We start from the raw sequence: 288358 nt of genomic DNA on the forward strand, positions 1-288358 counted from the left end.
CCCAGGATATGTGAACAGGGAAATTTTAATATAAAGAATTGTTAACTAGGTATAAAGTTGATAGCTAGGTAACTGAAAAGGGTTAAAAAGAACTCAAAATATCACAGATAGCAACTGCAGGTAGTAGCTACCATCCTTCTGGCGAGGGAACAAAGAGTTTGGAACTATCAAACTTAGAAACTTAAAGGAGGAGTCCTGTTCCTGCAGGGCTGAAACTCAGATCTCAGAGGAGGTGCACTGGCCACTTGGTGCTGGTGTCTCTGAGGAGCTACAAAGAAACTGGTTCTACAAACAGGTCAAAATTAAACGGTGGATTCAGCTGCTGCTGTGGGAAGGAATTGCCTCTGCCAGGGTGAAGATGCTTTGCTGGGGTGATGTCAAAGGAGTAGGGAGCAAACAGGAAGCGGCAAGTCCGTCCCTTCTCTAGTCTTTCAGGCTCCCTGACGCATCCTCTATGGCGACAAAGAGGGACCCAGCTGGCAAAGAAGAAATGTCATTTGAAGAGTTTCAGCCCCAGCGTCACAAAGCAAGGTATAGATGAGTGGGTTTGAACTTGAAAGATTAAAACTGCACAGCTCGCTCTTATTCTGGCCCATTGGAACCCGCCCTGACCCTGGCCACTTTGCCAGTTCCAACCCTCTCCCCAACCCCTCACCGCAATGCCCCCACTCCTTTCCACCACCAGTAGAAGAAGATATTTTAATAATTTCCTGGACATTTCAATTCTTAAAGTCTCTGCCTTTGCCCTGGCAATCTTGAACAAATTGTTATTATCACTTTCCATTTCCAGTACTTACAAGGAAATTACACTCTGTGCTCTTCACTTAAGCAGTGAGTACAGACTGTCTGCTCCATGAGCAGAAAAAAAAACAGCTTGCACCCACCTCAACTCCCTTCTTTGGAGAGATTTGGCACACATTCCAACAATCTCTTGAACTTCCTTGAGCAGCTTCAGTTACTTTCAGTCTCTAGCTGGTTATCAAATGCTACATAACAAGTAACCCAAAATATTCATTGTCTCTCATGATTTCAGTGAGTCAGGAATTTGGAAACAGCTTGGCTGGGCAGTCCTGGCTTGGGGACTCTCATGGCGTTGCAGTCAGAGGGTGGCTGAGCCTGGGATCATCTTGAAAGCTGGGCTGGTAACATGTGAATAGCTGGGGGCAGGAGCAACTGAGACGCCTTAGGTAACTCTCACTCCCTCTCTCTCTGTAGTTGCTCCATGTGAACCTTCCACATGGTGGTCTTAGTGTATTTTGATTTGCTACATGGCAGCAGATGTTGGCTAGAGCAATTGTCCCCAAAGAAACCAGCAGAAACGGCATCTTTTTTAACCTAGCCTCAGAAGTCACATATCATCCCACTTCTGCCCCATTCTGTTCATCCAGGCAATCACAAAGGTCCATCTGGGACCAAGGGGAGGGGACATAAACTCTACCTTCTGATGGCAGGAGAGTCAAAGAATCCACAAAACATTTTTTAAAACCACTATAGACAACTGAGGCTTATGGGTTTAAAGTAAAGTTTGAATGACTGTTTTCCTCATGTCTAGAATTATATACTTTTAAGCAGGCAGGATTCCTGATCAACTATGTAACATACTCTATTGCCTGTACATAAATATGACAAAGACCATAAGGGAGAGACACTTATCCTGGACATTGTCGGGTCCCAACGCTGTCCCAGAACCAGAGAAAGAATCATGAGCGCTTCTTGCCTGGTCCCAGGAGGGCCCCTAAGGATGTCTGCCTGAAGAGTTAGTTTCATTTTCAAGACTACAAATTTCTGGGGTGATCTTGAAAGCTGCTGCAGCTGGCTGTAGACGTCACTCTCAGCTGGCACCTCCAGGTGGGCACATAAGTGTGCATGTACTGGAATATAGCATGCCACATCATCTGTGCATCCCAGCCTGAACAGCACATGTCCATTATCAGGGCGTGAGGCTGGGCAGGCCCCACCCATGGAGGTCAGAGCTATCAGTGGCCACCTCCAGATCTGAGCCTTGCTAGATTCAGAGGCAGCGGTAGTAGAACCACAACTCTATACCTGGCTTGGGAGTAGCAGATGACTTGGGAGATGAGCTAAGCAGCTTGTATTAAAGATGCTTTTGTGTTTTCCTGTTTTTATATAGACTGCAATGTTTATTTGGGATGACTTTGGGAGTAGAGGCTCCCTCAAGTCATCCCTTGGTGCTATGACTGGGTCCACTGTGCTGTTTTGAAAACCAGGCCATGGCTTAGGGAGTCCAATAACCTACCAGCCAAAGTTACAGACCTCTCAGGTTTCTATTGACCTCCCTGCCTTCTCAGCTCCTTGTCAACCCCAGTATCCCTACCACCTCCAATACTTACCAGGACACTTTCTTCATCGGGAAGAGAAAATGTGCCTCTGCATCAGGATAGTGTACAACTGCTAAGCATAACTCCACTTATGCAAGCTTGTGTTGAGAGTTCATCAGATCCTCCACCTCTTCAGTAGAAGAACCAAAGTTCTTTATAAAGAAGAAGGATGCCAACCCGTCTTGGCTGACTGCTGCCTCTAGAGAGCTCCTCTCCATGCCTGCATCCATTTTCTAATTTGGCACTTGGAGCTCCATGAAATTGCACCTGGAGAATGGAGGGAACATTGCCTGGATCTTGGAGGCAATAAATGAACAGCCATGTCTGTTCTTCAGGACTGGTAATGGTAGTGGCCTGTACATTGCCCCAAGCATTTTCTGAATGCCAGTAAGTGGGATCCTGTAAGACCTCAGATCAGTACTTCCTGAAGCTTCCAAAGATTTTCCCATGCTTGTGCATTAAAAAAATAGAATGAAGGGAAGTGGACGTGGCTCAACTGATAGAGCATCCACCTACCATATGGAGGGTCCATGGTTCTATACCCAGGGCCTCCTGACCCACGTGGTGAGCTGGCCAATGCTCAGTGCTGCCATGCACAAGGAATGTTTTGCCATGCAGGGGTGCCCCCGCATAGGGGAGCCCCATGCCCACGGAGTGCACCCTGCAAGGAGAGCCACCCGGTGTGAAAAAAGTACATCCTGCTCAGGAATGGTGCCGCACACACAGAGAGGTGACGCAGCAAGATGACGCAACAAAATGACGCAACAAAAAAAGAGACGCAGTTTCCCAGTGCTGCCTGATAATACAAGTGGATGGAGAAGAACATACAGTGAATGGACACAGAGCAGACAATGGGGGGAAAAGGGAGAGAAATAAATAAAATAAATCTTTAAAAAAAATAGAATGAAAAAATAATATGTATTTGGTATATTGGGATAATAAAGGTTCTGCTCCAGTGGGAGAAAACTGACCCCAAACCCACTGTGCCACCCAGAGGACTGAAGGCACCTCTTTCTTGGTAACCTTTAAGCCATTTTTGGTGAACTTGTTAGGAATGTCTGGAGTAACATACAGCCTAAAAATTCTTCCTGCGGTTTCCCAGTGTTGAACAATTCCTTTGCAATTATAAAACCAAATAAATTTTCCAATTACATGTAAACAAAACAGTGATGTGAATAAAATTAAACTGTAAAATTTAATATGACAGATGGTATTTTCTAAAAGTAAATTGTCCTTCACTCACATAAGTTGTACTTCTGCTGCGGAACACCTTCTTTTCAGATGTCCCAAATATTTGTATATTAATTCTTTAAGGGCTATCATCATTTAAATAAAATCATAATTAAAACATTTTCGTAGAGAATTTTGGCATCTACAGAGATCCAAGTTTATGAAATACTGAACTTTGTTCCTGAAAGCATATTATCTCTTGGTTCAGAAGGTCTCTATCCAATTTCCAGTAGCATCATCCCAGACTGACCCTGAGAAATACTATTTTAGAAAAAGACTTGGAGCTCCCGAGGTGAGTTCTGTTGAGATAGCTCATGATTCCACAGACCTGGAGTGCAATGTCCCTGTTATTCTCATGAGAAAATTCCTGTCTTTTTTTTCCCTAAGTACCACCCCTAACTTCACTCCCAAGTTTTCCACTCTTTATGTCTTATTAACCAACACAACCAACACAACAAGAAGGAGATGGACTATCTTCGCTAAGATACCAGCCACCAGACCAGAATTCTCAGATTCTTCAACTTGATTTTGGCCTACCTTGATCTAGAATCCCTCCCACCCCAATCTTTGTATCAGGAAAGGGGAGGGAGGACCAGGATATCCATTGTTTGTGTCTGTCCACCTTCACTCCGACAGAGGCAGCTTCTCTAAGATGGGCAATGGCCATGAAACTCAGTGGCATTACCTCATCCATGTCCCCAGTATTATGATAAGAGGTGGATATATTACCCAAGCCAATCAGAGTCCTGCCACAAGGGTTTTCTCACTGGAGGTGGGAGATAGGAGCTCCTTTCCTCTCTGGTCACTGTGAGGACGATGAGGACATAGTGCAGCAAAGCCACATTTCCATTCTCAGGGAGAATCCAGTTAGAAAGTTTGAAGCAAAGATGAAAGCCTGAAAAAAAAAATCCAGTGCTGGTTTCCAGACATCCCAAAGTCCTTCCACTTCTGTTTTCCTTGAAGTTTAGTTAAATGAGTTCACAAAATGCACTTTTCACATTAGCCAGTTAACTTAGTGTGGTAGGTTGAATTATGTACCCCAGAAAACAAATCTTCTTAGTCAGTCTGGGTTCCCATGGGTATGAGCCCATTGTAAATGGCTCTCTTGAAGATGTTGTTGCTATTTTTAGGAGGTACTGGGGATCGAACCCAGTGCGAAGCAGACACTCAACCACTGAACTATACTGGCTCCCCACGATGTTGTTTTGATTAGGGTGTGGCCTTGATCTGATGACTGTAGTTCTCTTAAACAGAAGAAAACCAGGCACACAGAGAAAAAGCCACGAGGAGGAGCTGGAAACCAGAAGTCAATGGAACCCAGAAAAGAAAGGAGAGGACATTGTCATGTGATGGGAAAGCCAAAGAACCCCAAGGATTGCTGGCAAGTCAACACCAGAATGTTACAGACTTTGGAAAGAAAGTATTGCCTTGCTGATGCCTCAGTTTTGGACTTCTCCTGGCCTCAGTATCATGACCTAATAAATTCCCATTGTTTAAGCCAATCCATTGTGTAGTATTTGGCATAGTAGCCTGGAAAACTAAAACATTCAGGATGTTTTGTACCTTGCAACCAAGAATTGTGACTGATTCACCTTCTTATGAAAAAGGATACCTTCCCAGTTGACATCTGACCCTCTGTCTACTTTACAAGAAACTGGACCCTGCTTACGGCAATTATCTTGAATCATATTGGGATTTCTGTAGTAATTTACCATTGGTGGGGACAGATTCTGGAGATTTGAGTTCCTGGGAGTAAAGACCTTATTACCTTTAGCAAAAACTCCTTCTGGGAAACCAGAATGGGCTTTGTGGATTCATAAAACATATGGCAACATCCCCCATTGTTCTGGGAGTAAAAATGTGCAGCACCTTAAATCTGTTCAAGCTACAGCAGCAGAAGTAGGAGATGCTTCAATGGTTCCTGAAGGGAATGGGCCATACAATTGTTGACTTAAAGCAGCTTATTTGGTAGGAGTTTTTTAAAAATTTCTTGGGTCACATAAAACAATAATATAATAGATTTGGTGAAATATGCTAGTACTTAAAAACAATGTTCAAGGTATGAATACATACCTCAAATGACCACACTCTCTATGATGATAAAATCTGATCACTTGAATCTGGATTATTTAAGACAAAACAGAAATGAGTTTTCCTCCCTCCTTCCCTCCCTCCCTCCTTTCATCTTTCCTTCCTTTTTCCTATCTTAATATTCGAATTTCACAGCCTTTATGGGCTAAAGAGCCAAAATAGCTATGAAAAATACCTTGTCCTGAAAAATAGAATCACATAGGGTACAGGGACTATTTTGAAGTCTGCTGTGGAAAGAAGACCAAGAAGATCAATTATCATCATTTTAGAAGCTACCACTACTGCCATTTATTGAATGTACTTGGGCCAGGTATTGTGCTTGCATATTGTATAATTATCCTTAATACTAAAAGGGAGGTATTATTCTAATTTGTAGTATAGATGAGGAAATTGATATTTAGATAGCTTAAAGATGCAGTAGGATTTGACTGCCAGATTCGTGACTCCAATCCTATGCTTTTTTTACTTTTTACTATGCTTCTTTTCCTATAGCAGGACCTGTATGAGATGAGAACCAACCCACAGTAGAAGCAGTATCTAGTCCTCCAAATTGATCCGTTTAATGCCTTGTCCAGAATGGGCTTTTTTTCTTGTCCTCTCTGATGCCATCTATCCCATCCCATCCTGTGGCATTACCATGGCCCATTCAAAGAATTAAACATGGCTCTGGAGAACTTCTGATGGCTCTGCATGGGGCATGGTACCTTTTGACACATAATATTTATGACATCTGGGGCCCAGACCATAAAGAGACCCACAATTCCCCAAAGGCTGTCTCAGCCACTCCAAACCTAGTTAACTAGTGCAATGAAATTCATCACAGATCTCTTCAGACCTCCCAAGTCTGAAATAAGTTTTAGTGATGGTAAATACCTTTTTTAGTCCCCAAGCTTCATACCCTGACTCATCTCCATTCTACTTCAGTCAAAGTCGTTTGTTCACCTAAGATTTGAGTGGCCTATCTAGTATCTGACAAGGGCTTACAGTTCATGTTCTAGCTCTGGAGAGCATGTCTGCCTAGTACGCCCTTCCCACAGTCAGATGGCAAAAGTGTAACAAGCAATTTTTCTGCTTCTTCACTCATCTATCTTTGCTTTACTCTTTCCTTCAAGTTTTATTATCTTCTTAAAACAGACACTTGTTTTTTCTGTGTGTTTTTAAACATTTTTATTGTGGTAACATACAAATACAAAACATCCCATTTTAACCACTTTCATGCGTGCAATTCAGTGGCTTAATTACTACCACCATCCATTAGCAAAACTTTTTCATCACCCCGGACAGAAACTCTGAACCAATTAAGCAGTAATTTACCCATCCCTGTCCTTACCCCTGGTAACCGATAATCTACTTTCTGTCTCTATGAATTGGATTATTCAAGGTATTTCATACAAGTGAAATAATATAATATTTGTCCTTTTGGATCTGGCTTATTTCACGCAACATGATGTATTCAAGGTTCATCCATCTTGTAGCATGGATCAGTTTCCCTTTCTTCCCTTCTTTCTCTCTTTCTTACCTTCCTTCCCTCCCTCCCTTCTCTCCTTCCTTCCTTCTTTTGCGCAGTTGTAGTTTTACAGAAAAATCTTACAGAAAGTACATAGTTCCCATACGTGCTACCCCCCACACAACCAGCTTTCCCTGTTATTAGTATTGGAATTAGTGTGTACCTTTGTTACAACTGATGAAACAATATTATTACAAATTATTAAAATTATACTATTAACTATAGTCCGTAGTTTACATTAGGGTTAATGTGTTGCACAATTCTGTTCTGATTTGTTTTATTTTTTATTCTGATAACATATATATACAAACTAAAATTTCACATTTTATCCATTTTCAGATATACAATTCAGTGGTGTTAATTATATGCAGAATATTGTATGACCATCCATTACCAAAAGTTTTCCATCCCCCCAAATAGAAATTCCACACCAATAAAGCATTAACACCTCATTCCTCACTCCCATTTGGCCCCTGGTAATCTGTGTTCTAGTTCATGACTCTGTGAGTTTGCATATTCTAATTATTTCATGTAAGTTAGATAAAACAATATCTGTCCTTTAGTATCTGGCTTATTTCATTCAACATGATGATTCAAGGTTCATTCATGTTGTGCCATGGATCAGAACGTCATTCCTTTTTATGGCCAAATAATATTCCACTTTATGTATATGCCGTATTTTGTTTATCCATTCATCTGTGGTGGACACTTGGGTTGCTTCCACCATTTGGTATTATAAATAATGCTGCTGTGAACGATGGTGTACACATATCTGTTCAAGTCTCTGTATTCAATTCTTTAGGATATATATAGAGAAGTGGGATTATGGGTCAAATGGTTATTCTATAATTAACTTTTTGAGGAACCACAAAACTTTTGGCAGTGGCTGCACCATTTACATTCCCACCAACAATGTACAAAGATTGCTATTTCTCTGCACCCTCACTAACACTTGTTAGTGTCCCCTTTTTAAAGAGAAAAAAAACATTGTAGTGGGTGTGAAGGGATATCTCATTGTGGTTTGGATTTGCATTTCTCTAACGTTTGATGATGCTGAACATATTTTCATATGCTTAGTGGCAATTTGCTTATCTTCTTTGGAGAAGTGTCCATTCAAGTTCTCTGTCAATATTTCAATTGGGTTGTCTTTTTGTTATTGAGCTATAGGAATACTTCATATATTCTGGGTATTAACCCTTATCAGATACATGCTTTCTGAATATTTTCTTCCATTCTGTAGGTTGTCTTTTCATTTTCCTGATAATGTACTTCGATGTATGAAAGTTTTCAGTTTTGATGAAATCCATTTTACCTATTTTTTTTCTTTTATTATTCATGCTTCTGTTGTCATATCCAAGAATCCATTGTCTAATCAAGGCCCTGAAGCTTTTTCCCTTATGTTTTCTTCTAAGAGTTTTATAGTTTTCCACTTTGTATTTAGATCATTGATCCATTTTGAGCTAATTTTTGTATCCGATGTGAGGTAGGGGCTCACTTTCCATCTTTTGCATGTGTATACCCAGTTTTTTTCAGCACTGATTGTTGAAGAAATTATCCTTTCCCCATTGAGTGGACTTGGCAAGCTTATAAAAAGTCAGTTGGTCATAGATGTGTAGGTTTCTTTCTGAACTCTCAATTCTATTCTATTGGTCTATCTGTCTGTGCTTATGCCAGTAAGGATGTAATGTGTGACTTCAGCTTTCCTTGCTTTCTTTCTCAGACTTGACTCCTTGTCATTGGATTGGGTTTTATAAGTTGTCCCTCCTTTCAATCCTAGTCTAACAGACTCAAACTGCATTTGTTACCATTTGACTCAAATCAGGATTAACTTAAAAAAGTTTGCACCAAAGCATATTTTCCAATATGGAGCCCTGATGTTAGCTAGAGTAATAACCAGAACTCACTCAGCACTTTCAAGACCTGTTCCCTTGGGTCACTCTCTTATAATATATTAATATATATGTTTGACCGCCAGATCATTAATTCACAAAGCTCAGTGAGCAATAACAATCACTTATTTATTATAAATGCTTATTTCAAGGCCTACAGAATTAGAATCCTCTGGATTCAAGACTCAGAAGTTTGCATGTTAAACTAGCTCCCTCTGTTACTCTGGTACAGGCTATCATCAGATCACACTATAAGAAATTCTGATTTAGAATGTGTGTTGCTTTTAAGGTAAAGACAAAATGCTTGTTTTTCTCTCATATGGCTCAAACTCAGATCTTTCTACTAAGTAAGGGCTTATACATGGTTGAAAAACATTCAGGAAAAACCAAAAGTATTTTGATAGGCCAAATAAAATATGTAGCATTCTGGTTTCTTTTAGAGTTAATTGTGCATTAATATTTGGTATTTGAAAAAGTCATATAGTAAGAAGCTATAAGATTACACTTATTCTAAAAATGCAGCTTCATTGTTTTGAAATCCAGACTGTCAGATGCTCTAATCTCATATATCTCTGAAAAGTAATTTTCTTCTTGAACTTTCCTCTTCACCCTATAAATGGAAATGGAGCATTTCTAGTTTCACTCAGACTTACAACTTTTAATTTGTATTCTTAATGAAGGATTAGAGACCATTTATACTGCTCCATTACATAGTCTATCCCCACAAGAATAATTGTGAATATATGCTTAAAAATTCAGTATTTGGCCTGAAGAAAAAGAAAAGTTTATTTATCTAGTGATCAAAGCAATTTTGGGTTGCCTCATTTAGATTAAATTCATCATTTTATTTTTAATAGAGTCAATTCCATTTATGATTTTGCAAGGGAGTCCAATGACATCTATCAATTTTTACTTTGAAATTAACAAGATAATTTGTTCTTCATGTTCTGGAAGAGATTTGCCCATCAGATGGGTGTTTAGATAGATGACCATGAAGACGCTTTCTAACCCTGAGACTCTATGAGTTTATAATGACAAAAGCGATTTTCTGTTGCTCTCAATATTCCTTGGATATAATGTGCAATGTAATTTGTTCCCAACAGAGAACATCATTTTTAGCCCAAATCTTGCCTATCCAACATGAAGTTAATAATGGCTTTATCTCCATGTATTTTTAAAATGACATCATGCCTTTAGAAATATAAACATTAAAATGGAAATAAAAAATTGGATCCCAATAGACTTGCCTTTTGACTTATCTAAAGGACTGAGACATTATAAATTTTCTTTCTCCTGCCAAATTGTTCTATTAAGATGTCAACAGGAACAGAGTGGTCACCAAATGCTTGTATGCAACCAGAAAGTAGGATTTGTGGCATTCCAAAATGTCTTGAGAGGCTTGGAAGGGCAGATCCAAAGTCATAGAGGCTTAGAATTGAAAGCATCTCAGGGATAGAGCCAGAGGACTATTTCAGTTTGCTAGAAGCTGCCAAAAGCAATACACCAGAAATGGGTTGGCTTTTACAATGGGGATTTATTCATTTACAAGCTTCTATTTCTGAGGCTGAGAAAAATGTCCAACTCAAGGCATTAGGCAATGCTGTCTCCCCGAAGACCAGCTGCTGGCAATCCTAGACTCCTCTGTCAAATGGAAAGGCACATGGCAGTGTCTCTCTTCTCCAGGTTTCGTTGCTTTCAGCTGTCTGATTTCCAGGGCTTGCTGGCTCCACTTCCGTGGGTTTCTCTGTCTCTGTGGCTCCTTCTCTCTATATTCATCAAGTTTATAAAGGAGTCCTGGAAGAGGATTAAGATCCATCCTGGGTCACTCCCTATTGGAGTAATCTAATCAAAAGGAAGGGCCCACCTACAGTAGGTTTACACCACAGAAATGGATCAGCTCTAAGGACGCAGTCTTTTCTGTGGTCCGTAAGAGCCTCAAACTACTGCAAGGACTTTCAGGGTAGTGAGTTGCTGAGAAGTGCATAATGGTAAGGAGCTGACTTGATTTTCTTTCAAGGCAGCACCCTTCCCACTGATTTAAAAGAGAAAAGTTGAGGTTCTTACTTGGGGGGGAGGGGGCAATGAGGAGAAGTCTATTCTGTCTGAGGGTAACACTGTTCCTAGCTGTCCTTCGGTGATCCACCTGAGATTGTGAGTACGAGGTCAGATACCCATTGCGGCAGGCAGACTCTAGGGTGGTTCCCGCCATCCCTGCCTCCTGGTAGTCATGCCCTTTAGTCCCCTCCCCCTGAGTGTGGGCCAGGCCTATGACTTGCTTCTAACCAGCTCGAGCTGGCAGAGGTGATGGATGTACATGATTACAAGTACATCAGTCTGTAAACAATTTTTCTAAAACACTGTATTTCCCTTGCTGACTTTGAAAAAGCTGCTTATAGTGAAGACAACCTATTAAGGAGCGGATGGTAGCCTCCTCCAAAGTCATCAAGAAACGGAAGCCCTCGGTCCAGCAGTCTGCAAGGAACTGGATGCTGCCAATATCCACAAGGGCTTGGAAGCAGATCCTTCCCCAGTTGATCCTCAGTTGAGACCAGAGCCCAAGCCAACGCCTTGATGGCTGCCTTGTGGCATTGAAGAACTAGACCTAGATAAGCCACATCTGGACGCTTGGCTCCCAGAAACTGTGAGATAATAGATGTATATATTTTTTTAGTTTGCTATATTTGTAGTAATATTACCTGACGATAGACAGTAAATACAGTCATATGGGTACTATGGAAACCTAGCACTCTTTCACAAGTGAACCTCTACAAATAATGACAAGTAATTCAGAATTTGAAATTGCAAAAAGATTTCCACATCACTCACTTGTACTCTTTATTTTTTTGGTCGTGTCGGACATACCCAGGAGACTCAGTTATTTTAATTTGCTGCATCTAGTTGGGGTACATTTGTATCAAATAACTTATATTAGAACTCTGAAGCTTGTGGCTGTGTTCACCCTGACAGCATCAATACAAGCTCACTTTAAGCTTTTTACGTTAGTTGCATAATTATATGTCCAGGGATTATGGAATATATTATTGACCCTATGGTGAAATCCAACTTATCTATTGTTTAAGCAAGGAACCTGGGTAGAATATTAAATCAGAAAATCACACCACTTGGCCTTTTAGTAGACTAGAGTAACTTCTAAGACAATAAATTTTAATCTTTGATGGGCAAATCAATTTCACTGTCATGAGCTCTCTCCCACTTCCTTTCCTCCTTCCTTCTAAATATTGTACAAAATCAGGTAATAACTACGTTGCCGGATTTCCCCTAGGTTCTTGGTTATATGACAGAAAATAATTTAAGAGCATGCCAGTTTAGTTAGGCTAGTAGTTTATTAAGAAAATGAGAGAAGAGAAAGAAAATAACAGACTATAGGTCCCAGGTATACTTGCAGGCTGGTCCAGGCAGAGAAAAGAAAAGGGCAAAAAAAAAAAAAAAAAAAAGTTGATTTATCTCTGCTTGCTTTTTAAACCATTAATTATTCTTCCCTCTTGCTAATTTTGGGGAGGGGTCTCAGTTATTTGCTATTTTGATTGAATACCCTACCATTTAATCCTCCAGGGGGCGCAATGATCAGGCTTGGGAATACCCTGGGCTCTACCTTGATCCCAGATGAAATCCCATTCCAAATGAGGGTTCTTGCGGGGTTCTTCCAGCAGCCTTGGGGAGGGTCTCCATGGACACGTGTCTCATGGGCGTTTTCTGCTAGGTCCCAGCTTGTCTTCTCATTCCCTAAGCTAGCCTGCTTCAATTAGGAACCAGTGTCTTTGGAGCCCATGGTAGTCTCCCCCTGCCTTCGGATGTGTGCCATGCACTGCCCCTGCCATGACTCTTTTGGTGGTCTGTTTTTACTTTCCTGCCTGTTTTCCTCCCAACAGTGGTTTAGCTTGGTCCTTCCTCCAACAGTGATAAGCTTCACAAGCAACCTTGTGGTGGAGTCCACAGGCTTTTCCCAAAGAAACACGCAACTGGCAGAAACAGCAAGACGAAAATGCCCATATTTCAGAACTATTACAAAAAAACTTTGCCACAACACCTGTTAGAATTTCCTTTTGTTATTGTGACATCAGATTTTAGTCTTGACAAAACTGAACAAATTCTAAGCATTTGTTATGGGAGAGTCTCGAGATCTTTTTAATTTCATTTTTCAATGTGAAAATGAGTGTTTTATTTTAGGTGCATGGCAAAGTAACAGAACCAGTGGAGGGCAAATCCAAATCCAGAGAAGTCATCCTTGTTTGGATTTTCCTGCGGCGCTTTTCCAAGGCTGGCTTTCCCTTGGGAGAGACTGTGAGCTCTTTTATTTGGGCTAGGATTGTCATAATTTTGCAAGCAACTTTAACATTTCTATTTGATGAGAGTAAGAGTAAATGAAAATAAACCTCGGATAAGCACAATTAAATTTAGTTAATGGAAGAGTTTAATTTCTATCCTAAGTCTCCTAGTTCCCTGAAAGAGTTGTTAAAATGCTTATCATTATTTTTATAATGTAGAACTCCTCTCTGACTTTTGGCTACATTTAAAATGTTCTGGCAAAAATTTAGAGACCCATATGGTACCTGTATCTTTTTTGACTGGTCATTCCAGCAGTTCTGATTTACCTTCATCAGTAGGCTACAACAACTCAAGTCAAAGGAACACAGTGCCCCACAAGTGGGTGACCTCCTAAGGCTTCTGCACTTGGCCAACAGTGATCGGCTATTATTAAAGACACCTGTGGGGCAAATGGACTCAGCTACGTACAGTGCACTCAGTTAATTTGAGCAAAAATATGCAGACTATTTTTGCTTTTTTCCTTGAAGACTTTTGTGAGGGCTTCCTCTATAACGTATATACTGAAATACCTTTTAGGTGACTATAATTTAAAAAAAATTTTTTTTCATCCATTTACAGAGGCAAAATAGTTACAGGAAGTCACAATTACCTTCCCTGATAAGGCCTTTGACATTTCCCGCTATGCTTTTTGAGAAAGGCAATCATTAATTTTAGATTAAGGGTACAGAGTCTTTCTTTTTCCCATAAGTGGTTTAATGCTTCATTGCTGGAGGCGGGCTGTATTGGGAGCTCTGTGAAGTTGTTCTTTTTGAGAAGTAAAATAATTCCTCACAAAAAAGAGAACGAAGGTTTCCAGAGAACAATGAGAGCCTGGTAAATGTGCTCAGAGTCTCTTCGAGGAGCTGTTCTCACACAGGGGCATGGTTTGCCCCAGAAACGTATTAACCTACTGCCAGCCATTTTCTCGCCAATGTCAACTCTTGCACATTTTAGCCACTTCAACACCCTCCAGCTATTACATCCTGACCACCATGGACATCCTTCTTCCTTTCTGCTATTACACGGAAGTCATTCAGTCTCCAGTCTCTCTCAACCTCTCAATCTCTCTGCCTGCCTCTTAAGAAATCTTTCCTCCCCATCTGGGCCTGGGATGCGGATACGCCTGCTCTTCCTTCACCGGCTCTGGCTGAGTTCATTGTTCAACCTATTGTTTCTATTAGACAGGGCTTTGCAGGAAGGCCAAGAATGGACAAGAAATGGCTGGGTCAGAAAACAAGCATTAAATTACTAAATAAAAACATGGAACGGGATTTTTGTTTTCATCTAAAGACATTTGATTTTATTTCCTCATTGTTTACTTTGGTTTTGTGTTATTTCAGACAATTCATAGTTTTCACAAATACGTTAGTAAGGTTTGCTTTGAATTTATCCATATTTAAATTGACCGCCCCCTATGTTAGAAATTTCTTATCTCTTCTCAATACCTTGAGTATGTGTTCTTTCCACTGCTTTTGCCTTGATTCTGGTAGTTTTTTCAAAGTAACTGAGAAATTATTGTGCTTTCTTAACAAGTAAATACTCTTCATGAAAAGCATTTTAAATTTTGTGTGATTTTACATAGATTTAAAAAATTAGCTGGCTCAAATCCCTTTTCAAAGGAAAGGCATTAATAAACAAGCAAGTAGAACAATTCTGTAGCCCAGTGCTTCTTATACTCCATGAGAATCATCTAGAATTAAAACAGATTATGGGAAGTGGATGTGACTCAAGTGATGGAGCTCTTGCCCACCAAATGGAAGGACCTGGGTTTGATACCTGGGGCCTCCAGGTGAAAGGGAAGAAGAGAAGGCGTGCCCGCACAGCAAGCCAGTGCCCACACAAGGGCCTGTGTAGTGAGCCAGTGCCCCGGCACAAGTGAGTCACACAGCAAGATGATGATGCATCAGAAGAGAGACAAGGGAAGAGTCGAGGTGAAGCACAGCAGAAACCAGGAATTGAGGTGGTGCAATTGACAGGGAACCTCTCTCCCCATCAGAGGTCCTGAGGATTGAATTCCAGTGAAGCCTAAAGGAGAGAAAATGAGAAGACAACACAGACAGCGAAAACAGCAGGGCAGGAGGAGGGGAAGGGGGGAAAATATACATACATACATACATACATACATACATACATACATACATACATAAATCTTTAAAACGGATTGCTGGGCCCCACCCCAGAAATTCTGACCTACAGAGGCTACTGATGCTTGGACCATGTTTTGGAGGTCCTTTTGGATAACCTCTCCATAAAGAGATTAGCTAGCTATCCCTATATTGCTTCTCAAAGTGTTAACTTAAAAAAGTAACCTGTTAACAGACATTAAGTCAACATGATAGATAATGATGATAGATGGAGTATATAGATGATAGATATCTAATAGAACATATGAAGAACCTTAAGTGATAACAGTTTTATAAATTCTGTCTTCAAGATTTTAAGGAAAGGCATTCACAAAATAAAAACTAAAAGAGTACAAAGTATCTATATGACAAAGAAAATCATGCTTCCATCGGAGGCCTACATTCCCACTTCACAGAAACCACCCTGTTAAGTATTTTGTTAGGGTATGTGCATTTAACATATTGAGAGAAGCTGAGAATTACCCTCCAAATAGTTTATGCCAAATTATTTTTCCATCAGCAGTTATACAAATTCTTATTTCTCTACACCTCAGCAGTATCAGATATAAAAAAGTTTATATTTGCCAATCTAATATAGGAAAAATAACTACTTTTTATTTTAGCTTCTGCTGTCTATGGTAATGAGAGAGGTTGAACAACTTTCAGTAGCAAGGCTGTGGACAACCTACAAGCTTACTGCAGAGGGTTAGTCGGTTTAGAAACTTGACTTCAAACTTTTTAAAGCAAAAATATCTGCTTTTCTTACCTTGTGATATCGTCCTTCTTTTGAACCTTGCCTCAAAAAGCACATCAATTCTTTTGCGTGAATAGAATCAACTAGAGCAGGGGTTCTTCACAACAGTTCCATGAATTTGAATTGAAACTCAAAAAACATTATTCTCGTGGGGATGTGTTGGTGCAGGTGTGATACATTTATTAAATGATACACATTATAGTGTGGACTTAGTAAGGGGTCTGTGGTTTTCACCTGACTGGCAAAGGGCTGCGTGGAACGGAAAAGGTGAAGAACCCTAAACTAGGGTGACTACACCCACCCACCCCTCTCCAACCCTGCTTCCCCCTAGAAGTTCAAATTATATGGCATTCCTATGGGAAATGAGGTACTTGTAGTGATATTTTACAGAGTAAATGATACCTCGCCAAGCCAAAACGTTGCTTATGGAAAATGGCAACTTATAGCAAAACCAATACTTTAGGAAATTACAGAAAAATTTGATTACGGTGCACATACCAAGCTGAATTATCTAAGGTCAAATTTTCTTTAGCTTGTTTATTCGCTTATTAGTGTTCATTGGAAAAATATGTATACACACACATGCACCTAAGACCGCTTTTTGAAATCAAATACATTTCCTGCCTTCTTTTTTTTCCTCAATACTATTACGACCAGCCTATTTATAGCCCAGGAAAGGAAAAAGCTCCACTGGAGGCAGGAAAACTAAGTTCGGAAAGAATAGGAGGAAGTGTGCCTGCCATTTAGCCAAACAACCTTTAATTCATTGAGCTCAAAGCTTAGCAGCTTCTCTGTCGTTTGTTAGAAGTAAACAGCTTGCAAATTTGAATTTTTTTCTCTCCCCACTTTTGAACTGGATTGAGCCATGGAGGTGATGACAACATTTCAGAGGAGAGAAGGGGAATCTCTAGGTGCTTAAATATGTTGAAGAGAAACTAATTGGGGATTAGTGAAGTTGAAAGGAAAAGGATGATTCAATAGAGGATGAACTTTAAATGATTCCATGTCTGCAAGTTAAGGTGAGTGTTATTTTTAAGACTGAATGTTGTTTCTTAATGTACTTCATTAACTATGGATATTAGTCACAGACAATATATGTAATTTGAGGACAGATCCTCATGCAACTTTTCACTGAGCTTTGCTTATATCTCTGAAGAAATGGAGAAACCAGCCAATGCCTTTAATTTTAATTGCAATAATAAATGTTGAAAAAATGTAGCTGTTTCCGTAAGATAATTTTATCTTTCATAAATTTTCTTTTGTTATCTTATCACCAGGGGATTGCATAGTATAAATAATGTCATTGAAGACCATTTTCCAGAAATGGTTTTTTATATTTATCTGTTGTTCTGTCCTTCTCAAATCAATAATCTGTCTACCATTTCTTTGATCAATATTTGTCTGGAGTACATTTAGTAGATAGGCCCGCAAGCAAAAATGGACAATTATTGAAAATTTGCACTGTAAATTTTGTGTTAAATTAAGTGAAAATGAAGATGATTTTGAATGCAATTCTGGCCATTCATTTTCAGACAAGGGGATACCTTCTAGAAGCATTTGAAAAACCAGCATTGAACAATTTCCAGTGACCGAGACTGTTAACAGATAATTATTTACATTTAAATGATCAGTCCACAACTTTCACTCAACATATATTTTCTGAGCGCCTTGAAAAATGTCACTGGATTCGAAAGGGGAAAGGTTGAAAGGAAATGGATTAAATCCAAGAACATTTGATGCTGCCCACAAAAAACTTGGAAAGCTCCTAGAGACATTCCAAATTCTTTTGACATTCCTTGCCATTAAGCAAGTGCATTTATTTAAATGATGCACCATATTTGCATCCACTGCTGATAATGTCCACATTTGTGTCTCGGGGTAACTTTATTAATGTTGTTGCAATGACGAACAAAGAAGTAAAGTTCTGGTAGTTTACTAAAAAGTAAAAGAAGATATTTTGGCTTATCCCAGTTTGAGATTGATAGGTTTAAAATCTGTCAGAAGAAGATAGCAGAGCTGGAAGCCAGCAATTCTGAGCCTGCCAAATTGCAACTCGCAGAGGAGGCCAGCGTTTGGTGGGGCTCAGCCCCAGCCTGGAGTTCATTGGTTGTTCTCCTTCCCGGGAGAATTTAAGGGTTGTTTTTCTGACTAGAAAATTATACTTCGTTCCATGGCACTTGTAGCAAAGTATGATGTTTTTGTGCAGGAGGAGCAAGATTTCTTAGTTTGAATTTAAGTTGTAAAGAAAGGAAAATGAAACAATCTAGATCAATGTGATGGGTCTGAAGAAACAAAAACAAACTCAGCACTTATTTTCCAGACACTCCAGTGCTGCCAAATCAATCCACATCCACTTTATTACTTCCACAAAGTAATATCTAAGTGAACTTAATGAATTGTCACTCCACATGGCTCTCGTGATAGAAACGTTGCTTGCAGCCCGTCCTGATTTCTATTAATGTTGAACTCATTCCTCTAACACTTTGAAAACAACTTTCTTATTTGACACATTCTTATGTTTAGATTATGAAAATACAAATGTTTTAACACTATTGAAAGTTTAAAAAATAGATAAGAATATGCATTATATAATTTTATCCTAAGAATATATTTTTCACTTGTGGAAGTCCTGTGGTTAGCCATTGGTTTCTGGATGCCCACAAATGCTTTTAACTACACTTATGAAATTCTAACTATTTAAAGTAGATTCCTTGGGAAGTGCTTAATAGTTTCATAGACTTTTTTTTTTAAGATTTATTTTTTATCCCCCCCCCTCAGTTGTCTGCTCTCTGTGTCCATTTGCTGCGTGTTCTTCTGTGACCGCTTCTATCCTTATCAGTGGCACCGGGAATCTGTGTTTCTTTTTGTTGTGTCATCTCGTTGTGTCAGCTCTCCATGTGTGCAGTGCCATTCTTGGGCAGGCTGCACTTTCTTTCGCGCTGGGTGGCTCTCCTTATGGGGCACACTCCTTGCGCGTGGGGCTCCCCTACGCAAGGGACACCCCTGCGTGGCAGGGCACTCCTTGCGTGCATCAGCACTGCACATGGGCCAGCTCCACACGGGTCAAGGAGGCCCGGGGTTTGAACCGCTGACCTCCCATGTGGTAGACGGACGCCCTAACCACTGGGCCAAGTCTGCTTCCCTCATAGACTTCTTAATCGTTTCACAGGCTTCCATGAATTTTCAAACTCCTGAGAATCTTTTAAGTCATTAAAGATAGCTAATTTTGAGAAAAATTTTGTCAATTTGACTTTTTTTGTTGTTGTTGTTGCTGTTGTTAGCTTCTCTATTAAATGAAAGTTTATTGTGTGGGTTCCAGTATAACTCCTGTACTCACTATATGTTTACAAGTTACACAGCAGCCCTGGCCCTGACATTTAAATATAAGTGAAATCTGTTTACTGACGAGGTCACGTGAAGCCATGAGAAATTTAGATGTCACCAAATACAATTTGCACCTGTGAGGCAGGTTGAAGGGTGGGCATGGGGAGAAGCGTGCAAGAGGCAGGGGCCCGCACCCGCCTGGCCCCCTGCTGTGAAGCAGCTGCGTGCTGACCTGTGTGTCAGTGGGCGCCTTACGTTTGTATTCATGGCCTCTGGAGACCCCCTTTCCCTACCCCCTCACATCCTCACTCTCTGCGTTAAAGATCAACAGCAGCACCACATTGCCCAAGCATACTTATTAAATTCTCCTACTTATAGAACAATCCCTACTCTAGATAAGCCCAACAGTTAGGTGGAGAAAAGGAAATATACATGTCATAAGGCATCCCAGGTCTGAAACCAAATAAATAGTGTAGATAACCAATACCAGAGAAGAAAGAGCTGGGCCTTGAAGGGCAGAAGGAGAGAGATGGGTGAAGAGAGAGAGAGGGGGGCATCCAAGATGAGAAGGAAGCTATGAGCACAGGCAGAGAGAGGTAGGGTATCCCTGGTGTGCCCAGGGGTTAGGGCTGCCAGGAGAAATGCAGACTGCCCAGTTAAAGGTGAATTTCAGATAGCAAATGAAAGAACATTTCAGTCTAGGTATGTCCCATGCAACAGGCCTCAGGCATACCTGTGCAGTAGGACATACTTAGACTAAAATGTTACTGTGTTTGTTGTTTATCTGAAGTTCACACGTAATGGGGTATTTTTATTTGCTAAATGTGTCAATCCTACTGGGAAATGAGTCAACCAGCTTGATGGGATCAGAGGGAAGGAGTATTAGAGGACAAGAGAAAACTGTCTGGAGAAAGTTGGGGCAGACTGTGGTAGGACTGCGATGTCAGAGTAAAGAAGTTAGAGTCTAATCTGAAGAGGCCGTGGAACCACTGAGGGGTTTTGAAAAGGGAGGTGATATCAACAAGATCTGCCCTTTTGAGGCAGGGCCCAGTGGGGCAAAGCACCTGGGTTCTTGCAACACAGAGAGAAAGAAACCAGAAGGAGACACATTAGAGAACAAATTGATAAGTTTTAAAAGCTAACTGGGGGAAGCAGATGTGGCTCAAGTGATTGAGTTCCTGCCTACCACACGGGAGGTCCTGGGTTTGGTTCCTGATGCCTCCTAAAGAAGACGAGCAAGACAGTGAGCTGATGCAACAAGAGGCACAAGAAGGAAAACATAATGAGAGACAAGACAAAGCAGGGAGAGGAGATGGCTCAAGTGATTAGGTGCCTCCCTCCCACATGGGAGGTCCCAGGTTCAGTTCCCCATACCTCCTAAAAAGAAGACCAGCACACAACAAACAGACATAGCAAATGCAAACAACGAGGAGGTGGGGAGAAATAAATAAAATAAATCTTTTAAAAAAAAAATACGAATTGGATATGGTTTTGGGAGAAGAGGGAAGTGTTTTATGGTCTATTCAGAGAAATGGCCACTCTGAGAGGGAGTGGTGGGTTGGAGAGTTAGTGAGGGAGATGAGTTTGGTTCTAGACATACCAAAGTTGAGGCAATGATGGGGCAGTTGGGTAGAAAGAGTAAGCAGACACACGGAAATGGAAAATAGCTTATGGAAAAAATAATAGCCAACATTCCCTGAGCATTTATTATGTGGCCAGCCTTTTACCACAATTACTTTATTTAATGCTCAAAACAACCTATAGGCAGATCCTTTGTTAGCCATATTTTATACACGAGAAAACTAAAACTCAGAGATTTTAAGCAATTTGTCCGTGATTACATAGCTAGGGAGAGGCAGATTGCGAAGCCGAAGCCAGTGCTCCTGCTGTTTCCCACAGAGAACAAGGAGCATCGGCCCCAGAGTCAGATTCACCATCTGCAAAGTTACAAGGGCACCGATTATTCATGCTTTAGCTCAATTCCTGATCTTCAGTTTGTTCCTAAAAATGGTAGCCTTCAGAGAATTCTGTACTTTTTGGTTAATCTCTCTGAGGAAATGGGGAAAGTTTGTACACAAATAATTTTCTATTTATTTGTTTGTCTATCTGCTTATTTATTCATTCTAAACTGCCTCCCCCCCCCACCCCACCCCCCACCTCCCCCACTGCCCCAGTGCTTCCTTTTCAAGTTTCCCTCAGTTATCTGGTGAAATAAAGGTGATGCTGAGGAGAAATCCTGACAGCCGTGTTAAAGTCCTTTCCCTGTCCCTGGCTGCCCTCTAGCGGCACTAGCCGCTAACAACGCTCGGCCCAGGCCAGGGCCAGGGCAGGCGGCTGCTGGAAGCAAGCTCCTGGGAAGCTCTAACAGCGTAAGCCATGCCTTAGCAGGTGGCGCTCACAGGATCACTGCAGAATCTCCTGTAGGCTCCTACATGGTCTGGAAATAGTCATGCTAGGAGATTCTGGAAAAGGACGCTGTTGAACTTCATACGCCCTCTTGGGTAGCTGGCCCCAAAGACATTTTGAATAGGTTTAGATTTATCTTCAACTTTCTAATCAGGAAATGGATTTCACCTGTTTGCCTTTTTAGGAGGGCACATATTATTTCTTAGTTGGTTATTAAACTTTTAATGCCCAGATGTTCCTTTATTGTTAAGAAAATATCCGATCTTTTAATTCTAAATATTTACTTCAAAATACACACAATATATTTCTTGATAAAAAGTGGAAAGTGTATCTTTTAGGAATCTATCCTAAAGAAATAATCACGGATTTAGAAAAATATATATAAATATATGTAAAAGAATGCCGATTTAGTTTTAACAAACTTTGGAACAGACCTAAATCAGACAAAATAAAGGAATTGTTGAATAATAAATTCCACAATATCGAATTTTGTACAGCCTTTAAGTGATATTAAAGTATTTAATGGTATTGGAAATGGCTGACAGTAAATGTTAAGTGAAAAAGAGAAGGATACAAAATTTATACATGATATGATCCCATTTGCTTAAAAAGGATGAATGTATCTTTGAAAAGGAACTAAAATGCATACACCAAAATGTTAACCTCTGGACAGTGGGGAATGGTGATTTTTATTTTCTACTTTGTCTCTTTCTATAGTTTACAAGTCTTTCAGGATAAGCATGTGCTACTTTTGTAGGCAGGAATAATGATCAAATGTGTTTTTAAAAAGTGGAGTGCTAAGTCCCGGTATTCTAATTTCTTGCCGTCATAGCTGTCGGTAATAGGCTCGCGTTATTTCAGCCCCTACAGCCTTTTTGCCCAGTAAAGAGCTATATCCTGTTTGTGGCAGAATAATTCATTGCAATGGAAAAGATTATGATGCACTAGCCTGGTCTATGACTTCACTGCATTCATCGGCAACAGGAAACAAAGGCACACACTTTTTTTTTTCATAATTGTTTTAGTAATAATTCACAATTGGAGGAAACAAATGAGAGAAAACAATTATGGGCAGACAAGATGGTCAGCAAATCAGACTGGGAAATGCAATGGAGCCAGTCAGCTTTATTCATGCAAAGATTTCACAACACTACAAAGATATCGTTGTTTTGTTCTCGATCTACTCCTGGAATTGCTATTGTTTATACCAGCATTTACACAATTCTTTGCTGGCAGCAGTGACTCCGATATGTTTTTAATCCAGTAATCCGGTAATCTCACATCAGGGCTTTGGTGCTGAACTTGTAATGTTTCTTACTATTCCGGGTCAGTGTGAACTCCTCCCTGTGCACGGGGCCAGTGACAATGACCCATTATACTGCCCGTCGCTCTTCCTGCCAATGACTAGCCACCTGCTGCCCACACATAGAATTTTAGAAGTTGTCTTTGCCTATTAAACTTTAAAAAAATCAAACGAATGCTTCAGCTGTCTGTGAACCAATCCCCGGTCTTCATTTTAGCAGCAACGAGCGGGCCAGTAGGGAGGCTGGACAGGGTATCTAACAAATGCTCAAAGCAAATGAATTCATGATTCACTATTCACTTTCCATGCTGTAAAATGGGCATAATTAATAACCCCTGTGACGACAGTGCGGGACTTGCTATAATTTGGGAAAGAGCTAAGTAAGGCAATGACCCTTGTCTCTGCTAGTGACATGTGTCCATAGACCTAACTGTCCTGTTAGGAGCCATTGGATGGCAGAACTGAACGTGCTGGGGCTGCTGGACCTGTTTCTCCGAGTCAGATTCTACTTTTAGTCAGATTTACAGTAAAGTTCTGCAGTAGTTTTGACTTCCAACCCTCAAGACCACTTACTGGTCAGGCTGTTTACTGTGGGAGCCTCTAGACCACGACTATCCAATACCAATACAATGCAAGCGACAAATGCCAGCCACATAGGCCACTTTACAGTGGCTAGTGGCCACCACCACATTAAAAGAAAAAAATAAAAAGAAACAGGTGAAAGTAATTTTAATGATATCTTTCATTTAACTCAATACACTCAAATGTTTATCATTTCAACAGGCAATCAATAGAAAAAAAGCAATGTGATATTTTATATTCCATTTTCTGTACCAAAACTTTGACATCTCGTGTGTATTTTACACTTGCTGCACATCCTAGGTCGTACTAGCCTCATCTCCAGTTCTCAATAGCTGCAGGTACTTCCTGGCTACTGTATCAGACAGGGCAGATCTGGGCAGAAGAGCTCTAGTGCTGTCCACAGTTCTCTAAAGAACATCTGAAATTTAGGCTGGGAGATACTTCTATAGATTTTGGACTCAGTCTTCTTCCTTCTGGTACATTGAGCTGGCCAGTCTTTTCAGGTGTCAGCTGAAACCAATTAGTTGAAGAGTAAGCAAGGAATTGGCAGTTTTTGAGATTGGCTTATTAGAATAATTCAGCTCTTCATGTAGACCGTGTTAGTATGGATTCATCAATTAAGAATAAGGGTAATGCAGGTTTTTAAAAATCTAAAATTTTGTAATCTGGTTTTATAGTTCTAGTGACTTTATTTTTAGTATTGTGTTTTCAAGTGAATTTAGACATGGGGATACATTCTGTTACATAGTCTAAAGCTAACTTACAGAAAAGAATGTATTATAGATATTGTGCTTTTTTTCGGATTTTTTAAAAATATGAAGTCTTTTTTTAAAAGATACATAGATCACACACTGTGCTTTTAAAAGCTCGTAAAGTTTAATGCAAGGGAAGAGATCTTTAGCAATTAGAGAGAGAGAAAACTCCCCTAACATTGTGACTGCTTGCTGATGTATTTTCTGCATTCTGCATTGTCTTATTTGACCGGTAGGAAGTACGGTTCACTCATCTTGTGTAATAACTACCCTGCCCGGGGGACTCTCATGCCAGTCATCTGGGCCTCTAAAGATAGCTCTGTGTGTTAAATGTGGACATGCAAAAATAGAGTGAGTGGAAGTGGATAAAACCAGGAGACACTGCAGGTCCTTATGGCTCCGCCGTGAGAATACCTGGAAGCACAGGCCTCCAAAGACCTGGCAAGGAGCTGGAGCCAACTTCCAACGACCAGATTTGAGGTCCATTTGTTACTCCATGAGGGTTTCGTTATGAAGCTAGGTTTAAAGCAGTCAGAAAACTCTAAAATCAAAATGAAAGCTAAAAACATTTCAAATATGAATAATGACCATCCACTGAATGATTTACAAATTGGGAATGTGCCAAAAGCTTGTTTTAATGAATTTCCTTGGCCCTCTGAGTTCATTTTCCATTTTCCCAAGGAAATAAAGTTATAAATAGTGACTGGATTTGTGTACCTAAAATACCATCATTTATAATGAAACACAGTAGAAACAATACTTCGATAGCATTCATAATCAACCAAAGCAGAAAAAGAATACACTGCATTGACTCACCATCACTTTGTATCTCAAGCAACAAACACACAGAGCATCTGTGAAGCGCCAGGTGCTGCAGCAGGGGCTAGGACAAGCATGAAAGAGGAATCACATTAATTTATCTGTTAATGTTGGTAGGGAAAAAAAATCACCAAGGAAGAAAAAGGAAATAGATGGATTTAAAAATTTTTTTATTCACTTGTTTATTCTTAGGGTGCTGCCCCTTTGGCTTTTACATCTGATTTTATTGTCATTCTTTGGAGTACCTTTTGCACTGCTCTTGGTGTGTTGCCAGAATTAGGACCTTTCTTATTTTTAAATTTTTTTTCCCCTAGGTCTATTTTTTTTTTTAAAGATTTATTTTCTTTCTCTCCCCTTCCCACCACCCCTACCCCAGCTGTCTGCTCTCTTGTGTCCCTTCACTGTGTGTTCTTCTGTGTCCGCTTGCATTCTTATCAGTGGCGTCGGGAATCTGCGTCTCTTGTTTGTTGCATCGTTTTGCTGCGTCTGCTCTCCGTGTGCATGGCACCGCTCCTGGGCAGGCTGTGCTTTTCATGCAGGGCGGCTCTCCTTACGGGGGTGCGCTCCTTGTGCATGGGACATCCCTATGGGGGGGCCGTCTCTGCGTGGCAGGGCACTCCTTGCGAGCGGCAGTGCTGTGCGTGGGCTGGCTTGCCACATGGGCCAGGAGGCCCTGGGTTTGAACCCTGGACCTCCTATATGTTAGGTGGCCACTCTACCAGTTGAACTACATCTGCTTCCCATGGACCTTTCTTGGCTCCCAATTAGGGTGAGGTTTTCCTGAGGTAACATTTAGTTGGGAGGTAGAAGAGAAGAGTGGGGAGAGATGCATCGGAAATAAAGGGCATGTGTGGGCCTATGGGAAAGCGACTGTGCAAAATCGCTCATTTCTCCTGGGATGAGGGTGCAGTCAGGGGACATGGTTTTCTGGCATTTCTCTAAAAGTTCCCTTGCTGCTTCCAGGGTGGGGAAAAAGAGTTGTGTATGGGGGAGGGGGGTTGCATGCATGCTTGCAACTGGCCTTCACATGGAAAATGCACTATCCTGCTGTTAAACTGGAAGGGCTGACACTACTGTTACTTATTCTAATCAGCAGTCAGTGTTTGGGGGGGTCGGAGGGCAAAGTCAGGCATTCGCTGGCCTTCAGGCAAGGTCAGGATATCTAGGTCGTGTGCTGTCACTGGCTGCTTTTACAATACGAGACAATTAAGGGACTTTCAGTGAGTTGAGAGTATGCATGTAGCCCAAAGAACAGGAGTCTAGGCCAGCGGAACAATACATCCCTATGATTTATCTCTTTTAAGACGCCTTCCTGGAATCTCTTCTGGCTGGGAGGTGAGGCTGTTTCTTTCACAAGGAGGGCCACTGACAGCGGCAAAGGGTGGGATGGCTCTTACTCAAAGAAGCACCAGCTTCGGAGTGTTCCCGTCTGTTTTCTGGTACTGCTCCCACGCCACTCCCTCCCCATTAATCAACTCATCCTTCTTAAGTACGGGCATACCTCATTTTATTGAGCTTCACCTCACTGCAGTTTGCAGATACTGAGTTTTTTTAAAAACAGGGTGTTGTGGCAACTCTGTGTCAAGCAAGTTCTATTGGTGCTGTTTTTCCAACAGCAGGTGTTCCCTGTATCCCTGTGTCACACTTTAATTAAGGTGTGTCCATTGTTTTGTTACACATAATGCCATTTCACACTCAGTAGACTACAATATAGTGTAAATAGAACTTTCATGCACTGGGAAACCAAAAACTTTCATGACTCTCTTTATTGTGCTATTCGCTTTATTGTGGTGGTCTAGAATGGAATTCACAGCATCTCCCAGATAGGCCTGCATCCTCTCCCAATTTCTTTTGCTTCTAGGAGTTTTCTTTAGCATTTAAATGTTTTCCTTGTCATGGAAAATTACAACCCAACATATTTAACTCTTCGGCCCACTCTAGTTATCTGTTTGAATTCTCTGATTTCACTGTCCAATTTCTCAATGTGTATTCTGTCACATTTTACCTTTATTTGCTCACTTCTCTTTCTGATTTCAACCTCTTACAATCAGATGCTTGGTCCTCAACCCACTGAAACTATTAGGATAATGTCAGAGACTTTCTAAATGATGAAGTGATTTTTCGGTCTTTGTTCCCCTTGATCCCTGCACCATTTAATAATCTAAAATTTTCTTCTATTGAATTCTGAGATGCTTCATTGTCACTGTTTTCTTTCAGGCTTTATGAACACTTTTTTCTCTGCCCTCCAATGTAGCCATTTACCAAGACTTGTTATTTCCCATTTCTTTCTAAATACTTTTTCCCCTAAAAAACTTGCTCATGGATATGATATGTGAATAACTCTCAATTTGCTTATCTAGCCTAAGAAAATTTTAGCCTACATTTTAGGATTAGATGTCTAACTGTCTGCAATGTTTCTACTTGATGTTCTGCCATCACGTCAAACTTAGCACACTCAAGATAAAAATCCTACCCTCCTTCCTTATCCACTCAGCCCACCTGTGCTGTGTCCTTTGATGATGACACTATCCCACCTTCCATTTTGTCCTTCCATGAATCTCACTCCTATTCCTCTCCATCTATCCTTCTTACCTCCATTCTTGTTCCGCTTTACCCTATTCCTGGATTTTCACAGGGACCCTCAAGCTTAGGATGCCCCCTTCCCACACACTTAGTTCTGCACACAGCTTGAGAATCACTATCTTCCAGGGCTGCAAACTGTCTGGGGTCTTAGCTAAGATGCATGGAATAGAACTATATCCAAGTAGCTCTGTTGGTTGTAAGAAAATGTGTATCTCATGGAAGTGTAGAAGTAAAGCTGAATTGACAAGGACCTTCTTCCAGAAGCCACCGGTGATACAGTGACTTTATTGGAGCTTCTGGTCTCTCACCTCCACTCCGCTAGGAGGTTTTGTTTCTTATTCTCTCGCTCCAGATTGCTCTACTTCACCATGCATACAGACAAGGAGGAGGTCCAGCAGCTTTCTGGTCTGAATGTCTGTTTTGTTTGAGCATGGGTAGGAATGGACAAGACTTTTGCTCCCAGTTTCAAATTCTCTTGGGAAAGAATCTGATTATCCCAATGGCCTAACGTGAATCAAGTGTCAATTTCTTGACCAGTGTTTTATGGCCTCAGGCTCGGGGTCACTGTACTTAATCTGAGGATGGAGGAAGTTCTCTGCTAAGAGGGGATGGAGCTGAGACACTGAAAGCTCTCTGATATACCTGACGTTTAAGGGCCCCTCTACCTGCCCTCATCTATTTCCCCCCTGACTTCTCTCTTTCTGTGGCCCCAACCAATATGTCTGCCAGTTTTCCCTGAACGTGTCATATATTTTCCTTCTCCATGACCTTCCATGTGCTGATCTGACCAGCTAGGGCTATGTCTCCTTTCTCTCAATCCAAATCCTATTTACCCTTCCTGACACGGTACAAATCTGCCATCTTTGAGGATCTCCTTTGGTGAGATTGTCCTCTTTAGAATACTATATATAACACATAGTCTATTTATCGAATATATTAAATCACATGATGCTTTGGTAATGCTGTATTAATTCAGCTATTATTTATTTATATCCTTCAATCAAATTTTCAGGAGTTTTTTCTCTCATCAATTTAATTATAAGTTCCCTGAGGTATGGACCATGTTTTGTGCTTTTAAAAAATCCTTCTGCCTGGGAACCAGATATGGCCTCACATATAGTGAGAGCTTAAGTAATATTTGCTATATCATTTGTTGTAATGAGGGTCATTATGACACAAATTTATGTGTGGTAGAGACCAGGCATATTTCTCAAATCCTGTGTATCTGATCTAACAAAATTCCTCTCTATCTGGTGTTGAGGTAGGTGTCTAGACACAGGCCCAGTGCTGCTTAAGTGTGGGTTGAGATCTGAAACTCTGCTTTGCTTGTCTTCACTCCTCCTTGAGTAGGTTATATGAGGCATTGCACATTCCAACTTCCCAACCTTAGATTTGGTGAAAGAATGAATAAATGAATAGAAGTATTAATGAAGCATGCAGAATTTCCTCTCAAATATATATATATCTGATGTTGTTTTTTCCTCCACCAACCTTCCATCATGTGCAGAATCATTCATTAGGGCTAAGACATTAGTTTTCAAATATCTTCTTTAACAATATAATGAATTATGCTATGTAACCAGGATGGAATATTATAGTCATCTAGGAAAATCAAGTTTTGGAGGAATATTTAGGTGACATTGGCATTTTTAAGAATGTGTAATGACATTGGAAATATTTATGATACATGATAAATGAAAAGAGCAAATTGAAAATCTGCATACCCACTATGTTAAATTTAAGAAAAGTGTGATGGTTAAGTTCATGAGTCAACTTGGCTAGGATATGGTTTCCAGTTGTTTGTTGAAGCAAACACTGGCCTGGTTGTTGCCATGAGGCTATGTGGATTTAAATCATAGTTAGTTGATTGCCTCTGTGGTTGGTGATGTCTGCAATCAACAAAGGAGGTTGCCTTCAGCAATAAGAGAAGTCTTATATAATCCTTTGAAAGCCTTAAAGAGAAAACTGATAATATCAGTACTCAGAAAATTTCTTTCTCTACTTCAACTGGCCAACTTCTCCTGGGGAACTCATGGAAACCTCATTGGGGTTCCCAAAGTGTGGCCTGCCCTCTGGAACTAGCATTTGCCAATCTCCATGGTAACATGAGATAATTCCTATAATAAATCTCATAATTTTTACATATATATTCCTATAATAAATTTCATTTTATATATATGTATCTCCTGTTGGTTCTGTTTCCTTAGAGAACCCTGACTAATACAGACAAAAGTATTTTATTAGTTGTCTATGTCTGTGCAACAGAACTAAACCAAGTAGTTTTAACCCACAGTCATTATTCATCATCATCTCCCATGGTTTCTGTGGGCCAGGCATTCAGGAGGGACACAGCTGGAAAGGTCTCTCATGAGGATGTAGGGAGGTGACAGTTGGGGCTGCCATGACCTGATGACTTGATGGAGATGGGAAGGATATACTTTCAGCACCACTCTCATGTGGCTGACATGATGGTGCTGGCTGTTGGCTGGGGACCGTTGCTCTTCTCCTTGTGGTTGTCTCCATGGGACTGCTTGAATGTTCTCATGACATGGCAGCTGACTCTCCTCAGAAAGTGGGATACACGAGACCAAGGAGAAAGTGGCAATGCTTTTTATGACCTTATCTTAGAAGTTATATACTGTCCCTTCTCCTGGGCCCTATCAGTTGCACAGGGCCAGCCTTGATTCAGCATGGGCAAGCACTACCCAAAGATATATGTGGGCTATCTGGACCATCTGGAGGCTACCATACATACACGCCAAAACAATGTGAAGAATTGTGCAATTAGACTTGATCTTATTTTTCTTCTTGGCGCTTTTCTATATTTTCCAATTTTTTAAATGGTGTACATATATAATTTTTAGAATAATATACACCCATATAAATCAACATTTAAAAATGAAAACACAAATATTCCAGAAAGGAGCAAGTCAATCCTTGATGCCCTGATACAAAGTTGGATATCTGTGGTTTTTTCTGTGTGGTATAATCGTGTACCTAAGAAAAGGGTAATTGGCTGAGAAGACAAGGCCACAGTAGAAAGCCTGGGGGTAAGCATGGCGATATTCAGGTCCCAGGGACAAGATATTGAAAGTAGAGGTAATGACATTCTAAAGTGAGATAAGTGTACTGGGAAGTTGTTGAGCTTCTAACACACATTTACTGACCTCTGCTTTCTTCTGAAATCCCATTAAAATGAGATCAAAGGGATTTTTAAAAAAGTAACAGACCCACAATGACAATAGTTTGGAAGCTGGAAAGCAGATGCTTGACTATTAATTTAGCAACGGAAAGCAGAAAAATCTATCAAATTTGCACTGGAGAACCCTTCGAAGACTCAGGAATATGTGGAAATAGGCACCACCGAAACTGGTTGAAGATGAGGCTAAAAAAGAACAGATTAAAAATCTTCCTGAAAAGCAGTTAAACTCCCAGACCCCACCCCTACTTTACATCCCTCTTCCATCATAGCAGAATACTGGAGGTCTGTTCTGAGAGGATAGAACATGGGGTCTCTAAGCTGGGGGGCCCTGATCTCTGGCCCAGGTCCAGTTGAACACAGGCACTTCATGCTTAAAACTAGGAAAGTAATTGAAAGTATATAGATTGAAAGTTGCAACTGCAACCCTCTTCTTCCACTCAGCTCCAAAGAATATGGGCAAGTCAGAAAAAGTGGCTTGGTCACAAAAGAAGGCTGCCTGGTTCCATGTCTGAAAAACATGGGGAAAGGACTCTTCCGGTTAGGAAATCATTCACCTGAGTCAGGTGCTCACCCTTAGAAAATTCAAATGTGACCAAAGCACGAGGGGTCCTTGACTGGCCCAGTCTGGATGGCATGGCCACCTCTGGACCAGTGAACTCCAGCCAAAAAACCATGGGTATTCCAAAGGTAGGAGGGGCAGGGGAGGTTGTGGGTGAAGGTGGTGATGGCAGAGAGTAGGAATGCTAGGCAGGCAATGCCAAGATAGTAAGTCTAAATCTCAGGTAGCAAAAGTACTACGAAGGCTTAACATTGTTTTGTGAATGCAAAAAATAACAATTTGCATTTCTAAAATACATCATAGTTATTCCATATCCTTTTTCCCCACCTTATTTCATTGTTTCCTCCCCCCTCCCCCCGCCCTGCTGTTTTTGCTGTCTTTGTCTATTTGCTGTGTGATCTTTTGTGTCTATTTCTCTTTTTGTCTTCTTTTCTCGTTTTTCTCCTCTAGTTTTCACTGGGATTCAATCCTGGGACCTCCGATATAGAGAGGGGTTCCCTGTTACTTGCGCCACCTCAGTTCCTGCTTTCCGTTGTATCTCACTTTGACTCTCCCCTTTGTCTCTCTTTTTTTTTTGTTACATCATCCTCTTGCTGTGTGTCTTACCGCATGGGCACTGGTTCACTGTGCAGGCCTGGCTCACCACTCCAGCAGGCCTTTACCAGGAGGTCCCGGCGATTGAACCTGGGTCCTCCCATATGGTAGATGGAAGCCCAACCACTTGAGCCACGTCTGCTTCCCCCTTATTTCATATTCTTCTCAGCAAAATCCATGAGACAGATATTGCCATCCCCATCCTATTGATGTATTAAGGGTCTGTGATAATATGGCAGATTTGCCCACTATCCCTCAAGTAGATAAAGGACGGCTGGGATGTGAATTCATGTCTTCTGACTTTTAGGCCTGTACAATTTCTATTTTAACATCCTAAGGATCAGAACAGAATCACAGATTCCTGGATAATTGGGCTTGGAAGGAAGTCTGGAGAGATGCTGTTTCGGGCAGCCCACGAATATTCATAGTTTCCTGGTGTCTCGCCCGCAATTCCCTGCACATCAGCCCCGACACGTGTAAAATCAATAGAGGCCTGGGAAAGTGCTGCCAAATGCAGACAGCCTGAGGAGCCACACGCTCTTCTTTGGGGGAAAGACTAAAGAATTAATTTCTGAAAGAATTTTCCATCTGTTTTCCAGATAAGATTGATTATAACCATTTATCCTGTTCTGCAGATTCCATGAAAGAATGGGTAAATTGTACCATCTGGCCTGAGTAAGTTTAGTTCCAATTTCCCAGAAGAGTTTTAGCTCCACTGTGCAGGGAAAGACTCTTTTCCTTCAGACCTCCTAAGGAGAAGAAGAGCTGGTGCAGTCCTGGAGATTTGCCCCCGAGTCCCTCACTTCAAATAGGAAGTGTTGCATGGTGTTCACTGGTATAGCTGGATATCAGTTAGACAACTTCACATGCATTTTATTTACCATTTCGCTCAGGTTATGTTACATGGAAACATTATTTCTCTTTGCCAGTGCTCTTTGGCTCCCTCCCATTCCCCCCTCTCCAAGAGGGTTTCTTTTTGTTATTTTTGGTATAAAGAATTTTCCTTCAATTTCAAGATTTAAGAAAAGCAGTAAGAGTTTGATTTGAGGAGATGTATCTGATCTGCACACACACAAGAAAAATGCAGAGTCCTACTGATTAAAAATGGACCCTTCTCTTTGATTTTTAATCTGATAGTCTTTGCATTTTAATGGTAAGTTTAGGTAATTTGTGGTTATTGGGGTACTAATAATGTTATTTGGTACTTTGTTTGACATCCTCTTTCTTCCTTTTCTCTCCATGCCTTCTTTTGGATTTTTCAAGGTTTCTTAGTTGGGAAGCTATGTAATCTCTTTCTTTTCCTTTAGTGGTTACACTTGTGTTTTTAAAATACTTACTTGACTTTACTCGTCTAATGTAAATATCTTTAACTGTCTTCTGACTAACAGAGGGACCCAAGAAACCTTTAGTTTGATCTCATTCTCCCATCTATCATGTTATTACTATTTAAAAATGTTCCACATTTTTTTTCTAACAGCTTTGTTGGGGCATAACTGACATATAACAAACTGCAAAAACCTAAAGTATACAACTTGATATGTCTTGGCATATGAAACCATCATCAAAATCAAGATAATAAGCATGCACTTTGTTTTTTTTAAAAAATCATCCATCTCACACATGAACAGGCACTGGCTGTTACCAAGATCTGCTCGTTTTCTGTAAAATCACAACCTAAGGGGTCTGTGCTTTCCGGAGAAGTAACTACGAAAATCACTGTTCACTGATGTCCAGTAGGCATCGTGCTATGTACTTTACATACATTATTTCTAATTGCTTTCTTTAGTGTTCTGTAATATTAATTATAAAAATAAGACAAGTTTGCAATACATGGATGTACTCAATTCCAAAATGAATCATATAAGAAAGGGAAGGTTTATACCCCTCATTTTCCTCCAGAGTAGATGAATGTTTATTATTTGTTGTCAGTTCAGATATTTTCTATGCATTTGAAACCATACATCATTGTAATTCAAATGGGGTCAAATGCATAGAGACTTTCGCAACTTGCTTTTTTCACTTACTACAGCAAGGCCCTCTTTCCGTTTCCCTCTTTTCCTGGTTGCGTGACAAATACAGCACGGAATGAATGCATCGTGATTAGTTTGTGCAATCTCCCCTTATTTTTAGGATGCTTCCACTTTGTTTTCATTTTTAAGATCCTGAAGTGGAATACATTCTTCCCAACCCCTACAGCAACTCTGTGATTTGGGTATTATCATTCCCCTTTTACAAATGAGGAATTTCCTACTTAGTGGGCTAAGTGACTTATCCACAGCTACTCAGCAGTTAAGTGACAGTGAAGAATGAGAGCCTGGTATACCTGGTTCTCCAGTGTGCCAGCACTTTCACCACTCACCACGCCGCCTCTCCTACTAGTTTGGAAAATGGCAAATATATATTTATATATATTATTGTCAGGGTTGTCAGGAGGATTACAGGAGCTTTTCAGCTGGTTGTACCTTACGAAATTAGAATGCAGGAGACATGTTTCAGGCAATTTATATATTTCAGGCCCTTTAGCTGAGGAAGCTAATGGAAGAGCTGAGAGACTATTTATAGCAGGTTACTTTTAAGGACCCTGGGGAAGTTGTGAAATCATCCGTCTATCACAGGCAGCTAGGAATTGCTTGCCTAATTTTTTGTTCCGAAGGAAAGGACACAGATCATCTGGGCCAGTAAGTTGGGTCCAAAATTGGACTTACGTTTATTTTACTTAATAAATGTATTCTTGAAAAGTATGAGTTGAATTTTGGCTGGTCAGATGCCGTTTGTCATGCGCCAGGGGTGCACACATTTTTTGTAATCCTGCAATGAGTCGCTTTCTCAAACAAAGAATGCTTTTGTAATATGAATCAATTTCCCTTAATTTAAGTTGAATAGAACTTATTTTCTTTTCTAAAGCTGGACCTCTGTGCTCCGTTGTTTGTGTCTTAGAGCCTGTTGGCTGGTGTAGCCACATTAGTTAATGGTAACACGGAATCTATATATGTTGCTAAAATCTAGACAAATAAATTCTGACCACTCACTCCAAAGTCCCAAACCATGCTATATGGTAAAGCCACATAATTCAGAAGAGGTGGTTTAGATAAACCCCTATGCCAGGAGGAGTGTAGCTGCAGATGCTGGGTGCTCCTCGTCCCTATGTTTAGAATGCAGCCCCCGTTCCTGCCGCACCCAGATGGCAGGTGCAGAGCTGTCTCTGCAGTTACAAAGACCACAGATCAGCAGAGCAGGGAGAAACAAATGAGGGGCAACGGGTCCTTGGCCTCACCAGCGCCTTTGCATGCTTTGAGAGTAAAATATTTTTAGTCCAACATTAACATTCTTGTTCTTAGTAACATTTCAATCCCCATTTATTTATGATTTTTAAAAAACTAATCGGCAATTGATGCAATGGCTGGAATGGCCTTTAGCATTCATGGAATTTATGGTTTTGACCCTAATAAGGACTCTAGCTAGGGGGGAAAAGTCTCTGATCTTTAACTGTAACAAATTTTAGTCAATTGGGCTTTAATTGCCTTGTGTGTGTGCGTGTAGATATATTATTTTACACAAAGAACAAGGGAACATCTTCATTGTAAATGAGTTAATTCATATGTGCAATGGAATATAATTCTGAAATGAATTTTTAGTGTCTCTAATATTATTTTCCTGATCTTTTAAGTTGACTTTCTCAATCTTTCTAAGCCCATAACCCTTGTAATACTTTTAGTTTAGTTTTGGGAAAATAATCTGAGAATGCCTGGTAAAGTAATAATTTTAAAATCCTAACAATCCTAGTTTTGGAAATCTATTCTATGGAAATAAAAGCACCAGTAACTAGAGATATATGAGCAAAGATATTTATTGTAATACTGTTTATAGAGGCAAAAAAACTGAGAACAATTCGAATGATCAGCCACAGGGTGAATAAACTGTGGCATAACCACACTTTTGTGAAATAGCATGCAGCTAATAAAAAAGAATAAATTATATCTATATTATTGACCTTGGAGCCAATATACATGACCATGATATATTGTTAAGTGAAATCTTTTCATTTTAAAAGGTTTAAAAGATGAAAAAATAAAGCCCCATATATATGTATGTATGAGATGCATTTTTATTCCATGTCAAAATATACATGTATGTATGCACGAATGTATGTTTATTTTTATATGGGAGAGAAAGATGTGTGTACCTGAAAGACATGGCATGGAGATGAAAGAGGAGCTATTGCATTTTTCTTTCTATATTGTTTGACTTACTACAATGAGCATGTATTTTTTTAATTTAAATATCTTATAAAGTAAAACACATACATAACATTTCTGTTTTCCTTATTTTGTCAAAGGAAATAAGATTGTTCTTCAGTATGATAATGTAGTTATTCTGACCCTTAGAATACAAATCTAAAAAGGATTTATGAGTTCAAATGCCTATGGAAGCCTCACCCACTAGCTGTTTTAGCCCACACTCCCTACATTTGTTTCTTCACCAGCCCAGAAGGTGTGCTGAGCTTTTCACTCCCTATGATCTATATTGAGGAAATAGCACCCACCCCTCGATTCTGACCCCTCCTCTCCACTTGCTCCCTAATTTGTGACGTTTTCCACAACGTAAATTGATCAATTGCTTTGCAGTAATCAAAGAGGCGCTCAGGCAGGTGAGCCCTGAAACGCTCCTTGTTTAATTAAAGCAGAAGGAAAACTGAAAATTTCCCGACCACTTCACTTTATGTGCTTCTAAAAGTGCTTTCTCCATTTACCCCCTACTGAGCTACAATTTTTTTTTTAAAGCCCTTTTCTGTAATATTAGCGCCTCATTCCTCAGCAGGTTTTTGCTTTGCTTGTGGCTAAGTCATAAAGAATATCTTATCCAAAGGCTTTCTACCTGCAAAGGCTGTAATACTTACACTGCATCCAAAAGATTACACAACGAAGGGCAAGAAAACCAAGGAGCTTTTTCATGAAGCGTATGATACAGGAAGGGATGCCTTAGAAAATGATATGGAAGTCAGGTTAAAGGCCCAGGCCTCACAGGTCTGTAATGTAGAGGCTGTGATGGTTGGATTAAACCTTGGGCGAGTAGTTTGGCACTGAAGATTGGAAAATATGACTTGAAGTTAGCTGGGTTTGGATAATCAGATAATTAAATTAAAAAGGAAAGCGATTGACTGGAAAATTGACGTTGCTTACAATTATGCACAATTTGGAGCAGATGGATTTGTTATCACATTAATATGCCTATTTTATAATTAAAGCCATATTATAAAACTCCATTCATTCATTCATTCATTCAGAAAGTATACATTGAGCATCACCTTCAAGTCAAGGCCAGTGGGTAAGGATATGAATCCAGGACAGTTGAGTGGACACAAAAGAAGGCCAGTGTCCAGTGGAGGGAAGCAGCAAGGAAGGGATGGGGAGAAGTGAAGCAGAGGAAGCCTGTTGCTTGCATGGGGGAACAGAAAGATCTGGGGTCCCTAAGTGCACCCGTCCAAAGATTCACAAATGTCAAGCCGTGCCCAACCTCACACATTTAGCTAGTGTGCACATTTCAAGGAAAAAATTAGTTAAGTATTTACTTTGCCTCATTTATTCCTGAATCAGCTTTGTATTTTCTGCTTTGAAATAGCAACTATTTGGGAAATTGAATGGAAAGAAAATCATAAATCTGAAAAGTGCCCTTAGATTATTCTTTCTACTCTAAAAGTCCCTCAGAAAAAATACATAGAGGCAGGCTCAGGGATTTTTTTTTTTCCTATCAGCAACTCTTTTCAAGAACTAAAAGAATTCTGGAAATGGCGCAGGCATTTTAGAAGGTCTAGGTTCAGATTCATTTTACCACTAGTCTGTGGTTTATAGGGGTGAGATCCTCAAAGATGAATGAAAGTTGCTGTCATAACAAGGTTTTTGAAATAAAACTATTAGGGGGAAAAACTGTTGTTATGCAAGTAATTATACTAAACAGGAGGTTTTGTGCCATGAATGCTAAATTTTTCTTCTCAACTGTTATTGAATCCAGCTTTGGCTAGGAATCTAGCCTAGTTTAAGAAGCTGATTAGATGGAGGGAAGAAATTTAGGGAGAAGAACTGCCATAAATGTACTCTTCAATGAATTAAATTAAGTAAATACAACTATGCTAAGGATAACAGGTTTTTTAAAAAGTGAATGAAAATTTATAAAAAGAAAGAGAAGAGATAAAAGATAGGAGAAAGAAAGAACTGAAAGGGGAAGTCTAATTGTTAATTTTAATCAGGAACTGACTGAAAATGTGGGTGTTTCTCCAGGGTTGCTAGAAACCTGACCAACAGCAACTGGAGTGCAGAGGCGCCTTCTACAGAGAGCTCCTCTGGTAGCGGCTGCTCTCTTCATTCATTCTCCTCTCTTTTGGACAGCCCAGCTCATCTCCAGCTTAGGAATGTTCTCTTCCAAAGATTCACTGACAAATTGGGTGCTTGACATTCAGACTCTTTTCAGCCACAGAATGAATTTAGCCCCAGAAACAATGTTAAAAATGCCTCTTGGTCTCTAAGATGGTTTAGCTGGTATTACTAGCTGAATTATTACACATTGCAACAGATGATGGTAGCAAATGACTATTGTAATACCAACATTTAGACCAAAAAAAAGCAATACAATTGACTTGCCTGCTTGTGATTGAAGGCGAGCATGCTGAATTAGAAGAGGCTGAGCTAGTGGATGAAAACTGTGATGACTAAATCATTTTGGTGAATAATCGTGCAGGCTTTGGAGTCAGAAAAACCTGGGTTCATGTCTCTGGCCTCTCTGCCACTTGATAATTATATGGAAGACTAGTTAACCTCACTAAAGGTCTTCTGGGAGGTAACAATAGCCTGGCTTCCGAGTGTGGTTGTGAGAATGAAACAAGCATTTGCACAGAAATGTTAACTTATTTTTAATATATGTCATGTCATATATTTTCCACACGTTCCTCTCTTCTCCTAGAGAGATTCCAAGGTTTTTGTAAGCAGATATAGTTGTCCTGTATTTTGGTGAATCCTTAGATGCAATGCACATTGAACACAGACACTATAATTTTTCACTTATTAACTTGCTTTATTCCAGGGCTTTAAAGGTTGAAAACTCTACTCTCTGATTCTTTCAAATTTTTTTCCTTTTTTTAATTTATTACAGGTATATAGTTAATACTCTTAGAATTAACTGACTGTGACTACATGCTTATTTTGGCTCAAAAATGGTTCAAAGGGAAGAAAAGAGGAAGAACGAAAGAGGGAGAAAAAGAGAATAAATTCCCCAGAATACTTAGACAAATGTTGGAAACAAAAAAAGAGGAGAGAAGGGATTAAAGAAGTGTACGTATCTGAGAACTGAGAAAGAATGTACAAGGTGGAGCTGACTGAGCTAGGGAAGTAAAAGAGGCTTCTGCAGGCATGGTTCCTCTAAAAGGAAAGGAAAGGAAGAGGGTGGTGGAGGGGAGAAAGGCTGCAGTGCCTTTAATTGACCAGCAGGTGGTGTCACCAACTTGGAGCAGCTTCTTTGGACTTGAGCACCAGGTGGAAGGCAAGTGGCAGCCTCAGGAGGGGCAGCTGTCCCGGGAGGTTCATGCTGTCTGACATACGGGATGGATAGCATTTGGGAATTTTTACAGAACGGACTGCTGCAGGCACTCACAAAGACCCATCAGGTCTTCTCTCAGGCTCTGGTGAGGCCCCCCTGTCCCCTTCTTCCTGTATCCTTCAGGCCACTGCTTCCTAGTGACTGGCTATCAGATATTGGGTCCAGGGCCAGCAAGTCAGAGACGAGAGACTTAGTTGGAAGAAAATGTCTTAAGTTTATATCTAGTAGCTCATTAGGGAAAAAAAAAAGGAAAAAATAGTTTATTTCTATGACTAACTTCAAACCCTTAGAAAGGGACACATTTCTGTGTTTGAAACTTTTTTCCATTTGCAATTTGGGCTTTCACAAGTTGGTAACAAATGCATCCCCTGAAAAAGTATGGCAAGACTCAGGTTTTGTCTTTTTATGTTATTCTAGAAAAACACTCTATTCTCTATGCTGGGAAACTTCTGGTTTGATTACCACTGTAAATAATTACATGACAAAACCCAGATATGAAAGATGGCCCACAGGGGCTCTCTACTGAGTAAGAATGCCCTTATTAGAAATCAAGGTTGACAGTTTAGCAGGCTCGTTACAGTTCAGAAGTTCCCTGGGGAATTTTCACCTTCTTGCTTGGATGTTCATTTTGGCAAGTGAACTGACTCCCTGCCATGTCTCCACTCTGAGGGTGAGCCCAGGAACTAATTTGGGGAATTGTGATCCTTATTATACCAAGAGAAGTTGGATACCAATGGGCTTTTCTCAGAGAGGGTAAAAGAAGGAGGGGAGGTAGCTGGGAAAATCAGCACAGGTGAGAAGTGTGAATTCAGCCAGGCATCTGGGAAGTCATGCCACCTTTGTGATGGGTCCAAAAAGCAGCAGGTTGGTCCAACTTACCAGCACTCCAAAGGGGGCAGCAGTGCCTCCGTAAAGGGCTTTGAAAGCTTCTCGATGATTTCTGTTTCCACTTGCAGTCTCTGTTAATCTCAACTGCTCTGCTGTAACATGTTAACGTATCCAACAGATAGCTATATGGAAAGTTGGTCTTGAGCTGCTGTGAAGCCATTGCCGTTAGCTCGTTAGATGCAGTTGCATTTGACGTTGTTCGTTAACTCCTCACATATTGGCCTTCTCAGCACCACTTGGCACAGCAGCCCCAGCCATTTCGTGTTAACCATACCAGCCTGTGAAATTAAACGTCAGCATTCTTGGACTGTTACTGGGGGTCTGCCTTCCTCAGGAGAGTCCACTCAGCCTGATAGAGAGGCTGATGAATGTGCCTCAGTGGCACCTGGATTACAAAGCAGCTTCTGGTCATATGTGGTCCCTTTTTCTCAGTGTTCAAGGGCCCCAAAGGAAACCCGAGATGAGAGAACATAGGGACTGCCAGCCTCCCCACCTCCACCCGACACCAACTCGATTAACTTTCCACTTTCTGTGACCTGCCCTCCAGTCTGACTTATCAGCTGTTCTGTTTGTCACTAGAAGAAGGAAAAATTGTGGGCTGTGCTGCGCTGCCTGCTAATGAAATGGCTGAGCCAACTCCGGTTGTGAGAAGGTTTGCGAATTAGGAGAATAATGATCTCCAGTTTCTGACCTCCTGGCAGGGCAGCAGTATTTATCAGGAGACGCATGTGACTGGTTAAGACACAGAGCCCCAGCTTGAAGGAAACAGCTGCTCGCGGCTGGCTGCGGCACTTGGCAGCTGGACAGGCAGGGCGCCGATGTGAGGAGCAGGATGACAGAACCACCCCAGTAAGTAACTGGAGAACCTTGCCGCTGTGTGTGTGTGTGTGTGTGTGTGTGTGCGCGCGCGTGTGCCCGCCCGTGCGCGCGCTTTGCAAGCCACCAACAGTGTTTTATTTTGATTATGGTTCCCTCGGTGGCACTATGGAAGGCGGTATTTTGCTTGTACTTGTTAATGGCCTTTTGTATTTTACTGACTTTGATGGGACCTACTATTTTTAGCAAGATTGTTTCCTAACTTTGAGGGATGAATGGGACATACTGCTTGATCCCTGTCTAAGAAAGGGTGAGTTTTATTTCCCAGTGTCTAGGATTTTTATGGTCCTTAGGATTTAGGTTCAAAGCCAAGCTTAGGTTATGAACTTACTGAAGTGATAAGATGACTGTATTTGAATTTAATCGGTTTTACCATTGAACCTGAAAAACTTAAAACCATACTTGAAAAAATAACTTCCAAACTTATTGTAGGTATGATCTGACCTTTCTCGTCAAATTTTAAGAGCATTGCATTTAAATGTGTAACAACCCGCAAAATAGAAAATGGACAAAATACTTAAATTTAGATTAGAAATCATATTTAGATTTCAAGTATGCTTCCCAGCTCATTGAAAGCTATATTTTGTAGCAGGCCTTCTTCAGCAAACTAATTCACGTTCACTGTATCTTCACTTTAAAACTAAACCATTTAGTTGCTCCCTAGTCTTATTTTAGATATGGGAAAGTTTGTGTTTTTATGATGCTCAGGGTCTTTCTTCCTTGTTCATGACCTTGATTACACAAGTAATGCTTAAAGGTGATTATCAGCCCTGGGTGCCTGGCATCCCGATAACTGGAAGGCCCTGCTCTTTCTCGGGCTCCCTCTGCAAAACTGGAAGATGCTCTTGAGAGAGCAGCAAGGCAGACACCACAATGGAACCAGGCCGTTGTTCAGAGACTTTTGTCCTTCCACGGTGGTCCCCAGCAGGATGCTTACGAGGAAAGAAAAAAGGGGAAAGGGAGAGCACAGATTCCTGAACACAGATGATGCAAAACCCTGGAAGTGAGGGCTCTCTGAATCAGAGTGCTGCAGAGAGATAACCAGGCAGGCTTCTTTTCCTGGACTGCCTGGACCCTGGGGAGGGAAGCAGAGAGAGATTGTTTTTATTTGAGTTCTCGCCAAATAGTTGTTTGCTCACATTAAGCCCAAGACACCAAGAAGGGTTGTTTCTCCAAGTGTCCAATGGATTGCACAATTATCTTCCTTTGGCTCTCTGCCTGGAGGGAATGCTGCTCTCTCCCCAACCTTGCTGTCCTTGTTGTATACAGAGAATGGGTTGAAAATGCCCCAGGACATGCTGGCTCTGCCACAGACAAGCCCTCTACACAATTTGTCTTGGACACTGCATCAGCCAAACATCAGTGATGGAAGAAGTTTCAGATGCCCCTTTCTGGCATCAGAAAATTCTCTTCCTTTCCTTAATAAAATTTAGATGAATCCACCAATCCTAGAGTGTCCAATAAGAAAGAACATTTCTGATTCCTCCTTTCCTTTTGATGCCGTTTGTGAGAGGTCCTCAGGTCAATTTGTGGCCACGTGGTCCAGCGAATTCCCTGTTTCACTGCGGGGACCTGCTGTCCTGCCCGGTAATTCTTTATAGAGGCTACTCCTGGAACAGTTTCAGGAAACTGATAGTGGAAAAAATTCTCAGGTGAAACTGTTTCTCTAATAAACACAGAATAGAAGAGCCTCCCACAATAAAAGGGAGTGTCCAAATGGGACTCACACATCCTTTGCATTACCAAAGTAATGAATTCTCGAAGTTCTACAGATTATTGTGAAAAATCCACTTTCAAAATTCTAATCATGAAATAATAAAAATAATTATCTTACATGCAGATAGTTTACCCATAGAGTCAAAGACTTTTAGATCTGGACAGGAATGACTGAATGCACAGTTTAATAAATTCATTCCAAAGATGAGGGAGTTGGAGCATGCAGAAAATTTATGAGTCACGTCCTTGGTTAGCAATGAAGCCACAAATGAGAGCTCAGTGCTTCTGCTCCTAGGACCAGCACGATGGCCTTGCTAATAATGAGAACTTACATTTATATGCATTTTCCATGCCAGACAATGTGCTAAGCTAGTGCATTTACTTTCATGTAATCCTCACATATTTTTCTATATTAGTATTCCAGTTTTACAGATGGGGAAACTGAGGACCAGGGGACCTATAGGTGACTTTGCTTGTCACAGCACAGCACACCTAGATGCCACCCCAGAACCCACCCTCTTTTCTATCACAACCCTGGGCTGCTTCTCACAAGACCAGTTTTAAGTGGGCCAAGAGCTGCATTTTCACCAGGTGACTTTCTGATACTCAGATCTCACCAGCCACCAGTGCCGAGGAACCAGAGGGATTGCATCAGTCCAAGACGGTCCTGGGTGCTTCCCACCAAGGTGGTACATGGGGTGGGAGACATTGGAACTCACTCTTTGAGCCTTGGGATGGCTCTTGTCATCTGTCCTGAGTTTTCACACCACTTAACCTCCCTGGAACCTTGAAAAAGAGGGAAAATGAGCAACAGCCATTTCCCCAGTAGACGTAAAGGAGGGCATGAAAACAGGACAACTGGTCTTTAAACACAGGCTGGAGCACCTTGGGAGGCGCCTCCTCTCTAAAAGAGGAGGTGACAACACTTGGGTGCAGGAGAGACATATGTGAGGCCCTGTATTTAGGGCTGATGCCTGCACAAGGCCTGTCCACTGGAATTCAGGCTAGCCCCCCTCAGCGACACGGTGCCGTGGATATTAAAATGTGAAAGCAGTGGAGCGCATAGACTAAGCCCACACGTTTAAGCTTAAAAGCTCGTGAAATGCAAACGAGACCATCTCCCATACAATAAGCTTAGACACTGTGTGTGCCACAGCCCCTCCGAACTCTCCAGGGCAGGAAGGGCTGGGTTTCCTCCCCTGACAGTCCAAACCCAAGCTGTGTGGGATCACGGCTGGCGGCATGTTTTTCTCTTTGAAAATAGTTAAGTGACGGCTCCCACGTTGCTAAGAACAGCAGCTGAGAGCTTTATCATTAACCAGGAACGCACTGCTCTCAGTTTTTCCTGTCACTCCTCTCCTACTGAGGATGACCCCTCCCCTCATGCCCCACCCCAAATAGCTGGCTTAGTCAACTGCTGTGGGAGCTGTTAGCTGGGGCTCCAGCTGCAAGGCTGGTAGCCCATGAAGGTTGTTTAGGCCCAGAAACAATGCAATCAGTCACTCGACTTGTTCTGAGCCGTGAGGCGCTTTCCCCTGCTGCTGCGATGCGGCCCACACCTGCTGTGGCCCTGGCTGCACGCTTCTTCCCCTACCTGCCTCATTTAAAACCGGAGGTCTCAAACCGCTGGCTTTTCTGGGTCATCTGACAGAGCAAGAGTCTTATTGTAACCTATTTCTTGAATGCTTTACAATTTTTTATTTGGCCCTCCACGTTCCTCCGTGTGGTTAAACATGAAAATTAGGGCTGGTGATAATGAGAAAGAGCTCCCGAATAATCTGTAACAGGTCAGGAAGATCCTTTGGTTAACCAAGAGGAGAATTCAGCAAGTAGACCATGCATAGATGGCTTTATGAAAGTTATCAAGTTTTTCAAGGTTGTTATGACATGATAATACATTTTGAAGATCAAACTATCTATAGCGAGAAAGTGAATTTTTAATCTACTTCCCACCTGCCTGATTGAAGCACAGCTCAACAGCAGTCTGCAAGGCAATCTGCTAAAGCAGAAACACTGGAAATTACTTCCAATCCTTGCAGGGAATTGACAATGGTATAGTCCAGTGGGTGTTACATGGAGACACAAGAGATGGAATGAGAATCATCACAGAGTCTACAAGTCATACTCCAGGGCTGTTTTGAAACAAAATAAATTATTTTCTTGGAAACTTTTAGGATAAGGAAACAAATTCTGCAATGTCCTGTTTATTTTGTTTGTTTATTCCTGCCAGATGGTAAATAACTAATGCTTTGTGTTTCAAACAAATCTGTTCCCAAAGAGTTAACTCCCTGGTTCTCCCTTTCCCTTTGTATGGATTGCTCATTTATGGAACCTGGAGTTACTTAGCTGTTTGAGTGCCATGTTTCCATTGTTTTATGGGATTTGGAGTCTTTGATTGTGTGTGTGTGTGTGTGTGTGTGTGTGTGTGTGGTTTCAAATTGTCATTGATTTGATGGAGTCTTTTTTTATGCACAGTCTTTGTCCTTTGATCTTCCTTAAGCCCATCTTTATTCCTGAGAAGACAACCCTCTGCATTTATATACGAATTCACATGTATAAGGCATTTTTGTGCACTTTGTCCCACTCCTGTGCAGGAAGGTGGACTTCACTGCCATTGTGACTGAGAGGAAACTGAGGATGAGAGGGTGAGTGACCGTCCATGGTCACGAAGCTAGTAACTGTCAGAGCTCAACTAAGTCCCCAGTCTTCTGATTCCAAAGGCCACATTTTTCTGCTTAGTTTATGCTGTCTTCCAGAGAAGGACCACTTGCAATTAACTCTTTCATGACCATGCACTTACACACCTGTAGAAATGTCCTTTCTGATAAAAAGTGATATAGCATATTATCTTCTGATAGGCAAAGGACAAACAGATGAGTGATATGCCATCTCATGCACACTGATCAGTAGGTTAGGAAAGTTGTAAATATGACACTGCGTGGCACCTGATAATTTTACAGGGCAGCTGTGCATTGTCATGACCAAGCTTTAGACGCAGGAAAAGGCAAGTCAACAGCCTTGTGACAACATGCGCTATTGCAGGGTTTCTTTCTAAAGCAGCTGTTTTGAGTGTGAATGTGAATAGTAGCTTTATTTGAAGTAAAAAATATCCTGAAAACCATTTCATTCATGAATTGACTGAAAGAGCATTTTTCCTTAGTGACTAGTGTAATCATCAAAACTTTTTGAACAGTTCAAGAGGACTAAAGTGGAAAGTGAGTTTAAAAAAAAGAGAAAAATAATAAAATGGTGGACTAAAGGTCTACCTTCCTGGATATAGTCTACAGAATTTGAGGTAAATAAACCTTGGTACCCTACTATAAGATGAGAATTCAACTCAATATATAAATGATTCACATAGCTGCAGATATCTCAGTATCTTGTAAGTTTCCATCTGATCAAATTGGTACTCTTACTTTCAGAAGCTTTCTTTATTTGCCAAGTACTGCCATATATACTTAAGTATTTATATATATATATACTAACTTGGTGTCTGTTTTGGAGGACCCTTCCTGTGGTGGCTTGAAATTATGTATCCCAGAAGAACACATTCTTAATCCATTTTTACAGGTGTAAATTCATGTAATGAGGACCTTTTGATGAGGTTAATTCAGTTAAGTTGTGCCCCAACTGAATCAGGATGGGTCTTAGTCCTATTATTGATGGCTTTCTAGAGAAGGCCACAGAGAGAGAAGCCATGGGAGCAGCCAGAAGCTGAAAGTCAACGGAACCCTGAAGAGACAGGAGAAGATGCCGCCATGTGCATTGTCAGGTGAGGGAAAAGCCAGGGAGCCCCAAAGGTGGCCAGCCAGCCAGAAGATACCTCCCCAGGAGGTTGCAAATCTTTATACCTCTGAAACTGTGAGCCAATAAATTCCTGTTGTGCAGCCATCCCATGGTATGGTATTTGTTTTAGCAGCCAGGAAACTAAAACACCTCCCCACCTCACAAAATGTTCCAAAGCCTTTGTATAAATCATTATGCTTTTGATCCACTTCTGTTTTATAAGCACACTCAGAGTTTAAGCTGTGAATGTGTTCCACATACAGTCTTGAACAGAAGAACTAGTAATGGGGGAAATAACAGAGAAAAATTGAAATTCATATCTAATCCCAGAGCTTCATTTTAGTTACTACTTTTCTGCTGCTTAATTATTTTTAAAATGCCAGGTACTGCATTTGAATGTGGAGTTTAATCACTTCTTTTCACTTCAGAGGCATTTAGACTCATTTAAAGAAAGGGCAATGGGCTGGAGAAGGACGCAGGCAAGGAGTCATCAGTCAATTTGCCCTGTAATCAGATTTCAAGTTTTTAATAGGCTGTTTTTGTCACTCTTCCATTTTGTTTTGGACAAGTAATATTTTCCCCTCCATCCAATAAATCAAAATGGTCTGAACTGAGTTTCCCTGGAGCCTTTTATATAAGTTAACTTTAGGAAGGAACCCTTTAGGGATTCCTTCCCAGGAATGTATATTACAGCTCTGTTTTACAGAACTCTTTAGACCTGGAGTCAAGGAGACAGGAAGAAGGAAGGCCTTTCTGCAGACATAACCTAACATACCATGATCATCAAAGACGAATGCTTACAAACCAATTTAATATATATTTCTTGACCTTATTAACTACTCTAGAATTTAAAACCATTTTGAAATACAAGAACTAAGTATAAACTCTGTATTTGGCTCTGGGAAAATCATATCATAAGTTCAATTTGACTGAACTATGGATTGTGCTCTGTTTTTCATTTCTGTTTTTTAAAAGCAAAGTATTTCATCTATGCATGGAATGCATGCCATTTGAATATGAATTGACAAGACTTTCAGAGATTATTATTTTTTTTTTTGGCAGGAATAAGTGCCCAATCTGAATGGTGATGCTGGAAATTTCTCTGTTGTCTCTTTTTCTCCCCCAATCACTCCGATTCTGAGATGAATCTGCCTCTTTTTATTTTCTTCTGTAGTTGGGCCCTCTACTGGGAGAGGAAAGAAACCAACTTTTATTTTCATAACACCCAGAGGCTAGCATTATTGTCAACATTCTTCCAGAAGAGAAAACTAAATTTCAGATGGTTTCAGTATCTTGCACATGGTCACGAGCCAGTAACTGGTGAAGTGAGGGTGCTAGTCCTAGTCTGGAAACAAAGTATATGCCTTTTCCATTCAGCCAGAGTCTCTTACTATATCTATGTTAAAAAATGATGCTCTGTATGAAAAGGGCAGTTACTCTGTGCAGTTGGGACGCTGCCATCCTTGTCAAACAACTGACGTTATACCCTAAGAAAGTGACATCTAACACATAGTCCTTTCCATTAGAAGGCTGCTATAGGACAGCAGATACGTGCCAGGATTCTGTGGATTCATGATTGTACACTGCACTATCCTTGTAGCTTGGGGTGGTGAAGTTCATTTGTCAACTTAGCTAGGTGATGGTGTCCTGTTGTGTAGTGAAGCAAGCGCTGTCTGATCCTTACTGTGAGGATCTTTTGTGAATTTAAATCATGGGTGGGTTAATTGCTTCTATAGCTGTTTACATCTAAAAGCAACAAAGGAGACTGCCTTCAGAAACGAGAGAGAAGTCTTCTCCAATCAGTTGAAGAATTAAAAGGAGAACTGATGATTTCAGTCATCAGAAGGAAGAATTTCTATCTCTACTTCAACCAGCAAGCTCCTCCTGGGGAATTCATTGAAACTATCATCACTGGCGTTCCCAATTTGTGGCTTGCCCTATGGGATTATGACTTGCCAGTCACCATGGTCACATGAGCCAATTCCTATAATAAATCTCATAATATTTACATTATGCACACATGGCCACATACACATACATCCTGTTGGTTCTGTTTCCTTGGAGAACCCTAATACATAGCCCTACCCAAAATAAACATGTTCTGTTTTCATTGTTGAGGAATTCTCCCAACTGTGGTGCCCATTACCTCAGGCAGAGTGCTCCTGAAAAGCTAAGCCTCTAGTTGCACTATTGCAGATGATGATAGGTATAAAATAAAGCATGACTGTTAGACCTGACCGATTAACTGCAGTGACACTTTGCTTTAAGTTATACTTAGATTTTACAAGAAGTGACACAATTTTGGCACGAAGAAGGCGAACCATACTCACTCTATAAGACATTTCTTGGGGCCTTGGTTTGAGGTGGATTAAAGGGCTGAGCAGACTTTAAAGAAGGCTAGGAAAACATATCTCCTGCTATTTACATCTCTGTTTTAGAAGAAATAGTGCAGTTGACTCCTGTAAGCTGTAGGAACTTGGGTTGACTTAAGCCACGATAGTGATGTTTTTGTGTAAGAATTGAGGGTTTACTTTAAAGAGCTACAGGGACGACTGACAAAAGTGACATGAATAAAATTCTGCAACTATTTGGAATACTCCCTTGTATCAAGCTTGAGTAAGAGAGGCTTATATGTTTAGATAATTGTTTTGAGCTTTAATTGCCAGATTGGGAAAATACTTCAACCGTACGTTATAAAAAACAAAAATACACAGTAAGCATAGTCCATTTTATGAGACCTCTGATGTGGAAGCTAGGATGGACATTCAATTAAAAAAGGCAATAGAAAAGAACTCAAAATATACTTACATGTAATATGATTCATTTGGTAAATATTTTAAATATGTGCTTTGTGCTGCATATTATACAAATATAAATAATGACATAGACTTTACCTTACCAGATATTACAGCCTGGTGAGGTAGGTCAACATTTAAAAAATTACTACAGTACTCATCTTACAATACATAGATAAGGTGTTCTACCTAAAGGTTTATACAAAATTCTGTGGGAGCCTGGGGAAGGGAGATGACTAATATATCAGGGTGAGGTAGGGAAGTTCCTAAATATTGGTGACATTTGAGCAGGGTATAGAAACAAAAGTAGCCACTCTTCAAAAGAGAAAACAATTTTTTGAAAGAGCCATACCAGGAATAACATGTAACTTGGTGGAGCTGAATCATAGGGTACGTGTTAAAGGAGCGGCTTAAGAAAAGACATGAAAGACAAGATTGTTCCAGATGGTTAAGAATGGATTTGCCTTCTGAAGTTTTTGGACATTTTTCAGAATCAGTTAAAGTTTTTTTAATTCACATTTTATGATGAAATTTTTCAAACAAGTTGAAAGAATTATACAGTGAATAGTCATAAATCACCAATTAGATTATACAACTAAGAGTTTACTATACTTCCTATCCATTTATCCATTCACCATTTTCCAATGTAAGTTGTATTTCTTTCCTAAACACTTCAGCCTGTATATCATTAACCAGAGCTCAATATTTGTTTATGCATAATGTATGTACTACACAAGAGAGATTAAACATCTTATTTTCCCAAAAGGGAAGGCTAAATCTTACTGGGTTATTTATGAAAATGAAAACTTGTTTGTGAACATCCTGCTCCTCAAAAGTTGTTGCCATATGGAGCAGCCATATCCTCCCACAAAGCAGCCTTTAGGACATTGTCAAGTATTGACCTGGAGAAACTATATGTCTCTCAGTGAACGTTTATTGAACTTGAATGTGAGGAAGCCAACACCAATAAAATTAAGCTTTTTGTCAATAAGTGTTAGAACTGGTAGTAGAACAAATCATGACTAATAATTTCACATTGCATATCATTCTTTGCCTCCGACAACTCTGCAAAACAACAATACAGCATAGTAGATGATTGATAGATTGAAACTGTAATACAGCCAATGCATTCTATACAAAGTCATAGGTAGGATTGCTCTAGTAGGCTAGAGTAGTTGGGCAATGCGAAAGGAGGTGAAACTTTCCCCTTTTTATTCACATATTGAAAAGAAATGCCTGTGTTCAGAAATATTTATCTTCTGACTTCCTCCAAAAAAGAATTAAATCAGTTTACAATAAACAGCAAAAATAAAATAAAACAAAACTGAACATTTTTAAAAAAAGAAAAAAACAAGAGCCAAAAATGACAGTAAAGTAGGGAGCAAGTTTAAATTTTAAAAGCTTAAAAACATTCTAAATTATATAAAACTCTGACACAGTAAATCCTGCCAATTGGTTCAATAATTAAAATCAAGCAGAGATGATGTTTTGAAGATGTTTGTGGTTGAAGAAGATTTCTAGTATTCATTTGAAAACCAAAAAATTCAATCAAGTAGCCAGACAGTTGCCTGTACAAAAGAAAGACATTCTGGTACTAGAAAAAAATGTTGCATATTTGATTGACTATTTCAGTTCCATTTTGATGTTATGATATCCGTCTATATCTGGGTTCTCAGCTGGGCGCGAGTTAGCCATTTGGGGGACAAATGTCAATATCTGGAGATATTTTTGGCTGTCCTAGCTAGGAGTGGGGGTAGGGTACTACTGGCTCCTAGTGGGTGAGCACCAGGGACGCTGTTAAACATCCTGCAATGCACAGGACAGTTCCTGCAACAAGGAATTATCCCACCCAAAATGTCAATAGTTCTGAAGTTGAGAAATCATGGTCTTTGTCAGTTAATTAAAAACCTCCCTCTAACATGCCCTAAAAAAACTTTAGGTGAGTAACACATGTCATCATTTCTTGTAACCACTGTTGAGCAGTAAGTGGTGATGACTTCATACACTTAATGAAATACTGGGCATGAGCACCAGGGTGAGAATGAGATATAAATTAACCAAAGTCCTTCTGAATAAGGTGTGTGAAAAGCTGAGCTGTGTGTTCTCAACATAGGTCTTTGGTGTCTAAAAGCATCAAAAGTTGGCAGGCAATGATCCAGATATTTAGTTAGCAGAAAAATAGTCCTAGGAATTAGGTTCACATTGTGTATTAGAGAGCAGACAAGGATCGTTTGATCTTAAGTGATGGGATGGTTCATCCTGGGACTTTTCCTTTTGGAACCTGGGGAGCTCATTGCCCTACTTCTCTCTTTCCTTTTTTTCAGAACTTCAGGCACTGGAGGCAGGTGGATTAGATAAACAAATTCCTCCTGTTGGTTTTGATGATTATGTCTTGATTTATGCTATTCTCCTCAGCTTCCCCTTAACTAATTTTATAAACTTTACCTGTGTTTGCAACCATATCATTTTCTGTCCTCCTTCATTCTTGTTATAACTGGAACCCATCCCCTCACTTTCATTTATTCCCACCACCTCCTTCTGAGTCCTTAGCTTCTTCTCCACTAGATTCTTCTCATCAGCAGATAGGAATGCTCCAGTACCTCATCTTATAAAAATTATGCCTTGAAAGGCGTGGGGAAGAAGAAGAAGAAGAAAAAAAATATATCCCTTCATCCCCACCATCTCCTGCCAATTTCCCTACACTCCAATCACAGTCCAACTTGTTAAACTTGTTAGATAGTCTACAAATGCTGTCTTTGCTTTTTTGTTTCCTATTTGTTTTTCAACTCATACCAACCTGGCTTCTGCTCTTCACAGCTCCTCTTGTCAAGGTCACCAATGACTTCCTGATGGCAAAAGTTTCAAAAATTAGATAGTTTCCCATCTTTTTCTTATTTGACTTTCCAGTAATATTCAACCAAGTTGATGGTTTCAACTTCCAAGAAGCATGTTCATTTCTTGGCCTCATGGCACAACATGCTTCAAGTTTTCCTTCTGCCTTTCTGACAGCTCTTTCTTAAGATGCTTTCTGACTTTTAGATATTGGAATGCCTCTCTCTTTATATTTTCTTCCTAAGTCAGGGGTTCCTAACTTTTCTTTTCTTCCACTGACCCTTTTGCCAATTAGGTAAAAACCATGGACCCCTTCTCAGAATATAGTGGTAGATAGTTTTTTGACACTCAACTTTGGAGGTCAGAGAAAATAAAGATAATAAATTGATTTTTTTTTTCAGTTCAAGCTTATGGACCCCCTGAAATCCTTCCATGGATCCTTAGTTAAGAACCTCTGTCCTAAGTGATCTGAACTATTCCTGTGGCTCTTTAATGTTGTTCACCTGTGGATAACTCCCAATTTAAAATTCTACCCCAGACCTTTCCTTGGAACTCCAGATTTGTATAACTAACTGCAACTTGACATCTACACATGGGATTTTTATAGGTAGATGAACCTTAACACATTTTAGGCACAACACTAGGTTTCACTCCACACCCCCCTACCCTACCAGTCTTCCGCAACTCAATAAACAGAATAATGGTCTAGCCAGTGTCTCAAGCCCTCTATTCACTCACATTCTTCACTGAATCAATCTCCAGATTTCAGCTCTCAGCTTAAATATCACTTCTTCAAAGAGGTCTTCCCCGATCATTCAGCTAAAATAATCTCTCTTGTCATTCTTTTTCCTAGCTTTTGAGTGAAGTTTCTTTTATGCTCTTATAACAGATTGTAATTATATGTTAATTTGTCTGATTAGTTGGTAAAATTGCTTTACCCCACTAAACTGAACACTCCATCAGACAGGAAGTTGGTCGGCTTAGTTCACCATTCGGTTCCCAGGCGTTGGCATTATGTCTGGAGGGTAAAGTCATTGCTTGCTTAATTGATATTGTTGAGCTAATAAAGGACTGTTTGGATGCTGAGTCTATAGCAAATACCTTTTTTGTTTTCCTAACAAGATAAGAATTAGGCCCCTTGGCTATAGAGTAGTACTTTTAATTGGATTAAAAGATGACATTTAATAAATGCTTATTGATTGACAAATTGATTAATTAAAAAATTCACTTTTTTTGTGTTTCAATTTATTTTTATGACATAGAAATAATATTGCTGGTCCTTGTTTGCCAGAGTATTTAATAGGAAAAAATTAGATTATTCCCCTTTAATCTCCTGGGAAGAGAGAAATTAAATACATACAAAGCCCCCTGTAAGGTATAGAGATTACAAGTATTACCAATTTCTTTAGTCTAAGCTGCACTGCACTGAACTCTTATGGATTGGGAACCAACAAAACATCACTGTTCATTAATTTGAAAGGATGCCATTTGTGGATCTTTTTGTGAAGTGGCTAGAATTCTACCCTTGTCTCTGGATCCTCGGAAGCCATGCCCTTTAGAAGGAGGCATACAAGGCTGCTGGACTGCACGGTGGCTCCTGGCTGAGGCTAGGGCACAACAGGCAATCTGAGTCTGGCCATGGTACTGAAGGGTATTGGAGGTAAGTGAAGGAGCTTCAAGTGAAGGAGCCTCAACAGTATCAGAGATGCCTCTGCAATAGGAACACTTTGTGTTTTTAAAATTGGATATTCAGTTTCAGGTTGTTCATGGACTCGTGGAAAGAGGTCCACATTTCAGTATCTCTAAAATTATTTCTGGCTCTACAAAGCTGATGGTGCGAACCAGGGAGTGAAGTGGTTTTTCCTCTCCTTTTGCAATTGGTAAGTTTGTTTCAGGGAATACAAACATTACATCAAGGAATACTGATTTTCCTGTCTTTTTCCAAAATCCTTTGGGGCAATGAGTCTTTATGCTGATTAGTGGCTCTTAAATTTTATTGATTGAAGACCCTGTTGCGACCCTGATAAAGGCTATAGACTTTATCCCCATGAACACAAATACATGAAATTCCACAGATGGGTAAGTGGTTTTACAGATCTCAGATTCATAGTTTAGAGCTTCTGCCCTAGAAACTGCCCCAAAGTATTTGTGTTTATACTGAGTCATGAAAGATGGGGTTCGAGAAGGGGACTCCCTGGTGAGCAGATGTTCTGCAAGCAGGAAAACCACCCTGGGGTGGTGGTGTGGGGGGGGAGGGAGCCACAGAGAACAGGGCAGGAGCAGCAGTGTCACCATGCTGGGCTCTGTGCTTTCTGGCCCGGGTTTCAAGAGTCCAAACTGAGGCCACAAAGAAGAATGCTGTGCTCTTGTGTGGGTGTGGCCCTCTCCTGTAGGATTGCTTTCATTTCACTGGGCAGGCTGTCCATTGGCACTCAGGAGCCTCCTTGAATTTCCTTTCAAGCATTTAAGATCATTGGGAAGTCTCTCCCCACACTTGAGATGGGAGCAATCTGATCCTCAAAAAACTGGTTGAAAGGTGGGTGGCTTCTAAAAAATCCTTTCACCCCGCCCTTATCCCTCTTGGAAAAAAAAGCTGCCACTGTCTCATGTGGGTGGGATTTGGGGACAAGGACATTGGGGGATGTAATTTGCAGACTAGTCTGTATCTTGAGAGAGAAGGGACAGAGTCCCAAAGCCTAGTGGCGCTATAGGAGTGAGTTTGGACAGGAGAGGGGACATGTGCAGGTTTTTCCTGGAAGAGTTAACGAGAGGTCAAAATTGGAGTGCCCAAAAGCAACCAGAAAAATTTATGTCAGGGTAGTGGGAGTAAATGACCAGAAAGCCAGTGGCTTGTGCTGAGGCCCAGTTTTACGTTCCAAGGTTTTGCTTTCTCAGGTGCACCTTCACCCATATCTAGGTACCAAGAACTGCTTTGAATACCCAGCACCCATGAGCCAGAGGTTTTAGAGTTTTACTAAGACCTTCACTGTCCTTAATCCTTAACAAAAAAAATTATTTTGGTAAAGGGCAATGACCACATTGGAATAACTTTGCCAAGTCCAACAGCTAAATTCCCTTGAAATCAGACCAATGAGCAGAAATTCTGTGACTGATAGCTATATAGCTCCTTCATTTTTCCATATCGAAATGTCCAAAGAGTTGCTTCATGTGAGAAAACTCACAAGTGGGTGCATAGCTGAAAGCCAGGCTTCTGCCACATGCTTTCTTTATGTCCCCGTGACCACAGCATGAGTCTAGATTCTGTGGAAGCTCACTGTGGTGAAATATTTCCCTTTGTGCCACTAACTCACTGTTTAAACTCAGGCAATCCTTTTATCTCCTTTATAAAATGAGATGGTGAACCTAGTACTGTGAGGAAAGTTCCCCTTGACAAGTGGAAGTTTCCTGTCTTTTCTACTCCCACCACCTCTTTCTCTATTAGATCTACAGAGTTTCCTCTGAGTAGCCAGAAAAACACTAGCAGAACACCTGAATGAGCAAAATGATGAAGCCAGGTGTTTGGAGCCCAGTGCTTGCAGGTGCACTGACCAGTGCACAACCCTTCCCTGGTTTCTGGTTTTTCTTTGTAGAGGAACATGCAACAACAAAGAAAGAGTACCAGCTCACCTTGGATAGTGTCACTAATAGTATAAGTCAATCATTATATCTAACTGCTAGAAATTATCCTGGAATTTGTCCACAAGGAAATTATCCTGAAAATTCTTGAAAATGATAATAAGTACCTGTAATTTACTCAGTTCTGACATGGAGAAGTCCCTGTTATTACTTGTAATAGCCAACAAATCCAAAGCAACTTAATGCTAAGAGGAAGTGGGACAGAGTGAAACTATATACTCACTATAGTGCATGGAATCTGAAAGTATATTTGCCACTAAGCATGCATTCATGCATTTTTTCTAAATAACTAGCCTAACCTATACTCTATTTTCCATTAAACTTTCCCAGAATCTACAGAGTACATATTGGGAGGCATTGGCACCAAGTCCCGTGCTCTTTCAGTATCATTAATGAACAGCTATTTTGTTGATTATGAGAACTTACCTCTAAAAGAAAACTACAGAAATCTGATTGAAAACCTTGGAAATAATCTAGACATTTTAAATGGAAATAAGGAATAAGTTATTAGCCTAACCAGGCTTGACAAATGCTCTAGAAATTCCCCAAACTACTTTCCTGCTGAAGGAAGAGGTCTTGCAATTTGAACATTTGGAGTGAAAACATGCCAGAAGCCTGAAGCACAGTAGCTGTCTGGTGAGTCTCCCTTTTCCAACCCACAAATAGTAACATTCTGAGCATCTGCACATAGAAGGGCCCACCTTAGCTTTTGCATCTGTGATGTTGGTGAGCAGCCAGATGAGTCTGTAGTAAGGACTCACAAATGCAAATGTCTCTAGGGCTCATTCCATAATGAGTCAAATGGATTATGGAGAAGAAAAATTCTCCATTTGGGAAAAGTGATATTTCACTTTCTTCTTAAATCCACCAAAAGAGGAAAAAACACATAGGTGGGGTAATAAATGCTTTCAGTACAGGAAGACAATCTAGGGTAATGAGGATTTGGAGGGACCTGCGAGGCAGTTGCTATTGAACTCCAGCCAAATGGTGCCCTATGGGGCTGCAGCCTTTGAATTGGTAGATCCACAATGAGCTAGAAGACTGGATTTTAGGTGAAAATTCTGATTTGTAAGTTTTGGGAACTAATTCAAAAATTTTGAAATTTTGTGAGAGACCACCCTGTACAGGCCTAACGAAAAACCTCTGTGGGCTACATCTGTCCAAGAAATTACCATTTTATAATCTCTGGGTACTGAGTGAGGAAGACTTCATTAGCTTGCATGATCTTCAGTTTGAAGAAAAACTAAGATTTGTGGCTTATTATTTGTGTGTCCTTAAAAACATTTTCTCAGATAAACAGAAATATATTTTAAAATTTTAGAATATTTGCGATGTCTAAAGGGCCACTCATTCTATTCTTTTCATAATTGCTAGAGCATGAGAGCCAGGGCTTTGGGTCCTGGCAGCAAGCATGATTCTGTTCTAGGACCCACAAGCACATCTGTGACATCACTGATGTCATGCACAGGGTGTCTGTACAGCCATCTTGCTATGAATATAGTGTTCAATAAAAAATTCATTGAAATGATTCAAATTGGGTCCATATGATTAAAAAAAATATGTGGAGATTTGGATATATCTAGATGACATAAAGAATTTTCTACCTTTTAAAAAATAGATATTTGGCAATTTGTAGGCAGCATGTTTTGAAATAAAAACCCTCTTATCTATACTCAAAATTAGATCTTGAAAAAAGGAACTATAGTCCCTGGGGAAAAAATGCTCTTACAACTTGGCCTCCCTTAACAATGCTTTGTATGTATGAAGGTGCTAAATTCTAGGTCTTGAGCCTTCCTTTGTTTTTCAGTTTAGATACAGCTTCAGATATTCCAGAAGTTTTTCCTAGTCATTCGTATTTTTACAATAGGTTGCCTTTTTCCTACCAAATAAACTATGTGGTAATAAGTTAAGAGATTTAAACATTTTTACTTGTATTTTTCTGTTTTAAAAATGCAATAAATAATTTGTATTGCATTTTGTAGAGAGGAAGTATCTTTTATCTACATGTTTGACAAATACTTTCAAATTTTGTACTATCCATAGTTAAAGGGTGATAACATAATGAAATAAATAAACACACGCCTCTGTTTCTTGGGCTAGGAATTAGAAACAAGTATTGAAAAGCCACTAGAGATGAGATATCATGAGGAGATAAAGACTGGCAGGGGACTAAACTGTGTGAACACACAGATTTGTGAAATCCCCACAAAATACCACAGAAGCTGGTGAGGTTCTCATTCTAAATTTAGTTCCCAGCTCGGTTTCACTTACTATTTCAACTCTTCAACATCCTTATTTTGACTAGTAGATCCATTAGCAAAACTTTTGGTGGAAATGTTTTTGTGTAATAACCACTCCTCATAATTGTTTTGGGGGATATTTATAACCATTTATTACCAGTCCACAGAAGGATGAATTTGAGACTCAATGGTACATTTGAACTATTACTTGATGTTTCTATGTGTATCTATTGCAATCTACTGGTCTTTAAACTCTTTGGAGACAGAGATGTGTCTCTGTATCACCTTGAGTACTTATCTCCTCTTATGTACTCAATATGTATTTCTTTAAAAAGTTAGATTGGCAAATTATCAATAAAAAATCCAATGGGCTGGTTTGTATGAATGTTTAGATACAGCTACTTGTATCCTCCCCAGATAATGAATACTAAAATGTAGGAAGATGATCACAGATATTTTTCATTTAAGAAATATGGAATTAAGGCAGAGTTAGTAGAAATGAGATAAAAACTAGTTTTCATTTCATGACCAAATTTTTAACCTATGCTACCTTTTTCACTGTTTTTCCTTTTTTTTTCAAAAAGAGTCTTTGGTAAAATACATGAGGTTTATGCATTTAAGATAAATAACAGAAATAGGAATCATTTTATTCCTTGGGTAGAGGGCATTTTTTTCATCATTATCCAGGAAAATAATAATAACAGCCAACACACTGAGACGGTACTATGTGCTATTTATTAAAGACTTTACTTGAATTAACTCATTTAATCCTCATAATAGCTCTACCACACAGATACTATTGTTATACTATTACATAAATAAAGATATGGAGATACAGTAAGGTTAGATAACGAGCTCAATGCCACACAGCTGCAAAGAGCCGATTTTGATCCCAGGCATCTGGATCTAGAGACCAGACTCTTAACCATAAAAATATACTCAGAAAAGAACTCATTAAAGAATGAAAAAAGTGCATAAAGTCAACACAAACCACACAGGAAAGGGCGATATTGGATTAGGTGGCATGGACTTCTGCAGAGGGTTTAGTTCTGATGTTTAGAACACGGTGGAGACCCGCTCCCACGCTCCATGCTTGTTGAGTGAAAGAATGAACACTCGAATGCTTTAACCTGATTTTAAGGCCTCCCCCTTCTGTGAGCTTTCCTGGTTTCTCACGCTGCTCTTTCTCAAGGCCGTTTTCTCTGCTTGCAGAGTTCTCCTTTTCTCTTCTCATGCTTCAAGGGCAGCTCAGGTCCGTGAGGCAGAACCTGCTTCCTTCTCACATGACTCTTTCATAGTGCCTGGCACAGCAATTTCTGTTCAAGTGCACCCCCTCCCTGATCCCAAGGCCTCTGAAGTCACCACCTATGCTTGGTATGTCCTTGTACCTCCATCACAGTGTTAATCTCAGTGTCTGGCACAGGAATAAGTGTTCATTAAAGAGATGAGAAAATGACTGGGAGATGTATTCAGTGTATTTTCATTCTCTTTAATAATCTCTAATATGTAATACCCAAAATCAGCCAGTCTGTCTTGAAATTCTACTCTGGGCCTGCTATATAAGAACTAATTCATTCAATAACACAACAATAAGATTACAGAAGAAAATTTGAGAAGGTTTAAAGACCACCTTCAAAGAGAAAGATGACAGAGAAAGATAAAGGCATGGTTTCTGCTCTTAAGAAACTACTGAAGAGATGGTGGAATAATTTAGTAACATAAATCATACCAAGGAAGTCCAAAGTCACCTAGATGAGACAGATGAGAAGAGGAGAATTCAAGTGGGCACTGGAAAGCGAGTACATGTTGGCCAAGCAGCCATATTGGGGGAGAGGGCATTCTGAAAAAAAGGAAATAATGGGTGCAAAGGCATAAGGACTATGAAAGGGAAGTTCATTTTATGGCAATTTAACATGTGGTGGAGTAAAACAGAGATGAGTAAAGAGGACAGGGAGTGAAGAGCCCCATTCCTGAAAGGATTTGTATGCCATGCAAAGGACTTTAGATTTATACAAGAGGCAATAAGGAACTATGGGAGAATTCTGAATGATGAGTTATGTGCTCAAACTGATAATTTAGGTTGATTGATTTGGTACCAATAGAGAGGAGAGATAAATAAGGAGTGAGAGTCTATCTAGAAGCCTGAAAAATCAGCCTTTGACCATACCAAGGAAGAGATAATGGAAGGCAGTGGAGATGAAAAGGAGTGGGAAATATTAGAAATAACTGGGAAGTAGATGATCAGACTTGGATACTGGGGATGGTAAAAGAAGGGTGCTAGGCAACCTAGATGAGTCCCACATTTCTGGCATGAAATATTGGGAGACAGGTTGAGTCATTACTGAAGGAACGGCGCATAGGAGGTAGAACAGTTTATGGAAGTATCTCAATTAAAAAGGTTTTTATTGAGACATAATTGGATATACAGAATTCATCCTTTAAAAGTGTACAAATCAGTGGTTTTGGTGTCTTCACAGAGCTATGTAACCATCTCTACAATCAATTCTAGAATCTTTCCAACAATCCAAAAAGAACACACACCCTTCCTCTTCTCCCCGCAAGACTTAGGCCACCATTAGTCTACTTTCTCTCTCTACAGATTTGTCTACTCTGGATATTTCATATAAATGGAATCATATGATATGTGGCTTTTGTGACTGGCTTCTTTCACTTAGCTTAATGTTTCAAGGTTTATCTATGGTATATAGCTGAAAAATACTCCATTTTATGGATGTAAATATTCTGTTTCTCTATTAATCAGTTAGTGGACATTAGGGTGGTTTCCACTTTTTAGCTATTATGAATAATGCTACTAAAAGCATTCATGTACAAACTTTTGTGTGGACATAAGCTTTCAGTTCTCTTGTGTATATATCTAGAAGTTGAATTGCTGGGTCATAAAGTAACTCTGTTTAACTTTTTGAGGAACTGCCAAATTGTTCTCCAAAATGCTGCACCATTTTACATGATCACCAGTACTGTAAAAGGATGCCAATTTCTCCACATCCTTGCCAACACTTGTTATTGTCTGTCTATATTAAAATAGCCATCCTAATAAATATGAAGTAGTGTCTCATTGTTGGTGTGATTTGAGTTTTCCTGATGACTCACGATAGTGAGCATCTTTTTGAGATTATTGGGCATTTGCATGTCTCCTTTGATGCAGTGTTTAGCCAAATAATTTTCCAAATAATTTGCTCATTTATTTATTTTTAAATTGATTTTTAAAAAAGATTTATTTAATTTATTTATCCCCCCCATCGTTGTTTTGTGCTTGGTGTCTGCTCTCTGTGTCCATTCACTGTGTGCTCTGTTTCTGCTCATTTTCTCTTTAAGAGGCACTGGGAACTGAACCTGGGACCTCCCATGTGGGAGAGAGGTGCTCAATCGCTTGAGCCACCTCAGCTCCCTGTTTTGTTGTGTCTCCTTGTTGCATCAGCTTGCTGTGCCTGCCCATTGTGCCAGCTCACAGTCTTGATTGTCTTCTCCAGGAGGCATGGGGAACCGAATGAGAGGTCCCTCTGGGGCCTCTCATGTGGTAGGCAGGAGTTCAATTGCTTGAGCTACATCTGCTTCCCTATTTTTATTTATTAAGTTTAAGATACCTATAGGACATCCTGGTAGAGCTATCTAGAATGCAGATGGATATATGAGTCTGACATCTAGAAAAGAAGTCAAGGCCTGAAATACACTTAATTATAAAAAATTGCTACCATTTATTAAGCATCCACCATATGTTTAACATTTTCCATACATTATTTCTAATCCTCAAACAACCCTTACTAATAGTTATTATTATTGCTCCAATTTTACAGCTATGAAAACTTACCCAAAAGCTGAGTAAATCTCGCCTAACCTTGCTTACTAGTACCGTCAGAGTAGTTTTGGTGAAGGGTGTGTGTGTGGGTTGGAGGAGAGGGGATTGGACAGAGTTTGATTTAGAGGGTGTGAAGAGGGGACGAAATAGAGCCAGCATATTCTACTTGACTGTGAGGATGGAAGAGAAAGGAGAGGCAACCAATACAGCATGTGTGTGTGTGTGTGTGTTTGAGAGCAGAAAAATGGCTCATGTTTACTTACAAAGGGTAAGACAAGGAGAGTTTAAAGCTAAAGGAGTAGAGGGGAAAAGTGATGGGGCGCAGATGCCTGGAGGGGGTGAAGAGAGGCTGAGTTGGCCTCTTCCACTGAGAACAGAGAGAAGAAAAGCAGGGGTGCAATTGCTGGTGGGGAAATACCCTCCCTCGGGACTCTCCTTCATTCGTGCTGAACTGTTCACAGGTTAGTAAACTCTAATTCATTCATCTCCCCTCTTCTTTTATAACTAAACCAATGCGATCTTTATTCCCATTCCTTTTAGTCTCCTCTAACTCTTTGTCAGATACTTCACAAGAAGTTACCTTTCTCTCCCTCTCTTTTTCTTCCCCTCTCTTCTCTCTAGATCTGCTAATGAGTTCACAATCTCCACCCAACTCTACCGTCTTTGGGAGGCACAATGTTCTAAAGGCTGGTTTGGCAAGCTCAGGAACCAGTGCTATCAGCCCCCAGGGCCCTTGAGACCTCCCAAAGTTCTTTGCAGCATATGGCAGGTCTCTATCAATCTCCTGTCCCTCTCACATAAATCTGCTATTAATCCATTTATAATATTCTTCTAATAGGAAAATATATTCTAAATTCCAAATGCCAATTTACAAATTTATTTTGAAACATTTTGCAATTTTAGGACTTCTTTTATTTTTTTAGAAAAACTGTTTATGCCTTTAACATTTTTTTCATTTGGATTTTTTTGTTCGGGTAAGGAAAGCAAGGCAATATTTCTCTCATGTTACAGGTTATGAAAGTGAGCCTTAGAGAAGTTAAATGGGACCTACGATACTAGAGAAACCTTGTCACTTATATTTTCTCTTTTGTAGGTATGCGCTGTGATTTCCTTTCACGAGTAAGGGGAAATGAGTTCATGTTTTAGATTTGAGGAAGATCTATGACTGGCCTCTTGAGCTTTACCTTCCATATGGAGAATGGTAGAAATATTTGCTGTAGGAGAAATATTTGCTAAAATAAAAGACAATGACAAAGTTGTTGGGGAAGCCTTCTAGTATGATTTCAAGCTTGCAAATTTAATAGCGATGACAGAAAGAATTTTTAAGACACTTCTTTTGGTTCCTGTTCTTTCCTTTCACTTGGGCTCAATAAAAAAGACTAGTTCCAAATTCCTGATTCAAAGGTAATTTCTAACTTTTAACATCCCATAAAATTTCTAATTTTAACATCCCATGAAAGGGGAGTGGATGTGGCTCAAGCAGTTGAGCACCTCTCTCCCACATGGGTTTGGCTCCTGGTGCCTCTGGAAAAAAACCAAAAAACAAAATTTGAAAACAAGCAACAAGCAAATCAAATGATAGGGCCAACTCAGGGAAGCTGATGTGGCTCGTTGGTTGAGTGCCAGCTTACATACTGGTTTCTAAATGGCAAAAATGTTTTCATGTAGGTGATGACATAGTACAGTTTAACTTTAAAAAAGAGAAATTAAATACTACATCTTCATGGGGTCTATATCTATATAAACAAAGTTAGCATCAGAACAATGTAGGAAATTTAGTTGCTGAAGCTTATCACTATCAATAATGAAATTTGAATAGTAAAATGAACAATGATTTTTTATAAAGATTGATTGATTGATTTCCTTTCCCCTCCCACACCCTGCTGTTTTTGCTGTCTGTGTCCATTTGCTGTGTGATCTTCGGTATCTATTTCTCTTTTCTGTCTTCTCTTCTCTTTCTCCTCTAGGATTCAGAGGGATTCAATCCTGGGGACCTCTGATGTGGAGAGAGGTTCCCTGTCAATTATACCACCTCAGTTCCTAGTCTCTGCTGAGCTTCATCTTGACTCTCTCCTTTGTCTCTTTTGTTGTGTCATCATCTTGTAGCGTGTCTCCCTTGCATGGACGGGCACTGGCTCATAGTGTGGGTACTTGGCTTGCTGTGCATGTACTTGGCTCACCACGCGGGCACTCGTGCAGGCACGTGGCTCACTGCATGAGCTCTGGCTCACCACACGTGCACCCACGTGGGCACTGGCTCACCATGCAGGCACTAGCTCGCCATGCGGGCACATTTCCTCTTCTTTTTTTTTTTACCAGGAGGTCCCGGGATCAGACCCAGGTCTTTCCTTATGGTAGGCAGAGGTCTTATCACTTGAGCCACATTCCGCTTCCCAATAATGATTTTTAAGAAGCAGCATTGTGCAGCTCTGATGCTGTTCGTAGGACTTTCACTTATTTGAGCCTTATTTTAAAATCCAAGACAGTATGCCTTTAATCCAATCCTTTTTCTGTGTTATCAGCTAGAATTTGCCCTTGTTCTAAATATTGTCTTAAAGATGTTCTTATTCCTTTTTTGTGTGATGATATGTTCTTGATAGTGGGCTGCTCATAAAATCTAAGCTATATGCCCAGTCTGGCTTTGTGCTAAAATATGTCCAACCACTCACTGTCTGGCATTTAGTTTGCTAAAGCCTGCCAATGCAATATACTAGAAAGGGGTTGGCTTTTATAATAAGAATGTATTAGGGCAAAAGCTTGCAGTATGGAGGCTGCAAAAATGTCCAAATCAAGGCATCATCAGAGATGCTGTCTCACTGAATTGTAGCTGAGGGCGAGCAGGCACATGGCAGCATCATCTAAAGCTGCTTTCTCTCGGAGCCCAGCTGTGGGTCATCGAGCACATGGCAGGGCATCATGGCAGCCTGCTCATCTCTCCCTTCTCCTCTGCCTCAGTCTCTTTCAGCTTCAAGCTGCTCCACGGACCCTGCCTCTTGGAGGCCCCATTGCTTCGGCTCTGGGCTGCCCTCTCAGCCTCTTGGGGTTTCTCTGTCTTTCTGCAGCTGTAGGCGATTCTGGAGTCCTCTCTCCTGTGGCAGGGTAAAATGGCAGCTCTCTTTCTCTGTGTTAGGTTTATATAACATTCCAGTAAAAGGATTAATACCCACCCACAGTCTAATCAAAGGCCCTTAGCTGAAGTGATCTAATCAAAAGTGACCAAATCAAAAAGTTCCTTTTCTGAATCTGACCAAAAGGTCCCACATCAAATATGTTTACAGGCACAGGAATGGGTTCTCTTTAAGAATAGGATTTTCTGGGGTCCACAAAAGACTCAAATCAGGACACTGAATATGCCTGTATTTTCTGTTTTGGTTTTGTGACTCAAAACTCAATTCTCTCATGTGTCTCCTCTTTCAGGAAAACTTCCTAGATGTCTTTAGATTGAATTCAGTCCCAATTCTATGCTCCTGTAATGCCCTGGACATGTGTCTCTGTCACTGAATTTAACAGGCTCATTGTCTAACAATAATCAGTTTATAATCTGTATCCCCCAGTGGGTTGTGGGCCCTTGGTAACGGGCACTTTACAGCTCCAGCCCATAGCATAATACTTAGAGTTAATAGACATGCAATAAACATTGGCTCTTTTGCTCAGCCACCAAATACCTTTCTTTGAGGACATGGAGATATTTTTGAAAGCAATCTTTCATTATCATTATGCTAGTGCTTCTTTCTGTATTCCTATGTAGCAGCTGAGAACTCAGATTTTCAAATCCTTTCCCAGTGTTTTCAGAGACTGGCAGCTTCCACCCATGGCCTGGAGAGAGAGTTGGCCTTCTTTGGTAGGTTAGAGAGAGATTTTATACTCCCACCTCTGTCTTCTATTCATATTTGCTTGCTTTTTAGAGGCTTTCTGTATAATGTCTTCATTCCTTTGGGTCTGCTTCTGGGTAAATTCTATCCTCTGGGGTTGTCATCTGGCCCAATGGGAGACCTCCTAAGAGTTCTGCTCAGCCAACCCAGTCACTGAAAATGTATTCTTGTTCATAGAGCACGCTTGTGCTCGTGCCGGAGGGGTGCGGAGGGGCCCAGGCACCGGCTCTCATTGGATAAAGAGCTTAGCACAGTGAGTCACATGGAGAACACTTAGAAAGTCTCTTCTTTGTCTTCATCTTATTCCTATTCCTATTATGAAACTCATTCTGAAGTAAATGGAACAAAGGGGAAAGGAAATGTGATCTTATTTCAGGAGATTTAGGATCAGGTCATTCCAGAGCATCTGGGCCACAGACAGAATTCTTTTTTTTTTTTTTTTTTTTTAATTTTTTTATTTTTTATTGACTTTGTAATAATATTACATTAAAAATATATATGTGAGGTCCCATTCAACCCCACCCCCCCACCCCCCCTCTCCCCCCCCCCCAACAACACTCGTTCCCATCATCATGACACATCCATTGGATTTGGTAAGTACATCTTTGGGCACCTCTGCACCTCATATACATTGGTTCACATCATGGCCCATACTCTCCTCTATTCCATCATGTAGGCCCTGTGAGGATTTACAATGTCCGGTGATTACCTCTGAAGCACCATCCAGGGCAGCTCCATGTCCCGAAGACGCCTCCACCTCTCATCTCTTCCTGCCTTTCCCCATACCCTTTGTCCATTATGTCCACTTTTCCCAATCCAATGCCACCTCTTCTATGTGGACACTGGATTGGTTGTGTCCATTGCACCTTTATGTCAAGAGGAGGCTCAGATTCCACCTGGATGCTGGATGCAATCCTCCCATTTTCAGTTGTAATCACTCTAGGCTCCATGGTGTGGTGGTCAGACAGAATTCTTATGAAAATAATGTTGGCATCTTCAGGATAGAAAAACATGGTCTTTAAACACACACACATACACACACAAACAAAAACAAAACACTGTTTTCCTAAAGCTTAAAAATGTAACTCTGGAGTTAAACAGCTAGTTCTGGATCTTATTTTGGTAAACTATTTACAGTTTGAATGTTGCCCTCGCAGGCCATAAACCTTCAAGGTGGTTGAATGTGTCCATCTGGAAACCACCTGATCGTACGTGTCTGGAATGTGTACATATGGCTTCTCTTCCATGCTCTGCTCCAGCCAAGTGCTGGGAGAATCTCTCATTGGTCAGAATTTGGAATTTCATGATATTTATTACTAGAGCTTCTTCAAGACTCTCATTTTTCATTTAACTCATGTCGGGTAGCTGTATATGTGTTTAGTTGTCAATATTAAATAAGGACGAATAACCAAGAAAGAATAGATAATACAGCTAGACTTTGTTACTCAACTGTTAACAAAAATGCAATGAGGCATTGTAAGATGAGCTCTGAGCTTGTTATTGACTTCCCTTCAGCTCTTGGTACCAGTGATTCCCTGAATTGCCAAGCTTGCTGTAGTAATAATGATTATGCATTTTCAGACAATGGATCCAGTGATACAATGTTTAGAAACTAAGCACAGGGAATAGTAAACATTTGTTCTAAACAGTGTCTAGAAATTGATCCAAAAGGCAAGTCTTAAAACAGCTAAAATTTGTATGGATAGTGGAAAAATACACATTTTTGAAGTAGGAGAGATCTTGTTTTGCAATTAAACTAGCAACAAGATATTGTTGCTAATTTAACTTGCCTGTGCATCTGTTTCCTTATCCAAGGATTTGGGATAATACTTAGCTTTCAGGGTATTTTAAAGTTTAAACAAAATGCAAGTCATCTTCCCAACATTATGTCTATCATCGTACATGCCATCAACAAGTGGTGCTTGTGGGTGCTCTTATTATTGCCCCATTTCCTAAAATCTAGGACATCTTTGATTAGTAATGTCATATTAATTTAGTAAAAGCTCTTCACAGAGAAAAACAAATAGCAAGAAAAAACATTTTAAAAGTCTAGGAAAACCCCATTACCATGTTGAATAAATCCATCCAAGGCAATAGGGGAAAATTAGTTTTAGAGATGAAAAATACAGTATTATCCATGGCTACTTTCTATTAACATTGTTAAATAATTTGACCTTTAGGGATATTGCTCCACTATCCATAAACATGGGGTATTTTATTCACATTATTTTAAATTATGACCCATTTGCTCTGTTTTAACTTTACTGTACACGCCGGGCTCCTTTCCTAAGTCCATACTATCCCAGTGGGTTTGTGCTGAGAACAATTTTGACAGTAACAGCAATGAGACTTTGGTGGAACATGCATGGAGGAGCAAATGACTGAAGGAAAATAATGTAGAAAGAGAAATAAATTCAAAGAACTGAGGGCTGAAGTTGAAGGAAATCAGAAGGAAAATGAAAATTAAGACCAAGACCAATGCATAAAAAGCAAAGAATAACAAATATAAAAGTAAACTGAGAAAAAACAGTAATAAGATGTTAGATTTATGACCTTTTTTTTCCCCCCACTAGTGTCTTACTTCCTCTTCACAATATCAAGCAAATTTAGGTGAAATGGGAGTGAGGTTCCATGCCATAGTGATGACAACACTTGGTACGTGCCAGCCATGCTTTAGTTCTGGGGTTCACATTTATGGAAGAATGACTAGACCATAATCGCAGAAACTCAGAACTTCTCCTTCAATACAGAAGAAATGTGGCTTATCAGTTGTTCCAGAAAAGTTACTTGAAATAATTTCAGAAATATAACATGAGTGGTTAGTGCAATAGCCTCAAGAAAAAGGAACACTCACTGTTTGAACTTCCTCTCAAAACAAACTCCAGCAGGAAGAGAAAGGTCAGCTCAGTACTCCTAAAGGAAATAATCCCAATACCCCTGGTTTCCTTCTTCTGTTCTCCATGATGTCTCTTGCAAGTTTTCTTCACTCCATAAACCTCAGACCTGCTCCCAACATGCCTTCTAGCTGATAATCTTGCCTCCTTCTGATTAGAGTAAATGGAAGTCACCGCACGTCCTCAACTTCCTGCTACCCAAACTAGAAATCTACCCTATGTATATGCCCTGTGTTCTTTTTCCTTCCTGCTGTTACAATGAAAGAGGTGACCCTCCACTTTATCCAGGGTCAAACCCTTCACCTGTGCCTGGATCCATCACTCTTATCCTTCTAGGGACTTTGTTCTGAGGACTAACTTCCCTCTCTCCTGTCCCTCCAGTTTTTCTTTCCACCAATTCTTTTCCATAAGCACTTAATCATGCTGAGGTCTCAAGTCAGAGCTCAGTAAAGGGTATCCAGAAGTCAACTCAATATTTCCCCCTAGATGTCTCAGGTATCTCTAACTCAATTGTCCAAAAAAATGAACTCATCCTTTACCTGCCGTGAACTTCTACTCCTTCCCTCTCTTTAATTTCTGAATCTCAGGGTAATAGCACCATCATCCATCCAAATGGCTAGCTAGAAATTTGGGAATATTCTTGATTCTTTCTTCCTGCTCATTCCCCAGGGCCAACCCATCAGTAAATCATGTGGTATCTATCTTCAAAATATATTCTGTAACCAATCACTTAACTCCCATGGCCATTCTCTGGTTTAGATAACCATCGTTTCATGCCTGGATGGTTTGCAATTGGCTCCTAACAGGTTTCCCCATCCTCAGTGTGGGTCTTTACTAATCTCTTCTCAATATTGAACCCGTAGGGATCTTTAAAAAATACAGATATAGTCATGCTCTAGTGCTTAAAACTTTTAAAACAGTGGATTCCCATTGCCCTTCAGAGAAAGTCCATACTCAATACAGTTTATATAAGCTACTCCTACTGAAGTTTTAGTCTCATCTCTTGCCACATTCCACACTCAGTCACTTAAATGTCTTTCCATTTCTCTTAGTCACCATCCTCTCCCTTATCTCTGAGTCTTTGCACATGCTGTTCTCCCTGTGGGGAACTCTCTACCTACCATCTGCCTAGCTATTTCCACCCCATCCTTTAGGTTCAACTTAGATAGAACTCCTTTCACCCCTAGACTCGATTAGTGCCCCACCCCAACCACCAGGTTCTCCATGGGGTACTTTGTTATAATTACTTGTTTAATTCTTTGCTAGAGCATGAGAGCAAGAATTGTGTCTGTCTTGCTCACCAATGTACCCTTCCCTCTTCTCCTGACTCCTAACCCTTACATACCAGTTGCTCACTTAATGTTTCACACCTAAAAGATCCTTAGCAAATATTTGTCAAATACATTAATTATCATTCAGGGTTTTATTATCATTTTTCTTACCAACATCCATAATCTCGATTATCCTGTGGCTTCTCAGCACTTTTTAAAAAAAATTTCTCTCCCATCCCCGCCCCCCAGTTGTCTGTTCTCTGTGTCTATTTGCTGCATCTTCTTTGTCTGCTTCTGTTGTTGTCAGCGGCATGGGAATCTGTGTTTCTTTTTTGTTGCGTCATCTTGTTGTGTTAGCTCTCCGTGTGTGCAGCAACATTCCTGGGCAGGCTGAACTTCCTTTCGCACTGGGTGGCTCTCCTTACGGGGCGCACTCCTTGCACATGGGGCTCACCTATGTGGGGGATACCCCTGCGTGGCACAGCACTCCTTGTGCATCAGCACTGCACGTGGGCCAGCTTCACACAGGTCAAGGAGGCCCGGGGTTTGAACTGTGGACCTCCCATGTGGTAGACGGATGCCTTAACCACTAGGCCAAGTCCACTTCCCATCTCAGCACTTTCTTATCTCCCATCTGTGGCTTGCATATTGCCAGAACAGAGTGCTATGACACTGTGATCATTAATCCTTGAGTCTTAATGGTTTGTAACAGTTACCACTTGTTTTCACCAAGGATTCAGGCATTGAGATAAACCTCCTTGCTTCTATCTGAAGGTCATCTGAATATAAAGATATATATCTGGTCATTATATAAAATGACAATATCTACCATTAGGAGGGAAGAGTTTGCGAGAGTTTTTGCTGATTTGTTTGCTTTTTATCCCAATAGAAATAATACTACAGGAAAGACCATATTTGGTCTAATATGGACATCATTTCAAAACCAGTGGTTACTTGCTAGATATAGCATTTCTCTTTATAAATCCTACAATTCTAAAGCCAGGAGGAGCTTTCACTGTCATTTTGTCATACTTCCTAGACACCACCTGGAAATTTAGTCTATAACATCCCTGACAGTTATTACCTAGCTTTGGCTTGTGAACTTTCAAGAATGGAAATCCATTGCTGATGTAGCTACCTGGACCACTCTCAGATGCAAGTTGTCACAATATTTTTCCTTCTATTTCCTTTTCCCTTCTCCAAACTAATATCTGTCTTCTTGTCATTTCCACAAATCAGTCTTCTTCTTAAACTTAAGTTCTCCACTTAAAAGCCTTTAAGTGTTGGAACTGCCCTCTCTGAGTATTCAGGAACCTGTGATGGTGGATACCCCACTATCCCTTAAATAATCTAGTAAAGTAAATGGCATTCATGGTATTTTCTTCAGAGGTAAGTAAAACTTTCCCCATTTGCTTACCAAAGTTAAAATCTTAAATGTTGAACTTAAAATTCCTGCATCAGGAGCCTGGGTGTTAAATTATATCTGTTAATGGTAGGTTACATGGAATTAGCTCTCTTTCACAATTTCTGAAATTAGGAGCACAGGTAATCTTACAAGGACTCATCATCCCAGGTAATCTTACAAGGACTTTTTTGAAGATAGAGGCTTCAAGAGTCGTGTTAACGACAGTCTTTTTGCTACGTGAACATATCATGGCCTGTGGTCATTGCACCTAACAGAACCCTGTGCCCCTGGAATAATTCAAGCACTGGGGGAAATTGGGCTTATTGTGTCCTTTTCAGATGTGGAAAAAAGTGTTTATGCTAAAGAACAAGAATTTTCATCTCAGCCAAAGAGTACCTACCAACATGCAAGTTCTAAGCCATTTGGAGACTAAACAACCTAGAGAACTTGACGGTCCTTTTGAGTTGGTCAGGAGTGATGTTGAGTCAGAATTTGATGATTCCCATAACATACTGTTTTAGAGATTTACTAACACTCCAAAGTCAGTGTTTAGAAATTCTTAATGAGTAATCCACTTGTTTTGATATGAGCATATTTGGACCAGAGTAGTATTTTACACTGCATGTATAAAATTTGGTTTTACCACATTTATGGGTTTTTAATAAGTTGAATTTTTACAAATAGTTTTAAAAATATGTCACCAAGAAACATTTTGAATTTTTTCCTTTTTAATTGATTTCGTGGGTGAAGTTTCGACAAAAAAACTCAAAGTTTTTGGAAATGTCTTAACACAGTGTGGATTCTTTTGGGTTTCCATTATTTACCTCTGTTTGGGGGTTTCTTTACACTCTTTTATCAGGTTCTCTGAAATACTTATTATTCAAGTTGGACAAACCAGTTCTACAGACTGCTTCCTCTATGCCTTTCCCAGTGATGATAACTGCCCTTGAATTTCTTACAGTCCTGGAAATCTATCTGCGTGAAAAAATAGGTAAGTATTTTTTTAAGCTATCATAGATTATGTAAGAAACTCCCCTAAAAATAAATATGTGTAGCAAAACTAAAAGAAACATGCCATGATATTAACAAGAGTTGTTTTTGGATGATGAGATCATGCTAATTTTTATTTCCTTCCTTTTTTTCTTATTGTCCTATTTTTAATAATGACTGTATACTGCTTTAACAAAAAAAGAAACTGCTTTTGAAAAAGTATTTGTAGACACAATAATGTCTACACATATGAAATGAGATCTCAGGTGACAGTATACTAAGTGGGAACACAGACACATCTATTGATTGTAGAAACAGATTGTAACCCAAGAGCTCGGGTCACCTGCCTCATCCTGTGCCAGCTTCTTTACAGATCCCAAAGAGAACTCCAGACTTCGTGAGAGGACTTTGGTACCAGGTTATCTCCAAACTCTTGTGGGGAGGGCCACTCCATCCCCAAACAGCTCAACTGAATAATCTTGGTTTTAAGCTGAGAAACCCATTTAGTTAATCTAGGCTATTCGTTCTAGACTACTATTCAGTGGACATATTAGAATAAGATGAAAAAAGTCTTTACATACGTGAAGATAATGAAACTTGGTGAATTGTCCAGTCTTGACTTTTAATGGAATTCACAGTTCTTACATTAGAGAAATCAAAGAAATGCTGCTTCAAAATGTCCTGGAGGTACAAGTTCTTATTACGAATCTAGACAGATTACATTATGTCTAGAAACCAGGTAGGAATTTAGCGATGTTCTCTAAAAACTGCTGTAAATTAGTAAAACAAACTTTAAAATATAACCTTTTAAAAATTACAGCACATACATACACAAACAATTACATACTTAAAGACGGAGTTTTGACAATTTTTATATCATTCATTTCTTCATCTATCCATCCACTCATTCATTCATTTAACAAATGTTTTTTTTTAGTATCTTTCATGTGAGGGGCACAATCTTGGGCGTTGGGTATACATCAGAGAACAAATGCAGAAAAATTCCTATGTTCATGAAGCTTCCATTTAAGAGTCAGAGAGATTTAAAAACAAACAAGTAAAATATATAGTATGGCAGATGGTGATAAGTGCTATGGAGAAAAATAAATCCAGGAAGGGAGATAGAGCACGTCAAGTGGGAGGGAGGCAGTGGTGTTTTAAATAGGGCGGCCAGGAAAGGCCTTCCTGATAAGGTAACTTTGTTAAGAGATTTAAAAGAATTGGTCCCGGATGAATTTAATATTCCCCTTTCCAAAATATTTGAACAGCGGTAGTGGGAGAGTATCGGTCAGTGTTTCTGTTATTTTTGAAATATCTGTGGTCTTTCTGTTCTAAGAGCAGTACTTTCAGGACAAAAATGTCCACATTTTCCCTCAAAAGTTATCTGCCCAGTGAACAGACTCACCCAAATGCCGCTTGTTAGTGATCCCTTTGAACCGCTGCAAGCTTACGTATGGACATTAGAATTTTCCTACTCACTCATGTTTTTGCCTTCTGAAATTGGCTGTGAGCCCCCTGAAAGCAGGGGTGGGACAACAGCTTATTCATCTTGCAGCCTCAATGCCTAGCTCAGTGCCTGGCATGTATCAGGTGCTCTGTGATTGCCAGTTGAACAAATAAAGTTTGAGAGTAAAATGAACATTGACTTAAACAGTTCATGAGCTGAATCCTGAGAGCCCTATTTACCTACCACATTACGCAAGTCTTATTCCATGACATGCCACTTTTCCAAGCCCTGTAGGGACTTGGAATCAGGGACCTGTTCTGTAAAATAAAATGGCAGTGCCTCCTTAATGGGATACTTTCAATATAAGCAGCTATTAGAGGTTGCTTCCAATCACATTTCCCACCATAACGGTGCTGCTAAATGGGATAGCTGCCATCCCCACATTTTCTTTCTACCTCTTCTCTTTTTGAGAGAATGTGGAGGGGTGAGATTCTTCACAGAAGATTAGGGGTCAAAATTATGACACCTTGTGATATATCCATACCTGGAGGAGAAATAAAAAGGAGAAAGGAAGCCCAGAATCTTTCTTTTATACGGGAGTCATGGTTCTGGCCTTCAGTGATTGTGTGACTATGGACAATGTGCTGGATCTCTGTGGAGCCCATGACTTGTCTGTATATTGGGAATAATAATTATAGCGTCATAGCACTGTTGTGAAGGTCAAATTAGATAACGTAACTAAAGCACAGGGTATGATGCCTAGAATATCATGCAGTATGTAATGAAAATGTTCAATAAATTAGTGATCCTATGTTTACTACGAATACTGATGTTACTAGTAGAGAACTTAGGCAAATAGAATTTTTACAGTTGTCAAACATTTATATGATCATTGAGGAGAATATTCATAAGTATGTTTGTACTTTAAAACTTATCTCCTGGGAGATGTGATTCAAAGACAATTATTAGTAATACTATTAAAACAAATAACATTTATAATATTCTCAAATGCCTCATAACTTAAGAAAATGAAAAAATCCAAAATAAGTAAGTATAAAAATTTGTTTTTTCAGTTGCAAACTGACTAGCGTTTAACAGGGGACATCTTTCTGGTTTCAAAGCACCGTAATGCTAAGGAACAGCTTAACCAGCATTTGGCTGTCATCATCATTGATGTAATCTCAGTCACTTTGATGCTTCTTTTGTCTAAAGGTACACTAAATGGGAGTCATCATCCTTTCAGGTAGGAAAGTGAAATGGGGTGTGAGCCTTCCCTTTTTTCTTTAGAGTTTTCTTGAAGTACAGCGAAGAACAGAGGTCACCACCAGGCCCTAAGATCACCAGCTTGATTATGAAGATGGTCTACCTGATGCTGAAAATGTCTCTAGTTTTTTGACAACGGCTAAACAACCATGGGGTCAGGTGGACTTGGGAAAGCAGCGACATTAGATGAACTGCTGAGCACTTGTATCGAGATGTTTGGTATGCATCTTCTCCTTTCATCGCTTCTGTGCATCTTGATGCTATTGCTTCCTTCTATGCAGATGCAAGTGTTGTTTGTGGAACAGAGTTCAATCTTTATGCCTTGGTATGCAGGATCTTTTTGATTGACCCCCAATCTATCTCTCCAGTACCACTGCCCTCTGCATTTCCTTCCCTTTACTTTCCACTCTTCATACCCCACACCCAGCCAAACTTCTGTTAATGTTTCTTAAACATTTCCTGCACGTCCTACCTGCTGCCTTAACCATACTCCTTCCACTGAAATTCCGCTTCAGGGCAGAATTTTTCAAATCACCACTCCTAATTGCCCTGTCAGGAATGTGGGTCACCTCCTCCAACTCCTACAGTCCCTGGTAACTTTCTTATGGCATGTGGTGGAGGGTACTGCAACCACTGCTTGGTCTTTTCACTTAGGCAAGTGGGGGTAGGTAACACAGTCTGCTATATTCTATATTTGCACATATCTTTTATCTCCTACTAGATTAAAGACTCTAACAGTTGTATCCTTTTTATATTGTTGTTTTGTATCCACCTCAGCATTTTGGGTAATTCGTTTGGAGAAATGGTTGCATAGGAGTTGTTTGTTGAATTGATCACGATAGTACTCAATTACAGTTAAAACAGACTGGGTTGCCAGGTAAATGTAGGATGGCCGGTTAAACTTGAATTTCAGATAATCAACAAATTGATTTTTTATAAGTTTGATACAAATAAAAGCATGGGATATTCCTATACTAAATATTATCTGTTGCTTACCTTAAATTCAAATTTTATTGGGCATTCTGCATTTTTATTTGCAAACCTGGCAACCTTAAGCCAGAGGAAGTATGAGACCCACCTTAACTTGCAAGAAGTGGCAGGTAAAAGACCTGTGAGAAACCTGTGACACTATTGGGTCTCTACTGGTTTCAGAAAAAGAGGAGCAGCACAATTGCCACCTCACTCTTTTATTATTATTTTTTTAACAGATGACAAGGGAGAGCTGAACAATAGTTATTTGCCAAGAATAGTTCTACTGATGCACCGATGGTATTTATCTTCTACTGAATTGGCGGAAAAACTTCTCTGCATATATCTTTTCAACTGCTGTGTAATTTTTACAAGGATAAATCTAGTTCTGTGTTTAGATAGAGTGTCTGCCCAAAGTCAGTAAATTAAGATGAATAAACAATCCAATCAGGTATCCAACTGTTTTGTGAATATATATAGATGTCCAGACAAAACATCTAGATGATGGAATGGATAGTTGACTATCCATCTGGGTGTTTTGGCTGTACTTGAAAATGACCACAAATAAATAGTAAAATAATACATAGCTATAGGATGAATGTTTCTAATTTGTCGTAAGCATCTCTGCTCTGAGTACAATGAAAGACTATTTAAACTTGATCAGTTACCTAATTTATTCCTTCTAGGATGCAAAATGATGGGACTAGAAGATAGAGCATAGACATGTGGTGATGCCAGTCAAAATGATAGGTTATGGCTAGAGCACAAACATCGCCCAAGTTTCTCCTCTTCTCCTGCTGGCAAGATACAAAGATCAGCCTGGCAGGTTTACTGTAATTTGTTGATAGATAATAATTTTAGATTTCCTTATGATGTAAAAAACATAGAAACCACATTCTATAATAAAAGGTGTCTTTGAGTTCACCACTTTTGTTGATAATGCTGTCCTGAAAGGTGTTTGAAAACCAAGCGACTGAAAATGGAAAAATGGTCCACATTTAAAAGGAAGTTCTGTTTCCTAAAATCTACTGCATATTATACAATTTCCACATTGGTTCCTACAGTTTCCATCTTCCTCATGTCAAGAGGACACTAGCAAAGCCTTTGGTGGGTGGGAAGCTTTATGGGGCAGCAGGACCCGGCCGGGAGAGGGTCCATCCAATGCTGTCAGAGCCTGCCACTGCTGTCTGGGCCAAGAGGGGCTCACTTCAAGTCCCCTCCATTTTTCATTCCTCCTCTTGGTCCACTCCCTTACACATACACAGCCTCAGGGTCCAAAGGGATATTAGAGAGGGTAGTGGGCATTTACCTTGAACAGAGGTCCCCAGAAGTAAGCAGGATCCTAGTCCTCAAAGGTTTAAAACTCTATGTGGCCCACCTTTGAAGGGAGGGCCTAGAGCAAGATGGAGGAGATTGGATGCACTGAGACCCTGTGGCGCCCCAGGACCCAAACAGTGTCCAAACAAAGTGCCCACAAACACCGTTCTTACCCACAGTAGGCCCACTGGTGTATGAAACACAAATAAACCAGGATACTTGGGCATAGTATAGTCTAATATGTGATTATACAGATTATATAAAATTTGAAGACTTCCTATGAACCTACATTTCTTTAAATTTTCTGGCCCTTGGCTTCCTTGTTTGCTGCATTCCACAGTGCCAGGCATATAGCAGGAACTCAATAAATATTTGTTAAAAAAGAGTATCAATGAATAGACTTGAGAATAAATAACAATAAAACCTGTGTATTAATATACCTCAAAATGATCTTTGCTGATATTAAAGAAATAAGTGTATTTATAAAAGACCTTAATTCTATATTCAAAAAATTTTTTCATCTTATAATCCTGTATGCTTTTGATTAAAATGTACTTCAGTTTTAATTATCTATAGGTAGCAGTATATTTTAAATTATGGTTAGTCCTTATCAGTTGGTAAGTGTTCAGGAAGGTAAAACTAGTTTTAAAAATGTCCTCCTCTCCAGATCAAAAATTACATCCCAGAGCAATAACAAAGCAAGTTTTGAAATTATCAGAGACCACACATCTCCCCCTTTTGAGTGCCTTATACTTCCAGTGGCCCCAGTATGGTCTTATTAGGGATTTCTTTAAATTGGTGAAGGAGTTGCAGGTAGGTACAAGGTAACACAGTACAGATTTTTTTCTTTAACAAATGTACGTATCGAAATGCCAGTGGAACAAGCTGCAATGAATTTCGATTAAAGATCTGCTATTTCATGAGGTAAATATCCTTGCAAATTTAGTTGCATCTGGTTTCTGGTTATGGTATAGCTGAAAATACCCTTTCCCCCAAAGCAGCAGACTTAGTTTGCCAAGAGAATCAACTCCGATTCCCCTTTTTATTGACTTTGTGGAAATTGGTCCTTGTTCCAGGGGGTAGAATTTATTCTCTTGTGAATTGGAGATCAAGTCATGGTTAACTTGATTAGGGAATGAAATCTGCTCTTAGAAAGAGTGAACACATTTTCTTCTTCCCCCTTACCACACACGTTCCCACTTTGTTGCGTTTTGAGGGATGGGCCTCTCATCTGTGGCTCCAGTGAGTCCAAAAGAGAGACTCTGAGTACAAATGGTGGACCTTGGTCCTTGATTGAAGGAGGGAAGAGGGAGGCTCCCTGGGACAGACAGGACAGGAGGCTCCTAATTTGGAGGAGGTTCTTGGATTCAGTGTTTGAAGCAGTCTGTAAAAGAATCCAATAGTTTCCATACAGGTCCAGCTTGAAATCTTTCAGCTGTCAAAATATTTGATGCATTTCAGATACTGGATTCTGAAGTTTCCTGCCGAGTTTAATTTGGATCTGGGTTTGATTCGTATGACTGAGGAATTCCGTGAAGTAGCTAATCAATTAGGATATGAAAAGCACAGCAGCCTCATCGACATATCCAGCATGTAAGAATGGTGGAATCTTCTTTGAAACATGAGGGGTTCCCTGCTCTTGGGAGGGAGTATGATGACCTTATTTGACCTCAATCCATACCATTTCAGAATTTAGGTTTGCTCCTTTGAGGGAAACCTTGCTGCTATCAGCAGAGCCACTCTGGACACGACCCATCTCTACAAGCTTGTTTCTTTTCCTGTAAAATGAGGATAGTACCTTTCTCCCAGGCTTTTGTGAGCATCCAATAAATATATAAGATAGCATATGGAAGCATTTAGCACATAATAGATGCTCATTACTTTGCTCTTGAATCTGAATCTGGTTAACACCTCCTACTACCTGCTACTCAGTGTGATCTGCAGAGCAGTATAGTTGGCATCACCTGGGAGGTCACTGGGTGTGTAGAATCCAGACCTGCTGAATTTGAAGTCTTCATTTTAATAAAATCTCCAGGCGATTAAATTGCTTGTCGAAGTCTGAGAATCCCTGTACCCCTGTGCTGCTGAGGTTGATTTGACTACATACAAATGTTGACCATTGTTTTACCATAATCTTGTTAGCTCAGTTATTAAGAGGTAGGTACTAAATAGGTTAAAGTTTAGGAGAAATTAGCTAGCTTTTCACAGAGAAAAATCATTTTTGTGATCCCTAAATCAGGTTACCCTTCTTGCAAAAATGTTTGTTCCTGTGTCCCAGGCAATCATAATCTATTCCATTTTCCTAGAATTGTACTTCACAAGTGATCAGCAGTGAGTCATTCAGGAATGATGGGAGATGTTTCTTTAAAATACTGTTTATTCCATTCACCCCAAGTAAATCAGACTCTCTGGTGGTAGGATCCAGAGTTTTGAATTCATATGATGCTGAAGTCTGAGAATTACATCTTCTGGTGATTTCCACGTGCCTTAAATCATCATCTATAAGCTAATAAACTCCTGAATTTATATGGCTAACCCTGACCTCTTCTTTAACATCCAGACCTTGCTGGATGCAAGGAACATTAAGTAGGGGATTCTGGATGGATCAGTGCAAACCCACAATGTCTGGAAAAACAGCTCAAAGTTTATGTTCTATTGGAAATGCGTCAGTGGTTTTTCTCTTCAGATACAAAGGGCAGGGTGAGCTTTTGCACGGGCCCCTGGAAGCAGGCCAAGAGTTACAGAGTCAGTAGGTTAACAACTTCCATGAGTGACATGGGCTTTCAGCACTTTGACCAGACTCACTCTTCTTTTACAGTCCTTCCTACGACTGGATGAGAAGAGTCACACAGAGGAAAAAAGTATCCAAGAAGGGAAAAGCCTGTCTGCTGTTTGACCATCTGGAGCCCATTGAATTGGCCGAGCATCTCACTTTTCTGGAGCATAAATCTTTTAGAAGGATCTCAGTAAGAAACTCAACATTTATTCTTCCAAGGATAACAGCCACCATGCCAACTTTCCCAAGAGCCACATTTTCATACTCTGAAGTGTTGGCATCTTCTGTCACTATGCTCCACTGGAAACGTGCCCTTAATTCACAGGAACAATCCTTTTAACCAAAGATAAATATTGTCCTGTCTTTATTTTATGGCTCAGGAGCTGTATTTCTGTCACTATTTTCAATGTCTCCTTTCATAAGATTAAGGCATGATTTTCAAAATATTCAGTGGAGATTTAACCATTCAAGGTTTATTGACTTCAAAGGAGTTTATTGACTCCATTGACTTCTCCCAAGTAGACATGTTTTGCCATGTCCTTCATTTGAGGAAAGAAATACTTACTTAGGATGGAATTTGGATGATTGCCTAATTATGGGTGTAGGCTGAGGAAAAAGGAATTGAATCTTAACACCAGTCTCTTTCTTCCCAGGGTTAGAGATATTCTGAATCAAATTTTTCCTCCTACTCATGTTAGTAAGGCTTCCTTCTTCCTCTACATTCCTTTTCTTCCTCCTGACTGCGGTCTCTTCTGAGCCACCTGCTCACTCTCCACTTGTTAGGATAGTCTTTCCCCAGTGATCCACAATCAGAACAGTGCTTTTTTTTTCGGTCTCAAAAAGCACTGGGGCAGTCACTCTCCTTTATTTTCCAAAGTGCCAAGGAATGAATTATATTACTGTGTGCGAATAAGAACATCTGGTTAGAAGCATGGATTTCTGAAAGACTGATTCTTTACTAAGTAATCCCACTTGGAGAGGACCTTAATGATTCACAGCAGGCAGTCATGGGAAGGAATCCCCTGCCCTGTGTATATGATGGAGAACTCATATGCATTTGATGGCATCCAAGCTGACTTTCTGAAAATGTATTTGTTTTGCTAAGGAACTGCTTTGCTTCCATTGCTATTTATTATTTTTTTTTGAGAAAACTTTCCAAAATGATTCTTACTTGTAACCATTACATTTATTAACCTTTGTTAATGTAGGACATGGTTTCTCAAACTTGCCTGATCTTGGGATTACTGGGAGTAGGTTAAAAATGGCGATTCTTAGGTTCTTGCTGCATAGATACTGATCAGTAAGTCTGGAGTGGCCCGAGGACTCAGTATATCAGCAAATTCTCTGGGTAGGTTTTATGATACAGCAAATTTGGGACTTCTTGGAATATGGCTTTGTGTTCTGTGCATTCTTCCCTTCACCAACCCTGTCATATGTAATAGCATAAGTCTGGGGGTGGGTGGGGGCGAGAGCTAGTGGTGATGTGAAATGAACCAAATTTAAATTTGTAGGATACCATTTTAAATGTGAAAAGGAAGAAATCATTTTATTATGAAATAAGGTCTCACCTCTTCTTTGCAACATTTTAATCCCTGATGCTTCCTTTACTAGTTCACCGATTACCAAAGCTACGTCATCCATGGCTGCCTGGAGAATAACCCAACCTTGGAGAGGTCTATTGCTTTATTTAATGGAACCTCTAAGTGGGTCCAGCTGATGGTTCTTAGCAAACCAACCCCCCAGCAAAGGGCAGAGGTCATCACAAAGTTTATCAATGTTGCAAAGGTATGTCTGGTAATCAGGGCTGGGGTTCAGAAAAGATTATAGGTGCTCATTTTATCAAGAAAAATCACTAAGGAAATTTGGGGTTCACAATATCAGGGCATCAGGTGATTAAATACCAGTAGATACCTAATTAACAAATCAGACTTCTCTCATGCAAGAAGATTGCTCTTTTTAAATGCAATGCTTAGAAACAGTAAAGTTGACCTATTTGTCTATGAAATACTTGATTTATTCTTGTAATGGATTTCATTTGTGCTTCATTTTAAATTAATGTTATTTTTCCTAGATCCTTGTTATTAAAATTATGTATACATACATGCGTATTTCACAAAGCACAGAATAATTCCAAAATCCTTACAAAGTATTATGTTAACATTTTTATTGCAGAAACTTCTTCAGCTCAAAAATTTTAACACTCTAATGGCGGTGGTGGGAGGCCTAAGTCATAGTTCGATTTCACGCCTCAAAGAGACCCATTCTCATCTTTCTTCAGAAGTTACAAAGGTACAGTGGATTTGATCTTAATTCCAAGGGAAAGTTTCATTTGTTAGTTGACAAAGTCACTCAGAGTGGGAAAGTCTTCCTCTTAGACCAATGGCAGTTTACACATGGGGCAAAGTGGGAAGGGAATAGTCAGATCAGCTATATCCCCTGGTAAAACAGTTCAGAGGTGGTGGTAAGTGTCCCAACACGTATACCTTGACATACTGTTTTAGTTTTCTGAAGCTGCTGGGAGCATATACCAGAAATGGGTTGGCTTTTACAATGGGAATTTATTAGCTTAAAAGTTCACAGTTGTGAGTCTGTGAAAGCATCTGAATCAAGGCATCATCAGGAGAGCCTTTTCCCTGAGCTGTGGCTGTGGGCGATCAGGCACATGGCAGGGCACAATGGTGCAGTGGCTCATCTCTCCCCTCTTCTCTGTGCCTCACTGCTTTCAGCTTCTGGCTAAAGTTGCTTCCCCTCAGCTTCCAGGTTCTTCTCTGTCTCTGCAGTCTTCTGTGTCTGTGGCTTTTTATTCCTCCATTTATAAAGGACTCCAGTAAGAGGGTTAAGATGCACTCTGGGTCACACTATCTAATCAAATGCCCTTAACTGAAGTAATTTAATCAAAAGTTCCACCTACAACAAACAGGCTTACCTACATAGGAATGGATTTGCTCTAAAGATATGATCTTTTGGGGTCCACCCCACTTCAAACGGTCACACTTGTGACAACAAATATTTAGTATTCATTATGTATTAGGCCCTCTGATTCATACAGGGGTTACAAGGCAAATAAGATCCACCTAGTTCCTACCCTATCCTCCTCAAATGAAGTCAGACAATGCCTACGCCATTCACAGCAGTCCTCAGCACAGAAGGAAATACAGAGGAAAGAGAAGACACAGGCCCTGTACAGAAACCCTTTGAGTTTATAGCTGAGCTGTCAGGAACAAAAATGCATATATTTTTTAAAAAGATCATTTCCCACATCTGCCGTTTCTTCCATATTTATTTCCAAACCACAATAATGTTTTTTCCTTATCGAAGAAAAGAAGCATTTCATCCAAGGAAAAGATTTCCTTGTAAGAGTGTACTATGCTGTATCAGTAAGTACACTTTCAGCAGCAAGTTAAAGAAAACCCATCTCAAAATTGATTAAGCCATAAGGAAATGTATCTGCTCACATACCTGAAGTCTAGAGGCTGAGAAGACTCCAGGCATGGTCTGAACAGAGTTCTAGCTCAGTTGCTTTGCCTTCCTCTGAATATCAGGGTTTTTAATTTTTCCTTAGACTGGCTTCCCTCCTGATTGAGCTGCCAGCTGCAACTGGAAAATTATTCTCCCTTTTTCTCAAAAGGTTGGAGATAGAGAAAAATGTCTCCTCTCATGGATTTAAAGACCTTTTCAGACTGATTGGTCTACCTCAAGTCTTATATCCTCTTCTGGACCAATAGCAGTTGCCCAAAGGAAGACAGTGTACTGATTGGCTTAACTGTGCTTGAGCCAATCACAAACCAGAGGGATGGGATTTTGATGATGGTAAATCAGAAGGTGCCCTTGAACTTGGGGGTGGAAAGAGCCTCCTTTGAGCACGTGGGCTGCTTTGGGAAAGTGCAGACTGATTAAAATCAGGGTTTGTTAGCAAGGTCTGGTTGCTGGTAGGCAATCAACAATAGCCTGTCCAGCCGCAGAAGTCCAGCCTTCTGACCACAGACACCCCACTCATTCCCAGTATGATGGGGCTCATTGGGTGAACGTTCTGTTTTCTTTTAGCTTTGTACTGAATTTCAAGTAAAAAGCAAAATCAAATTTTAAAAAGGTGTGAAGAATAAGAATCCAACAGAGGCATGTAGCAGCTTGGAATGCCTGTGTGTCCTTTTCAATTGTGTGAGCTCCCCTTTTGCACAGAAAAGGATGCTGAGGCCAGAAAAGTGAAGTTACTCACTCAGGGTCACTCTTCTGGTTGGTGGCCGAGACAAAAACCATAGCTACCTCACACTTCAGTATGACTTTCTCTACCGATACTGTCCCAGATTAACCTTCAAGTAAATATCTTGAATGCAACAAGGGATTTTAATATGACATATTCTTGAAATCGTGGGCTGCAACATTTCCATGAACCACAAAATATTTAAATATACACGATGCCCATTTAACATACCAACATCCCAGAGGCTCGAGCTATTTCCATTTTATAGCAGAATGAAACAGACTGCCTGCTTCACACAGGCAGACCTAATGCATTTTTGTAACTTTTAAAATTTCCTGCCTAATATTTCCCAGCTACAACTTTGGTGCAATTGATACTTCTCTCAGTAGCTGAGGCCTTCCTAGCCACATACTGCAGGGCCTGGGGATGGGCAGAAGGGAAGCCTGTTTGAAAGCTCAACTTTTCCATCTGTTCCCAGAACTGGAATGAAATGACAGAGCTGGTGTCTTCCAACGGCAATTACTGCAATTACCGCAAAGCCTTTGCCGACTGTGATGGCTTCAAAATCCCCATCCTTGGAGTACACTTGAAAGACTTGATAGCAGTCCATGTCATTTTCCCAGACTGGACAGAGGAGAACAAAGTGAACATTGTGAAAATGCACCAGCTCTCTGTGACCCTGAGTGAACTGGCCTCCCTGCAGAACGCCTCTCACCACTTAGAACCCAACATGGATTTGATCAACCTGCTCACGGTGAGTTCCCAGGGGCCGACGTGACTCTTCTGTGTCTCGCAGTTCACATTCCAGTGGACGCAGGTAGCTCAGTACAAGTAATTCACTAAGAGGGAGAATTGAACTCGGGGTCAGTAGAGGTGAAGAATTCTCACAAAATGAGGGGAGATCCATATCCAAACCAACATGACTCAAGGCTATACTCTCAGGGGTAGGAAATTTCCCTTTGCTCTGATTGGCCCAGTCCCAGCCCATACAACTCCTAACTTGGGGGGGGGGGTGGCTCCTGGAGACTCACTCAGCCCCTCCCTCTCCTTCTCATCTAATGAATGGCCTCCTTCTCTATGCCCTAGATCAAGTGTCCCTCTTTATCTCCATAGTACAACTCTGTTGGAGGCTGGTGTGATGGAAGAAGCTCTTCTATGAGCTCCCTGTCCCCCCGGCCAACCTCTCCAGACCACCAGGTTGTAGTTCCCAGCCTGGAGTTCAAGGCCTTTCAGGAACCATTCTCTTGACTATCAGTTTAGCCTTCTTTCCCATCACTCTCTCCCATGTCACACTTTCCTTTGAGGAATATTGGACTTCTTGTACTTTCTACCATGAAATGCTGTCTTCTGCTTCCTGGTCTTTGCACCTTCTGTTTCCTCTTCTTGGAAAACCTCTTCTCCAGCCACCCATATAGGTAGCTCAAGTCCAAAAGCTTCTCTCTTTCTGGAACATTCTCTGGTCCCCCTCTAAAGCAGTAATGCACCAGCCCCATGTGTTGCAAATGTGCTGCATTTACACATTCCTTGATTCCAGGAGGTATCACTTTGCATTAGGGTTTTTCTGTTTACTGCCCTGCCCACATGCCACCAGCACCTCTCACAGTGTCTGGTATATTTAGCTCCTCAATAGATGAACTGAATGTTACATTCAGAGTAATGTGGGTCACACAGAGAAAATTCACCTGCTTGTATGTTTTGGCACATCTACACACAATCTAGCTGGTGTTCAGGTCCTAGTACTTTGATGCACAACCGATGTGTGAAAGAGAACATTCCCATCGGCCGTGTCTTTGTGGGGGAAGAAGCATAACCAGCTTTTCTCACCCGTGCTTAAACAAGTGGAGGCATAGCTTCCTTGTTTGGGTTCGAACACTTTAGCAGTGCAACTTGGCTCCTCAATCCCAATTTGGCTGTACCACCTCTTACGCTCTGAGCTTATAATGCCCCATGGCCTGCTGCAATGGAACAAGAGTGTGGTTCCTAGACCTTCTTGCAAACTGTTCCTAGAGCACATAATTGTTTACCAAAGAATAGAACCCCTAAGCAGAGGCATTCCTGCCAGCTGCATCCTTACTGTAAAGAAGAAGTGGAATTTGTGTGACGAATTGTAAACACACCAACATTCTTTATTGGAAAAAACCTACAATAATTCAAGCACCTGCATTTATTAATCATTTGCACATGTAAATATGCTTCCATGACTACGTGACAAGAGCTGCAGCCTTAATCAGGCTGCAGACCCAGAGGCACAGGTGATGTCTGCATACCGCCTCACCGTGTAACCAAGCTTTCAAGAATCTGGAGGCAGGCTGGTGTTGAAGATAACTGCACAGAGCAGATGCCTATACTTGAGTCATTTCTCATTCAAATATAAGGTAATGATGGAGTCAGGAAATTAATTTTGAGTTTTAAATGCAGCAAACGTGTAAAAGGACACCAAAAGGTATTTGGAAAAATATTGAAGGGCTTCGAATGAAATTTTGAGATTGCTTATGGAAAATCTGAAGTCTGGAAATAACAGCTAATAAATAATCCCTTTTTGCTGGAAAGGAAAGAAAAAAGAAAAAGGATTCTCGCTCAGCCAAAATCAGCCTCTTGGTGTCTCTGTCTCTGTCTCATGGAGGTATCAAAGGAAAATTTAGAAGGCATTGAGCCCCATGTTAAGGAACTGCAGTGTGCTTAGCATTGCAGTGGCAAGGATGGGAGACCCTGCTTTTAGCTCTGCTTCTGCAGTTACTTAGCCATGTGTCCTTGCTAACCAACCTAGACCCTAGCTTTCTTTGTAAGACCTCATTTCTGAGGCCAATTCCAGCTCTAATCTTATATGAGTCTACATGTAAGGAATGGTGGAGGCCTGAGAATATGGATCCAAGTGTCAACCTGTGTGGTGCCAGCTCAAGTGCTCATCAGGCTAGCACAGTGCCTACATGTAAGTGCACAGAGCATCAGACCAGTGTCCAATGCCAAGATCCGTCTTCTGTCCCCACAACCGAGGAGAAAGGTCAATGCCCAGGAATATGCATTCATTCTTCCTGGCCACTGGGGAACCTGTATTGAACTGTGTGAAGAGAGAGGGTTAATCTCCTAAGTGTGAGAACCGAGCACATGAGGGTCCAGTGGCCATCTTATGAAGCACATACTTGTTTGGATTAGAGCCGTAGGGTGGACTGCAGCTGTCCCAAAGTGTGTGGGGGTGTCTGTAAGTGCAGCATTTGAAAGGGCAATTTATTTTGCCCCAAGGACCCTTCAGTTTTCACCGAACTGCTTGTTTGCTTTTAAACATGGCCCCAGGGAGGTAGCTTGATACATGATTGAGAGCCCTGCAGGATAGAAAATGGAAGCCCTTAAGTTAGTAGACAATTATTAAGTGCTTACTTTTTGAGGAGGGCGCAGAACCATGCTTGGGCATTTTATAATTTATTACAATAGTCACAGCCCTTTTCACATGCAGTTCCTCAGTGTATTCTCACCGACACCCTGTGATGTAACCTGGGTGGGGCAGCCACTGTAACAGCATCCCTGTCCCTTCCTATTTTACAAATGAAAAACAGATTCATAAAGGATAAAAGGCTTGCAAAGGGCCAGTTTATGAATCTCAGCTCGGGCCTTTTTATTTCTTGGCCAGTGTTCTTGGAATGGACCTTTACTCTCGACTCTGGACATATTACTTATATCTATTTTACTTTATTTTCCCGTCTTGTAAAAATTAAATAATATCTCTTGCCCTCCCTCCCCTCCATGCACCCTTTTCGCAGATATGTAAGGAAGGAGTTAATTACAAAGCATGACTTGCCCAGTAATACTTTGAATCCCTTAGCAAATAGTCATTACTAGGAAAATAATTTTGAATCCTGCCTCCCAACCTGCTCCTTGATTTTTCCTACAAAATGTTGTGGAGAGTTAATGGGAGATTCCGTTTTCCTTACCAGATACATTTTGCCTTTTGAATTTAACTTTAAGCAGATGGTTCCCTGAAACGAAGGAAAAAGATAAGGACTGACAGTTGAAGGCCATACATAAGATTTACTAGGACATCCTTTTATTGCCTTTTTTTCATCTGTTTTCCTTTTAGTTAAGGCACATGCAGGCATCTGAAAAGAAGCAACCACAAAGATACAATTTAGCACTTGATTCCATGAATCAATATAAATAAATGCAAAAAGTAATTTGATAAAATGCACTTGCCCCTTCTACCCCCAACCCCCTCAAATAAATTCTCTAAGGGGTTTAGATTTTATATCAATAGCATAGGGTTTTAATTTCATCTATCATAAAAATGCCACTTATAGTGACATCAGGGGACAGTCAGTCGTGTAGAGATCAACGAGCCAGTGCCGTTCTCACGACCTCTACCCACACTACGACTGAATTCTACATTCTGTGACTTCTAAATCTGAAGTCCCTTCCCCCCACTTCTGTGAGAGTGAAGTTTTAAACACTGAGATACCATCACTCCTTTCCTCCTTCCATGATCCCATAATTCTATTCCCAAACTTCAACTCAGTGCCTACTGTTTAGGTTTCCCAAGTCCCATCTCCCTGGCCATTTTGAGGGCTCTGGGCACAAACATGGTGCCCTGTTCTTCTCTGGATCCTCAGCTCTCCACCCTGTACCTGGATGTGGTAGATATTTCAACAGATATTTGTTGAATGGTTGAATAAGAGAACAAATGAACCTACTAACATGATAATTTTATAATTCCATGTTTGAGCCATATGCTATCTTTGTTAGTGTTCTGAATTCTTTAGGCTGTCTGCATATTTTGATCACCATACCCTGTTTTTTTAAACATTTTCTCAAATGATTATCACAATAAAATTACGTTAGATAAGAAGTATTTTTAAATCCAAGCTGTCTTCATCTTTATCAACTGCTCTGTGAACAATGTTCCTTAAGTATTAGGTTAAGTTCTGTTAGTTTTAAAAGATCTATTGGCAAAATCCTAGGAAAAGCCAACAATTAAAGCATTATTATTGGCATGTTAATTTTTACATGTATTTCCACAGTTTTGAAATCTCCCCCCCAGATCAATTTTATCTTGTTAATAATGATCCATTCTGCTCGAGTCTGCCTGCCTCTAAGACAGGGGTGGAAATTCCCATCATCCTCCTCTTCTCCAGCGGAGACCTCCTTTTCCCTTTTGCCAACAGCCTCTGTGCCTTTGGTTCACAGAATCTCCCCAGTGACTCTCAGGATGTGAGGAAGCTGAAAGAGTGGGTGGTGGCTGAAACTGGCTGGTGGGAATCCCAGCCTGGGCCCCATCTCCAGCTCAGAGACCAGGCTGGTGTCTGCTGCTGGACAAACTCCTGGACGACTCACCTCAGCAGGCTTGTTATCCATAGTGCTAGAAACTGTGTCTAGTCGTTCTGTTTGTGCTTTTTTTGGCACTGACGTCAATATTTTTGATATTGATAAATTTGTGACATTGCACTCCTAATGTAAGGGAGTGGATTCCCACTGGTTTTCTGTTCGTCTCTGAGTTAACTTATTATCTCGTTGTATTTTTCTTATATTTTTACATTTTTCTCTATTAAATCTTAGCTCTGGTACTTAACGGTTGTGTAATCTTAGGCAAATTATTTACTTTCGCTTAGCCCTCATCTGTAAAATGGGTTTTACAGGAATTTAGTAGCATAATTTCCTCAACATAGTTTAGTGGCCAATACATGTCACTCTCCCTTCCCTTAAGTGTTTTGACATTGCTTTGCTATATCTCTCATTATGCAGTGTGTCCTTAGAACTTCATATGTTAAAATGATGTAATGTATTTTCTAAAGATAAGATAGTGCAATCTGGTAGATACATCAATGAAGTTAGAATAAAAATCTAATATTTACTTTCTGTCCCTCCTTCCTTTGTTGGATGAGCAACAAAACAATAGAAGTACCTAACTGAAGGTACAACTTTGCACAACTCTAGGGGGCACTCTTTGCATTTTGCCCATAGAATATGAATGCACATGAATGTAGCTGTGCTATAGAAATGAACTTGCGTTTTACATAATTATCTCATTTAATCCTCACAGTTCTTCAAAATAGATGTTATTAATCCCACCTCGACATGTCAGAATAGGGATTATTGTTCACATTTTATGCATAAAGAAACAAATGCTCAGAGAAATAACAGCTCCTAAATCACATTGGCTCCAGCCACCTCAGGCTCAAGTTCTATATCCCACATCACACAGCCTCTTTCTCTAGGGTTTTCCAAAGGTTTAATATTGATTAAGTGATTGTTCGAATCCATTTAGTATACTCATGTAAAATATGGTAACATATATCTCTCTCCCACAAGTACATCTCAAAAGGACACACCTTATTACCTATACAGGGAAAAGATGCATTGGGATCAGATGAACAATTAAAGATATTAATCTGCAGCTCCTTTCTGCCTCAGGGCCTTTGCACACACCGTGTTCCCTGCCTGGAAGGCAGTTTCCCCCACTGCAGCTGCTAATCCTTACTGATCTCCCTGAAAAAATCTTTTCTCTCAAAAAGTGCCACCCACCCAACTGTCGGAGACTACCTGGTATGTTCTCGTTGTGTTGCACACCATCCCTTTCTTTTGTAGCACTCAAAACTATGATTAAACAATTACTTGTCCTGACTCTTTACCAACCCTCCTCTCTCCACTTCAAAATCCAAGAAGGCAGGGACTATGCCTGTCATTTTTATCACTGTATCCTTAGCTCCTTGAACGGCACTTGGCACATGAAGGAAGTGGACCACATCACCAAATATTTGGGATTTGGATTGTTCCCACTTTTAGAGAAAATCTGGGAAAGACATTTTCCCTTGTGACCCAACTTCACGTAACCAGGAGCACTAAAAACTGATGTTTCTGTTTCGTGGTATATGAAATCGCCTGTTGATTCTTTCATAGTATTTTTAGAAACATCAGTTACTTTTACTATTCTGACTACATGCAAATAACTGGAAAGCCCCTGTATTTTTACAGTATCATAAAAAAAAAAAAAAAAAGACGACGAAGAAGACCAGTGACAAAAGTGGTGGAGATAGTTGGATAACTGAGTTTGTTTCATTTTATAGTTCTCCAGACAAGGCGATGTAGGTTCCCATGTGCAGACTAAATCCAAAGTCATCTCTGCTGATAGGATCCGATGGTAAATGCAATGACCCAAAACAGTGAATCGGAACATTCGTCAGGAACAACCAGCTCAAAAGATGAAACAAAAGCAGACAAATTTGGAAATCCCATTGACAGAATGCCTATATTTTTAAAAAGATGTGTAGGAAGTACAGCAAGTCCCTGGGCAGGGCCTCAGTGCTCAGAGGAGCACCGGGAAAGGAAGGAGGATGGTGGCTAGGAAAGCACCCAGGGGCAGGAGTGACGCTGCGGGCGGCCTCACGCCCTGGGAGAAGCACCGTGGGCCTGTGGCTGCCACATTGCCTGGAAGTCAAACCCTGCATTTCCCGTCTGTGGGACCTTCTCAACGAAACCAGTTGGACACACATCAGGCTTACTTCATCTTCTCAACAGTCCTGGGAGGGAACTGTGATTTATGAGTCCCGCCTTACAGACCAGGAGACTGAGAAGAAGGTCACGGACTTGCCCAGGTCCATACCACAAAGAAGTAGACAGCAAATATTTGGAGAAGACCAAAGCACTTCAATCACGGGGCCAGCTATTGGTCCCTTTGACATATGAAGATATCAAAGGACGTTCTGTTTCTTTTTAAAGAGCATCTCCCATACATAGCGTTTGGTTTATTTGGATTTTGGTCAGATGTTCCGACACCGCTGCCATGATCCCAGCACCGGTAGCCACTGTTTTCTCTATCCTTGGGGGGCTGAGTGGGGAGGAAAGACCAGAGGAACTCCTGATGGCAGGGAATTCAGAAGGTAGAAGTCCCTGGGTTTCCCTCCTGATTTATGTAACATTCACAATGCCAGGCAGCAAGCTGGGGCCATGGATGCAGAGGAGGAGAGGACAGATGCGCTACCCGCTTTCACGAAGCCTAGAACCCAGTAGCATCTTCCCTCGTGCAGTCTGCGACACGGTGGGTTTCATTTGGCCCACATAGCATCATAAAAAAAAAATTGGTTTTAGTTGCCCATGTTGGAAAATGGAGCTATTTGATATAAAACTCCAGCTTCCTGACTTCTGACAAATCAGGAGACACAATGAGTCAATGTCCAGGTTGGCAGCAATGTGCCATAGCTGGGAGTGGCATTTTCCTGCCATCGCAGAGCACACCGCTCCCCGTTGCTCTCCTGACACAGAGATCCATACTAGCTGCCACTTGTCACCACACATTTTCTTACTGTAGTGCTAAGGCGAAAGAGAAAAGCTTGTGTGCAGTGTCTGTATTGAAATATCCCTTTCCTGCATCCCTCTTTTATATACTGACCTGGCTTCTAATGGCATCTGAGTTTGTGACGTGGGTGGCTCCTCTCCTGGAGGGGGGTGATTGCTCTTCAGGGGAGTGTGAATATGATGCCTGTTTTCTGTGAGCAGGGACTTGGGGGGTCTGAAATGATGGCAGGGCAATTTTACAGTAAAGTCTATATAATTATGTTTAGAAAAAAACCTTTAGGTGCCAAAGTCTACGTAAAATTAAGTATAACCCAATATAGGACATTCTTTACCCAAATGTTATATTCAGTAGCTAGAATCATGCCTAGAATGGTCCCTGGCACATGTTGATGCTCAATAAATATTTGTTGAATGAATGAATGATCTTGACATGAAATTTTACTATGCCGACTTTTTTTCTAAAATGGTATAGTACAAAAAAAAAGAAATCCTAGAAAGTATCCTTTGCCTCTGAGCTCCCTCTTCTTCCTTCATTTTATCCTTAGTCCACACCCATAAACCTTAGGCCTTCACTCTTTAGACAAAATATATTAGAGAAAAAATTTTTATGACTCAACAGTCAAAGGAAGTACACAGCACTTCCTTATCTTCAGGGCTGATGAAGTGATCTGATTCATCGGGTGTCTTAACATTGAAGGGACATGGGTGGGGTTTGTCCAATCTTTTAAGTTTTATAACTTCTCTCTTAGGCAAGCAGGAATGTGCATTTCAAAGCTTTACCATCTTATCCAGGCCCTCCAATCTGGGTCTAGGTTGTTGGTCTAGGTTGTTGTCCTCTTGCCTGCAAAGGCCTTGCTCTCTTTGTTTGTCCTAATTGGGGCCCAGTTCACAAGTTCCTCCATGTCTGTCCTAGTCATTAAAGTCTTCAGCAGCCTCTACTACTTCTAGTATTGTTAATAATTACTATAATACTAACAATAACATCTGCAAAACCAGATGACATTTATTGAGGTTTTATTGTACCCCAGGCCCCATGCAAAGTACTTTACATGAATTATTTCGGTGGATTCCGATAAAACTGCAATTCAGTAGGGATTTCTATGGTTAGTCCCATTTTACAATTGCAAAAAACAGCCTCAGAAAGGAAATAACTTGTTCAAGGTGACAGAACTAGCCGGTGGCATGCTCAGCATTTGAACAGAGGCATGCTTGACTCTAAAACCTCTGTTCTTATGCTTTAATTATACTGTATCCCTGAACAATTGCTGCAGCCCCAGAGTGGGGCAATCTATTTCACCCTTAGCATATGCTGCCTTTCCTTGATAGTCATTTGTTTGTGTTCAGGTCTTATATAATCAAATAAATCGAGGGCAGTAAATTATTTTATACCATTTTGTATCATCAGAACTAGCAGTGTGCCCTAAAGTAATAGGAACCTAATAAATTGCTCCTTTATTTCTGCAGTTCTTTAACCAAGCCTCTAAGACAAAGTTTATTACTGTGCATCATTTTGAGTTATTTTGTGCATCTCTCCCCATCCAGCTAGGAAACGTTCTCTAGTTCAGCACTTACCACCGAGATTGTGGAAAGGTTAAGTTGACAGTCATTGTTGATGCTGACAACCCCACAGGATTAACTTTTTTTTTTTTAATTTCACTTTCCACCTCTGCATGCCATCTTTTTCATATCCTGCATTTACTAATGTCTTAGTTTGCCAGGGCTGCTATGACAAATAATACACAATGGGTTGGCTTAAACAATAGGAATTTATTGGCTCACAGTTTTGGAGGCAAGAAGTCCAAAATCAAGGTATTGCCAGGCCATGCTTTCTCCGGGAGCCTGTAGCATTCTGGTGATTACTTGCCAGCAGTCCTTGGGGTTCCTTGGCTTGCACTTACAACTCTGCCTCCATCACATGGCCATCTGTCTTTCCTTTTCTGACTTCTTCTAACTGACTTCATCTGAATTTCTTCTGCGTATAACAACTTTGGTCATATAGGATTAAGTCCCACCATGATTCAATTTGGCCACCTCCAAATAGGATCTTCATAGCTTCTATTTATAAGTTTTTGAGTTCACGTCTAGCAGACTGTGGGTTAGGACTTGAACATGACTTTGTGGGGGACATGATTTGATTCATAACAACTAACTATATTAGATATTGAACTTAAACATTCAGTTTGAAAAATATTTCAGCAGTGTAAATAAATAAATATGATCTAACATAATTATTTATCCCTGCTAATTTTGTAGCTTTCTCTGGACCTCTACCACACTGAGGATGATATTTATAAACTGTCGCTGGTGCTGGAGCCCAGGAATTCTAAATCGGTAGGTATCCGTTTTCTCTCTAAGGATCAGTGCTCAATACTGTTCTTTGTTATTTACGGTGATTGGCCATTACAATTGTGTTTTGTGTTTTAAAGATTGAAGAGTTTTAGTCACTATTATTCCCATTTTACTAATTGAACAGCACAACCCTGGCAGTTTGAGGATTATTTCTTCACATGAGAGGCTGATAAGAGGAAGAATCATTCACCATTACCCTGTTTTAGTGTTTAGCTTCTATTTATTATATCCCCTTTGAGAACTCACCAGGATATAGGACCAAAAAGAAAGCAATACCAAATAACAACTGTCATTTTAGTTTTAAAGATCATTTATACTCTTCGACCATCTATAAAAGTTTTATTCAAAATAAAATCAGATTTCTTCTTCTATTTTAAGTACCCCTAAGATAATCCACAAATTTCTCTACTACTAATTGACTCAGTTCAGAATTTCAGTATCACACTGGTTTGGTGGTTATCTCACATTATATACTAAGATTGAGGACATTGGGTTACTGAATGTACACTGCTCATTAGTTTTACTAAGTGGATTATAGTTTAGATGTTTTGTGCTAATAAAAGAATACCTGGATAAATTTGAGTTTTACAACAAGGATAGGTTTGCATGTTGAAGAAAAAACATTTGCTTCTTACAATTATATTTTAAGATCAGTTTCCATATAAAGCTCCTGTGTGCTAACTCCTTACCAACTGACCTCTGAAGCACCTTGACAATGACTATGGGTGCTAAGCCGGTCCATTGATTAATACCTACCGTGATTCTGAACCACGGGCTGAATGAGACAGAATGGCTGTGAGAAACTGCTCTCCGGCACTGGTAGGGGCTGCCCTTGAATCCGAGCCAGCAGCATTGTTCTTCAAAGAGTGAATGTGGTGGCTGTGTGAGCACGTTCAGCCTCCTGCCAGTCCCCCAGGGGCCACCTCCTGGGAACACTGCAGAAGAGAGACCTGGGGGAAGAGCAGCAGCACAGGCCAAGGAGGGGTTTCCAAGTTAGCATGACTGAGAGACAGCTAGAAAGAAAGGTAAAGTTTTGGGGGTAAAACATTTAGGTTCCTCCCATTTTTCCTAGCTTGGCTGTGATGAGCTTGACTGTGGCGTGTTAAGCCACGCTAGAGGTGCGCGCACAGCGTTTCCACCTCCTTGAGGCTTTCCTGTACCTGGAGCCAGGTGCCTTAACTGCTACCAGCGTGGGACACCTGGCAAGGCATCATATACATGCCGTTTCCTCAGCTCTGTTAAGGAAACTTTGTACCCAGCCAAGATCTCATAGCCAGCGGGAGAACAGGCTTCCATCAGGCCTGGCGTCTACCTCTGTGCGTTTCCTGCTCTGCGATGCTGCCTGTCATTTTTCTACCATCCCACACGCCAGGAGCAGGATGGGAATCATCACTTTAGCACACTTACCTTCTATGTGCGCCTTTAGGTGGACTTCATTTTGTTTTCAGGAGAAAGGTTTGCAAATTTTATTTATTTATTTTTTAAGGATTTATTATTTTTTAAATTTCTCTCCCCTTCCCCACCCCAGTTGTCTGCTCTCTGTGTCCATTCGCTGTGTGTTCTTCTGTGACTGCTTCTATCCTTATCAGCAGCACCCAGAATCTGTGTTTCTTTTTGTTGCGTCATCTTGTGTCAGCTCTCCAGGTGTGTGCGGCACCATTCCTGGGCAGGCTGCACTTTCTTTCGCACTGGGTGGCTGTCCTTACGGGACGCACTCCTTGCATGTGGGGCTCCCCTATGTGGGGGTACCCCTGCGTGGCATGGCACTCCTTGTGCGCATCAGCACCGCGTATGGGCCAGCTCCACATGGGTCAAGAAGGTCCAGGGTTTGAACCGCGGACCTCCCATGTGGTAGGTGGATGCCCTATCCATTGAGCCAAGTCCACTTCCCCAGGTTTGCAAATTTTAGTGGAAGTTTTCCATCAACACAGAAAACTTAACTTTATTTTGTTGTAAAAGCAGAAGCTTCCAAAGCTCCATTCAAGTGCTCAAAACATTTGATGCTAAGAGAACATATTTCCCAATTCCTTTCTGTCTCTTCTCTGAGAATATCTCACCGTCTTTTGTGCTCGGACCCTGATAGGCCATAACAAGAGAATGATTTCCAGTCAAGGCTACACTACTGAGCACCTGTAGCTTTAATATGCTTATGGTGGGTGTGGCAGAACTCACTCAAATAGCTAGTCCCAGAGGTTCTTAAACTTTTTTGGTGCTTAGTGGTGCTCTTAGAGTCTCCGTAATGTTTTTATAGCACCCCTAGGCCAAGAGAAATACCTAATGGTTCCATTTATTAGATAATTATGTCCAAACAACTTAACCAATATTTATAACAACTTAGTACCCACTTGAAAAAAAAATACCCCGACTCTGTAAGAAAAATAATATTTTATTTCATTCTTAAATACCCATAATTACTTATTAAAGATGTGTGTGCCTTTGGGGACTGCACAGTGTCTTAAATCTTGGAATCAGGTTGGATACCACCACTCTCATTTCCTGTTCCACACTGAGTTTTTTAAAATTATTTTTTTAATTGAAGCAGTTGTAGGTTTTCAGAAAAATCATGTAGAAAATACAGAGTTCCCGTACGCCCCTGCCCCTGTCCCCACCTGATGCACATAGTTTCATAGTTTTCTCTATTATGAACAGTTTGCATTAGTGTGGTACCTTTGTTACAATGAAACAATATTACTATTCCACCTTGATTTTTTGCTCCACAAAGGTTTGAAACTTAGCACAATCTAATGGGCAAACTAAACTACTGGAAGCAAGCAGTTTTATGTGGTACCTGACAGATAAGGAGTCTTGCTGTGTTTCCCTGGAAGTTTGAAATATCGTGTGGCATCCCTGTGAATCTGTTGCAGCTTCCTGGAGCAACTTCACTTTGGGAATCCTGTACCAGAGCACCGTGATGAAAAGTCTGATAGAGCCACCGTGTACGCGGGCATAGGTGTGCGTGTGTGAACACATCCAAATGGCAGATACTAGATCCGCACCTCGCAACACTGAGGCCACTGAGCCCTCACCACAACTCTCTCTCTGAATATTTGCTACCAACTCTTGCAAACATGTTTATCCCCAATTCATAACCAAATTTAAATCCTACTACTAATACAGGTTTGCTGTGTGTGCAGGGAAAATATTTATGCTGTACGAGGTTCTGGGGAGAGCATATAAACTACTACCACAGTTTTAGCTGCTCTCCTAAAAGGATCGTGTCCTTTACTTGTCATGTTTAGGAGTATTATGTATTATGGCCATCATCTTCCCACATAATTGAGTGAAAATGTCTTGCAAGAATGAATGTGGGGAAGCCTGTGGAGAAAGCAAGTCCACCAAGGAGGGCTGGAGAAGCAGAATGATTCCAGAAAAGCCCGAAGTGATTGAGGTTCTGGTTTAAGCTACTTGAGGGAGACACAGGCATGAAGACATGCCCATGCGTGCATCCATCCCTCTAGTGCGCAAACCCACTGATTTATCACCAGTATCAAGTGACGGGTCATTAGATATCTGGGGTTTTACATGTTTTGTATTATGCAAAAATATCTGATGGATGGTTATATAGGCATTTAAGATATTTTAGTGATATTTGGGGAACTGCAATAGAGTTTTGGATGGGCTTATTTTCCTATTTAAAATAATAAAATTTAGTCACCTGCTCAACAAAATGCGCTATCCAAACATGTATTTAGTTACAGTTTATATTCTGTTAACAAAAGATACCTATGTTTTATAAACATTTAAGTCTTATATACATGGATGTTTTTATTGCTATTTTTAATATATGGAGTTCTATGACTACCTCAGCGCCGCTGGTCCTAACTGCTCAAGGCCTCAGTTAAAGTTGAACACTGTGTTTTCTGTCAGCAGCCTACCTCCCCTACAACCCCCACCAAGCCCGTGGTGGCCCTGGAGTGGGCCTCCGGAGTGATGCCAAAGCCGGACCCCACAGTCATCAACAAGCACATAAGGAAATTAGTCGAGGTAAGTGGTTGAGGGAGGGTAGAAGGAGAATACCAGAAAGCCCTTTTATCTTTCCAGAATATTCTGTGATTCCTCAGGAATAAATGGAGTCCATGCAAACAACCCCCTGGCAGTTAGGAGCATATCTTAGTTTGCCTGAACTTATACCACAAATACTACACATTGGGGTGGCTAAAATGGTGGAAATTTTTTGCCTTATGGTTTTGAGGCTAGGAAAAGTCCAAATCTGGATCTCGGCATGGGCTGCTTTCAAACAGAAGACATTGGTCTGGTGCTGGCAGCCGGCAATCTGTGGGACTCCTGGCTTTCTCTTTGCATGGTGATGGCCTCTGCTTTCTCTTCCGAGTTCCCACTGACTTTCTGCTCTTTATAATGCCTCCAGTAATCCAGATTAAGACACCCCTTATTCAGCTGGGCGACGCCATAACTAAAAATTATGTCTTCAAGAGGTCTTGTTTACGAGTTCACACCCGTAGGAGTGCAGATTAAGGACATGCCTAAATCGAGGTACATCCTTCTATGCCAGAGTGAGTTAGTAGACACTTAGCTCAACATCTGGCAGAGTCTATCAGAAAAGCCCCTTTGCCATCCCTTTCAGTCTTTTTGCATTTACCTAAATACTCCCAGCTATTTCCAATTTCCTTTCTTCACAGTCATTTGACACTTCTGTCACTGTCACTCAAACAATTGAGGGATTAGTTGGGGATTAGAATCACTTGTTAGCCATGCACAGGGGACCCAACAATGTCCATAAAGTGATGAACTGAGAGCAGCGAAAATCCTGCAAGATGCCTAGCTCCTCTGGCTGTCTGTATTTGGGGGTCTGTGGCACAGCAGCACAATGGCATTTAGATTAGAAAATCCCTTAATGTGGGACAAGTGTCTATTGGAGTTTTCCATATAGACAGAAGAGAAGAAGCACCAATGGAAACATCTCTGGCCCTAGAAACTGCAAACCTTGATAAAATGCCCACTTGAATGGATTAGTCCATCCTCTGGTGCAATAGGATGAGGTCTTTGGGATATACTGTACTTCTTTTGCTGGTAAAAGATGTTTAAAGTAAAAGAAAGAATGTTCTACATCTTGGATAATCCAGGCAACTGTGAGGTGCTGAAATAAAGTTTTATGGAGCATGTGAAGCAGAAAGGAAAAGATTAGAAATAGCATGGAGAGGATTTTTGATTTACATACATACGTTTGCAAAGAACCTACAAACCTTTTTGAAAAACAGTTTATCAGGCCGATGGAGACAATCTTCTCTCATAAAAGAAGAATAGAAAGTTTCACTTTCAGGCCTTGGTAATTCCACTTTTCAGGGACAATCAGTGATAACAATTGGTTGACTTTTTTGCCTGACCTACCCCCTCTCCCACTCTCCTTCTCAATGTATGTCTTTGAGAAGGCTTATTCAATTAAAAAAAAAAAAGATTTATTTATTTATTTATCCCCCCCCCCACACACACACCAGTTGTCTGTTCTCTGTGTCTATTTGCTGCGTCTTCTTTGCCCGCTTCTGTTGTCAGCGTCTTGGGAATCTGTGTTTCTTTTTGTTGTGTCATCTTGTTGTGTCACCTCTCCGTGTGTGCGGCGCCATTCCTGGGCAGGCTGCACTTTCTTTCGCGCTGGGTGGCTGTCCTTACGGGGCGCACTCCTTGCACGTGGGGCTCCCCTATGCAGGGAACACCCCTGTGTGGCACAGCACTCCTTGTGTGCATCAGCACTGCACGTAGGCCAGCTCCACATGGTCAAGAATGCCCTGGGTTTGAACCGTGAACCTCCCATGTGGTAGGCAGACTCTATCCGTTGAGCCAAGTCCACTTCCCTGTAAAGATCCTTTTTGATACGGTGAATTCCCATATATACATGCATCTGTTTCTGGACTCCACTTCTTTAAGTAAGTTCTATTATCACACTGTTTTGATTGCAGCTTTGTAGAATATTTGATTTCAACCCCCTCCCCCATTACTCCTCATTTTAACACTTTAGCTATTCTTAACAAGTGCACTTTTATTTGAACTTTAGAATAAGCTTGTTCATTTAAAACAGATCTCCATTAGGACTTTGATGAAATTTAACTAAATATAAGCTTTAATTTTTGAAATAATTTAACATCTTATAGCTTTATTTTCTGTTGTCATGGTTTTGGGATTTGTGAATTCTCCAAGCTTAATTCCTACTCCACCTTTAGGTCTCAAGAGCTCTGTGTAGACCTTACTTTATCCAGGGAGGCTTTCTCAACACCCTTCCTTTCCCCTCCAACACTCTCCTCTGACCCCCTCTATGGAACGGTTTTTATCCCCAGCAAAACACTCATCTTGTTATACTACAGGGGCTACTCGATTCAGTTATTTCCCACTAGTTTCTAAGTGACTTGATGGGTGGGCTAACATGCTAGTCGCCATTGCTTTCCCAATAGAACTTCAGAGCCTTACTCACAATCATTCAGTAAAGATTGTCTTTCATTTGCAGTCTGTGTTTAGAAACTATGATCATGACCATGATGGGTACATCTCTCAAGAGGACTTTGAAAGTATAGCTGCCAATTTTCCTTTCTTGGATTCCTTCTGTGTGCTGGACAAAGATCAGTAAGTCTTAATTTTGTTATATTTTAATGTCACTGTCCTAAAGCAGAAAAACTTTATCAGTTTACATCTCAGAGCTTTAAACCTAGTGCTTGTATGAAACAAGTCTCACTTTTCACCTATTTTTCCTGGGTGTACATGAACATGACTGACCAGATAGAACCAAAGGACAAGCACATCATCAATATTGAGCATGAGTGCCAGTTCCCATTTTAGCCTGGCCCTTCATTTCTCACTTTACTTCTACGTCTTAGCCATTTCATCAACCCTCAAACATCGACCAAAATGAATTAGGGGAGAAGTATAGTTACATCTAGCCTAGGCGAGTTCTCAGTATGAATGGGCCTGAGGGTAAGCTTAAATCACATTGAGTAAGATATCTTTAGTTTATTTATGATCTTCATGAAAACAAGTAATGGCTGCAGCTAGCCAAGAAGAGTCCATACCTTTGGGTTTCCCTTTGACAGATCAAAGGTTGTCTTGATAAACAAAGAACAATGACCTTTCTCTACAGCTTTAAATGCTTCCTGAAAAATTAAAAATGACTTCAGATGATAAAATACAGCTCATTTTAAAAAATGATCTTTAAAAAAGCCATTGTTGATAAAGTCTTACATAAAAAATTTGATGGCTTAATTTTTAATTGTGTGAGATTAGTTCCTAATTACTAAACTATCTAAAATTAAAGGATGGATTTTATAATGGCGACATGTCCAGATTATACTACATTTAAATCCCCTGGGATTTTTCTTGTTTGGAAATTTTAAAAAAATGAAATCTACAAGTAATTCCACACACCAAGGCAAGCCTTGGTACTTTAGCAGCAATGTCCTAATCCTTAAATTCACCTTCATTACATAACCAGAATGGAGAATACTTTTTAAATAAGTTAAATTATTAGAAACACAGCTTCCTTCTCCAAGTAAGAAACCTGTAAATTACCCACTTCTTCCCTAAGGTTTGTTGCTATCAGTGACAAGTAAGTAGGACTTGACTAAAATTGCTTCCCAGGTTTCATTTCTCTCCTCTGCTGAATCTTTTGATAAAACTGAGGCCGTTCCAGCAGCCTAACTACCATTAATACAATTGCTGCAGAAAACCTATGGAAGCTAATATAAACTAGCTCCAACTTCCCAGCTACCACTTCTCTCCCTCTCCCCTTTCTTCTCCTTCTTTTTCTTCTTCTTTTTTCTTTGAGAATGAAGGCTTGACCTATTCATAGCTTTTTGTCAGATAATGGGGTACCTTAAATTTACATCTCAAAGTTTACCATGGCTAACCTTGCCAAAGTTTCTAGTGGCTAAAACCAGGAAGGGCTAAGAAAGAAAATATGTTTTCCAGAGTATTATTTTTTAAGCCATCTTCATTGGAAATTGCTGTTAATTTGTAATTTTGAAAAAGGAATTAGCTAATCAAATTTTTGAAATAGTGGTGATTCTAATAAAGAGATGTCTTTACTACACAACTTCCCAGAACTTTTAATAGGCTAGGGTGCACTGTGCCTCTTTAAGAGGGAGATGGGAGAACGCACTGTTCCACAAACTTCTGTGGATAAGTAAAATTTCTTCATTTATTTATCACAGTACACTACTCCTCCTTCCCCACCTTCCCCAGTCCCCATTACCATCTCAAGAATCTGTTTTCCCACAAAACGCTCTTTGAGATCTGTTGTTTTCGTGGATGTTTACTTTTAAATCTATCTTCCCTGGGAGAAGAGACTTCCATGGGAGGAAGTCTCAGAAATAGGTTTTAGGCCATATTTGGAAATTTCAGTGCATCAGTGACCAGATAAAACTTCTTGGTTCATTCAGACTGAAATCCTTCCAAACTCCACCTAGAGACTAGAGACAATCTCTCTCTCTGACTACCAGAGGGAGGCAGCTATGAGTGACTGGACGCTTGAGGCAATGCTGGGAGCAGCCCAGACAGCATGGCATGGTACTCATGGGAACTAGCCAAGCTACCTTGGGAACTGATGGATCAGAGGATGATATTGAAAGCCCCTCCCATGAACTGAGGAGCATGGGATATTTCCAGGTGTATTACTAGTTAGGTACTGCCAGCTTACATAATAGCTTGACACAGTAAGAGTCTTTTATCCTTACTCATGGAAGAATCCAGTGTTCCTGGTGGGTGGTCAGCATTCTCCTTCCTGGTGAATCAGGGATTAGACTCCTTCCATCTTGTGGCTTTGCAGTCCTCTAGGGTCTACGGTCCTTTGAATTCACTGGTGGATAAGAGAAGAGAGGGTGGAGAAGCCTCCTTAACCTCCTCAGTCTGAAGTATTACACGCCACATCTCTTCATGTTCCTCTGGGGGACCATAGTCACATGGTCCCCACCTAGATTCAGGAAGGGCTGGGAAGTGTCCATCCTGGCTGGGCAGTTCTATGTGATGAAAGATGGAGCACATGTTCAGCAATAAGAATTGATCCTCCTTTCTCTGTTGATTACACTGTGAAAGGGCCTAAGCCAGGACAGCTGCCTGGTGGGTGGGCTCCAGGGGGGACCATTCACTTTCTAATCTGGTGGATGGTTGGGTGTGCAGGCAATTCCTGAGGGGAAAGTTTAGAGCACGGGCCAAGGGAGGGTACTGTCCTCCCTACACGTAGAGACTGAAAGGAAGAAGCAGATCCTGCAGGGTTGAGAAGGAGGAGTGAGAGAGGGAGGAGGAAAACCAGGACTGCAATGAACTCAACGGGAGTCAGTGGAGAAGACACTGCCAAAAAGGACGAAACGCATCCTGGTGTCATATGCTGTCATGGAGTCAACAGCTTGAGGCATGAGAACAGATCCCTGAGGGTGTCATTGGTAACAGTTGCAGTAAAAGTGTAGGATTGGAAACCTGATTACACAAGGTAAAGAGTAATTGAAGGAAATGGAGAAAGTGTCCAATGAATACTCTTTTTGAGAACTTTAGGGGTAAGAGAAGGAAGAGAGAAAAACCAAGTGTTGGAGATGGGAGCAGGACTGAGGAAAGAAATATTTACCTGTAAACAAAGGAAGAAATAGTTGGAGAGATGGGGCAGAACCTGGAAGGAGCAGTGTCCTGTAAGGGTGGGAGAATGGGATGGATTATCACTTCCTTTGAGATAAGCAGGAATCCTAGAGAGGACAAAGGATATAGAAAGGCATTTTGAATTGGCAAGGAAGGCATGATCTCCAACAAATGCTGATGTGGAGAAAAGGGAAAATGAAGCTCACCTATGTCAAGTGGACTTGAGCTCTTTGGTAAACAAAAAGTCAGGATATGTGATGATTATGGGTCAGGGAGGGACATGCACCTAAAGATTTGTCCTGTGTGGAGAAGACATGGATGAACTGCTTTAGTGAATGGGCTGTGAGCCAGTAAGAACATGAAAAAAAAAATCACCAATGGCAGCGACCCATATGACATCAGCTTGAATAAATTTGAGAATGATGGGCCCAGTTATCACAGCCCTGCCTTTCTCCAACAGCATGATGCCTACAGACCTTATTGTCAGATTGAGAAAGAAGGAAATGCCCTTCTGGAAGCTACCCTTCATTAATAAAGGATACTTTCTGTGCCATGGCGCAAAGGCCACGTGTGTGTGTGTGTGTATGTGGTCCTGTACACACACACAGACCATCTTCTTACCAAGCAAGGCACTTGGTACCCAAAGCTATCTTTCAGATTTCTCCCCTCCTCTCAAATGTAACAGACCATTCCCCATCTACTTTGGGTCACAAAGGTTTGGGAGGTGGGTAAAGTATGGGGATTACTAAGCAATATGGTATTCAAAGATCCTTTCCTTCTTTGATTCTCTTAACAGGGATGGCCTAATTAGTAAAGATGAAATGATGGCCTACTTCCTGAGGGCAAAGTCTCAACTACACTGTAAAATGGGACCAGGATTTGTCCATAATTTTCAGGAGATGACCTATCTCAAGCCCACTTTCTGTGAACACTGTGCAGGATTCGTAAGTCTGCTTTCCATTGTTTTCTCTTGTGTGTAGCTACTTGTGCAGCATTCTGAGAAGGTAGGAAAATGATACACTAAGTAGAGTCTATCATCTGCCTTAGGTCAGAAGTGAAATATGGTGGTACCCCAAGTTAAGTGAAAACAAAAGTAAGTTCTATGGGCTTAGCTGTGCTCTGAGAATGTGGGACTGGCACAGACAAGAAGGTAAGTGCAGCCTGTTAACTCAGGAGGGCAGTAGGTCTATGAATCCTTGCCAGAGAGAGGCATCAGCTCCGCGAGCCCTGGCATTCATCAGAAATATTCACAAGTGTTTGAAATTAAGAGAAGCATTTATCTTTGCCAGTTCCTTCCAGTTCTCATTTCACATGGTGTTAGTCATCAGAAATCCATCAAAATCCATTATGGCATGGCTCAATAATTTACAACTCATAAAGGAAAGAAATCTTTTTGGAGAGAAGATGGTTATAATACATAACATTTGCTCATTACTTGACAATAACGGAGTAGTTCCAAAGACATTAGTGTAACTAATCCTTGTAACAAGACTTTGACATATGCATTCTACTCACCACCACCCCCCCCCTTTTTTTTTTGCCAGTAAAGACAGGGAGACCCAGGGAGAATAACCCAGAGTCCCTAAGATTGCACAGCTAATCATCCTCAGAGCCTGGACTCAGATGCAGGTCTTCTGACTCTGAATCCTGTCCTTTACCTAGACCACTGCAACAAATGATAATTTTACATTTCATTTCCCCACATTTGACAATTCCTTGAGGTCAGTTTTTGGCCCTGGTCTTAAACATAGCCTCTGGACAATACCTAGTTATATAAGACAGATGATGTGGTCTTCCAAGTGAGGGGGCCCAGCACCTGGTGAGAATGACTGTTGCTCCTTTTTCTAGATGCCGAGCTCTTTATGTTAGGTTTATTTGGCTGTCAAGTCACACTGTTGACTCTCATATTTTATTTGCTACTGATACTATGTGCCACTGCTAAATTACATTTTTCCCATCTCATTCTTGAAGAATTGGCTTTGGGAGGCTTGTGAACAGCATATCGTGTTCATCCACACACTCCTCTGCGAATGGGCAGTGGATACCTCGAAGATGGCCCAAGTGTTCTTAGTGGCTGATGTGGTAAAAGGAAAAGGCCAGGCTAACCAACTCTCTTCATCCACCCAGGGAAGGAGAGCCTTTTCTGTCAGTATTGTCATGGGATTGGATCACTAGACTACTTTGTCATAAAGCAAATACATTTCCTTTGTCACATGTCTCTAGCCTTTATTCTGGTGGGAATTTTTGAATGTATCCAGACCTGAAAAATGCTGAAGTGGGATGGGGCCATGTGTAACACTCCCAGGGAACTCAGCCAAAATTCAGGTTGATACATCAGTTCTTTGGTGGAGTGGGGGAGTCGGAAGGTTCTTATCAAATTGCTCTCTTATCTTGCCTTCTCTCTTCTGTGCAGGAGGTGGTTCTGTAGAAACAGTCAGTATCCTTCCATGGGTGCTTCCTCACTCCTCTCTCTGTCTCATGAGAGAAGAGCTGCTGCTGCTGTATTCTTAATGCAGCTATGAAAGCTGTGAAAGCTCCAAACTTGGACGTTGCAGCCCTGAGTTTGAGTCTCTGTTCTGCCCCTTACTGACCGTATGTCCCTGACCAAGTTATTGACTGTCTCTGGAGCCTCTGTTTTCCTACCTGTAACAAGAAGTTCTTACCCACTGTCTTCACGTGCCACAGGGCTGCCGATACCAAGTACCAGAAAAGGGTTGGCTTTTATAATGGGAATTTATTTGGGTAAAAGCTTACAGTTCTAAGGCTGTGACATGTCTAAATCAAGGCACCATCAGAGATGCCATCTCAACAAAGTCCGTAACTGTTGATTCCATGGTCCTGCTATGTGGTGAAGTTGCCTGCTGATCTCTGCTTTCCCCTCTAGAATCTACTGTCTCCTGAGCTCAGCTGTGGCAACCAGACACAGGGCTTATCTTTTCCCAGTCCTCCTCTCTCAGTCTTGGCTGCTTTGCTTTCTTCCCGAGTTCAGCTGTAAGCTATCAGGCCTGTGGCAGGGCTCATCGCCCAAGCCTTGAGCTGCTCTATGGGTCCCAGCCCTTGGGGACCTCTTTCAGTATCTCTGTGCTTTGCTGGTTCCAGGCTCCGGGACCTCTCTCAGCCCTCGGGCCTTCTCTGTTTTTCTGCAGTCCTCTCTTTCACAGGGCAGGACCAATATGGCAGCTTCCTTATTTCTGTGTTTCTCTCTCTGTGCGTCTCCATTTATACCAGACCCAGCTAGAGGGTGGAGATCCAAACTGGATCACACCTCACTGGCATCCCGTCAGAAGCATCTCACACCCACAGAAATGGATTAGTTTAAAAATATAATCTTTTTCTTTTTGGCTATTCATAAAAGAATGCCATGCTGTCACACCCACCATGTTGTTGTGTTTTGCATGATATCAGTCATGTTGTGTGTCACATGAACACACAGAGTAAATATTTCTTTTGTTAGTGTTCCTCAATATTTTGGGAGCTTAATATAAAATAACTGATTTAAACTCTCTATGGTCCTTTTTATATTTTTTTGTTTTTAATTAGAGAAGTTGTAGGATTACAGAAAAATCATGCGTAAAATATGGAGATTTCATACACCACCCTATTATTGACACCTTGCATTAGTGTAGAACATTTGTTACAATTGATGAAAGCACATGTTTATAATTGTACTAGTAACCATAGTCCATGGCTTAATTTAGGGTTCATTGTGTGTGCTGTACCGTCCTGTGCTTTTTATTAAAAAAGTTTTACTCTAGTAACATATACACCACCTAAAATTTCCCCTTTTAGCCACATTCAAATATAAATGCAGCACTATTAATTATGTTCACAATGTTGTGCTACCATCACCACCATCTACTACCGAAACTTTTCCATCAACCCAAATAGAATCTCTGAACAATATAATTATTAATTCCTCATTCCCTATCCCTACTCCAGCCCCTGGTAACCTATGGCCTAGTTTCTGACTCTATGAATTTGCTTCTAATTATTTTATATCAATGAGATCATACTTTCGTGTCTGCCTTATTTCACGCAACATGATGTCTTCTTGTTGCAAATGTGTCAGAACTCCATGCTTATTTAAATTGTTTCAAATCAGTGAGATTATGTCCTGCCACGTCTAATTTATCTCACTCAACACAATGTCTTCAAGGTTCATCTAAGTCACGTGTATCAGGACTTCATTCCTTTTTATGGCTGAATAATATTCCACTGTATGTATACACCACATTTTCTTTATTCATTCATTAGCTGATGGATATTCAGGTTTCTTCCATTTTTGGCAATTGTGAATAAGGCTACTATGAGCATTGGTATGCAAATATCTGCTTGAGTCTCTGCTTTCAATTCTTTTGGGTTATCTAGAGGTGGGATTGTCAGGTCATATGGTTATTCCATACTTAGTTTTCTTTTTTTATTTTTTATTTCTCTCCTCTTCCCTTCCCCTCCCCCCCAGCTGCCTGCTCTCTGTGTCCTTTTGCTGTGTGTTCTTCTGTGTCTGCTTCTATCCTTATCAGTGGCACCGGGAATTTTGTGTTTCTTTTTGTTGTGCCATCTTGTTGTGTCAGCTCTCTGTGTGTGCAGCGCCATCCTTGGGCAGGCTGCATTTTCTTTCGCACTGGGCTGCTTTCCTTATGGGGTGCACTCCTTGCATATGGGGCTCCCCTTTGTGGGGGACACCCCTGCATGGCACGGCACTCCTTGGTGCATCAGCTCTGTGCATGGGTCAGCTCCACACGGTCAAGGAGGCCCGGGGTTTGAACTGTGGACCTCCCATGTGGTAGGCGGACGCCCTAACCACTGGGCCAAGTCCTCTTCCCCATACTTAGTTTTCTGAGGAACCAAACTGTCTTCCACAGTGGCTGCACCATTTTACATTCCCACCAACAATGAGTGAGTGTTCCTATTTCTCCACATCCTCTCCAACACTTGTGCTTTTCTGTTATTTTTCAAAATATATTCCTTTTCCATGGTGCAACTTGATTTAATCTTGATTCGCGCTTGCACACATACACACACACAAAGTCCACTGGGTTTTCCAAGGGATTTATCAACTGGGTTTTCAAAGGGCTTTATCAACATAACTCTATGAATTTGTCACTGAAAGGGATTGTGGGAGAATGCAAGAACCATTTTCCAATGCTCAGACCATCTGCTTTTGAAAACATTCCATTTTTAGAGTAAGGAGAACAAATGGACACCTCTTGCCCTGTAGTACATTTACTTTAGAATTAGAATCCTAGGACTGAAAGATTTCCATCCTTTCCCTTAATTTAAAGATGAAGAGACTGAGGTTCAGAGAAGTTAAGTGACTCTCCCAACATCACATGGATCATTGGCAGAAGACCTATGACTCATCCCCAGGTCTCCTGATTCCCAGTCCAGTGCTCCTCATAACATGAACAGTTACCCCAAATCTTGCCACAGCCCAGGGTCCCTCAGAGGACTGGAGGGAGTCCTCCTGCACACCCATCTCCATGAGGTCACCCTCCACTGGCCTTGGCTGACACGCTGACCCAGTGCCTCTTCCTGCCTTGTGTCATCTCCCAGTTATTAAGTAAGCATTAACAAGTGATTCTTGACTTCCCCTGCTGATAGGACTCTTGCTTGACTATATCTTTTTTGCAGTTCCTGCAGCTGTGCTAGTAATGCTCCATTTCAGGATATTAGGATGCCTCTTCCTAAATATTATTCTTTCTTGTCCCAGCTCAGTGGTCCTTCGCTCACACACAAAATGCCTAGGAGGAATGGTTTCCTGTCTTTTCTTCAAAGAACGCATTCTTCTTTGGCTACTTAGGGATTAAATGAGTTATTACATACAAAAAGCTTATAGCTCTTACATAGCAAGAGTTGGATAAATGTTAGCTGCCATTGTTATTGTTACTAATATTGTCAGGCACAATAATAATTCCTTGAGGAAAGAATTCCGTATCAGTGCCAAGTAGTCCAGGTTGTGGGACCTTGCAAATTGTTTCATTTCCCTGGGTCATCACACTTGCCTCCCTTTAGGTTATCGTCAAGATCCTTATGGCTCTTGATGTGATGTGCTTGTCCTGACTGTCCACTTCTGCCTTCTGCCTCTTTTCCCCTCCTTCCCCCATCACCCAGGCACACCAGGCTTTGCTTCCAATTAGTTGTCAGTAATCCTTCCTGTCCCCAAGGTAAATTGTGTCCCTTTCCCAGGAGGCACTTGCATTTTATTTTATTTTATCTTTTTTATGGATTTATGCTTTATTGTTAGGTACCAATAAAATTGATTTGTTAAAAAAAAAAAACCTATCTTAACTGATAATCTAATCAAAAGACATCTCAGCTAAATTTAAGAAAATCAAAGGGTATTACACCCAGAGGAATAGTTAGTTTACAAATATAATCTTTCCTTTTTGGGGATTTATAAATAATCTCCAATTGTCCATTGACTTAAGAAACTTCTTTCTTATAGTTAACGAGGTAATTATAATATGGTGAATGACACTGTTAATGAATTCCAGGGAAGGAGAGATTAAACACCTGTTTCAGTTTCTAGCCCTGAGGTCAAGTCAGCGACATGTTGGGGGGGGGGGTGCATTTCTTAGCCTTGCCTCCCCTCCTTTCCTTTGTGTGCAGAGGCTTCATGTCTCCATTCTAGAACCCTGGGAGGCAGTAGGTCTGATGGAGCCGCCTTGAGACCCATAAGGGGTGGGAACTGCACAGAGGTTGCTTGGTACCTGCTTCTTCCTCTGTGGCAAGGCCCACCCCCCACTGGAGTGTCCTGCCTCTCCAAGCAAAGCTGCGTGTGGAGAGCTGCCGTCCAGAGCCCTGACCTGAGCAGTGGACCTCCCCAGGGGACCGGCTAGGAGGGCATCTCTTCCCGGGCCTGTTGGGCCCTTTGCGCTGAAGAAGTCATAAAGTGGTCATTGCTTCAGCTCCTCAGCTCAGCCCTCCGGCAGCTGGGGGTGCAGGGGCAGAGCTGGCCGAGGCGGGGTGGAGGGGGGCGTCGCAGGGCCTGGGAGTGTTTGGCCCAGCTGCACTGGAAGGCTCCGCACACCCCGTCCTGGACCCCGAGGCAGCCACTTGCATTTTAGAAACGCATTCTGCACTTGATTTTAGCCAAATGGCTGAGAAGCGATTAGTGAGGTATTCTGAAGGACCAAATGATTTTGAAGGCGTTTCCTTGTCAGAGGGAGAAGTAGCGGTCTTTACTGTCCTGAGTCGCTTCCCAGTGGCAGCTGTTGCTCTTCTTAGGGGCCACGATGCCCATGCCCGGGCACTGTTCACATATAATGCAGCACAGATGGCATGCCCTCGCCCCCAGCGGGCCATGCAGCCCTGCTCTTGTACAATCATTTTATCAAGCAGACAGCAGTCACCTAACCTACCTCCAAGGGGCTGGGCATGGAGCATCCTTAGCTTGAGCCAAGCACACTTCGTTCATGAGAAACTGTGTGTTCCTGGCGTCCCTCATACCTACATGCAAGTGCCCAGGGGAGGCACCAGAAAGGACCTGGCCAGGCCTTGGAAAGGCCCTTCTTCATGACTTTACAGTCTGTCAGGGGAGCAAAGACATGGCCTCTGGACGAGGGTCCCAGAGCGCCTGGGCACGGCAGCCTCTCGAGCCCTCGTATCTCTTGTATGGTGTTCCCTAACCATGGGAAGCCGCTAACTCCTTCATGGCCCTGGTTCAGACCAATGAAAGCAAAGGTGGAGAATGACTACATCAATCCATCTTAGGCCTTTTCCCTTTCTGTCTTCATTTAAGGTACAAATGCTACAAAGAAAATAAACCAGCAAAATCCACGCTTTAGCGTGAAGTGTGCTTCTTAGGTTGCTTAATTCTTGTAGAGAGAGCCAAGAGCAGCTAGTGCCCTGGAAAGAAGGCAGAGGGAGAAAGGAGCTTCTGTAGACAAAGTGTCTGTTAACACTGTAAATTTGCTGAGCGCGCGCCGTGCCAAAGTCCAATAAACGCCCCAACTTCAGCTTCCCATCCTGGCTCCCGTTTGGCTCCTAGAAAGAAAGGGAAGCAAAACTCCTGTTATCACCGCAGCTGGAGTGGGATGGGAGGGGGCTGTCCCTCACAGGAAGGGTGTTGAGAGCAGCTACATCCTGTTTGTGCAGCGCCGGGCATCCTGCGTCCCAGGACTTCCTTCTTTGGGTCTTTCCTTCTCTTCCAGATTTCTCTTTAGATTCCCCTGACCTTCCTTTGTCTTTTGTTACAGCTCTGGGGCATAATCAAGCAAGGATACAAATGCAAAGGTAAAGAAATGCTATTTTGTTAAAATTTAATATTTTGGTATTTTAGGCACGAGTTAAATTAGTCTGATTAAAACACAAAAATTTTTGGCATCAAAAAGAACTGGAGTCTTTTGGGCCTCTGGTAACCAAAGAATTAATGTGTCTAAGAAAGCACTTGTTGGAGTTTTGGAGACAAAATTTGAATTTTAGAGCTTGTTACCAGAAGACAGCACTCCATCTCTTACCAACTTGAAACCTAGCCCTCATCTCTAGTATCTCTTGTGAATTGTGAACATCAGGTTAAGATGGGTTTTTTGAAATGGGACAGGCCTAATTAAAACACTGAATAAAAGAATTTTTTTCCTTCAAGGCAAAAAACATATGCTTATTTCTATAACATGTACATGTCTTCCCATGCTCACACAGCTATTCCTTTCTCTACAAAATCATATTGCTGATGAGAAAAGAAATGGAGAAATCTTAGAACTTCTTTTTGTACCTTTCAATTAATTGGTTCATATATCTCCCCCATTTAATTAAAACTTATAAATAATTGAATAAGTATATATTTGATAAATGCATTAGGCATGCATATTAAGATGCATTTAGGAAGCCTATTGCTATGTGTATTTTTATGATTATCGGTATTTAAGAAATTCCTAGATATTTTCTGTCAGCTTTACACTATTTTTTTTTAAGACTCTGATGATGCTCTTGAAAAATATAATAAAGTGACAAAAGGAAACATCTTAACCACAGACGCTTTCAGATTAATGCTTTGAAAAATAACTAAAATGTCTAAATATGTCATTACTATGTGTTTTTTGCTTTTCCCTTGATGCCATTTTAAGGCAGTTTGAAACAGCACCATTTTGGGGAAAAAATGGCTATTGGGAATAGTTAGAAAGGTCTTCTTTGGTGGATAGAATAATACTCTTTAAAAATAACTCATCTATTCAGATTTTCAGTGAAGTACGGGGACCTCATCATATGAAATAATTATGTTGCCATCTTCCAGGATGGCCAAATTATTTCTAATGCAAGTAGCAGCAATTAATTTTTACTTTTTAAACTAAAGCATCCTAATCATATGACTCACAGAACATGAAGCTTGCCATTTCAAAGCCACAGTCAAGTATGGAACAAGTTTATTGCATATATATGTCCACCTTGTTTTTTGCTTTATACAAAAAGAGGAAGCAGAAGATGGACAAGGCTTTGGGAAATGAAGAAGAATAAAAAAATCCAGACAAGTCCTGAACGGAGGGACCCCGTCAATAAATGAGCAGATGCAGCAGTTGGTACAGGGAAAGGCTAGAAGCTGAGGCCGCTTGTCCTCATCCTGCTCAGGGAACCCTTTTACAGGGAATCCATCCTGGTCTGGGGAAGAGGCCCAGCCCCACAGTTTCCACTGGGCCAAGACAATGAACTCCCAGGCTGGGCACGTCAATGGATGGTGGGGAGGAGTAAGACGAGCAAATAGAAGGGAGCTCAGGGAGGCAAGAGAGCCCCAAGGGCCTTTTTCTAGCCCCTACACATGCCCATGAACCTCAGCTGGACTCTGAGATTCAGCATAGAAACCAGGGCCCCCGACAGCTCCAGCACCACTGGAAACCCAGTGAGCATCAGACACTAATCATCTGTGATATCTTTGGGATTTTTCAGACTGTGGAGCCAATTGTCACAAGCAGTGCAAAGACCTCCTGGTTCTGGCCTGCAGGAGGTTTGCCCGGGCGCCTTCCCTGGGCAGTGGTCATGGGTCACTGCCTGGAAGCCCCTCGCTGCCCCCAGGTAAGGTTTCTTTCTTCCTTTTGTGCTACGATTTCTCTCCACTCACCTTCCCACACCTGGACCTCACTTGGATTCTGCACCTAAGCTACGACGGAGTCATAAACGCCAAGGTGATATAAACATCAACGTGAGAGGCCATGGCGAAGCCCTAGCTCCCCTGGCCTCTGCCTGCTTTCAGGTCTCACTAACATGCCACCGTCCTGCAGCACATTTAGTTCTGTCCCCAGTCTGTTCCTCCAGGACCCTGAACACTTGGACTCCCGCCGTTTGTACTGACTCTCATCACCATCTTCTTTCTGCTTCCAGTGCAGAATGAGGTGTTTGAGTTTCCTGAGGTCACTGCTAGACACCGGGACCTGGACAGCAGAGCCATCACCCTGGTGACAGGTTCTTCTCGCAAGATCTCCGTGCGGCTACAGCGGGCAACCACCAGCCAGGCCACCCAGACCGAGCCTGTATGGTCAGAGGCTGGCTGGGGGGATTCAGGGTCCCATACCTTCCCCAAGATGAAATCCAAGTTCCATGAGAAAGCAGCCAAGGACAAAGGCTTTGCCAAGTGGGAAAACGAGAAGCCCAGGGTGCAGGCTGGCGTGGACGTTGTGGACCGGGGCACCGAGTTCGAACCCAACCAGGATGGAGCAGACATAGGTGAGGCCAGACAGGACGGCGAGGTAAGTGCAAGGTCAAACTGCAAATAAAATCAGAAGAGGGAGGCTGAAGGTGCTGAGGCAAGCATTATATTGGGCCTGGGGGACAGATTGGTGGATTCAAAAGCAGGATGCTTGGGATCGAGACATACTACTTTTAGTCCTGCCATTGGCTAGTTCTGGGACCCTGAGCAAATGGTTTCTTCTCTCAGACCTCAGTTCCATCATTTATAAAGTTGAAACTGGGTGATTACTAAAACGTAGTGAAGGTTGTTAACTCTATGTACTGAAATAACACCCCAGGGGTCCAGGACTCCTTCAAGTAGACAATATACTAGTACACTCCATAGTTCTTCTTAGTTTTCCAAGCTAGACTCAGGGCCCAGACTTAGGGGAGGCAGGATATTGAACCATGTCCCCCACAAAAGGCATACCCAGGTCCTAACCCCTGGCCCTGTGGGTATGAACCCCCTAATAAACAGGACCTTTGAGATGTTGTTGGCTAAGGTGTGTCCAATCTGAATGAGGGTGGGCCTTCATCCAATATGGCTTAAGTCCTTGTAAGCAAAGGAAATTGGACACGAGACAGAAGCCGCAGGAAGAACAAGAAACTGGAAGTCGATAGAACCTGGAGGAGAAAGGAGAAGACATTGCCTTGTGCGCTGCCATGTCACAGAAAAGCCAGGGACCAAGGAGTGCCTATAACCAGGCCCAGAAGGTCACAGTCTTTGGGGGAGAAAGCACCACCTTGCTGATGCCTCAATTTTGGACTTCTCCAAGCTTCCATACCTTGAGTCAATGAATTTCAGTTGTTCAAGCCAACCCATTGTATGGTATCTGCTTTAGCGGTTGGGAAAAGAAAACAGTTTTTGGTACCAGGAAGTAGGAAGTTGCTATTACAAATAACAAAATATGAGGAAATGGCTTAGAATTGGATAATAGGTAAAGGCTGGAAGAAATGTGAGGGCTTAAAAATGAGTGGGAGCTGTAGAGAAAGTTTTTGTCTGTTGGAGAATACATAATTCTTCATGAATAGAATGTTGGTGGAAATATAGAGGTTATAGGTATTTCAGGTGTGGCCTTAGAAGGAAATGATGAATGTGTCATTGGAAACTCGAAGAAAGGCAGTCCTTGTTATAAGGTGGCGGATACTTGGCAAAATTGAGTTCTGATATAGGATGAAAAGCAGAACTTGAAAGCAATGAATTTGGATATTTAGCTGAGGGGATTTGCAAGCAGGTACAGCCTGGTTTCTCCTTGCAGCTTACAGTGAAATGAGAGAGGAAAGAGTTAAACTGATGATTGAACGGTTAAGCACAAAGAAACCACAGTTGATAATTTTGAAAACTCTCAGCTTATCCAGATAGTGTGTTCTGAGACTAGGTCTAGAAGCAGTTCTATCAGGGACCTCCATGAGCTTTTAGGAAGTGAGTCCTCAAAGACAGGGCTCCATGGGAGGATTTTACTCAACAACCCTTTGCTAAAGAAGGTATGGCTAAGCATGGATTCAGTCAGCCATTTCAGTGGGAGTCAGGATGAAGTTATCCAGGAAGGATCTGTGGAAAGGTCCACTGTCTGATGGTTTGGACCAGCTTGAACTGCATGCAAAGCCAGCACAATTTTTGCAAAATTTGTATGAGCAGAACCCCTGCCAGTCTGTTCTGAAAGGGACAGAGAAAGGAGGTGTCAAAGGCAGAACCAGAAGCAAGGTCGGAAAAGATCTCCTTGGGCCAAGAGAGTGGGCCCACCCATGTGTGTGGAAAGGGTGGGCCACCCCTCTGTTTGGAGGGGCAGGCCATCTGCTCCTGTGCTTGGAAGGATTGGGGCCATCACTCCAGTGTTCATGGAAAGCTTGCCTCTGAACAAGCACTTGGAAAGGGTGGGGTTGCTGTTCCATCAGGCCTGGAGGGAAAACACTGATCCATGGATGACTCTCAGACCTTGAATCTAATGGAGTTTGCCCTGCTGGAGTTTAGACTTGTTTCCTTTTATTTTTCTTCCATTTGGAAAAGGAATGTTTATCCAATGCCTGTCCCACCATTGTATATTGGAAGCCGGTTTTTTTTTTTTTAGGTTTCCATCAGATAGAGGAATTTTACCCTAGGATGGACTATACCCATAATTGATTTTGATGAGACTTTGTACTTAGTATTGTTGTAAAATAGCTTAAGCCTTTTGGGATGTTGTGATGGAATGAATGTATTTTGTATATGGGGAGAACATGTCTTTTTGGGGTTCAGGGGGCAGACTTTTGGGGATTGAATCATTTCCCCTGCAAAAGGAATGCTCAGGCCCCAACTCCTGGTCCTATGGGTTTGAACCCATTTGTAAGTAAGACCTTTGAAGATGTTGCTAGGTAAGATGTGCCCAAACTGAGTAAGAGTGGGCCTTAATCTAATATGGCTGAAGTCCTTGTAAGCAAAGGAAATTGGACACAGCAGAGAAGCCACCAAAAGAGTAAGAAACTGAAATCAGTAGAACCTGGAGGAGAAAGGAGAACACTTCACCTTGTACATTGCCATGAAACAGAAATTTTAAGGGCCAAGGAGCACCTTCAGCTAGCCTCAGAATACCAGTCTTAGGGGAGAATCACCTTGCTGATGTTTCAAATTTGGACTTTTCCTAGCCTCAAAGGTGAGCCAATAAACTCCTGTTATTTAAGCCAACTCACTGGGTGGTGTTTGTTTTAGCCGCTGGAAAACTAAAACACAGGGAAGCAAAACCTTGTGGATGGAGAAGGAGAATTAGAAACTACAAAGAAGAGGAAAGGGTGGTGAGAATCACAACAGAGACACAGGGGACCTCAACGTGCTACAAGCCAGACTCTGTCTCCACACCAGAATTGCACTGGAATCATCTAAGGCAAACTGTGAAGCATATGGAACTTGTTGGAAAAAGCTGAAAACAAATTGATTCAAGATGGAGTTAGATAAATTCATCAGTCAACAGTCCATGGCACCTTAAGAAAAAGAATTTGGGGAAACTGGTGTCATATTCCTAACCTTTAAATCTAATGTCATGGAAGGCAGCCATTGCCTCCTTATGGAATCATTATCACAGATAGAATAGTGGGTTTGGCAGAGATCCTATTGGATGGAGCCAGCGCTCAGTTGTTTTATGGGTGGTCCTCCACATTCCACTCTTCAAGAGATCTAAACACACAGGTTCCCTTTCCTCTTTCCTTATTAATTATCTTCAAAGAGGAAAGATAATTCCTCTTTGGAATTATCAGTCAGCCATTATATTCAGTCATATGAAGAATATTTTAAATTGTTGAGCTATTTTTTTCCTTCCCTATAACTTAAAAAAAAAAAAAAGCTTCATTGACAGGTAACTCACATATCACAAAACTACAATTAAATTTTTTTTAGCATATTCACAGATTGTAGTGACCATAATCAATTTCAGAGCATTTTCGTTATGTTCTAAAGAAGCGCTATGCCCTGTAGCAGTCATTCCTTGTCTCCACCCTGCCCCAGTCCTAGGCAACCAGTAATCTCTTTCTGTCCCCATGTGTTTACAACACCAACTTCTTTATTTCAATCTTTGGCCTACTCCCCGTCTTGGCAAATATTTCAGTCCTGTCCTTCCGTGTCTTATAATGGCCCAGCACAGTGCACTCTGGGAATGTAAAGGTGAATGAGAGAAAAATCATGATCGATACAGAGGGAAATATCCTAGGGCCAGGGCCCTTAACCTAAGGTCCAAAGATGGGCTTCAGAGTTCATGAAAGTGCTTTAAATTTGATGTGTAATTATACATGGACATATGCTCATTTTGGGAGAGAGGGGTTCATAGCACTGAATGGTTTTGCAAGGGGTCTTTGATAAAAACAAAAAACAACAAACCAAGAACCACCGTATGTGAAGATTTCCACAGAATGCCTGAACCTGAGTCCATCACTCCACGTACCCCCGTTCCACGAGCGGTGTTGCCTTTTGCCTTTGAAGCTTCCTACAAAGAGCTTCTGTGGGTGGAGTCATGGGATGCCCACCTAGAGCGCTCAGGATAGTGCCCACCTCATGACCATTTCTGAATTCCTAGAAGCTTCCTCTTTCGTTTAACAAATAGTGCAACCAGCCATGAGCTCACAGAGGACCAGTCCTTCCAATGCCTAACACAGTTCAAGTCACTTAAACTACAACCTGTTTTAGGTATAGGGCAATCCCCTAACTAGGTAAGATTTCCTGACCATTAATTTCTAGAAGGGAATAGAAATAAAGATCTATTTATGTGTTTTGTTTTTTTTTTTTTTAATTTAATTTTGCTCTTTGGAGACCTGGTCTTTCATATTTCTTTCTCTTTTAGTATTCTCGTTTCATGAGTCATAGGGACAGTTCATGGAACTGTTCATTTGTGCTAATTAAGGGAGACAGTGTGCTGTTATGTAAAATGCGCAGGGTAAAATGAAGGTATTGGCCCTTGTTTAGGGAAAAGCCAAGAAGGAAAACAAGGGGACAAAATTATACCTAACAGTTGAATATAGGACAACAGTTTACAAATTTAGGAATTTTCCTGCCAGGTAAGACCAATGAACAGCATTAGGAGAAATGATCTTCTATATATTTATTATTTAGTATCATATGATGTTTATGAGTCCTCCAGTGAAAAATGGTCAAAAGACAGAAAAAAGAGTTGTATTTGTAACCTGCTAATTTCCTTAAGTGAAATTCCAGAATTTATACACATTTTAAAATATATGGGTGTGGCTATTTCCTGTGGCACTGGATATCATTTCCCTAATGATCACTGAGCCCCTGGATGGTAGGGATAGGTCAAGATTACTCTCTTAGTGGTAAGAATGTGCATATTTCCCCCATAATGCTTCTTTGGTTTTCCATTACCTTCTGCTGAATTAAATCTAATCAACAAGTATTTATCATAAAAAGATTGGGAAATGCTGGACTAAACAAAGTTGAATATATGGACTTTTTTCTTACATATTTTCACGTTACACTAATTTGCACTGTAGATTGTGAGAGGGAAATCTTTCAACAGAGTATTCAAGGGACTACTGTTTTGTGAAATACCCTTTAGAAAACGCTGTAATAAGCATCCTTGGTGGAGTGTGTATATAGGATCTTCAAATTTCATGTGCTATTGGATTATGTGACCTTTAAATTCCCTCTAAATCCTGAAATTACAAAGTGCCGATCATCTGAAATGTGTCCTCAAATTCATCTGACAAACTTTCTAGGAACTCTTATTTTGTTATATGTGACCCAGCCATATAACAGTTTCTGATTTGTATTGCAGGATGGGTGAATTCAGGCTGAGGAAACTGAAGGCAATAATTTTGACTTTTAGAAGAAGGAAGCTGATGAATTCTCAGGAATTTATCTGGAACGATATCTAGACCTCTACTGCCTTGGGACAACACGGATCTCCCTGATTGGACTGTGGCACAGAACATTTACCCTAACTATGAACTATTTATTTCCTCCCTCCCCATGCCCATAATTAGACCCCGTGAGGACTGTGTTATGTAATTGGTAGTTTTCTCATGTATCTTTCTCTAGAGCCATTTATATACGGGTGAAATGAAAGCTTCTATGCATGCACTTGATACTCATTCTCTAAACTCAGACTTTGCTTTCTTTTGTGAGATTATTTCAATATTTTTATAAACTCGGGGAGAGATTTTAAAAAGTAGTTGAAAGTCAGACATTTTTGATTTAGAGGACTTTTGTGTGCTTTTTAGATGGGATTTAACATTTTCTTGAGGACAAGGAAGCTCTTTGGAGCCTGGAATGCAGTGGTTCTGCTACTGGTTGCAATGAGAACCTGTTTACATTGCTCTTATCACATGGTTGCTATTATGATGTGTTCACAAGTCACACATGTATATACGTCTTACCAATTCTACACCACTAGGAAGCTATGACATGGCCATGAAAATTCTCCTAGCACTTATAAATGCACGGGAGAAAAGTAACTTGTCCCATCTGACTCAGGTTAGCCAGCTTTCTTTAGACACCTGAAATATGAATAGTAATTAAAAAATCATCAATTTAAGATTTCAAAACCTTAGGAGAAAAGCAAACTATCAACCCAAAGCCATTGCCAATTTTTAAAACTCAAAATGTTTTCAGAATTGAATTTGTAAAAAACTTTTGGTTTTGTAAGAGAATGCTTGTGCTCTTTTTAAGAAATTGCCATCTACTATTAGAGTAGTCATAGAAAGGAAATTGTCATAAATCACCACTGGTTGACATTTTCATTCACACTTTAAATGTCAATATTTTAAATATCTTCCTCTCACCCAACAGACGTAGATGTGGGTGTGTTTCTTCCATGAATAGAGAGAGAACTTGGTTTAAGAAGTTAAAAATGAGAGATGGGATTGAGCCTGTGGGTGAGGAGACTGACCTGAGAAGCTGTAGTATTTCACAGAGGTGCAGTAGCCCTCGTTTGGGAGCTAACGTGTGTACAGTCCATGTAAAATTGAATTAGTTTCTCTTCAGGTCAACCACTTCTGTAAAGAAATGTCATCTTCTCTCCTCTCGGTTAGTTAACTGAGGGCAGTTCTGTTCAGCAAACACTTGCCAAGCATCTGCTCTGTACCAGGTCCTGTGCTGGGTACACAAATCCGAGCAAGGCTTGGTCTCTGCCATAGGAAGCTGGTGCCTTATGGGCATTAAAGCACAAAGCTTCCGGTAATTCAAAAGAGCGTTCAAAACTTGCTAGAACTGACTTAATTGTACTAACCAGGTTTAGAGATGAGAAACACTGCAAAGTAAAAGTTACTAATTGAGAGAGCTGTGATAAAACTAGATAATAAAGGAAATTATGTACCATTTGCAAACAGCCATCCCCAAGTGTTGTATCTGTGTATATACACCATCTAATCCTATTCACAAATGCAGTGAAATACATCTTAACAAAATTAAAACAGAAAATGGCTACTTCTGTACAGGAAACCTTTCTTGTGTTTTTTAAGAAGTATGAGGACAGCCCAGAAAGAAACTTGATAATAAATGAAGGATTGTTTTCTTCTTCTGAAAGGATAGTCCAGTTGCCAGATAGTTTGGGTTATTTTTGAGTTTTACCATTATAGGAAGAGTTTTATACTGTTAGCCTTCAGTTTAAAAACACGCACACAAAAGAAAAGAAAACAAATATATATGTGTGTATAAATGTATATATGTGCATGTATATATGTGTGTACGCATATGTATACATACTCACTGCTATTACTTTGCCAAAAAGGAATTTGAGGCCATAAATTTCTTTACAATTTTGACTGTTTATATCATTACTCATAAAAAATGGTGACTCTCATGTTTCTGATCTATCAAGTCCCTATAATCAGGAAAATAAACAAAATAGGCAAACCCATGATGGAGCATAAAAAACTATTATGACTGGTTCCTCTAGATCTTCCTTTGGTAGGTTTGATGATCATTGTTACCTTTCAGGTGAAAAGCAAATATAAAACCAGACTCTTAACAGTGACTAGTGTTGGGTATCAGGGTGGAATATATTAGATGCTTCAGGTGCATCTTTAAAGAAGGATGTACAGATTGGATTGATGCTTTTTTAGATTTGCCCAAACCAGAGGGCAGCCCTAATTGGTGTTGGAGCCCTCTATTGATTGATAGACTTTAGATCTAACAATGTTCCCAGATTGTCAGGGTAATACATTCTCTCCAATGGTCAGAGGAGTTTGCTTTTAAAAAATGAGGACTGGGACTGTGTTTACCAAGCATTCCTAAGGCAAACAATTATATTTGTCAAAATATATAACACTATAGAATGATTGTATAAATTCAAATTATATTACCAAAGCAAATCTTTGGTATGCAATCTGAAATCAGGTTTGAATTCCCTCTTTGACAGGTGATAGTCATAAGATCCTAGGCAAGTTACACCCATCTCTTTGAGTCTCAAATCTTTCTTTGGCAAAACAGAGATTTCACCACTTTTCTCAACTACCTCAGAGAGATGTTAAGATATATAATGATACTATAAGTTAATACGGTTTTATAATTAAGCAGGAGGTTTCTCTGAAATTGTCTTCAAGATCCCAGAATTTAAATGTACCTTTTGGCTGTGCATTTTGGTGCCTCTAAACCTAAACATTTTGTTAAATCTGTGTCAAATAAGAATTGCTTAAACAAAGAAGTAGAAATGAAACAGACTAGAAGGAATTTTTTCTTGTTCCTGCAACTATGCGGGAATAGGTGTTAATTCAGGTCTGTTTTCTACCATTGACTCTTGTTCTGTTTGAAAATAGGCAAGATTAAGAAACCGAGCAGGTAAAATTTAAATGAGTTAAGCGAAAACGCCACATATTGGATAGATGTAAACAGGCACGAGCATAAATATGCTTGAGCCTGTCTCTTGAAAGAATAGCTTACTATAGATAAACTAGAGGAAAATAAAAATTAGCTTTTAAAATAAAATGTGCACCCATTTACTTGACAACCAGAGTGTATGTTACAGCTATTGAAGGTGGTAGTTATAGGAAACTACTTGGAGTTGAAGGGGCATCAGGAAAAACTTCCTCCAGTCTGCCTCCAAAACCTGGGCAGGGAAGTCTAGAGAGCACCTCAAACAGAAGCATTTTATCTTATCTTTTTAAAATGGTAATGAAAATCACCTTGGAATTCATGTGTCCATTCAGAATCTAAGTGACTTGCAGTTTGTATGTAGGAATAAAGAAAGCATTATTTGGTACTGTCTTTCAGACAACTGGCCTGAATGTTTCAAAAATAAAATGTTATGAAAACTGAACAAGATGAGAAGGGGCAGTTTTGAATCAAGAGATTTAATGAAACAGAACCAACTGTAATGTGTGAATGTTAACTGAATAATAGATTTAAAAAAATGGGAAATTTAGGGTGGTATATACAGTATTACAAGAAAAAGTAAAAATAGATATTTTTGGAAGCAGACATTTCATGGCCAATTTGGGAAATGTAAACATGTACTATATATTAAATGATGTATTGAATAAATGTTAATTCATTTAAGTGTGATAATGATACAGTTATGTAGGAGAATGTCTATTTTTAGGAGAGGCTTGCTAAAGTATTTAGGGATGCAGTGTCATGATGTTTGTAACTTTCAAATGGCTCAGCAAAAAAAAAAAAGTGTTTATATGTAGAGGTAACGTTACCAGATTTTATCTAGGTTCTTGACTATGCTGCGGAAATGAATGTCAACAGTGTGTTGGGTGAGTTAGGCCAGTAATTTATTCAGGCAGGGAGGGAAGAGAAATGGGAGAAAATAACAGATCAGGGGTCTGAGGTAGAGAGGAAGGGGCTGAAAATGATAAAGCAGGCTGCTTTACAGACTACAACTTCCCATTATAGATTACAAATTCCCAGGTTTACTTGCGTAGTGATCCAAGTGGTGGGGGCGGGGGGTGGTGGTGGCCAGAGTGGGGGTCGAAAGATGCGAGAGCCAATTCAGGCCTTGCACCTGCTTTTTGAACTGTTCGTTATTCCACCCCTTTGCTAATGGCAGGGGAGGAGTCCCAGCTGTTGGCTGTTTTGACTGATTACCCCACCCCCCCATCAATCCCCACAAGGGCCCAATGATAAAGTCCTTGGGGATTATCTGGGGCTTCTCATGGCTTCCAGAGGAAGTCTTGTACTGAATGGCAGAATCTTGGGGAGGGTCTTCCAGCAACCATCTTGCGGCTTATTGATGTCCACGTGGACTTCTTGCCAGGTTCCTGACCCATCTATTGATTCCCTATCTTACTAGCCAGAAAATGTTAACAATTGTTGAATCTAGGTAAAGTGTATAACATTGTTCATTGTATCATTTTTAAACTTTTCTCAAGGTTGGTAGTCGAAAAAAGTTGAGGGGTAAAAGAAATCATTATTACTTCTCACTGAAATCATTGGAAAAGCAGAAATGAGAAGAAAAAACAAACTCCATTTTCAGAGTAACCCGGTGAGACCCAAAATCCTAGGTCCCACAATAGAGGAGGATGGAAAAAGCATCAGAGACTGATCAGAGGGCGTGCAAGAGGACGTGGAGAGAAGATGCTCTGGCAGAGAAGGAGTCAGTGGTTGTGATTTCAAAGACAAGCAATAGTAAGGAGCACTGTTTCTAGGGCATTACACCAAAGAGTTTGGGGGATAAAAGAAAAAAATCCCAAAGTGCCAATCCCCTGCAAGATGTACAGGCAGACTGAACTCAACTAAAATCCTAGGATCACAGGAAAATTTTTTGCTTAGCCTGGATACTGTGCTGGCTTCTTCCCTTTATGAACTGCCCATAAATTTTGAGGAAAAAGCTCAAAATTCAAGTTAAAGCAAAACAAAAAACCCAGAGCATGCTAGGGAGAACAAAAAAGACAGCTTAATATCAAAAGAACTCTCACTAGAAAAAGAACTGTTACAGAGCTTAAGAAAATCTGGTTAAATGAATTAAAGCCATTTAATGACTTCTTCATCTACAGAAGCCATGATAATAAATGCTTATTGTTATTTTAAACCACAAAGGTTTATAGTAATTTGTTACATAATTGATAACTAATGCACTACCCTACAGGAAAATTACACCTTAACCTTTTGGGTTATCTTCTCTACTGGACAGAAATAATTTGTATCTCTACCAAATAAAATCATTTGCATCTTATCAGCTTTCTTCAAATTAGCATCTGGGGCCTAATCCAAAGTAAATAGTAAATCAGAGTTACGGTGTCCTTGAGTAAGGCTTCTCAGCCTCAGCACTTTTGAGTCTTTGCTGCAGAGCTGCCCTGTGCATTGTGGAATATTTAGCAGCCTCTCTGGCCTCTACTTATTAGATACCAGGAGGACCCTAGTTGTGACAACCAAAAAGGTTTCCAGACATTGCTAAGTGTCTCCCGAGGGAGCAGAACTGCCCCCACCGCCCTGCACACACACCCCTGCATTGAGAACCACGTTCATGCATCAGACTCCTCTGCATGTCTTGTTCAAATACAGATTCTTGGGTTCCATCTTCAGAGCTTCTGATTCAGTAGGTCTTGGGTGGGACCTGAGAATTTGCATTTTTAGCAAGTTCCAGGTGATGCTTGATGCTGGTGTTGATGCTTTCTAAACGTCAGAAGTTCAAAACCAAATCAAATAGACCCTATATCTACAAAAGCAAAACAAAACAACTAATATGACAGAACTAAGTTCAAACATATCATATAAACGTCACTCACCTATTAAAAGAAATAGATTGTCAGAATGGATGATAAAGAAAAACCCAATTTTACGCTGTGTACAAGGGACATAACATAAAGTGAATCAGAAAGTTGAAGATTTAAAAATGGGCAAAGATATTCCAGACAAATGCAAATAAAGAGAAAACACTGATCATAAATTTAGTATCACACAAAATTAAATTCAAGGCAAAAGGCACAAAAAGAGAAAAAGGCAGGTCCATTTTAATGCTAAAAGATATAGTTCACAATGAAAATATGCTTAAGCTTAAGTATATTTTTGTAGAAATACACAGAAATATATGAATGGCATGAGACATTTATTTTTATTTCACTTGGCACAAGATACACCAAGGACCAAGTATACAAAAAAAAAAATTGATTCTCTGGACCTGTGCTGCCCAATACAGTAGCTGCTGGCCACATGTAGTTATCGAGCACTTGAAATGGGGCTAATCCCAATTGAGAGGTGCTCTGAGTACAAAACACACCAGATTTCAAAGACTCAGTACAAAAGAAAAAGTGTAAAATACTACATTAATAATTTCAACTGATTACATGTTGAAATGATATTTTTTATATATTGGGTTGAGTAAAACATATTACAATTAATTTTTACCTGCTTCATTTTACTTTCACCTGGCTATTATAATATTTAAAATTATATAAGTGGCTTGCATTATATTTCTATTGGAGAGAGCTGCTATGGAAGAACTAAATAATAACAAGAAGTATCTAAATAACTGTAACTGCTAATACATATGAATTGTATTCCAGACATTATTCTAAATACTTTCCACATATTAACCCATTTAATTCCCTGTAACATCCCTATGAAGCAGATGCTATTATTACAGCCATTTTATAGATAAGAAAACTGGGACACAGAGAAATTAAGAAATTTGCATAAGACCATCTTAATGAATCTGGGGTATAGAGCCCATCAGTATGAAGAATCTGCACTGTAAACACGATTCTGTAATTGATATAGAATATTGACATATTGAACTCCATCCTCTGAAAATAGGAATATATCTCTTGTTCCATCTTCAAAAAAAATTCATAAAAATTGGCCATATGTTAGGCTACAAGGAAAACATCACTAAATGTTAAAAATTGGAAATATGACAAAGTTACATCACAAAGCTATAAAACTAGAATTTAATAGCAAACCCAGAAAAATAGTCCCTAAAATCTAGAAATTAAAACAATAAAACAAAACCCACCTTTTCCGATCTTTTGCACAACTCTTGAATCAGAAAGGAACCTGAAATTGAAGACTAAAGAATATAATCATGAAAACAGTGCATATACTACCTACAGGATATAGAATATGCATTACTCAGGAAAAGTTACAGATTTAAATATATTAATATGCTATTAGACAAGAAAGACAAAGAAATAACTGTTTACTTGGTTCAAACCTAGGCCAAAACAATTGCAAGCCTAGTTAAAATGGGCACTTTCTAGGAAAATATGGTCTATAAAAACTGATTTAAGAATAAAAAAGGTAGTGTTGCTGAAAGAACAATGATCTGAAAGTAATAGACTCAGGTGGTTTTACTGGAAAATATTGTCAAAACTCTAAAAAAGTAGATAGCTTCAGTGTAACTTAATTTGTTCTAGAACACAAAGAAAAAACTTTAAAGATCTTTTTAAAGAAGCAGGCATAATATTGATACCAAAACCCAACAAGAATTGCCCAAGTTAAGAAAATTGTGGAATAATCTCATTTATGAACATCAAGGCAAATCTGAAATAAATATTGTAAATACAGTTAAAAAAATGACCATAAGGGTTCATTCTAGGCATTCAAGAATGGTTCAATATCAGGAAATCTATTAATATAATAGATTATATTAATTAAATCTAAAAAGTAAAATTATATTATCTTCACAAATGCTAAATAAACATTTGACAAAATTGAACATACATTTTGATTTTGAAACTGCTTAAAATCAGAAGAGGTGAAAATTTCTAAATGTGATTACAACTGATCTCTCTCAACCCCCAAACCAGCTTAATGAGGAAATGCTACAATTATTTACACTAAAGATTTGTCTAAGAAAAGAATGCCTATTATCACCACCTAACATTGCCTTTGAGGAATTAGGTAATACAAATAGATAAGAAAAAAGAAAATAAGGGTATAAGTCTTTTCAGTAGGCAAAATTATCACTATGATATGATTCTATACCTAAAAATCCAAGAGTATCAACTGAAAAAATTACTACAAAAAATATGAAAAATCAATAAGGCTGATTTTCTTTAACCTTAATGTTTCTGAAACAGACCATTAAGTTAATAAACAGAAATAGTTTCCATAAATACAGACAGTAATTTGAATGCATAATGGAATAAAAGACCCCAAACATCAGTGAAAAAAAATACTTAAAATATCAAGGAATAAGCCTAACAAGAAATGAGCAAGCTATATGGAAAAAGCTTAAAAATCTCCTGAGATACAAAAGGAGATTGGAATTTATTGAAAGGAAACTACTTCTGGACTAGTAAGAAAACATGATGAAGATTTCAATATTTCCAAGTTAACTTTGAACTTAACACCCTATCCCCAAAAAACAATGAGATTTTGTTTTCTTTTTTGCATTAGCAAATTAATTTTAAAGTTCACAGGGGAAAAAACAAGCATGAATAGCTAGGAAAAATCTGAAAAAAGGGTTATGAGTGAAGATGATCAGTTATTAAAACAAAAAACCTCAACAATTAAAAGTCTATTAATAAAATGCATGCATGCATAAATAAAAATAGAATAGCAAGTCCAGAAATAGAAGAAGCAATATGATAATCTAGTATATGACAAAATATATCATTTCAGAAAGCATATTCAGTGAATGATTTGAGAAAACTGGGTAAAAATCTTAAAATAAATTTGGATTTATATCTTAAAACTTAGTCCATGGTAATTTCCAAATGAATGAAAGATTTAAATGGAAAAGAATACAACCATAAAAGAAAAACAGTATAATTATTTTAAATTATTTTGGATAGGGAGGACCTTTCAAAATATGACATAGTAGTAGGTGCTATAAAAGGGAAGATAAATCACAACATAAAAATTAAAAGTCTGAGTGGCACATTCCACCAAAAGCCAAGTTAGAAGATAAAATAAAAATTAAAAAATATTTGCAAGTCATATTATCAGTGCAGAACTAATTTTATCTAATAAAGAAAGCATTGCAAATTTCACTGCAAATTCCCAAGACCAATTTAACATCCTGGTTTTAAATAAAATGGGCAAAGGAATTGAAGAGACAATTCACAGCAAAAGACTCCAAAAGATTCAAGTTATCCACGCATCCTCACTAAAATAGAAATGCAACTAAAAGCCACACAGTAATAATCATTTTTACTCATCAAAGTCAACAATTTTAAATGCTTTCTTAGTACAGGTATGAAGAAACAGACATTCTAGTCATTTATTCATATTGGGAATGTAAATTTGTGCAACCTCTCTGAAGACCATTTTGGAAATAGCCACCAAAATTGGAAACGTGCTTTCTTTTTGACCCAGTAATTCCATATCTGGGAATTTATTCTAAAGATAATTAGATGATACTAGTAGTTGTAGCAGTAGTAGGAGCAGCAGCAACTAATACATGTCAGTACTGTTTCAAGTAGTTTACATCTGACTTCTTATTGATGAGAAACTAAAGGCACAGAGTAGTTAAATAATGTGCTCCTAACTCGCCGGTAGGAAGTGGTCGAGCAAAAATCAAACCCCCACAGTGTGGCTTCAGAGTCCATGCTCTTATTTGTGACCTGTTAAGGGACACTTGGACATGTGAGAAATTAAAAATGAACAAGGCTTTTTATAACAGTATTGCTCACAATAAGAAACAACTGAAAATAATTCAAAATTCATCAACAGAGGCCTAGTTGCGTAAACAACGTTACATCTATACAATGTAATACTATTTGGGGGTGGGGGAGGAGGGAGGGAGGAGGAGAAACTCTGAATCGATATGGAAAGAACTCCAGAACACATTTTTACGTGAAAAACAAGATGTAAAAGAGTGGGGCAAGTTAGTATAGGGAAAGGGAACACTTGGGTCACAGCTGAAGACCCGGCAGACAACATGGCCGTCAGACAACATGGATGGCAGACAATATGGACGGCAGACCACATGTGAGACCCTGCCCAGAAAACTCCTGAGGGGAAGGCTGCTGGAAAGATCCCTTAAGACCCTGGCTACAAGAGCCCATTTAGAACTTTTTCCAGGGTTAAGGAGAAGTCCTGGATGACCTCAAACAGGCCTCCTCACTGGGCCCCTGAGAGCTAACAGTGGGGATTGTAAGGCAACCAGTCAGAACAGCAAACAGCTGGGGCCCCTCCCCGGCAATATGAAGGGGGAAGAGAAAAAAAAAAGTCTTAAAAGGCCTAACCTGGGGTCCCCACACGCGTGACTCGCCGTGTAGCACGCCTGCATCCAAGTCCGGGACTGTGTGCTCTTTTCCTGTTTTTTTTTTTGTTTTTTTTTTTAAGATTTATTTATTTAATTTCCCCCCCTCCCCTGGTTGTCTGTTCTTGGTGTCTATTTGCTGCGTCTTGTTTCTTTGTCCGCTTCTGTTGTCGTCAGCGGCACGGGAAGTGTGGGCGGCGCCATTCCTGGGCAGGCTGCACTTTCTTTTCACGCTGGGCGGCTTTCCTCACGGGCGCACTCCTTGCGCGTGGGGCTCCCCCACGCGGGGGACACCCCTGCGTGGCACGGCACTCCTTGCACGCATCAGCGCTGCGCATGGCCAGCTCCCCACGGGTCAAGGAGGCCCGGCGTTTGAACCGCGGACCTCCCATATGGTAGACGGACGCCCTAACCACTGGGCCAAAGTCCGTTTTTCTTCCTGTTTCTTAATAAACTCTTTACTCCCTTGCCTACCCTATGATGTGTCCTTAAATTTTTTTTATGCAACATAAACCAAGAACCTAGAAGCCCAGAACCCAGAGCTTTCTGCTAACAAGAGTATGAATGGTAGGGGATCGATTTGTGTACAAATGGGGGAAAGATTGCATATATTTCTCTTTTTATGTTTAAACTGTCTCTGAAAGACACACACACACACACACACAAATAAATTAGATGTCTGTAGCATCTTTGATTGACTAAGGTTAGGAGGAGACTTCACTGAATAAATTGGTTTTCCATTTTGAATTTTGAGCCATGTATTACATATTCAAAAAGTAACTAATAATACTATGGAGCCTCCTGAGGATCTTTGTCCCTGAGGAACAAAATGGAGGCCATGAGAGCAAGGATGACAAAATGCTCTCTTGTAGTGAATTCATCTCAAAAGATTGACTCATATTTTTTTGAATGTAACATTTTAAAAAAATAAAGAAGGAAAAAAAATTAAAAAGCAATATCTCATAAAAAAAAAAAGATGTTAAGAGAATTCGGTAACATGAACCTCCCAACCTTCAACTCACTCTGCTGTCTGTGATAACATGCTACAAAGCAGCTCTATTCTACAGTTACATATCAAATAATATAGAAAAGATTCTTCTTTTAGTAAAAAGTAGAGTTTAAAAGCAAAAGGATGCATAGCAGATTGCCTATCATGGATCCTGCATTTGTTTTTAAGTTGTAGAAAGAACTAACTTAGTACTATGTTCTTTGCAACATTGTGAGAGAGATTCTTCCTAAGAGTTTCCTTAGGGCACTCCTGAGTATTGAGTAATGTATTGATTATAATATTAGCTAAACATTGAGTATATATTATGTGCCATACACTACAATAGACATTTTACATGGATTATCACACTTCATCCTCGTGTACTCTACGAAGGTGGGATTATTATCCTCATTTTCTAGATTGGAAGATCACAGTTTATCCAGGTTAAATAAATTACCCAAGGCTGCTTGGCTGGTGCACCAGGGTTCTGAATTCAGAACTATTGCCTCCTGGTGCTCTAAAAGAATTGTTAGGAAAGTATTTTTTTTTGTGGCCGCCTACTGCTGTCAAAAATTTTAAAATAGGTATACATTTCATTGACCTACTCTGGTACATGGTGACTCTAGTGGAGAGAAACATGCTTTCTATGACTGTCGTTTTTCCAAAGCAAGCACTTAAATAACTGGGTAAGAAGTTAACCAAGAGCGGCACCGTAAGATTTAAAACTATTTACTGTATTTCATCATCATTGAAAATAAGATTACAAAAAAGCCGTTGCTCAAACTTTTAGGCTGGAATTTACTTTCTGCTTGTTTCCTTAGAAATTTCTTTGCCAATTTCTGATAATTGAGGATTAGTTAGGATGACACTATTGCCTCTGTAGTTCCATGTTAGCATAGTTGGCTTGGTATAACTGGCCATCTTCTACACCATGTAAACTGTTCCCTACTGAGATAAAGGCATCTAAGGCAGGTAAACCACAGCAAGTGTTGGCCAAGGCCCTGATGTGTGCTGAGAGTGATGTATAACTAGGAGTAAACCTATGCGTCCTGAGGACTTGATAGTACTTTTCATACATTTCCCCAAGAAACCCGGATTTATTTCAACCATTTAGTAAACATTAAGATACGAGTGCTAGGTGTGTTTGCTTTGGATTCTTGAAGAGATCTGCATTTGACACTTTGGGGCTCTTAAAGATCTTCATTACTGTATTTTACTGAAAATTTCCTTGCCTTTCAAATGGAACCTTTCAGAGTAAATCACTCCGCTAAATTTTATATTCCTATTTTTTTCTGCTCTGCCATCTTAGTGAAGCTTCTGGAACGAAACTTTCTCCTGTTCTGTCTTTACTCAACATTCAGAAAACTGGCTTGTCTTTATTCTGAAACTGCTCTCGAAAAGGTCACAAGATATAATGGGTATATTTAAGCCCTAGTTTGTTGAATTTCTTGGTAGCCTCTGGAATTGTTGGCCATCGAGCTCTGGAGCCAGATGGTTTAGGTGATCCCACCTCCGCTGCGTACTAGCTACATGGATGTGGGCAGTTGCTTTACCTGTCCTGCGCTTATGCAAAGTCAGAGTGATAGTGATACCCCACCTTTAAATAAATACTAATAAACTGTCATTCACACTGGTAGCTCTAAAGTTCCATGCCACTTTTCTCTTGGTGTCCCTCTGACCTTTGTGGCTCCTGCTCCATTTACCCTTTAAGTGTATTCCCCAGGACTCTACCTTGGTCCACTACCTTCTTCACTCCCTCTTGAGTGATTTAATACAGAATCACTGTTTGATCAAATGCTCCAGTGCAAAAACCACTGGATGTTGATCGTTCCCAAATCTCTATCTCCAAGCCTTTTCCTGAGTTTCAGACAGAGACCATTTGTCCCCAGTAAATTTTTTCCCCTTGTAATTTTGATTACAGTAAATGGCATCATCATCAGCACATCACAAAACAGAGGAGTTAAACCAAATTTCTTATTCTCACTCCAAGCAATGAAGTTAAAGTGTTCTTTGGATTCCAATCTTTGCTTGCCCTGCCCTTGCTTAAATCCATTCTCTACCCTTTAGCCAAAGACTTACATAGAACCCAAATCTGACCATGCCATGTGTCTTTTTACTGGCATATAACTGCACATAAAATAGGTCCAAGTTCTTTAGAGGGTACAGAGTCCTCTACTACCTGGTCCCAGCAAGGCACCTTTCCAATTTCTTCTGCCAATTTCCAACCCATATGAGTGATTCTGAAACTCTGCAACACTAGTACCCTGGCATAGCATTGTTTGTCTATTGCATTTTTACATTACCTATGTTTCTGGCTCTTCCACTAGTCATTTCCCAGTGCAGACTTTCTAGCTTATTTTCATACCATAAATGCCTAAAATGGTTCCTGGGATATAGTAGGCACTCATAAATGTTTATTGACCAGCACTGCAGTCTTTCCTTGTCTTGAAGAAATAACAATAACTCAATGTAATACATACTGATCCCTTAAAAGTTTTTTTTTCTTCAAGATTTCCCCCCTATTCCTAGGAAACATGTTACAATTTTTTTCTGTTCCCACTCCAGGCTCTTCATTTATATCCAGTGGAAGTTTTCAACACAAGAGTTATGTTTATGCAACTTATTACCTGGCATAATTTTGCAGGTTACTAGAAGTTAGCAAGGTAAGTTGAGTTCAAACACTTATGTGTATATCTGCTTTGATCAGTACTATGCACCTTAGGATTCATTTATGTACACTACACATCAAAGTGAACATTCTAACGATTATAATCAAACAAAAAAAATAAGGAAAAAAAGGAATAAATCTTTAAAAAGTCACATAAAACTGGATACTGTGTAACAAGATGAATATGTTTTTTAATCTAGGTAAACCCAGTGGTCTTTTCTATTAAAATAAATACACATTACTTAAGGGGAGGTGATTAATAATATATATATATATTTAAGGCCAATTCTTAATAAAATATAATATTTGTAGATGTAGTATCCGGAAAGGCAGAATGGGCACAATTTAAAAAAATCTAAGTACAAGTATATAGGTGATTTGGGAACTGAAAAATCAGTTAAGTATAGAAATGATTCCAAATGCTCTCCCTCAGCAAGAATTTTTATACTGCTGTTCATGTCTGGAACAACTGGACACTAGGTCAGTTTGGATCTAGAGCAAGAAATGAAAAAGAGTGGCATATCTAAGAATTTTCAGAGGATATTGACATCCTGTTCTCTAGTTTATGGTAGCAAAAAAACACAAAGACCTAACAAAAGGTACACTCTGTCTCAGCAGCTTTGTAAATAGGCAATATTTTAAGACTCATGACAAAAATTTCCCCCTGAAAATTTTCTCGTTTCTCTAATGAACGCCCATATTCCCTACTCTAAGAAATCAGGATTCACTATAATTTACGGTTAAAAATGTACATAAGATCAACAGACATACTCTACACAAAATCTAAGAACTATAATAAAACTTAATTCTTGTTGGTTTCACGTGGGAAAAAAAATCCAGACTGATGCAGAAAATGAAGATGTAATATTTACAGCCATCATGGAGAAATGATCATTTAAAAGTTCTTAATATGCTCACATTTTAAAATGTGATCTAATAACTGTAAAGATATATCAAAATTATATTTGTCAAAAGAATGGAACATATTCAATTAGGTATAATGTGGAGTCTGAAGTTATAAAATATTTTAAGACATGAAACTTTGACAATTTTATTTTTAACAGGAAAACTCCTATACATACTAAACACACTTAACTGCATAAAGAGACCAACACAACTTTCAAGCAGAACTTAAAATCTTAATTTTAATGATAAATAAAATCATTTTAAATTGACTATAAATTTGAACATTTTCAAATGGTAAAGGTTAGCTGAAAAAAAAAAACACGTTAAGTTAAAAGGATCATGGCAAATCTTCAAAAATGGTTTCAGCTCTCAGAAGAATGTGCTTATCTTACTAACAGAATAGTTTTAGCAACAAGACATGAGTCGATTCTTCACTCTAAAATAGTCCAATTTAGTAAGAAAAGAATTTTTTTTTTAACAAACTTATATTACACTTGCTCTTAAGAAAAACATCCCCACATTCTTTAGCAGGAAGGAAACAGAATAGAAAAACCCCTACAGATCAAAGCCATTGATTTATTTTTGCCTAATATGTGTAGCAACAGCTACATCCAGTGGTCAGAGATGAGTAGTGACTTTTACAGCTATTAGTAAAAGGTACACTTGGAAACGGTTATTTTCAATATATTTAAGGTTTTGGGATAGGGGTTACCTTTCACTACAAATTAAGATTTTAAGGATATATGTAAGAATATTTGGGGAACAGAGGCCCTGAAGCAAGTGTTAAGAATAATTCCATTAAATCAAGTAGCTAAAATAAAACTCAAACCAAAAAGAGAACTTACAGATAACTTTATTGCTCACCTTTCACACAAAACACACCTCCAGCCATTTTCTTTCACAGCTTGACAATGTTTACATGTACAAAAACCCAGCAAGAAGCGTCATGTAGATTTCAGTAAAGGAGAATGTAAAACATCAACTCAGCTAGGCTTTTGTTTTCTGCAGCAATAATAAAGGGCCTCCTGCACTAAGCAAAAGTCTGTCTTCTTAGTTGGTAGTGCATTTCTTCCATTACAAAAAAAGTCTCCTGCCCAAAGCAAACTAACTTGTATTTGCTGAGCCAGCAGTATTAACTCATGCATAAAACAAATTTCAGTTTGCTGTTTCTTCTAGCAATTTCAAGTAAAAATAAGGTTGAAGGAGAAACTTGTTTTGGATGGATGCAGGTCAGTTTGAATTGCTATACTTAACTAGATGCCTACATATACTATATAGGTTTACAACTGAGTTTGATTTTATAATCTTTATGGATTTTGGCCGTGTTCAAGGTTTTCGGAGTTGAGTGTATGGTACAGTATTCCATCAAGAGGATAAGGCTACTGAATGTGCTATCTGCAGAAGAGCTCATTTAATAGGAACGGACCTGAAAGTTCTACCATGAAGCAAATGTGGCATAACCTCTTTGGATAAAAAAGCCAACCAGGGGCAGAACTGTGCTTGGAAAAAAGGCATTAGAATATTTTAAGCAAAACACTTAACATGGGTTTTTACTATGAGGAACTTGTCCTAGTTGTATATCTAAAAAAATCTAGAAGAATCCCCAATTTCAAAATGGCATATTGACCAGGTGAAGACTACTTATTCCAGCAATTTCTTCGAAAAAGTATGCATGTTCTGACTGTGGAATTAGTCGACTGGTCAGAGTAAAGGCAATTTTATTACTTTTTTAAAAAAATTCTTCCTACAAAGGAGAACTGTTGTATGTGTCTCTCAAATAAACAGGGTTATGTAAGGCCATTAAAAAAAACCAACAGAATTGAATGAGGACCTACAAATGCTTATACCAAGCAGGAATCTGCCTGCCACCTGTGGTCTCATTTGAGTTCAAAATCAATCCTGGATTCAGGATTCTGAAACTAAGTTTCTATTACTTGAGCTCTAGCAAAATGTAAGGTTCTGTAGCCTCAACTAGTATAATGTCTTCCCTGCCCAAATCCAGAATGACTATACTGATAACCTCCATGCTGGAAGTGCTGTTCAAATTGACCCCCTTGGTGATAATTCTGGCTCCCTCTCCCTCCCCAACCTCCTCCCTGGCCTCCGCGACCACCTCGGCCTCCGCGACCACCTCTTCCTCCACGGCCACTGCCTCGTTCACCATGGTGCCCACCTTCTTGGTATCTATTGTCCTGTTGGTACCCACCACCCTGATATCCACTTCCTGTATATGTAGATGTTTGGAAGCCACCATAACCACTGCTTTGATAGCCACCACTGTGGCCTCCATGATAGCCACCTGGCTGGAAACCTGAATCTCGGTAACCACCATCTTGGTAGCCACCTCCTCCTCCACTCCCTCCGTCTGTCCAGCCTCCTTGATGCTTATTTCCTCTTCCGCCCCCTCGACCACCGTGGTCATAGCCACCACGTCCACCTCTCCCTCCTCCTTGATCATGACCTCCTCGTCCTCCATACGAGGAATGTTCATAACCGCCTCTCCCTCCTCCTCGGCCTCCTGCTTGCTGCTGGGGACCATCTTGCCTTTTCTGCCATGGTGGCATCTCTGGGGGTGGAGGCTCAATTTCATTGGGCCTACCACCTCTGTCAGGTACCCTGCCCATCAAAACCTGTGGGAAGAGAAAGATATTTTAAACTATTTTACTTAAAAAACCAAACAAAAAGTATGTGAGACAAAATCAGAGGTTTTCTAATCACCTTATTGATGGCACAGGCAGTCTTTTCTCTAATAGAGCCACTGCTTGTCCTTAAAATCTTTGACAGGTCTTGTCTTGCGGCCAAAAGATGGGCAACAGAAATAACACTTTTAGGAGATAAGACTGAGCGTTTTGGCTGGTAAACTTTTGCTAGCTTTTCTGTCTGACTCTGTTGAAAGAAAAGTATTTAAAGACATTCAATTTTCAAAACAATGCAAGATGTGCTCATATTCAATGAGTTAAAGAGTTCTAAAATGTCTTTTAAATGTTATTTACTAGGTTCCAGACAGGAGAAAAATGTTAATATACTCACCATTGCTCTGACTTAGTCAAGAACTATCACACAATACAGCTGCCAGACTTGCTGATAAAGCAAGGAATGATGATGGGAGGTGGGGGGTGATAGGGTGGAGGGTTTTCCTTCAGGATCGTGGGGCTAAAAACAATTATTTCATTTATTTATATATAAGAACGTAAACTATTTCAACAATTTGGTTTTTAAATTTTCTCACCTTGGGTTTCTATAAGATAATGCTAGCTGGGACTAATTTCTAGTAATTATTTTGCTAACAAACATTTCTTGCAAAAGTGGTCCTCCATTTAATACTTCCCTCTATTATAAATAGCAAGTAATAAGTAGAGTCTACTTTAAGCATAGAGTGGAAGCCTAAGTTAATGATTAAGATTGTTAGCTCCAGAAAGATAGACAGATCACTGGGAAATCAGGAAACTTGGGTAAGTCACTAAGCCTTTGTTCCTTGGTTTCTTGAACTAAATAAGAAGTACAATAGCATCTAACTTACAGGGTTGTTATGCGAAGATTAATGTCATAACTGCTATGAAATATTTAGGATAGTACTTGGGCGATAAGTAACTCTCAATAAATGTTCACAGTTATTACTCAACAACTTAATTAAAGTATGCTTGATGATGTTATTTTCCAAATCTAAAATTGAAATTGACAAATGCTCAGTGGAGCAGAATATCTGGAATGTGTTATTACTAGAGGTATAGTTTTATTGGAAATATATAGCTTGTTGAATTTGGAAACAAAGTTCAATTCTAAAAATTCTTATTGGAGGAGAAGGCAGGCTAAATTGGGCCACATTTTCAACTTGTGAAGAGACTCTCAAGTCATTCATTCAAAACCACACCAAGATGCCTTAGCAGGTATCACACAGGGTTTCTCCGGTTACTTTCACTACCTTCTGAGTACGCTTCTTCTAGTGAATTTGTTGCAACGGCAGAGGTAAACTTGCCATGTAAGGCTAATATATGTTTTATTTTATTTTATTTGTATACTATGCAATGTGATGCATATATTTGGTTATTTAATAAATTTTATTTAAATGATTAAATAACCACAATTGTCAAAGCACATAAAATAATTTCAAGATTACAAAAGGTTAACAGTCACAATAAAAAAAAATCTGTTCACATGTATTTGAAAAACAAGACCACAAAAGATAAAAAAGCAAAGGATATAAAGAGAAAGGTTACACAAGATAAAGTATGAAAAAATGCAAAAAATACATATATTTCATATAAGAATTAAATGCAAATTGAAACAATCTAAATTTGGGAACAACAGCAATCTCCTATTTGCTAAATTTGGGTAAAAACAACTACAGATAAAACAAGCAGGGAAAAGCTTAAGAACAAAAAATATTTGACAAATTTGTTGGCTATACACAGGTATTCAAATATCAACCTGGGTGGAGGGTATATGTTAATGCAATCTACCTGTGCAATATGTCTCAAGAGCCTCGGAAATGTTAAAATTCTTAATTTGGTAATCTTACTTTTATATACTAACATTAAGAAGAATAAAAGTGATAACATAAAAATAAAATTCATGTGTTCCAAAGTGAAATGTGCTCCAAGATTTAAGTGAAACAGAAAAGTGAATATGGGTCTAATACTAGGGACACCTGATGAAATAAATTAGGGAGTAGTCATTAAACAACACAGAAACTTGTTAATATGTAGAAAATTGGAAAATGTTTAGATTAAGTGAAAAAAAATAGGATGCAAAAAGGTATGTACACTATTCTTGTGCACATTGACAAAGTGAGGAAGATAATACTAAAATGAGTTTAGCTGTTGTGCAAAGATGATGTGATAATCAGTGACTTTTTAATTCATTAAATACCTCTTGAATTGAAAGGATAAAGGGATTGCCACCCAGTAGCTTATCTGGAGAACATTTCCTGAATATGTCTTATATTTCTACTCCCTGTAGTCCCTATAGTACCTAGAATAAGTGGTCAATTAATATTCGTTGAATGGAAACAAACACCTTTGAAAAGTGGTTTGATGTATATCTCATATAACACTGATTTAAAATGAAATTTCAAAGTGCAATACATTTCATTAAATGAAGCAAAAAATTAATTTATGCAAATTAATTTGTATAGTCTTTCCTTATTCTCCAATAAATTTATATATTTCATAGAATTTTGTATGTTAGTTCAAAAGGATCTTAAATATCACCTAGCCTAACCATATCACTTTAAAGATATTAAAAATGAGGCGAGCAAATGGAAGCTGATGGGCCTTAGTTGTACAGCCTATCAATGGAAGTGCCGAGCCCGGAACCTCGGTCTGGTGCACTTCTTCTGGTGCACTCTATCCATCACTGTATGCTTTTAAAGCTGAGAGTTAAAGTTACTGTTTTTCAAATATATCACCATGATGAGAATGAAATGACTATTTATATTCAAAGATAATTTGAGAAAGGACTGCTATTTTCTAAATAACAGTGGTAGAAGGGAATTAAAGTTATTCCTGGCATTACTATTAACTAGCTGTGAGATCTTAAGTAAAGTCTCCATTTATCTGGGTTTCCATTTTCTTGCTTATAAAATGAGTGGGGTTAAGACTTATTTTTAAATCCTAACTCTAAAATATTCAAATTCTATAAATATCTACCCTAACAATGAAAAGACAAATATAACTGTGCTAAGTTTTAAAGATTTTAAGTAAAACTATTATAATAGCAAGATCACTGGAAAACTAAGAAAAAACTCGATTTTCTCAGTAAATTAAAATTCAGATGAAAACTTGTTTTCAAAGATGAATGAACAATTAAGGAAATACCTAGCAATAACACATCTGGACCAACTATTACAATAGTTCCATTTTACGGTCCTAGGTCAAATTAGTCAATCATGCCAATTAATTCTCTCATACTGATCATATAGTAGGTATTTAATATTTGTTGAATAACCAAGACTTTTACCTGGATTACCTCATTTAAACTGAAATAAAACTTGGATTTATCTCATTTAAACTAAACTAAGATAAAGTCTTAGCAGATTATTCAATTCTCTATAAGTAGATCATTGCATTTGGTTATACAAAATTATTTCTAACTTAAGTGACCAGGTGTTAAAGTATAGCATATAAATAATTTGCAAACAGAATTATTTAATAAGTTTCATATATTAATTTTCTCTCACAAATGGATGTTTCCAGTGGGAGCTATAAAATCCAGTTTTGTTGAAAAATAACATGTTTTTTATGTATTCCTCTTGCAGTCTCCACTGTACCTGAACTGTGCTAGGAATTCTCAGGTATATAGACATTTACAGGAATGTCTATAAATATTATTCTTTTAAATTACTTAATGTGTACCTTAGCTCTGTCAGACCAGCCAAAGGACTGTACAGTGACATCCAAACGTTTTATTAGCAGCTTTCTCCGAACTTCATATTCATTGGCTATGGCTTGGTTAATTGCTTCTATCTTTTCCTGAAACAAAGTAAGACCACTTAGAATTTAAATCTGCTTGCTCCTGTCTCAAAAAAACAGAAATCGTTTTATTCATAAGTGTATATCCAGCACTTAGTACACACAGTCCCTTCCACAGAGATCATTAGTTACCAGACAAAAGGACAGGTAAAATATTTAAGTATCAAAACATAATAAAGAATATTGTAAAACACACAATTCTCATTTAGCTGTCCCATAATTCACTGTGTGAAGCTCAAGGTAATGTGGTTTTTTGTCTTGAACGTAACCAATTTGGCAATTAGAAACACATATACTGAATTTCAATTTATTTTATTTAGCTTTGTGTGATAGTTACAAATGATGAGATAAAGTCTTCTAATTTTACACAAAATTATTCCGCATTAGTTTTGAGATTCACAAAAACGATACTCATTTTAAGAAAGTCCACCTGAAAACTACATAATAGGAAAATATAACTTAAAAAGCACAACTTATAAATACTGACATCAAAATAATTATGTATGGTTCACTACTCACCCAGTGGGCTGGTCCCATTGGTTTCTTCAATAAAGCCTTTCCCACATGATTAGGCGGAACTTTTGCTAATGTTTCCTTTAACTGACACAAAAACATAAATAAATCTTAAAAAGTAAAACGTATCCTCCTCATTTGCCCAATTCCCATCATATCTTGCCATCAAAAGAAGATTCCTGACAGAGGCAAAGGTGGAGGACATTTTGAAATACAAAAGATCTACATGAAAAAAGGCACTCACTCTGCCCACTCATCACGTGCTTACAGAAGTATGATTTCTTCACTGCACCTTGAACAGTGCCTGACGACAGTAGGCACTCAATGAGTATGTGCTGAATGACAAATGAACACACACAGAAAATCTGCACTACAATACACTGCCACTTCTCCATAGTGTTCAGCCAAAGAGTGTGCATCTATCCCAAAATGCAAATGTACCAATTCTTAGGGTCCAGCAGACATATATATAGAGAATAACTTTGTTATAACAAAGATTATTAGTAAGATTGCTTGTTCCTAGTCAATTATATTTTTGAAAACCATAACTGCTGATAATTTGTGGCATGAAAATAGGTCTGATTTATTTTCACATCTAGATTATGTTAGCATTCAACAAATCTAGTTTGCCAAGTAAAACAAATAGGACTTGAAGTGACTGGATTAAAAAACAAAGAACATTAACATCCTTTACTGACCAGTCAATGGGGAGGAAGGTGGTAAATATTTAATGCTAAAGACCTTTAAAAAATTAAGTATAACAAAGTTCAGTGATAAAATGATTTTTAAAAGGACTTAAGTCTCATTTTATAAATGAAGAAAGTAAAGTTTCCTTTTAGAAAAAGAAACAGGCTAACATGTTAAAAAAATAATAAAATATTAATTTCTCTTTAAAGTACCTAGAATTTAAAACCCCAAACTCATTTAGTAGCAATTATTTAAGAATATGCACATTAGGTTCCCACTAAAAAAAAATCAACGTCATAGTTTCATTTCATACAAATTAAAGACTATGCCTTTAATACACTACAATCTGGTACTAAAGGTCTTACTTTTTTTTCAATCCCGCTGAAGAATTGGAACATAGTTATATTGGCTGGAGGTTTGGACATTCCTAGAGCAATACATATGCCTTTCAACTCTTGAAAGACCTCACTACCGCCTCCTTCTTGAGCTTTTTTTGGAGGAGCATTCACATAGAGCATTCTGGCAGCTTCTAGCTCTGAGATGAGGTATGCTGAAGTAAACAAAATAAGATTTCAAAATGAGATACAGCTATAGTTAATAGTTATAAGTCTTGGGTCACAACTCTATAGACCTAATGATATGTAATTTTTAAAGCTGCAAGAATGGACAAAAACAAAGAAAACCACTTTTACTTGTGAATGAAAAAACACATAAATCAGTTCTGTAATTCTGATATTCAACTGATACATAATGTTTAAAGGTTGACTTAAAAATAAGCAATTCTTTGAAACCAAAGGATCACACTAGATCAAGTATAAAATTGGATTCTTTAATTTCACTCTTAAGGAACTTCCAGGGTAAGCATCTGTTAACACATTTGCAAAATGTGGCAGGTGGCCAATTTTTGTGACAAATAAAAAGGTTACCTTTTTCACTTTCTCATCATGTGTATGAGCGCCAGTGATACATCCACCTTGCCTCTTTCCTTTCAATACTCAGGCAGCCTGTCTAGAACTGGCATGAAACAATATTTCTAAGTGGCTGAAGTTCAACTTATTTAAGAGGCATACAAAGAGAAATGGGAAGGCATGAAACTCCCAAAAGTTCCTTTCCACAGCCTCTAGTATCCTAATGTCACCTCTGGCTGCTCAAAGAAAATCCTCCTGCATCTATATTCTTCTCAAGACTTTCCCATACTTCCCTCATCCCTCCAAAAAACCCTTTCAAATCCATCCTTGGTAAAATTCCCATCTGTACGATATCATCCATCCTCTTGTATGTTGAGTTCGGCCAGGTATAGTGAGGGCAGCAATCTGTTTCAGGTAATAATTCAGTTTAAGGTATAAACATTCAGTAATGTTCCTTTAACCTTCCTAAGACATTTAAATTTTATTAAAAAATGATTAATAATCCCTTGGATTTCAGTATGTGACAAAGTAAGAACCTTCAGACAATATAAGAAAATATATAAGTTTTGGAAAAAGACATTTTCTGGGCCACTAAATCTTATTAGAAGTATAAAAGTATGACCGGTTTTAATATCTTATTTCCTATAACCAAGAAGCAACACAATAAGCACAGGAGTAATAATTTTGGCACATCATTTCTGAAAAGCTGGCAACTCTTGTTCTAGAACAATAAATATAGGAAGTTTCTGGAAAGATCATTTTAAATGGGTTTGATAAAATTTTAATGTGTTTGATATAGCAAACTGTATTTACAAGTTAACATAATACAAATACATAAAAAACTCAAAAACAGTACCCCCCCTTATGAAAATAATCACTGTTTTTGTAAATGAACTCTTAATGGAACACTATCATGCTCTTTGTTTATGTATTATCTATGGCTGCAATGACAGAGTCGAGTAGTTGGAGTTGGGACACACACCATCTGTGGTCCACAAAGCCTAAAATATTTACTATCTGCCCCTTTAAGAAGTTGTTGGATCCAGTTCTACAGCATCATATACTGTATGATTTGATAAACTGATTCTCTAACTTGGGGCAACATACTCAGACATTTACAAAACTAGTTCCCCAATGTAATTATCATCAAAAAACATGAACTGAAAGGGTATGTTCAAAGCACCAGAAAAGGTCCTGAAGATACAAAAACAAAATTATTCTTACTGACAATCTAAATAAAAAATAAGTGCAAAAAAAAAAAAAAAACAAAACCCCACAAAAAACAAAACCATAAACAGCTCTCTGTTAGGAACTCAGATATCTGACTTACTTTACCAAGGTAACCCATCTGAGAACCACAAAGGTCAATGATGAGCCAAACAAAGTCCTTAATCTGACTCACAGAGTTTTTCCAGTCTATTTTACTAATAATTCTAATGAGGTTGGCTTGTTGTTACATCCCCTGACCTCCCACACAATACAATGTGTTAAAAGAATTAAACTAGTGAGACAAAGGTCCTTGAAGAAGTAAAATTATTGCATCAAGATGTGACAACTAATCCTTGAAAAGATGAGAAATATTTACATGGAGAAGGTAGAGAATGAAATGATTGTAAGAGAGGATAAAGACTGAGAGGAATATGTTAAGAAGGAAAAAAAGCGTAAGTGAAGATGAAGAGGAAGGAAAAGGAGCAGTGTGGATGCGTTTATGAAGAATTCAAAGAGCAAGCAACTTGGTTGATTCAGTCATTTATTTGAAGAGCAAATAGTTGTATATTCTTCAAGAGCCTTTGAGGTTATGGTACATGAAAATAAAGCCTATAATTATGGCCTGAATTCAAAACAATGTTCAGTCCAGTCTGCTTAAGAAATAATTTTACAAAGATTTAGATTCAAATTGCTTTTACAAGTTATCAGTGCTAAAAGGGCAAATGCTGAGCTCTTCGGAAGAATTAGCTAGTCAGGGTCATTTTAAAAAATTCCAGACAGCTGGTATCTTCCTATGTAACATAACATACATATAATAGATAAGTAGAATTTATTATTCTACCAATAATAAATATTATCAGTGAAGATAAGAAGCATGACAAAGGAAGAATTGGTGAATATATTGGTGCTTGAGCTAGTTATGGAAAATATATAATTTTAAGGATACAGAATGAATGCATAAGACTATATTCAGCTATACTTTCTAACCTTATGTGCATATCCCCTCAGTAACAATTGTGTGACAGGCAAAGGAAAAATTAAGAAAGTCACTCTGGAATAGGTTATTACCTGAGATTAATGGCTACAAATTCCTTTAAAAAAAAAAAAAAATTGAACCTTCAAAACAGGAGTCATATTACTCTTCAGAAATCATAGCACAATTGTAAAAATAAATTCAAGCATGTAAAAATCCTCTGAATTGTGTGTCATAATAAAGAACTATAATAGTTAACTAAAGTGTAATCTAAATATGTTTTAGAATGCTATAAAAATTCTGAGAATATTGGTTGTATTTATTGGAGTGCTTATAAAAAGCAGTAAAATTTGTGAGTCTACTTACTGTTTTCAGGGTGTTATATATAAGTTGGTATATAAGAAAGCAAGGAAGAAAAGACTTTTCATAAAAATTTATATTCCAGAATGGTCAGTAAATGTAGGAAGAAGCCAACTACTATTCTAGAGAACCTTTACATTGTAATTTGACATATTTACAAATAAAAACAAAATTCTCAAATAATTAACCATCTACAAAGAAATATCAACAGGACAAAAATGCTTTAAATAGTTACATTTAGCATTAACTTGAATGTATGCTTTATCTCTTCACAACATTAATTTAAAAAATACCTTCACTATTCCTACACTGTCTTCCTAAGTCAATTTTAATATGAGCGCCTAGTCCAGAATTCTAAGGTTTAATGATCACACACTTGAACAACATTCCAACACTACCAATGGCTACTTCAGGTCAAGTGGAATAGCTCAAGTACCACCAAAGTTGAAATGACTTTCAACTAAATTGGTAATTTAAGAAGCTGTTTTCTTAAATTAAAAAAAAAAAAAAGCATTCTGAATTAAATCCATAATGAAACAAAACAAAACAGCCAGTTTATTATAATCATAGAAAACATAAATAGGAAATAAATGCTACATTCTTGTAGCTATGAACTTACTGAGCAAAAGGAGGCAGTTCTTCTGAACAAGAAGGCGCTTGGTCACATCCCCTGATGTCAGTGAAAGATATGGACAGTTCATTTCCCCTAGTAGCCCACTCACCTCAAGCTGGAATTCTTCAGCTTCATTTGGGCCTTTTAAGAATTAAAATAATCTTATTTAATAATACTGATTTCCCTCCCATTACTGTAATTATATATAAATTAAAATTTTAATAGGATTTTCCTGACTTCCTTTCCTAACTCATCCTTCTCACAAGACTGCCAACTTTCCTTAATAGTTTTCATTAGTTTATTCCTTTAAAATTTTTATTTTATTTTTCTTTTAGAATTTTAAATGCCTCATCTCATCTAATTCTTCTACCTTGAAATATTCTTCAGAGGCCCTCTGGTTTGCCCTTCCCAGGATATTCAGTTATAATCACCCCCACAAATATTCATGTCAGGCCAGGCCAGGAGCAGTGAGACTCACTTCCACTTCACTAAATCATTTCCTTGTGATTGAGAAGTCTTTTATTCTTCACACCTCCATCAAATCCCACCCAAACATCAAAGCCCAAGAGTTGCCTGGTCCATACTGAAACCTTCCCCACATACTGTAGCACTCACTGATTCCCCCCTTGCTCTTCCTGTGAACCACAAAGTGAAAAATTTAACTACTCTACTAATCTTCAGTTGTTTCACTTGTACCTAATAGTCCCACTTAGACTAAATATGACATGGTGAATAGTTCCATATTCCTGTAATATTTGATAAAGTATTGCGTTCACTGGGTGAGCCAAGGTTAAAAAACAAACACAAAAAACTCTTTCTTATTATTTTGATGGTTCCCTATTCAATATCAAAGAAGGATAAAAATTAAATGACAAACTTTGAGTTACTTGACTTGAGTCCATTTTCTCATCTGTAAAACGAGAAGGTTGTATTATCAATGCCTTGCAAACAGTTTTCTGTGAACCGTAGAGATCCACAGAGTTCCTTTAGGAGCAGCTGGGGAGGATGAGGAGTGCTAAAGGAACCCACTTTGGATTTCAAATAGAATCACACTTTTATCTGATTTATATATTGGCGTCTATATGTTTCATTTGAACAAAGAGGCCCAGGTTAAAAACAGTCGTCACTTAGTATAGGTACTTTCAAAGTTTCCTACCATCTCTGAAATGTTAGGTCAAGAGCAATTCAGTGGATGAAAGTGCTGGTTCCTGAACCTGATTGCTGGGGTCCAGTCCTGCTCCATCACTACAGTGTGTGACTTCAGACAATACAACTAACTTCTTTGTGCTTTTTTGTTCAATGTATAAAAAAGTAATGAAACCTACCTCATCAGGTCACCCTGAGTTTTAAACGAATTAATCAGGTAAATTGCTTAGGCATAGCAAGTGCTCAATAAATAGAAGCTGCTATTATGTTACACTGTATTCTCCTTAATAATTAGAATTGAATGCAACTAACATGTTCACATTAAATATACAAACCATTCAAGAGAGTGGATCTTCAAACCTTAATTTTCCTTAAGGGTGGGTTAATAGTGGGCTTTTTTTTGGACTCCTATTATAGGTTTATCTATGGTAGGAGGGAACCAGAAGGAGCATCATCAGGTTCCAAGCTTTTGTGTCTTTTGCAGAATCCACAAACTAGCGCTACAGCAATAACAAAAATAGCAAATATAAAACAACTCTTAATCCCCTAAATCGGGTGATACTGGAGTTTCAATCATATTCACTGTGATACAGAAAGCCTCTTAATAAAGTGTTCTCTTTCTTGCCATTCATAAAAAAATTGCAATGCATTTACTCTAAATGCTATATATACTTAAGGAATTGGATAGTCCTAGGGAAAAAACCCTAATTTCTAGTTCTAGCCACCAATCTAGGATCTCACAAGTTATGTTTTATGAAGTATGAAAAGTTCATTTACTCCATCCTTTTTGTTTCTCAGTAAGGGGTCTGTTTAGCCTCCACAATTTTTAATAGCTATATATGTGACTCTATTCTGTTTTTTTCAACTTCTGAATCTCCTTGTCTCTAAAAACAATGAAGGGGAAGAAAATCTTGGCTTCCTTACAAGGTTTGTCTTTACATTTATAGAAACTTTGAGCTTTCAGCATTAGTACTGATTAATGTTCAATCAATAACACCCCTGTTTTAATTTTGTATTTTGCACCTAAAAGTGAATGTTTACTTACTGTTAGTTGCTTGTACATTTTCCTCTAGTTTACAGAGTACTCTTAATTCAGACACCAGCCAAGCACAGAGTTTGGTAAACTCGGGGGAACTGGCTCCACTAGAGACTGCCTGAGACAGAGCACCATCTTCTAACAACGGACCCTTGTAACTGGTGAGCAAGAAATTATACTTCAGAAGAAGAATATAAAATCATACCCAGTATAGTAATATTATTTGCATATTAAGCAATAATTTAAAAGAAATGTTATTATAACCAATTTCTAAACATGCAAATAGAAATAAAACTTGAACTATACTCTTAGAAAAACCAGCTAAATCGTAACTGCATTTCAACCCTTTAAAATTTATATGACTATTTAAAAGAATCATATATACTATATCAATTTCGGTAAATTTATTGAAAGCATTTATTGTACAAAGGGTCTGCTATCTTACTTTAATTGAATTGAGTATTAAAGTCAGATTAACAAGTGATAGCCAATAATATTATGTTTTACTATTACAGAAATAAAACTTAGAAATTTTTTCAGAAATCAATTAGATTTTTAATGACTTTCTTTAAAAGCAAAAACTTTTCAATCAACCACTTATTTGCTTTTTCTATATTTAATGACAGTTAAGACTAGTAAGACATAGTACCAGAGAAATGTCAAGATTAATAATTGCCGGTAAGCTGCTGTTTGGGTGTAAAAGTCTGATTTTTACAATATTATAAAATGTTCAAACATTCATAAAAGACAATAGTAATACTGAATCTCAATTACCTATATTTTAGAATTAAAGAAATTTGCCACTCGAGTTATTTTAAAGTATATATTCTTTTGAGGATTATTTTATCCTCTTTTAAATGAAATATTGATTGAAATACTGTTATTAAATATGGTTAAGATAATTTGATGTTTGAGGTATTTTAGAGAAACAATGATACTCGATGCTTTTAAAATATGATTATATATTTATGGAATGGAAAAAGTATTATACAAAAAATGAGACTATACTCTGCCATCCAGATTCAGAATCTGATATTAAGAGACTAGACCTAGGAATTTCTCATGTTTCATATAGACTTTATTAGTTTTTTGATATGTAATTCCTGAATTCCTAGTGTGTGCCAGGTTAGAGATTTCTCCATGAATCCTTCAAAAACACACACGAACCAGCCATCATTAAAGCTGAATTTTAATGCTTGATCACCACCACCATGTTAAAACTGATATAGTCTCCAGAACGGCCCATGATTTACATTACAAACTATCTCAATTATTTATTTGGCTTACAATTATTACAAGAACAATTACTCTTATAGTTCCCAAAAGAAGAAAGTTGTAGTTGAAAGAGTAAAAGAACAAGAATATTGGGAAGAAACAGCATCTGTCACCAATTCTTAAGCCTCCACCCATGCAGAATATGACTATATTTAATAAGGAATACCTCTTTCTTCTCAAAGACTAACCTCAAGTGTTACTTTCCTTTCACAGCAAAAGAAAGGAAGGGGCTCTCAGTGCTCCTCACAGCGTATTCACACATTAGACTGTGTGAACTTCTCTTCTACCCTAACCTTGTATACCCTTTGTACCTACCCCAATGCCTGCCAGAAAGCAAGCATTCCTCAAAAATGTTTACTGAATGAATGCTATCGTGTGTGAGCAAGCAATTTAGTCTGATTAGTCCATCAAAAAGAGACCATTATCCTGAATGGGATTTTTGCTTATGCCCTAATCAAAAAAAATAAGCCCCTGGTCCCATACTGTCTGAAATATTCATGAAAATTCAGAGCAAGTTCCAAAGAAAATAGTAATTCACTTGACAAAGAAAGATGATAAAGCACTGATAACTTCCTTTCCCAAAAATTTCTACCATGACAGCAAGTTAGTTAAGTGGGCAGACACTGGGGCCCCTAACAGTGTCCTTTCCTAAAGAAGGTTCCCCTCAAAGGGTAAAGGAAAGTTTTGATAAAGGACTTGTTACTTATAAAGAGTATTTTTTGACACTGTACCGTGACCAAATAGTTAATCATACAATTTGTTTTGAACCACATTTAGCCAAAGGAGTTCTAAGTTCTTAAGTTTTAATAGAGTACTCTGATCTGGGTGACCCAGTCAGATAAGAAGCCCTACTTCCAGCTTCTAGATATTGGTAAAGTATGGTTGGGTAGCTGTCACGAGGAGGAGAAACAAAATGCAAAAAAAAAATATGCAGAAATTTGGTGGGGGAAGATGATGGAAGGGTGAGAGCTAAGGGTGTTTCAATGAAGCTAAGTGTTAGAGTCCAGGGAACTGCCAGTGGTTCCCATGGAGGAGTGATAGGTGCATCAGTAAGCTAGCTAGTGGGACGGAGGCAGAGCACAGGAAAAGCCAGGCTGCATGCAGAGAGATGACTGAGCAAAGGAGATTTTTGGAGAGAAGTGGGGTAAGGTAGGCTCAAGAGCAGAGAGAGAGGAGCAGGAAGTTTGGAGGGCAAGTGGGAAGGGAGAGAATCAACTTTGGCAACGTCTGCGGAGAGGGGCTAGGGTAGAAGGATGGGGAGCAAGCAGAGCTGGACGTGAGGGGTGGGGGCGACAACCAGAGGCCAGACAATGACACGCATGACTGACAAACGCTGCGGGAAACTCGGCTGCAGGGAGCATGGGGTGGGCCTCAGGGCGTCGGAGTTGGAGGGCCCCGAGCCCGCGGAGCAGGCAATGGACGTGGCATTGGGGTCCCGGGGCCAAAGGAAGGCGACAGCCAGGAGCCACGGGGTGCGGCGTGGAGACAGAGCTGGTGTCTCAGAATGGGGTGGAGGAGGAGTTCCCGGGGGACCGGGCAGTGTGGGGTTTGCGAGACCCATGCCCTGGCAACCTTACCCTAGATCTTCCAACGACTCCAAGATGTCAGTCTCCATGAGGTCACACTCCATGCTACTGTGGTATTCAAATTTCCGAGGCGTCAGGCTCCCCTCTTCGCCGGCAACGCGTACTCTCGCGCATGCGTTACCTTCCCGGAACTTCCAAATCGACAGCAGGCGCCTCAGCTCCTGAACTGCGCATGTCCCGAGCGTGCGCAAGAAGCTTGGTCCCACCTGCCGCCGCGTTCCTGCCAGCCAAAGGATTGCCTGGAGGCACAGCTCTGCACATGCGTAGTACCTGTATAATGAAGCCAGCCGCCAGAAGAAGGGCAGGAGGACTGGCTGCGTGGCAGCTGGGCGTGGGGACCTGGCCAAAGGGGAGAGCGCTGTTCTTTCTTTATTGGGTGTACGCATGTGTGGATCTTGGGGCGAGGAAGACCGGGGAGGAGCTTGGGTGTCTCTGTGCTTGGGTGGGCGTAGGCTGTGAAACGTGGAGTCCCTGGAGTCCTGGGAGCAGCTGGAGTGGTACCCCTTAGCCTGCCGGCATGCGCTAGCTTTAACTGTGCCTCATGATTAAGAGGGAAGTTTCATAAGCTCGCGTCTAATTGCCCAGCTCAGGAATAGCCCAGGCCGTGTGTGCCGAGAAAGGCAGATAACGGTGCCTTTTATTTTTCTTGTGGCTGCAGTAATTGCGTTTCAAGGTTAGGAAGGAGTCAACTTTGCTTTGACACGGATGTATTTAGAAAAGTTGTGTTGTTTTTCGGTATGAACTCTAATGACTTCTTAATCCCTTCCAGGCCTGAGCGCTCTATTTTAAAGGGGGTGGGGGTGAGTAGGGAGATTTCATCCCTTATCAAATAGAATGTACTTAAACCCACTCACTTTAGACAGTGAATAAATTTTTTTTTTTTTGCTGCAATATCATTGCTTTTAATGTTATTCAGCTGAGTATAACATTCAATTCGTGATCGGCTATGACTTAATAGTTATTGGGTATTTGCCTGGAAATGATTGAAGAATGAAGTGATGACATTTAGAAAAAATAAGTTGTCATGATGTTACATTTATAGACATTGACTTAAAGCGTTTCACACTGGCACCAGTAGACTTTATTTTATAGTTGTCAAAAGAACTGTAAATAGAAGGAAGAGAGGCTTAATAGTAGTATAACAATTCGCTAATTGGGAAACACCAAGTAAAATCAGGGCTTTTTTTTTTTTTTAAATAGTGCAAAAAAACAAAAAACAAAAAGTCCCGAAAATGGCGGTTGTCAGGCGAGTTCAGTTCTAGCTGCTTAGCTGCTAATTGGCAGAAGTAAACTTGTCCCAAGCTGATTGGTCAGCGCATAGGCCTCTTTTTTTTTATCCGATTTTCTGTCTCATTCTCCAAGTTGCTCATTCCTGAAGTCTGGTTGCTTCAGCACAGGATGTTCACCTTGTACATTTACTTTGCTAGGAGCTATTTTGTAACCCCCAGGCCTGAAGGGCAATTTAGAGATCCTTTAGCATTTCCCCCTTTTCCTTACATTATTTTGTAGAAAGCTTCGCTGAAAGCTCCGCTGATAAAGATTGATTCTGTGGTGTCACATGCTGCTAGGGGGATATCCTATGTGTTCATGTGGCTGGAAAGTCTAGTGTCATGTCCAGGGAGTTAAGGCATTACGATCAATTGAAGCAACACTGGAAAAATGGATTCCATCAGTGGTCAACCACAAGATTTCTGAAAGACACAAGAGGAATATTATTGGGGCAGCAGTATTTTGGGGTAAGCGAAAGTAGTTATCAGAGGTTTTGTCCTGTAAGGCATCAGAAGTGCAGGCCTGGAGAGTTAGCACCTGATTTATCAGCATGATTTTGGAAGTGAGATTTTGTTGAACCATAGCCTTTATTCTGGAAATAAAACAACCGATTAAAGATACTATGATAATTTTAAGGTGCAAAAGATGGACAGAGTTTGGAATATGCCTCTATTCCAGATCCATGATTCAGCCAGCTAAATAAACCCCAGGTTCCGGGAGACCTTATTTCTTGCAGTATCTGAATCTTTTCTTTGACATCCTTAATGTTTTGTTCAATTCTGCCAGATTTATTTACATAACAGCTCCCCTAAGAGGGCACATGTCTCTCCTTGCTGAGCTGTGAAGATATGGAGTGCCTTATTGTTTTATAGGACAACTTGTGCTAAGCTATCTACTTTGAGTTTTAGTTCTCCAGTGCCTTGATGGTATTATTAAAAGTGCCCTCAGTAGTTTTTTGTTTGTTTTTAGGAGGTACCGGAATTTAAACCCCGAACCTCTTACATGGGAAGTGCTCAACCACTGAGCTACATCTGCTTCCCCCTCAACAGTTTTTGACATGTTTCAGATGGCTTTTTCAAACTGAGGAATTCTATGAAACAAAAATACACTTCTCAAAAGATTCCAGCCTATACTAGGCCTTTCAATTAATGGGTTTAGACCCACTTAGGTTTTTTGAGTTAATAAGTGAAAGATCCCAGGCTGGCTACTAATTGGCCCCTCTAGGTTGGGGAGTATGGCTGTTACTGTGCAAGTCCCACTCCTGCCTGGTGGTAAGGCTATATAGGTGTTTTTTCAACATGGAAAGAAAGAGTCTCTGCCAGCCAGACTGAGAGTGAAAGTATTATCCATAATCTCCTGGTTTTATTCTTGCCTTTTTCAACCTCCTGATATGGAGTAGTTTGCATCTTTACTGGCAAAGTATAAAATTATGGGTCTAGTGGAATATGAACAATGGACATTGCTATGTAGTTGATAGAATGGGCTGTGGGAATGGTTGTAAGTGAGTGAAGTACTATTAGGGACTTGTGGCCAGTGAGGCCTGAGAATAGTATAATTGTCAGAATTATAGAAAAGGCCGATATTGGTATTCCAATACCCCGAAAAGTTTCCAGTGGTAGTAAAGAGTGTTTTATTTGGCTTAAAATCAGACTACAATGTAGACCACTGTCCATGTGGTGCAGCAGTGCTCCAAATGTATTCACCAGGTGCAGTGAATGTGCCACGATGATAGAAAAGGTTGTTGATGTGGGAGGAGTGGGGTAGGGGGTTGGGAGGTATATGAGGACCTCATTTATTTAAACGTAACATTTAAAAGAAAATAAAGAAGAAAAAAAATCCTAAGTGTTAAGTATATCATCAGAGTCCTAGAGAGGATATCATTTGCCTTCCTCCTGGTCATACTAAAGGGTCTGATTGCAGAGGTTGGCTGAAGTAGTACCTAGATAGAGTCTGGGGCTGTTATAATTGTTTATGACAAAGATAAATTCATAATAGTCTGGGCAATTTGTGCTATTTGGCTTCCTTATCTTTAAGAGTAAGATACATCCATTGGGACAACCATTTTTTTTTCCACATTTTTTATTTTTTAAAAGATACTTTAATTACATAAATGTTACGGAGAATATATAGGGGATTCCCATATGCCCTGCTCCCCACACCTCCCACATTATCCCATATTAGCGACATCTTTCATCAGTATGGTGCATTCATTGCAATTGATAAACACATTTTGGAGCATTGTCACTAAGTATGGATTGTAGTTTACTTTGTAGTTTATACTCTCTCCCATTTAACTCTGTAGGCTATGACTGGATATATAATGGCCTGTATCTATCATTGTAATGTCATTCAGGATGATTCCCAATTCCCGAAAATGCCCTTCTATTACACCTGTTTTTCTCTCTCCTTAACCCCAGAACATCCATGTATCAGTGCCTCCACAATGGTATTTATTCCATTGCTAGAATCACAATAAGTCTACAGTAGAATACTAGTAGGTTTATTTTAGTCCATAGTTCGCTTCCCCAACCCTGAGGACTCTGGGATGGGGATGCCCACTGGACCATTAATTGAGGGGGGCCTCGATCCCATACATCTGATGGATGGGACTCGCTTGCGGTTGTGGGCACTCTCGGTTCCTTGGTATGTTGTTTGTCCATCATCTCCTCCCCGTTAGTTGTTCTGGGTGAGTCCATTGAACTGGAGAGTAGGTGTTGCAACTCTGTTTTATGTCTATCCAGGTCTGAATGTTCATATATATGGCCAATAACTGGGGGCCTTCTGTGGAATCTAAATTAGCACATATCCAGCAATTTGACACATTGCCCAAATTGGCAGCCCTTTGTATGGCTGGGGAAATAAGGATGGCAAATGATGAGGGACAAGGAAGGAAAGAGAAAGAAAAGGAAACAATGCATGTTTTTGATACATAGTTTGTGGGGAAAGCCATCCACATCAGTTGTTGTCTACTTCTGGGTGACCTGAAACTTTTTAGGGTGAGTTTGAGGTCACCAGTGACCATACTTTTCTAATGGTTATCTGGTGCTTGCTTAAGTTGAGAAGGTGTATACAAGGGCCTACACCAGCAAGTTTAGTAGCACAGTGATTGATGAGAAGGACCTGATATTGTTCTTTTCATTGAGGTTCCAAAGAGCTTTTTAATTGATGCCTTTTCCAGTGCACAAATTCTCCAGGCTGCAGATTTTTTAAGTCAGCTGGAGTCTGGCAATGTGTTCCTCCTTCAAAGGCCTTCTTCAACCTGTGAAACATAAGCTCTAGAGGAGGTCATTAGTGCCTCACAAAATTTAAGTAGGTTTTGTTGGGCAGTCTTAGAGCCTGTAAGCAATATGTGAGGTCTTCCAGTAACAATTTCATGGGGTTTGTGTTTTCTGAAAGAGGTTGAGCCAAGGTTGAGCAGGACTAGTGGCAGTATTTTAGGCCAGGGTAATTTTAGAGAGTCATTAAGTTTGGCCAATTGTTGTTTGATTATCTCACTGGTCCTTTCCACCAGGCTGAAAGATTGGGGGTGGCATGAGTAATGCATCCTGTTATATACTTGGTAAACTCTTTATTTGTCCTGTAAAATGAATGCTTTGATTGCTATGAAGTTTGGTGGGGGTGCCTCAAGTTGGAATGATGTTTTCAAGTATTTTCTTGGCTACAAAAGAGGTAGTAGCTTGTCTACAAGGGAAGGCTTCTACCCAGTGAGAGAACATACAGATTATTACTGATGCTTATTTATATCCGTGAGAAGGGAGAAGCTAGATAAAGTCCATTTGCCAGAGTAGTATTGGCCTGGAAGGTAAAAGGTGAAAGGTATATATGATCTGAAGAGAAACCAGAGTATGGCCTGGAAGGTAAAGGAAAATGTCCCGTGGGAAACTTCAAGGACTTTCCTGGGTTGTCTTGTTGACATGTTTGACAAGAAGTATGGACCTGGTGAGTAATATTATAAAAGCGTTCCTACCAGTATTTTTTCCATTATTTCTATTGTTTTGGCTGTTTCAAGGTGTGTGAGTGAATGAAGTACTGGAAACACTGATAATTTTAGGGCATTTGGCAATACTGGGTGTGACAGTTTGAGATTATTTTTGTGAATCCCCAAAATAGAAGGGTTATATTTTTAAACTGGTCTGTTCCTCTGGTATGATACCCTTTGATCATATTAAATTCAAACTTTTTTTTGTCTTTATTTTTTTAATATTACATTAAAAATATATGAGGTCCCCATATACCCCTCACCCGCCTCACCCCACTCCTCCCCCCATAACAGCAATCTCCTCCATCATCATGAGACATTCACTGCATTTGGTGAATACATCTTAGAGCACCGCTGCACCTTATGGTCAATGGTCCACATCATAGTCCTCACTCTACCACGTTCCACCCAGTGGGCCATGGGAGGACATACAATGTCTGGTAACTATCCCTACAGCATCACCCAGGATAACTCCAAGTCCCGAAAACGCTTCCACATCTCATTGCTTCCTCCCATTCCCTACCCCCAGCGGCCACCATGGCCACTTTCTCCACACCAATGCCACATTTTCTTCTATTACTAATCACAATAGTTCATGAATAGATTATCAGTAAGTCCACTCTAATCCATACTCTCTTCCTCCAACTTGTGGACCTTGGAATAGTTGTGTCCACTCCACATCTGTAACAAGAGGGGGCTTAGATTCCACATGGATGCTGGATGCAATCCTCCTGCTTTCAGTTGAAGTTTACTTAATAAAATCAATTTGGGGCTTAGATTTGATCACGTCAATAGTGTATGACTTTGAGTTGAGTCCCTGCCCTCTTGGTGGGCTGATATAAGTGGACTCACACACAGAAGACGATACAGGAAGAGATAGAGCTTTATAGGCAGGGACGAGGGGAGAACTTGGTATTTTGGTCCTGCCATATGACAGAAAGGAGAGGCTGAAACAGCTTAAGCCCCAAGAAGAGAGAAGAGCCATTTGCCTTATTGCAGCTGAAGAGAACAGAGCAGCTGAGCAGCTGAGAAGGCCTGGAAATAAATGAGCCCTATGCCAGCCTACAGTTGAGATCAGAAGAAACTGGGACCACAGAGTGTTAGGAGGAAGAAGGAAGGAGAGACCAGGCAGAGATTACCTACTATCTTGTTTCAACACGTGGCAGCTGACTTTAGTGACAGTTCTTCTTATGGTACCTAGAGTTGGACTCTTTATGTTCTTGTAACTGTAAGCTTTTACCCCAAATAAATACCTTTTATAAAAGCCAGCAGATTTCTGGTACTTTGCATCAACACCCCTTTGGCAGGCTAATACACTGGGTGATTAGTAGGCCCTATCCAGATGTTTTGGTTAGGATCTAATTTACAGCCTGATTCCTTCCATAGGCTCTTCTTGGTCAGGTAGAAATAAAATTACTTCCCCATTTCATTAAGCTTGAGAGCACACTTCCACTGGGAGATATTGTTCTAATGGATTAACTGGGTCAGTATGCATTTCTGTGAATTGTCCTAGGGTAACTGAGATTGGGGCATATTTAGAAGTGGTTTGAACTTGATTAGAGACCCCCACAATATCTGCAGAATATTTTAACTCTGAGGTATGGGCTGTTTCAATAGGAAGGAATTAATAGCAGAGAGAGTTGTGCTGGTATTGATTAAGAAAGCGCAAGTTTCTCATTAATCTTGAGCTTTGTTTCCCCTTGCTGGTTAAATGTGAGGTCTGGAAGCTATCCAAAAATACCCTTGGAGGGCAGTCAATGGACATTATATGGTGGATTTGCAGCATTGCTATGACGTTTACTTTTTAATTTAAAGTAGTCCTTTTTCCATTGCTCTGGTCTCTTGCAGTGATGGCCTCTTGGGGTATAGGATGATTTCAGAAGGGCCTGCAATTGTTGTAATTGTAAAGCAAGTAGTTTGGCTTGTTTGGTGTGCTTTTTTGGTTTCTAGAGTACACGCTAACTATTCGGTTAAGTTTGTCAGCTCTGTATTGGGGTCAAGCCCGTGCCTTTTTATTAAGGTACCAAGGTTTGTCTTTAGTCCATTAACAAACATATCATTAAAAGCAATTCTGGTGAAGCATATGTGACTCAAGCAATTGATAGCCAGGGCCTCCTGGTGGAGGCAAGCTGGCCTGCGTGGTGAGCTGGCCCACATGGAGTGCTGGCCCATGTGGAGTGCTGCCCCGTGTAGGAGTGCCAGCCAATGCGGAGAGCTGATGCAGCAAAATGACATAACAAAAAGCAACACAGACCAGGGACTGACGCAGCAGACCAGGGAGCTGAGGTGGCACAGAGAATGACTGCCTCTCCCCTATTCCGGAAGGTCCCAAGATCAGTTCCCGGAGCTGCCTAATGAGAATACAAGCAGATGCAAAAGAACACACAGCGAATGGACATAGAGAGCAGACAATAGAGGGAGGAGGGAGAAATAAAAATAAATAAATAAATCTTAAAAAAAAAGAAGCAATTTGGCCTCTAGGTTCATCTAGGGATAGTCCGGGTATGTTTGGCAAGCAATGTACTAGTCTTTCTTGAAAATCAAAGACAGGTTCACTTTTACTCTGCTTGTAGCCTTGGACTTTGGCCCAGTCAATCTTGTGGGGCATGGCTTTAGGAATGGCATCTAATAATTATTGAAATATGATTTTAGCTCGTAGAATGAGGGGAGCTATTTTAATGGTCATTATCTTTTTCTGGTTCCTTCCAATTTGGAATTCTAAATCAATTTTGGATCTGGCTAACAAATGAATGAGTTGATAAAAGCATGGCAGGCTAGGTTGATAGGCCTGAATTAAGATGAGCTAGTCTTCAGTAAATTTTTTAGAGTCTTTCTTTGGCTTAAGGAATCTTTATCTATTAGAGTTTGGCCTTAGGCCAAGTGGCAAAAGTAATTTTTTAAGGCCCCTAAGTGCCATCAGACTTGGTATTTTCTGCAGGTTTTATGTTGAAAGGTATCTGAAGATGGGGCTCAGAGTGGAAAGGAAGTTTGAATAGTAAAGAAGAGGAAAAGGTGGTGTGTTCAGAAAGGTTGGCTTGAAAGGAGGATATGAAGATGGTGGAGAAGAAGGTATGGGCTCGAGAATTTGGGATTTTAGTTATTGATTAGTGTGAGATGATTCAGAGACAGTGTCTTTTAGGGATGAAATTTTAGAATCTTGAACCCATTTGAAATACCAATCAAAATAAGTACCCCATTATACTTGTCTTATTTTAGAATCATGATTTTCCAATTTTTATCATAAAAACACACATTTATCTAATGAAAAGGATCCCCAAATTGGCCACTGATTGGATAACTATCCTGGGTGAAGTTTTGCCATTGGCCCAAAAATCAAACATGAAGGAGCACGATAGTGCTGAATATGCCGTGGGCTGGAGCCTCGGAAGGCAACTGAGAAGCCCCTTTTGAACTGCCAGCACCCATGACCAGGAGAGTAAACAGAGGTTAATTACCTAAACTCGGAACAAACTGAAAATAAAGCTGCAACACACAAAAATGGAGCTTGTATCTGAGAGAACGTACGTTTGACCTTGGACGAGGCTGGAGGAGACGGAGAGCCTAAAGGGCTCCGCGGAGACCTCCGAGGCCCAAGGGCAGTGCCTTCGGATCCCACTTCTAATGCTATAATTGTCAGAAGAACTGCCACTGCAAGTAGAATGACCAGCACTTTATTAACCCTGTAACAATTTGCAAATTGGGCAGCACCAAGTAAAAGCTGGTGTTCCAAAGCATTGCGGGGCATTTATAGTTTTTTAAAAAAAGGAAATGGCGGCTGAGGGGCGAGTTCTGTTCTAGCGACTTATTGGAACATCCAGGCAGGAGGAAACTTTCCTGAAACTAACTGGTCAGCCCTTAGGCCTGTTTTTCTTGTTTTATTTCCCCTGCGTCTCTTTCTGCAAGCTGCGCATTCCCAAAGTCTGATTGTGTCAGGGTAGGGAGTTCACATTGTGTGCCTCCTTTGCCGGGAGCCATTTTGTAACCCAGGACCTGAAGGTCAGTTTAGAGAATCTTTGACTTGGTTCTCAAACATTTTTGTGTCTAATTGGGTAAATCCACCCTATCCTTAACAGAACCCTGTTTTTATTTCCTTATTTGGTTTATGCAATTTTATTAAAGAAAAATCAATTAATAGCTGATTTCTTAGTTGATCTCTCATCCATTGACAACTTCATTTAATCAGTGCTATATTAAACAGTATATTGAAAGATATAGCTCCAAAATTCCTAACAATTTAGATGAAACTTACAAAATGTTGAGACCCTGTTTTGAAATACAAAGTGTGTTTGATTTCCAATTACCATTCTCTGTAGAAGGAGAGCAGGTAATTCCTTTATTGACATGCATACATCAGGTTTTCTGTTCTGCTGATGCTATAAATTCAATACCAGTTCTCCAGCCACCTCAGTTATGAGCATAAAGTATATCATGTAACCTCAAATCTGACAGTGGAAGGCTTAAAGAATGGATGCTGTTATAGAGTAATGCTGCTTCCTTTGATGTGACAACTGAACATCCACCTCCCTCCCCCTCAGAGGACTTCTTCAGCATCTGAGAGCAGTGAGGAAGGGTTTTAGTCTCATAACCATGTTAGAGTGAAGACATTGGCTACATAATACATATGCTCCATTTAAAAAAATTTTTGAATCTTGGGCAACTCTTCTCGTGACTACTCTACAGTTTCTAGAAGCAATTATTATCCAAAGCTGGAAGAACTTAAGTCTTCTTAGAGGAGCATATGAATGAATGGAGGGAAGTAAACAAAAAATAAAATAGAAAAAGATGAGATCAGACAGGGGAGCAGTAATTTAAAGTTGAATCCAGGCAGCGGACTTGGCCCAGTGGTTAGGGCGTCCGTCTACCACATGGGAGGTCCGCGGTTCAAACCCCGGGCCTCCTTGACCCGTGTGGAGCTGGCCCATGCGCAGTGCTGATGCGCGCAAGGAGTGCCCTGCCATGCAGGGGTGTCCCCGTGTATGGGAGCCCCATGCACAAGGACTGCACCCCATAAGGAGAGCCGCCCAGTGTGAAAGAAAGTGCAGCCTGCCCAGGAATGGTGCCACCCACACGGAGAGCTGACACAACAAGATGACGCAGCAAAAAGAAACACAGATTCCTGTGCGGCTGACAACAACAGAAGCGGACAGAGAAGACGCAGCAAATAGACACAGAACAGACAACCGGGGTGGGGGGGAAGGGGAGATAAATAAATAAATAAATAAAAGTTGAATCCAGCTATAATGCAGGTTATTCTGACTTTAAGGTAGCATTACATGGTATACTCTGTGTCCATTCCCATGATATTCTGTTGTACTTTTCTCTGTTTTATAGAGCTGGACTATCTCTGGCACTAGGGGGTCATCTAAGGTCAAATAGCAGTGAACAAATCGATAAAAGATCTTTAGAAATTGCTAAAGCAGAAGACCACTGTGATCTTAGAATATCAAGACAAATGCTACCATTATTGTTAATGTTTGGGCCAGCAGAACATAGTGCTGGGGGGTCACCGGCCAAGTCACTAAGTTCCTCATTCATCAGTTTTAGGGCCAGAGCCTGTGCTGTTCGTCTGGCTCCACAATCTCCCGGTGTGCACACAAAGGTCTTGCCAAACTCTTGATTATTCAGGTGGCGGGGAAGGATTCATCTCCCACAGGTTCTGCTAGACACAGGTGCAGAGGGGCTGGGGCCTCCCTCAAACTGCGGCCTCTGGCTCCCTCGCCCTGCGGGACCCTTGCGCATGACGCAGTCGCAAGATGTCCGCTTTTTTTTTTTGACCGGTCAAAAAAGGATTTAGAAGAAGGATGAGAAAAGATAGGGAGTTCTAAGTAGTTGAATTTTTAACCTTATGTATATTTGTACATCATTACCTTGTAATAAAAACAGAATACTTTTTTCATAGGATTGTCAAAAGTGCTAAATAAAAAGTAATGCTTAATGCAAAATCAATTTTGAAAAAAAAGGATTTCATTCTTGACTCACTTATTGATCTAAGTTGTTATGCCTTATTAATGAGTGAAAAAGTGAGAATTCCTCTAAATTTGTTATTCTCTTTCTAATGCTAATTAGCTTAAATAGAGTATTGCTAATGGGGAGTTTTTAAAAAATATTAGAATATTATTTAAAATAATTCTATAATGGATCTTGCTGCAATGAAAACAATGCTTTTAAACAGTAAATATTACCATTTCTGTAGGATATATTAGGAACCTTTTATATTTTATTTTGAAGTGGCTTATGTCTGTGTATATTGTAACCTGGATATCTGAAGACCTGGGAATTCATGACCATTCATACTGAATTTAATGGTATGAAAAGAGCACTGATCTGGGAGTTAGGGAGCCTTGGGTTTTGTATCCAAAAATAAATAGTTTTTCTTTCTCAAATGAAAGAGCATAGTCTGAAAAAATAGCAGCATTTTCTGTTTTTTAATGGATTGGCCTAGCATTTAAAAAGACTCTAACAAGGAGGAAATAAGAAAGACCAGAGATTTGCTCACATTGCCCGTGGCATAGCATGTGCATGCTAATAAAGTCCCTTTTCAGTTTGCACAGTGAAAACATAATTTTTTTCTTAAATATTAGCATACAAAATCTAATCTTGTAGAGTCTCAAGTATTGTTATATTACTAAAAGAAAGCTGTTTTCTGAATTATGCTTCTAGCTATGTTAGTATATTTTCTGAGCTCTGGCCATTACAGGCCTAAGTTTAAATTCAGGAAAAGGTATATATATATATATCAGATAAACCAGATTTTTCCAGAATGGAAGCTCCAAACTTGATTTTTGTTGCTGTTGCCTAGTTGCCATGTTTCACCAACCTGTGAATCAGAGACACTGGTCTAATTTGGATGCAGTAAGAATTTATTTATTAGATTCTAGCCCAGAGGTGATAAACTAGAATCCAAAACAGGCTAAGAGTTGTGTTTTGTTTGCCCTAAGTTAAAGAATTTTCAGTCAATATTTAAAAGTTTGGAGATTTATCTAAAAAGCTGGATTTATGGTTTTTCTTCAAAACAAATATGCGACTTTATTACACTGGGTCCTCATTACCAAATCAGGCCTATTGGCTTGAGTTCAGTAGGCCATCTCTTCTAGATTGAGCATGAATTCTCTCTGACTGCTGCATCCTATCACTCACAATATGTCTGTGTGCTTGTACATTCTGCAGTTTATTTGCCCCCTGTGGATTTGAGATTTCCCCTTTTATTTTTTAAGCCACAAATCATTTCTCCCACCCTATTGCTCATAGCCTTCTCTTCCTTTCTCATATACCTGTTCCAATCATGTGGAACTTCTTTTCACTTAACACCCTTTGCCCTGATCAGGCCTCTGTACTTTTTTGCAAGTTGTTTGTTCTGTCTGGACAACCCATTTCCAGATTTTCTGCCTGGCAGGTTCCTCATGCCCAATCTCTAAGACTCAGTTTTGTGGGGAAGCCTTCCCTTGGGTGCTCGCTCCCTACCTCCCCAAGGCCTCCTTAGTCCTTTGTCACCTGCAGCCTATGTCCCCAGTGCCTGGGATGTCCTCTGTTCTCTCTGCTGCATTGCTCAAATCCTCCCCTGTGCTCAGGGCCCAGCTCACCTGCCACTGCTCTGTTCCTTGCCTCCACCAATTAAAATGAGTCTTCATCTCTTCTGGATTTCTGAAGTGGCGGCTCCCAACTTGGCTGATAGTCGTGACTCCAGGAGAACTTAGAATGCAGATTCCTGGGCCCTGCCTCTGAGTCTAATGTTAGCATCTCTGGGACTGGGTTTTAGAGCCTATTTTTTTTAAAGCCCTCCCGGATGGTTTCATAATGGGTCCTTTGTAATTTAACATTTATTAATGTTATATTTTTATGCTGTTTATTTCATAGTTCCTGATCTTTTCTCTCCAGTTGCTGTAAAACCAAACCCTACATCTTGCCTAATACATCGATGTACACATATTAGGCATAAAAATTGCTGATTGATAGGAAAATTTTGCCATAACCAGATTTTGCTTTCTTCTGAGAGAGTAAAGTGATTCTTTGCAGGGAATACCTAAGTGTACAAAAACAAATTATGCTCCGAGTTCTTGGACCAGCCTGGAAGTCAGTCAATGCCTATTTAAAACTAGGCTATTCTAGTGGGATGATACATTCTCTGCTGACTTCGATTGGTATTATCAACTTTATCTTTTATCCTAGTGCAGTGATAATGGTATAGGGGATCTAGAATCCTCCAGGAGACCTCTCATGCTCTAAATTCTTCCCCCCTTCCCCACAACTGGAGAATGGCAGCATTGTAATGAGAGCTGTTACTGATTGGGAGTGTGCTGTGAACAGAGCTGGACTAGAGCAGAATAAAGACTGTGAATCTCTGGCCTGGGGAAAGCTGGTATGCAAGACCACTGAGATTAAATAAAGGAAGGACAGGCTGATTTTGAGTTTCCAATTCTTGATTTACAGGGTAGATACTTAATTTCTCCGTTACCATCATAAGGCCATTGTTTATAAACACAATAGAGATAAGAAGAAAATATATTTCAAGCAGAAGCAATTATATTGAAATCCTTGTACTGGATTCCTTTGGTTGGAGAATTTGGGTAAAGCCACATCAAGTTAGCTCTGAAGTCCTTCTCAAACAGTTCCTAGAGAGAAATAAGATCTAATGCCCTCGGGCATCCATTGTATGTAATGAACTGACTTCTCTCCTAGGCACCCTATGGATCATATGCATCTACATATCGTACTTGGGAGAAATGAGAAAATTGTCACTCAGATCATTGTCTCTAGGGCTTAATCATCTATTCCTATAGGAATTTTAAGAAGACTATATTATATAGAAACCAGTGATTTTCAAATGTGCATCAGAATCACCTGGACACTTTTAAAAACACATCCTGGGAGTCCTACCTCTACAGTTTCTGAGTTAATATCTGGATGAGACCCTAGAATTTGCATTTCTAACGAGTTTCCAGATCCCAAGTGATAGCTAGTGCTGCTGGTCCAGGGACCACAATTTGAGAACCACTGATCCAGACCAACTTTACTAGTGTTCAGAAAGACTCTGACTTTACATCATTACCCAGCACATGTAGGCATTTGAGTGTGTATGCATACACGTATGAAGCAGGCTGGTAAGATAGGGAATGAATAGACAGATCTGGAACCAGAGTCCAAGAGGACATCAGTAACCCCCAAGATGGCTGCTGGAAGACCTCCATCCTCAAGATTCTGCTATCCAGAACAAAGACTTCTTCTGGGAGCACGGAAAAACCCCAGATGTTCCCTAGGGACTTTATCATTAGGTCCTCACTAAGGGATTGATGGGTGAGGTAATCAAAACAGCAAACAGCTGGAACCCCCTCCCCTCCCGTTAGCAAAGGGGTAGAATAATAGTTTAAAAGCCAGGCACAAGCCTGAGCTCTGGCTCTTGCTCTCCTCTTTTGCCTGAGGATCCGTCCTGTCCTCTGTGTGCTGTCCTCGTCACTTTTTCCCTCTGCCATGTGGTCACACAAGTAAATCTGGGGATTTATAATCTGTAATGGGGAATTGTAGCTTGTAAATCAGCCCTCTTCATCCCTTTTCACCCCCTTCCTCTCTACCTGGGACCCCTGCTCTGTTGTTTTCTGTTATTTTTTTCCCATTTCTCTTCCCTCCCTACCTGAAAAAATTACTGGCCTAGCTCACCCGGCATGCTCTTGAAATTCATTTCTGCAGCATAGCCAAGAACCTAGATAAAATCCGGTAACACCATCATTAAAAATAATGTGCTGCTTGAAATCAGATGTGACCTTCACGTGGATAAAGGGTCAAATTCACTTTGTACAGTTCAAGAGGGCAGAACAAGCCCCAACAGACAGAAATTCAACAAAAATTCTCAACAAAAGAAAGTGCTGGGCCCTGAAGCAGTGAGTGCATCATCACAGGTGGCATTTGAGCAGAGATCGGATGAATGCTGTCTATCAAAATTGCTGCAGAGGGGAAGAACTATAATGGGGAACTGTAACTTGTAAATCACCCTCTTTACCACTTTTCACCCCCTTCCTCTCTACCTGGGACCCCTGCTCTGTTATTTTCTCCCATTTTTCTTCCCTCCCTACCTGAATAAATTACTGACCTAACTTACCTGGCATGCTCTTGAAATTCGTTTCTGCAGCATAGCCAAGAACATAGATAAAATCCGGTAACATATTCACAACTGAGCTAGTTTGCTGAAACAACATGCTCTCCTTCATACATGCTCTGCACTGTGATTTCTTTCTAATTTATTCCATTAAAAAAAAATGCTGTTTGGGGCCCACTAAATTGACTTTCCAGTTAGTGAACTGGAAAACACTAGTTGTGAGCTAGTGTTTGAAAAACAGTGGATCAGGCCCTTTCAAAGTCTTTCCAGCTTTTACCATTTCACCCTATGACTTATCCACCCTCATTTTTCATGTAAGAGAACCCAGCGTGACAGCCTCAGATGGCTATCCACTTAGGGAGGCTGATGGGAAGGTGTTAGGGGCCCAGTGAGCAAATACCCGGAGCTGAAGGCTTGCCTTTGGCTTCCTTTAGCAGTGAAAACACAATTGCCAGGCATTCAATCAGATTGGACAGAGAGCATGTCCCTGTACAAACTTAATCCGGGAACAATGACTAGGGCTTGTCCAGCAGTTCTAGACTGTTCCTTAAGTGGACTTTTGGCATGCCTCAAAGAAAAACTGGTCCTAATCTCTGGAGTAAGAAAAGTAAGGGTAAGTAAGGGGAAAATATTTACCACTAGGGGCATGACAGACAACTTTGCTTAATGGGTCTGATGATTTGGGTGTTGGAGCAGGCCAAGGCAAGGCATTTGTTCTCTTCTTGGCCTACTGTATTGTTATTACGTGGGAAACATGGGTAAACTATGATTGACAATGCCAGTGGAATGGGAGCAACAGCTACAGCAGAAGGGATTTTAAGAGCTATGCTAAGAGAAGGGAAAAGATTGCCACCTGGATTTTAATAATAAGCACAGTCTGAAGACTACAGACTTCTTTAAGTGATTTATAGTCTGAGACTGGTCACCCAGGCTAGTGCATCCTTGGCAATTTAGTTACTTAGGAAAGAGAGTTCAGGAAAAAGAGGCTAAATGGGAGGCACTTCCCCTGAAGCCTTATTGGCCTGAAGTATCCTCAATAAACTTATGTGAGACAGATGTGAAGGCAAGAAAGGAATGTAGCAATTCTGAGAGCTATGTCTAAGAAAGACAAATGAAAGGTTAGGAAAATGGATCTGAGGGCAATGAGGAGACTGAGGCCTGAGTAAGAGTTAATCTGGTGAAGGAACCACAGGCCTGGTCAAAGAAGTCTGTGACTCAGAATGATCTGTGAGTCCTCAACCTTCTATGGGCAGGAAGCAGCCTGAGAAATCTTCTCAGTACTCAAGGATGGTCTTATATTCCTGTCCTATTTCATATGTGGCCAAGTAGGAGGATGGATAAGGAAGAAGCTCCCAGAGGGTGGAGTTAGGGACCATGGAGGCAGTTTCAGGGTCTTCTTGGCCTTTCCCAGCATAATGGCTCTTATTTCATCAGCCAAGGAACCAGCTGCTGAGTCTATCCATCTCTATTATATACTCAGGACTGGGAAAATGACCAGAAGGTGGGTCCAGCTGACTCCCTGTGAGATGGACTTAGTTATGTCTTCACGCTAATGTGCGTGGGCATGATGGCACTTTGGTTCCCATGTACTGGTATCAGCACAGGTCTTGTATCTCATAGGTCTGGGGATTCACCTTACATCTGGTAAATGGCCATATGTTTATTTGTACATCAAAATGCTTTATAGGAAGGAGAATGAATAAATCACTACACACAATATTAATGAATCTCACAAACAACATTAAATTTAAAATGCAAGACACAAGAGTACATACTGTATGATTCTATGTATATAAATAAATATTAAAAACAGGCAAAACTACTCTATGACCTTTGAAGTCCAAAACTTTGGGGAATTAGTGATTGAGAAGGGGAAAGTGTGGGGATTCTGAGATATTTGTAACATCCTGTTTCTTCATCTGTGTGTTGTTTACATTGTTCTTTCACTTTCTAAAAAATTATCAATCTTTACACTGATGTACACTTATTTACATTTATGGCATACTGCTATAAATATTCTTGTTTGTTTCTTTGTGTGTGTGTATGTGTAGCTTTTGAATATATACCCAGGAGTAGAATTGAAGGGTGATAGGATAGATGTATATTCAATTTTGTTAAGTACCAGGTTTTCCAAAGAGGTTGTAGTGTTTTACACACCTACAAGGCATAAGTGAGAGTTCCAATTTCTCCACACTGTTGCCAACATTTGTTATTTTTGGTCTTGCACCTGGCCCCGTGCAAGTGTTGATTAAATATTTGTTTAATGAATCATGATTTAGGTATCAGGAGTACTGACATTATATATTTAATTAAATATGTATCAACCTATAAGACACAATTGATTAATAGCAATATGAAAAATAAGCACTATTTTTTTTCTATATATGATAGAGTGGTTAAAAGCCCAAGTTCTAGAAACAGACTACCTGACTCTATTACTTATTATCATTATCTTTTTAATTTTAGGACAGTTACATGTTCTTTTTTTTGTTTTTTACCTCTGCCTCCTCATGTGTACAATAGGTATTATAATAGAATCTATCTCATAGTTTTGTTGTGTAGACTGAATGAGGCAATCCATGTGATGTGTTTAGAAGAGTGGCAGGCATATAATAAATAAATGTTAGTTTTTACTATTATTTTGCAGAAATGTATTTTTTAATGCTTATTCTTTTCCATAAACTCCTAATAATGCATTTGAATAAGAAAAAATATAGCCCCAGTTTACAGTTAAGAAATTGAAGCTCAAAGAGATATTGTTCTATAATCATACAGGGTGTCATCACCAAGTCTTCTTATAACAGAAGTTTTTAGTAAGAGTCTTTCCCCTTAAACAGCATGGAGAATTCACCTGGTTCACTTACTTGTTAGAGAAATTTGCCAATGAAAGAGTTCATTAGAATGGTTATCTCATTGGATTACATTATTTATATATATAATATAATGCTTTTGGAAAAGGAGCCAGAAAATTGCAGTTGAGAGAGAGGGGGTTGAACAGAACTGCTTGGCTTTCAAGGTGGCAACTTCTTTTATGGATGGAGATGCAGCCTCCTATTCCAGAGGCACTGAGTCAAACCTGCCTTCCAGTCATTCAGTATCCACAAAATGAACTTTGAGGTGGTCAAACTCTTGAAGCACTGAGGTGGGACTCAAAGGCTATGAGGCCTACTGTAGCTGGATCCGGTTTGCTAGATGCAGCTAGGACAGAGATGAACACGTGATGCCCACACACGTTGTCTGGTCTGCATAGCCAATGCTAGCCTCTGTTCCAAATGTCAGTGTAATAATAGCTTAGTGTCCTGAGCACTAACTATGTGCCAAGCACTGTTCTAAGAGCCTTAGAAGCATTATCTCACTCAGTGCCCACAGCCAGAAGAGCCCCATCCAATTATGATCCATTTTAGGCACGGGGAGGTTAAGAATCTTCTCACACAGCCAGTAAGTGAGAACCAGGGTCAGAGCCAAGGCAGTCCGATGCCAGAGGTGTTCTTCACTGACTACATCACCCTCCACTGGCAGACACTTCCTAGCACAAGAGTTGGAAGGAAGGGAAGATGGAAAAATGGGTAAGGCGCAAGTAACAGAAAAAGGTGACGTTGCAGAGGCACAGCATCTGCTCAGACCCTGGCTGTTGCCCTCTTCTTGAAGCCAGACTGCTTTGCCAGGAGGCCTGGCTGTCTTGGCTGTCTATGTATAGATGTCCTGCGCTCTGGGTTCTAAATACTACTTTAGTGAGAAACTGGGGTATAGACTTGCTCCTGAGTGGCAATATTCTTTGATATGCTCATTTGCACTAGGCCTTTTCTCATCTTGATGGATGAGCCTGCAGTATAGAGCTTGAATAAGTTACCCAAACATGAGAGCTAATAAAAGGACGTGATATCCAAAACTTTCTCTTTTTATAATCTTTCCCATCATATAAAAGCAAAAAACTTGGATAGAGTCAATGAAACAAAACCCTAGGAGAGGAATCTCCATCTCTCTGTCCATGATCATTCTCTCTCTCTCTCAGAATACTTAGAGGTCATGTGTACATAATTTAATGGGTTATCTAACTTGTCTGTCACCCTAAGTAATCTCATAATTCCCCACCTAGTAAAATGGAAGGTTAATGCTATACACTCTTTAAGTTACTGTTGTTAAGTAAGACCCTATTAATTTCTCACCCCAATTCTACCCATAAAATTGATCTCTTCAGGCTCCTTTTTGTGTATAATTTTGTCAGTGAAATTTCTGAGACTGGTCTTTATGCAAGTGCAAGTCTTTATATTTAATGTAGGAGGCTCAGGAAGAGGAGGAAAAAGAGAGTCCTTCCCTACTGCAGCTTCTGGGGGAAAGAGAACTTTCTATGCCAGCCAGCAAATTCAAATAATCTAATTTCATAAAGCACTGGAAACGTTCATTAGACTCTTGGTCTCACTTTTCTGTGCAATAGAGAGATTTCTGTAGATTTTTCTTAACTGTTGCTAACTTATGTTTTCTAATATAAACTTGCCCTTGAAAGTAAAGTGTAAACAAAGGGAACTTGTAAGATTCCAAAGAATTTAGAAAATGATGCCATGTTCTGTGAAAATAACCTTCAAAGAGCAACACATAATTCTGATTGTTTTTCTTGCTTGTTATTTTTTTGTTCCAGTAATAATGCTTGTAATTGATATTTCTATATTCCTAAAAAGGAAAATATTTTTAAGATAATTTCCTCAAATCAGTGGCCCTTTCTTCTTCCTTTTGTGGATAGGGGTTGGGTATGACTGCCAGTTTTCATCATTTAAAAATAATTAACAGTCTTATTTAAGTTAACAGTTGTTAGATATAAACGTATTAACTCAAATACCTTAAATTATCTTCTTTAGGAAATTGATATGACCTGCTGTACTAGCCTGGGGGAAAATAGCCACTTCATACTTTTCATCCTTACCTGCCTAATTTAGCAAGAAATCAGTTATCTCCCATTGGGTTTTTCCCCCTTTCCCACGAACCCATGGATCAGAGTTTCAGCCCTTCCCCACACCAGGCAGAAAGGAATGTCAAATTCCAAGCAGCCCATTCACAGACTATGGATTCAGATGCTGTGGCTGATTCTGCCGCCGACTCCTAGATGTGTAGCTGGTGCTTCTTGAATTCTTTTTAAATTATTATTATCTTTTAAAAAAATACATAAATCACACAAAATGTTACATTAAAAAATAAAAGAGGTACCCATATACCCCATTCCCCACAACTCTCACTCCTCCCGCATCAACAACTTCTTTCATTAGTGTTGTACATTCATTGCATTTGATGAATACATTTTGGAGCACTCCTACACAGCATGGATTATAGTTTATGTTGTACTTTACACTCCCTCCCAGTCCATTCAGGGGGTTATGGCAGGATATATAATAACTTGCATCTGTCCTTGCAATATCATTCAGGACAATGCCAAGTCCCGAAAATGCCTACATATCACATCTCTTTTTCCCCTCTCCCTGCCTTCAGCAACTCCTGTGGCCACTGTCTCCACATCAGTGATATAATTTCTTCCAATACTAGTGTCACAACAATTCTATTGTAGAATACTAGTAAGTCCACTCTAATCCATATTTTATTCCTCAATCCTGAGGACCCTGGGATGGTGATGCCCACTCCACCTCTAAACTGAGAGGGGGCTTAGCTTCCACATGGCTGATAGATGGGATTCTCCTGCTTGCAGATATAGACTTTCTTGGTTCCTTGGTGTGGTGCTGACCATCCTCACCTCCTTGTTAGCTGACCTGGGTAAGTCTGATGAACTGGAGAGTGGGTGTAACAACTCTGCTGAGGCTCAGGGCCCAGCTGGTATATGAACAGTCCAGAGATTCAAGTCTCCTGGGCATACATGAATCCCAGCACCAACCACAGGTTCAGTAAAAATGACAGACACGGCATGTGTAGAGAAGTCACATCTGAGTCCAACTCCATCATGCTCAGGAGCACAAATTCTAATGTAGGGTCCACTGGCAAGACAGTGAATTCCAGAGCCATCGCTCATGACCGTAGGCCCTGGGTGTCTCCATAGCCCCCAGGGACACCACTACCTGGGGTTGTATCTACTTTGGCTGTCTCTGAGATTCTGTTGAGATGTGCGTAAGCTTGACCCCTCTGATGACCTCCTGACTCATTTTGAAGTCTTAACCATATAAACTCATTTGTCTTTACCATTTCTCCCTTTTATTCAAGATCTTTTTCTAGTTGTATCACCAGCTGGTGCTTGGTAGTAATCCCTCAGTGCCATGGAGGCTCATCCCTGGGAGTCATGTCCCATGCTGGGAGGAAGGTAATGCATTTACGTGCTGAGTATGGCTTAGAGAGTGGCCACATTTAAGCAACACAGTGGCTCTAAGGAGGTCTCTTAGACACCCTGCAGCTCTAGCCTGACGGATTCTTGTCAATTCCTGCCATGTTGCCCTCCTGGCTCAGCTCCTTGTCGAGTCTGCTGTGGTGAGCTCAGGTTCCTAGGGTACTCTTACATGCTCAGCAGTTTCCCCCACATCCTGACACTGGGCTGCAGTGTATCCAGAGGAGCCCTGTTCTGTACCAGGGTCAGTACATGCCCCCCCTAACTCAACTTTGCCTTTCAGTTGAGTCTGGACCACCACTCCAGACTCCCCATTTCCCACAGTGATTCTTTCTGGGACCCATGGCATCTTTTCTGACCAGGATTCTACCTTCCCTGCAGGGCTGGATGGGGTTCAGTGACTTTCTACTCTTGGGCTTTGGGATCTTTAACTCAGTGGTCAGCCCCTCCCCCTGCATGCTGCATATGAAGGGGTCTTAGATGGGATGACCTTTACCAAACCCCCATGGTTCTGTTACATCTTCCCCCAGGACTATGACTGCCTGTCTGTCTTATACTTGCATCACTAGAAGATCTCACCATTCAAATGGCAGCTCACTTTATGGGACAATCTACTCCTAGGGACCCAGAGACAGCTGGCACAGTTTTAATTTCCCCTCATCTGAGATTCCAGTTTTTGAGCCTGTGTGTGTCCATTTGTTGAGTAGAAACTTGAATGTACTCTACAACAAATTGGATCTTTGTCTGGAAAAAGACCAAATCATATGAACATTGTAAAATACAACAGAGGATAGTTTCTTTCTTATTCTTTAGTGAGTTGACTAATCTGTAATGGAGTGGAAAATATTTGTATTTTCTTTTAATAACTGTGGCCCCTGTGGCCTCTGGGGACACTTGGTTTCTTATTCTCCACTGCAGCAGGTACTTAACAATGGCTTTGGAATAGTGTCTTTTTTCTGTGGCTAATGAGATTTTTGTGCTGGTGGCAGATGGTGATTTATTTTTAGATTGGCCTGGACAGGGATACTTTTTTTTTTCTTGGCTGTGGTGATGATTTTGGAAGACAAGCCTCCACAGAATGTTAATTCTTGCAGGTTTGATTTTTCATGTAACCCTAATTGGAAGAATCAGAAATAATGGCTGTACATTGACCAATAAATACTTTCCACAAGGGAAAGATCTACCCAGAGTTGTTGCTAATGATGTCAAGGTCTCCAGCTTATTTCATTGCTGATGACTGGTATAAATTCAGACTTCTCTCTTGAGCTTTATCTTGGTAGATATGCTTTGAAAACCCATTCTCCCTTTGCTACCTCAAGGCCCCCTAAACATTCTTGCATAACTGCTATTTTATATTTATGTTTTCTTGATGACTCTCCTGAGCCAACAACAGCACCTGCTCCTACGGTTTTCTGGGCATTAAAGTGCGAGCTCCTCTAAGCCTTGTATGATCTATGCCAGCCACCCCTTATTGACTGCATTTTAATCAGGTTCTCTCTTCTCTGTGTCTATAAGTGGTCTTCATGCCATGGCATTGATGGATAGGGGCTCTTGACAGCTTTGTTCATAAAATGATAAGAAAATTGGTTTACAGGAATGAAATAAGATGCTACATTTTCCTTACCCTGATTTATTTTTATCAAAGGAGGAAGATTTGCTATTTGCTTAGGAAGGTATAAGTTGCTTCTGTTCTTTGTTAGGATACTGAACGACACACTGGCAGTGCTTCTGTGTATGTGTTTATTCGTTTTCAGATAAGAAGACTTTCATCTATTATGTGGCTAATGTCACGTAAAAAAGTTTCAAATAAAACTGTGGATCCACGCTGTGCTTTTAAATGATCATTCATTTTATGGAAATTTTATTTCTGAAATGACATTCAAAACCTCATATTGAATGGATTCTTATGAAGTAATTTCAAAGCACTGAAGAAAGAAAGAAATGAAAATAAATGATATAAGTATTTCCTGAATCTATACTGTTTGATCCAAGCACCAATCTATGGGTATTGCTGTGGAGCCTTATATAATGAAGGAATTTTAGAGTGTTCATTCTAGAAATGATCTAAGGGCAATACCCCTGTGAAATATTTTGCACAGAGCTATCGTTCAGAGAACTGTCAGTGGGTTCAGTGAACAAAGGGGTGAGGAGACTGCCTGGTCCAAGAGATTTGGGAAGCAAGTTAAACAAATATAAACAGTTTTCTTTATTATATGATTACTCAGTCTTTAAAATATTCTGTTATTTTCTTTTATTTTCTTTGGCTTAAACAGCAGGGATTTATTGGCTCATGGCTTGGTGCTAGAAGAAGTCCAAAATCATGATATCAGTAAGGCTTGCTTTGTCCCCCAAATCTGTAGCTTTTTGGGGCTGGCTGCCAACAATTTGGGATTCCTTGGCTTGTATATCTGCCTGTCTTCATACAGCTATGTCCTCTACTACATGGTTGGTTTTTTTTTTCCCTACATGGTTTTGCCTATTATTCTTTTTATAGCTTTCTTTTCTCCTTTCATTTCTAATCTCTGAGCATATTCATTATACTTTTTTGAAAAAAAATTCCCCCTTATTCTCTACATTATCTCCGTGAATCCCTTTGTGTTTTAGTTTCCTGCTGCCAAAGTAAATACCATGCAGTGGGTTGGCTTAAACAATGGGAATTTATTGGCTTATACTTTTGAGGCTAGGAGAAATAAAAAATCAAGGCATCCTCAAGACGAGGATTTCTCCCAGAAGACCGTGGCGTTCTGGGGCGGCCAGTAATCTCTGGTCCTTGGCTTTTCTCTTACGTGGTGGTGCACATGGCTACCTCTCCTGGCTTCTCCTTTTTCCTCCAGGCTCGCTTGACTGTCAGGTTCTGGATGTTCCCTGTGGTTTTCTCTCTTTGTGACCTTCTTTTTAAGGCCCCCAGTAACAGGACGAAGACCCAAACTGATTCAGCTGGGCCACACCTTAACTGAAGTAACCTCATCAAAGGATCCTATTAATGAGTGTTCTCATGCACAGGAATGGATTAAGATTATGTTTTTCTGCTGTATGTTGCTCCAAATCACTACATTTTGTTTGCTCATGTTTGGTTCTGATATGTTCTTTTTTTAACTTTTTATTTTAGGAAACTTTCAAAATTTTCAGGACAGTTACAAAAATAAGACAAATTCCATAGAGAACTTCAAATACCCCTATCCCCACACATAGCCAGGCCTACTGATATTGATATTTTGCCACATTTGCCATATCATTGAATCTATTTATCAATTCGTTTATCTCTTTATCCATCTATCTATTTATCAATACACTTTCTGAAGCCTTGAGTGTAGGTTGCATATAACATGCTCCTTGAACACTTGATACTGCCATGTATATTTCTTAAGAACAAGGGTATTCACTTATGTAATCACCTTAAGTATTGTTATCAAGTTCAAGAAACTTAACATTGATACAAAGCTCACAGCCTATATTCCTTTCTTTTACTTATGTCCCAATAATGTCCTTTTGAGCCATTTCTCCTCCCTTGTTAGATCCTGTCCAGGATCATGTATTACATTTAATTGTTTTTGTCTCTTTAGTTGCTTTTTCTTTTTTCAAATTGTGGGATAAAATATACAATATAATCTCTCCCATCTCAATCACTCCCAAGCATACCATTCAGTGGGATTAATCATGTTCACATTGTTGTGGTACCTTTACCATCTTCTATTACTAAAACTTTCCCCTCTCTCCAAACAGAAACCCTACACCCATTTTCATTAACGTCTGATTCCTCTGACCACCTGTCCCTAGAAACCTGTGCTCCAATTTCTGTCTCTATGGACTTGCATATTCACAAGTATTTTTTTTTTTTGTAGTTACCATGGGGCTTAAATTTAACATCCTAAATCTATAACAATTTCATTGCTTTGATACCAACTGAACCTTAATCTTAACACAAACTATGTTCCTATACCCCTTTGTCCTCCCACCTTCATGTAGTTCTTGTCACAAATTATGTATTTATGCATTATGAATCCAAAACCCACTGTTTTAGCATTACATTTTATACATTTGTCTTTGAGATCCTGTAGGAAGTATAAAGTGGAGTTGCAAATGAAAAAGCAATAGTACTGACATTTCTATTAACCCATTCTGTTACCCTTACTGGTGATGTTATTTCTTTATGTGGCTTTGATCTATTGTCTATTGTCCTTCATTTTCAACCTGCAGAACTCTTTTTAGAACTCTTGTAAGGCTGGTCTAGTGGTGATGAAATCCCTCAGTTTTTGTTTGTCTGGAAATGTCTTAATGTCTTCCTAATTTTTGAAAGAAAAAACGAATATAGTGGTTTTTTGCTTCCAGCATTTAAAATATGTCATATAACTGCCTTCTTGCCTCCATGGTTTTCTGTGAAAAATTGGCACTTAGTCTTATTGAGGCTCTCTTGTATGTGACAGATTGCTTCTCTCTTCTTTCAAAATTCTCTCTTAATCTTTGGCAATCCACAGTTGCAGTGTGGATCTATTCAGTTTTATGCTCTTTGGAGTTCATTGAGCCTCTTGGATGTGTATATTCACATCTTTTGTTAAATTTGGGAAATTTCCAGCCATCTTGTCTTTGAACATTCTTTCTGCCCCTTTCTCTTACTTCTCTGATTCCCAGTGTGCATATTGGTATGCTTGATGTTCTACAGGTTCCTCAGTTTCTGCTCACTTCATTCTTTCTTCTTTCTGCTCCTCAGACTGGGTGATTTCAATTGTCTTATCTTCAAATTCATTTATTCTTTCTTCTGCTAATTCTAGTCTGCTGTTGAGTCCTGTGATGATTAGGCTATTGTGTCAACTTGGCCAGGTAATTGTGCCCAGTTGTTTGGTCAAGCAAGCACTGGGCTAACTGTAATACAAGGGCATTTATGGACTTTAGTCACCATTGACTTTACTGCAGTGGTAAATCATAGATAGTTGGTTATAATTACATCAGTCAAGGAGATTGCCATCAGCAGTGAGTGATGCTTAACCCAATCATTTGAATCTGTTAAAAAGGGAAGTGATTCCAGCATTGAGAGAGAATTTCCCAGCTCTTCTTTGGACAGCCAACATCTCCCAGAACTCGTCAAGAATCTTCATTGGACTTTCATTGGAGCTTCTGGTTGCAGCCACCTGCAGAACCTGGACTAATGCATCCCCACAGCTGCATGAAAGACTCTGATAAATCTCTTACTATTAACAGACATCCCTTGTTGATTCTGTTTCCCTAGAAGCAGCTTGGTACCAGGAGTGGTTCTTAAGGAGCAGTCTTAAATGTGGGATATTTGAGGAGGTTCTGGGAGTTTTGAAATTGTCTTTCTACTCTAATTGGACTCAAGGATATGGACGACTCCCTTTCTAATAACGAAGAGTCTGCTGAAAGTCCATGGCATGAGTTGGCAATTGAGATCCACAAAATAGCATCACTGGATTCCCCTACTTCCATTCCTGTAAGAAGCAAGGATCTGGGTGAGAGTGTTTTCAACACCATAATAGAGTTCTGTGGAGTCAAACAGTATAATGATGTTGGATGGCTCTTCCTAGATACTCTGGATACTATTACCAAAGAAAGAGATGAGTTAAAGACTTCAATTTTGAAATTTAAACACTGAATGGATGACACAAAAGTTTCTAATTGTGCTCTGAAAGAAAACCTTGTCTCTTGTAGCCACAGGCTTGAAATATCTGAGAACCAAACTCAGACTCTCATTGTTTGAGTACCAGAATTACAAAGGAAACTAAACTCTCAATCCCCCAGGGTTTCTGCAGTTAAAGTGAAGGTATTGATTGGAAAAGAGTGGAATCCAGAGAATTGGGATGGAGACATATGGGATGATGATAATATTGATGGAGACATTGGAATCCTGAATTCTGCTGAGACTTTGCCAGACAAGTCTGCCATGGCCTGCCCTGTCCAGGCCACACCTTGTTAACCTTGTATCATCCAGCCTCCAGCCTGCCCTGGGAGTCTGAAACAAATTCCAGCCCTGAGATGGGTACCAGCCAAACTGAAGCCTGCCCTGCCTAGCCTCTGGCTTGTCCCAGGGAGTCTGGACCTCCTCCCAGCCCTGAGGCACATACCAGCCAAACTCCAGCATGCACTGCCAAACCTCCAGTCTGTCCTGAGGAAATTACCTTCCAAACACTGCCTGAAGAGATTAATACAGTTCCACCAGAAGAAAATGCAAGGGAATACCCTGAGGTCAGTAGCTTGCAAGGCATTTCTAATCCTTCTCCTTACCCTCTCCCACCACCTCTCTTGTTTTCGAAATCTATTACTAGACTAAAATCACAACAAGCCCCAAAGATGAAATATAAAGTGTGACCCATGAGGAAGTAAGGTATACTCAGAAAGAACTGCATGAATTTCCCAACTTATATAGACAGAAATCAGGGGAATATGTGTGGGAATGGATACTAAGGGTGTGGGATAATGGTGGAAGGAATATAAAGTTGGATTAGGCTGAATTTATTGCTATGGGCCCACTAAGCAGAAATTCTGGGTTCAGTGCTATAGCTTGTGGGGTTAGAAAGGGCTCTAACAGTTTGTTTGGGTGGCTGATTGAAACATGGGCCAAAAGATGGCCTAGCATGTCTGAGGCTGAGATGCCCAATTTGCCCTGGTACACAGTAGAAGAGGGAATTCAAAGGCTCACGGAGATTGGGATGCTAGAATGGATTTACCATTTGAGAGCTGCCCACCCACCCCAAGAATGTCCAGAGGACACACCTTTAATCAGGACTGTGAGGAATAAATTTGTAAGAATAACTCCATCTTCCCTGTACAGCTCTGTGGTTGCTCTTCTCCGTAGTCCAGATATCACTGTAGGGAGGGCTGTGATGGAATTAGAATCCTTAAACATTGTGGGGATGACTGGATGTCAATCTGGTAAAAGTCAAGTATCAGCAGTTAATCACCAAAGTCAAGGTGGGCATGGCTACCGCAATGAAAGGCAGATTCAAAAAAGCACTCAAAATAGTCTGAGTCATGTACAATTACAGCATTGGCTAATACATCAGGGAGTACCTAGCATTGAAATAGATGAGCAGTTTACTAAATTTCTTCAGGATCTGTATATACAGAAGAATTCTAGGTCAAGTGAATGAAACCCTAACTCAAGTTACAGACACAGAATCACGGCCCCTTAATCAATTACCAGACTTGAGACAGTTTACAGACCCAGAGCCCCTTGAATTAAGAGGAGGCCAGGTCTTCTTGGGGAAGGATCCTGTTAAACTCCCCAAAATTTATACTCTTAATCTTCCTCCCACCTTTCCCAAGGAGATCTATGGCCTTTTACCAGAGTAACTGTGCACTGGGGGAAAAGGAAATGATCAGACATTTCTGAGAGTATTAGACACTGGCTCAGAAGTGACATTAATTCCAGGAGACCCAAAACATCACTGTGGTCCACCAGTCAGAGTAGGGGCTTATGGAGGTCAGGTGATTAATGGAATTTTAACTCGGGTCTGTCTCACAGTTGGCCCAGTGGGTCTCTGGACCCATTCTGTGGTTATTTCCCCAGTTCCAGAATGCATAGTTGGAATAGACATACTTAGTAACTGGCAGAATCCTCACATTGGATCCCTGACTTGTGGAGTGAGGGCTATTATGGTTGGAAAGGCCAAGTGGAAGCCACTAGAACTGCCTCTGCCCAGCAAAATAGTAAACCAAAAGCAATACCGGATTCCTGGAGGGACTGCGGAAATTAGTGCCACCATCAAGGATTTGAAGGTTGCAGCGGTGTTGATTCCCACCACCTTCCCATTCAGTTCTCCTATTTGGCCTGTACAGAAAACATATGGATCTTGGAGGATGACAGTAGATTATTGTAAACTTAATCAAGTGGTGACTGAAATTGCAGCTGTTGTCCCAGATGTGTTATCATTGCTTGAGCAAATCAACACATCCCCTGGTACCTGGTATGCAGCTATTGATTTGGCAAATGCTTTTCTTCTCAATTGCTTTTAATAATGACCACCAGAAACAGTTTGCTTTTAGCTGACAGGGCCAGCCTCAGGGGTATATCAAATCTCCAGCCCTATGTCATAATATTGTCTTCAGGGATCTTGATAGTCTCTCCCTCCCACAAGACATCACACTCATCCATTATATTGATGACATCATGTTGATAGGACCTAGTGAGAAAGAAGTAGCAAAGACTCTAGACTTATTAGTAAGGCATTTGCATGAGAGGATGGGAGATAAATCCAACAAAAATACAAGGTCCTTCCACTTCAGTGAAATTTCTAGGTGTTCAGTGGTGTGGGGCACGTTGAGATATTCCTTCTAAAGTGAAGGATAAACTGTTTCATCTGGCTCCTCCTACGGCCAAAAAAGAGGCACAATGCTTAGTTGGTTTCTTTGGATTTTGGAGACAACACATTCCTCACTTGGGTGTGCTACTCGGGCCCATTTACCAGGTGACCAGAAAAACTGCTGGTTTTGATTGCGGACTGGAACAAGAAGAGGCTCTGCATCAGGTCCAGCCTGCTGTGCAAGCTGCACTACCACTTGGACCATATGATCCAGCAGATCCAATGGCGCTGGAAATTTTCATGGCAAATAGAGATGCTGTCTGGAGCCTTTGGCAGGCCCCTATAGGAGAATCACAACACAGACACTTAGGATTTTGGAGTAAAGCCCTGCCATCCTCTGCAGATAACTACTCCCCTTTTGAGAAACAGCTTTTGGCCTGCTACTGGGCCTTAGTTGAGACTGAATGCTTAACTATGGGCCATCAAGTTACCATGAGACCTGAGTTGCTCTTGATAGGCAACCCAGCATACCATAATAAAGAGGAAGTGGTGTTGTGGAATTTAAGAGAAGTTCAATTATTTGAGTATAGAGAGGCCAGGACTCAGGAATGATTTTGAGAAGGAAAAATGGTTTATTGACGGCCGGCCGGACTCGGGAGCTTTCTGTTTGAATCCCGAGCCCGGAACAAGATTTTCAAACGTCTTTTATACAGAGAGGAAAGGCCAAATGGTCCCTTTGTTTCAGTTCTCAATAGGCTTCAATTAGCATATATCTCTTTCACATCTTAGGTAAGCTTTTAGCAAGGACTCCAGACATTTTAGATAAGCCTTGGTTTTTGCATTTCCCCTAAATACTTAAAGTTTATAGCCCTTGCTTTGTTAAACATTTCCTGGGACTGGAGCCTGCTGTCACCGTCCCTAAGGGCAGGACTGCAGCCTCTTACCGTTCCACACCCACAAGTCAAACAACTTAGTTATTTCTGAAGAGACACAAGTCAAACAGCTTAGTTATTTCTGAAGAGACAAAGAGCCTTCCACCCATAGCCCACATCATTCCCCCCCTTTGTCAAAGTTTACTTGCTAAGCTTTGGCATAATTATTGTTGTAGCTATGAGGTGGATGACTGTTTGTTGTCTTGACTGATTATTTATCAGTCTTTAGTACAGCATCAAGGACCGTTTTTAGAAGTTTAGAACTTTTCATTCTGGACAGCAGAATCTTGGGCAGGGGCCTCCCGCAGTTATTCTGCTGCCACTGGCACTCACGTGGATTTCCAGTCAGGTTCCAGATCCATCTATTACTTTTATTTTACTCTTAAAGAGTTTACACCTTTAATTTAAAAGGGGTGCTGAAGGGAGACGATCTCTTTTCTGTAACTGCTTCCTGCTGGCCATGGGCTGTAGTCATTGCCTAATAAGGTGTAAAAACTCTTTAATTTATTCTAACTGGAGGAAGATGGATCTGGCATTCTGTACGAAGTTGGATGAAGTTTTCATATGGTTAATAAGATGTTCACTCTGAAAGAAACAAACTTAATTAAAAATTTGGAATACCCGTTTTTAAAAGAGGACACATTGGATTACAGAGATAGACAAGATTAGATGCCTATAAAGATGGCATTCCTTAAAAGCTGGTGGGAACAGCATATATATTCTTTTTTTAAGTTATCCATCTTTAGAGAGAAATTGCAACAGACACTTAGCTTTGTCTGAAGACACATTCCAAGCTGTTCAATGATTGACACTCATTCGCTCTGTCAGATGCTCCTGGTGAACTGGCACTCCTTGGGCAACTGGCTTCACTCAGGATTAGAACACTAATTTGGAAATACTCTTAGTTTTCACCTGTGAGAGTGATCAGAACTACAGAATAAAGATTTTTACACCTTGGTTTTCATTGTACAATTTCTAGCAATTTTGACTTGTTCAATAGGTGACTCACCATCAGCAAGCAAGCCTCACTTTTGCTAACTGAGACTGGCTGAGACTGCCACCTTATTCTATAGACATGTTATTAACTGTTTAGAAAATGATTTTACCAGGAATTTAACATGTCTAATATACTTCTGCACTTGATCCAAAATAGAAAAGATAACATTACAATTATTAGGCATATATTTAGTACAGGATAAAAGTACAGCACTTAATATTAACTAATGTATTACTTAATGCATAAGGATTCAGAGTTGCCATTATTAGTTTTGAGTTTCAGGTTTGTAATACTTTACATGTTATCTCTCCATGAGAGCAGGCCATAATGCCAATTGTGTTTAAGTTTTACTTACAGTCTCCTGGTATCATGGCTCCACTTAGCATGTTCTTCAACGCAGTGAGCAAGTTGCAGCATCCTTCCAGTATTCCAGAGATTTTCCAGTATTCTACTAGCCTGGTGCATAGTGCTCTCTGGCACCATGGAACAGTGCCAGTCTGGAGGCGATATCCATTGTACACTTGGCTGTACCGAGTCATTATTGGCTGCAGGAGCTTGAAACTGCAATATAGTTTCCATCGACTTCAGGAGCAGAACCAGAGACTGATATAGCACATATTTTTAATTGAGGGGTCAGTGACCAGCCTAGCCAATAACTCACATGGAGAGGCCACCTGTAATGTATACAAGGCCTGGTTCGAATGCACAAGAGTTTGACAATGTTAAAGTTTATTCCTTGTTTTATATATATTTTAAACAACTTAACGCAATACATATATCAAATGACTATTTACTTACACAATTTTACTATGAAGATAACAGTAGGTACTTTACTTTAGTAATAGAGGAAAAATACTTTTCATTGTTAGAATGAAAACAGAATATTTCCAATAGAATCAAGACAACTTTTTATTACCATTTACTTAAATGTGTATTTTGCAGTGGCCTTCAGACAGGTTTATTATCATGAAGTTATTTCTGCTACCAATACCAATCTAAGTTTCTTTAGTTAACAATGACTTCTACAACTAGAATTATTTAAACATTTTCAGTTTGGAAGATGTTTTACAAACTCTTTATAATTGACTATAACTGCATTGACTAGACACCTCATGTTTAAATAAACTTACTAAATTACAATTACCAATGAAAGAAATTTACTCTCTATTTAAGAGAGCATATCTACAATCTTTTCCCTTTAGCCTAATTTCACCAATGTGAACTTACAATTTTTACTTACAATTTTCATTACTGTAAAGATTTTGTACATATGTTAATTTAGTTTATAAATTAACTATGGGAGATTACACTCAAGTTAAATAAAATTGAAACCATTATAGTTTATGCAAGGAATGTTCTCTTTTTCCCTTACAGGAAGCTAAAAACTTCTTTTCTTTAAGTTATCAAAATTATTAAATTAAAAGCATACTGACTACCAGGTTTTAAAACACATGCATACTGACTACCAGGTTTTAAAACACATTACACAATTACTTAATTTTTTAAAATCATAACCCAGGAAAGATCTCTCCATAGTTTTTATGGACTTTCCTTTACTTACTGAAATTTGTTAATAGAGCCACTAATTACCTTATTTCATTGGAAAGAAATCTTCTGGAAGAAAATAAGGCTCACCAGATTGTGGAGAAGAAAATACTTTATTCTCAATCTTGCAAGAAGGGGCACAGAGCCAGATATGGCTGGTGCCCCGAACAAAGAAAAATGACACAATTTATACCCCTAAGCCTAGCATGCAAGCTCTTCCTGTTTTTCCATAGATTGGATACTTCAGAAGTTACAGCTTATCTGAGATTTAACTTTCCCATGCAAAAGTTTGATTTAACTGCTTCTTCTATCACATTCCAACCATTTTAGTTTTTACCTGCTCCCCCCCTTTGTCAAATAAGGAATAGAATTTAGTGCTGAAATGGCACCGACTTAGTTAGCTCCTTCTTGGGCATCCTTCCACTGCCCATAGGACTGGCCTAAACTGGTCTCCTCCACTGCTGTCCAACCCGGGAGTGGGAGACTGAGGCAGCAGGCCGCCAGGTTACATCAACATTTTTCTTCTGTGAAAATTAACCTAATCTTTGTTTTGTTTTGTTTTTTTTTTCCAATTTATGGCTGACAAAGGTTTAAACTGGGAAATTACCAGGCAAACTGATTAATTCCCTAGCCTAGTAGATAGGTTTAATCTGCCACACCTAGTCTTGCCTTAAAAGCTCTTGCAAAGAGGAGGCCCTTTCTCAATTGTTTCCATAATCAGATTTCTATGACTTTTTCATCCTGCTTAGTTCAATTTGGGCTTTAAGAATAATTATAAATATAACTGCATATTTAATTTTTAACAATTTGAATAGACCTCTTTTAAGAATTTTTATTTGTTAATTTGATATTATCCTGATGTATGAAGACATACATTGAGCTTTTTTTTTAAAAATGGGCAGACACAAAGAGTTAGACACAAACACAACTCATTGATATTACTTGTAATTTGCATTATTTTATATACTGTTTAACTTAATTAATTAGGGGTCCAGAAATACATATTACTTATATAACTGCATATTTAACCTCAACAATTTGAGCAAATAGGCAGACATGAATAGTTTGACACAACAACATGACTTTAGTTACTTTAAACTTTTCAAAGACTTTTGAAACTCTTCTTAATTTGCACTATGACCATGCAGTTTACCACAAGAATTTTCCTTCTTACTTAATGGATTGTAATAACCAAAATGTTCTCAATGCCTTAGCACCATTGTTTTAGAACTTTATATTTTACCTTGAAATTAGCAGAATTTTGGATAAGCAACAAGATTAGTTTTATATATATTTACTGAGGCTATTTGAAGCCTCAGGGAGACAGACTGCTTTCTCTCATGAATTGCCACTCTTAGGAACACTGACCGTCAAGGCAGGAGACTTCTCCCCCTCCACCCCCCTTTTGGTTTTGGAGATAATAAAACTCCAGTGGTCATTTAACCTTATTCTATCAGGCAGCAATTTATTTAGTTTACACTTGAATTCATGAGAGAAAGGGTTACTAATACCAGAAGAGGAGACAGTGATGTCCCAGCTCTTCTCAATTATGAAATAACCACAGGCAAAGGCAAAGGGCGAGGTTAGGCCTGAAGCAACCATAAACAAAGGAAAGGTTAGTGTAGAATTTACACTTAAATAATAGTTTCAGGCTAAATTCACCCAGCTATAATCTCAGTTATTGTCTTTCCACTGTTTTACAATATAAATGCATTTATAAATGATTTTAACTCTTAGTTACAGTTTTTATTAATTTTTTAAAACCTATTAATTTTATAACACCTTTAAATACCTTTCATTCAACTTATAACATATTAAATGAACTTAACCATTACTTTAATTTTTCCTTTAAAGTGAAAGAATAAATCTCTTGCAGTTAGTTTGAAATAAAAGGCTACTTTTCAGGATTTGATTTCTAGAACATAAAATGTTCTTTTAAAAGAGGTAAGACTCTTCTTCAAACATTGAGGATATGATGAGGTTAAAGCACAAGAAGCTATTGATAAAATATTTTCTTTGTATATTGATCTTACTCAATTTAATCATAAAAATTTCCCTTCCACAAACCTTCTACACTTTCAGTATTCATTCAGGTTCTGTCCCACACTCTACTCTTTCCAATAATCAATCATTTTATCTTAGGACAAAATCATCTTCTGTTTCCTTAACAATAAAAACACATTCCATATATCCCACATACTGAGTTACCAGGCAAACTTCTTACAACATATAATTGCCATTAATACTAAACAAGTTTGTTAAAATAATGAACTTTTCTTCACTTTAAATACTTAGTAGCATGTAATACCAGAAACAGTTTTTTTGGAAGTAAGTTGGCAGGGGAGATTGGCTGCCGAATAAGTTTGTTATAAAATTGCCTTTTATTATTATTATTATCAATTCAGTTTTGTTAAATAATGACTTTCTGCAATTAGCCACTTAAATACCTTAAACAATGCTTTGTAAAACTTTTATATTTATACCCTTAACACGAATTTTACCTTCACAGAACATTCTCTTACTTAAGGTTACTACAATACCTTCTAAGAACCTGAGCAGAATGCAAACGTATTTTGGCTTTGACACCCTAAGGAGGGAACTTTACTGCATTTATTCTGATTCTGCTTTTCACCTCCTTCACTTCCCCCCCTTCCAGGCAGTCGGGTGCACAACAAACAGGAATGCGGCTTATGAATAGAAGGGTGGACTCACTGGAAAGGGGCAAGCCGCTCACCCCTTTCCAGCTTTCAGCCAAAATGGGCAGACAGAACCTACTCAAATTTGGCAACTCTCCCAGGAACCCAGCCGCCCTGACTGGGACATTCCCAACAGACTTGGGTGCTTGGCGCGGACACAGATGGCCTCCAAGCCCCGGCAAAGGGCCAGACCAGAGACAAGACAGCAGAGCATGCACAAACATCTAGACTCCGCAAACATCCAGACTCCTCAGCTTTTGCCCCAGAATCATTTCACCCCCTTGCCAATGGCAAGGGAGGGTTCCAGCTCAGCATGTAATTCCACTCTACATAAGGACACAACTCCAACACTAGCCTTGAGCTGACACAGACAGAAGCACAAAGGTCACTAATCTGACTCACAAGTTTATATATTTATTTTCACCACGGCTGCCCCCACAGCCATCACAAACCTCAGAACACTTAACATTTGGTATAAAGCAAATTCATTCACAAATTAGCACCATAACAAAAGATTTCAGCTAGACTTTTCCACTGTTTAAACTTTACACCCAGACCAAGCTCCACCAGAAAAGCCGATCCATTTTCCTGTAACCAAGTTTTGTTTTCCTTAATCTAGACCAATTTCCAGGATATTAGGACTCGAACCTATAAATACCCTTCCTATTAAAATCGAGACTCCACTCCTTTAGTGGATATAAGACCAGTACCAGATTCTAACATGCAGTTAGACAAACCCAAAACACCAGGGCTTTTCCCCGGTTTTTCCTCCTTTTCCCAAGCCTAGAGAGAACGGCTTCCCCCCAGCCTTCTGGGGCTACTAGGGTTCTCTCGGGAGGTGATCAGCCTCCCCTTCCTAGCAATTAAAGCTAGGGCCTTCCAGACTCTGCTCACCTGGGGAGTCTTACCTTCTTCCCTGTTCGGAGCTCTTTTTCGTTCCCAGAATCTTTCTCTTCAGACCTTCCATTGCCCCTTGATTTTGTCGGGAAGATTCTGGTGGAGCCCACATCTTTTCTGGATTAAATTTAATCCAGGGGCGCCCAGATTTGGGGTTCGCCCGAGTCCTCCCGGCTTCCTCGGGGATTTGGAAGGGGCAGCAAAATGCTACCGTCTCTGGCCTTCATTTTTGTCCCTTCGCGGTCGCCATTAATGTTGTGGAATTTAAGAGAAGTTCAATTATTTGAGTATAGAGAGGCCAGGACTCAGGAATGATTTTGAGAAGGAAAAATGGTTTATTGACGGCCGGCCGGACTCGGGAGCTTTCTGTTTGAATCCCGAGCCCGGAACAAGATTTTCAAACGTCTTTTATACAGAGAGGAAAGGCCAAATGGTCCCTTTGTTTCAGTTCTCAATAGGCTTCAATTAGCATATATCTCTTTCACATCTTAGGTAAGCTTTTAGCAAGGACTCCAGACATTTTAGATAAGCCTTGGTTTTTGCATTTCCCCTAAATACTTAAAGTTTATAGCCCTTGCTTTGTTAAACATTTCCTGGGACTGGAGCCTGCTGTCACCGTCCCTAAGGGCAGGACTGCAGCCTCTTACCGTTCCACACCCACAAGTCAAACAACTTAGTTATTTCTGAAGAGACACAAGTCAAACAGCTTAGTTATTTCTGAAGAGACAAAGAGCCTTCCACCCATAGCCCACATCAGTGGTATATATGAGATAGGGCTTGAGTGGGTCCTTGAAGGCATGAGTAAGTTACATGAGGAAGTAGCTCAAATGCCCATGGTCACCACCCCTGCCATGTTACCTTCTTTTTCTCAGCCCACAGCTTTGACCTCAGTCAACAATCAGTTGACTGAGGAAGAGAAAACTTGGGCTTGGTTTACAGATGGTTCTGCATGATATGCAGGTACCACACAAAAATGGACAGCTGCAGCACTGCAGCCCCTTTCTGGGACATCCCTGAAGGACAGTGGTGAGGGAAAATCCTTCCAGTTGGCAGAACTTAGAGGAGTGCACCTGGTTGTTCATTTTGCTTGGAAGAAGAAATGGCCAGAGGTGTGTTTGTACACTGATTCATGGGCTGTTGCCAATGGTTTGGCTGGATGGTCAGGGACTTGGAAGGAACATGATTGGAAAATTGGTGACAAGGAAGTTTGTGGAAGAAGTATGTGGATTGACCTTTTTGAGTGGGTAAAAAATATGAAAATTTTTATGTCCCACATGAATGCTCACCAGAAGGTAACTTCAGCAGAGGAAGATTTTAATAATCAAATGGATAAGATGACCTGCTTTGTGGTAAAGCTCAGCCTCTTTCCCCAGCCACTCCTGTCATTGCCCACTGGGCTCATGAACAAAGTGACCATGGAAGTAGGGATGGAAGTTTTGCATGGGCTCAGCAACATGGCTGGGCTTACCAAGGCTGACTTGGCTACAGCCACTGCTGAGTGCCCAGTCTGCCAGCAGCAGAGACCTATACTCAGTGCCCGATATGGCACCACTCCTGCTATCTGGTGGCAGGTTGACTACATTGGACCACTTCCACCATGGAAGGGGCAGGAATTTGTTTTAACAGGAAAGACACATACTCTAGATATGGGTTTGCATTTCCTGCAATGCTTCTTCCAAAACTACTATCTGTGGACTTACTGAATATCTTATCTACCACCATGGCATTCCACACAGCATTGCTTCTGATCAAGAAACCCATTTCACAGCAAATGATGTGTGGGAATGGGCACATGCCCATGGAATTCATTGGTCTTACCATGTTCCCCATCACCCTAAAGCATGTGGACTGATAGAATGGTGGAATGGCCTTTTGAAGACTCAGTTATAGTGCCAACTAGGAGGCAATACTTTGCAGGGCTAGGGCAGTGTTCTCCAGGAGGCTGTGTATGCTTTAAATCAGTGCCCAATTTATGGTGCCGTTTCTCCCATAACCAGGATCCAGGAATCATGGGTCCAGGAATCAAGGGGTGGAAATGGGAGTGGCATCACTCACTATTGCCCCTAGTGACCCACTAGGAAAAATTTTGCTTCCTATCCCTGAAACCTCAAACGCTGCTGGTCTACAGGTTTTAGTCTCAAAATGAGGAGTGCTGTCACTAGGGAACACAACAATGATTCCATTGAACTAGAAGTTAAAACTGCCACCTGGTCACTTTGGGCTCCTCTTACCTCTGAATCAACAGTCAAGGAAGAGAATTACTGTACTGGCTGGGGTGATTCATTCTGACTATCAAGGGGAAATAGGACTGTATCTGCATAATGGGGGTAAAGAAGAGTTTGCCTTGAACACAGGAGATCCTCCAGGGCATCTCCTAGTACTGCCCTGTCCTGTGATTAAAGTCAAGGAAAAATTGCAAAAACCCAATCCAAGCAGGACTAACAATGGCCAAGAGTCTTCAGGAATGAAAATTTGGGTCACCCCACCAGGCAAAGAACCACGGCCAGCTGAAGTGCTTGCTGAGTGTAATGGAAACATGGAATGGGTAGTGGAAGAAGGTAGTGATAAATATGAGCTTCGACCACATGACCAGGTACAGAAATGAGGACTATAATGCTCATGAATATTTCTTCCTTGTTTCATTACGATGATAGTATATGTACACAAAATGAATTTGTCTTCTTTCCCAAATTTTCCCCTTATCAAATAACAAGTTGTATCCATTTCATGTCATAATACTTGAGGATGTCAGATTTGAGAGTGGATATTACCCAAGAACTTGCACCCTATTCTGTTGGAATTAATGCATTTCCAGTTGTATGCAGGAGAGTTGAACTTGGTTTAGGTGGAAATATATATATCTGCATGTCTGTTATTGTTTTTACTTAGAGACTAAGTATGGTTTAAGGTAATGTGTATGATTGCTGAGTTGACAAGGGATGGACTGTGATGGTTAGGCTATTGTGTCAACTCAACCAGGTAATTGTGCCCAGTTGTTTGATCAAGCAAGCACTGAGCTAACTAATACAAGGGCATTTATGGACTTTAGTCACTATTGACTTTACTGCAGTGGTAAATCATTGAAAGCTGGTTATAATTACATCAATCAGGGAGAATGCCATCATCAGTGAGTGACACTTAACCCAATTATTTGAATCTGTTAAAAGGGGAAGTGATTCCAGCATGGAGAGAGAATTTCCCAGCTCTTCTTTGGACGGCCAACATCTCCCAGAACTCATGAATAATCTTCGCTGGACTTTCATTGGAGTTTCTGGTTTGCCTGCCTGCAGAACCTGGACTTGTGTATCCCCACGGTTGCATGAGAGACTCTGATAAATCTCTTACTATTAACAGATATCCCTTGTTGATTCTGTTTCCCTAGAGAATGCTGACAAATACAAGTCCCTTTAGGGAATTTTTTTTCCCTCCTACTGTGGTCTTCAGCTCAGTTTGGTTTCTTTTCATAATTTCCATCTCTATAATGATATTCTTCTCTCTGTGTTCATCTGTCATTTAACTGATTTCCTTTAGATCTTTGTCCATGTTTTCTTTTAGCTCTTTAAATATATTTAGAACCTGGTATATCTGAGATTTATTCTACAGTCATGGTTTCTAATGCTTTAATCATCTCCTTTGCTTAGGCCATTGCTTCCTGTTTCTTTGTACATTTTTAATCTTTTCTTGTAACCTGAACATTTTGATATTTTCCTGTGTTATTGCTGGAATTTAGACTCTGAGGCATCTGTTCCTTAAGCTTGTGTCCAGCTATTGTTATGACAGAGCTTTCCTTAAATGCCTGGAGCTAACGAAGAAGAAGGAGGAGGAGGAAAACAAGAACACCTTTCCCAGTCTTTGCAGATTGATTTGTGCAAGTGTTCTCTTTCTGAGTTTATCCATAAAATGAGCTTAGAGAAGTGCTTGAGGCCAAAGCAAAGGGACCATCTCAATCTTTTCCATGCACATGTCTTGTCTTGGGCATGTGCATGTATGTGGCCCTAGGAATTCCCCTGTTTACACAGATAAGAATGTCCTCTTCTCTCTAGGAAATAGTTTCCTCATGGTCTTTTTTTTTTTTTTTAAATATTTATTTATTTATTTATTTATTTCTCTCCCCTTCCCCCCCACCCTGGTTGTCTGTTCTCTGTGTCTATTTGCTGCATCTTTTTTGCCCATTTCTGTTGTTGTCAAAGGCAAAGGAATCTGTGTTTCTTTTTGCTGTGTCATCTTGTTGTGTTATTTCTCCGTGTTGGCGGTGCCATTCTTAGGCAGGCTGCACTTTCTTTGGCACTGGATGGCTCTCCTTACAGGGTGCACTCCTTGCACGTGGGGCTCCCCCACACAGGTACACCCCTGTGTGGCACGGCACTCCTATCCCGCATCAGCACTGTGCATGGGCCATGCTCCACACAGGTCAAGGAGGGCCGGGGTTTGAACTGTGGACCTCCCATGTGGTAGACGATGCCCTAACCACTGGGCCAAGTCTGTTTCCCTCCCCAGTCTTGGGCACTTCCCTGGGCACATAATCCATTGACCCAGACAGCCATCATATGACTGCTTTCCCCCAGTATTCTAAAGGAAAACTCTCTGAGCTGCCCTCTGCTTTCAGGGTAAGTTCTGGTGTGGTAAGTCTGTGACCAGTATCCCAATTCAATTAGTCTTTTGCCAGCAGAGAGACTGGGCAAGGCATCCACGTTCTCAGCATGAGCATGAGGATTTCCTGCTTTCTCTGGAGTTCAGACCAGGAAGCCACACTGGGAATGTAGTCTGGCTCCTTGAGCCAGTGAAGTGTGGGGATGCCAGCCAGGGCACCATAAGACTTTCCTGCTTTTTTTCCCTCTCTCTCTCTCTTTTTATTTTTTATTTTTTTGCTCATTGTCTGCTCATTGTTTTTGCTTGATATCTGCTAAATATCTGCTCGTTGTCTGCTTGTTGTTTGTTTTGTCTTCCTTAGGAGGTACCAGGAACCAAACTGGAACCTCCCATGTGGAGGGTGGGCACTCAACTGTTTGAGCCACATCTGCTCCCCACTTTTTGAAAATTTTTATTTTTTAATAAATTTTTAAAAATTTATTTTGTAAAAGATACATAGATCATACAAAATGTTACATTAAAAAATATAAAAGGATCCCATATACCCCACACCCCACCCTCCCACCCCCACTCCTCCCACATCACCAAACTCTTTCATCAGTGTGGCACATTCACTGCATTTGATGACTACATTTTGGAGCAATGCTATACAGCATGAATTATAGTTTACATTGTAGTTTACACTCTCTCCCAATCCATTCAGTGGGTTATGGCAGAATATATGATATCCTGCAATATCATTCAGGACAACTCTACAAGTCCTGAAAAAGCCCCCATATTACACCTCTTCTTCCCTCTCCCTGACCTCAGCAATTCCTGTGGTCACTGTCTCCACATCAATGATACAGTTTCTTTCATTGCTAGATTCACAATAATTCTATAGTAGAATACCTGTAAATCCACTCTAATCCACATTTTATTCTTCCATCCTGAGGACCCAGGGATGGCGATGTCCACTCTGCCTCTAACTCGAAATGGGGCTTAGATCCCACATGGCTAATGGATGGAATTCTCTTCCTTGCAGTTGTAGACTCTCTTGGTTCCCTGGTGTGGTTGACCTTCCCCACCTCCCTGTTAGCTGACCGGGGTAAGTCCAATGAACTGGAGAGTAGGTGTTACAACTCTGCTGAAGCTCAGGGCCCGGCTGGCACACAGTCAGTTCAGAGGTTCAAATCTCCTGAGCATACACCAACCCCAGAGCCAACCACAGGTTCAGTAAAAGTGACAGAAGAGACATGTGGAGAGAGGTCACATCTGAGTCCAACTCCATCACACTTAGGAGTACAAATCCAAAGTAGGGCCCATTGGCAGGACAGTGAACTCCAGAGCCATCTATCATGACTGTAGGACCTGGGTGTCTCTATAGCCCTCAGGAGCACCACTACTTGGGATTGTATCTACTTTGGCTGTCTTTGATATCCTGCTTAGATGTGCATAAGCAAAACCCCTCTGATGACCTCCTGACTCACTTTGAAGTCTCTTAGCCATATAAACTCATTTGTCTTTACTGTTTCCCCCTTTTATTCAGTGTCTTTTTCTAGTTGTATCACCAGCTGGTGCTTGGTAGTAATTCCTTGCTTCAGTGGAGCCCTGAGGTTTCTTATCTGACCATCTTGACTGAGTTGTGGCCTGTTTGCTTATTTTTTTTTCTCTCTCTCTCTTTTTTTAGGCCTACAGACTTCCCTCAGATGCCTGATGATCTTTGACTTCCTACTCATATGTAAGAGTGAGACACTAAGGTAGAGGTGAAACTCTTTGTGGTTGTGCTTTGGTAGCAAGCTGGCCAAGATGTTAGTGTCTGCATATCTTTTTTCTGGGCTTTTTAATTTCCCCAGGGAAGAATCCTTCAGTCTCCTTTTGACCATATCCACCTGGTTCCATTGTTCCAGGGACAAGGTGGGAAGAAAGGGAAAAAGGTCCCCTTATGCAGAATGCAGCCCTGCCATGACTCCATGCCCTGCTCTAAAGAGAACGTCTCAGAGGCTCAACTCTTTACTGTATGAAGGAGCTTGGGAAGGATCTTGGGAGTCTTACTGCTCCCTATATGTATTTTCAACAATTCTCCCCTTTTTAACTTTTTAACTTTTCCCCATGTTCTTACCATATACTTGTTTTCTCCCAATTCTGAGACTTCCACATTCTGTCCAGGGAATTTTCTTTATTTTTGAGAGTGAATTCTTGAGGATCCCTTAGTTGTAGGCTCTGTTTGGTTAAGTTAGTTATTGGGCATTTATCTGTTTTCCTGATGAATTTTTTTTTTTTTTTTTTTTTGTCATTTTCTTGCTGATAGAATGGACTGGCTACCCCAAACCCATTCACAACCTGCTTTTCCCTTATATATTTATCTACCAAAGAGGCTGGACAGATATAAGATTATCTTCTTATACCTCCTTGATGCTATGGCCAGCTGAATGATGCATTTTTTAACAAAATATAAGCAAAAAACATGATATGAGGCAGCAGGAAAGCTTTATGAGAGGGACAGGCTTGGTCATCCTGCTACCCTTCTCAGTCCCTGGAGCTGCAGTGCTCATTTGGGACTATGAGGACAAATGCCTCTTGCAAGTCCACAATAGGACTTTAGAAATCATTGTGAAACCAAAATAAATTAAAATAAATTAAAATAAATTAACAGTCACTGAACTCACTAAATATCCTGGAAGTAGAAATATTAGAGCCTTCATTCATGGGAAATTTTCAGGTTTGCTGGAGCAACACGGTGACGTACTCAAGGATTTGTCTTTGCCATTTTTACTGTACTGTCCTGTGACTCCTTGTTCTTGTTGGCTCTATTTTAATGAATAATTTCTGTTAAAAAATTCATATGCATAAGCTCCCAGCTTATCCGTGTTTCTTCCCTAGCATTTATAAGCAGGAAAGGTATAACACTGTAATGCAAGAAGACTGGCTCCTGGGGGCAGCCCCTCTTCTGTCCCCTACATCTGCTTCTGAATCAGGACTCACGGTCCAAAAATAGATCAACGCCCTCTACCTCCTTGTCCCCCACCCCCTAGCACCTTAGTCTGAGAAGGCTACTTATTAAAGATTTCTTGGGGGAGGCAGGAATTGAACACCATAGAATAAAAGGCTTCATTAAAATAAAAATCACCTTTAAATATTTTCCTTCGAATCCCATCCGTCACCAAGCACATCTTTTTTCCCTTTCCCTTTTCTTCCCATCCCCCATGCACTCCCTCCCCTCCCTGCTTTCCTGTTTTATACAGAGAAATTTCACCACTGTACTGTCTCTTCTTGTCCTCACATGCATCAGCTAACCTCTTAAAACAAAGATCCATTTTTAAGATACTGCCTTAGAAACGAGTTTGTGAGAGGATTGTAGAGAAGAATTTCTCCTGTCATACCACAGCCATAGATGTCATTTTTGTTGTTGAATTTATTTTGTTCTTACTAGCCCTCTGTATGGCTACATTTCTCCTCTACCTTTTACTTCCTCAACTCTTCATGCTCTGCTTTCTTCTCTTCTGTTCCTGCTTTTTCAAAGAAATCATTTCTGTCTCCTTCACATTTTCATATTTACTTCTCCCCTCCTCTTTGCAGTAGAAGGTGGGTGAGGGCCCATTGTGAAGTGGGTAAGGGGTAAGGGGTAAGGGGGGTGATGGTGAAGGGAAGGGGGAGCTGGAGGAGGGGGTCAAGGGGGTGTCAGGTAGGGACACTGAGACAGCGTTTTGGGGGTACTTGACTCGTGATTTCTTGAAAGAATGCTGTCAGAAAAAGCATGCAGGGGTGGGAGTGAAGCGGGATAGGAAGGGGAAAGAGCGAGCAAGATGTGGCCTCTGGAGGGTCAAGCACATGCAGTTGTCTGCCTTGAGGCCACAGGCCCGCCTTCTGCACAGGCTGTGTGCTGCCCCCACCTGGAGAGATGTTGGGGCTCCATTGGCCAGGACAATTCTCTACAGAAAGGGGGCAGCTGCGCGCTCTTGGAGGCCACCACTCACAGCAGTGAAGCCTTGGTGGGTGCAGTAACGGGACTCTGCAGAGGGTCACCCCAGAGTCTGCTGCAGGAACTGACCTCTCTTCAGGCATAGCTGGCACTCCTTTAGTGAGTATGTGCCAAGCACTGTGCTCAAAAATGGTCTTGCATTTTTCCATTGACTCTACTCACAACCCTAAGCAGCAGATAACCCGTTATTCCTTTAGGAGATGAAGATAGTAAGGCTGAGAAACGTTAAATAAATGTCCAGCTGGTACAAAGATCACAAGAGGCGGGACCTGGATTAGAATCTAACCTGATGTATTCTAATGCCCAAGCTTGAGCAATTGTTTTGTCCATGTTATAAGTATCACATTTGTGTGTGTGCTGCCTCGGATCCGTGGCACTTCAGCTCAGCCGTGTGCCTCAACACTGACCTTTGGCCTAGTTAATAAGCAGCTTTCCAGTGCTGGGCATGAACTCTTTCCAGAGCCCAAGCCTCCACGGACAGCCGCCACCCACAGCACCCACATCTCTCACCCAAAACCCCACAGCTGGTCCCAGATAATAATCATTCCCACCGTCCTTGGACCCCCAGTCCATTTCTGTTTTCACACTCATTTGCTTTAAATTGACCCACCCTGGACTCCTGTGGGAAAGCTACTAAGCTTCACCCCTGGAAGAAAATAAAGCAGTGGGCCATGGGAGCTGATTGTGCTTCCTGTCATCCTTTCCAGCATCCCTTGCTCTTTGGGGTCTATGAGTAACCAACTCAGTTTTCTCATGCTTTGTGGTCTCATTTTCCCACTGTGTCCCACCTGACCTCCACCTGGACCCAACCTGAAAATACAATCTTAACTAATTTGGAACAGTCCTTGTAGTAACTCTATGAAATAAGTATTATAGCCCAAGTTTCAAATAAGTTTGATTCAGGTCCATTATGTTTGTACTTGTATACCTGGCACATAGTAGATTCCCAGGACTGACACAAAAGCATAGTTAAAACAGCACAACAGGAAAGATGATTGATTCATTAGCCATCAGGAAAATGCAAATCACTGCCATGATATGATACCACCTCACACCCACAGGCATGGCTAAAATAAAAAACGCAGACAATAACAAGAATTGGCAAGGATGTGAAGAAATTGGAGCCTTCATACACTGCTGGGTGGAATGTAAAATGGTGCAGGCACTTTGGAAAATAGTCTGGCATCTGCTCAAACGATTAAACATAGAGTTACCATATGACCCTGCAATTCCAGCTCTTAGGTATATACCCAAAGAAGCAAACACATATGCCCACACAAAACTTACACACAAATGCTTATAGCAGCATTATTCATAAAAGCCAAAATGTGGAAACAATCCAAATGCCCATCACCTGATGAATGGATAAAATAAAATGTGGAATATGAAGTACCGATAATTGCTACTTGAACCTTGAAAACATTGTGCTAAGTGAAAGTCAATCACAAAAGATGTATGATTCCATTTATATGAAATGTCCAGAACAGACAAATCACAGAGGCAGAAATTAGATTGATGGTTGCCTAGGGCTGGTGGGTTAGGGGTGAGGGGATGGAGATTGACTTTTAATGAATACAGTTTTTTTTGGCGGGGGGAGCAGGTCATGAACACTTTCTAAAATTAGACTCGTGTTGGTTACATAATTCAGTGAGTACACCAAAATCCATTAAGTTGTATGCTTTAAATGGGTGAACCATATGGTATGTAAATTATGCTTCAATAAAAGTACTAAAAAAGACAAGAGCATGATAAGAAAAATGTATAGTGTTCTAAAGGAAGCATAAATGAGGTATATGGGTTGGTATAAGTAACATAACACCCAATTTAAAGTGGCTTCAACAATAAGGGGAATTTATTAGCATACGTATTAAGGAATCTGGAGGAATGACAGTTCCAATATGGTTAAGTCAGCAATTCAGTGGTGTCTTCAGGGGTTCCAGTTCTTTCCATCTTTCTATTCTTTCATTCTCGGCAAGGCCCTCAGGCTTGTCCTCTCATGATCACAAGGTGACTGCCACAACTCCGTGCTTCACTTCCTATCTACAGTGTAAAAGAGAGAATATCCTATTTTGGATCCCTTTCCCAGAAGCTCCCACAGCTTTCCCAGACTTTCCTTCATGCATTGATGGTTCCAATTATATCACATTTATTAATTCTACAACAGTGACTGCAAAGGTAATAGAATTATTTCTATTTGCTTAAATCATGAGGATTCTACCCCTGGCTCCAGGGAGAGGCCCAGTCACCCTGATGCATGTGACCACTAACAAAATCAGAGGAAGTGAGGATATGAGGAGGCAGACAACAATTTCTACCACAGTGTGAAACAAGGAAGGTTTCTTGGGTAAGAAGAGGCCTGAGCTAAGTTTTAAAGTGCTTGGAGAGCTTTTCTAGTTTGGGTACAAAGGGGAGGGGGTGGCTTGAGGAGCAGGCAGGGGAGAGAAGGCATTCTAGGGAAAGGAGACCAGGAACATGATGGAAAACTGAAAGCTACTTGCCAAGGTATAAAATGATGAAAGGTGGGGTCACAGAGCCAACAAGGTAACCAAGTATGTCAGTCTGTGAGCAAAACTATGAAACTAGAAGTGCTTTGGATTTCTCTGTTAGAGAGATAGTTAATAAATGACCTATGCTTCCCTAAGAAATTAAAAAGTAAAAAGAAAATGAAGATTAGAATAAAACATAATTAATCTTGTATCCCAGGTCACTCCAGGTGCCATTACAATTGCACTGGAAAAAAAGGAAAGGGCGATATATATATAATTACTTTCAAGTTCCCCACAAGAGAAGTAAAAATGTGTAATTGCTGAAGTTTTTTAATTGAATAAGGAGATGGAAAGATACTTAGAGCTCATATCTGCCAAAGAGAATTAACTACTGTGCACTTGAAAACTCCTCTTATTCAGTGGGGGATTAGGTATAATAAAGCCCAGCATATCTCACCTCAGCCATGAAATAATATGATCATCTGCTTATCTATCATTTATTTCTCACAGAGGCCTCACACCAATAAAACTATGATTTTATAGCACTATGAAGGAAGACAAAAACCATGAAACATACTATACGTTTTTATGGCTTATAAATATGTCTCCCAGAAAGGTGAATCAAATATTTACAAACAAATCTATCTTATTTTCTTTCTTTCTTTCTTTTTTTTTTTGTACTGAGTTTTCACAATATGGCAATTCTCTGGGTATGTGGAGGTCAGACTTGAATTTATTATTTGCATTTATTTATTATGAAGAAAACGTTCTGAGCACTGATATCTGATGCTAACCCCGTACCCTTACCCAGACCAAAGCAGAAAAAAGGGGGTAAGACCAGTGGTCTTAATCAGGGTTTGTGGATGTTCCTTTCCAAACAGAGAAACAACCTCTCTTCTGGAATCAGCACTTACTTTAATTGGTTCTTTGCTGAACCTTTGACTTTTTGGCCTCTGAATTCTGTTCAAGTCTATGAATGCTTATTGAGCAACACTGTGACTCAGGCAGTGGGGGGATAAATGAGGTACCTCAAAGAAGTTGTTGTTTGGAAGGGAAACAGACAAGCAAATAGATGATTCCAGCATAGTCCCTTATGAGTAAAATAGAAGCAGGCACAAGCTGGGTTGAAGATGAGGAAAGGATAACCCCTTTGGAGAGTGGTGGTGCTTTGGGGACATTGTAGAAGGGTTCTTATAAAAGTTGATGCTTCAACATAATTAAGGTCATGTATATGATTGTATTAAACACTAATGTTTTTATACCTGTAAATGAGGTCATAAAATATATAAACTGCTTGATTTTTAAAAAACCATACTGCCTATGTTTTCTCATAAATCTATGAAGGAAAGTATTGTTTACAAGAAGCCACAAAACTTGACCCTATTGTTATTCTGGATAGGTCTCTGATTCTCTATCTTTTCTTTTTCTTTTTTCTCTTTTTAAAAATATAACAGCTTGGGGGATTGTGGCAAGATGGCAATGAACTAACAGGTAGAGCTCAATGCTCTCACAAAAACAATGGAGAAAGAACCAAAAGCTGCCCAAGGGACCTGCTTTGGGGATCAGCAGACCAGAATATTGCTACACAACTTCCAGGAGGGTGAGGGTCAAAGAGATGAAGAAGCAAAAATGACAAAATGGAGTTACCAAACCCTCGTGGAGGCTGGGAAGGGCTCCCATCCCCCACCCCTAATATAGTAAGCTGGGGTAAAACAACTGGCTTGCTGCTGCTGACTGAGAAGAAAACAGACATCTTTTTCCTCATCCACTGTTTCAAGGGAAAAGGGAGGGGGAGTTGGGGAGTTTTCTTCAGTGAATTCAGCCAGCAGAGCCTTCTTTGAATTTCCATTCTGGAGATTCAATACAGGAACACAGGAAAGCTGGGACTGAAACACCTCATGGAAAGGTGTGCTGATGAGCACCCTCTGCTGACAGGTCTGGAAATTGTATGGACAAAAACTGTTTATGGTACTCTCTGTACCCTACCCCTGGGAGAAAATCTGCCCCCATTAGTGAGTCCCTGGCCCAATTTTGATAATGTAAGCCAGACAATTTTAAAGACTTAGAATTCTAAGTTGAACCAAATATCAAAGAAGAGACATAAAAAAAAAAAAAAAATAGGCAAGAGAGAGAAATTGGCCATCAGAGTAAATTCACCAACATATTCAGATGCCTAGACATCATCAAAAAGTTACAAGCCATCCCAGGAAACAGGAAGAGATAGCTCAGTCAAAGGACTAACCAAATTTCCTGAAGTGATAACAGGATTTACTGTAATTAATCAGTGATAATAATACAATTCTCCTAAATCAATTAAAGAATTGAAAGAAAATATGACTAAAGAAATAAAGGATATTAAGAAGATACTGGGTGAGCATAAAGAACTAATTTGAACATCTGCAAAGAAAACTGACAGACCTTATGGGGATGAAAGACACAAAGGATGAGATTAAAAATACATTAGGGGCACATAAGAGCATATCTGAATTGCTTGAAGACAGAAGTAGTGATTTTGAAGTAAGAACATCTGAACTGGAAAAGACAGGAGAAAAGAAAGAGAAAATAATGGGAAAAAAAAAAGGAACAGAGTCTCAGGAATTGAATGACAATGTGAAATGCAAAAACATATGCATTATTGGTATCCCAGAAGGAGAAGAAAATGGAAAGGGAGCAGAAGGAATATTTGAGGAAATAATGACCAAAAACTTCCCAACCCATATTAAAGACATAAATATCAATATCAAAGAAGGACAATATACCCCAAACAGAATAAATCCAAACATACCTACCCCAAGACACCTACTATTCAGAATGACAAATATCAAAGATAAAGAGAAGATTCTGCAAGAGAAAAGCAAAACATCATATACGAGGGAATCTAAATAAGAAACCATGCAGGTGAGAAGAAAGTGGTATGATGTATTTAAGGTACTAGAAGAGAAAAATTGCCAGCCAAGAATTCTGTATCAAAACTGTCCTTCTGAAATGAGGGTGAGTTCAAAGTCTTCACAGAAAAATAAAAACTGATAAAATATGTTACCAGAAGGCCAGAATTATAAGAGTTACTAAAGGGAGTGCTACAGCCTGAAAGGAAAAAACAAGGGTGAGGGATTTGGGGAAGAGTTGAGAAATGAAGATTATTAGGAAGGGTTTACTAAAGGGTAAGAAGACAGACAATAGACCAATATGACGACAGAGAGCCAAAGGACAAATCGATGAAGTAAGTAATGCCTTTACAATAATAACATTGAATGTTAATGGATTGAACTCCCAATTCAAAAGACATAGATTGAATGGATAAAAAAAATGAGATGGATATATGTTGTTTATAAGCGACCCACCTCAGATGTAAGGATACAACCAGGTTAAAAGTGAAAAGTTGGAAAAAGGTATTCCATGAAAATAATAACCAAAAAGAGCCAGAGTAGTGATACTAATACCAGACAAAATAGATTTCAAATGCAAAATTGTAGGTCATTACATATTAATAAAAGGGGCAATTCACCAAGAAGAAATAACAATAGTAAATATTTATGCACCTGACTTGATTGTCCCAAGGTACATGAAGCACACACTGGCAAAACTGAAGGGAGAAATAGGTGTCTCGACAGTAATATGGGAAACTTCATTTCATCACTATCAGTATTGGATAGAATATCTGGACAGAGGATAAATAAAGAGAGAACTTGAATAATATGATAAATCAATGAGACCTAACAGACATCTATAGAGCATTGCACCTAAAAACAGCAGGATATACTTTCTTTTCAGGTGCTCATGGATCCTTCTCCAAGATAGACTGTATGTTGGGTCACAAGACAAGTCTTAATAAATTTAAAAGAATTGAAATTGTATAAAACACTTTCTCTGGATCATAACAGAATGAAGCTGGAAATTGATAACAGACAGAATAAGGGAAAATTCATAAATATATGAAGATTAAATAACACACTCTTAAATAATCAGTAGGTCAAAGAAGAAAATGCAAGAGAATTCAGCAAATATCTTGAGACAAATGAAATGAGAACACAACATATTATGTTGCAGAGGCAGTGCTAAGAGGGAAATTTATAGCCCTCAGTGCCTACATTAAAAAAGAAGAAAGAGCTAAAATTGAACATCTAGCTGTACACCTGGAGGAACCAGAGGAAGAACAGCAAACTAATCCTAAACCAAGCCAAAGGAAAGAAATAATAAAGATCAGAGCAGAAATAAATGTTATTTATTAATAATAATAAATATTAATATTGGAATAACAAAAGGGCTGCAAGAATGATTGAAGTGATGAATGCACAAACACGTGATTATACTGAATACCACTGATTGTACACTTTGGATGAGTTTATGCTTTATTAATATGTATCAATAAAATTGATTCGTTAAGAGAGAAAAAATAACAGCTTTATTGAAAAGCACATATATAAAATTCATCCACTTAAGTGTACAATTCAGTAGGTTTTAGATATTCACGGAGTAGTGCAATGATTACCCCAATAAAATTTTGGAACATTTTTGTCACCCAAAAGAAAATCCATGTCCATTAGCAGTCACACTTCCCATTTACTTCCCATTACTCACAACTTCCTATTCCTGGGCAAACACTAATCTACCCTTTGTTCTGGACATAAAAATGGAATCATAGAATACATGGTCTTTTGTGTGTGACTGGCTTCTTTCAATTATCATGTTTTCAAGGTTTATCCATGTTGTAGTTTGTGAAATATTAATATTCCATTGTATAGATATGTACCATATTTTGTTTGTCCATCAGTTGATTTAGGTTATTTCCACTTCTTGGCTCTTATGAATAAAGCTGTTGAGGACATTTGTGTATAAGTTTTTGTGTGGACATAGTTTTTCATTTGTTTTGAGTATATACCTATGAATGGAATTGCTGGGTTATACAGTAACGCTATGCTTAATCTTTTGATGAACTGCCATACTGTTTTCCAAAGTAGCTGCACTATTTTACATTCCTACCAGCAGTATCTGAGGGCTCCAATCTCTTCACATCCTCATCAACACTTGCTATCATCTGTTCTTTGGGTTATAGCCATCCTAATGAGTTTGAATTGGTATCGCATTAGGTTTTGATTTGTATTTCTCTTATGGCTAATGATATTGAGCATCTTTTCATGTGCTTACGAAGAGGAACTTCATGGGTTCTCTGGGTTCTTTTGCCTGAAACAGAGGATTGGAAGCCACACGAAGGTTTCAATCACACAAGGCAAAGAGTTTATGCTGACAGAGGTTAGGAGACAAAGTCTCAAATTTGCCTCCCTGATTAAAGGAGGCAAGGGTTTTTAATGGAATTAGACAGAGAGGTGGAGATGGGATGCCATTGGCCAAGTCCACCTGCAAACTGGGGTCTGCAAGGTGGGCATCAGAGGAGGGGAGAAGGGGCGAGCTCATGGCCGCTCCTTAGATTGTCCTTGATCTTAGGCCTCTCTGTTCCATGTATGATTATTAGTTTTTAGATAAGGAAAAGAAGAAAAACTTGAGTTTGTTAGGGAGCAAAGAGCAGGACTTGCTAGGGAGTGGAAAACAGGAATTTGCTTTGTGACTAAAGACAGTTTTCAATGAGTAAGTAACGATGCAAGCTATATGCTATGAATTATAGACGTGAGATTACATAGTTTAAAATATATTTGTTAGTTCAATCAAAAAATTAAAGCCACCATGTAATATATATCATATGATTGCTTTTGGTCTTCTTCACTTATTGGCCATTTGCATATCTTTTTTGGAGAAGTGTTTATTCAGATCCTCTGCATAGTTTTTAATTGGATTATTTGTCTTTTTATAATTGAGTTATGAGTTCTTTATATAGTCTAGATACCAGTCTCTTATCAGATATATGATTTTTAAATATTCTCTCCCACTCTGAGGGTTACCTTTTCACTTTTGTGATGATGTTCTTTGAAGAACAAACGTTTTTAATTTTGGTGAAGTCTAGTTTATCTATTTTTTCTTTTGTTGCTCAGGCTTTTGGTATCATATCTAAGAAAGCTTTTTGCCTGGCCCAAAGTTAAAAAGATTTACTCCTGAATTTTAATGTAAGAGATTTATAATTTTAACTCATATTTAAGTCTGTGGTTCACTTTGAGTTAATTTTTGTATGATGTGAGGAAGTGGTCTGTCTTTATTCTTTTTCATGTGGATATCAAGTTGTTCTAGTACCAATAGTTGAAAAGACTATTCTTTCCCCCATTGATTTATCTTGGCATGCTTGTCAAAAATCAATAGACCATAAGTGTGAAGGTGTACTTATGGGCTCTCAATTCTATTCCACTGATCTATGTATCTTTCCTTATGTCAGTAACACTCCTTCTTGATTATTGTGGATTTGAAGTAAGATTTTATTTTACTAATCTTTATTTTTAAAGAAGTTTTAAATTACATAAATGTTACTTAAAAAATATAGGGGGTTTCCATATGCCCCAACCGCTCCCCCTTCCACACTTTCCCACATTAACAACATCTTTTATTACTGTGGTACATTTCTTACAATTCATGAACACATATTGAAACATTGCTACTAACAGTGGACTATAGTTTAGATTACAGTTTATACTCTGTCCCGCTCAATTTTATAGGTTATGACAAAATGTGAAGTGGCCTGTATCTGTTATTGCAATGTCATGCAGGACAATTCCAATGTCCCAAAAATGCCCCCATGTTACACCTATTTTTCCCTCTCACTCCCTTTGGTATCTCTGGTGGCCAGTGCCTTTATATCATTGATACAAGTTCTTCCACTGCTAGAATAATAAGAAGTCAATAATAGAATAATAATGTCTACTTTAGTCCATTGTTCATTCCCCAATCTTGAGGACTTGGGATGGTGATGCCCATTTTGCTTCCAGTTGAGAGGGGGCTTAGTTCCCATGGGGCAGATGGATGGGACTATTTTGCTTGCAGTTGCAGACACTCTCTGTTCTTTGGGATGGACGTTTTCATCATCATGTCCTTGTTAGTTGTCCTGGCTAAGTCCAATGAACTGGAGAATAGGTGTTGCAACTCTGCTGACATTCAGGGCTCAATTGGCACATGAAGAGACCAAAGATTAAAGTCTCTGGGATATATATTTAACACATATAGTGCGAATTATGGTTCAAATAAAAAGTTTTGGTATAGAGAAGTGTGAGTTTTCCAAATTTTGTTTTTCTTTTTCAAGAATGTTTTTGTATACTGTGTTTTTGAATTTCCATATGAATTTTAGAATCAGCTTGTCAATTTCTGCAAGAAAGCTGGTTGGGATTTTGATAAGAATTGTATTGAATCTGTAGATAATTTGGGGTAGCAATAACAATACTAATTCTCCAATCCACCAACATTTGATGTATTTATGTTTATTTAAGTCTCCTTTAATTCCTTTAAAGAGTGTTTTGTAATTTTCAATGTACAAATCTTGCACTTCTTTTGTTAAAATTATTCTTAAGTGTATTATTCTTTTTCATACTATTATGAATGGAATTTTTAAAAATTTGAATTTCAGTTTATTTATTGCTATTGCATAGAAATGCAAGTGTTTTTTGTTTATTGAGCTTGTATCCTCCAATTTTACTAAATTCATTTATAATTTTGAATCGTTTTTTAGTAGATTCTTAGGATTTTCTATATGCAAGATCATGTCACTTAAAAATATAGTTTTATTTCTTCCTTTCTGTCTTAGTTTGCCAGGGTTGCTATAGCAGAGTACTACACACTGTGTGGCTTAAAACAATAGAAATTTATTGTTTCACAGATTAGGAGACTAGAAGTCCAAAATCAAGCTGTCATGAGGATGATGCTTTCTCTGAAATCTGTCACATTCTGGTGGTAAGTTGCCAGCAATTCATAACTCAATCTCTGCCCCCATCACCTAGTGCATCTCTCTCCCCATCTGTCTCCTACTGTGTTCACCTTTCCTCTGCTTCTAAGGAGTCCAGTTAAATTGGATTAAGACCCACCCCGATTCAGCTTGGACTCACCTTAACTCATAACATCTTCAAAGAATCTATTTACAAATGAGTTCACATTTGCAGGACCACGGTTGTGACTTGGATACGTCTTTGTAGGGGACATGATTCAGTCCATTACACTTTCAAATCTGGATGCCTTGTATTTCTTTTTATTGTATAATTGCACTGACTAGAACCTTGAGAACAATGTTGAATATAAATAGCAAGAGCAGACTTAGGGGGAAAGCTTTCAGTCTTCCATCATTAAGTATGACGTTAGCTGTGGGATTTTGGAGATGCTTTTTATCAGTTTGAAGATGTTCTCTTCTATTTCTAGTTTGTTCAGTATTTTTATCATGAAGGGGTATTGGATTTTGTCCAATGATTTTTTTCTGTGTCTATTGAGATGATTTTCTGGTATTCTTTATTCTAGTGATACAGTGTTTCACTTTTACTTTATTTTTAGATGTTAAATTCACTGTGCATTCCTGGGATAAATCTCACAGGTCGTGGTGTATATCATCTTTTTATGTTGCTGGATTTGGTTTGCGTATTGTGGGGAGTTAAGGATAGCTACTAGTTTAGAGGGAACACAGGCTACACAAGAATGCCATTGCTCTCATACCAATTACAGAGTCGGGGATTCCCCAAATCACTCTCAGTTTCAATAATTTGTTAGAAGGACAGGACTTACTGAAGGCTTTAATATTCACGGTTATGATTTATTCCAGGGAAATGGTATAAAATAAAAATCAAGCAAGTGAAGAACACATAGGCAAAGTATAGGAGGGGTAAAAAATGTGGACATCTCCCCAAGGAGTCATGGACACATTACTCTCTCAGATTCTATGTGTGACAATAAGCACAGAGCTTTGCTAACCAGGGAAACTCACCCGAGCTTTGGTGTCCAGAGTTTTAACTGGTTCTTTTTTTTTTTTAAGATTTATTTTTTGTTTCTCTCCCCCTTCCCTGCCCCAGTTGTTTGTTCTCTGTGTCCATTTGCTGCGTGTTCTCTTGTCTGGTTCTGTTGTTGTCAGTGGTACAGGAATCTGTGTCTCTTTTTGTTGCGTCATCTTGCTGCATCAGCTCTCCGTGTGTGTGGTGCCATTCTTGGGTAGGCTGAACTTTCTTTCGTGCTGGGCGGGTCTCCTTATGGGGTGCACCCCTTGTGCGTGGGGCTCCCCTATGCAGGGACACCCCTGTGTGGCAGGGCACTTCTTGCGCACATCAGCACTGTGCATGGGCCAGATCCACATGGGTCAAGGAGGTCTGGGGTTTGAACTGCGGACCTCCCATGTGGTAGATGGACGCCCTATCCCCTGGGCCAAGTCCACTTCCCTATGGGTTCTTGATTACATTCATGCCACATTCTAGCTCCTCCTAGAGGTTGGGCTATTACTTGTAGTTTCCAGTGCCTTCAGTTCCCATCATAAATCACATTGTTAGACTGCCCAGTAACCAAATCCCCTAGGCACTGTTTTTGTGTGGTTTTAGTATCAGGATAATACTCCTATTAAGCGTGACATTCAGGATCCTAGAGATAACCTCACAGTAGCCTAGGTCAAAGACCAGAACTCTTTTTGGATAAGGTTAATTCTTCACTCCAAACTAATATTTTGTTGAGGATTTCTGCATCTATACTCATAATGGATATTGATCTGTAGATTTCTTTTTTTGCATGGTTTTTGTGTGACTTTAGTATTGAGGTAATACTGGCATCATAGAATGAATTGGGAAATATTCCCTCCTCTTCTATTTTTTGAAAAATCATCTTGAAATGATTGGTAGGAGTCATCAGTGAAGCCATCTAGGCCTAGGCTTATCTCTATGGTAGTATTTATATTACTAATTCAATCTCTTTTCTTGTTAGAGGGTTATTTACATTTTCTATTTCTTCTTGAGTCAGTTTTGTTGGTTGTGTGCTTTTTGTTTGTTTTTAGGAATTTGTCCATTTCTTCTAAGTTATTTAATTTTTTGGCATAAAATTGTTTATATAGTATTTGCTTATGATCCTTTTCATTTCTGTAAGGTGATAGTAATAGTCCCTATTCATTCCTGATTTTAGTAATTTGAGTCTTCTTTCTCTCTTTCTCCTACTCTTCCTCTCTGTTTTTGTCAGTCTACCTAAAGGTTTGTTGATTTTGTTGATATTTTCAAAGAAAGAGCTTTAAAACAGCTTTTTGTTTTTTGATTTTCTCTGTTTTTATGTTCTCTAATTCATTGATTTCTACTTTTTTGGTCTTTTTTTTGAGATTTATTTATTTATTTATTTTATTTATTTCTCTCCCCTTCTCCCCTACAGTTGTCTGTTCTCTGTGTCCATTTGCTGCGTGTTCTTGTTTTTGTCCGCTTCTGTTGTTGTCAGCGGCACAGGAATCTGTGTCTCTTTGTTGTTGCATCATATTGCTGTGTCAGCTCTCCATGTGTGCGGTGCCATTCCTGGGCAGGCTGCACTTTCTTTTGTGCTGGGCGGCTCTCCTTACGGGGCACATTCCTTGCGCATGGGGCTCCCCTATGCGGGGACACCCCTGCGTGGCAGGGCACTCCTTGCGCACATCAGCACTGTGCATGGGCCAGCTCCACATGGGTCAAGGAGGCCCAGGGTTTGAACTGTGGACCTCCCATTTGGTAGACAGATGCCCTATCCACTGGGCCAAGTCCGCTTCCCTTTTTTCTACTTCACTCTTTATTATTTCCTACCTGCTGCTTACTTGAGGTTAACATGCTCTTCTTTTTCTTGTGTCTTTAGGTAGAAGAGTAAGTTACTGAACTGAGATCTTTCTTTTTTCTTAAGATAGATGTCTACAACTTCTAAGCATTGCTTTAGCTGTGTCCCATACATTTTGATATTTTGTGTCTTCCTTTTTATTTATTTCATAAGATTTATTTATTTATTTATTTATTTATTTCTCTCCCCTTCCCCCACCTTGCCCCCTGTTGTCTGCTTTCTGTGTCTATTCACTGTGTGTTCCTCTGTGTCCACTTGCATTCTTGTCAGCAGCACTGGGAATCTCTGTCTCTTTTTGTTGTGTCATCTTGCTACGTCAGCACTCCATGTGTGTGGTGCCATTCCTGGGCAGGCTGTGCTTTTTTTGTGTGGGGCGGCACTCCTTGTGGGGCACACTCATTCCACGTGGGGCTTCCCTACACCAGGGACACCCCTGCATGGCATGGCGCTCCTTGTGTGCATCAGTACTGCATGTGGGCCAGCTCACCACATGGGTCAGCAGGCCCTGGATTTGAACACTGGACCTCCCATATGGTAGGCAGATGCTCTATCAGTTGAGCCAAATCCACTTCATTTCAATGTTTCTGAATTTCCCTTATGTTTTCCTCTTTAACCTATTGGTAATTTAGGAATATGATGTTTAATTTCCACATATTTATGCATTTACCAAATTTCCTTGTTATTGATTTCTAGTTTCATGTCATCATGTCACAGAATACACATTATATGACTTCAATTATTTTGAATTTACTGAAATTGTTTTATGACCATGAATATGGTCTATCCTGGAAAATGTTTATTTATGCTTGAGAAGAATGTGTATTCTGCTGCTGTTTGGGTGAATGTTATATAAATGTCTGGTACATCTAATTTGTATAGCATTGTCCAAGTCTTGTATTTTATTGTTCATCTTGTGCATCACTGTTCTATCCAATATTGAAAGTAGAGTATTGATGTCTTCAACTCCTATTGTTCAATTGTCCATTTCTTCCTTTCAGTTTGTCAGTTTTTGATTCATGTTTTTTAGGGCATTATTATTAGGTTCATATATATTTATAATTGTTATATCTTCCTGATGAATCAATTCTTTTAACATTATAAAATGTCCCACTTACTGTCTAGTAGTGTTTTAAGAGTCCACTTTGTCTGATATTAGTAGAGCTACTCTAGCGTTCTTATAGTTGCTGTTGTATCATATACATTTTGAGGGGCTGCTACAACAAACAACACAAGCTGGTTGGTTTAATAAAAGGAATAGTTGTTTCATAGTTTTGGAGGCTAGAAGTCCAAAATCAAGATGTCAGTAGGATCATGTTTTCTCTAAAGTCTGTAGTGTAGTGATGGTGACTTGTTGGCAACACGTAATTCCATCTCTGCCTTCATCACAAAGCCATCTCTCCTCATCTGTGTCCTCCTGAAATTGTGTCCAAATTTTCTCCACTTATGAGGACTTCAGTCATATTGGATTAAGGCCCACCTTAGTTCAGGTTAGCTTCATCTTAACTAATAGGATCTTTGAAGAGCCTATTTACAAATGAGTTCACATCCACAGGACAGGGGTTAAGACTTGAACATGTCTTCATGTGAGACATAACTTAATCCATAATAATGATGGTCTAAAAATCTTCCCAAGGGACATGCTGAAGGTACCATGAACTTACTCTCCCAATATGCAAATGTATCACTATGAAACCTGAGAGAAGTGCTCAATGAAATTACTTCCCTGTACTTGCTTTCCTTGCCTGACCTTTGCCATGATATAATCTTTTTGTAGTCCCTTAAAATAACTGTCACTCCAACCATTAGTGCTACTGATTTTCCACACATGAACAAATGGTTTCCTATTTAAACCATGTTCAATTATCCTTATTTTAAGTGAGAAGTTCTCAAATCTGGCTGCATGTTAAAATCAACTGAGGATGGGAAATAGATATGGCTCAACCAAATGGGCTCCCATGTACCATATAGGAGGTCTAGGGCTAGATTCTAGAGGAGAAAACTCAGGGGGTCCCTCTTCTGTCTTCAAATATCCACAGAACTGTTTGGTAGAAACACCTTGACCTTGCTTCCCACATCTCAAAGGGAAGACCTGAGTTCAGCTTCTGGCTCAGGTTATTTGCATAGAAATGAGCTTCAAATTTTGTTTTATTTTTTTAGCTATTTCCTAAGCAAATTCTGTTTTCTGAATGATGTAAATTTTAATTTAATTTTGTTTGTTTCTTGTGAGGCTTTACTATTTCAAAGCAAATCCTACATTTAAATACTAGGTGAAGCAAATGGGAAAATATTAGCAAACCAAAAAGCTGAAGAAAATATTCTTATGATATTTTTCCCCCCTTAGAGGTTGTTTCAGTTTCCTGGCTGCTAAAACAAATACCATGCAATGGGTTGACTTAAACAACAGGAGTTTGTTTTCTCATGGTTTTCAGGTTCCAGATCGAGCTGTTATGGAGACGATGCTTTCTTCCAGAAGACTGTGGTGTTCTGAGGCTGGCTGCTGTGCTCCTCGGTCACATGGCAACGCACATGGCAGCCTCTCTTGGCTTCACTGGGCCAGAAGATCTATTGACTTCTGGCTTCATCCTATGGCTCTCTTTCTCAATTTCATTCTGCTTATAAAGGACGCCAGTAATAAGTTTAAGACCCATTCTGTTTTAGCTGGTCTACACCTCAACTGAAGTAACCTCAGCAAAAGTCCTTTTTACACAGGCTTTGTACCCACAGGAATGGAATAAGTTCAAGAACCTTTTTTTCTGGGGTACATAGTTTTAAGCCACAACAGACATAGTTTTTAATCCTGACTATCTGCTGAATGGTTGCTGGTGATACTGGGTCTAGTTCGTGAGACTTTCATATAATTGAAAGGTCTGAAAAGGGGTGACTGTTTTTATATGTGCTAATCTTATGTCTTTCTATAAAATATAGCTTCCATAAGCAGGCCTCACTAGCCTGCCAGGACAAGATGGGAATCTATTACTATCCTCTTTACAACACACAACCTCTCTCTACCCCAGCAACAGGGTGGGGACAAGGGTGAGGCATTTGAGGTGCTGAAGGTGCAAAATTTAAAAAAGCAGTACAGTGGTGGGCAGCCTTCTCCCCTCTTCTGTTACCGTCTTTCCCCTGGGTAGGTAAAGGCTCGCAACTTTCGAAAGGCTCACGAGGGCTGGGTGTCAGCTTTCTCTCCTCACAGCACCACCTTCCAACCAAGGTTTCCCTTCCTTCCTCCATGTAAAGAACAAAGTCTTGCATGCACATCAGTGACTGCAAACAGTGGCTGGAGGTGGTTGCATGTGTAGGGTGCTTATCTATACCAGTAGCTTTCAAACTCTTTGATTGTAAGTCCCAGTAAGAGCTACATTTTAAATCTCAACCCAGAACACACACTTCTGAAACACAACTTTCACAAAATAATCTTATCCTTCCTTACTCTATGTAAAACACTCTATTTTTCTATTCTGTGGCATGTGATATGACACAATGAGATGCGATGCTACCCTATCCTAAACTGCCCTGTCCTGGTCTGCTCTGTCCTGCCCTGTCCTGTCGTGTCCCATGCATTCCTATCCTATCTTGTCCTATCCTGTCCTATTGTATCCTGTCGTAAACTGCCCTGTCCTGCCCTGTCCTATGCTGTCCTATCCTACTGTAGCCTATTCCTTCCTATCCCATCTGTCCTGTTTTATTCTATTCTGTGTGGTCGCTTTTTAAAAATGCTAGTCTCCATACACTAAATAGATTATTTTGAAATAGTTTGTCTTGTTTTGAAATACATTTAGAAAAGTACTGGTCTGCACTAATTGTGCCTGAGCCCAGCTTTGTTACCAGGAATGCCCTTTTATAAATTAAAAGAGTCAGTAGTTGGAAATTATAAACATATGTTTAGCTCCTTCTTAGAGATAATAAGCTAATACATTAATAGGGGAAGAAGAGTTTTTGGAATTCCAGTGAGTAATATTTGAGAGTCACAAGCTGATCTGATAGCAAAGCTGTTCTATTGCTAAACAGTATCTACTTGTCATCTATTTATCTAATTATCTATTTCTCTCTCTCTTTCTGCCATCCCTATCTAGTTTGTCTGTCTACTCTATCATCTGTCAACATCTATCAATGTATGAATCTATTGTCCATCAACCTATTATCTATCATCTCTCTCTCCCTGTCTCTCTCTCTGTCTCTGTTCTCCCTCTCTCTGTCTTATCTGTCTACTTAACTATTTGTCATCTATCCATCTGTCATCTCCCTGTCTGTCAGTGTGTCCTTCTTAATTCAGCCTATATGACCAGGTATTATTTGGACTCTGACATGCTGTTTAAAAAGAGATTCATTGAGGAGCTCAGCCCATCATGCCAATGTAATATTAGGAATAAAATCTATTTTCTTGCCTATAGAGTCATGTTGAGAACCATTAAGGGGAATTTGGAGGCTGCTTTTTTTTTCAAGCGTCATTTCTATGGAAAGTCATCCTCTGGTCACAAAAGAATGGAAAGCTTTTGGAGTAAGTGTTCACAAGGAACCTCCCCACATGCTTTCCTGACATGGTCAGGCGTGCTGCTTCTCCTCACCCTGTCAAGAAGCTAAATGAAGTGGAGGCAGAAAGGAGAGGGCATCTGAAAAAGAACCGTCTAGTCCATTGTGTGAATGATTTATAAATAATAGATGGTATTTATCATGCTGCTGTCAGGTCCAGGACACTGGTAACCACAGCGGTGAGGAAGATCGCCTGAGGACAGGGTCATTACTCAGCATGTGGCTGCTTTGTTCTATGATTTAATAATTCATGTTGCAGAAAATCAGCCATGTTGGACTACCCTGGAGATCAGCCCCACATATATATGAAAACCGATTTTTATGAGAAGACGCAAATGATGACAAGTCAGTGGTGATCAGAAACTTTTTCAACTAAAATAAGGCTTGGGAGGAGGATCATAGCTGCATCTACAAGTGCAACTACATCACGTTATAATTAATTCAAAGGAGAAGTTATATTTTATCTATTTTATGACATATAGTAAGTCTCTGAACTTCAGTCCAAGAGAGATTCAAGTTGCTTTTATAGTCTACTTAGAAAAACTATGAGAAAACTAACATCGAATTTAAGGAATATGTCTAAAGCAGCACAGAGAAGAAAATTCATAGCATTAAAATGCTTGAAAAAATTAAAGTGAATAAATTAGTCAAGAAACTAGAAAAATAATAAAACAAACTATGCAAAGCAGAATAATATAATCATAGGGAAAAAACAAAATTGTATTCCTTGAAATGCTTGGTTCATCTAACAGATTTTTACAATTTGCTTTCTACTTACCATTCACATCAAAAAAATCTGCAGAAATGTGGAATGTGTATCTTTAAAAGGGAGGATTTGATTTTTGGAAAGAGTCATGAGTACTTTGATCTGAGACTTTTGAACAAAAGAGATGATCCATTTTAACGATTTGGATTTTTAGCTAAAACAGAGGTGAAGCAAAATTATTTTGCCTTTACTCAGAACATTTTTGGATAGCCCTTTAAAACTGTAAATACAGATAACATTCCACTAAAGGAAAAGAAACTCTCATTATTTATGGTCATAGCTCATGTTTTCCAGATATCCAGTTCTCCTCCTAAAAGCCAACAGTTTTTTTGTATCTCTTAAAAGGACTATTCCCTTAGTAGCATACTATGACATTCCCCCTCCCTCTGCTTTTTCCTCTTAACAATATATATTGGAGAGAATTCCATATGAGTATATGAAAAGTTTTGTGCATCCTTTTCATGGCTGCATAGTATTTGAGCTTGGTAGGACAAGTTTACCCCATTACTCTTCTTTTTTGTACTTAGTTTTCAAAGTGATTTAGAATCTACTTGTTTAATTAAAAAATCCTTTTGGTGTTTTAAAATTGGAAGTATGTTAAATTTAGATTAATTTGTAAAGATTTGACATCTTTGTCATACTGTGTCTTCCTAACCAAGTACATGATATATTTTTCCATTTGCGTACATCTTTTAATCCCTATGCACATTTTATAGTTTTCTTCCTATGGATTTTATAAATTTCTTAAATTTGTACCTATATATGTAATCTTTTCTATATTATTTTAGGCGAGGTCTTTCCTTCCATTGTATCTCCTAGTTGGCTGTTATTTGTCCATGTGAAGCCCACTGATATCTGTACATTAGTTTTGCACTTAGCCACCTTACAGAAATAATGGTAATAATGAAAATCTTGTCTCATTCCTGACCTTATTAGGACTGCCTCTAGTTCTGTAATCTTGATTTTGGATTTGAAACTAGAATAAAATCATATATATCCAGGAAATAACCATTTCTATTTTTAATTAAAATAGATGTTAAATTTTATTAAATGCCTTTTGTATCTAAGGTTATCCTCCTCCGTGCTATCACTGTACTTTTTATACACCTCTTTCTGTTTATGTGGGTTTCCAATTATAGTTTGAATTCCTTGAGGTCAGAATATTTGTCTTACTCTTATCTGTCTCTCCTGTTCCTATGACAATGTATGCCTCTCATACTAGTTGTTCAATAACTGATTGTCCCCTGAATAAATCTGTAGCCTCATTTGAACTTTCATTCTTGTGTCCTGTAATAATCAGTGTTAGGAAATTCTTCTTTCCTAATACCATCTGCAGTAATTAGGACAACAGGACCTTAATAAGACTTTTACATTCCTCAGACAAGACCTTCGTAGGACAATGAGTGATGTACTCTCTAGTTGTTTTCAGGTAGTTTTCTGGGGGGACATCTGCTCAGATACTTTTGTTGAAGATGTCTACAAATATTCACATGAAAATGCCATTTTTTGAAAAAAACTTAAAACATTCTCTGACTCACAGCATGGAATTTGTTACTCTCCTGCGTTATGAATAAGAATCCACTAGGTGGTAGTATCACATAAGTGATCTTACTTGGATTGAAATTTTTTTTTTCCAAAAAATAGCTTTGCACAGAAATATTTTGTTTCTCAACTTACAATATGCCAGCTTGATTAATAATGTAACTTGGCCTAAAGTGAGGAAGTAAATTGTCACTGTTAAGATTTATAGTAAGCTCCTTGAAAAATAAATGAGTAAGGTGAACAATTAGCAGTCTTCTAGTAGTTTGTATGCATGGAAAATTGTGAACCACAATAGCTTTATTTGAAAGCTGATCTTCTTTCAAAACAACATTTTAGCGCTTATGAGAAGGGAACTGCATCTTATATGCATTTAAATTTCCTACTTTATAGACAGCAATTTGACTATTTGGTGTTTACTAAGTTTTGCCAGGGAATTGGCTACTAATTTGGGAAAGTCTAAACATTACATATTATGCAATTAGAATCAGGTTTGATTTGGAGCAGCACCGTGGAGGCTCCTTGCAATATTTTCCACAGGGTTCATGCTCCAGATCCACCTTGCAGTTTGGGTCACTTGAAAGCAAGTTGTTTGGGCACCTAAGTATCCTTAGAAATAATCCAAGATGAACCTGCCCCATACAGATTTCACTGTATTATAACAGAATTCCCAGATTACCAAAGGAATGAACTACAAATGGAAAATTCAAAGGTTTGAATATAAAAGATAGTTCTATACCACTAATTAAGTACTGGGGACTATACCTTAAGTGCCATGTAGTAGAGTAAGCCAATGCTATATATATATAATGATGGCATAATGCTTTAGAAATATTTTGAGAGCTATATTTCAATATAACTGTTTTCTTTAATAATCCTGTATATTTTATGCATGTAGAAAATTATTATGAGACAGGATTCATAAGTTTCAGTAGACCACCAAAGAGGGTTGTAATTTTAAAATGTTCAGAACCCATGCTCTAAGTCTTGCTTTGAGATAGGACATCCTGGCTAAGACCAGCATCGCTTCTCCACTTTGAAGAATAGGTAACATCCCTGAGACCACTCCATCCAATGGTATGGATGACTAGAATAGAACCGATGGTTATCTTTCCATTGAGCTATGGGAGTGAGTTGAGAAGGTGACCATTTCAAGTAAGAGACTATTCAGGATTTCCAAATTATCAGAAAACAAAAGTTTTAAAATGCTGAACAGTAGACTCTTAACTTTGAGAATCTAACTGAGTAGGCAGGAACCTTTTCCTCAGTGTTCACCACTCCCAAAGCTAATCAAAGTTTGAGGAGCCAGACACTTGCTAACTTCTCAACTAACAATTAACACATACTCTAGGTAACTTCTAGGCATATGTTTAAGAAATTATACCAAGATATCTACCAGGAATAGAGTTGAAGATTTATGCAGTAAGGTATAATACAGTATCCTAAAAACATAATAGGACCCCAAGAAGAAACCCAATCTCTAATCAATTATGCTAATATTCCAAATTACTTGAATTTGGTAGACCCCTCAGTAAATGTTAAATCTGTAGACTTACTTCTTTTTTTTTTTTAATGATTTATTTTTCATTTATTTCTCTCCCCTTCTCCCCTGCCCCCAGTTGCCTGCTCTCTGTGTCCATTCGCTGTGTGTTCTTCTGTGACTGCTTCTGTATTCCTTATCACTGGCATCGGGAATCTCTGTTTCTTTTTGTTGTGTCATCTTGCTGCATCAACACTCTGCGTGTCCGGCACCATTCCTGGGCAGGCTGCACTTTCTTTCACGCTGGGTGGCTCTCCTTATGGGGCGCACTCCTTGTGCATGGGGCTCCCCTACATGGGGGACACCCCTACACGGGGGATACCCCTGCATGGCACGGCATTCCCTGCGCGCATCAGCACTGCGCATGGGCCAGCTCCACACGGGTCAAGGAGGCCCGGGGTTTGAACCGCGGACCTCCCATGTGGTAGGCAGACGCCCTAACCACTGGGCCAAGTCCGCTTCCCTGGACTTACTTCTTATATGTAATTAGTATCTTATATATAAACAGCACCTTGTTTCAGCACACTTTGCACATTCCATTCTAATTTAATTATGCAGCTTGGCAGAGCTTTATGAGACCAATATGTGCAGTGTGTTCTCTTGGTCCTCTCCATTTCCGTTTGCTAGAAATGCCAGTTTAGGGTGAAAAATCTATTTAAAAGGAATTTGAAGAAGCTCTGGGGAGTTGGGGGAGGTAAAGAAAGGAGTTTCGTGATTTGTCTAACATGATAGAAAAGATTATGGCACTTTTTCTTGATCTCGTAAATGTTTTTGTACATTTTATTTATTTGTAAGTGTGAGTGATCGTGTGTGTGTTCAAAGAAAGGCTTGCCCCCCTTCTCCATTTAGAGGTGTTGTGGACATCCCCATCCCAGGGTCCGCCACAGGATAGAGGAATAAAATATGGATTAGAGTGGACTTACTGGTATTCTACTAGAGAATTGTTGTGACTCTAGTGATGGAAGAAAGTGTATCATTGATGTAGAAACAGGGGCCATGGTAGTTGCTGAAGGCAGGGAGAGGGAAGAGGAGGTGTGATATGGGGGAACATTTTTGGGACTTGGAGTTGTCCTGAATGATATTGCAGGGACAGATGCAGGACATTATAGATCCTGCCATAACCCACTGTATGGACTGGGGGAGAATGTAAAATACAATGTAAACTATAATCCATGCTGTGTAGCAATGCTCCAAAATGTATTCATCAAATGCAATTAATGTGCCACACCGATAAAAGAGGTTGTTAATGTGGGAGGAGTGGGGGTGGGTGGGGAGTGGGGTATATGGGAACATGTTACATTTTTTAATGTAACATTGTGTGTGATCTATGTATCTTTAAAAAAAAAAGACAATAAAAAATAAATTAAAAATAAAAGGAGAAAGACTGTAATGGCAATTGCTCCCCATGCTGCGCAGCTCGGCCACAGGGACAAGTGGAGCCCCTGGGTTCTGGCCAGTGTCCTTCATCCAGAGGCTTGCCCTGGGGAAGACCATGCCTGCTGGAGGGAGGGCAAGCTAGCACCTGCTCTTTCATTGGAGGGGACCTTGGTGAACCAGGGTTCATCTTCACGTCTTGCTCTGCCCCTGTACTCTCTCCTGCTCAACTAACAACTTCCTCTCTGGACAGTCCAGGTAATGGCCCTTGAATCTTTTCCTGCAGCACACCCTCTTACTGTCTTCATTTCTCTTAGCACTGTCTCTCTTGAGTGTCTCACTGGCATTCCTGTCTCTCTAATAATGTGCCTCGGAGCAGCTGTTAGCATTATAGTTACTATTTACTCCACTTTCTCCACTCAGTCCTTAAATCTGGCATCACCCCATGCAGATAGGGTTTTCCATTTCTCGATATTACAAAGTTAGTTTTCCAATCCTGGTCATTTTTGACCTAGTTTAGTATATATAATGTGGCTATAAAGCAACAAAACTGATTTTCTATTGTGGTTTATAGAATTCTGTTTTATTGGTTATATTAGATTAGATTAGAGTCATAGCGTGCATCGTTCATTCTCTCTTCATCAATCTCTTTCCCTTAACTCAGTACAAGATGCAATGCCAGCCATCTTGATTGCCCCTGAGACTGTACTGTTTTAATCTCTTAAATCCTTTACTGGCTCTGTTTTCCTCTCCATTGTCAATGGTTTAGATGCAGTCAGCGTTTCATAATATTTTTTGCCTCATACCCCAAGGTATAGATTCCTGGGTTCTCTGCACCCCCAGGGGGTCTTCCCTTTATTTCATTTGCAAGCTGTTGTTCAAACTTTCTCCAACAATGTCTCTTCCACCACACCCTAGAAACATAATCTCTTGTTCTAGATTTTAATCCACTCCTTTAAAAAAAACATTCTCAATTATTTGGAAGAAAATGCTGTCTATTAAGTCCCTGCCAATTAGCTTATCTCAAGCGCTAACCCTTCTGTTCCATAAGATGAGGATTCTATCAGATGAGCCCTGCTTTCTTTGTGTGCAACTGGTTCCAGCCATGAAGTGTTTATCAAAAACTATAGAGGTGATTTCTGAAGCTAGGATTATATCTTGTGAGGTACACTTATGGACCCATATCCTCTGTATTGGTTGGTAGTGGGTCACTCTTTTGGCAAACACTCTTCATCTTTAACAGTCTCTCTCTGCATCCAGTTAAACAAATAATTCACCAAGGAAAATATGTGGAATTTTGGAAACATTTAAAAATTCTTTTGGCCAAGATATATAATCAGGGCTGGCTACATAATTTGTGGGACCCATTGCAAGATGAAAACATGGGGCCATTGTTTGAAAAGCAGAAAAACAGTGTTTGATAAAGGTACTGAAATAAAGAACTTTTTCCTTGGTTCCATGGTGTTTTTAAATTTAATTTTGCACTCCCTTGGGCACGGGGCCACATGGTGGATGAATGCAGATCCCACAGGTACCCAAGGGCCCCACCTGTGACTATGCATGCCGTCCGCTGGCTGGCCATGTGAGAAATCAGGTTGCCTTTTCTGTGGGACCACAGCCAGAACCAATGGTGGACAGGTGAGCCCCAAAGGGACTGCATTTTCCACACTGGGATGCACTGGGCACCTGGATCAGAGGTGGGTGAGAGGCTCGCCCCTACCTGGTACTGCTGAGCATGCTATGGGCTACCAGCTCTGAAAGGTGACATCATCAGCCTGCCCTCCCCATGAAAGGCTTGTGCAGGCCTGACCCTAACACCTCCACAGTTGTCCTCAGGCCCTCCCTGGGGGTGGGGACTGGGTTAAGGCCCTGGGCACCAACCAAGGGAAAAAAAATGGGACAGTTGAGAAAACCATCCCAGAGAGGTTGTGGGATGCAGGACTGTATGTGTGTCCCCAGCACATGCTCCATTTCCTACCGTACTTCACTTAGAAAGCAGGAATTCAAATCTAACATGATTAAGAATACTAGACAAGACTGCAGAGTGTTGGAACTCGAGTGTGAGGCCCTTATGATTGTGGGTCCCCATGTTACTGAACTGGTCACATGCTCATGAGGCCAGTCTCGCGTATAATCATTAAATGTTTGCTCTACCATAGTATAACATTCCAGACTAGTGTTAAGTAAAATAAAATGGCCGCCTGCATAGGGCCTTACTGGGAGGGACCCCCTTCTGAGAAAGCATTTCCAGAAGACAAAAATAACTGACCTCTAGAGGCTTTTCGAGAAAATGGAACAATGGGACATATCCTACAGAACTGCCGATAGCAGTATTAGACTTTACTAATTGTATTAGGGTGCTGATGCAATGTACCATAAATCTGTTGGGTTTTATAAAAGGTATTTATTTGGGGTAGAAGCTTACAGTCACAAGGCCCTAAAAACCCCAACTCCAGGTCTCCTAAGAGGTATTTTCTCATCCAAAGTCACTTGCCATGTATTGAACAAGACGTCGGGCGATGTCTGCGAGGGTTCAGCCTTCCTCTTCCTCTTAAGGCTCTGTGGTCCCAGCTTCTTCCTATGTCAGCCACAGGCTGGGATAAGTTTCATCTTTCTCCTGGGGCTCATTTCTCTTTGGACTTAGCTGAAGCTGTAGGCTGTCAGGTATATTCTCTTCCCGGGGCATCTGCTGTGTCTACGGAGCTGTCTTTATTCCTCTGTATTCTTCTCCTACGTATTTATTCCTGGGACACCAGCTTCTAAATTAAAACTCTCTCCTCTGCTGTGTTGTTTTTTCTGTGATTCCCACTTACTAAGGGGGCGGGGGCTGATGGTCCTACTGATGTGGCCGAATCAAAGTCCCAATTTTAATTTAATCAAGTAACAGTGAAACCTCTGAACTTACTACAATCAAAGGGGGAACACACCCAGAGAAATGGACCAGTTTATAAACATAATCCAATATCTGTTTTTGGAATTCATAAACAATGACAAACTGCTGCTCTCCACCCTCTGCATTCCAAAAAGACCTTACAATATTCAAAAAACCTTATTTCAGTAGCAAAGCTAAGTACAAAATCACATCATAACTGTTTATAGAAATACAGCCTTGGGGCAAAGGCCCATCAGGCCGTAGACCTCTGAAACTTACAAAACCATTTATCTGCTTTCAATATACAAGTGGACAGGCAAAGGATAAACATTTGCATTATCATAAGGAGAAATTGGGAGGGAAACATGTGTCATGGGTCCCCTACATTTCCGTAAACCTGCAGGACATTAGATTTCGAAGTCTGAGAGTCATTCTCAAGAGGATGGTTTCTTCTCTCTGGGACCTAATGGGGACCCGCTGTTTCCATGGTCTTGCTCAATGGCCATTTTCTTGGTTCATCCTCATCAATAATCTGGGTGGTACCAAGCTCCAGACGTCACCCTCCAAGAGCATTGGGATGATGGCCACACTTTACCCAAACTTTGGGGTAGAGTCTCAAACCTCCCTGTGCAGTGAAGTGAAGGCAACGTTCTCCCTAACCTTTGGCACACAGGCCCAACCCTCTCAGAACAATGAGTTGGTGATCTGGCCTTCCCTAATCCATGGGTGACTGGCCCACCCCTAGACCTATGGGGTGTTGACCTTACCCTCCATAACCCTTGGGGAATGAATGTACTCCACCCTCTCTGTATGGGGCAGCAAAACTCTCCTTGAACAGCAGGCAGCAACATCCACCCTCTTCAACTGTTGGGGTAAACTCACCCTCTCTGTACACATGAGTGGGGCTTGTCTCTTGGCTCAAGGAGTTGTCTTAATTCCAGATTTCAGCTTCTGTCATTTTCCTCTTAAAGCCATTTTCCTCTTAAAGCCATTTTGCCTTCCATATCTCCCACTGATGTCCCTTTTAGTCCAGGTTCACAGTGGTTTTGTTCATACAGCTCTCTCAAAAAGCTTGTTGGTTTAGTATTGAAGAAGCAGGGGTCCAAGCCATCAGACAATAAGACTTTCCACAAGACTTTCCTGGATAACTGCATTTCCAGTCCTGATGTACAAGTTCCATGTTTAGTCAATTCCTCAAATGGGGCACTATTGTCTAGGGGCTTTTCCAGTGCTTGGAGTTTCTGTAATCAGTTTCTGTTTTCTTTTTGCCCAATAATTCAGTTCTCAGTGTATCTCTCTCATCTAGCATTTTACTATAAGCTGCAAGGAGAAGCCAAGCCACATTTTCTTAGTTTACTTTGGAAAGTTCTTCAGATAAATGCCCAGACTTGCCATTTTCAAATTCTGTCCTCCATAAAACATCAGGAGTTAATCTTGCTAAGTTCTTTGCAACTGTAAAATATGGATCACCTTTCCTCCATTTTCCAATAATAGTTTCATCATTTACTTCTAAGTCCTCATAAAAAGTAACTTTAGTCTCCATATTACTATCAACAGTCTCTTCAAAGCAATCTAGGCCTTTTCCATCAAGTGTCTCATAACTCCTCCAAAGAACACTCCTTGCCCATTTATAAAATCATTCCTGCATTTTGGTAATTGCAAAAGCTCAGCCCCACTCTCTGGCACCAAATTCTTTATTTGGCACTAAAGGGGTGCTGATGCAATGTACCAGAAATCTGTTGGGTTTTATAAAGGTTAAGATCGACCCCTATAAAATGGTGACAAAGCCAACCAATCAGCACATTCTCTTGCTTTCTTCTGCATTTCCCCTGTATAAGCTCCCCTTTCTACTTCCTCCATGGAGCTCCTTACCACTCCTGGTTGGGTGCCGCCCTATTCAGGAATTGTTTGTTGCCCAAATAAACTTTTACAAAAATTTAAAAATGCCTCAGTTTACCTTTAACACCAAGATAGTAAATTCTTCACAAATAGGAATGATGACATTACCCATGAATGGCTATGAGGCATATTCATTGGGTCTCTGAACCATATTGATGCATTAAGACAATGAATTACCAGGATCTAATCTGAAATTACATGCTGCATTCATGAATGTTCATTTAGCTAGTACAATTTATATATTAAATAGAAATTTCAATCTAACAAGCATATGTTTCCCATATCTGAGGAAATGTTTACAAAGGTAGTATTTAGATTATTTTTCCTCTAGTAAGTTGATCTGTTTAGGAAGCAGCAGCATTCTTTTATAGAAACCACAAGGAGGAGCTCTGAATTCATTTCAATGACAGGGTTTGAACTTTCTATCCAAGTGTGTCCACAGAGAGTAGAATTGTCTTAATGTATAATTAGTTCCAAGACAGAATTTTAACAGCTGGGTCTTTGGGGAGTGGTAGCATGTAAACACTTATTAAAATGTTGTAGTGGGAGGGGGCACTATTCTGCATAAGTCAAATTAGATGGATGCAAATAAAACCAAAGGCTTTCTGCCCTCTGGGATAGTTTGTTCCTTGGTTGAAGATGTACGTCACATGGTGGGCTTTTCATCCATGTTAAGAGACAGCAAGGAAAGCAACTGTAAGGGCATTTTTGCAGTTTACAAGTAGCTCTGACAAATAGAGATATAAACAGTGCATCTAGTATTTTTCCTGGGGCGTCTTTGAGGGGAAAAAAACAAAAGCTCTTGTGTTATGTTTCCACATATTAAATTCTCTTATCAGGAAAGCATGAAGTAAAGCGTATCATGGGGATGTCTTGTACAAATACAAATAAATCGATAAATAAGAAATACATTATAAACAGATTAGACAAAAAAATAGAATTGAAACTTCATAAGAGATATTAAATTGCAGACTTTGCTTTTCTGCCTCCATTTATATGTATACAAGGCCACTTAGTCTTTTGAGCCAACTGGAGAAATAAAAGTTGAGTGTCATATTGGAGTTAGTAGCATGCTGGGACAAGGGCTGGGGAAACTTGAAGGGGGTAATGATTCCTCTGATCTTTCTTCTTGGTTTTCCAACCTGGGTTAGGGATAAGGACTGCATCGTTGGTAAAATTTGGCAAGCTCTACCTGGGGCGACTAACTACTCAAGATTTGGTTTGTTATACTTCTCAGCTGGAGAATTGGGAGATTTTCCACCCTTGTTGTAAAATTAATAGAAGAGACTTGGGAAGGAAATGCTTTGTTTGACTTTGGTACTTTAAGAAAAAGGGTTGGATTAGAATCAACAGTACACAATCAGAGACCTTTCTAACAATATGGCCCCACCTGGCCCCACCTCTTCCCATTGCCATTCTGTTGCCTTGCTTTTATTTTTCATCTTCTGACATTATGGTATATATATTTTTTGCTTATATTCTATTCCCCCCGGCTCCCTGCAAACAGGTAAGCACCCAGAGTCTAGAGATTTTGTTTTGTTTGCAAGTCTATCCTCAGAGTAGAGAACTGTGCCTGACACAGAGTAAGCGCTCAACAATTATTTGTGAAATGAATGAATGAATGAATAGGTAATATCACGTGATTTATCTTTTTTTTTTTTTTTTTTTGGTATTGGAGATCAAACTCTTCCCATCTGATACTGGGGATTTCTCCACATTAACTAGACTGATAAGCTTTCCCCTCCTGAAAGTTTCTTCTACTTCGCAGTTCAAACTGGGCCTGTGGACCAGCAAGCACATCACCACCTGGAAGACCCACTAAATCAGAATCTGTATTTTCACAATGCCCATGTGACTCATATGAACGTTAAATTTGTGAATGGGCAACTCCAGATAATTGAGGCTTTTACCCAGACATATGATTAAATGCCAAAGTCTGGCGTCCATTTCCTCCTTCTGAGCAGAGCAAAAAGAAAAAGAAAGGAGTTTGCAAATGGGATGAAATTAAATGTTTTGCACTGTCCTTTACTCTTCTGCTTTGAAATCCTTTTTAATATCTCTACCCCCTCAACTGTAAATTCTTGTGGGTGCATTTCATTTCTTTTTCCTCTTAATTTCCCCCAACTCTCTCAGATAGTTATAGTTTCACCTAAAATGTCAATAAGCAAATAGAATGTTTTGCATTTCACTTGTGAGTGCACTTTTTAAAAGCAATGACTTGTCTTAAAGATCTTAATTCTCTGTGTATACATATTTTCTTCCTCAGCTTTCATGGATGTTAAGAAAATAATTCCATATGATAAATGAAATTCCACTCTTCCAAGCAACGTTGTACAAATTACTCTTCTCTGTATCACTGCTTACAGAAATGTCCTCCTTGGGCCTGAGGGTTCTTCTCATTTAGTGGCATTTCAAGTATTTATTGAGAGTGTTTGGGTAGGAGTTATGCTTAAAAACTAGGCACAATGTATTGTAAGAAATATTACTTGAAATATTCTTGAGAATGGTTATACTCTAGTGAAAATAATTGAGTTAGATAGAGGATTATTCTTAGAAGTGGGAGAGAAAAATGCCAACTTTTATTTATTTATTATTTATTTTGCATGGCAAATGTCCTGGACCAGCATCCTAAGATTTTCATGTGTTCAATGTTAATACATTGAATATAAACAACTCCCTTCCCCAGCTGCCACCAACATCCTCTCTCTTCATAGAAATTTTAGTTTTCTTGTGATAGGAACTCTACCTTATATTTTGTTTCACAGAGTAACTAGCTCAGTACACATCATAATATTTCATATAAATTTATGATTTGAACATTGAAAAAACAAAAGGAAGAATGAGTTGTAAATAGAATTGTAAGAAGAGGATCCAATAAAACAAATAAGCCATGTGTTTAGCAGGCAGAGTAATTTAAGGGAGTAGTTTATTATGTTTTTTATAGATATTTTAAAGCTGCATGAATGATTATAAGAAGAAATTGTTAGAAATGTTTTACATTGTTTATCAAAGATATCTTTACTCTTAATATGTAGTTAGGCTTAACTATGGAACTGCTGTTTCCTCTTCAGAACTATATTCATTTATTCATTCAGGTAAAAATTCATGATGTCAAGATAGCATCTTTTTGATTCATTCATATTCCCCAATAATGATCATACAATCTTTCCTCATCTGAATAACAAAAACAAGTTCTTTGTTCTGTTTTGAAAGGTGATTTGGATGAGCTCAGGCTGCCTTTGTTTTTCCATATCCTATGCCATAATTAGTCTTAGTGAATAAGCTAAAGTCAGAACAGGCACTCTCTCTTTTCTAGCTCTTGGTGGTGCTGACATACACAGAAACACAATGTTTTACACTTTATAAATTTAAGAGGATACTATGTGGAATACAACCTCATAAAATTAAGGTTATACCAGTACGTAATAAATTAAACAGTGCTGACATAGATGTGATAAGATATAGATAGGTAACATCAAACTGTTAGGCTTATTGCTGTGGTTTATATTTTTACTTATGCAACATGTAAAGTACCCAATTTTCATGTTATTGGAGTCTGTTCTACTATAATTTTTCTTCCTCAATTTCATCAGGTCCTTAGATGTGGTTCAATTTAACCCTACATATGCTTGCTATTTATGTTATGTATATTATGTATAATCAAAATTTGTATCTATAATTATATTATGTATAATTATAGATACAAACTTGGATGCAATTACACTTTTGAGCTGATGAGAGAAAATCAGTGATGTAAATAAAACTGTCTTTTGGGCAAATTTTCATAAAAAGACAAATCCCTCTGCTACAGCAGAGGAAAGCCTTTCAAATCAGTGCTTTCTTTTTCCCTTCCTTTTTATGTTTAATTTTTCATTACTGAAAAATAAAAAAGAATCAAAATGAATGTGTTTGAATTGCCCTTATCCTACCAGCTGTAGCAAAACCAAAAAAACAAAATACCAAGAACCTCAGGGGACAGCAGGGTTTGATACCTATTGAGCCAAAGAGAACAAGAGAGGACTTGATGATGTAACACAAGGTCAGGAAAGAGACGGTGCTCTTTCAATATAACATGATCTAAGAGAGCACTTCCAGGATGGTGTAGGAAAAACCTCTAAAAACCTGCTTCTCCAGGAAAGCAATGAGAACATTGAGAAAAATTAGCAATAACTTCTTAAAACTGGAATTTAACCAAAGTCTTACAACAATTTCAGAAGTATTTATTCAAGAAAAACTGAATCTTGGTAAGAACAGCAAGTTTTGTGGCATTTTAACTTGCCCTATTCCCATCCTCCTCTTACTAGCTGCATAGCAAACTTGAAACAACAGCAGTCATGATAGGCAGGAAAACCAACCTAGCAGCCACTGGAAGGAGAAGAACTGATTTGAAGTTCCTTAATAAGCTAGACTCCTATGCAATGGTCATTATTTGACCTGTCTGTCAGTTCGCTGGAAATCGCCACTTCCAGGGCTTGTCCTTATTTGGTCCAATTAGAGCTTGCTCAGTGTTAACAGCCTTTTTTAAAAAAAATTTCTCTCCCCTTCCCTGCCCTGCCCCCCAGTTGTCTGCTCTCTATGTCCATTCACTGTGTGTTCTTCTGTGTCCACTTGTATTCTTGTCAGTGGCATCAAGAATCTGTGTCTCTTTTTGTTGCGTCATCTTGCTGCATCAGCTCTCCATGTGTGCATCGCCACTCCTGGGCAGGCTGCACTTTTTTTGCACTGGGCGGCTCTCCTTACAGGGCGCAGGGCTCTCCTACATGGGGGACACCCCTGTGTGGCACGGCACTCCTTGAGTGCATCAGCACTGTGCATGGGCCAGCTTATCACACAGGTCAGGAGGCCTTGGGTTTGAACCCTGGACCTCCCATGTGGTAGGCGGATGGTCTATCTGTTGAGCCAAATCCGGTTCTGCTAATAGCCTTTTTCCTGGGTATTCTTTTGAAAATACTTAGCAACTGACTTCTGACTGAAGTGGCAATAACACTTGGGACACTCAAAAAGCTGGCCAAAAAAGAAGAAAAAGGAAAGGCTGGGGAATTAAATAGTCATTGGGAACTTTGGAAAGTCCTGTCATATTCCTGGGAATCTATATGGTTGCAAAAATGGACAGAGCTGTGTGTATGCCCAGGAATAACCTGAGAAGCCTTCTTTCTCTCAACTCTGGTTGACCTGAGGTTCTGCTCATGGACGAAGCAAATTCTAAGACAGTGCTGTAAACTACTTCCTGGAGTATTGAATGCATAACCCAACATGCACTCCTCAGCAAAGACTGGGAGACTTATGGGTTCTAGGCATTGAAAGAAATCTCTGTTCACTAAGATAACCAAGCAGAAATTTCAGTGGCCACACACACACAAATAGAATAGTTATAAATTTTTTTGAAAACTAAAATAGATTCTCATGAGGCTGTGCAGAATTCGGAATCCTGGCACATTGCTGATAAGAATGCACAATGGTACAACAACTGTGGAAAATATTTGGGCAATTCCTCAATAAATTATATACAGAATTAGCAAATGATCCAGCATTTCTACTCATTATTATATACTCCCCCAAATGAAAACAGATATTCAAGTACTTATATACAAATGTTCATTGCAGCACTATTCCCAATAACCAATGGGAGAAACAGCTCAAATATCTATCATTGGATGGATAGCCAAAATGTGTTATATACATATATTGGAATACTGTTCAGACATAAAAAGTCATGATATAATGGTACAAACTATAACATAAACAAATCTCAAAAGCATGATAAATGAAAGAAGCCAGATCCAAAAGGTCACATTTTAAAAGATTCCATTTATATGAAATATCTAGAATAGGCATATCCATAGAGACAGAAAGATGATTAATGGTTGATAGGAGTTGAGAGGAGTGGAGAATTGGCAGTGGCTCCTTCTGTGGATATGAGGGCTCCTTTGCAGGTGATGAAAATTCTCTGGAACTAGATAAAGTTGATGGACAATATTGTGTATGTACTGAATGCCACTGACTGTATTCTTGAAATGGTTAATTTTATGTTATGTGAATTTACCTTGAATAAAAAATGTGCAGCTATGCACAAGCACACACACAAAATTCTATATCCAGCAAAACTATCCTTCAAAAAAGAAGGAGAAATTAAGACATTCACAGATAAACAAAAACTGAGAGAATTCATCACTAGTATACCTGCCCTATAAGAAACAATACAAGAAGTTTTTTAGGCTAAAATGAAAGGATACTAGATTAACTTAAATCTGCCTGAAGAAATAAAAAACACCAGTAAAAGTAATTACATAGGTAATTATAAAAGACAGTATAATGTATTTTTGTAACTTCTTTAATTTATCTGATTTATAAGGCAATTGCATAAGCAATAATTATGAAATTGCACAGATGGGCTTACAACGTATAGAGATTCAATTTGTATGATAATGATAGCATAAAGATGAAGAGAGGGAATGGAGCTACATAGAAGTAAAGTTTTTGAATTCTATTGAAACTGAATTATTAATCCAAGTAGATTGCTGTAAATTATAATGGTAATTGTAATTCCCAGGGCAATCACTAAGAAAATAACTATATATATATATATATATATATATATATATATATATAAAAGTAATAACAAGGTAATTTATATGGAACACTAAAAAATACTTATTTAACTCAAAAGAAGAGAGTAATGAAGGAACAGAGGACCAAAAAAAAAAAAACAAAGAAAAACGGACATATGACAGAAAAATACTACATTGGCAAATATAAATCCTACTTTGTTAGTAATTATATTGAAGGTAAATGAATCTACAAATTGCTTTGGGTAGTAGTGGCATCTTAATGAAATTTAGTCTTCTGGTTCATGAACATGGACTATCCTTACCTTCCATTTAATTAGGTCTTCTTAAATTCTTTTAGCAAAGTCCTGTAGTTTTCTGTGTACAAGTTCATACATCCTTGGTTAGATTTATTCCTAGATATTTGATTCCTTTAGTTGCTATTGTAAATGGAAATTTATTCTTGATTTCTTCTTCTGATTCTTCATTGTTTATGTACAGAAACACTACTGGTTTCTGGGTGTTAATTTTGTACCTTGCCACTTTGCTGAATTCATTCATGCTAGGTGGATTTCTCAGAATTTTATGTATCATATCGTCTGTAAATGGGGACATTTTTACTTCTTCTTTTCCAGTTTGGATGCTGTAGCAGTTTGATATAATTGATGCATTCCAAAAAGAAATATTGGATTATGCTTGTAATCTGATCTGTACCTGGGCATGACTGAATTATGATTAGGGTGTTGCATGGCAAGAACAGAGTTGGGAATTTCTGATGTTAGAGTTTGATGCTGAAGACCCGGGGAGTCAGCACCCAGAGGAAAGAGAAGCCAGCCCCAGGAAGGAAGGAACCTTGAACCCAGAAAAAAGCAAGCCCCAGGAATGTAGTTAACCCAGGAAGCCTGAACCCTTGCACATGTCATCAGCCATCTTGCTCCAAATAGACTTTGGTGAGGGAAGTAACTTACGCTTTATGGTCTGGTATCTGTAAGCTCCTACCCCAAATAAATACCCTCTGTAAAAACCAACTAGTTTCTGGTATTTTGCATCAGCATCCCTTTGCTGGCTAATACAAATGGTTTTGGTCTGCATGAACATAATGATTGCTTTTCTTAATGAGGAAAGGCGATGCTTTCTTCCCAAAGATAGTTGGCAGAAATCCTGGACTCCTCTATGACATGGCAAAGCACAAAGCAGCATTTGCTGGTCTCCCCTTCTCTTTTGGGTTTTCTTGCTTTCAGCTTCTTGTTTCTGTGGCTTTCTCTCTTTGAATTTCATTCTTTTATAAAGGACTCCAGTAAGAGGATTAAGATTACTTACTGATGTAGCCTTATCAAAATGTCCTACTTACAATAGTTTTTTTTTTTTTTTTTGTTTTTATTGATTTTGTAAAAATATTACATTAAAAAAGTATGAGGTCCCATTCGACCCCACCACCCCCACCGCACCCCTCCCCCCCCCCTCCAGCAACACTCACTCCCATCATCATGACACATCCATTGCATTTGGTAAGTACATCTCTGGGTATCTCTGCACCTCATGGCCATTGGTCCACATCATGGCCCACACTCTCCCCCATTCCATCCAGTGAGCCCTGGGAGGATTTACAATGTCCGGTGATTGCCCCTGAAGCACCATCCAGGGCAACTCCAAGTCCCAAAGGCGCCTCCACATCTCATCTCTTCCTGCCATTCCCCATGCCCATCAGCCACCATGTCCACTTTTCCCACTCCATTGCCACCTTTTCTCTGAGGTCCTTGGATTGGTTGTGTCCGTTGTACCTCTATGTCAAGAGGAGGCTCAGATTCCACATGGTTACTGGATGCAATCCTCCTGCTTTCAGTTGTAGGCACTCTAGGCTCCATGGTGTGGTGGTTGCCCTTCTTCAACTCCATCTTAGCTGAGTGAGGTGAGTCCAATAATTCAGATTGTAGGAGCTGGAGTCTGTTGAGGCTCAGGGCCTGGCTATCATATTGTCAGTAAAAAGATTCAATCCCCTAAATATATCTTAAACCCCAATACCAACTACAATTCCAGTAAAGTAGCATGATAGTCTTATGAAAAGAGATCCCCTCTGGGTTCAGTTTCATCACGCAGAAACACCAGCTCCATAGAAGGGCCATCTGACATGGCAGTGAACCCTATCTGCCATGACCGTAGAACCCGTGGATCCCTTTAGCCCTCAAAGGAACCAATACCTGGGGATTGTATCTACTTTATCTGTCTCTTAGACTCTGCTCAGTTGTGCTTAAGGGAAATCCTTCTGACAGCCTCCAGACTCTTTTTTTTTTAGAGACTCATAGCCATATAAACTCATTTCTCCTTTCTATTTCCCCCTTACATTAGATCAAACAGCATTTTAAAGTCATATTATTCTATGTAGACAGGGATAGTCTACTGATCCGCATCGAACCTTCAATTCAAGGTCATTTTCCAGTTGCATTATCAGTTGTTAGTTGATAGTGATCCCTCGGTGCCAGGGAGGCTCATCCCCGGGTGTCATGTCCCACGCTGGGGGGAAGGCATTGCATTTAGATGCTGAATTAGGCTTTGAGACTGGCCACATTTGAGTAACATGAAGGCTGTCAGGAGGAAATTCCCAGGCACAGTGCTGCTCTAGGCCTTGTTCTTATTTCAGGCCTATAGGCTCACAAGCATAGTCATTAGTATCAGGGGCTTACTGTTGGAACTTCATTCCTTCTCGGACCTTGCCACTGCACTTGGGGGACTGCCGCTGCTCCCCTAGGGACCACAGCACAGCACCCCCGGCCAGGGACCCAGTACCCCCCCAGCTTTAGTTTTTAATTGTTGCCACTATGAGTTTATCCAAACATTACCATGCACCCTGGACATATGCCCTGTATAGCTCCCTGTCAGCCATATATCCCCTGTCAATAGTATCCCATACCAGTATTTCTCCGCTGCCATTGTTGGACCACTCTGGGATCTAGAACTTCCTGAATATTGAAGCCCCAATACATGTCAGGATCTCTTACTAGCAAAATGGAATATAGCGATGGGTTTAAAGGTTAGATATAGAATACGTGTTGACTTGAAAAATTCTACATCCTATCTTTTTCTTTTCCTTTTTTTTTCCCCCTAATTATTGAACTTCTCTTCACAAGAGCCCTAGACCACAGCAATTCATGTAATGGATGAACTTTAAGAGCATGATTTTCTGGGGTACATACAGTTCCAAACCTCCACAATAAACAAATGGCCAGAAAGTTCATGAAAAGATGCTCAGCAATCAAAATTACTTGATACCATTCTACACCCCTTAGAACACTGCTATTAAAAACATGGAAAATAAATGTTGGAGAACTATGGAGAAATAGGAACACTTACTCATTGTTGTTGGCAATGTGAAATGCTGCAACTACTGTGAAAGACAGTTTGGCAGTTCCTGAGAAAGCTAAGTATTGAGCTACCATATGACCTGACAATCCAACTGTTAGGAATATACCCTAAAGAATTGAAAGCGGGGACAAAACAGATATTTGCACACCGATGTTCCTAATGGCATTATTCACACTTCCCAAAAGATGGCAGCAACCTGTGGCAGTTTGAGATTATTTTATGAATCCCACAAAAGAGAAATATTATGTTTTTAAACTAATCTTTTCCAGTGGGGGTGATACCATTTGATTGCATTAAATTCAGTCGCGGGCTCTATGATTAGAGTACCTGATAAGATTGCCTTAGGACTTTCAATTGGACCATGTACATGAGGTGTGACTCAGATTAAGTCTCTGCCCCCTTGCTGGGTCTGAATTAAAGGGAGTCACAGAGACAACACAGGAAAAGGAAGCTACCATGTTTGATCCTGCCATGTAGGAGAGAAGACTAGAGGATCGCTTAAGCACGAAGCCCCAAGAGCCTGGGCCCATGGAGCAGCTCAAGGGAAGATGAGTACTGATATATGTCTGATAGCTTACAGCTGAACTCAGAAAGAAAGCAGAGCAGCCAAGGCTGATAGTGGAGGCTTGGAGAGACACAAGCTCTATGCCAGGTTGCTTACAGCTGTAGAAAGGCAGGGATCTTGGCAGAGATTGGAGGCCATCTTGCTTCAACATGTGGCAGCTAACTTTTGGTGAGAAAGCACTTCTGATGGTGCCTTAATTTTGGGTATTTTAGAGCCTTGGAACTGTAAGCTTTTACACCCAAATAAGTCCCCTTTACAAAGGCCAACCAATTATCGACTTTGCATTGGCAGCCTTTGGCAAACTAAAACACAACCCAAGAGTCCATCAACTGATGAATGGATAAATAAAATGTGTATATACATACAATAGAATATTGTTCAACTGTAAAAAGGAATGAAGTCCTGATATATGCCACAGCATTGATGAACTTTGAAGACATCATGTTGAGTGAAATAAGCCAGACACAAAAAGACTTATATTGTATGATCTTACTGCTATGAAATTATAGAATGAACAAATTCATAGACTCAGAAACTAGAATACAGGTTACCAGCGGCTAGGGTGGGGTAGGGAAAGGAGAGTTAATGCTTAAATTGTACTGAGTTTCTATTTGGATGACAGAAAAGTTTTGGTGTCAAATGGTGGTGATGGTAGCACATAGCGAACATAATTAACAGCACTGAATTATATATTTGAACGTGGTTAAAAGGAAAAACTTTAGGTTGTATATGCATGTGTTGTTAGAATAAAAAACATAGAATATATGTATTTGAATGTGGTTAAAAGGAAAAACTTTAGGTTGTATATATATATGTGTTATAGGAGTTTTTAATACAAACAGTGAACCCTAATGTAAGGCATGGATTATAGTTAATTGTACAATTATAAAAACATTCTTTCATCAGTTGTAAAAAATGTGCCACACTAACACAGGTTGTTCATATTAGGGTGGCATATGGGAGTACTGTATTTTATGAATGACTTTTCTTTAAACCTAAGACTTCTACAATAAAAAAAATTAAAAGCTTTCGACACTATCAAGAAAGTGAAAAGTCAACACACAGAATGGGACAATTGCAAATCACGTTCTGATAAAAAGACTAGTAAAGGGAATATGGGGAAGGACTTGAATAGACATTTCTCCAAAGAATGTGTATGGATGACCTTTAAGCACATGAAAATATGCTCTCATTGCCTATAATGCAAATGAAACCATAATGAGATACCACTTCGTAGCCACCAAGATGACTAAAATAATATTATAAAGCCAACAACAAAAAATAGGCAATAAATATTGATAAAGATGTGGAGAAATTGGAATCATATATTGCTGGAGGATTGTAAAATATGTACAGCCACTTTGGAAAATTTTTTGCAGTTCCTCAAAATGTTAAACCCAGAGTTATTATATGAAATAGCAATCCCACTCCTAGGTAAATACCCCATAAAATTGAGGATATATGTCCACATAAAAATCTGTACATAAATATTCATAGCAGCATTATTCTTAATAACTGAAAAGTAGAAACAACTCAAATGTCCATCAGATGATGAATGAATAAACAAAATGTGGTATGTGCAGGCAGTTGAATATTATTTGTTAATAATAAATAATGAAGTACTGGTACATGCTACATCATGAATGAACCCTGAAAACTTATGCAGTCAAGAAGCCAGTCACATAAAGCTGTATATTGTATGATTGCATTTATTTATTTTCTCTATTTTTTTTTTTTAAAGATTTATTTTTATTTATTTAATTCCCCTCCCCTCTCCTGGTTGTCTGTTTTCTGTGTCTTTTTGCTGCGTCTTGTTTCTTTTGTCCACTTCTGTTGTCGTCAGCGGCACGGGAAGTGTGGGCGGCGCCATTCCTGGGCAGGCTGCACTTTCCTTCGCGCTGGGTGGCTCTCCTTATGGGCGCACTCCTTGCGCATGGGGCTCCCCTACGCGGGGGGCACCCCTGTGTGGCAGGGCACTCCTTGTGCGCATCAGCACTGCGCATGGGCCAGCTCCACACGGGTCAAGGAGGCCTGGGGCTTGAACCGTTTACCTCCCATGTGGTAGACGGACGCCCTAACCACTGGGCCAAAGTCCATTTCCCCTATTTTCTCTTTTAAAAAAATGTTACATTCAAAAAATATAAGAGATCCCGTATACCCCTACCCCTCTCACCCAACTCCTCTTACATCAACAACCTCTTTCATCATTGTGGGACATTCATGGCATTTGGTGAATAATTTTGGAGCACTGCTGCACCACATGAATAGTGTGGTTACATTGTAGTTTACACTCCCCCAGTCCACCCAGTGGGCCATGGCAGGACATACAATGTCCGGCATCTGATTGCATTTAAATACAATATACCAAATAGGTAGATTAGTAGTTGTCAAGGGATAAAGATAGGGTAGGGTGGGGAGTGACTGCTAATCGGTTCCAGGTTTCTTTTTATGGTGATGACAGTGCTCTGAAAGTAGATACTAGTGATAGGACACAACTCTATGAAAATACTAAAAATTTCTGAATTATATGCTTTTAAAAGATGAATTTTGTTATTTAAATTGTATCTCAAAACTATTATTTAAGATATATAATATGAGCTACATGTTATAGTAATAGGATGATAAAATCTAGGATATAGACATTGGCAAGAGATTAATTCTTGTAGTATTGGATGCCTTAGAAACCAGCAAACAAAAACAAACAACTATTCAGAGGTAATCAAAGAATATTAAAGAAAGGAGGGAAAAGGAAGCTACTCCAAAGTCCTTTGTTCCCTCACCCATTCCTAGAATTCAGCCTTTCCCTCTCTCTACCCAGTAGCACAAACTTGCACAAATGCAACTGTGTAGAACAGTATTTATAAGGTGAGTCCTTAACTTCTAACCCCATATTATACATTCTATTGTTTACTATTCTTTGCACACACTACTCATGAAAGAAAAGTTATCTTTTTATTCCAAATTGCTGTACATTAGAAAATATTTTGTAAATCCTAAACAATATAGCAACATGTTTTATCATTATATTAATTGAGAAATATAATTCCAGACATTTTTTAAGTAGGAAAATTTCCTTCTCTAACTTTTCATTATCATCGGTCAGGGTTCAATAATGAAAATATAAATTACCTTAGCCATTTCAAGTAGGAAAGAATTTGTTACAGGAATTATGTTCTTACAAAATTGTATGAAAATATGGATGAGGAGAAGGCAGAAGGTGGGGTCCTCCCAGAAATTAGGAAATTGCACAAAATCAAAGCACTTGTCAGAATGAACTTTATGGTCTGTAACAAAAAATAAAACAGATAATGTAAAATAGGAATATTGTAAAGTTCCCTCATTTGAAGCCATCTATATCTGGTATACTTAGCTTTGGGTATAATGATTTAGGTTGTTGAAGATGAACTTTGCTCTTTATAATACTAGGGAATTTATTACTGCCTTCTTGTCTGTTTTTGTATTTTATCTTTCTAATATGTCTGGCTCTCTAATATTAACCTATATTAAGAACGTATTTGCATTATTTTCTGTTGGAGATTGCATTATGTGCCCCAGGAAAACATGTTCTTAATCTTAATCCATTCCTGTGAGTGTGAACCTATTGTAAAGAGAACCTTTAGAATATTTTATTTTCAGTTGAGGTGTGGCCAACTGAATCAGCCTGGGCTTTAACCTGGATTATTTCATAAACAGAATGCAGTTCAGAGAAAGAGAAGAAATGGGGAGCAGCCAGGAGCTGGACGTCAGTGGAACCCAGAAGAAAATGGAGAAGACACTGCCACGTGCATTGTCATGAGATGGAAAAGCTGGGGAGCTCCAAGGATCACTGGGAAGCAGCCCCAGAATGCCACGGTCTTCAGGAACACCTCGATTTTGGAGTTCTCCTAGCCTCAAAATTATGAGCCAATAAATTCCTGTTGTTTAAGCCAACCTATTGTATGGTATTTGCTTCAGCAGCCAGGAAACAAATACACTTTCTTATAGCTGCTTTAACAAATTACCACAAACTTGGTGGCTTAAAGGAACACAAGTGTAGTCCCTTACAGTTCTCGAGGCCAGAAGTGTGAAATCAGTTTTGCCGGTCTAAAGTCGAAGTGTTGGCAGGACTTGTTCCTTCTGGAGGTTCCAGGGAAGAATCAGTTTTCTTGCCTTTACTAGCATCTGGAGGTCACCTGCATTCCTTGACTCGTGACCTCTTCCTTGCATCCCTCTAACTTCTTGATTCCATCATCATATCTCCTTCTCTTGTGTTGTGAAGCTTTCCTTTTATAGGGACAATTTGAGTACATTTAGGGCCCACTGGGATAATCCAGTCTAATCGCCACCGGAGCATTCCTAACTTAATCACACCTGCAATGATCTTTCTGCCATATAAGGAAACAGGTTTCAGGGATTTGGACTTGGATATCTTTGGGAGTCATTATTCAGCCTACCACAGTATTTAAAAAAATACATGTGCTTTTCTGTTCAAACACACATACCTTTCTTTCTGTTTTGTGCCTATGCTTTCCTGTTCAAAACGGAAGCCACCAGGCTTATTCCATCACTGACTTTGACTCTAATGCCTTTTCTGGAATGGTCCTTGGTTTTTGGTGCGAAGTGTTTCAACTTTCTAAGCACAAAGGGGTCTGGGGTTGTGGCTACATGAAAAGTAATTCTTTTGAATGACAAATCTGAATTTTTAAGAAGTACCATCTTCCAAAGCAGCACTTATAAGTACATCGCATCTTCTGCTTGTGATTGATTCTTGGTTCACAAATCCCATGTAGACGGTCCTGAGTTTTGGTTTGTGTGCTCAGGTAGGGTGTACAACGGCACTATACTTGCGCCTAGTAAGAGGACTGGAGCCAGGGCTGAGGTGTTAGCGCCTCTGTGTTCCCTTTGCTCTACATCCTTGGGCCTTGTTTTAATCCCTAATTTTCCAAGGGAGGAGGACTGCCAGTGCATTTTCCACCTGCCAGTTTCCAGTTCTTATGGTTCTTCCACTGTGGACCAAGGTTCCTACCTGAGGCCTCAGTAAGATAAGAGAGTAGATGAATCACCTGGGAATCTTTCCATAAACTGACCATTGATTTCACTTAGATTACATTAGAAATCTTTTTATTATAGTAGGATTTTCCCTCAGAAGAAAGATTGTATAGATAGAGAATATGTGATAATTGGAGGTGATCAGTGGCAAATGGCCAGGTTAATCTCTCAATTTGGGGGATGCGTATTTGTCCATTTCAGTTGAATATGGGGAGAACTGATGTTCTGCAAATCCAAATTAAATTCTTCAAACAGAGTATACAGAGGCTTAAAAGACCCTGAAAAACTAATTAGAATTTATAAACCCATTCTCTGCACAAAATGTTTGCTTTCTTACTATTTTACTGTTGGAAATGAACTAATGTAACCAACTAACCTGAGGTAGATTGCTGATTTTCTAAGATAGGGAAGTAATGAAGTAATTGTTTTTATATTTAAAGGGTTTTATTTTTATTCCTGCCTGGCACAGAATAAACAAAGTTCTAATTTGTGTCAACAAAATTTTTTGCAAAGCTGAGTAAATGACAATGCCAATAAACACTTGAAAGGGAAGATTTGCTTCCAATTCATTGTGAATAATTGAGGTGACAGAAAGTTCGCATCAACAGTTCCTTCCTAGAGTAAAGCTTTGGATGAAGTGAAAATGTATTAGAACACGCTTTTGGCCTCTCTCTTCTTGCATCTCTCTCTCTCCCTCTTTTTTCCTGTAGAAGCCAATCGGCGGTCCAGGGAACAGAGAGACAGAGAGACTGGCGGCTTTAGAAAGGACAAGCCTGCTTATGTATTCCAGTGTTTGGTGCTCTAATCGCATTTCTCACCAGCATCTAAAATTAAACACCTTTTCCCTTCAAGCAAATTTTCCCGGGCTGGAGGCACAATGGGGCCCGCTTAGGTATGGACCTTGCCCCTGATAAAACACTTTTTTAAAGGACAAAGTAGGAGGGGCCTCACCTTGGAATCAGAGAGGATTTCCTTTGTCTACATGATAGATGTTCAGGAATGATGCTTTATTTACGCAGGAAGTTCCTAACAATAGATTCTGATTCTCCTGTTAGGGCTCCTCTTTCTCATTTCTTCTGAGAGGTCTTGAAATTGAAAAAGGGAAAAGAACTGTGAAAAAGCAGATGTCTTGAATATGCTATTGATGTAAAGATTAACCTTTAGAACAGGGCATCAGCTACACCACAGCTCTGTGCTTAAAATCTGTTTACAAAAGAAAGCATTAATCAAGACATATGAATCCATTTATAATATCTTTGCACTGTTCCTAATTCCAGCATGAGCTGGTGAGTGAGACGGCTGAAGCCTGACAGCTAATTTAAATCCAAGGTCTTCACTGTCCAGAGATTTATCAGAGAGTCAAGCAGCCAGTATCTTTTATGACTTGCACCTTCTCTTTTTTTCCGAGGTAGTAAATGAAAAAGATGGAAAAAGGAGGTGCCATCTATTGCAGCTGTGTAAAATCACATAAACAGTGTGCCCTGGGCTTTCATTATAACACCTCCTTCTTAGCTAATTACTGTCAGCATTAAATTACCGAGTCAGGAGGCCCTGCTCAATACCAATTCATTCATTTCAGGTCACAGTTTGGCAGAAAACCTGTAGCAAAAGGCCAAACCTTCATTGCTAAGCCTTTTATTTGTGACTAAACAAAAGTCTTGACAAGGAGTATAATTTGCATGAAGCAGGGTTACACCGAAGGCTGATTAATAGCATTTTTTTTAAAAAAAATTAAAAAAAAAAGATTTCATTTATTTATTTCTCTCCCTCCCCCCCCCCCCCCCCCCCTTGTCTGTTCTCTGTGTCTATTTGCTGCCTGTTCTTTGTTCGCTTCTGTTGTTGTCAGCGGCATGGGAATCTGTGTTTCTTTTTGTTGTGTCATCTTGCTGCGTCAGCTCTCCGTGTGTGCCGCGCCATTCCTGGGCAGGCTGCACTTTCTTTGGCGCTGGGCAGCTCTCCTTACGGGTGCACTCCTTGCGGGTGGGGCTCCCCTACGCGGGGGACACCCTGCGTGGCAGGGCACTCCTTGCACGCATCAGCACTGCGCATGGGCCAGCTCCACACGGGTCAAGGAGGCCCAGGGTTTGAACCATGGACCTCCCATGTGGTAGACGGACGCCCTAACCACTGGGCCAAGTCTGCCGCCTTTAATTTTTTTTAATAAAGATTTGTTTTAACCTCTAGTACATTTGACGGGTCTTACTGCTTTGCCTATGAATAGACACTGAAGGTTACAGATGTTTTTCTTCCTAGTTCAGGGACTGTATCTTTTAGTATTACCCACCTTACAACCAAGAAGTAACGTGACATTTGAAAAATAATGTCAACATTTTATACCCGTTAGATTGGAGTGGTTGTCTTTTAGTACTGTGCTGAAGAGGTGAAATTTTTGGTGGTGTTTCATTTTTTAAAATATGTTGATTTGAAGATTTACTATCCTAACCCTTTTAAATTCCATTATTGTATAATTCAGCATGCAGGTTGTCTGACCAAAATGTGCTTTTAAGAAATGCAGAAAGGTTTTCATCTGCTTAGGTATTTTCTAGGCTATAAAGATATATAAAGGAACTAACTTTCTGGGGGGTTTGCTTTTCTTTTTTACTATCAAGCTGTCATTCTTCAAACAGCTTATTTAGGAAAAGAAATCAAATGTACTGAAGCCTAGTACATTTGACAGTTTGATGGAGTTTCTTAAATAAACTGATTTTCTGATCATATAGAAGTAAAATTGAAATGAGAAATTCAAAATCAGCCTATTTTAAACTTGTGCAGGGTAGAGTGATGATATTAATCTAGAAGAATCAATTTCTTCTGATCTGCAGTGCTTGGGTTTAAGGACACAAGGGAAATGCTTTTGGTAAAAGCATTTGTTTTGCTTTGAGCTAAGAGGTCTTGATTATGCCAGAGCCTGGACTAGGGGTAATTCTTCTATTTATTTAATCCTCACAAGGACAGTGAATTAGGTATATTAATCCCCGCTGGGCAGATGAGGAAAAGGCTAGGAGAGGTTAAAGGTCTTGCCCAAGGCTACACACTGCTAAAAGGCAGAGCAAGGATTGAAGGACAAGTCCTCCACTTTGAAGGCTGTGGTAGATTGAGTTGTGTATTCCCAGAACAAAAATGTGTTCTTCCTCTTAATCCACATTGCTGTGGGCTTGGCTCAGGGCTTGGCTATTTTTAGTTAGGGTGTGGCCAGCTGAAGCAGGGTGGGCCTTAATCCGGATACTGAGAGTTTTATAATGGGGAGAAGCCGGAAGCCGGGTGAGAGGAGGCTGCAGGAGAAGCCAGAAGTTGGCAGGAACCTGGAAGAGAAAGGAGAGGACATTGCCATGTCATGGGAGGCGGAGGTGCAAGCCAAGGAACCCCAAGGATTATGGGCTGTTCTTTCCCTGGCTGGAACACTCTTTCCCTAGTCCTTTTGCATGGCTACCTTTTTCTTGATATTTGGTTTTCACTTCTGATTCTCCACTGGGCTTTTCTGATCACCCTATGTAATCAGTTTGTTGAGGTGTTGGGATTGAATTGTATACCCCACAAAAGGCATGTTCAGGTCCCACCCCATGTTCCTGTGAGTCTGAACGCACTTATAAATAGTAGCTTTGAAGAAGCTGTTAGTTAAGGTGTGCTCAAACTGAATGAGGGTGAGTCTTAATCCAATATGGCTGAAGTCCTTGCTAACACAGAAAGCCATGAGGGGAGCAAGATGCTGGAAGTGAAAGGAAGGGAAGGAAGGCACTGCTATGTGCATGCCATATGAAGGAGAAGCCAAGCACCAGTGATTGCCGGCAGCCAGCCCCAGAGCTCTTCAGGGAGTAAGCACTGCCTGGCTGATGCCTCAGTTTTGGACTTCTAGCCTCAAAACTGTGAGACAATAAATTCCCATTGTTTAAGCCAACCCACTGTATGTTTTTGTTTTAGCAGCCAGGAAACTATAATACAATCCCTACCCCCAACAGTCACCATCTAGAACATTGCCCTATTTTAAAAAGATAAACACAGGTATTTTTCTTTTTTTCTTTTAAGATTTATTTCATTTATTTCTCTCGCCTTTCCCCATGTTGTCTGCTCTCTGTGTCCATTCGCTGTGCGTTCTTCTGTGTCTGCTTGTATTATCCGGCGGCACTGGGAAATTGTGTCTCCTTTTTGTTGTGTCACCTTGCTGTGTCAGCTCTCCGTGTGTGCAGTGCCACTCCTGGGTGAACTGTGTTTTTTCTCGGGGGCCAGCAGTCCTTGCAGGGCACACTCCTTGTGCGTGGGGCACACCTACGTGGGGGACGCCCCTGCGTGGCATGGCACTCCTTGCACACAGCAGCACTGACCAACTTACCACATACGTCAGGAGACCCTGGGAATCGAACTCTGGACCGCCCATGTGGTAGACGGACGCTCTATTAGTTGAGCCACGTCTGCTCCCCACAGGTATTTTTCTGTCTCTCCACTTCTAGAATTTGTACTTCAGGGAATCTTTTAACATCTTTTTCACAGCTTTGTCTTTCGAACTTAGAACACAGCAGGTCCCATAGTAAATTCTCAATCAATATTTGCTGAATATATAAATAAAAATTAATTTTAAGAGACTGCACAACAGGATAATTATAATTTTTCAAATAAGAATCCTGAGGAATTTTTTAAAAAAAGATTTGTTTTATTTATGTTTCTCCCCCCCCAATGTCTGCTCTCTCTCTTTTTTTAAAATTTATTTCTTTCCCCTTCCCTGCCCCTGCCCCTGTTGTCTGTTCTCTGTGTCCATTTGCTGCGTGTTCTTTTGTCCACTTCTGTTGTTGTCAGTGGCGTGGGAATCTGTGTCTCTTTTTGTTGTGTCATCTTGCTGCGTCAGCTCTTCGTGTGGGTGGCGCCATTCTTGGGCAGGCTGCACTTTCTTTTGCGCTGGGCGACTCTCCTTACAGGGCGCACTCCTTATGCGTGGGGCTCCCCTACATGGGGGACACCCCTGTGTGGCATGGCAATCCTTGTGTGCATCAGCACTGCATGTGGGCCAGCTCACCACATGTGCCAGGAGACCCTGGGTTTGAACCCTGGACCTCCTATATGGTAAGCAGGTGCTCTATCAGTTGAGCCACATCTGCTTCCCATCTGAGGAATTTTTGTCTTTTTTTGAGGTACCAGGGGCTGGGGATTGTACCTGGGACTTTGTATGTGGAAAGCTGATGCTCAACCACTGAGCCACATTGGCTTCCCTGCGTTGGTTTTTTTGTTCATTTTGCTTATTATTTGTTTTCGGGTTTTCAGGGGGCACTGGGAACTGAACCCAGAACCTCCCATATGTGAGGTGGGTGTTCAATGGCTTAAGTCACATCCACTCCTCTGGTCTTTTGCTTTTGACACTGGTGAAAATCAAGTCCAGAGAAAGGGTTTGTGTGTCAGCACTCTTTTAAAGTTTTCAGTCACTCACAGAGAATTACAGGAGAATATCTCTTGATCATGTAAGATGGATGTACCTCTGGGCAAGAGCTTAGCCCTAAGATCTTACTTACTGTGTATCATTTTTTCTTTTGCCTCTTGAAAGTGTGAGAGTTTTATTCTTAAAAAAAAAACAAACAAACTATCTTTGAGGAACATAAATTATCTATTAAAGAAACTTTTGGAATTTTACCATAAAAACCACAAGTGCTATTTGTGCAGAATTTAGGAGCTACTCCTCTGTAATCACCTAAACCATTTCCCTTCAAATAGAAACAAACTGAAAAATGTAGTAATTGTCATGTGTAGAGGCAAAAAGGCACTTAGCACAGCGTGAAGATCCAAATTATTCTGGAAACAATGCTGCTGTATCTGGCTTTAATTTGAACTTCAGCTCTTAGAAACAGATTCAGATTTTAACCTCATGACAACTGCTGACTTCAGAAGGGTCCTGGGATGGCAAGGTATGGGAAGCAGAATCTTCTTTTGCCCTTCCTTTAGCCTTCCCCGTGTCTGCTTCATCCCTGTCACTGTGCCTGATGTGTTCTGGGTCTGCGAAGCACTCACTACGACCGTTCAAGAATGGAAGAGTTCTTTGATTCAACTCTCAGTCAGTAGATAGGAACAAACTGACATCAGTCTGTAAAGTTCACTTTTACCCATATTTAAATATTTAGATTCTTTTCCCAGAATGTTGGATCTTCTGACACAATTTAGAGAGTCAAGAGGACAGGAAGGCTTGTCCCTGAGGATAAGTAGGGCAGATCAGCAGTATCTTCCTAACTCAGAAGGGAGAATAAAGGAAAAGTAGGGCAGGAATGGGCCCAATGGGCATGAAGACTTGCCTTACTTGAGGAAGCGCCTTCAATGATGGGAGAAACTCCAAGCAGACAGGGGGTGCCTCAGGCTATAGTGAACACTCAGTCACCTGAGAGGTTCATGAAGAGCATGCACAGCTAGCTCCACGCAAAGGAGAACCTGGAAAGGATTCAAGAGGCAGAAGCAAGGTTCCCTACAGCCTAAGAGTTCCAAGATAAGTAGAGAGAGAGAGAGTGACTCACTGTGATTCTGGTAGTTTGCTGGGGTAAATGCTACATGTTTGTTATAATTTTTATTCCCTTTGAATCCAGCCTCCATTCTGGCCTTCCCCAATCTCCCAGTCTATCAAATCTGAAACTTCTGAATCATTTATGTATCATTCTCTGTCTTACACACATCCTTCTTCCAGCCCAGACCTGTTTATTTTTAAATTTAAATAGTGTTTTATTCATTCTCTGCTTTTATTAAAGTTACATATACACATAAAGAGTCAAATGGTTCTACATGACTAGTTATGAACAAAGCAGTCTCCCCCATCCTTCATTTTCTCTTCTCTAGAGACAACCACTTTAAGTTCTTTTAGCAGTTTTTCACTTGGTAGGCGTCACGGTCAGATTATCACTATGAGTGTATATCATAGACAGGTTTATATTTATAATCAGTTGATTGCATTTCTGGCTGATTGCATCTACAAGCAACAAAGGAGATTGCCCTCAGCCATGAGGGGAGTCTCCTCATCCAATCAGTTAGAGGTCTTTGAAGCAGAAGGGAGGATTTCAGCAGTTAGAAGAATTTCTACATCTCCTTCAGCCAGCCAGCTTCCAGGGAATTCAGTGTCACATTCATTAGCAATTCCAACTTGGTGGCTTCTGGGGAACTCAACCTCATTTTCATGGAGTTTCCAACTTGTGGCCTGCCCTACAGAATTTGAATATGCCAATCCCTATAGCTGCATGAGCCAATTCCTTTAATAAATCTCTTAATATTTATATAGTATATGTCAGTTTTGTTTCTCAGGAGATGTTTGATTATTACACTATTTATCACCTTATTTTAAAATAGCAGTTTCATTATTTCTAGTTCATGATTTTCCAGGTTCAGGCATGATCTATGGACTCCTTACTAGGAAGACAAGGATTTCATTCTCATTCATTATTTTCCTCACTTCCTCTGTATTCCCTCCCCCCATTATATTATAACTTAAATAAAAGCATTGTTAAATCTTGTATTACAATGATTATTGAGAGTTGATGCATACAATATACATGGATTACTTTTTCTTTCCTCCCCAATTTTTTGTTTTCTGGAGTTAATAATTGTGGGTTTGTTTTTTTTTTTCGGTTTGTGTTTTCTTTGTTTTCTATGTACATACCCAACATTAATTCAATGCAGAACTCTTCCACATGTTCCTATGTCTCCTCTCAATTATTTGTTTAGATGAGTCAGGTAATTTATACATTTCATCCTCTTGAAGAAAGGCTCTCCTGGGGTCTTTCGGCCTGTTTTGACCTGCTGCAGGCTGGAATGTTGTGCTTGATAGTGTTCAGCTGACCCCTTGATTATTCCCCTTGCCTTCTGTGTAGAACCTCTCTTTTCCCTCTGTCCCACATCTTCCTTCTTAATCTACTCACTTAATACATCCTCCACTATCTCTCAGAAAAAGGGTAGTTGGAGATAAATTTTATGAGATTTACTTTAAGACTTAAAGAAGAAAATGTTTTTATTCTACCCTCAACATTTGATTGATGATTTTTGATGGGAGTGGAATTCTAGAATACCAAATAATTTTACTTCAAAAATTTTCATGCATTGTCCTCTGGTTTCTGAGGTTAATATTAAGGAATTAGAAGCCGTCCGATTCCTGAAACTTTGTACATGAAGGAGGATTTTCCTCCTTCTTCTTTGGAAAGTTGTAGACTTTTTCCTTCAATGTTCTAAATTCACAATGTTGTCTCTTTTTATTCTTCGTGCTGGCCAGTTGGATTGGGCCTTTAAAACCTGAAAACTAGTGTCCTTTTGCCTTGGGCATTGAATTAAATGATTTCTTTGGTGATTTCCTCCCAACTTTTCTTAGTTTCCATGCTGATAATACAAATACCATGCAATGAGTTAGCTTAAACACCAGGAATTTATTGGGTCATAGTTTTTTTTAAAGGCTGGGTGAGGTTTTATTCACAAGAACATATCAAAATTAATATAGAAGACAGGATAAGATAGCATTACCACTTAGCAGCCCTGACTTTGGAAAAATTCTTTATCCTTTCCAAGTTTAAGCATCCTTGAAATTTTTGCTCGGCTTATCTTTCAAGATTGGGGGCATCTAATAAAACAATATGTGAACATACTTCGAATAGTACAAAGCTTATGTGAACAGGCAGCCATGATACAGTGGGCAGATAAGAGTCCTTGGTGGCATCACTGCCCCAACAATCTTAGAGTAGTTTTTAACTACTAACTTTTACCACATGACAAAATATATCACTCATCCAACCTTTCATTGTTTTGGTTCATAGTTTTGAAGCTAAAAGTCCAAAGTCAAGGTATAAGCAAGGTGATGCTTTCTCCTCAAAGATCCTTGAGCTCCATGGCTTTCCTGTCACATGGCCATGCACATGGCAATGTCTTCTACTTCCTCTTGTGAGTTCCTTTGAACTCCTCTACAAGACTTGTCTTCATAAAGCCTCTAGTAATAGGATTAAGACCTAATTGCATTTAGTTGGTCCACATTTTAAGTAAAATAACATCTTCAAAAGGGCTTATTTAAAATGGGTTCATACACGCATGAATGGATTAAGAATAGGGATTTTTTTTTCCTGGGGTACATAATTCAACCTACCACACCTCTGCTTTCTCTTGCTGGAAACTCTATTATTTGGCTAGTGGAGCTCTTAGGCTGACCTTCTAATGCACCTGTCTTCCCAGTCATTTGGGCTGACCCTCTAATGCACCTCTCTTCCCAGTCATGTTTTCATCTCCTGATTGTTTTGCTCTCTTCTCTGTGAGATTTCCTCATATCTATTTTCCAGAATTTCTACTGTGTATCTTTTTTATTTCTATGATAACATTTTTAATGAGATTTCCCCCTCCTTTCATTTTATTTTGTTTTACTAATATTCTATTTTAGTTTAATGGTATAATATCTCCCAATTCTCCAGGTTTTTTTTTTTTTTTCTTCTGCTACCTGAAGTGTCTGTTTTATCCAGGTTGCTTTAATTAAATAAGTAAGTAATTTTTCATTTCTGTCCTTCATTCTATATACTTTCCTCATGCATCTGATGACTTTACCATGTGAGACACAGGAAATAGATTGACTGGACAATTTGAGTGGATGGTCAGGGACTGTCGTCACCTATGGGATACATCATAGAATCATCTGGTTGGGTCTTTTCATCAAAGGGTTCCTGATGCAATCTCTTTAGGCCTTTACTTTTGAGCTAGTCAAATTCACCAGAAAAGAATGTTCTCTTCTCTCCAGAGGATATATATCTGTTGCTGGAATTCTGGGAGCCAAATTGGGAAAGAGAGCTGCAGACTTAGCCCTGGATATCTGAATATGTAAACATTAATTTCAAACCCCATTTTCAGCATTGTACTTCTATCCTTATTTGTGGCAGACATTTCCTGCTATGAAGATCCTCTAACTTACCCTTTTCAGAGAGAATAAACCCCATGTTTTCCTCCTAGTGTTGTGATGAGGATAAGGGAAGACAGTGATCTACTCTCAAACTTCCATACAACTGGTCCTGCCAGTCTCTGAGGTTTTTGGGGAGTCTGTGTTATAAGTCAAGTTGCTTCAAGCCACTGTCTTTATCCTGGTATCTCAGTTCCATTATTACTACCTTACTACTTTAGAAATCTCTCTTTTGTTGAAGCCCTCCTTTTCAAGATCACTCAGTATCTTTTTTTCAGGTACTGTGGCTGGGAATTGAACCCTAGACCTCGCGTGTGGGAAGCCGGTGCTCAAACTATTGAGCCACATTGGCCCTCTGAGTTGTTTTTTTTTCACTTGTTTGCTTGTTTGTTTTTGTTGTTGTTGTTGTTTTTAGGTAGCACTAGAAACCAAACCCAGACCTGCCACGTGGGAAGCAGGTGCTCAACCACTTAAGCCACATCCCTTCCCCCATACATTTTATTTATTTTTTAAGATTTATTTTTTTATCCCCCCACCCTTGCTGTTTGCAGTCTGTGTCCATTTGCTGTGTGATCGTCTGTGTCTGTTTCTTTTTGTCTTCTCTTCTTGTTTTCTCCTCTAGGCTTCATTGGGATTTGATCCTGGGGACCTCTGATGTGGGAGAGAAGTTCCCTGTCACTTGCGCCACCTCAGTACCTGGTTTCTGTTGCGTCTTGCCTTGACTCTCCCCTGCATCTCTCTTTTGTTCTGTCATCATCTTGCTGCATCGTTCTCTGCACAGGCCTGACTTGTCATGCAGGCCTGACATGCCTTCACCAGGAGTTCCTGGAGATCGAACCCAGGTCCTCCCATATAGTAGATAGAAGCTGAATAGCTTGAGCCACATCCGCTTCCCACCCCACCCCCATACATTTTTAAATGTATGATGGAAGTAGGTTTTACAAATAACTTTGTTTTCTTTGGAAATGTGAGCATAGGCTTTTAAACATTTTACCCTTTTCATCAGTGAGACAGAATACTACCTACATTTCACTTCTTACATGTCATCTTCTGCAAAATTGCAGTGGCTCCCTATGCAATTAAGTGCTAATCTTTATCCTTCATTTCAGGTACTTCATGCCAGGTCCACATTTTTTTGGATTAATCTTCCATTATACCCTATCCAACCCAGTAAGTCTGAATTCTGCATGGACCCCTCTCTTGCTCGATAACTTCTTGCTTCCCTGTCTTTGCTTTTCACTGTCTGCAGAACCTGGAAATCTATAGTCACTCTTTTTTAATGGCCAGATTCTTATTTATTCTTCACTGCTCATTCCCAATGTTATCTCTTTCATTCAATTTTTATTCTATTATTCATTCATTCATTCTTTTTAAAATTCAGGGTATATTTACTGAGCTCTACAATATGCCAAGCAATGTCCTAGACTCTGGGGATACAAACGTAAGCAAAAGAGACATTATTCTTGCCCTCAGGGATCTTACAATCTAGTGGGTACAGGGTGGAAGTGGGGAAGAGATAGTAAATAATCACCCAATAAATATTTGGTACAAGTCATGCTGGGTGTTATGAAGGAAAAACGTAGAGTGTTAGGAGAGGGGCTGACCATGTCTGAGCAGTCAGTGAAGGCTTTCCTGACTAAGTGACATTTAACCTGTGACCTGGTGAAGGAGTGGGGACAGAGCCTTCTTGGAAAGAGGAGAATAAGTGCAAATGCTGGGAGGTGTGAAGGCTATGGACTATTCAGGGACCTGAAGGAAGGTCAGACGGGCAGAGAGCAAAGAGAGAGTGGGAGAATGAAAGGTGGTGGCTGGAGAGTTAGGCAGGGGCTACATCATGTAGCCTTGTGGGCCAACCTAAGGATTTTTGGGCTGTGCAATAAGATAAATGAGAAGTGCATAAAGTATTTTGAGTGGGCAAACCCATGTTTAGATTGGTATTTTTTTTAGCAAGGTGACTGCAGCTCCAGCATGTAAAAATACATTGGAAAGACCCAGAATGGAAGTAGCAAGACTATATAGGAGGTTGTTGCAATTCATACTTATGGGAGATGATGGCTCGAACCAGGATGATGGCAATGGCAATGAAGTAATGTTTGAGAAATATTTAGGAGGTGAAATTGACAGGCCTTACTGATGGACCTGACCTGGCGGGTAAGGGAGATGGAAGAATCCAGGACGATTTTTTGAGTTTCTGGCTTGCTCAAATGGATTGTGGTGCTCTTCACTGAGATTTGGAACAATTTTGTTCCTCTTTTAGGACGTTAAAGAAAAATGCAGAGCAGAGTGACATTTCTCATGTGTTTTATCTGACTCTCCCCACTAACCTGTGAGCTTGGTGAGGGAGGGACTATGTCTTCATCATCTCTGTTTCTGCCTGAGAGAGGAAATACTTGAATCTATTTTGGGGAACTGAAGTATGATAAAGTTGAATTTTTTTTTTTTTAAATGGTGATTTAGGAAAGACTTTTAAATTTCTTCTGGTTTCTAAATATTTTCTCAAGGTATATGAAGACCATGTGAGATAGCAAATAAAAATGTTTGAGAGAGAAAAAAATCTCTTAAAAGGAATTTATTTTTTTGTTAACTTTCTCCATATGCTTTCTTTGGCCCTTACATGAAGTTCCACACATTTCCTTTATTTGTGAAAAGAAGAAGCAGGTAAGCCATTTTAGCTAAGGAGCTGATCAGTGACAGATGTAATGAGATGGATTCAATTTTGCGGCACACGCCACTCCATGGGATGTCTGCTGGATCACTGCCAGACATTATTCCATATGTGTTTGTGGAACGCATTTCCTTTTTTAGTGTATTGCTAAGTATCTGTGCCCACTGAACCTTAATCAGATTTTCTGTTAGCTTCCTAGGGCTGCTGTAACAAATTACCACACACTGGGTGGCTTAAGTCTACAGAAACGTTTTCTCTTTCACAGACTAGAAGTCTGAAATTGAGGCATTGGCAAGTCCTTCCTTGGCTCTTCCTTGCTTCTGTGGCTCCCAGAAGCCCCGGGCATTCCTGGACTTGTAGGTGCATCGCTTCAACCTTTACCTGCATCGTCACTTGGTCTTCTTCCCCGTGTGGCTTCTCTGTGCCTTAGTGTCCTTTTCTCTTCACCTGCCATTGGATTCAGGGACTAGCCTAATTCAGCGTGCCCTTATCATTAAGAATTAACCTGCAAGGCTCAATTTCCAGAGAAGTCACACTCTGAGTTTCTGGGTAGACATGAAATTTTGGGTGGCACTATAAAACTCGCCACCGTCTTTAAGTCTAAGAGATTGCTTAACAAATGTTAAGATTAATTCTTGAAAAGGATCCATTAAGGAGACCTCTGTCAATGTCAGTAAAACTAATACTTCAAGAATGTTTTGGACGGTAAACAAAATAAATTCTAAACACCTCAAGACCCCCAAAACAGTGAAATCTGTCACCTAGCCAATGAAAAGGATTCTGACTTACTGCTACTGTTTTCTTACATGATTAACAAAGGCTTTTATATATTTATCTTTTGGGGTAAATTAACTATTTGGAAATATCAATAGTGATGGGTAGTCATTTTGACATCAATCTTTTTTTAAAAATTATTTTATTTTATTTTATTTTTATTTCCCTCCTCACCCCCCATCGTCTGCTCTCTCTGTCCGTTTGATGTGTGTTCTTCTGAGTTTGCTTGCATTCTTGTCAGGGGTACTGAGAATCTGTGTCTCTTTTTGTTGCATCATCTTGCTGTGTCAGCTCTCTGTGTGTACGGCACCACTCCTGGGCAGGCTGCACTTTGTTCATGTGGGGTGGCTCTCCTTGCGGGGTACACTCCTTGTGCAGGGGGCTCCCCTTCATGGGGGACACCCCTGCATGGTGCGGCACTCCTTGCGCACATCAGCACTGTGCATGGGCCAGCTCTCCACATGGGTCAGGAGGCCCTGGGTTTGAACCCTGTACCTCTTATGTGGTAGGCAGAAGCTCTATCAGTTGAGCCAAATCTGCTTCCCATGATGTCAATCTTTTTTATTGTCTCATTTTACAACTCTACCAGCATGTAGAAAAATATTATATGCAAATCCATTCATGTGATGTGTCTACCCGGAAGTTCAATTTCACCTCTGAAGTGAATATGAATTATATCTAATGAAACTCGGGGAGTAGATATGCAAAGTGAAAGGCCAGATAATTTGGAATCAAATTTGTCAAGTAACATTTTACAAAAATGATGTAATTTCTTTTTTCATTCTCCATCATTCTCATAATTCAAGTCTGAGCCCCAACGTCACTAGGTCTCCTGCTCCCTCTCTTCTCCTCTGCCTGGCAGAGGTAAGCTCTCACCTCTGGGCTCCAGCAGCCCCTTTTCCTTTCCTCTGAGACAGCACGTACTAAATGATATTGTAAAGGTTTGGTTTCCTGGAGGGAAATGATTTTCTCTTATTCATCTTTGAGCCCCCTATGCCCTTCAGAGTCCATGGCCCACAGCAAGAGCTCAGCGTGTTTGTCAATGAATAATGCAAATTCCCCAAAGTACATGAATTCATTTCATGCTGAAAAATTTCATGTTCAAATGTGTATTAGCTAGTGTTTGTAACAAATAAACTCCAAAATTTTGGCAGCTTAGCCGACTGGAATGTTATTTTTTGAGAACTTATATATCACTGCAGTGGGGTTGTTCCTGGTCAGTGGATGGGTGGCTTTTTTTTTGGTGGTGCAGACCTATAATTTTAATTTTATAAACTACAGAACAGGTACAAGATTAGCCTGCCTTGGTTCACACAGTATGTACAGCCAAAACTATTGCTAATGACCTGATTCTAGCATATTCACATACCATTCCCAATATTAAGGAAGGATCATGGGAAGCAGATTTGGCCCAATGGATAGGGCATCCACCTACCACATGGGAGGTCCCCCTCTGTGTCCATGTGGTCCGCGTACCTGCCCTCCCTGGCCGCGGACAGCTTGCAGTTTCTTCGCTGCCAGGCACACTTGCGGGTGACCTGGGTGAAGCCATCCTTGGGCCCAAAGCTCTGTGCCTCCATTTCAGTTTCCATCCCCAGGAATCTCCAGCCCAGGCAGGCTGTTCCAGCTGGAACAGGTGTGCAGCTCCACTGCCTGGGCGACTTTTAGCGACTCATACTCCTTTTTTCTAGCTCTGCCTTTCTCTAGGGCCTTGGTTCTAAATTCATGCTGGTCTACATCTTCTGATATAGAAATCCCTGAACACACTTTTGTTTAATGCAATGCATGCTGCTTAGGCAAACCACTTGTCTCTCATTAATTTAGTCAGCAAGCGTCTACTATATGCCAGACAATGTTCTAGGCACTTGGAATATAAGAGTGAACCAAACGAAGTCCCCTGCCTTCATGGAACTTATATTTTATTGGCAGGAGATAGACAATGAATAATAAGTGAAATAAATAATGAAATTATATAGTATGTTAGGTAAGTGCTATGAAAAAAGTAAAAGGTAGAGCAAGGTAAAAGAGATCAGGAATGTGTGTGTGTGGGAAGAATGGGGAGCTTATTAGCAGCTTACATTACAGGAATTTCAAAGAAGTCTGTTTTGAAGTCAGATGAGATGAAGTATTAGGAAATCTTTGCCAGCCATAACCAGCATGTAAATGTGTGCAGACTATGCCCACACAAAGAGCTGGCAGTCCAGTCTTCCTCACTGGGCTTCTTACAGTGTCCAAATCCCTGGACCAGGCTAACACACTGATGTAGACTCTACCCAAAAGCCATCACCCTTTCTTCCCACCCTTCCATCCATACCCCTGTCTGCTTCCCCTGGCTTAAGAAATGGAAAGAATTTTGCATTCTGTGCATGACGTACAACAAGAATTCAACAGTTATTAAGCTCCTGATATGCTTGGAGTTGAACTTGGAGCCTAGACCTGTGGGCACAGTGACTTTTAGTGCCCCTCCCTTCTCATGACAGCCAGCCCTCCTCTGGGAAGGCTTTCTCTTTCTTGAAGTGAACCTACTGGCCTTTCTCCCGTTTCCTGGCCACACCTGCATGGTTATTCCCAGGCCATACTGTGGCTCTTTCCATCCCTTTCATCAGAGATGCCTCTCCCTACTCTCTTTTTCTCTTTTAAGAATTGGTACAGGTTGGTTTCCCTCTTCCTTCTGCTTCAAGTCTAAAGTTCACATCTGCCTGGATGCTCTTGACCACTCCTGTCCAGCAGGCGGCACGCTGGCCTCCTAGCATCACCATGAATCTGAGTTCGTCCCCTCCCTGATCCTTACTCTGGTGCCCTCTCCTCACCTGAGCCTGTAGGTCCTGCCCACCTGTAAGGTCTGCCCATGTCTCATTCATCCCACCTTGAAGGAAGTCTTTTCTGCTTTATGAACTTGGTATATGAACTCAGGGGCCAAAGGGCTATACGCTCTTCCTCTTTGGTCTTTTTTCTGAGCTATGGATCAGACTAAAGAAAAACCCAGTTAATTATGTACAGCCGTGTTTTGTTTACTACACTTTCAGCTGTTAGAGTGTTTACTTCCCAAATAATTTGTAAACTTCTTAAATCATAGTACTTCTGCATTCCCCACAAAAGACACCGGCCCCCTGGCTGATTCCAGCAGGCTTTTTCTCTGCTCATAAAAGAGGGAAAATATTGAGATTAATCTGAAAAGGGTTTTTAGCGAAGGGATTTGTGTTGCAAAATTGAGGTCTGTTGTCTTTCTCTTTGGTTATGGGTATTAGGGAAGTTTTAGTCAGACTTAGTCCATTTTGTCATTTATTCCTTCAACAAATATATATTGAACAGCTGGGCTCAAAGTCCTAGAGATAAAGTGAAGAATCAGACAGTTCTTGTCCTCAGGGAAATGTCGTTCAAGTGCTGGGTGGAGAAAATAAGCAAGCACATGAATATATGGGTCAATGAAATAATTTCAGGTACTGATAAGTGTTATGGAGAAGATACGTATGATTACGGAGGAGAGAGGGGCAGGGTGCTCCTTCAGCTGGGACTGGAGAGCGCCCCCTTGAGATTAGATCTGAGCTGAAATCTTTAGGATACGGGGAGCCAGCCCTGTTAAGATGAGGGAAGCAGCAAGTAAAAGGGCCCTGAGATCAGAATAAGTTTGGCTAGTTTGGAGTGAGATGAGACAGGTTGTATAGGGCTTTGTGGGGATTTATTCAGTGATGGGAAGCGAATGGAAAATTCTAAGCCAAGACATGATATGATCTGATTATGCTTTAAAAAGCACATTCCAACTGTTAATGAGACTGAACAGAAAGGAGTAGCACTGGGGTCAAGGAAAGGGTCGAAGCAAGGAGACCAGTTTAATTTCTCTTGCAGTAGTCCTGGCAAGGGATGATGATGGCTTGTTAGTAGGGTTGTAACAGTGGATGGGTGTAGAATATTTTCTAGCTGCATGACTTTGGGTCAGTTAAATAACCTCCCTGACACTCAGTTTGCTCATCTGTAAAACAGGCATAAAAATAGTACCTTCTCATGGGATTGTTATGAAGATTATATGAGCCAATATTTGTAAAGTGCTTAGAATGTACCTGTCACAGGTTGCATGCTATGTTAAGTCATTATTAAATAAAAGTTAAAATAAATCTCTTGGAAATTTGGCAGAGAATTTTCTGATAGATTGGATGTGCAATGTGAGGGAAGGAGACAAGATGCCACAGAGCTTTTTTGGCTTGGGCAACTGCGTGAATGACGGTCATTATTGGGTTGAGGAAGACTTGGCAGGTGATGTGGGTATAGATTTATGGGACAGGGGGAATCAGGAGTTCTGTTTTGGCCACACACATTACAGAGAAGCTGTCAAGTAGGCAGGGGGCTAGAGAAGTCTAGAGAGTGTGGAAGAGGACTGAGCCTGAGACAGGAAGTTGAGTCATCAGTGGGTGGATGGTATTTGAAACCAGGAAAGCACATGAATTCTCGTAGGGAGGAAGGATAGGTTGAGAGGAGAAGAGGTCTGAGGACAGACAGACGAGCCCTAGGGATATGCCAACATTGGGAGATTTTGTGGAGAGGGCAGTGCCCACACAGGACCTAGCAGGACTGCCTGGTATTGTAGGAAATGTGTGAGTGTAGGAGTTTCAAGGAGAGTGTGGACAACCACGTCAAATGCTGCTGAGTGGCTAAGATGAAGACTGAGGAGTGCCAATTGGCTTTGGGAAAATTGGCCTGGGTAAGATCCATTTCAGTGGAGAGGTGGGGCGGAAAACCTGACTGGAGTGGGCGGCGGAGAAATGGGGAGCGTGGAAGTGGAGATGGCAAGTATTCATCATTTTTCCAAGGCATTTCGCTATGAGAGGTGGAGAAAAGGGGTGGTATCTGGATGCATATGCATGGATAAGGGAGGTTGTTCAGCTTTTCTTTTTTTTGTAAATGGGTATGATATTGCAGTGTGTGAAGTATGTCTCCCCAGATTCATGTCCACCCAGAACCTTAGACTGTGACATTCGGAAATAGAGTCTTTGTAGATATAATTTGTTAAACTGAGGTTGTGCTGGATTAGGATGGGCCCTAAATCTAATGACAGGTGTCCTTGTAAGGATGTTTCCGGAGGCAGGTGCACAGGGAAGAAGGTCATGTGATGACAGAGACAGAGACTGGCGTTGTGCAAGCCAAGGAATGCCGGCGTTTATGCAAACCACCAGAGCCTGCAGAAGGCGGGAAGGATGCTCCCCACAGGCTTCAGAGCGACACCTTGAGTTCAGAATTCCAGCCTCCAGAACAGGGAGGGGATACAGTTCTGTTGTTTTAAGCCACCCAGTTGGTGGTACTTTGTTGCTGCAACCCCAGGACACTAAGACAGATATTAAGATGTGTGGGTCCGCTCCAGGGAATGACCTGGCAGAGGTGGAGTGATTACTGAGGCAGAGGAGATGGCGCAATTCCAGAAGTGATGCCTCGAAACATCCAGAGAGAATGGGATCCACAGCCTGTCCTTTCTTGAGCGAAGTGAAGTGGAGAGCAGTGTTGATAATGGAGAGCACGGGCTCTCGATGAGGCATTGTCCTCCTCATCCCCATTTATCCTGTCAGATGATTCTCTAGGCTCAAATATTCTCCATGTTCGAGGGCTTACATGGACTAGAAGGTTTTCATTGTATGGAAGCTTACACTGTGCTCTCATTTTGGTGGTTGAAAAGACGTGAGAAGTTACAACGTAAGCAGTGGTCAGCTGGGTGCCTCATCCTATCCTTTTAGTCTCAGTTTAACTATCACTTCCTCTGGATCCCCACCCGTGACCAGATTATGTTCTGCTATTTGCTACTGTAGAACATGTACTTCTTCCATTGTGACGCTTAACAAATTTTATTATTATTTTTTGGTACTTTTTCTGGGTTTTCACTAAACTGAAAGCTCATGAGGACAGCAACTGCATTTCTTTCTTTCAGTTGTATTCCCAGCGCCTTGCAAAGTCTGGCAGATAGTAAGAGCTAAACGTGGAATTACCCGGCATGCAGTGGGAATTTAATGCACACACTTGTTGAAAGATTAAATGAATGGAATTGTGTGTGAAGGAAAGTATTCCACTTTAAATTAAGTATGTTACTAGTAAGATTCCAGGAAATTCTTTTCTAAGTCACAAAGAGGTCTAGGTTTATGTGGAGAGAAGTCTTTAATGACACCCATTTTTCTCCTTGCATTGCCCTACAACAATCTGCATTAGATTATGGCTGAAGAAATCTAACTGCATCATGTTCCAGTGACGTTAGCTGCACAAATTATTTGTTAATAAAGTTCTTTATATGTAGAAGTATTTTTTTTTTCACAAGGTACCAGGGATCGAACCAGAACATTGTACATGGGAAACAGGTACTTAATCACTGAGCTACATCCACTCCCCAATGAGAGTTGGTTTTTTTTTTTTTGTTTGTTTGTTTTGTTTTTAGGAGATCTTGGGGATCAAACCCAGGGCCTCATATGTGGGAAGCAGGTGCTCAACCACTTGAGCTACACCATCTCCCTAATAATATGTATTTTATTTTTCAGAATGTTCAGGGAATAATTTTATCATTTTGGGGAGAGCTTTTATTAGGACTGGCACCAGTCTCCAGAGGTCCAAATTGGTGAGAAGTCCCATAGCTTTTGCAGAGGCCTCCAACTTTGTGTGCTATCGCCCTGCTGGGTGCCATCCTGACAAGCTGTCCGGCAGCCGTCCCCTTCTTGCTGGGGCGGACCCCTGGTCCTGGGCCAGGGTTGCCATAAGATTGTTAATCCTTATGGTCACTTGATGCGGTGGACACAGCACTGCCGTCCCTTGCCCCTGGGGTCTCCAGGTCCAGGCCTTGACCAGGTTCTGCGGTGGCTCCTCACCACAGGGTCGGGTCGCCCCCAGGCTGGGCTCCGCTCTGCGCTTCACCCTTCGCAGGCCTGATGCCTCCAGGCCCTGCCCCCAGACCTCTAAAGAATGTGCCAGCCCTATCCTTATTCCCAGTTCTGCCATCACAAGCGCAGCTCTGCCGACTTCTCCCCTTTTAATCTCCCCAATTCAGAAAAGGTTCATCCTTCCCATTCCGCAAACAAAAGGGCTTGAGGAAACACAAAATGACCCAGAGTGCCAGGCAAATGAACCTGTCTTCCTTTCTGGGAGAGAGAAGAACCCAACTTAGAAACAAAGAGTTTTGGTTCCTTCCTCTCAGATGAATTTGCAACAACAGGACACAAAGCACAAATGAATTTCCTGCTTGGACACCCTGCTATATGATGTTCTTAATGAATTATCTAGTAAATACTCAATACCTGTTTGCTGAATGCACTTGATTCTAATGTCAAGCAAGAAATGAGCCAGCCCTCCTTTGATATATAGATAACATTTTAATTAACACTTTGCATAAGTGGTTGGGCTAAAGGGCTTAAATATTAGTGCTCTGGAAAGTAAAATTAAACACGATCTTTAGCCCTATGCTTGGAAACAATTTTCCCCCATAGAACTGTATGTCTGACCAGAGATTTGTAAGCTAATGTAGGATCCAGTGGTTGACATTTTATTTTCTTTAGCTTGTGAGCAGACTATTTATTTTATAACCAGAAACACAAACTCACAATCTCAGATTTTGGAGTTTGTAAGCATCATATTTGTGGGCAAAGAATGACCAAGTTCCTTTGTCGCTCTTTGTTCCTTCTTGGCATTTACTGTCAAAAGCTCATGTTTCTTGGGTTACGGTATCGCCTGGTACGTCTGGCCTCTGTGGCAGTCTATTTCCTTGATTTCTACAGTTACAATGAGTGACCAGAAACACATTCTGTCTCTCAGGATAGAAGCCCATCGAGGCTGCTGGGAAATAAGCACAATTAGAATCAGCTCATTAACTGCAATGGCTTTTAATGCATCACACCAGGCCTGTATCCCTATGTGGTCAAGAGCATTGCCCATTAGCCTGCATCAGGACAGTCACTTTTCCATTTGGTTTCACTGAAAAAATTGTACACTCTCTAACTGAAGCAAGGAAAATAGAACATCTTTAATAAGCAATTACAATTAATAGTCTGGCTCAGGAAGTATGTTTGAAAGATGACTATCGTGGTATATTTGTGTTACCGATTAGTATATAATATAATGTATATAATAGTGCATAGTAGTGTATATCAAGATTACATTTGATTTTGAAATTAAAAGAAAATTATGGTAACATTTATTGGCCATTTAACTGTTTTTAAGTGCACAATTGAGTGACAGTAATCACATTTACAATGTGGTGCTGTTATCAACACCATCTATTACCAGAACGTTTTCATCACCCCCAACAGAAACTCTGTACCCATTAAGCACTAACTCTCCATTCCTCCCTCCTCCCTGCACCTGTAACCTCTAAGCTACTCTCTGTATGTGGTTATTTATTCTAGATATTCCATATAAATGAACTCATAATATTGTCCAAAAATGTCCCTTTTTAAAAGTCTTATGGGAAGCACTTTTTCTAAGAAAATTTCTCAGGTGTTTTTGAAAAGAAGCGCAGCCCTGGTTCAATGCAGATTTAAAGGAGAGGAGAGAGAGATTTCGTGGTCTCGGCAAGGACTGGCTAAGTGGCCTCAGGCAAGCTATTTTACAGGTAATGAGGGGCTGGGTTAAACCAGAGCTTCCCACTCTTGGCGAAAGGAGCCTCTAGGGAGCTTTTAAAAAATACCAATTCCCAGGCACTATCCCAGATCAATGACATCAGATGTTCTGGGAGAGGGATCTAGCACTGGTAATTTTTAACAGCTTCTCCAGGTGGTTTGCCTTTGCAGCCAAGATTGAGAACCATTGGACCAGATGTTTTGTAAATGGTCTCTCAGCTTTCACAGCCTACGAACTAATTCAGTTTGTTCCACCATACTGCAGTCTTCTTTTTTTTTTTTAGAGAACATATGAGTTTACAAAACAATCATGCATAACTTATAGGACTCCAATAAATCACCCCACCACCAACACCTTGCATGTTGTGGAACACTGGTTACAAATGATGAAAGAGCATCAAAATATTACTGCTAACTATAGTCCATAGCTTATATTTGGTGTATTTTCCCCATAAACTGTGTACTATCATTGTATATTTGTTATGGTTCATGAGAGAACATTCTCATATTTGTACTGTTAACTGCATTCTACCATCCACCACGGGTTCACTGTGTTATACAGTCCCATGCTTTGTACAGCCCAAAGTGTACACTCAGTGACTCTGAGTTTCATCACAGAGTTGTGCTGTCATCACCTCAGTCAGCCTTAAAACATTTTTGTTTCTCCTAAAGGAAAAATCCCATATCCCCTATTTTTACCCTTAGTATTGATATAGTACTTTCTTGGTCCTTGATGAAAAAATATTACAATCGTATTGATTCATTATAGTTTTCCCATGTACCACCATACCTTTAACATCTTATACTGCAGTCTTTTAATTCAAATTGTTGATGGCATTTCTCTTGTCCAACTTGCAGTTTAAAATTTAAGTAATTTGAAGAAATAAACATCACAATTTTATACTCTTGAGGTCTTTAGCAATAGGTAGCTAGAGATGGGCAGCTTTGGAATTACCTGGCTGCCAGTTTCTAGGGAAATAGGGGCAGTCCCATGTTCCTGCCCTCCTTTGACCAGTGGGTGTACTGGCGGACCTGGCTGGTTCCTTCAAGGGGTATTCCTGACTCAGCACCAGGATCAGGGCCCAGAGTCATCTGGAAACGATTGTATAAACTTCTTTAACTTGACATGTAGGAAATCATTGCGTAAAGCTCCAAATATGAAGGATGTTAGGTGGTTCCAATGTGCATCTGGGTTGGGAAATTGATCAATTCCAAATCTTTTGTGAAATATAATTTAGATGCCCTATAATTAATTACTATGTGTGTCACATAGGACTAAACGTGTGGCTTTGGCAAGTTAATTATCTTCTTTAAGTCAGAGTTCTGACATGGAGTTGACCACAGTACCTTTTAATTGGGTTTTAGTGACACTTAGTTGAGGCAGTTCATGTGAAGAACCTAGCTCAATGCCTGGCACATGGTCGTCACTCGAAATGTTACCTATTACTACTACTGCTGCTGTTGCCACTGCTCCTTTAACTACCATCGTTATCATTGCTATATAATGTTATTATGATTGATCTCTGGCCAAGGATGGCTAGAGGCAAATACCTTCCTGCTTGTCATTTCTTGGGCTCCATACCCATCAACCTGGTCTCTTCTGGAGATGTGGGGAAGTTGAGCGGCAAGAAGAGCTGCCATGCACTAACCCCCAGCATCTCTTTGCATCTGCTTTGTGAGGCTCCATCTTTCTCAGGCATCTGCTCCTTGGATGTGATACAGGTGTCCTGGTTCTCTCAGAGTTGCCTTTCTCAAGTCCCTTCATTCATTCATACATTTATTCATTTATTTATTTCCTCATTCATTGTGATATATAGAAATTAAATAGGCTGAACAGCTTCTTTCCTGAGGAAGAAATAATTTTTATTCAAGCCAGTAAACACAGCTCCTTCATTCTCTGCTGCTTTGGGAATAAGAACATGTTTTCAAAAGAAGTTAGAAAAGACCTCAGAGAAAACTGAATGTTGCTTCTGAAGGTTCCTGAAAGCCTCTCTTCCACACACTCAAAACTATGAGTTGGTAGAAACATTGGGTCCAGAACCTTCTTCCTGGTTCATGACAGACACTTGGCAATGGTAGTTCTCTCCACCTCATATTTGCTTTAAAGTAACAGCTGCCTCCACAACACTGCTGGCTGGTAACACATGCTTAATCTTATTTATTTATTTGTTTGGAGTCATGACCAATTTACATGTGACAAGAGTTCAGTTGAGTTACTGGATTTGAAATCCTAAGAGCAAAAATGCTACTGTTTCCAGACACAGAAGGATGAAGAGAGTAGGCAAACTCTAAAATAAAGTTTAGAAATCTTGAAATAAAGATATGCATTTTTTAAAAAAAGACAAAACTTGCTTTTGTTGTCTTGTGTCACTGAGGCTCTTGTCATTAAGGATGACTGACTCCAGATCAGATTTTCATATGCTCCCATGCTCAGTGACTCAGGAAGAAACAATCAGCTGCTATGTTACCTACAGAATGCCAGGGGGTGCAAAGGCTCTTTCTGTTCTTTCCATGTGGTGTTGAGTGACTAAAGAGATCATCCTACGGTCCTGGTTGGAAAAATATGTTATTATTTACCATTTACATAGTCGACAATGATAACCTGCTCAATTCAGTCAGTGGACTCCTTTTTTAAGGACTTGATGAACCCCTGCATGGTAGATTTTAAGAACTGCTTCCATATATGTTGCCTTAATTAATTTTTATGTTGTGTTTCTATAGCTCTCTGAGACACATCTTCTGTTTATGCATTTTGTTCCTGGGCACCAGGAGCTGAGTTATCATCTCTCCCTTGGGGAACCTGAATGGAACTATAATTCAGGAAAGATGCCTCTATATTGGTAGACTTACTGCATTCAAGAACTTTGCTGTGGATAATCTTAATTGCCTTAAAAAATAACTTCCTTAGTTTTAAAAAAAAAAGATTTATTTATTTATTTATTCTCCCCTTGCGGCTTGTTCCTTTCTGTTTCGCTGTCTCTTCCCTGTGTCCATTCGCTGCATGTTTTTTCTGTATCGGCTCATCTTTCTTTGTTGCGTCATCTTGCTGTGCCGGCTCTCCACGGCACATGGGCTGTCAGCTCTCTGTGGTGCACTGGCCATCAGCTCTCCACGGCGTGCAGGCGAGCCTGTCTTCACAAGGAGGCTCTGGGACACGAACCCAGGGCCTGCCATATGGTAGACGGGAGTCCAACTGGTTGAGCCACAGCTACTTCCCAACTGTCTTAGTTTTTATATAACAATACATGTTTATTGCAAAAGATTTCAAAACTGTAAGAAATTATAATACAGAAAATAAAATTAGTTTCAGTCCTCCAAGTGTGTGTAAACACACACAACTATTAACCCCCCACTCCCTCTTTCCTAGATCAATGTAACACAATTTTATTATACTGACTTGCTCATCATTACATCTAGAATTTTTCTCACGTCATTATACTTTTTAAAAACTCTTATTTTCTATCTATCTATCTATCTATCTATCTATCTATCTATCTATCTATCATTAGAAAAGTTGTGAGCTTTCAAAACAATCATGCATCATTATACTTTTTGAAAGGATTATTTTTAGTGGCTCCATACAATTCTGTTCTTTGGATAGATAACTTACTTATCTATTCCCTTATATTTGGGCATTTAGGTCATTCCTGGATTTTCACAAATACTAATAATGCTGTGAATAGAAAATATGTGCAGATGTCATTTATGGGTGACACTGAATATTGCCAGCCATTAGGTCTAATTCGGATCAGGGCCGAGTCTGGTAGTTAATGTTAGTAGAAGGCTGAACATTCTTGCCTTGCAGTCAACACTTGATCATTAAGATATGGCTTAGTTTGGAGTTTGTTTCTAAGTTTACACAGCCAGTCTTTCAATGAGTATAGCCACATTCCTAATTTCATATACTGCTTCCTTATCTAGTGAACTGTTCTTTAATACACAAATAAGACTGGCTGATATTGTAAAAAACATTGTAAACCTTTCCAATCAATTCTTCTTCACTGACTGTTAGTTTCTTAGATGAGTTTGCTGAGAATATTTCACCTCATTCCATAAAGTAGTTCTTGTGGTAGAGAGGAATCACACAGTAAAATAAGAAAATACAAAGATATATGAAATTGGATCAGGAAAAAAAATAAATCCTAACTAGGATGAGAGTTTAAACCTGAGGGAAAGCTTCAAAACACAGAAATGCGGCCCAAAGGGCTCCCACAGTTACTAAGGCCGAGCTGGAATTAAGCCCTGAACTGCCAAAGAGAAATGGGAAGCACCCTCTATCGCATTGTTCACAGTGACCTTAGAGTGAAAGCATGCCATGTATCAGGAAGCAAAGCACTTTGTGGAGCACAAAAGCAGTTTCACCTTCTTCAGTCTGCCTTGTAAATTCTATTGAAGGCATCCTAGAATATTTCATGACTGCTCTTAAGATATGTCTTTCATCTGAGATGCACTGCATAAAAAACAGAAAAGTAAAACCCCAAATGATGGGTCCTATTAACATTCAGAAGGTATGTGGCTTGTTCACCTGGGTTTCATAAAAGACTCTGAGACTCTCTTTAAATTTATTTATTCATTTTTGAGTAGGTAATATGTTCACATCCCATTATTCAAAATATATAAGGCACGAAAGGATATACAGTAAGTCCTCCAACCATCCAATCCTTACCCAGAAGTAACCAATGTTACTCATTTTTGTTCCAAACCTTTTTTCAGGGTTCTGAGGACTGGGAGAAACCAACAAATGAGATCAAGAAAAAAAAGGGCCAATTTCACGAACATGTGACCTGTGTGGTCACACAGGGACCGACTATACTTGGTTTAAGGCTCTATTCTTGCCATCTTCAGATTCTTAATAATGTTTGAAGAGGGGGCCCTGCATTTTCATTTTGCTCTGGTCTTTGAAAATTAGGTAGCCAGTCCTGTCCAAGGGACTTTCCAGAGGAAAAACAATGGAATAATTTGTGGATTGAGTAGTCCATGACTGGTATGGAACAAATTACTTGCTCTGAATAAAAGTCAGGTTCTTACCTGTTTCTGAGTCCACTGGGTCAAAACATTTGCTGAAACCATGGGAAGCTTCTGGGTAGAATAAAATTTCTAAAAGCCTGGGAAAACACAAAACTGAATAGTAGGGAGCTATCTTCAAGTGCAAAATTCCAGAGAGATTCATTGTGTATACAATTGGGTTTTTAAAAAATATTTACCTTTAGGTCTGAAAGATTTGGTTTCAGCATTGACTTTTTAGTCATACCTCAAGGCTGAGGTTGTATTTGGCAGTGACTGCTCACACATTACTTTTGCACTCACACATTATGTGTTTTTTTTTTTTTTTTTTTGTATAAACCACAGATATTGGATATTGAGTTCTGGTCTCAGTTATTGCTGGTGATGGGAGGTTGGATGTTCTCCAGAAAGGATCTGTGCAAATAGAGTTGTTCCACTCCCCATAAGAACAACTTTTTCATCTAAAAGAGGTTATCCTGCTTTACCTAGGGCTGTGGTGCATATGAAGGCTAATTCCTTGGGGAACAGCATCCCTGTAGAAAACACAGATTCAGGCACAGGTCACTGAGAGTGGGCAAGCTCCAGGATTTCAGGAGTGAGGTCATCATTTTATAGAGAATATTACAGTGGAGTCAAGACTTTGGAGAACTCTGTTAATAAATATGTGCACCCACTGTCCATGTTTTGAACATGCAAACTTATTAGAACTTCATAGCAGACTGGAGGAGGTCTTCCAGCCTGGTGCAGCCCTCATGGGTGGGGTTACCCGGTAAAATTCAGGGGTCCCAGTTCAATTTCAGATAAGTAGCTTTTTAGTATAATTATGTCCCAAACATTGCATAATTTTTTTAGCATGAGTATGTCTTATGTAAGTTTTGGGACATGCTTAAACTAAAAAAAAATTATTAGTTATTTGTCTGAAATTCAGATTTATCCTGTATTTTTTCTGCCAACTCTGGCTCTCCTACCCCTGGTACAAGACAAGCATGGGCACATAGAAGAGGATGCAAACTGGACCAGAACTAGACCCTTGGCTTTAGGTACCCTGCTCAGGGTAAGTCACCATGCTATAAGGTTTTAGTGGGGAGAACCTGGAGGCTAGCTGAGAACCCACTGCATAACCTTTCTTTTCTATATATATTTATTTAGGAGGTAACAGGGATTGAATCCAGGACCTCATACATGGGAAGCAGATGCTCAACCAGTTGAGCTACATCCACTTCCCATGGTATACTTTTTATAGTTCACAATATGTTAACTAAGCATGATAAAGTGTGTTGAGTTTTCATTAATAATTGACATTAATTGGATACCTATTATGTACCAGTCATTGTGCTAATAAGCATTACTGGCGTATTTTATTTATTTATTTATTTATTTATATTTTTAATTTTTAAAAAAAGATTTATTTTTATTTATTTCTCTCCCTCCTCCCCATTGTCTGCTCTCTGTGTCCATTTGCTGTGTGTATTTTGTGTCTGCTTGTAGTCTCATCAGGTGGCACTGGGAAACTGCGTCTCTTTTTTGTTGTGTCATCTTGCAGCATCAGCTCTCCGTGTTTGTGGCACCACTCCTGGGTGGGCTGCACTTTTTTCCTGTGGGGTGGCTCTCCTTGCGGGGTGCACTCCCTGCACATGGGGCACCCCTACACGGGGGCACCCCTGTGTGGCACGGCACTCCTTGCGCATGGGACAGCATTGCACGTGGGCCAGCTTACCACATGGGTCAGGAGGCCCTGGGGATTGAACCCTGGACCCTCCATATGGTAGATGGATGCTCTGTCAGTTGAGCCACGTCCGCTTCCCCATATTTCATTTAATTATTTAATTGTAACAACAGTCCCCTGAGAGGGGAACTAATATTCTTTTTTAAAAAATGATATACATAGATTTTTTTTCTTTTTCTTTATTTATTTTTTTAATATTACATTCAAAAAACATGAGGTCCCCATATATCCCACACCCCCCCTCTCCCCACTCCTCCCCCCTCAGCAACAATCTCCTCCATCATCATGAGACACTCACTGCATTTGGTGAATACATCTCTGAGCACTGCTGCACCCCATGGTCAATGGTCCACATCATAGCCCACACTCTCCCATGTTTTATCCTGTGGGCCATGGGAGGACATACAATGTCCAGTAACTGTCCCTGCAGCATCACCCAGGACAACTCCAAGTCCCAAAAACGCCTCCAAATCTCATCTCTTCCTCCCATTCCCCACCCCCAGCAGCCACCATGGCCACTTTCTCCACACCAATGCCATATTTTCTTCAATTACTAATCACAATTGTTCATGAATAGAATATCAATAAGTCCACTCTAATCCATATTCTATTCCTCCATCCTGTGGACCTTGGAATGGTTGTGTCCACTCCACATCTATATCAAGAGGGGGCTTAGATTCCACATGGATGCTGGATGGAATCCTCCTGCTTTCAGTTGTAGGCACTCTTGGCTCCCTGGTGTGGTAGTTGACCTTCTTTACCTCCATATTAGCTAAGTGGGGTAAGTCCAATAAACCAGAGTGTAGGGGTTGCAAGTCTGTTGAGGCTCAGGGCCTGGCTATCATATGGTCAGTCCAGAGATTCAGATCCCCTGGGTATATATTGAACCCTAGCACCAACTACAGTTCTGGTAAAAGTAACAGGAGAAGCTTGTGAAAAAGATCACATCTGAGTCCAGCTCCATCACACAGAAACACAAACTCCAAAGAAGGGCCAACTGACATGGCACTGAACTCCATCTGCCATGACCATAGAACCTGTGGGTATCTGTAGCCCTCAGAAGAACCAATACCTGGGGTTGTATCTACTTTATCTGTATCTGGGACTCTGCTCAGGTGTGCATAAGAGCAACCCCTCTGATAACCTCCTGGCTCTTTTTGGAGACTCATAGCCATATGAGCCACAAACTCATTTGTCCTTTCCATTTCCCCCTTGATTCAGGTCAAAAAGCATTTTTAACTCCTGGTATTATATGTAGACTGAGATATTCTGCTGGTCCAAGTTGACCCTTTTATTCAAGGTCATTTTCTAGTTACATCATCAGCTGGTACTTGGTAGTAATCCCTTGGTGCCAGGGAGGCTCATCCCCAGGAGTCATGTCCCATGCTGGGGGGAAGGCAATGCATTTACATGCTGAGTTTGGCTTCGAGACTGGCCACATTTGAGCAACACAGAGGCTCTCAGGAGGTAACTCTTAGGCACCCTGCAGCTCTAGGCCTTGTTCTTATTTCAGGTGTACAGGCTCACAAGCATAGTCATTAGTATCAAGGACTCATTGTTGGACCTTCATTCTTTTTTGGTCAAAAGAAACTGAGATATAATTTACATGTCATAAAATTCACCCTTCTTAAAGCATGAAATTCAGCATTTTAAATTTTTTTCATAAATTGTCCAACCATCACTGTTATCTGCTTCAAGAACATTCTCATCACCTCAGAAGGAAACTCCATATCCATTATTAGTTAGTCACTGCCTACTCTCCCCTCCCCCCAGCCCCTGGCAACCACTATTCTACTTTCTTTCTCTATAGATTTGCTCTTTCCAGACATTTCACATAAGTTGAATCATATAACATATAGCCTTTTTTTCTGTCCTCCTTCACTTGGCAGAACATTTTCAAGGTTCTTCCATGTTGTAGCATGTATTAGTGTTTCATTCCTTTTTATGGCTGAATAGTGTTCCATTGTGTGCATGCTCCACATTTTGTTTATCTATTCATTGATTGATGGGCATTTGGGTTATTACCCCTTTTGGCTATTATGCATAATGCTGCTATGAAGATAGTCAGAAGTTTGAGGGGTTAATCAATTAAGGACACGCGGTTCATGGGTGTTGGATCTAAGATGGGCACCCAAGTCTGTTTGACTCAGTGCCTGAACTTGGAAAACTGTGTTATGTTGTTTCTTAGGCATTCTCACAAATCCTGTCTTCATTAAGTCTTACTCTTTAAGCAACTTTTGGGTCCAGATGAACTTGTTGGGTTCTTCCTGACTTGACTCAGAGTGCGTATATCCAGGTAAGAGGCTTTCTTCTTGCAGAATTTTGCTTAATAACACATGTAACTGCAAGTGCAATGTGTCACATATTTGCATATCAAAGCCCAAAGAAGGCAGACTAGCGGAGGGGAGACCCCTCTAGCTAACCCTATTCTGTGTCTCAATTCCAAATCTTCTACTTCTTGGTGCCTGTGTTAAAAAAAAGTGTGTTTTCTAGAACAATATTCTGTGGCTTCTTCTATAGTTTCACATTGAGTACCTCATGCTCATCTTCCTCTCTCTTGTATGACCAAGGAAGAGACAATAAAATCAAGAAAATAAGGATCAAAAGAAGTAAACAAAAACGTAAAACAAGAGAGAAATGTTTTAAGGGCCACTGCTTTACTGCTTGTGTTGATTTCTCTTTTTTTACAGTATCCAATCGTGGAGCAGGCCGCAGTTCAGGCAAGCAACAGGTAGAACAGAGAACAGCAAATAAACCAAAAAGAGCATAGCATTTTACTCCTTACTAGTGACTCACTGGAGGTTCCCCCCACTGGAACTAAGAATCCAAAAATGCTGTAGGAGAAACTCTGCAGTGTTTTCTTCTTTCTGTTCTAGTTAGCCATTCAGCTAAGAATCGTCCACGCTTCATTCCAATAACTGCTTCTTTTTTACACGATACTTTGTTTGAGAGAATGTGAAAAAGGGACCATGTTTGAGACAAGCTGTTTTAAACAAAGTACACTGTGCCAGCTGTTTGGGAAGAAGGCAGACTTTTCCCAGGAGCAAAATACAAGTCAGGGCAAGAAAAGGCAAAATCTTCTGTTTACATTTCCATTAAAACCAGGGATTATGATTTTCATCCTGCTGTTCAGTATTCTCTTTTTTTTCCAATTGAAAAATCCTGGACTGTCAAAAATAAAATGAATAAAAAGAATTTTTCAGCTTCTCTGCCGCTGAGGCACATAGCTCAACTATCCATTAAGGCTCCTAGACAATTAGTGTGCTCACAGGCCCGTGGATGCTTCGGGTGCTGTTCCTTGCAGCAATGGGTGCTGGGAGGAGCTCTGTGCTCTAATTCCAGGGGTTTGCATGATTGGGGCAAAACACTTAACTTCCCAGCTTCTGAATTCTTACTTATGAAATGAGCAAAAAGCAACATATCCACAGGGGTTTAAGGGAATTAATGTTTGTAAAGACCTTCTGGATATAGGACAATGTAATTGTTACCATAAATAAAACGACCAAGAATTCCCATGTCATTCCTTTCTCTTCTCCGAAGGAACCTTCATATGTAAGGGACCAGTTAAATTGCACAGTTCTCCCATGAATCAGAAAGAAGGCAGACTGTGACATTCATTCTACAATGGGAGATAGGCCCTGGGGATTAAGAATTTCCCTGTATTTTTTTTTTTTTAAGATTTATTTATTTATTTCTCTCACCTTCCCCCCACACCCTGGTTGTCTGTTCTCCGTGTCTATTTGCTGCGTCTTCTTTGTCCGCTTCTGTTGTCATCAGCGGCACGAGAATCTGTGTTTCTTTTCATTGTGTCATCTTGTTGTGTCAGCTCTCCGCGTGTGCGGCGCCGTACCTGGGCAGGCTACGCTTTCTTTCGCGCTGGGCGGCTCTTCCGGGGCGCACTCCTTGTGTGTGGGGCTCCCCTATGCAGGGGACACCCCCGTGTGGCAGGGCACTCCTTGCGCGCATCAGCACTGCGCATGGGCCAGCTCCACATGGGGCAAGGAGGCCCAGGGTTTGAACTGCGGACCTCCCATGTGGTAGAAGGATGCCCTAACCACTGGGCCAAGTCCACCACCTCCCTGTATTTTTGTTGCATCCAATAGGATGAATTTTTCATGAGATCATATTGTACGGTAGGTAAAATCATGGAGAAAACTGGATTTTTTAATTCAGATTTTGTCCAAGAGAGCTGTTTGAAAGTTTTCACTACCCAGTAATCTCTGTAAGAGGAAAATGGTATGCTGATGTACTTGCTTTATGATGTCACAGAGTCTAGATAATATGAAGGAAACAAACACTGAACTCACAAAAAGAAAGAAGAAAAAAATAACTCAACAGAAGAGTTTGGAAATGACTGATGTATTTCTGTCCAACTCATACACAGCCCTTACTGATTTGTACACATCCATACACACACTTGCATACAAATAACCTTTTAGAACGGACAGTGAAGAAAAAGTACAAGTTGTGTTTTTATATATAATGAGAATTACTCTCCAAATGGTGGTTTAACTTATGTTGGTGGAATATTAGCAGTAAATTACAAAATCCCTATAAATTACTCAGCTGGCCTTTATAACACTAATCTGTCCTATTTTAAATATCTATGAAGTTATACTTTGCTTCTAATTGGACATGATACAACTGGTTAGAAAAGAATAAATTGCTCACTTTGGGAACATATAACTCTTCTGGGCAATTCAGGTACCATTTAGTATATTGGATGAGGTAATTTTCTAAATGCCATCCTAGAATTAATGCATGTTTGAAAGAGAATAATTTACCCCTTCTTAGTGGTAAGTACAGACTCATTCTTTATAATAGAATTCAATGGCTAAATTTGATTAAGCACCACTCATTTGATTTTTCACATTTGAGCAGTCTAGTCCAGGAAGATACTCCAAGCCATCCTTTGCAAGGGCTGCAAGGTTCCAATGGACCTGACCATTGCCATTTACTAGATTTGGATTCAAGCTTCTGTTATCCTCTTTCTTTCCTGAACCAGCCCTGGAATTCTAGAAGGAAAGACATTGTTGTCTGATCTCTTGTGGAGATTTATTTGATTCTACTCTACCTTTTCTTTACCTCTACTCCATAGGAGCATCTCATGTTTTCTATGGGCTCTGGTGACTAGAATAGCTTAAAGCTCTTAATAATATGTATTACATCCCTGTCTATATTTGAATAAGAGTTTGGTTGAGAAGATTGCATACCTTGTCTGATTACATTTCCATGAGTGGAGGGAGGGGCTGCTGACACAAGGAAGAGGCTATGTTTTGGCCTATCTTGGTATAGGGCTCCATGAGTCCCTGGAATGTGTATTTTGTCATATTGCATGGAGTGTTTTATAAATGTCTTTTAAATCCTTTTGGTTAATGGTATTGTTGAGGTCTTCTACATATTTGATAAGTTTCTACATAGTTGTTCTATCAATTGTTGAGAGATGAATATTGAATTCTCCAACTATAATTAAGGATTTGTCTGTGTTCTATCAGTTTATCATTTTTTGCATTAAATATTTTCAGCTTCTGTTGTTTGGTGCATACACATTTGGAATTGCTATGTCTCCTTGGTGTATTAAATAGACCCATCTGTCATTACAAAATGATGTTTTTTATTGTCCCAGGTAATCTTCTATGCTGTGTAGTCTATTTTACTGGCTATTATGTAGCCACTCCTGCTTTTTTTTTTTTTATTAATGTTTTTTCCTTTTTTTTAACTTTTGATCTGCCTATATTGTTATATCTGAAGTGAGATTCTTGTAGATAACATATATTGGGTGGGTTTTATCAGTCTCTTTATTTTAATTATTGTATTTAGACTATTTATATCAAATGTAATTGTTGCTATGTTAGGGCTTATTCTGCCATTAATTTTTGTGTGTGTGATCCCTTTTTTCTTTTTCTTTTTACTTTATCCTATCTTCCTGTGAGTTACTTGAACAATTTTTAGAATTCAATTTCTGATGAGAAATCTACTGTCATTTGAATTGTTTTTCCTTTGTAGGTTAGGTGTCATTTCTCTCTCACTGTTTTTAAGATTTATTTTTTTTTAACTTTCATTTTCAGAAACTTGACTATGTTTCTTGGTATGGATTTCTTTTGGTCGGTCCCTCTGGGCACATTAGATTATATTGGACTCAGAGGTTTCACTTTTACTTGATTAAATAATAATTAAGGCTTTGATTGGGCCATGTCAGTAGGATGTTATATCCCCCCCCCCCCTTGATGGGTGGGACTCACAGAGAAACCATATTGCAGAGAAGCCTGAACTCTTGACAGATATTGGCAGCCATCTTGCTTCAACAGGTGGCAGCAGACTTTGGTGAAGGAAGTAACTTATGCTTTATGACCTGGTAACTGTAAGCTTCTACCCCAAATAAATACCCTTTATAAAAGCCAACAGAGTTCTGGTATTTTGCATCAGGATCCCTTTGGCTGACTAATACACCTTCTGAGTCTCTTCTCTAGAGAGAAATTACTCATTGCCTTGTCTTTTACTTCCCTGGCCACTCAAGCAAATATCATGCAGTGATTCATCTTAAGCAATGGGAATTTAAGGCTAAAAGAAGTTCAAGTCAAGGCATCATCAAGGTGATACTTTCTATTAGAAGACTATGGTGTTCTGGAGCTGGCTGCAGGTGATCCTTGGTCCTTAGTTTTTCACATGACAAGGCGCATGGTGTTGTCTCCTGCTCTTTCCTTTCTTTTTCAGGTTCCACTGATACTCAGCTTCTGGCTATTCCCTCCCATGGCTTTCCCCCTTTATCTGAATTTCATTCTGCTTATAAAGCATTCCAGTAATAGGATTAAAACCCATCCTGATTGACATGGGCCACACCTTAATGAAGTAACCTTATCAAAAAGGTACTACTTAAAATGGGTTCACACCCACAAGAATGGATTAGATTTAAGAACATGTTTTTTTAAGGGGTACATACAGCTTCAAACCACCACACTCTGAAACATAAATTTCCTTGGGGAAGAGACGGGGAACCTTACTATTCTATAATGGCTTTAGGGAAAGAGAAGTTCTTTATCTTGTCTGCTTTTCAGTCATCCTTGAACCAAATTTGTCTGTGCCATTTGCTCAGAAAGTCTAGACTTTTCAAGAAAGGAAGAAATCCGGAGAGAATTGTTTCCCAACAAATGCCAGTATATATTTAATGGAGCTAGTATTTTAATTGGATTGTTATTTTTGAGTTAATTGTCTGGTTACAAAGTTGTACATATTTTCAGTGCACTGTTTATCCCATAGACTCTCTAATTTTTAGTGCATAATTTTGCAGAAAGCAAAGTTTATTAGGAACAAATAATCACCTGATAGCAGCAATGCCTGTTATTTCCAAATCTATAAAGAAGCCAACTAGGGGAGTTTCCCCTATCTGTTGGAGATATTGGAATGAGGAAAGACGAATAAGTGGAATAATTGTGATGAAGTAGAGTCCAAAGTTTCACATGATTTGGAGGGACAATCTAAGAACTGAGGGTATCCATTCAGAGATGGATTCACAGTGAAGTTAATAAAGCTTAATCTTCAGAGAGCTTCACTTTTAGCAGCTCTTTCCAGAGCCTTTGGAAAGGCCCAAGCTAAATGGGCTCACTTAATCATAAGATTTTGTAAAATTTGCAAAACAAAGGTATTTTAACTGCAATCGATTAAGAGAGTTATTTTTCAACTCTTGACGTCCCTTGTGTAGAAGTGGTGGGCAACATTTTTGGGAAACTAACAAAGGGAAATTTGAGATGTGTATATGATTAGTTTGGATTTAGTGATATATATTTAAGCGGTTCCATGTACATTTACATTATTGCTAGTTATCTCTCTCAGTTTTCTGGAGAGGCTCTGACAAATACAATGGGTTAGCTTAAACAACAGACATTTATTGGCTTACATTTGAATCTAGAAGTCCAAAATCAAGATGTTGGCAAGGTCATGCTTTCATGTAGAATGGGTAGCATTCTGGTCTGGCAGTCCTCCATCACATTTCTTTCTCTCCTGTGTCTGTTCTTCCCTTCCTTTCACTTCTGGCTTCTAGCTTCATTCTGTGGCTTTATCTGACTGAATGCAGCCAAATTTCCTCTCTTTATAAAGGCTCCAGTCACAAGGATTAAGAACCACATGGCATCAACTTGGCCATGCCCTAATACCAACATCTTCCAAAGACCCTGTTTACGAATGGGTTCACACCCACAGGAACACAGGTTAAGACTTGAACATGTCTTCATGGGGAACCTGATTTGATCCCCAACACTATCCCAGTGCAGAGATTGCCCACAGGAATACTCCTACCTTCTGTGCAAGCTGAACTGGTGTCATGTTATTCAATTGCAAGGCCTGAAACTATATAGTCAGTGCCTGGTGGTACCTGGCACTGGAAATATGTGGTGCTGGAGCAACAAGATTTGAAAAGTTTGGAACCAGAAGCTAGAATGTGGAAAAACTTCCAAATATGATTGTTCATATATGAAGGATATTTTATGGAGGATTCCAAATTTGATAATAAACAAAAATTATGACATCATCAAGAATGAATTGGGAAGATAAAATAAACTCTCTAATAAAACTAGCAATACTGAAAGCAAATTTTGATAACTATCTTAGCACAGACTAAATGATATTTCTAGTCTCTCCACAGAAAATGATATTATAAAATTGTTCCCATATTAAGAGGTGAATGAAAGATTGCTCCCAAAATTTAGGGAAAAAGAATTATAGAAGTATGTAGGCAGTTAATTATTCATTATTTTTCTGGATATTATATTTGTGCTATTTGTTATCCTTTTAATACTTACAAGTTTTTGGTTTTCTTTTTTATTCTAAATAAAAATTCATGTTAATATCTAATTTTGAACCCACAACTTTGTATTCTTTAAAGAGAGGTCCTCAAATTGTATAAACTTCAGGCCCCACAAAGCCTAGACTCACGCCAACCCTATGGGATGAGCTAACCCACACCCCCAACCCTCTTTCCTCCATAAATGGAATGAATACTCCTAGAAAAGAGTATGGAGCACACGTATTCTTCAAGAGATCCTACATAGCATCAGCTGAGCTCTTGGTTTTCTTTTTCTCACCCCCTTCTGTGATTCAGTTGAGGGTTGGGACATGAATTATTCTGTCCTTGAATTGTAACTGAGAGGAGACAATAAGCAGGTATTGGGCACAGTGGTAAAGGGGAAATGACCTATGTCGGAGAAAATCTGTTGGGATAGAACAGCTCAGACTGAGCATGAGTAACATGAGAAGAAAGGGCAAGACAACTACGGAAGCATACTTTAGCAGCGATAAAAATAAGCATGAGTACAAAAACTTTTAAGGAACAAGCAAGGAGTCCAGTGTGAGAGAAAACATGACACAGAGCAAAAGAAAATTCCCATGTGCTTTGCATTATTGAGCAACTTAATAAAAATATGAATCATAGTATCTTGGGGAAGAAATGAAAGACAACATAATGAGATTAAAAGGATGCTGCAGAGAAAATAAAATAAGTTAACAAACTAACACATTACAGAAACCATATAGCAATTAGAAACATCAAGTTGAAAATAACAGCACAGGTGAAAATAAAAATACTGACCTAGAGAAAAAGCCTGAGATAATGAATGCAGATGAAAAAGAATAAGATATTTAAAAAACTAAATAGGTATTAACGGATATGGAGGATGAACCAAGACAGTCAAGACAATGTAAATACCACTGATGACCCTGAAATGCATAATCCAGCAGATGGAACTGCAAGTATTCAGAAATAGATACAGAAGAAAAACTTCCTGAAATGAAAAACTGAATGAATATATTGAAAAAGGTTACTGCATTCATGGAAAAAATAATAAAAAGCAATTAACACCTAGACATATTCTGATTAGGTTCTTCAAATTCAAGGTAAAGAGAATCCTGCAGGCATCAAGGCAGAAAAAGGGAAAAATAACATGCTTTCTTTAAAATTCTTCAGTACAACACTAAAAGCCATGTGGGAAGAAAAGGTGACCCAAGATTATTACATTCAGGAAAGTTGGTTTTCAAGTATAAAGGAAAACATACATTCTCAATACTGTATTAAATACGTCAGGCATGAAGCACTTTCCAGAAAAAAATAACTTGATGAAATTAAATAAATAAATAGAACTAAACAAAACCATGTGGTAGAAAGAATAATGGCCTTCTAAAGATGTCCCATATCCTAATCCCCAGAACCTGTCAGTACATTACCTTACATAGCAAAAGCTAAGCATCTTGAGATGGGTGATTATCCTGGACTATCACAGTAATCTTTATAAATGAAAGATGGAGGTGGGAGGGTCAGAATGAGAGAGAGACTTGAAGATGCTGTGTTGCTGGATTTGAAGATGGAGGAAGGGACCATGAGCCAAGGAATGTGGGCAGCTCTAGAAGCTGGAAAAGGCAAGGGGACAAATTCTGGTCTAGTGCCTCCAGACAGAAAGCAATTTTATCAACACCTTGATTTTAGCTCAGTGAAAACCATTTTTGACTTCTGACCTTCACAGCTGTAATATACTAAATTTTCACTTTTTTAGGCCACTAAGTTTGTGTAAATTTCTTGTAACAGAAATAGGAAGTTAATATGCCACCAAACCAACCAACCAAACAAATGCAAAGAAATAAAAAGAACCTAGAATTCAGGGATGGAGACATCATGACAAAAAGGATTTAGTGAACATTGGATAATTTTAAATTTAGAACTAAGACAAAATAGTCTGAGCAATTATGGTTACAGAATTGACATAAAGTTTGTAGTCTATTGATGTTATAAGTTGAGATATTAGCTAGGGTGCAGTTAAGATGCTGCAAAAAGGAATCCAAAATACATCTTAAATGAAGTAGAAATTTATTTCATTTATATAAAAGTTTGGGTAGATAATCCAGAGCAGGTGTGGTGGCTTCTACTACTTTGTTGCTCTGTCATCACCAGCTTGTGACTTTCATCCTCTCTTTCAATATGGATGCTTCAGCTTCTCTGTATTCCATCTTGTGAAAAGAGAAAATGGGACCTAGGTCAGGGTATGTACTTTCTCTTTAAAGGCTTGGCCAAGAAATTGCATCCATCACTTCTCTAACATCTAGCTGCCCAGAATTTGGTCAGATGGCTACAGCAACCTGCAAAGGAGGCAGGGACATGATTTCTTTAAAAGAATGTCTTATGCCCAGCTAAAACTTGTGTTACACTGAGGAAGGGGAGAACCAAGATTGGGGAAGAAGAAGAAGAAGCCGTTTCTGTCACACGCGATAATGTAAAAATAGTGATGGAACTGAGTCAAGAAGTCGGGAGGGAAGAAGGATGGTTTTATGATTTTCTTCCTCACAGTTTTCTAGGAGGAAATCAGGACACAGGGAACATCTAAAGTTGAAACATATAATTGTAAATTATTTCTGCAGAAAGCATTTTATAATGACCTTTTTTTTTTTGACATAAGTATGATCTTTTAGGAAATATTTCTGAGAGAGAAACTTTCAATATTCAGGAATCCTTTCAATTTTGTTTCATTTTTTTGGTTAAATAAAATTTTAAATTTAATTTTAAGTTAAATTAGCATGTATATTATAATTCCAGTTTAATGCAAGTCATGCTTTCTGAATATATGAATAGATGGACAACTAGAATAATATCCACATAATGTTAATTATGGCTATTTCTGGGCAATAGAACTTTAGGCATTTTTTTTCTTTCTTAGTAATCTGAACTTTACTTTCTCTCATTATGAGTTTGCATGGTCCTGGGTATTATCTTTGTGGTTACCATGAGTCTTAAATGTAACATCTTAAATCTTTAACAATCTTGTTTGCTTTGATATTAATTTAACAACTTGAATAATATACATAAACTATGTTCTTATGTCCCTTAGTCCCCCTACCTTTATGTAGTTCTTGTTACAAATGACGTGTTTATACACTATGGGTCCCAAACCATTAATCATTACATTTTATGCATTTGCCTTTTTAGATCCTGTAGGAAGTAAAAAGTGGTATTACAAATAAAAATATAGTAGCACTGGTATTTATATTTACCCATGCCATTATTTTTTACCAGAGATCTTTGTTTCTTCATGTGGCTTCAGTCAATTTCTTGTGTCCCCTCCTTTCAACCTGCAGAACTCTCTTTAGTGATTCATGCAGGGACAGTCCAGTGGTGACAAATTTCCTCAACTTTTGTTCATCTGGGAATTTCTCAATTCCTCCCTCTTTTTTTTGAAAGACAGTTTTGTCAGATACAGAGTTCTTGGCTGGCAATTTTTTGCTTTCAGCACTTTAAATATGTCTTCCCAGGATGATGAAATGTATAAACTTATGTTTAATAGCTTTTTTATCATATTTATCCAGCTGTACTTCTATGGTCTTGCCCTCAAATAATTCATTTTTAAATAATGCACACATTTATATTGTATGCTGGAACCACATTTTCCTACACTGGGGCATTTAAATAAATTCAATGGAGCATTTGATTATGGACCTTCACAATGAGAAAATTTATAATACGACATTTATTGTACACTTATTTCACCAAACGGTTGTGAGAGACTTTATATACATTATTTCAATTACTGTTCAAATGTTAGGTAGGTTTTTTAAGATCTCTTTTTAAAGATGAGGATCTGATGCTTAGGGGCTTTAAATATTTTGCCAGAAGTCTCAAGGAGAATAAGCTGTAGAGGCAGGACTGAAATTAGGCAGCTTGACTCTAGCTTAATGCTAGATATACTGACAGATACACTATTCTGCAGCATAGGTCTAAGGGCTTGTAATGCTTGTAAACTGTGTTTTTGATTGAGCAGGGGATGTGATCTGGTGAACTCCGTTATCCTCTCCCAGGGGCTGCTCTGTCTGAAATTCAACCCTTTGAGATTCCCTCTTTAGTTCCTTTCATGGCTGTCCTTTTTTTTTTTCAATTTTGCAGAAATATTATAGGACACAAAAAGCTTTAACTAATTCTCAACCTTATTTTATTGCATTTTTAAAACAGTTTAATCTTAGAAGACCAACCTCAGATATTCCAGGGCTGGGGGTGTAGGGTGCCCTGGAGAGAGGAGGCACAGCTGAAGGCAGTCAAAGACCAATTCGCCCCGGAGGTGTTTTCCTTTGCCGTGACCCTGTAAAAGGAAAGCTTGAATAGAGTACATCGTTTAGGGTGTGAGAAGCTAAAGCTCAGAGTCATGCAGTCAATACCAACTGAATTTTAAAAATTGGATACATTCCAAAGAGGCTTTATTTTACTCACTTTGTAAATCAGCATATTAAAATTGATAGAATATGTTCATGCACAATTTGGGGAGAATGGCAGTGGTTCTGAGCCATATTTCAACTCCCTGCTGCCGTTCTTTTGTGGCTTTATGCAGGAACCTTCAGGTGGTGGCAGTACTGGAGTCCCTTTGTTACCTTGAATGCTAAGGCCGGTGCTAGACGGTTGCCTAGCAACCCTTGTCTCCTTTGTATTCTTTTGTAAAAACGTATTTTTGTATTGTACTGTGCAAAATTTTGTATTTGTATTTATTGATGATTTAAAATGAGAGTGTCGTGTGGGTTAGAATACTAAAGATTCCATGTGGGTCCCATCAACCCCCTGAGTAATAATTATGAGACAGTGAAGCCTTATTTGGTAAAACTATAAGCAATAGCAGCCCGAAATCATAAAGGCATTTCAAAGTTCTGCTGGAAGGCATGAAGGACTCAAAGAATGTGCTATATCTAATGGAATTGTATGTTTTCTATGAAATGTTGCTTTAAAAATACATATGTTATTAGCGCTCTCATGGGCTAAATGTACTTTTTTGAAGACAATATCCTTCAGTTGCTTAGCTCTCAATTCTACAGCAATAACAAAGATACAAAACAATATAAAACATGGGTAGAATAACTTGCATTATTTTCTCCAATAACTTATGAACACAATGATTTACTCTTTTGTGTTTTTTTTTCCTCTCCTTTTTCTTTTTACTTTGAAGAAACCCTTAAGTTTTCATGTGATTTACATTCTAATTTTCATTTCTGAACTTGACTTTTCCTGGTCTCTCCAGGGTTCTGCAGGGTGATCAACAGGAGGCTTGAGAACTGAACAGCCATAAGTGTTCATGTAGGAAGCTGTGATCTTTTTAAAGTCTGGAGAAAGTTAGGTTCTGATCAGCAGAGATAATCTTATGGCAAATATTTGGTCACCCCAAACATAGTAACTAAGTTTGTGTGAACAGTGGACCCCAAAATATAGAGTTGAAATGAAGTTTAGGTCTTCACCCATGGAAAAGATTCCTAGTTTAAGTCAAGTCAGGATCAAATAGAAGAGTAATTTTAGAAATTAATTCAAGTCCTTAGTTACATGGAATTAGTATTAACCTGTGCTTACAAACTTCAGATGTTCTTTTTTTTTTCCTTGTATTTCATTTTATTTTTTCCAGAATTTATTAATTTTTATTTATTTATTCTTTATTTTCTTTTAAATGTTACATTAAAAAAATATGAGGTTCCCCATATACACCCCACCCCACCTACCCCACCCCTCCCACATCAACAACCTCTTCCATCATCACGGCACATCCACTGCTCCTGGCAAATACATTCTGGACAGTGGTCCACATTGCAGTCCACACTCTCCCCCAGTCTATCCAGTGTGCCACAGCAGGACACACAATGTCCAGCATCCATCCCTGGAGCACCATCCAGGACAACTCCAAATCCTGAAAATGCGCCCACACCATATCTCTTCTTCCATCTCCCTAACATCAGCAGCCACCATGACCAACCTCTCCACATCAATACTACAATTTCTTCCCTTACCAATCACAATAGTTCCCCAGCAGAACACCAGTAAGTCCACTGTAATCTATTCCTCCATCCTGTGGACGCTGGGGTGGTTATGTCCCATCCCCCTCTACATCAAGAGGGGGCTTAGATTCTACATGGATGATGGATGCAATTCTCTTGCTTGCAGTTGTAGGCACTCGGCTTCCTGGTGTGGTGTTTTACCCTTTTCACCTCCCTGTTAGCTGGCCAGGGTAGGTCCAACAAATGAAAGAGTAGGAGCCGCCGGTCTGCTGAGACCCAGGGCCTGGCCATCAATGGATAGTCCAGAGATTCAGGTCTCCTGAGTATACACCAACCCCAATGCCAACCACAGGTCCAGTAAAAGTAACAGAAGAGGCATGTGTAGAAATGTCATAGCTGAGTTCAACTCCATCACACTCAGGAACACAAACTCCAAAGTAGGGTCAACTGACATGGCCCTGAACTCCAGAGCCATCTGCCATGACCATAGAACCTGTGGGTCTCTGCAACCCTCAGGAGAACCGGCACATGGATTTCCATCTACCTTGGCTGTCTCTGGTACCCTGCTGAGGCGTGCATAAGCATTACCCCTCTGATGACCTCCCAACTCTTTTTTGGAGACTTATAGCCATATAAACTCGCTTGTCCTTTCCATTTCTCCCTTTTTTCCAAAGTCCAGTGATGAGCCATTGATACTGATGGCTCCTATTATGAGCCTGTGTGCCTGAAATATGAACGAGGCCTAGAGCTGTGGGGTGCCCAAGAGTTACCTCCTGAGAGCCTCCATGTTGCTCAAATGTGGCCACTCTCCAAGCCAAACTCAGCATGTAGATGCATTGCCTTCCCTCCTTGCATGGGACATGACTCCCAGGGATGAGCCTCCCTGGTGCCAGGGGATTACTACCAAGCACCAGCAGATGATGTAAATAGAAAAAGACATTGAATAAAGGGGTCAACTCAGACCGGCAGAATATCTCAGCCTACATGTAATATCAGGTGTTAAAAACTGCTTTTTGACTTTGGATGTTCTTCTTTTTGACAAGCCTTTGGCATACGGCTGGTTATATAAATAGCTAAGTTAAACAGGTTTCTAAGTAGTCTACCCAAACATTCAGTGGCAGAGGTTAGAAGCAATGGATCCAACATTTTATCAGTCTCCTTTGGGACAACCTCTCATCTACAATATGAGAATTTTATTTACTATACATTCCAAGAATAAGGCAGGACTTGAATGAACCTGTGACGGGAAACCCTCTTCTAATAATATTGCCCCAGAGCTTGTGGCAACACTTTGGGTCTATCTTGCTGGGAGCCAGCTATAGTATAGCCTCAACAAAGCCCTAGGGGGCAAGAAGAAGGTGGCTAAAGTAATCATGTTAAAAAGACACCTGAAATTGATGTGTATTCAGTCTTCTTCTCAGCTAGTGACCAACACTCCCATTATTTAGGCAAATTGTGTGAGTGTGTGTGCTTTCCATTCATTTCCCACTTGCAGGTTTGGGTTTTTTGCTGCCTTAACCCAGCAGAGGATAGAGCTAGGGTAAACAACTAACTGTGATCAGAGTGTACCATTAGGAAATTTGATTCCAGGATTTATTATAGGCAAAATGACCTGGCCAACACAGGAGAAAGAATATTAATTCTTTCCTAGGTATGGGTCATGAAAGAAGGCTTGCTGGAGGAGGTGACTGGGATTCAAAGAGGAGTAGGAAGCTACTGAGCTGAAGTCCTCCTCACCAAGGTGCTGACGCCCTCCTCAGGGCAGCTGTGGACCCCCCATTTTCAGCGCAAGCAGGAATGTGCATCTTGCTATTTGCCACCAATGATTTTTGGACAGAATTGTTGAGGAACCAAATAGAAGGGAAGTGAACCAAAATGAAGGAAAGGCAAAGAAAAGGAAGGGAAGAAGAGTGGGAGCAAAAAAAGAAGGAATGATGAAGGAAGGAGATGACAGGCAAAAAGAAAGAGAGGGGAGATCTAGAAGAGAAAGAAGAGATAGAGAGGAGGAAACTTACATTTGAGGGTTTTTTTTGTTCTATTTTTAGCTGGGGCTGTTATTTCATTGTGTGAAAAGTCCATGTTCAGCCACTCTTCTGCTTAGGAAAGTTAAGTTGTTTCTACTATTTTTCTTAAATATTTGGCTCAGTTTTTCAATGTATATGCATTTATGAGAAAATAAAAAATGCCAGAAAATAAATGGCATTAAACTTCACTTTGGAACTTTAGGTACCTCTAGCATGTTTTCCATGTAGAATCTATTAATACCTCAATTATGTGTTGCTTAGGAACAACCCTGAGTTTTAGAATACGATGATGCAATTCCTTCTTTCATTCTTACTCAGACCCACTGCAATCAAGATTTTGTCCCCACCACTCCAACAAAACGCTTTTAGCAGGACCACCAATGACTTCTTTGCTACTGGCAAATCCAATGACCGGTTTTCGTTTTTTACTTTATGTGACTCTTGGCAGCATTTGACAGCATGGATCACTCCCTCCTTGAAATAACTTCTTCACTTGGATTCTGGAACATCTTACTTTCCCGATTTTCCTTCTGTTCTAGTAGTTTGAAAATTATATCTCTTTCTGGCTTATTACATATTAATATTTGGAATAAATGATGCATTTTATAAAAATGTCTTTTAGCATTTAAAAAGGTTATAGTTTATCTCCTTTAAACTCCCATATCCCCCCAACCATTTGCCCTATTATTAACATATAGTGCAGTATTTTTTTACAATTGATGAAACAATATTGTTATGATTATGCTATTAACTCTGTCCCACTATTTACATTAGGATTCACTGTATTATACAGTTCTGTGTTTATTTCTTTGTATTTGGTAATATATAAAATATAAAATTTCCCTTTTTAAATATACAATTCAGTGGTGTTAATTACAGTTACAAAGTTGTGCCTTCATTACCATTACCCATTGCCAAAACTTTTCCATCACCCCAAACAAGGACTTCCTACCAATTAAACATTAACTACTCATTCCCCACTCTCACCTGGCTCCTGGTAACCTGTATTCCAGTTTATGACTTAATGAATTTTCATATTCTGCTTATTTCATATAAGTGAGATCGTAAAGTATTTGTCTTTTTGTGCCTGGTTAATTCACTCAACATGATGTCTTCAAGGATCATTCATGTTGTGGCATGCATCAGAACTCCATTTCTCTTTATGATCAAGTAATATTCCATTGCATGTATATACCACATCTTGTTTATCCATTTATACCTTAATGGACATTAGGGTTGCTTCCACCTTTTGGCAATTATGACTTATGCTACTATGAACACTGGTGTGCCAATATTAGTTTGAGTTCCTGCTTTCAATTCTTTTGGGTATATACCTAACAATGGGGTTGGTGGGTCATATGGTATATTCTATGCTTAACTTTCTGAGGAACTGTCAAACTGTCTTCCACAGTGGCAGCACCATTTACATTGCCACCAACAACTAATGAGTGTTCCTATTTTTCCATATTCTCTCCAACCCTTATTTCCTCTCTCTCTCCTCCCTTCCTTCCCTCATTGCATAGTAGCCATTCTATGGGT

At 39.9% G+C, this 288358-nt stretch overlaps 2 protein-coding genes and 1 long non-coding RNA gene across 18 annotated transcripts; 1 reads left to right on the plus strand and 2 right to left on the minus strand.

Moving 5' to 3' along the window:
- Nucleotides 1-12381: 12381 nt before the first annotated feature.
- Nucleotides 12382-41061, minus strand: LOC105745598 (uncharacterized). Of its 2 annotated transcripts, none has more exons than XR_009181111.2 (3): nt 40850-41061; nt 25443-25509; nt 12382-15407 (listed from the first exon to the last, which is right to left on the minus strand). It is a non-coding gene; the product is annotated as an uncharacterized lncRNA (long non-coding RNA). The 2 variants fall into 2 exon arrangements; XR_001118276.4 differs by lacking the exon at nt 12382-15407 and adding an exon at nt 24303-24384 and having other exon boundaries at nt 40850-40938.
- RASGRP3 (RAS guanyl releasing protein 3) lies at nt 16958-124778 on the plus strand. Of its 15 annotated transcripts, XM_071208765.1 has the most exons (20): nt 41437-41707; nt 54617-54743; nt 56830-57135; nt 72858-72989; nt 75723-75917; nt 76907-77009; nt 78846-78908; nt 79446-79577; nt 80803-80950; nt 82372-82545; nt 82933-83049; nt 85440-85715; nt 95492-95569; nt 99458-99571; nt 102042-102157; nt 105948-106095; nt 113350-113386; nt 115031-115156; nt 115463-115827; nt 121060-124778. In XM_071208765.1, exons 5-20 carry the CDS (start codon nt 75848-75850, stop codon nt 121066-121068), a joined length of 2076 nt encoding a protein of 691 aa, XP_071064866.1. In that variant the 5' UTR covers nt 41437-41707; nt 54617-54743; nt 56830-57135; nt 72858-72989; nt 75723-75847; the 3' UTR covers nt 121069-124778. The 15 variants fall into 15 exon arrangements, with proteins under 15 accessions (XP_004452884.2, XP_071064861.1, XP_012378525.2 ...); XM_012523071.4 differs by lacking the exons at nt 54617-54743; nt 56830-57135 and adding an exon at nt 17025-17278 and having other exon boundaries at nt 41560-41707; XM_023587203.3 differs by lacking the exons at nt 54617-54743; nt 56830-57135 and adding an exon at nt 17110-17278 and having other exon boundaries at nt 41560-41707; nt 99455-99571.
- An 11994-nt stretch (nt 124779-136772) lies between these two features.
- On the minus strand, nt 136773-152868 carry FAM98A (family with sequence similarity 98 member A). The gene is made up of 8 exons (XM_012523065.4): nt 152703-152868; nt 149860-150008; nt 147675-147809; nt 143971-144155; nt 142925-143005; nt 142289-142405; nt 138654-138821; nt 136773-138565 (listed from the first exon to the last, which is right to left on the minus strand). Exons 1-8 carry the CDS (start codon nt 152753-152755, stop codon nt 137903-137905), a joined length of 1551 nt encoding a protein of 516 aa, XP_012378519.3. The 5' UTR covers nt 152756-152868; the 3' UTR covers nt 136773-137902.
- Between the last annotated feature and the right edge of the window lie 135490 nt (nt 152869-288358).

The sequence above is a fragment of the Dasypus novemcinctus genome, chromosome 17 (assembly GCF_030445035.2).
Source record: "Dasypus novemcinctus isolate mDasNov1 chromosome 17, mDasNov1.1.hap2, whole genome shotgun sequence".
Classification (NCBI taxonomy): Eukaryota; Metazoa; Chordata; class Mammalia; order Cingulata; family Dasypodidae; genus Dasypus; species Dasypus novemcinctus.

What these genes read in the sequence shown, in the direction of transcription:
- RASGRP3 (XM_004452827.4), top strand. Translation starts at nt 72,917, where the DNA reads ATGCCTTTCCCAGTGATGATAACTGCCCTTGAATTTCTTACAGTCCTG. An exon ending in GCGGAAAAACTTCTCTGCAT is followed by an intron (nt 77,010 to 78,845) that starts ATATCTTTTCAA and finishes TAACAAATGTAC; the next exon opens with GTATCGAAATGCCAGTGGAA. An exon ending in AGTTTATCAATGTTGCAAAG is followed by an intron (nt 82,546 to 82,932) that starts GTATGTCTGGTA and finishes TTTTTATTGCAG; the next exon opens with AAACTTCTTCAGCTCAAAAA.
- FAM98A (XM_012523065.4), bottom strand. Translation starts at nt 152,755, where the DNA reads ATGGAGTGTGACCTCATGGAGACTGACATCTTGGAGTCGTTGGAAGAT. An exon ending in TCAGCGGGATTGAAAAAAAA is followed by an intron (nt 143,006 to 143,970) that starts GTAAGACCTTTA and finishes TTTTTGTGTCAG; the next exon opens with TTAAAGGAAACATTAGCAAA. An exon ending in CAATGGGACCAGCCCACTGG is followed by an intron (nt 142,406 to 142,924) that starts GTGAGTAGTGAA and finishes ACTTTGTTTCAG; the next exon opens with GAAAAGATAGAAGCAATTAA.